The sequence below is a fragment of the Pongo abelii genome, chromosome 12 (assembly GCF_028885655.2).
Source record: "Pongo abelii isolate AG06213 chromosome 12, NHGRI_mPonAbe1-v2.0_pri, whole genome shotgun sequence".
NCBI classification, from domain to species: Eukaryota; Metazoa; Chordata; class Mammalia; order Primates; family Hominidae; genus Pongo; species Pongo abelii.
Window position 1 is genome coordinate 87,221,559 of NC_071997.2, and position 288,358 is coordinate 87,509,916.

General features: G+C 44.2%; 4 long non-coding RNA genes across 11 annotated transcripts; 2 read left to right on the plus strand and 2 right to left on the minus strand.

The window, feature by feature from the left end:
• Positions 1-3,476: 3,476 nt before the first annotated feature.
• On the minus strand, positions 3,477-25,133 carry LOC129057712 (uncharacterized). Its single transcript, XR_008522435.1, has 10 exons — positions 25,060-25,133; positions 18,346-18,470; positions 14,981-15,877; positions 9,166-10,615; positions 8,129-8,332; positions 7,126-7,252; positions 6,143-6,968; positions 5,111-5,902; positions 4,336-4,439; positions 3,477-4,240 (listed from the first exon to the last, which is right to left on the minus strand). It is a non-coding gene; the product is annotated as an uncharacterized LOC129057712 (long non-coding RNA).
• Positions 25,134-25,137: 4 nt separating this feature from the next.
• On the plus strand, positions 25,138-143,636 carry LOC100441134 (uncharacterized). Of its 6 annotated transcripts, none has more exons than XR_008522440.2 (6): positions 25,138-27,075; positions 34,856-35,182; positions 79,006-79,166; positions 83,130-83,443; positions 140,491-140,636; positions 143,514-143,636. It is a non-coding gene; the product is annotated as an uncharacterized LOC100441134 (long non-coding RNA). The 6 variants fall into 6 exon arrangements; XR_010136309.1 differs by lacking the exons at positions 140,491-140,636; positions 143,514-143,636 and adding an exon at positions 107,741-108,068 and having other exon boundaries at positions 25,146-25,293; positions 26,998-27,075; XR_008522437.2 differs by lacking the exons at positions 140,491-140,636; positions 143,514-143,636 and adding an exon at positions 107,616-108,068 and having other exon boundaries at positions 25,147-25,293; positions 26,998-27,075.
• Positions 109,050-148,533, minus strand: LOC129057713 (uncharacterized). 2 transcript variants are annotated; one of them, XR_008522442.1, is made up of 6 exons: positions 147,267-148,533; positions 142,182-142,288; positions 138,903-138,958; positions 111,428-111,564; positions 109,478-109,573; positions 109,050-109,167 (listed from the first exon to the last, which is right to left on the minus strand). It is a non-coding gene; the product is annotated as an uncharacterized LOC129057713 (long non-coding RNA). The 2 variants fall into 2 exon arrangements; XR_008522441.1 differs by lacking the exon at positions 142,182-142,288.
• Positions 148,534-156,770: 8,237 nt separating this feature from the next.
• LOC129057714 (uncharacterized) lies at positions 156,771-161,255 on the plus strand. 2 transcript variants are annotated; one of them, XR_008522444.1, is made up of 2 exons: positions 156,771-157,710; positions 161,034-161,255. It is a non-coding gene; the product is annotated as an uncharacterized LOC129057714 (long non-coding RNA). The 2 variants fall into 2 exon arrangements; XR_008522443.2 differs by lacking the exon at positions 161,034-161,255 and adding an exon at positions 158,240-158,485 and having other exon boundaries at positions 157,607-157,710.
• The last annotated feature ends 127,103 nt before the right edge of the window (positions 161,256-288,358 follow it).

A 288,358-nucleotide genomic window follows, 5' to 3' on the forward strand; every position in this document is an offset into this window, starting at 1 on the left:
ATACCTGCCTCACTTTCTCAAGGGGTTATGAAATGCCATCCTGTGCAACATATCGGAGTTAAGCACGTAATAAAGGGAAAATATTATCATTATCACTTAAGAAAGGAAAATATTCGCAGCATGTCAATTGCACCCATTTGTTTAGAGTCTGGCTAATTAGAAATGATCCTGTTTCACTGGAGTAGACTAGGTGGGCAGCGCATGATCAGCTCTTCCTCTGGGTTTTGACTGTAGAGGTAACATAGGGATAAGAGAACCTATTCTGCCTGTGGGGACGGTTTGGGCCAGGCCTCTTCAAGCACCAACATCTGCCATTTAGTATCCTTAAAAGGGTTAACATAGGATTTCTTTTAAACACATTGATGGATAACTTTTTGCTGCTCGTTAAGGCCCTTCCCTACTTGGTCCCGAGGAGTGACTTTCTGGCAGTATTCTCCGACATGCCTGTTCAGAGAAATGGCTTCACACTGTGGGCAGGGCAACCCAGTTCAAAGGCTGCCCTGAGGCTTGGAGGGATGGTTGACCACGGTGATACATCACAGACCACTGTCTGTGATGCCTCCTGGCAGGGCTGCTGCATGGAGGCTCAAAGGGCCTCTTCACCTTGGGGGGCTGGGTCAGGCAGTCGAGTGGCCACGCTGGCTGCTGATTCCTTCTGCTAAGGGGGTCCTTTAAGATTTAGTCTCTCTGTGGCCAATAAACTTATCTAACATCCAGGCCAGGACTGGGCCCCCTTCTGACCTATATATGACTGATGGTGGCCTAACTTTAGTGTCATAATTTGAAAAGAGACCCCCCAAAAAAATCAACTTTTGTGCTTTTTGAGTTCTTAAAATTTTTATTCCAGGAGAGGAAGTTAAACTCACAGGAGCTCCCTGCTGAATGTCTAGGTTCTGGTCCCTGGACCACTCCGTGTGGGGTTTGATGTTTGCTGAATAAAATCCTCATAGCAACTAGTGTAGGGGTCCTCGAGCTTGCCCGCACATGAGAACCACCTGAGGTTCTATCCCAGACCAATGAGATCAGAACCTCTGGGGGCAGAGCCCAGGCCATGGTATTTTTAAAAAGCTCCTCAGATGATTCAAATGTGCTGCTTAGGTTCCAGACCATTGAAGGGGGTAGGGTGGCTTCAGAGAATGCCGCCAAATGCCCTCATTGCCAAAGTGACAAGACTGAGCCCAGGGGAGGTGAAGTAACGTGTTCACTAGAAAGCACAGCTAGACGGAGGCACTCGGACCTCTGGAGTCCCAGTCTCTGAGGTGGGCCACCTTTGGAAGTGTTCTGTTGGTCCTGAGTATGAGCTGAACTAGTGACTCTTATCCGCATAGCAGCAGCTATAAAAACAAAGGGCAAGCGCGCTCTAGGAAGTCTTTTAGTTCTATGAAGACTGTTGTGGTGTTTTCTCTCCTCTCTGGTGCTGTGGCTGAGCAGGGTGTCACCAGTGACCTGGGGAAGGATCCATGATACACTTAGAGGATTAGAGGAGACATGGGGAGGGGGCAGGAGCCTTGATGACTGGCAGGACCGGGAGCTGGGCAGCACAGAGCTGGGAGTGAGAACACCCAGCTCTGTCTTCTCTTTCTGCTGTGGGTTTGCCATGTTCCCAGCCTCCTCCAGACTTCCTTTTCCCAACTGCAAAAATAAGACTTCATTTACAGAATCTTAGGTTTACAAGGTGCTTCCAGAAGACGTGCGCTCTGGTCCTTGCAGCAGTGCGGTGAGGCAGAGGGAGCAGGAAGCTTCATCTCCATCTTATAGATGTAGCACAAATGTTGAGAAGCTTCACAGGCCTCACCATAGGGTGATAACATCTCAGAGCCTGCTCCCATCCCATCTTCTAGCATTTTCTAGAAGTTTCCAAGACCTCATGTGAGTTCTTAAACCAGTCTGTTGGTTTCAGACTCCAGGCACAACTCACCTATCCTTCCTGCCCAGCTTCTGGGACACAAGTCCTCACCCCTGCCCCTTGGCCCTCCCACCTCCCCGCAGTGTCAGTGCTGGGTGAGGGTCACTCGCCGGATGGTCCCAGGGTGCGGAACTCCTTCTTCCCCCAAATCAGTGTTGCTCTTGACCAGCCTGGCCTTGAGAGCTTTGCTTAGCAAGAGCCTCCTGAGCGTTCTCCCAGCTTCTGCTACTGACCCCACTAGCCACCCAAGTCTAAGCAGTTTGATCATTCCTCCAAATTCCAATCTTCTCAACCCTTCGTGCTCACCTTGACCTTCAGAGCTTCTGAGAGTTTGAACAGAGTCAATTGAGCCCCCCTGGTAAGTCTAGGGCACAGAATGGGGCTGGGGAGGGGCGTCAGCCACGCGAACAGAGCTGCCTGCCACTAAGGTCCTGTTACACAGAGGAGGAGACTGGGGCCCCGCGTCACTGAGCCTGTGAGTGACCAGGTGAGAAAGGAAACCTCCACCTTCTGAACCCAGGCCGGTGCAGATGAGAGTCATACCCAGTCCAGGGAAAGGGAAAGCAAGCCTCCGAAAGAGCACATGCCAGTGCCTGGGGCTGATTCTGAAGGCCACCCTCTTCCCCACCCCCGGCCTTCAGGCCCAAGCACCCTGGGGCGCTCCCAGGCGCAGGTGGGCCATGGGCTGCCCGCATCCCCACCGCTAACAAAGGCCCCGCGCCCTGGCGGCCTCCCGAGGCCGGCGGCCTTTGAAGCGCACAGCCTGGATTATTTAATATAATGGAACAGTGCAACCTGACCCATCAGAGACATAAATTTCCAGGTGTTTTAAATTTGTTTTCCCCGTCAGAATGGTAAATGGCAGATAGTAAAATTCGGCACCAGGTCGTGGCTGTGGGTGCAGAGCTGGTCACAGGCTGGGCTCCTGCCACTCCAGGGTGGGCTTGGCCTAGGCAGCCCAGGGTGCACCAGAGGTGGCCCCGTGTCCACGGACTACCCTGGACATGAGGCTCCGAAGCTCTGAGAAGGATCCTAGGCCAGGGTTGGGTGGGGATCCCAGGTCCTTGGTTTCAGAAGGAGTCTCAGGGTATCTAAGTCTTCTGCCCATGAGGGTCTCTCACCCTGACATCTGTGCAGAGAAACCAACAGCCCCACGCCCCCTAGGTTAATTGAGGTGTGAGTGCCTGTAACACCCATAACGAGGTTTCTATTGCTCTTGCCAAGTTCAATTATGGGCGCATCTGCTTTCTGATTTTTCCAAGATGGTTTGATTTTTTTTCTTTAAGCCCAAACTACAAAGGAACAGTCTGCACAGTAGCTTTTTGCAGAAGGTAAGAGATGCTGACTGCTTTTTCCAGACCCCTGCTTTTTTGAGACGTGTCAGAATCCACAGGGCAGCTGCTGAGGATAGATATTACTCCGAGTGATTCTGGAGAAATCTGATCCTCACTCCCACCTCCCCACAAGGCCCTTCGCCCTTTTCCCTTCAAAGTCATAAAGGATGTCTACCTTTGTGAGACAGGTTCCCCTGCCTGCTACCTAGAAACCTGTGATGTGTCACTTCGAATGGAGAAATCATTTCATATTTATTTCCCAAATGGAAGCACTGGCTCAGAGAAGGTGGAAACTCCAGAAATTAGTGTAATTTGGGGGATGGAAGTGGGAAGGCCCTTGTTCCTTACCAAGATAATTGTCATTCTCTACTTGCTTTGGGGGTAGGGCTTTAAACACAGATAGCTTCTGGTGTAATGAAATAGTTACATTTTACTGATAAACTTCTCTCTATTGGTCCATTGTTGTGTGTGTAAGTGTGAGTGTGTACCTGTATGTGTGTCTGTGGGGGAGTGGGGCCAAGGAAACCCGATGCAGATCTGTGAGACAGTAGAGACAGTAGGTGTCAGCTGGCCCTTGAACTTACCCTCTGGTACCCACAGACGCGCACAGCTCACAAAGCTGTGTATGGAAGGTGTCAGTGGAGCAGGGACAGTCATTGGGACTAAGAAACTCAGAAGCTAGAGACAGGACAGACTCTTTCTGGCCTCGTGGTGAGGGAGAGGCTTTCTGGAGGAGGTTGGCCTTCAGGCTGGGGCTAGGGAGATGCTGAAGGAGGGGCAAGCATGAGCTCAGGAAGGAGGAAGGCAAAGTGCAGTTGGGGCTGGAGGACAGTGAGAGATGGTGTGTAAAGACTAGGTGGGGCAGGACCTCAGGTGTCCTGAGAAAGCTGCTCCCCTGCCTGTTGGCCTTGCAGTTGTGTTTTCAGCCTGGAGTTTCTTCCTGATGACATGCCCCCAAGAGCAGGAGAGTGCTTCAAAGGTCAACTTCCTGGGCTCATTCCTGGAAACAGGAAACAGCGATTAGCAAATCAATTAATTAAGGCCTGGTAAACCACTGGATAATAAAGAATGGTTATTTGTTAACTGAAGACAGACCTTGGCCCCTGCTGAGAGGTGTGATTCTGGGAGAAGGCTGACCAGGAGCATGCTGAAGACAGAGGCAGGACTACCTATTGTGAAATTCCAGCAGCCCAGCTCTGCTGATGACAGAAATGGCCATAATAAACCAAGGAGGCCACAAGTCAAACAAATAATTTGGTTGACAAATAGGAGTATAAACAAGACCTTGATTAATGAATTTCCTAATAGTTCTCTGTTTATTGACATTAGCTCAGCTTGGTCATTAAGCCTGACATTGCCCATATATGTTGCATAGCATAACACCTTCCATTCATTCTGAGTCTGCTTTTTAGCTTTTTGCCTGGATGTTTTATGCTTTAAGTCTTGTCTCCCTGACTGGGCCAGGAGCCCCTAGTTCTGAGAACCCTTTCTATGCTTACTGAAGAAAGAGGAAGGTCCTGGAGCTTCCTGTGAGTGCTAAATAGAGAAGTGAGAGAAGAAAGAAGAGCCTCCAGCTTCAGCATCTTAAATCCTAGGCATTGGGCTGGGAATCAGGGTCCAGCTCCCTCTCACTGTAACTATCATTTCCCTTTTAGACTAACCTGTTGTACCTGGATTGCTCCATCTTTGAGGGGAAGGGCTCATTCCAGAAGGCCCTTCCTCCTCCTGGTGTTACAGGCATTGAAAAGGGAACACTGAATGGGCAGGAGACCTGAAAACACACTAAATAGAGCGAAGGTATCCCAGAAGAGCATGAGCTTCTCTGAGGCTTATCCTGGCCACCACTTAGCCTGCTTCTAACTGAACTTACCAAAGTGCTTTGGGGGACCTTAGCCATTGCCTCTGATGTTCAGAACCTAAGACGGGGTTGTCCTGGGAAATTGCCAGCATGCCTAAAGTTGATCACCAATCCCTGTCCAGAGGACACCAAGAGCCCCTGTTCTTGTCCATGGAACGGGAATGGGCTCTGTCGACCCGGGCCAAGATTCCAGCCTGGAGCAGCTTTGTAGGCAGCTTTAGCAACACGGTGAAAAGCAAAAGCAGGAGGAGTTGAAGCTGTAAATGCCAGCTGTATTTTTATTGGTCATCTGCAACTTCAAAGCTTTCCCCTCTTTAAAGGAGGCCCACGCAGGTATCCAGTCGGCTCTCCGAGCTCCTGGCCTTGATGCCTTATTGATTTTCAATGTGGCTTGACTCCCAGGTGGGCAGACTTCAAACTGGTCTGTATTTTTCTGCTGTCATGTTCCCATCCTTGTTAGTTTCCATCTCCAGCAAGATCCTGGGCATGTTTGAGGGCAGCTTTCCTTCTTTGGCTTTCTCTCAATGTTCTGGACAGGATTTCAGACATCCAGGGCCGCCACTGCCGGAGTTGTGTCTTGTGTGGTTAATACGCAGCTGTGCCAGATGCTGGCAAGTGCAAGAGAGAAGATGCAGCCTTGTTCTCAAGGGATTCACACCCATCGGTCCATCTAAGTGTTTTCTCAGTGTGGTCACTATGGAAGGTGTGGCCAGCAGTGGAGGGTGGGGCTGGTCACTTGATGCCACCACCACCTTTAACGCATGCTCTTCAGAACTGACCTGAAGCCGCCAAGTGTTTACTGAGCTGTTGTTTGCCCAGTACCGGGGAGAACAAACATTCATTCAATGCCTACTACAAATATTCATTAATACGTTCATTAAGTGCCTGTAGTAGGCCAGGCACTGAGCTTTGCTGGTATTTACTAGTAGCTTTATCTAAATTTCATGTAAATTCTATGCCACTCTGTGAAGCAGGTTATTCTTAGCTCCCTTTTATAAATGAGCATGCAGGATTGCAAGGGTTTAATAATTTGCCCAAGCTTACTTCACAAGCAAAAGGCTGAGCAGGGTCTGAGCTGCTCTTGCTTGAGCACACCAGGCTGGACTGGGTGTCTGTGTGTGTTGGGGAGGAAAGGATACAGGAAGCTTGTCATCTCATTGGCACACAAATCCTATTCATGTGGAATAAATGAGCAAGATGAGGCATATGTGTGGCAATAATGACAAAAGCAAACATTTCTGGCTGGGTGCAGTGGCTCACAGCTGTAATCCCAACACTTGGGGAGGCTGAGGCTGGCAGATCACTTGAGGTCAGGGGTTTGAGACCAGCCTGGCTGACATGGTAAAAGCCCGTTTCTACTAAAAATACAAAAAAATATTAGCTGGATGTTACACGCCTGTAACCTAAGCTACTCGGGAGGTGAGGCATGAGAATCGCTTGAACCCTGGAGGTGGAGGTTGCAGTGAGCCGAGATCATGCCGCTGCACTCCAGCCTGGGCGACAGAGTGAGACTCTGTCTCAAAACCAAACCAAACAAAAAAACCAATAGCAAACATTTCTATAGCACCTACCAGGTGTCAGGGTCTGTTCAAGTGTTTCACCAATATGAGTTAATCCCCATGAGTGCATGGAGGCCCAGAGGAGTTGGGTAATTCTCCCAAAGGCATGCAGCTGGGAAATGTCAGAGTTGAGATTCAGACACTGTGTCTTAAACACTTCATTGAGGGTCAAGACGGCCAGCGAGGGGCACCAGCAGTGTGGACTGAGCAGTGCCTTCTCTTTGAGAGCTTCACTGCCTGCTTTCCAAGACTTGACCTCTTCTAACCTCCAAAGAGCTGTGAGGCAGTGGCCAGGCCTCAGTGTCACCCTCCTTGATAGATGAGGCAGACAGATGTCAAGTGGGTACTCAGGATGACCCAGACCACACCCCAGCCTCCTGTCTTTCCACTGCTGGGGCTTTCTAGAGGAAAAAAAAGTATCTTATCCAGTTGGGACATTGAAGAGATGTTTGGTTAGAAGTGTCTCACCTGCAAATCTGGGACAAACAGATCCAGAAAAGCGGTATCCTAAGAAACTGAGCCAGGAAAGCCAGTTCCTCGCCTGCAGTTCCATCTGCTCTGGCTGCCAAGGGAGCTGGGAAAGTGATTTTTGTGACTATAAAAGAAAGAGGCAGTGTAGGTTGGAGAGGAGGCTGGGTCCAGGTCCTGGGGGAATTCCCTGGTGCCCTGGGCACAGGCCTTCTGCTCTGCAGCCTGCCTGGCTCAGCCATGCAGGAGGAGAGGCCTTTGAAGTCAGACCACCAATAAAATTGCAGCTGGCACCAGGAGCTTACAGGACCCCAGGCGTGAGATTTTACACCACTAAGAGGCTAAGCCAGTGTTGACAGGGCTTGGAATGTGCCCTGGACTCCTTTTTCTTCTGCAAAGAGCCACTAGGGTGCCTCAGACCCTGGCTACCCTGTCACCCAATCAATCAAGGCTTCAGCGAGGGCCCGTGAGTCACCACAGGGGAGCGAGAGGAGCAGCTTGCAGTGTGGACCCAAGCCTGAAGCACATGCAGCAAACAGCTACAGTGCTGCAGGCTGTGAGCCCAGGCTGGGTTGGGAGGGCACAGGCGAGGCAAGGCTGTGTGACAGATGTGAGACCAGCAGCAGGGGAGAGCAATGAGGATGAGAATGCTTGTGGGGAGGAGATCATACATGGTGGCCCTTTAGGTTTCAGTATGAGCAAAGGCATGGAGGCTGGAATAGAGGAGGCACTGTCGTTCTCCCTCCTCCCCCTCTTCTTTCTCCCTTTCCCTTGTCCTCTACTTCCTCCTTTTCCCCATAGTCTTTAAACTGCTCTTTACATCTGCCCCAGTGCTGGGCATGGCCCCATTTCTCCTTCTAAGGAGCTCAGGATCTGAGACAGGCAGCATCCTCAAGGCTGGGCTTTGGATCAGGACCTGAAGAAAGGGGTTTGATGCCAAGAGAACCTGGCAAAGCATCATGACTGCCCAGAGAGTCATGAGCACAGTGGGAACAGAGCTAACCTTTGGCATCATCCTCACCCCTACCCAGAATTTTCTCTGAGCACTCGCTCCCTGCCTCTTGGGAAGCAGCTGTTGATGCAGCTCTTCTGAGGCATTTGGTGATGGGTGGGTTCGCTCCCTTCAAGGATGGTGAACAGCAGGAGCCCCAGGGATTGAGCTGAGTGGGGAGAGCCATTATCTGGATGTTGTAACCAGGAAGAGGAGCTGAAATAGATACCAAACAAACACAGGAGATGGGCAAATGAATGAGTAGGGAATGAGCCTGGAGGAGGAGGTTCTGGGGATGGGTTAGTGCCTGGGGTCTTCACTACAGCACTCCCCTAGACCCTAACCTAACTGAGCCAGGAGATCAGCAGGGCTTGTTTTCCTGACCCTGCTGATGTAGCAAGGAAACTGTCCACAACCAGCAAGGACTAGGAATTATAACACATTTGCATGTTACAAGATACTCCCACCAGCACAGTGACAGTTTATAAATGCCATGGCAATGCCCAGAAATGACTTCATATGCTTCTGGGAACTGCTCGTCCCTTTTCCAGAAAGTTCATGAATTACCCACCTCTTATTTAGCATGTAATTAGGAGTAGGGGTAAATATACCTAGCCAGCAATCCACCAATGCTACTCTGCCTGTGGGATAGCCCTGCCCTGTCTATGGAGCAGCCATTTTGCTGTATGCTGTTGCTCAAATCAACTTGCTTCCTTTCACTGTTGGCTCATGCTTGAATTATTTCCTGAGCGAAGCCAAGAACCCTCTTGGGCTAAGCCCCAATGTTGGGGTTCACCTGCATCATAACCAGCTGTCCCATTTGGGCAGAGACACTTATAAGAGTAACCTGGTTAAAGTTTCCAGTGATGGAACAGGAACCTTGATGGGGGACTATGGAGTCTGCAGGGGGTACGAGAGACTTGTGAGCAGTGAGCTTTGGTGATGTACCTGCACACACAGGTCACACTCCAAAGGCAGCCTGCTCATTTTCCCCACCTCCTCACCCACCTCACCCCCCACATTGGTCTTTTATGAAGAACTGTCCTCACCAGGGAGATGACAGTACTAAATCAGGTTGACTCCTCCAAACTTGCAAAGCTGTTGTCATTAGTATGATTGTTTGTCTTGGAAAAAGCAGACTCTTCCCTGCAGCCATATCACTAAGAAAAGGGCTGATTGAAGAAGGGCTGGTAGACTCAGGTCAGACACATAAAGAGAGCTGTTGTCTCACTCACCAGGGTTGGTGGGCCCAACTCACCATGTCCTGTCTAGAACCACGGGGAAAAACACCATCATTCTGGTCAGGCACTGGGGAAATGGGGATGTATTTGTCTGTTTTATGTTGCCCTAAGGGAATACCTGAGACAGAGTAATGAAGAATAGAGGCTTTTTTTTTGGGGGGGGGGGCTTACGGTTCTGCAAGCTGTGCAAGAATGGGACCAGCACCTGTTCAGCTTCTGGTGAGCCCTCAGGAAACTTTTAGTCATGGCATATGGTACAGGGGGAGCGGACATGTCACATGGCAAGAGAGAGAGAGCAAGAGAGCTGCCAGGCTCCTTTAAACAACCAGCTCTTTCATGAACTAATAGAATGAGAACTCACTCATTACCAAGAGGATTGTGCCAAGCTATTCATGAGAGATCTGCCCCCATGATCCAACATCTCCCACCAGCCACCCCCTCCAACATTGGGGATCACATGTCAACATGAGGCTTGGAGGGAAAAAATATCCAAACTATATTGGGGATTGGGAGACATTACTTTATCCTGAGTGTTGAGCTTCCATATCTGTCATCAAATCAGCCTTAGACATCTCACTGGAATCTGATGAGGAATTGCTGCACCTACATGCTATGTGCAGACACCTTAATACATGACATGATGAATCAAGCTAAACCCATGTTCACTTTTTGCTAATTGTTGAGAAAGGCTTTTAAATGTGGAGAAGATCTCCTTCCAAGGACATTGAGCAGGAAATTATTAAGTGTGACTAATATGAAACCGAGGCTGGCAATTTAAAAACGAAGTTTACAGAATGCACACAGCCAAATGAAGGTTGATACTCTCGAAGCGGTCATCATGCATTGGGATGTGCATATTTTGCTACATACTCTGTCTTGTTCCAAAAAGAATTTGAGGTGCCAGTCAGCAAGGACTCAGATATTGCTTAGTGACCCTTGTTGTGTGTAGCAAAACATTTGATCAAACTGTGCCCGACATTGAAGAGAGATCATATGCTGCCTGAGGTTTGTGGCAATAGGGAAATGATGACAGAGATTCAGATTCTTGGTGTGTGTTGGATTGCATCTTGTTGCTTTTACGAAGTCTGGTAAGAATGCGGTGAAGTTAGGGTAGCATGAGCTAGTTTGCAAGAGCAGATGGGCAGGAACGGGACTTTGTGCTGCTCTCTTGCCTGCAGCCTGGAGTCTAAATTGACCGAGAGTTCAGTAATTTGGAGCCTTGCTGGGTTGAAAAAGCCAATTGTTTCTCTACCTGAAACTGAAGCAAAGAGTAAGTGGTATTTGAGAAGTCATAGACTTAGCAGAGGATAAAATTAGTGTTCTGCCATACAGCGATAGGGAGCCTGCTGGTCTAGGTGGGCTTAAGGGGGGCTGCTTTCCACCCAGACCTATGCTTTCAGATGGTCTCAACATAGTTACCATAAAACTATGAGCACTGGCAGAGCTCAGCAGGCGGTATGTGAAAGAACGGTTTATAGGTTTAAACATTGTGAATAGGCAAGAGCTTTAGTGTAGCTTTTTACATATGGAATGACCAGAAACAAAAGTATTTCAAATGTATTTGAAGAAATGATGTTATCAAAAGAACCATAATCTTGGCCTAAAAAAGCTTGTTCAATCCTTAAAACCATTCCTGGGTACCCAGTCCTGCAACAGCAGGACAGGGCCTGCAAAAGCCAGGTAGTTCTTCAAAGTTCATATTCTCCAGTGGCCACTCAGATGTGGCCCAGGAGGACAATGGACATGAAGGTGTTTCTGCCAGGGAGCAGAACAGGAGTTCCAACAATGGAAGGAACTTTAGGCTGATTATTTTGGAAGCAAAAGCCCTATGTTAAGGGTATACACACTTCATGCCGAAAACTTAGAGCTCTAACTGAGATCTATACCTCCCCACACCAAGCTCCCCTAAAACCCTGCAAATTACCTGTTATTCTATCACATTTGATGATTTTAGTATAAGCAGGCTTTTTGCTAGGAACATCTATTTACATATTTATTTGCTATGAAAGTTGATTATGCTATATTTGCTATTTTATATTCTGCTTTTTAAACTTAGCAATATATTATAAATATCTCTTTTTATTAAATATTCTACTCGGGCATGATTTTTAATGGTTGCATAATCTACTGTGTGGCTCTCATAAAGCTGAGAATTTAGATTTTTAGTTTTCTTATTTTAGGATACATTTCTTCAAGTGGAAATACAGGGCCACAGGAACTGACATTTTTGTGATTTGATTTGATTCAGACCCTGCTACCCTCCACAGGGATGTTTTGTTTTTACTAGTTTGCACCTCCCCTGGCAGTCTTTGAATGTCCCCATTTTCCCACTCCTACCACACCGGCTGCCACTCATTTTCACCTTGGGGATGATGTGGTCTGAGACCAGCACTGCTTCTCTGCAGTGAAGAGCTATGGCCTAATATTTTCTTTTTCTTTTTCTTTTTTTTTTAACCTTGGCTCTGGCCACCCTGGAGGATGGTATACTTTTTCATATTCACACTGAAGACCTTTCTTCGATTATCTTCTTGCTGAACTGAACAGAAGGCTGAGGATAACCATCCATGTGATGTTTCCAACTTTGTACCTCATTGTCCAGTATGGCCCAATGGGTGGTGGGTTCCTGTATCTTCTGGAGAAATCCTAGATGCTCCTTCAGGGCAAATGCCCTGAAAGAAGGGATGCCCTAGGGTCCCAGCACACATAGAAGGGGAATCATTCAGCACCCAGTCCTTAGATGCTTACAGATGGAGGATACAGCACCTTTCCTAATAAACAGAATTATCCAGCACTTCCAGATCACTCCTATCTACCTTGGTGACCTGCTATTATCATCAACAGAGATTTCTGATTACAAAAGTCATCCTTGTTTTTTGTGGATATTTAAGAAAACGGATGTATGAAAAAGAAAACTAAAGTTATATATACCCTCCAGAAAAAAAACAACCTCACTATTGATATTTTGGTGTATACATGTGCAGAATTTTCTCCTCTACATATGTTTTTGTCAGTGTTGAGATCATATAAATGTGTAACTTGCTTTAAAAATTAGTATAAAGAACATTTCAGAGTTATAAACATTTGTTATAAATATAATGGCTGCATAATATTTGCACATGGGGTGTTCTAGAATTTCTTTGCACATTTCCTTATACCATTGCACATTTAGATGTTTCCAATTTTTTTCTTATAACAAAATCCATAATCCTTCATAACCATCTTTGTGCATAAAGCTTATCTTCATTTGGATTATTTCCCCATAATCAGCTCTCATATGTGGAAATGATGTGTTTCAAAAGAAAAGCTATATGGCTATAGGCAATATGGAGGAATATTACTTGGGAAAGGCCATCTGGCTACTGGCTAAATCTCACCAGAATGGAATTAAAGATCAATTGGATAAGCAAATGCATGGGTCACTGTGGAAGGCTGAATAGTAGCCCCTCAAAGATATCCACAATGGAATCCCCTGAACTTGTAAATATGTTCCCTACATAGCAAATAGGATTTTGCAGATGTGATTCAGTTAAGGATTTTCAGGTGAGATTTCCTGGGTTATCTGGCTGGGCCCAATATAATCACAATGGTCCTTAGAAGAGAGAGGCAACAGAGTCCAAGTTACAGAGGGGGATGTGATTACAGAAACAGAAGCCAGAGAGATTTGACGATGCTACATTAGCGACTTTGAAGATGGAGGAGGGGCCACAAGCCAAGGAATGTGGACAACCTCTAGAAGTTAGAAAAGGCAAGAAAATGGATTCTCCCGTAGGGCCTCCAGAGGGAACTAGCCCTGCCAACACCTTGACTTTAGTCCATTGAGATTGATTTTGGGCTTCTGACTTCCACAACTGTAAAATAATAAATTTGTATTGTTTTAAGCCACAAAGTTTGTGGTAATTTGTTACAGCAGCAATAGAGAATTAATATAGTCACCAATCAATTCTAAGAGCAGAAATGTCACCAAATAAGTGAAAAATCTGGCATGGGGTCACATTTCCATATACAATCTTCAAATACCAAGTTCTTACACACAGGTTTACTTCTTACACCAGTTCTGGCAACTCTCCAAAGCAAAGGTCCTCCATATAACAACTCAGGGACCCATGAGAGCTGTATTTCTAAAATACATGACCTTCTTAATCAATGAGGCACAGGAAAGGAGAGAAAAAGCCGTGCATGGGCTCATCAGTGCCTCAGCCTTGGAGTCACTTCCTCTCTCAGCCTGTGGCCAGAGCCCAGCATATGGCTCTGCCCTGCTCCAAGGGGCTTGAGAAGTACAGGCTTCCTGTGCCAGGAGGACAACAAAGCCTACTGTGACCTCACAGACAGTGCACTCAACAGTCATGGGAAACAGTCTCTACTATACTGACCCTGTATCCGTCAAGTGCTTAGGTAACTCACATTTGTGAGTTGCACGGTATGAATTGTGGGTGTCCTCACCTGTCCTGAGACTAGCCAGCTGACTGTTGCCCAGAGCTAGCAGGCATAGCCAGCTGAAATTCTGAAAGTGGATTACGCATGGAGTAATGCTGTTCTCAGGAAATGAGTGATTTATTTCATAATCTAAAATTTAAACGTTTTAATATACCTCCCAAGAAGATACCTGGTTCAGAAAACTGCAGAGGAGCCATGGAACTCAGCAGAAGGCCAACTCCCTCTCTGGGAGGCTGCCTTCAGGAAACCAATCGTCCACCCACCTGATTCCAAAGGAATTACAGAAAAATGGAAAGCCAGGAACAAAAATCATAAATCATATTTTCAATATGACCTTGTAACATTATCCATGGATGTTACCTCAGACTTCAGTGAGTGCAGGGGACTAATGCTATCCATTTATGAGTGATGCCAAAACTGGAAAATGACAGTTCCAAATGCACTGAAGTGCTAATGGCACATACAGTGTCTGGAATTCTATTTTATATTAATTAGAATTATTTTTGTTAAAGAAAATATGTTGAATGTTCATTACTGTTGAAAAATAAGTTTCTCCTTTATTTCTCTAAATAGGTGTTAAGTATTTAAAAAATATTGTTTTGAAAGCCCAGGATCATTTGTCTCCTTAAAGTGCCTTAAGGGCCCACCAAGTGGCATTCACTTGGCAAATCATTGGTGTAACGTCTAGTGCTCAGCCTTGCTTGCCATGAATGACATAACTCACATTAACCAAACTCTCACAGGCACGGGCTGCTGTGTAAACCAGAAGGCCAGCCTGCATCTCTGGGGGTAGAATCCAGGCACTGGGAATATGTATGTACGTGTGTCTCTGCACCTAGGTATGAGGACCTGTGTGGTGACAGGGGTAGGTATTCCAGAGAGGGAAGTGCTCCTGCCTCTGTGCCCCTAGACAGTACTCGGGTGAGCATCAGTCATGCCCCACGTTTCTCCCTTTCCCGTGTCCACAGGGATGGTTCAGCGTCTTTGCCACTATCTGCTGGCCCTGAAGCCATTCTGTCTTACAAGGACGTCCATTCTGCTCCTTTATGGGTTGGTTTTAACACTCGGGGAATAATTTCAGGTTTCTAATCTCTAAGATTAGAGATTTGAGAGAGACCAATCCCCAGCTTCTGAGATATTTAAGATGTATTTTGGAGCAGTAATAAAAATACAAATTGTCATGCCTTACCTGTACATGGTGACTTGTAAATCCCAACGTACCTTCTGCTTCACCATCTCCTTTGATTTTCCCAGTAGCCCTGTGGCCAGGCTGGGAAGTGTTAATCCACATTCTGGTTTTAAGACCTGCATTTCCCATTGCCTACAAGTGTTTTCAACTGACGGCTTCACCAGGGCCTTGCAGTAAGTGTGTCTGAAATATGCTATGTGTTCCCCACCCGCTTCTCTTACTCTGGTGGCCTGTGTTTTTGTTTGTTATCCCATCTTGTTCCTGATGGTCCAAGCTTGCACCCTTGGCATCCTCGCTGGGCTTCACTCTTCCCCTTGGCCTGCTCATCTGGCCAGCTCCTCAGTCCTGCTGCTTCTGTCTTTGATAGCTCCTTGAGCTCAGCTTCCCCTTCTTGCTGCTTTTCTCACTGCCATCTGCCTTCTCCCTTCTCTCCGGAATAGCTGCACGTGCCTCTTAACACATCATCCCTCTTGTACTGGAAATTGGATTAACCACCCTAAAGCGTAGCTCTCATTGGTTACTCTCCTGCCCGCAGTCCTCCAGTAGCACCTACAGCATAGTTTATTCCAAACTCCTGAGTGGCATTTCAAAACCTCCTGATGTGTCTCCAATCAACCTTTCCAGTTTCATCTCCTCCTCTGTAACCTACATGGCAGCTACATTGGATCCTAGGTGCTCCTCAAGCCTCTCTCAGGCTTCTCCATCTCTGTGTCTTTAATGTTACTGCATTAGTGAAAGGATTCCCTCTCATTTTGGCTTGCTGAAGTCCTGCCTGTTCTAAGTTTGCCCAGGTGTCCCTCCCCCTATGCCTTCTCAGTGTGTCACTTGGAGGTAGGTTCTTTCTTCTATGGATTCCCTAGTCCTTTCAAATTATCTTAGAGCATTATCAAATTTGTCCTGTGGTGGGGAGGAGGGAGAGGATCAGGAAAAATAACTCATGGGTACTGGGCTTAATACCAGGGTGATGAAATAATCTGTATGACAAACCCCTGTGACACAAGCTTACCTACGTAACAAACCTGCACGTGTACCCTTGAACCTAAAAGTTAAAAGAAAGAAATTCTACAACTAATCACTAAGTTTAACAAGGTTGCAGGATGCAAGATCAACATATACAAATTAATTGTATGTTTATGTATTTACAATGAATCATTGGACATTAGAATTATGAATAGTGCAATTTAAAATATCATTAGAAAATATAAAATACTTAGGAATACAGCTGAAAAAGATGTAAAAAATCTGTACACTAAAAACTACAAAATATTGCAGGGAGATAATTAATGGCATAATGAAATAAATGAAGACATAAACTAAAAACAAAAAACAAATTTGCCTTGTATTGTGGTTACTTTTGTTGAAGTCTTAATCTTTTTTCTTTTTTTTCTGAGTCAGAGTCTTGCTCTGTCACTCAGGCTGGAGTGCAGTGGCGCAATCTCCGCTCACTGCAAGCTCCGCCTCCTGGGTTCACGCCATTCTCCTGCCTCAGCCTCCCGAATAGGTGGGATTACAGGCACCCGCTGCCACGCCTGGCTAATTTTTGTATTTTTAGTAGAGACAGGGTTTCACTGCGTTAGCCAGGATGGTCTCGATCTCCTGACCTTGTGATCCGCCCACCTCGGCCTCTTGAAGTGCTGGGATTACAGGTGTGAGCCACCACGCCTGGCCCCTTAATCTTACACACTAAACGACAAGCCCCTTGAGGGCCAGGACTGTGTTTTTCATCTCTGCAGGCACTGAGAGAGCCTATCAGCATCCTTATACATGGGGCCAGCTTGATAAACATTTGCTGAGTTGATCCAGTTCCCCATCTGGCATGCAGACAGATCGAGAGTCAGAGAAATTAAACAGCTTGCACCAGGTGGGAAACCACACTCACAGCCCTCAACTCATAATGCAATCTTTCTTTCCACTACCCCAAGATTGACTGGATAGCCGGAAGTCCCATTGGCCATTCAACAAACATTCATTAGGTGCTAACTACGTGTCAGGCATTGGGTGCCCAGGATACAACAGTGAACAAGACTGCCTTAGACCCTGCCCTCATTGGAAATTTAGCCTAGTGGGGGAAGGCAAACCTAAATAAATGGTAATTAAGAGCTCTAAGGGGAGAAGCAAAAAGTGTCGGGATAGAAAAGGGGGATATGACCTGGGCTGGAGGGGGTTGTGGGATAGTCAGGCAAAGCTTTCCGGAGGCATTGCTGTTTAAAACAGCTAGTTGACAAGAACCGAGGAAAGATTGGTTTTCTCACAGCGTATTGAAATGCCCTGAGGCAGGAAATAGCTTAAAAGAAGGCCAGGGTGGCTGGAACCTACAGGGGAAAGGAGACATTGGCAAGAAATAAGGTTGGTTAGAGAGGGTGTCTGATGGCAGAGAGAGAGGCCATTTCGAGGCCACTTACAGGAGGGGCTGTGGTCAGAAGGGGGCATGAAGAAGTGGGCAGACACAGAGTAGATAAAGGAGATTGGAGAGAATATTACTGGCATCATCAGGCAAAAGAGTATGGAGGTGTAGGGTAGAAAGGTTACAGCAGGACAGAGAGGATTGGATGGACAGCCACCCCCAAACAACCCTCTGGATGACTGCAAATGGTGAGCCCACGCTTGGAAGGGGAAGGCAGTGTTTAATGCCTTTTCCAGCTGCTGGTTTGAGGAGACTGGGTAGAGAGGACAAGTAAGCAGAGGCCTGGGCAGCACCTGGAGGCCTGGTATTATCCCCAGTTCCTCCATACACTTCTGTGTGGCCTTTGCAGGATTTGGAGCCTCTTTGGTTTTCATTTTCTGAACCATATGGTGAAATTGGTAAAATCTCACAGCTGATGCCAGTAAAACCCTTTAAATTTTCTAACAGAATAGGACTCTCAACATCCTCTAAAGAATGACTATTATTTATACTCTCCTAGTTATTACTTTCCTCGAGAAGGGGATTCGTGTATCAAAGAAAATGCTAATTTTTTAAAAAGGGCAATTGACAGCTCTTAGAACTCATCATGGCAGACTGGCCTTTGCAAGGTGGACAAAACCTTGCAATTAGAAAAAAAAATGCAGCCAGCACTCATTGGATTAAGAGTGTAGAAAAGCAAATGTGTTCGAATCTTAAACACATCATAATTTTAAGCATCCACAAGTGTTTAGAAAGTGTTAGCCGCTATGAGCGCATACATCTATTCACTAGTTAAACATCATAACCTGTTTCTTTTCTAAACACATGGGCAGGAGAACAGAGCATGGTTAACATGTTAAACACACTGACATGTTTACAATGTGTTGCAAGAAGGTGTTTAACTTTTTGTGCTCCAAAGCTAAACACTTTGGAATTACAGGGCTGGCTAATTCCGCCTACAGTTAGCATGGCTGTTGCCTACTGGTCCCTTTGGCTTTGGGCAGAGCAGCTTTGGGAAAGCGGACCACGTGGTGATGACCTGGGTTTCATAAAGAGCAGCCTGGGCTCCTTACTGCAGGATCTTGGATGTTGATGAAATCTGTGTTTCTGAAAACATATCATGAAAGAAATTAGAGTCAAATTCATGAGTTGCTGGACTGAACTCATGCTCCAGACTAGCATGGCTGCTGTTTCCATGTGCAGGTGCACAGGCTATCCTGCTGGTGAGGGCTTTCCAGGAGACTCCAGACATAGGCAAACTACGGCTTTGGCCTCTCCTACACAGTGGCTCAGACTTTCATAGAAAATGAATAGATCCCCAGAAGCTAGACTGAAAAGAGGTATAGAGGAAAGAGGAAGGAGAAAGAAAGAAGGCGATGAATATTCTCTTTCTCTGGCTGCTGTAACAAATCACCACACTGCTTGGTGCTTAAAATGACATAACTTGATTATCCTTCAGTTCTGAAGGTTAGAAGTCCTAAAGGGGTGTCTTTGGGCTAAAGTCAAGGTGACCGCAGGGCTGGTTCCTTCTGGAGGCTCCAGGGGAGAAGCCGTTTTCTTGCCTTTTCCAGCTCCCTACATTCCTTGGCTTGTGGCTCCCTTTCATCTTCAAAGCCAGCAATGGCCAGTTGAGTCCTTCTCATGCTGCGTCACTTTGATTCTGCCTCTCTTGCCTCCCCCTTTCACTTATAAGGATGTTTGTGATTGCAGTGGGCAATTCAGGTAATCGGGGTACCCTCCTTAGTTTAAGATCAGCTGATTAGCAACCTTAATTGCATCTGTAACCTTAATTCTCCCTTGCCATGTAACCTAACATATTCACAGGTTCCAGAGATTAAGACAGAGGCATTTTAGGGGGCCATTATTCTGCCCATCACAGGGTGTTACCAAAAGCAAGGGTAAGAGAGAAAGGGGATAGAAAAAAAGGAATTACACTAAATTATGCTAAATTGAAATCCTATTTAGCCTCATAAAATCCCTTGTATCGGGGTATGGGCTAAGCTACTATAACAAAAGGACCCCAAAATACAAGGCAGATTATTTATCTTTCATGGTAATAGTAGAGGTAGGTCATCCAAGGCTGTTATTATGGTTCTGACATCCCCAAGCAGGTAGTTTCCATTTTCTTTTTTCCTTTTCTTTTTTTTTTTAAACAGAGTTTTGCTGTTGTCACCCAGACTGGAGTACGGTGGCACGATCTCGGCTCACTGCAACCTCTGCCTCCTGAGTTCAAGGGATTCCCCTGCCTCAGCCTCCTGAGTAGCTGGGACTACAAGTGCGTGTCACCACGCCAAGCTCATTTTTTGTATTTTAGTAGAGATGGGGTTTCACTATGTTGGTCAGGTTGGTCTCAATCTCCTAACCTCGTGATCCACCCGCCTTGGCCTCCCAAAGTGCTGGGATTATAGGCGTGAGCCACCACGCCTGGCCTAGTTTCCATTTTCTAAGTCCAAGGAGATTGCTCCAGCTTTCCTCAACTTGTAGCCTGGAGGAGAGGAGGAGAAAACCAGAGGAGGCCGTGTGCATTCCTTTTAAGGATATGATCTAGAATTGAATCTCTCAGCCTCGACGCTGCTGGCATTTTGTGCCAGATAACTCTCTTTAGTGTGCACTGTCAGTGTTTAGCAGCATCTCTGGCCTCTATCCACTAGATACCAGTGGTGACAATGACAAATATATCTAGACATTGTAAAATATCTTCTGGGAGGCAAAATCACCCCTAGTTAAGGACCATGGATCTAGAAAAAGTACACATGACTTCTGGTGTCATTCTATTTCCCAGAACTTACCCATCTAAAATTGGAAGTTCTATTATTAAAGAGAGAATGAATGTTTGGGGATGACTAGTAGTCTTTTCATCTGTTTCAGATACTCAGCCTGCCAAATCACTGAAATCCCACCTCATGTCTGAGACATCTGCCTGGAATGCACAGTGGTCCAGCTGTGGAAGGGAGGGGCTGAAGGTGGTCACCAGTGGGAGGAATTTCTAGAGTTCTTGGCCAAAGCTCTGGATGGTCAGCTTGTACCCCCTGTCCAGAGCTATCTGAGGGGACTGGGCAGTCATGCATTGGAGCCTGGCTTCCCAGAGCTGAGGGGGAACCAAAACATTTCTGGGAGCCAGCGGCTTGCCATTTCTATGTAACACATCATGAGATGTAGCTTGACTGGTTAGGGCTTTGGCCCAGGGGGCTCTGATTTGTAATCTCTTGTTCTGTTCTTAGTGGGGCCAGACTGACCTTGGGGACTCACAGGCTAGATTTGTATATGGTAGTAGGTTTGAAAGACATCTAAAACTGGGTTTTACATCTGTTTCTGTTATTTATTGGCTATATGGTTCCTTAGCATCTCAATTTCCTCACCCATAATATTAGGACAGTATTATCCCTTGCTAAAGTTTGTTTAGAGGATTAAATTAGGTAATGTGAGAACAAGACTTAGGTGCCCTTTCTGGGGCTTAGTAAACACTTGATAGATGGTACTTATCTATTCCTTTATTCCTCAGACATTTACTGAATACCTACAATGTGTAAGGTTCTGTGCTGCATTCTGGAAACATGAGCGTAGCAGGAAGCAAAGTAGATCTGGTTCATCTCAGTGGTTACATTGTGGTAGTTACTACTGTTATTATTATTATCATCATGATTCTGGACACAGGCCTAGAGGTGACTCTCTGCCAGTGGTAGGGGAAGGCTGAGTCAGCAATCCCAGGGCTGAATATGTAGGAATGAGGCTGGCTGGTGAGGCCCCGCTTGGATGTTGCATGGGGGATAGTAATGGGGAAGAGTAGCAGGGCAGAGCAGCCAAGGACTTGGTCCTATAAGCCAGAAGAAGAGAATCAGAAATCTCTGGGAATCAAAGGCTGTGAACTGAGTGGACGCTGCCATCACAGGACTAACAGATTGGGTGGGGAAAGGCCAACCATATGAAGGGAGGCCAGAGGACAGGGACAGGCAGCTGCCTGGCAGAGCTCCTTCAGCCCAGGTTGGAGGAGTTTGAAGGCCTGGCTGAGACACATTGCTAGAGCTACTCCCGGTGAGGCCAGGCTTGCTGATGAGGCAGGGAGGACTGTGTCTTTGGGCGAATGGCGTGCTCCATGGGCAGCGTAACAGCAAGTTTGGTAAAACAGGACAGCTCGTAATCTCCCTGTTCCACCGCTGACTTATCTACTACATCATATCTCTTCGCCAGCCAATTATGAGAGCAAGTTTGGGAGGCAGGTCACCTCCGTTAAATCATCAGGGAGTCACCAAGTTAATGATGGCTCCAGGCAGTGAGTCTCAGACTTTTTCCATCTACAGTTCATTCTTGGCAAAGTAAAACACCTCACATTTTCCCACTTACTAAAATGGAAACCCTTCTTACTAGAATGCAACTTAAATTCCATGGTCAATTATCATAATCACTCCCTTGTGTATCCCTTTGACGCCCTTTTCCCTCTCATTTCGTTGTACTGTTTTGGCAAAACCATAACTATGGTTAGAGCCAACTCTCCATTTACTCCATGCTTGTTGGTGGAAAAAAAAATACAACCCTGTGACTGATCTCACTTTAAATTCAGGCCCACAATTTTCAAGGAGGCCTGTAGTTGCTGCCAGGTCATCGTACACTCTGTCCCGGAGTCCATCCATTCTCCTAGATGACAACTTCTCACCATCCCTTCTCTCTTCACACCCCTAACACCTTCCCCCCATATCACTCCTGGCAGATGACCTCCTTCCCTCTTCAGACCGCAACTCCCCGCCGGCCAGCATCTGACCTTGTATCTTCTGTTTCCTTGACTCTAACAGGGATGAACTTTCCATGCCCCTCTCTAGAGCAAACCTCTCCACCTGCACACTGGATTTCATCCCTTCTCACCTACTCAAGGATATTGCTCCAACAGTATTGCCTGCTTCTCTCCCACGTCTTCATTGTTCATTCTCTCCTGAATCATTCCCACCAGCATACAAGCATGTGATTACTTCTCCCATTTTAAAAGAACCTTTCCTTCAAAATTTTCTCCTTCAACTTTTTGTTTGATTTTTACTTGCTGCAAAACTTCTCCAGAAAGTTGTCTGGGCTCATTCTTGCAGTTTGTTTCCTCCTATTTTCTCCTAGACCCACTGTTTGTTTATTCATTTATTTAGTTTTGAAACAGAGTTTTGCTCTTGTTGCCCAGGCTGGAGTGCAACGGCATAATCTTGGCTTCTAAGTTCTGGAATTATAGCATGAGCCACTGTGCCTGGCCTCTTAGACCTACTCTAACCAGCCTTTTGCGCCTATACTCCACAGCCTGCTCTTGTCAACCCTTACATTGCTGGGTCTGGGGGTCAGGTCTCAGTCTTCAACTTAGTTGATCTAACAGCTTTGTTTGACACAGTTGATCCTTTTTCCTCCAGGATGTGTATTCTTCACTTGACTTCCAGAACAGCATGGCTCTCTTTGTTTCCCTCCTGTCTCACAAGCTGCTCCTTCTTGGTCTCCTTTGCTGGTTCCTCCTCATCTCCTTGATCATTTAGGGTTGATATTCCCTAGGGCTCAGTCCTTAGTCCTCTTCTCTTCTTTATTTATATTGATTCTTTTGGTGATCTCACTCAATCCCGTGGCCTTGTGTATTAAACACCACGGACAACCAATTTAAATTGATGTATCTGGGCTTCGATCTCAACTTGGATGCCTACTTGGATGGTACCTTAAGCTCTTGATCTGCCCCACGCCCACCGCCACCTAGTGAAGCTCCTTCATTCATAGCCATCTCCATCTCACTTGCTGGCAACTCCTTTCAATAGCTTGAGTTCTCCACCTCCCTGGCTCCCATCCTGGTTGGAACTTCCATCCTTTCTCACCTGGATTAATGCAGTACCCTCCTAACTCCTTCCGTCTTTGTCCCTCTGCAAAGCAGCTAGAGGGAGGCTTTTAAAATTTAAATCAGATCGTATTACTCCTCTTCTCAAAACCTTTCCGTGGCTTTCTATTTCCCTAAGGCCTTGTGGGATCTGCCAGCCCATCCCAGCCCTACCTCTCAGAACTCATCCCCTTCTACTCTCCCCTCCTTGTTTACTCTGCTCCTGCCTACTAACCTCACTGCAGTCAGTTCCTCAAACACACCAGGCAAGCTCTACTTTAAAAACTTTTCACTGCCTGTTCACTCCCTGGAGCACTCCTTCCCCAAACAGCCATATGATCCCCCATCTCCCTTCCCTCCAATCTGCTCAGATGTTACCATCTCAGTGAGATCCACTCTGACTCCTCTATAAGCTACAAACTGCCTCCTCCCAAATCCTAACCCTTCTTATCCTGTTCTACTATTTATTGTTGTTTCCTTGGTAGTTATCCCTTGCTGACAGTCTACATAATGTACTTATTTATTTATTTATTTTTGAGACGAAGTCTCGCTCTTGTCCCCCAGGCTGGAGTACGATGGCACGATCTCAGCTCACTGCAACCTCCACCTCCTGGGTTCAAGAAATTCTCCTGCCTCAGCCTCCCGAGTAGCTGGGATTACAGGTGTCTGCCACCATACCTGGCTAATTTGTGTGTGTGTGTGTGTGTGTGTGTGTGTATATATAATATATATTATATATATATATATATTTTTTAGTAGAGACAGGGGTTTCACCATGTTGGCCAGGCTGGTCTCGAACTGCTGACCTCAAATGATCTGCCTGCCTTGGCCTCCCAAAGTGCTGGGATTACAGGCATGAGCCACCGCACCTGGCCTACAGTGTACTTATTTTAAACATTTATTGTTTACAGTTTTCTCTTAATGGAATATTAGTTCCAAAAAGGAGGGATTTTGTTTTGTTTTGTTTTTGTTCACTGTGATGAATCTCAAGGATGCATAACAGTGGCTGGCAATAATAAGTAAATATGTGTTAGATTATTGCACAGAAAAACTATTTCTGCTATGGGAAGACCTCAGCGAAGGATGTCTGCCATCCAGCCAGCCATCTGTTCATTCATTCATCTGTCTATTTGTCCATCCATCCAGCCAGCCTAGTCATTCAACAAGTGTGTTTGGACACATGGTTAATTTTCAACCTATGTTTTTGCCTGTGGGAAAATGGTGTCTATCCTAAAAGAACTTTCAATCAAGTTAAGAGGAAAAGCCCAGACAGAGGAATCATTAAAAAGAATGTAACCATTGTTAATCTAAGTCCGAATTAAAAGCATAGACACTGTCTCACTGGAGGGCTAGTGATGGGGGTAGTAACATAATATTTATGGCCTGGCACTCCCGTGGATTGGAGATCAAAGAGCCTTTGAGGACCCCACTTACTGCATGTCCTGGGGATGCTGAGAATCTGCTGGGAGGTGAAGGAAAATGGCTTTTGACAGGCCTTGGGGAGGAGCAGCCTAAACTGGGAGCCCAAGGCTGAGACAGGAGCTGTTCTCCTTCCTGTTTCCTCTGAGTTTTCCAAGACTCCCACTCCTGGGAAAAGCCCCAGAGACTACGAGTGTTTTAGGCCCTTGGGCAGGGGGGATACCTAGTTACCTGTGTCCAGAGAGCTGCCCTGCCCTGAAAAACAGCATCCCCAACATTTCTCATTGGAGCTAAGACCCCAAGCAGCAGTGAGAGGTGACAGCAAAGGCGAGGCCCTGGGCATCCTAAGCCTGGAATCCTTCCGCTCAACCCACTCCACCAACTCAGTAAGGAAAACAGTCCAGTCCTAATCCCACAGCCCACAAACAAACAGCTCACAGCTGGCCAGCTCACCAAAACAAGTAAACCATGTCTCCTGCCCAGGGCAGGGCAGATTGAGCAAGGCTCAGATCCTCTTGCTTATCCTCTTTGTTTTGTCGCCCAATGAAGGATTGTGAGGCGGAGGAGGTGGTGACACATAAAAACACTTCTGGAGGTACTGCTGCATCTCAGGGCAGGAGGTACAGAGGGGACAAAGAGAGGGGTCAGCTGAGGGGCATCCAAGAAGAAAGGACTGAGGCGGTTCAGGTGAAGAATGGACTGAGGGAGCTTGAGGGAGAATGGGCTGAACGGACTTGGGGGAGGATGGACTGAGGAAACTCGGGGGAGGATGCACTGAGGGGACTCGGGGGAGGATGGACTCAGGATACTCGGAGAAGATAGACTGAAGGGACTCGGGGGAGGATGGACTGAGGGGACTCTGGGGAAAATGGACTGAGGATATTCGCGGAGGATGGACTGAGGATACTCGCGGAGGATGGACTGAGGATACTCGGGGGAGGATGGACTGAGCAGACTCGGGGGAGGATGGACTGAGGGGACTCGGGGGAGGATGGACTGAGGGGACTCGGGGAAGGATGGACTGAGGGGACTCGGGGGGGGATGGACTGAGCGGACTCGGGGGAGGATGGACTGAGGGGACTCGGGGGAGGATGGACTGAGGATACTCGGAGAGGATGGACTGAGGGGACTCGGGGGAGGATGGACTGAGGGGACTCTGGGGAAAATGGACTGAGGATATTCACGGAGGATGGACTGAGGATACTCACGGAGGATGGACTGAGGATACTCGGGAGAGGATGGACTGAGCGGACTCGGGGGAGGATGGACTGAGGGGACTCGGGGGAGGATGGACTGAGGATACTCGCGGAGGATGGACTGAGAAGACTCAGGGAAGGATGGACTGAGGATACTCGCGGAGGATGGACTGAGAAGACTCAGGGAAGGATGGACTGAGGATACTCGCGGAGGATGGACTGAGAAGACTCGGGGAAGGATGGACTGAGGGGACTCGCGGAGGACGGACTGAGAAGACTCGGGGGAGGATGGACTGAGGATACTCGGAGAGGATGGACTGAGAGGACTCACGGAAGGATGGACTGAGGGGACTCGGAGAGGATGGATTGAGGATACTCGGGGGAGGATGCACTGAGGACGCTCTGGGAAGGATGAACTGAGGAGACTCATGAATAGTCTCTCCACTCCTCTATCAGAGATAACCACATTTGAGCAGACACTCAGTTGGAGTCACCCCCTGCACACATGTGTACATGCAGCCAAGCCTTTTCCCATGCTATTAGCTGGTGCAAGTTCCGTACCTGGATTTTAAGCGTGGGTCACCTGGAAGAGCTTTGTTAGAGGAAGAAGAAAGAGGTGTCTCTCAGGAAAATCCTGGTTCCCAAAGTTGCACATTATGTCAGATGTACCTGTCTTTGACAGCTGGGAGAGGGGACAAGACCCTGCCCCAGCCCTGGCCAGGAATGGTGGCTGGTGAGCCCCTAGTTGCAGGTAACCTCGACCTGTCCTGGCAGAGGGGAAAGGTCTTCACCTGAAGAGGGGAAAGGAGACTTGAGGAGAATGACTGTCCCCAGGTGACCGCCCATGAACACCTGAGCACCCATCTGATAAACAGCCTGGAGTCACTGGAGAGTGACAGCTTCCATGTATATTCATATATGCTCACCATTATTTTTCATAACCACATCACATTGCATCATTTTAATGTATCATAATTTTCTCAACCAGCCCCATCCAGAAGCTTCTTAACCCAATCTCTTTCTAAGGCCCTCCAAAGGGCTGGAAGAGGGAGCATCTTTACTTTGCTACCGCCATCAGGGGTCCTGGGAGAGTCCCCTTGGATCCTGATTTTTCAGGGCTTGATGCCTGAGAATGACTGACAGAAATTTTGAGAACTGTGCCCCCAGTAATAACAATAATTAACATTGTTTTCAGCACTCTGGGCCAGGCACTGTTCTAAGCACTTTGTACATACATTATCTAAGTGACTCTTCACAACAACAACCTTCTGAGGTAGGTACTACTTTTATCTCTTTTTTATAAATAGGGAAACTGAGGCTCAGAGAGATTAACTTGTGCAAGATGACAGTAAGTTGTTGTGCTGGGATTTGAACCAGGCAGTCTGGCACCAGCATCCACACTCTTTCTTTCTTTCTTTCTTTTTTTTTTTTTTTGAGATGGAGTCTCGCTTTGTCACCTAGGCTGGAGTGCAGTGGTGCGATCTTGGCTCACTGCAAGCTCTGCCTCCAGGGCTCACGCCATTCTCCTGCCTCAGCCTCCCGAGTAGCTGGGACTACAGGCACCTGCCACCACGCCTGGCTAATTTTTTTTTTTTTGTATTTTTAGTAGAGATGGGGTTTCACCATGTTAGCCAGGATGGTCTCGATCTCCTGACCTCGTGATCCATCCACCTCGGCCTCCCAAAGTGCTGGGATTACAGGCATGAGCCACCGCGCCTGGCCCAGCATCCACACTCTTAATCACCAATTTGTCTAGTTGGCTGAAGAGTTTAGCTGGTTATTGATAATAAGCAGTATGTCTTCTCGATCATTCCTCCTAAATTTCGGTAGATTATATTTTGAGGCTTGTACTTAGGGGAAAAAAGAGAGAGAAAAGAAAATCTGACACTCCTCTAAAGAGTTCAAGAGCCTCAGATTCTCTGGGTCCGTCAATCCTGGGCAGAACCCTGCTGACTGGTTGATATGCCACAGGTTAATATTTTGAGCTGTTCCTGGGTGGTGTGGCCTGCACATACCCGCCCCCAAGCTCTCCTTACCACCCTCTCCATGCCCTTAGATAGAAATGACAATGACTATTCCCATTGCTGGTAAATGGTCATCATACCCTTATCCATCCTATACAAATACGTTTCTGCATAGAAGCTACTTGCCTTGCTGGGTCAAAACCAGTGGTTCTAACTAGAGAGGGCCATGAGGCTGCCTAGTACTGTTCAGTTGTGTATGGTGACGCTGGTAACACACTGGAATCACTGAGACATTTCTGTAAAGTGCAGATGCCTTGGGTCCTATCAAAAGGAACCATGGTAGTGGGGCCTGGGCTTGCACCCTTTGAGAATTGTCCCTAGTGAATCATGTTCCATCTTGGCCAAGGACTCCCGGGATCCCAATTGGTTTCAGCCCTAGGTTTTCTCTGCCTCTACTGCCAGCTTGCAGGACTCTTCCTACTCGTTTTGGGGATGTTTGATGCAAAAGTTGATGCTGTGTGGGTGCAGACTTCCAGGAGCATATTGTCTGAAACCTGCAGTGATTTCAGGCTGAGGTTCTTCCTGCTAGGAGCCAGGGACAAGAGTGGATTAATGTCAAGGGTCCCATGATTGTGGACAATCTCAGAGACACTATAAATAGATGGAGAGAAGCTGTTTCTTCTTTTCTCCTCAAGGAAACCACCCAAACAGAAACATTTCATACACTTGCGGTTGAGGAATGCAGTTGGCCACTCTCAAGCTTAAGAGAATGTTGGAGTTTTTTTGTTTTTGTTTTTTCCTTTTTTTCTTCTCTTTCTCATTTTCCTTGAAGGAGGATTAGAAAACACACACAGGCACAGGCCACAGGTGCACACGTGTGCGCGCGCACACACACACACACACACACGAATGCTTTTTCTTGATCTAAAAGAGCACTGTCAAGTCACTGAGTTGATTGTCCTGCTTTCAGTTCAGCATACCCTGACAAATCTTACCCATAGAACAGATGCCTATGGTGCTGTGGTGGTGCCCAACAGCTCTGAGTTTCAGCCTCTTCTTTCTGGGACTTAACCTCTCATTCTCCACTGCTGTCATTGGAACCCACAGGAGTAAATTGGTGAGCACCATTCATTCAAATACACGATGGGAAGTATAGTGGGGAGATGCAAAAGAAGAATGAAATAGCCCACAGAAGATTTCCACACAAGTTGATAAATATACACCTGTGGTTCTTGTTAACCACAGGAGTCAGTGTGGCCCTGTGTGATATAATAAAGAATAAACCTTTGGTCTCTGCCCCTAGTTCCTGGCACCGACCTCCTAAAACCCTTGTAATTTCCTAAGTGATAGTGGTGCTAGGAGCATCTTTTGTTCTAATATTTAGTCTTTGACCTTGGTTCCTGACACAGAGCTCCTAAATCCCTTGGAATTTCCTGGATAATAGGTGCATCTTTTGTTCTAATGAGGTGACTCTTGGTGGGCCCCTGGATGGGGGTTGGTCACTAGAAAGACCACACATGATCAGAGGCTCGGAACATTCGGCCCCACCCCCATCCCCAGGGAGGGGAGAGGAGTTGGATATTAAATTAATAATTGATTATACCTTTGTGATGAAGCCTCCATAAAAATCCCTAAAGCACAGGGTGTGGAGGGATTCTGTGCAGGTGAACACATCCATGAACCAGGAGGGTGGTGCCCCCCAACTCCACTGGAACAGAAGCTCCTATGCTGGGGACCCTGCAGCCCTTGCCCTATGCATCTCCCCTTCTGGCAGCTCATCTGTGTTTTTATCTATCCTCTAGGATAGAATAAACTGGTAAATGTGTTCCCCTGTGTTCTGTGAGCTGTTGTAAGAAATTATCAAGCAAAAGGGGTTGTGGGAACCCCAGTTTATAGCCAGTCGTGGGTCAGAAGTACAGGTCGCAAGTTGGGGCTTGCAGTTGGCATCTGAAGTGGGGGCATCTTATGAGTTCTTAACTTGTGGATCCCTCACTAACTCCAAGTAGATAGTGTTAGAGCTGAATGGAACTGTGGGACACCCATTTGTTGTCTGCAGAGAATTGGAGAAGTGCTTGGTGTGGGAAATCACTTACATATTTGGTGTCAGAAATATTGAGAATATAGAGAAAAACTGTTTGCTTTTCCTATATACCCAGGAAGCCCCAAGCCTTTTAAATTATGGTAACAAAAATCAGAGAAATGCAGCAGGCAGTTGGGCTGTATGTACTATGTTTAAGAAAAGAAAAATAACAACAACAAAAAACATTAGAACTCACAAATTCTCATGGTGTTGTCCTTCAAAGCTTACCCTTGGATGACCTTCTGCTCATTCCCAGGATGCTCCATGTACTTCTCTAGAAGAGCCTTTTCCCTGTGGAGGCCCAGGAGCCCAGCCCCAGAATTAAGAGAGAAGGGACTAACACATCCCATCGTGAATGGGCTCTTAGCCCAGTGCAGGCCTGTCCTCTTGGTTCATTCTGGTGGTAGAATTTTGGGCCATGCACCCTTTATGTAGTTCCTGCCCCTTGGGCCTCATACTCACACCCACGGAACACTGCAGAAGTTCATTGGAGGTGCCTCCCACAATAGTTCCGCTCCAGCCACACCCCGGGCTCTGCCTTGCAACTCTCCAGCCCTCAGGGGAAGCTGCTGCTTCATCCTCTGCCAGGTCTAGAGGTATGAGGGAGATGGGCACATGAGGTACATCCTCCTAACAGGCAGAGAGCAGGCAGCCTTGTGTGTTGAGACATGCCCCTACCCCAACCACTTTTCCTCCCCATGCCCACAGAAAAGCCAACCTGTGGTGGCTGTTGGTGGCCTTGGGTATAACCTGAGGAAGGGCTTGGGGAAAGGGAGGCAGGGAAGTCATACTGGCTACAGGGAGCTAGGTGTCTTTAAAACTCCTAATTGTGGAATTGTCCTCATGCTTCCTGTCTCTGAACTTGACTTCTGATACTAGACCTCTTGGTAGGGGCCCAGGAGATGAGGTTTGAAGAAGTCACCTTCTGGCATCCCGGGGATCGCCTAGGCTATGTCTGTTCTTGCTCCTTGTCTGTCAGATTCTGGGCCATTCTGCATGGCAAGCAGTAGGCAGCAGGTGGGAGCCTGGAGACCACCCAGCCCACCCCCTTATCGTGCAGGCAAAGATACTGAGGAGCAGAGAGGGGGCACTGAAGTTCTAAGTCCCTTACCTGGAGAGGGACACTGCCAGGATGAGGACACAGGTCCTCAGGTGCTCCAGTGTACAGCAATGCCGTGTGTGCCTGGGAACACAAGAGTCTGTCTGGGCTACGCCTCCACCCACTGTGCCAGCTGTCTGCCAGCCTCCCTTGCAGGTCACAGACTCTTGTCATGCTGTGTCACCAATATAGCTGCTTGTGATCTTCAAATTTCCATAAATGACAGAAAATGGAATCCTCTTGCTTGATGGTACATTCATGGCATCACCCATCCCAGAAGTGTGGTATGTTTGAGACTTCTTAAGATCAAAAAGCATTTGCTTTTTAAAGACATGATTCCTTAATGATGATTTTAAGCACCTCAAGTTCTCCAAACAAACTTGCTGAATTACTGAAACCATCCATTTTGCCAAGCTGATCCTGAAACAGAAAAAATGACCTTCGTGGAAAAACTGGCGCAATCCAAATAAAACACAAAGTTTAATTCATTGTAATGTACTAGTGTTAATTTCTTAGTTTTGACAAACATACCCAGCTACATGGGTTCCTCTCTGCTTGAATTAAAGGCCCAGCACACCCTAGGAGGATGTAGCTCCAAAGGAGTGTGGAACCAGCCTGCAGCCTCCATTGCACCTGCCCTGGGAAGAAGATTCCCAATCTCCCTTTGAAACGTGGCTCCATCCTGCACCCCAAATTAGGCCCCTGTGGACTTCCACACACAGCACCCCCCACAGACTCATCACATTTTCGTGAGGTGCTCTCTCTTTGGGTGGGGGTGGGGCGGGATCTACACCACCCTTTTTGTTGGAGCAAGTCCCCTGGAGAAATGCTGCTTCAGCAGCAAAGAATTATGTCACATCTTCTTTTCTTGGGAAAGAAAGTGGGGAGAGAAAAGAAGAGTGATTTAGGCAGATTAGGCAGCCAGCCCCAAGGAAGTTCTACCAAATATTTTTTAAACTTTACGTTAGAATAATATGATAGTGAAGAGAGTTCTACATATCCTTCACTCAGGAACTTCTGAAGCTTATCACTGGTTTTGGGAGAGTGCTTCGTCATGGTTAAAGACATTTTAGAAGATAAAAACAAAGAAAATGCCTGGAAGCCAAGCAAAAGGATAGAAGAAAAGAGGAAGAAGGAAAGAAAGAAAAAAAGAAAGAAAGAAAAAAGAAAAGAAGGAGAGAAAGAAAGGAAGTAAAGAAAGAAAGAAAGAAAAAGAGGGAGAGAGAGAAAGGAAGTAAAGAAAGGAAAGAAGGAAAGAAAAAGAGAAAGGAAGGAAGGAAAGAAGGAAGGAAGGAAGGGTAAAGAGGAATAAACAAGAAGCTGAAAGAGTCTGTGGGTTGTTGAAAGGCAAAAAGCGGCTATCTCTGTGGTCAGACTGCTCCATCATGCCCAACCTCTCCACTTGTTTTTCACCTCTGGCTTCTTCCAGTCTTGGGGCCAATAACAGTGTTGGAAATGTCAGGGGTTAATCATGACAGGCAGCTGTGCAGAGCCTGGGCTGGACATGGCAAAGTTGGAAGCATCACTCAGGCCAGGTGTGGACTGCCCTCTAGCTCTGCTGGATGCATGTTAAGGTGGTTCAGGGGTGGGGTGGTTTCCCCCAGAGGCTGGGGTAGGTCAGATGGCATGCCTGTCAAGCTAGGGTGTGACTACCTGGAGCCAGGAGGCAGCATGCCGGACGATCACAGAATAAGCGAGGCACACACAAATCATCATCAAGTGGTTATTGGAGACCTACTTTGTGCAGGCACTGTGCTGGGTGCTGAGGATACAGCTGTGACAAAGTGGAAAAGTTCATGCCTGCATCATCCTATAGCAGTGGTTTGCAAAGTGTGGTCTCTGGACCATCAGCAGCAGCATTGCCTGGGAACCTGGGAGAATTGCAAACTGAATCAGAAAGTCTGAGGGTGTGGCCCAGTGTTCTGCGCTTTTGCCAGATCTCCGGCAGGTTCTTAGATGCACTAAAGTTTGAGAAATCCTGTATAGATGACATCCCTGGCACACAGTGTGTGCTCCTGTAAGGGAGCCAGCAGCAGTGGTACCAATACATAGGGCTCTGTGTGGTCCCAGCTCCCTCTCCCTCCCCATGGGCCCGCAAGGACCCTAGATTGCACATAAAAGGTAACTGACCACAGAAAATCCTGAACTCTCTCAGGCAGGAGCATAACGATGCTGATAATAATACCAACTGCAACAGCTGACGTCCAATGGGCACTTGCTCTGTGTCAGTCACTGATCCAGAAGCTTCACATGGACTAGCTCAGATCATTTAATCCTCACAACCGTCCAAAAGCAAGCACTGCTGTTATCTCCATTTCAGAGTTGAGGAAATGGAGGCATAGAGAGGCTACAGCTTTTAGAGACAAGGCAGCAAATGAGTGCCGTAGATAAGATTGTGTTGGGTTGAGGTTAACCAGGAATCATCCGGGCAGGTGGGAAGGGTTGAGCCTGGTATGATGGCAGCAGGAGAGCAGTCCTGGGGTGAGTGCAGGTAACATCAGCTGATGGAAAACCCCAAGGAGGTTTTCCTGCCTCCCACTGATTTCCCAGAATGCCCCTGGGTATTAGGTTGCCCAAGGACTTCCACATTAAGCCCCTCCCTCCCAAATATTGGTGCCTGTGGATCTCCACCATGTTTATTTCCGAGCTTGGGGGAAAACTCCAGCTCAAGAATCCACAGTAAAACAAGAGGCTTAAAACTTGGGGTGTCATTTCTCCTGACTCTTGGATTGATCCGCATGTTCATGAGTGCCATGAAGCTAGAGTCCCCTCTGCAGAGCTGCAAGCTGTCTGGAGAGGAAGATGGAGATGTCTTAGCCCCAGGCTGCTCCCTTGAGTGTCTCCACTGAGAGAATAACAGAGCAGGGTGTGTCATTAATGAGAATTTGCTTGAAGGTTTTGAAATGGAATACTTTTGGAAGGAAAGGACAGGTAGCTGGAAGATAGACCACAGTAGAGGTAGTGTGGCCTGTCTTGCTCACCGAGTGATCTCCCATGTGCAGCTCATAAGAGCCTAGTAAAATATTTTCCTGAATGAGCAGAGTACGCCCCACCTCAGGGCCAGGGAATGCCCCAGCTATCCAAGCACTCAAGACCCACCGAGACTGTGAGTGCAGCCGGAGGCAAGGTGAGCCAAGTGCAGACTTGGAGTGGAGAAGTTAAGTCAGTCGCTTGGGAGCAAGAGGGCTCCAGCTGATGCTGGGAAGGCTGGCAGGGATTCCGGGAGATGAAAGCACAGGAGGGGATGCTCTCCATGCCCGGGGGGTCAGCCAGGAAAATGTGTGTAGGTAAGAATGGACGTGGAGAATGAGTGAGCTACCCCTCGGTTCCCCAGCCCCCTGAACCCTGGGCCTCGGGGGCGCCTGCACGTGTTTCCAGTCTGCAGCAGGCTCCCACAGGGTCATTAACTGCAGCAGGGGAAACACCTGCCCCTGGCTGGTGCCAGGTTTTTTCATGTTGTCTTCATTGCTTCGTGCTTATCGCATTTATGATTATAGAAAAGATTCTTGGCAGCTGTCATCAAATCCTAATAGTGCCTTTAATGTCCCTCGTATATCCTGAATGTGTCAGTAATTCCACTCTGCACATTTATGCCTTTCTTTCACCGGCAATAAAATTTTAGAAAAATATAACTTCAATAGAAATGCCTATGAGGACAATAGGGAACGTAAACACACACCTCCTGATGCTTGAAGTAGGTGAGCACACACAGGCAAATGGCATGGGCTGAAGTGGTCTGCGCATTCAAGAAATTGGGCTTGAGGAGGTTCAGGCTGTAGGCACGCAGGGCTTTTGCATGCATTAGAAAGTAAGGCTGTTAGTGGGATGGCTGGCCTGGGCTTGTCTTTCTTGGGGTTATCAATGAAGGCACATCATGGGTGATGCATTTAGTTTCTTGCCTCCCTTACAGTTAGACATTGTTCTGTGGCTTCTACTTGGCTGTTGCGGTGATAAGCTGAGGCCCTGACACCGTGTTCCTGTCACTTTCCTGTTGTGGCCGTGAATGATGCCTTGAGCTCAGCTCTACCTAGATGCTTGGACTCAGCTGCTGCAGCTTAGAGGCTCTGGACAAGCCCTTCAGCATCAGGCCATCTCTTCCGAGATTCTGCTCAGTACTTGAGCCTGGATGATCTGCTGAGCTTCAGTCTCTGCCCTGCTCCCCTCATGGAGAACCTGATTCATCTGGAGCCTCGGACTCGCTATGTAGTGGTCCCTGGGATCAGAGCAGCACTCTTGGGTGAGTTTACATGCCTGTTTTGTCAGACAGGCCTTTCTGATGCTGGATCCATAGCTGCCTGGATCTGCTCCGGGGCTCAGCAGCCTTCCAGGTCATGCTGGATGCCTGCATCTGGACCTCCTGACAGCCCTCATTCTTGCTCTCCTGACACCTACATGGGAAGCCTTGTTGCCCACGCTGCCTATTGGCTTGGCCCCCATGAGCATCTGGGGGCCCCAGTGCAGCACATCTCATGGCCAACAGGGGCTGTATTGGGTGCCCTTGTACCTCTAAATTCATTTAGAGGCTGATATGTTATCAATCAGCAGGTCCTTTGTAAGCACTTACAGTATCCCTGGCTGTATAAAGGATGGTGGATACAAGACTTGCAGACACACTCCTGCTCTAAAGCATGATGTGCAGTCAAGCCTAATGATGCTCAGCTTTTGCATGTGGCAGATGATGTTCATAGCAGATGCATGTACCCACCAGTCATGTGCCATTCCTGGGATCTAAGCCTCGCTTTAGCTCCAAGAGGAACTAAAGCACAGAGCTCTTGGTAAGAAACTCTGAAGCTCCATAGTGCCTAGACACTGAGCAAAGGCCTGAGCAAGGTCAAGTGAAGTCAGAAACTTTCCAGGTCAATCAAGTTTTCAGGGTGCATGAATAATTCCTTAACCTTAGTTGCCTCAGAAACCATTCAGAAGTCCATTTGGAGTCTTGCCAAACTGGGAAGGCTGGCAGCCCTTTGAATGGAGGCTGTAAGCTCAAACCTGCCTCTTCCACTACAGCTTACACACTGTGTACACAGCACACCCACAGATGTTGCCAGAAAGCCAGTGGGGTATCTGAAAGCAAGGGCTTTACAGAGAGGACAGATAGCTCTTGTGTGCTGCCAAGAGTATAACAGGTGTAGTCACCAAGCAGGGTTCCTGGAGCATGGGAGATGCTCGTTCTCTCGCTTTCCTCTGCTTAGCTCCTAGGAATGGGGCTCAGCTCAACATGAAAGCCCCAGGTTCCTTTCTCTGAGTGCAGGGCCTTCTCTCACACGCCAGGGCTTTCTAAGACCCTGGCAACAGTGAAGAGCGATGACCCCTACGAAAGGCTAAGGATCCCAATGTCCCAGCAGCTTTGGGACCTTGGCCTTCCTGGGGAATCTCAAGGACTCAGATCCCTGATGGCACGGAGGGGAGGGGAGTGAGAATGGTGAGCGGACTGTCAGGCAGAATGTGTCAGTTGCAGGTACCTGGCTGCTATGGTGGCTGCTAGGACAGCCACAGCACCACCTCCACATGCTGGCAAAGTCTGGAGGCTGCCACGGCCTTTGAGTTTCCAAACTGGTGAGGAGGTGGGTACTTACGCTGTGCAGTCTTCTAAGGGCCTGGGTAAAATGAAAAATGAGTCAGGGATGAGCCCTCAAAAATCGCTTCAGAGGCTGTGCTACAGAGAACTCTTAGAGACAGCTGCTAAGGCTTATCCCAGTGACATTTGGCGAAACAAACTGGTTATTTAGGTTCTGGCTGGAAGAGATTACTTGGGCGAAGAGAGAGGTGTCCTAGAGACAAGGGGTGCTTAGCTTGGAATAAGAACTACTCTGTAGGGTCCTTGGGGTCCAGGCCAGGCCTTGTAGGATCTGTGACCAGGGGCAGGGGACCTAATGCTCCCTCAGGGAAGGTCAGAGGATATTAGGCTTGATTTCAGGGCTGTGGCCAGCTTCACTGAACAGTTTCCAACAATGGTCACTGAAGGTCCAGGGAGCACCTGTGGGTCAAATTCTAGGTCTCTCACCTAGGATTTGCCTATATGAAATATACATTTTTGTCAATGCCTGGGGCTGTGATGCTGTGGGCAAGGTACCCATAGCCCTATGGAAATTTAAGAGAGTCAAAATATCAAGGTGGTCTCTTGTTTCTGCCTCAAGAATGTTCAACAGGATGGTCTTGTGGTAAGGAGGGTGAATAAACCAGACACAACTGCAAAAGAAAAAATCTCTCCTCCCCTTCCAAGCAGCCCACACCCAGTGTTCTTGGTGTTGACTGCCACCGAGGCTCTCTAGCTCTAGGAGGCTCCTCTGGGAAGCCAGAGGGCAGGGCCCAGGAGGTAGAGTCCTCTGAGGTTATGCTTTGGCCTGATGGCTTGGTGGACAAGAAGGACCAAACCTTTGGCATTTATGGGCTCTTCCTAGTGGAGCTCTGTGTAGGTAGAGAGAGAGGTGCTGTGATTGTTCTGAAGTTTCCTAACCTCTTTGTCTTGTTTTGCTTGAGTTTGGGAGTGCACCACCTGAGACCCGCCTGGCTCCCCAGCCCTTGCTGGGCCCTCTCACAGCCATTCTTATTAGTGTAAGAGCTGATATAGATTAGGGAGGTCTAAATCAGTGCCTGCTTCTGCTGAAATTCCTGGCCAGAGTCTCCTTTCTGAAGCCCCAGACTGAAGGGCCTCACTGTGCAGACCAATTGATTCATTCTTGGGGAGAAATCCATTGCCAGGCAGTGCATGGAGCCCCGGTGGGCCACCCTTTGAAGTTATTTTTATTTGGCTGATTTTTATGTTTAACGAGACGTAGTTGAATGTTGAAGTTGGAAAGAAGGGGCCAGAAATCCAGGCAGCAAATTTCCCCAAAACGTCTCTTTTGAAGACACTTATGGGTAGATCCCTCAGTCCTCCAAACAACCAACCAGCAGGTCTTTAATGAACAATGGCTGTGTGCTAGGCTCTGTGCTAGAGCTTGAAGTGAAGATAGTTTCAGGCCTCAAAGAAGTTTACAGTCCACGAGGGATGTGGGTGGGAGCAGGGTCAAAGGAAGCGCAGGATTCGCACCCATGAAACAACTAAAAACAAAACCCAAGACATACTTGTCACACAGCATAGGACTTGCCAGCCATGGGAGTTAGGAGGAAGAGCTGTGTGGAATGAGACAACAAAAACTTTATGAAGAAGGTGAGACTCTGGTTTGACCTTGAAAAAAGAGGGAATTAATCAGCTTGCAAGAATGTATTGTGCATTTGACATAAAAACCGTGTGGCCAGGGCTTAACTAAAGTAGTAAGGCAGAAGTCTTATAACTGGTTAAACACACAAGACATGTATCTATGAAAAAGAAACACAAAATAGGCAAACAGGACTCTCCCTCTCTCTCTCTCTCTCTGGGGTGGGGGGTTGTATCTGCATCATACGCTTTTTACTCATTCATTTGCCCACTTTTTTGCAACCAATTTACTCATGTCATTGTTGAGGGACCTATGGCAGGTGCTTTGTGCTGTGGCTAATAAGGCAGAAATTGAGCAAAATAAGCAGTGAGCAGAAGAGAGACTCAGGGGCATGCATGGACAGGAAGGTGTGGGGAAGGGTGCCCTTGAGTTGCATTCTGAAATGAGTGGATTTGTATTGGTTGGCAGAGGAGAGATAGAAATAGTTCATTATTGGATTGGACAGATTAAGGGACCAAATGTAGAGACAATGGAGAAAGACACATGAGACTAAGGCTTAGAGGGGGATACCACCCCTGCCACTCCAGGTCCACTTGAATGGGTTGTCCCTGAGTCTGTCTGCTTTCCAGGTTAGACCCCTCTATGGGTCAGCACTGTCTAATAGAAATATAATGTGAGCCACATGTGTGTATTCATGTTTTCTAGTAGCCACATTAACAAAAGTAAAAAGAAACACGTGCAATTAATTTTAATAATATGTTTTATTTTACACAGTATGTCTAAAACATTATCATTTCAACATGCCTTCAATTTTAACCAGCTATTTTACATTCTTTTTGTTTTCTCTGAACTAAGTCTTTGAAATCCAGTGTGTATTTTACCCTTACCTCACATCCCAGTTCAGACTACCATGATCCAAGAGCTCAGTAGCCACCTGTGCCTTAGTGGACAGTGCATGTCCCTGTCACAACACACCCACAGCTTCCATGCACACACATCTCCTGTGCCCCAGTGCCCAACATATAGATGATAAATGGACTGGTGTTTTTGCACTAGCCCAAAAGTCAAAATATCTGGGGGCAGCATGGTGGCTCACGCCTGTAATCCCAGCACTTTGGGAGGCCGAGGCGGGCAGATCACTTGAGGTCAGGAGTTTGAGACCAGCCTGGCCAACGTGGTGAAACCCTGTCTCTACTTAAAATACAAAAAATAGCCGGCGTGGTGGCCGGCAGTTGTATCCCCAGCTACTCAGGAGGCTGAGGCAGGAGAATCGCTTGAACCAAAGAGTTGGAGGTTGCAGTGAGCCAAGATCATGCCACTGCACTCCAGCCTGGGCGACAGAGTAAGACTCCATCTCAAAGAAAAAAGAAAGAAAAAGAAAAGTATCTGGGAGGCAAGTGGGTCGAGTATAATAAAAGACATGGATAGACAGTAGGAAGATGTCTGTAGGCAGGTTAAGGGCATAAGTGAGGAGATGACAGGAGCTAGTCCTGTTCCTTAAAGACCTCCAAAGCAAGTATCTATGAATTGAGGTGGTGACGATCATACCCAAAATCCTTTTCTAGCCTATCCTTTCCCTAGTGACACTGCTTCTGCACTGGGTGTACCTATCAATGAACCCACAAGCCCACTCATACCTATTGTGTGCCCAGCACTGTTCTAGGTGTTGTGAGAGATAAAAGAAGCACCTTAAGAGATAAGATAGAGACTTTGAGAAAACAGCCATAGGGAAAAGCCCCATGTGCAAATGCCCCATAGGCAGTACTTGGCAGTGACTGAGTTTCCATTAAGACAAGAGAGGAGAGGGAAAGCCATGGAGCCTTGGAATTCCCAGCTGCTGAACTGTATGGAAAGGAAAGGGCAGAGGTGGAAGGGCAAGAAACCCTTGGTGATGCCTGGGCTGTGCTCCTTAATATGGCTGTGTGATACCAGTCACGGCACTAGCTTGCCTCAGTTTCTTTTTCCTGATCCAGAGAATGACATTTGCCCAGCCTATCTCCCAGGGTGCCTGTGAGGATCCAATGAGATTGGGCATGGGAATGAAGTCTTACCGAGAGGTAAGGAGTAATTAATAGTAATAGTAGGCTGGGCGTGGTGGCTCACCCCTGTAATCCCAGGACTTTGGGAGGCCGAGGTGGGTAGATCACCTGAGGTCAGGCGTTTGAGACCAGCCTGACCAACAAGGTAAAACCCTGTCTCTACTAAAAATACAAAAATCAGCTGGGCATGGTGGCAGGCTCTTGTAGTCCCAGCTACTTGGGAGGCTGAGACAGGAGAATTGCTTGAACCTGGGAAGCAGAGGTTGCAGTGAGCCACTGCACTCCAGTCTGGGTGATGGAGCGAGACTCTGTCTAAAAAAAAAAAAAAAAAAGTAATAGTAATTAGTGTTGCTGCTGAAAAACTTGGCCCAGCAAGACTTTGGAGAGCACCAGAAAGGAGCAGCTAAGCCATTGTCACATGTCCACAAAGACTGAGGTTTCCTTGGATCTCTGTTCTCTCTGCCTGGAGGGTCTATCCCTCCTTTCTTTGCCTACGATGTCCTTCCCATCCTCTAAGACCTTGGACAGACCCCACTCCTCCAGGAAGCCCATCTGGATTTGAGGCTCCTTATTCTGGGCCCCCGTAGTGTGATACCTATGTCCTTCTGTTTCATATTCCCATCAACTGCTTGTGGAAATCTCCTCTATTGGACCAGGAATGACTAGAAGGTGAGACTTTTATTTGATTCGTTTCCAAATCCTGGGACACCCAGTGGATTCCTATTTCCAGATTTGAGCTGACTTTTGATAACTCTTTTGTCTCTGGAGGCTTCATAGGGAGAAGAGGTTCTAGGCTCCTATGGCCTAAATGGGCTCAACCCTGCCAATGTCTCTGACCCTTTGCTGAATAAGGATTTAGAGGCTGTTTCTGATTTGGAAATTGCAGCCGGAGTTTTTTTAGTGCCGTTTTCCAAAGTCAACATTCCCAAGCAGAACTGGAGTGGAGAGGAAACAGTGCCCCCAGAACTTGGAGGGAAGGATCAGTGTGGTTCCATTATTTAATTAGGCTAAAGAATGCTCAGAGGCGTGTACTGAGCAAGAGGCGGTGGGGGTATCAGGGAAGGGGGATGCTATGTGTTATCGGACCATCCTCTGGATCTGGAGAGGAAGCCTGGGGTGGGAGGCAGAGCATGGGGTGAAGGGTTAAGGCTCTGGCTTCAAAGAGGCAACTAATTGTATGTGGTTACTCATTGAGAGCCTCAGTTTCCTCACCTGCCAAACATGGACATGGTTGTTATGTCTCAGAATTATCATGAGATATTATTTTGACAATCTTCATAAAAAAGCTTTGAAAAACTCTAAAAACCCCACTGTGGTCTAATGGAAAATACTCTGGGTCATTTGTGGGCTGTGTGATCTTGGTTAAGTCCCAGTCTTCTCTGGACCTGAGGTTACTCATTTAAAAAAATGAGATGTTAGATTGGATGATCCTGAAGCCTGCTTAAGTTCAAAATGTTTATATTTGCTCTTCCGACCTGTGGAGACTGAAAGACACACACACATAATCAGTTTGCATTTCAAGGCACACTGATTGGCCAGTATTTGTGTATCAATAAATTACTGCCATCGTCAGCCAATCATTGAGCACTGATAGTGTTGAGAACCTCTCTTGACCTGTGCTTCTCGACATCTTATTGTTTGGTTGCTGTATTATCATTGACTTCATGTGTGCCCATGTCTTGTGGTCCATCTAGACCCACACTGTCCAATAGAAATACAATATGAGCCACAAATGCAATTTTAAATTTTCTAGTAGCCACACTAAAAAAGTAAAAAGAAACAGGAGATACTTTAATAGTGTATTTTATTTGACCCAATATATCAAAATATTATCATTTCACCATGTGTTCCATATAAAACATATTAACAATATAGTTTTACATTTTTAAATGTTAAAATACACATACTCCCTAGTGTGCATTTTATACTTACAGTGTGTGTCAATTTGCATCAGCCATATTTCAAGTGCTCAATAGGCACATGTGGCTGGTGGCTCCCATAGTGGACAGCACAGATCCAGATTGAAAGCTGCTTAAAGGTAGGGGTTGAATTTTGTGATATTTAATACTTAGAAAGAGCTTTAGAGTTTAAATGCCCTTTCTGCTATATCATGTCATTCTGTCCTTACTGCTGTCTGGTGAAGTTGACACAGTTGTGAACACCATTTTATAGATAAGGAACCTGAGGCTTTGGGGAGATCAAACGCTTGCTCGAGGGCATAGCATCAATAGAAGCTGAGCTGGGATTTGAACTCAGATATTCTGGTTCTAAGTGTAGAAGGAGTTCTAACAGGGGAGCTACCTTCATTTATTTGTCCATTTACTCTGTGATTTGCTAGTTACTTAATCTACGTCCATGCTCTGTGCCTGGTGCTGATATTAACCAGATGTGATCCTTTTGTATTTTAAGAGGAGGCAGAAATGGAGAGGTTAATTTTGATGTTTCTATTTCTTTTCTTGTTTTTTGTGTGTTTAGGTTTGAGAGAAAGATGAGGTTGGAGGATGACTCTAGCATTCTTGTCAGCATCTTTATCTTTTTAACTGCAAGCCTGCTTCAACACATCCGGTGAACCAAGGCTAGAAAACATTCCTGTGTTTCAGGCTGTATTTCCTCTCATTCGTTGTCTTCTGGTTACATGGGTTCCCTGCCCGGCTCCTCCCTCCTCCTTGGCCTGTATCCCTCACTGAGCCAGGAGATGCTTATCACATGCACTCTCTGTTAGACCTGACTTTGCCCAAACTAAACTGTTCTCTCTCTCATGTGGTGATCTTGGCTGATTGCTTTTAGGAAGGGAAACCTTCATTTACTTTCCTGACATGGACTTTCATTCTGGGAGCCAGAGGCTTCCTGTTGCAAGGCAGGGTTGGTCTGTGTTGCTCTGGGGGGAGCCTGATGTCCTCACAAAGCCCTAGCTACACACTACTCACTAGAGGTGCCAGGTGGTGGCTCTTGAAAACTAGGGAGGGGTCCCAGACTGGAGGGCAGGTAATGGAGATGCTGGAGGCAGAGCCCACTATCAAGTATTGGTGGTCATCTAGAAGTGCTGCCAGGAGGCCATGTTGGGAATGAGGAAGGAGCAAGGGTCAGGGTTTGAGGCTCCTGAGCCAAAGTAGAGAATACCACACCCACAGCCACAGTCAGGGGCTTAGTCAGGAGCTGAGGTTTGAGAAGGAGGGGGCCCCTTTCCAGGAGGGACGATGACTTGACCCATGTTCTGTGTCCTCCCTCAGTGCATTGGTACATAAGGCATCACAGAATCCTTGAGATGAAGGAACCTTAGACGTCAGCTACCCTGAGCCCCTACTTCATTGATACCAACATTGCCTGCAACAGTGGGTTCAATTAGTGCTTTGTGGAGTCCTGGTGTTCCCAGGGGTGTCTCAGGGGTAGGGGTGTCTCATGCAATATTTGGGACATAATTACTGTATACTAAAATATTATTCATTGTTTACCTAAATTCCAATTTAACTGGATGTCCTGTGTTTTTATTTGCAAAATGTAGCAACCCTATTCAGGGGGTTTGCCAGGAGCAGAGTGGAGGGCTCAGAGGGCAGGGAATTCCACTACCCACCCACCATTTTAATGAGACCAGCTCTACTTTTATCTCACAGTGGTAGTTAAGACAAAACTAACAAACAAAACAAATCCCTTCCCTTTTATGGTCTCTGATTGTATCAGTCAGGGTTTCCTAGAGGGACAGAACTAATACAACATATATATGTGTATATATATGCACATACATATGAACATATACACATATATATGAACATATATATATATGGGAGTTTATTAAGTATTAACTTACATGAACTCAAGGTCCCACAATAGGCTGTCTGCAAGCTTGAGGAGCAAGGAGAGCCAGCTGGAGTCTCAAAACTGAAGAACTTGGAGTCTGATGTTTGAGGGCAGGAGGCAACTATCACAGGAGAAAGATGTAGGCTGGGAGCCTAGGCCCATCTCACTTTTGCACATTTTTTTGCCTGCTTTATATTAACTGGAAGCTGATTAGATTGTGCCCACCAGATTAAGGGTAGGTCTGTCTTCTTCTGAGCCCTCCAAACTATTCCAATCTCTGCCCGTTACCCAGTTCCAAAGTTGCTTCCACATTTTTGGGTATCTTTTCAGCAGTGCCCCCATATTTTTGGGTATCTTTTCAGCAATGCCCCACTCTACTGGTACCAATTTACTGTGTTAGTCCATTTTCATGCTGCTGATAAAGACATACCTGAAACTGGGAAGAAAAAGAGATTTAATTGGACTCACAGCTCCACATGGCTGGGGAGGCCTCAGAATTATGGCAGGAGGCGAAAGGCACTTCTTACTTGGCAGCAACAAGAGAAAAATTAGGGAGAAGCAAAACCGGAAACGCTTGATAAACCCATCAGATTTTGTGAAATTTATTCACTATAATGGGACTAGCACAGGAAAGACTGGCCCCCATGATTCAATTACCTACCCTGGGTGCCTCCCACAACATGTGGGAATTCTGGGAGATACAATTCAAGTTGAGATTTGGGTGGGGATACAGCCAAACTGTATCACTGACCGAGGAAGAATCCTAGACGGTATTATAGAGAAGAGATTTGGACATAGTACCATTCATGAACGAGGGTTACTCATTTCCCCCAGTATCAGATAGGTCAAATCCATGTTAAGGGAGGAATATAAATCTCTTCTGATGACCAGCCAAGGAATTCTGTTATTGTTGTTTTAAGGGATGGATTCTCATGATGGTGAGTTAAGGTTGAGAAAAAGACAACTGTATTCAGAAAGGGACACTTCTTTTCTCTATCCCTGCCCTCAAGTTGTCCAAAGACCTTGAGACCAGGGTGCACCCTCCCTCGCTTCCCTAAAGCAGCAGATGCCAGGCTCGAAAGAGGCCCCAGGACATTCATAGGAGGCTGCTGGAGTCTATCCCAGGCTCGAAAGAGGCCCCAGGACATTCACAGGAGGCTGCTGGAGTCTATCCCATTTGCAGGGGATGGGGAGGGACCTCAGGAGTTAGGAATTGATACTTCAGTGAAGAGAGGGAGAGCCTCCAGGAGAAAGTGTGGAGATGGTTAGGGTCCCCACCCCACCAGGGATGAAAGGGTTAAAGGGAAGCGAGGGGAGAAGGGGAGAGTGAGGGAATGATAATGCATTTTTTAACTTTATTTATTTATTTATTTATTTTTATAGAGATGGGGTTTTGCTATGTTGCCCAGACTGGTCTTGAGCTCCTGGCTCAAGTGATCTACCTACCTTGGCCTCCCAAAGTGCTAGGATTACAGGTGTGAGTGACCATGCTTGGCCAAGAAAGCATTCTTATCACTCTTTTTCTGGAGGCCTAGTCAGCGAGGTGTAGTCCCTTGTGCAATGCAGAGAAGCCAAGTACAAAACATGGTGCTCAAAATTGTACGAATTGCCACCCCAACACCTGCTGCATTGCCTATCGTTTTAGAACTTTGGAACAATTACCCGATTTCATCAGGAAAAAGAACAGCTTTAAATTTTCAAAAGAGTCAGTGTAGAGTCAGCCAGGGGAAAGGAGGTGAGGGGGTTCCGGCGTGGGTTGGCAGCAGCTCATTTTTCCATGGCATGTGCGTGGAGGACCCTCTCTCTCTCATCTGGCAGGTCATGTGGAGTATCTGTTTGCAGAAACAGTAAGACAGAGCTCATCACTTTCATTCCAAGATGGAGCTAAAGACAAAACCCTAAGGGATCAAAAAGGAAGGGGCCTATTCTATGGGCCTGAGGTTTTAAGTATTTGGCTTCCACATGAGATTTCAATTTGAAGAAAGAGGTCCATGGCTAAAACAGTTTGGGAAAACCATTGCTCCCCACAATATCCACAGTAAGTGGTCTTCCATCTTCAGTGAAACAGCCAACTAAAAACAAAAGTGTGTGTCAAATCACCCATAAACTGGGAATTTCCAAGTTGATGTGGAGCCTGGGATCCTAAGGTACTAAGTCTCAGATGGGTCGTGATCATGCTTTGGCTATTTTACTAGTTGCTAGAAAATACTTTGGTGCTGTGCTGAGATGTTCACAGGTACAGTGCCTTGATAACTAGTTGCTGGTGTGCTGTGAGCACATCTTGGGGCCTGTGGGCACATCACAGTGCCTGGTGATGACTTCATGGGCCAATCTTACATTTTCGTTCCTGGCAGTGGTAACACAGGTTGTGCAGCCTTGGACAAGCATCTTTCCTCTCTGCAGTGCTGAGAGTCAGGAAGCTGCTCTGTGAATGCCCAAATCCAAAGAGTTTTTTTTTTTTTGGTGTGTGTATGTGATAAAATATACGTAACATACATTTTACCATCTTAGCCATTTTATTATTATTATTATTATTATTATTATTATTATTATTATTTGATAAGGAGTCTTGCCCTGTTGCCCAGGCTGGAGTGCAATGGTACGATCTCGGCTCACTGCAACCTCCACCTTCTGGGTTCAAACGATTCTCCTGCCTCAGTCTCCTGAGTAGCTGGGATTACAGGCACCCACCACCATGCCAAGCTAACTTTTGTATTTTTAATAGAGACAGGGGTTGGCCAGGCTGGTCTCAAACTCCTGACCATGCGATCCACCTGCCTTGGCCTCCCAAAGTGTTAGGATTACAGGCGTGAGCCATAGTGCCCAGCCTTTATTATTATTATTTTTGAGACAGAGTCTCACTCCGTCACCCAGGCTGCAGTGCAGTGGCACAATCTTGGCTCACTGCAACCTCCACCTCTTGGGTTTAAGCAATTCTCGTGCCTCAGCCTCCCATGTAGCTGGAATTACAGATGCGTGCCACCATGCCTGGCTAATTTGTATTTTTTGTAGAGATGGGGTTTCACCATGTTGGCCAGGCTGGTCTGAAACTCCTGCCCTCAAGTGATCTGCCCACCTTGGCCTCCCAAAGTGCTGGGATTACAGGCATAAGCCACCATGCCTGGCCCCATTTTAAAATACACAGTTCGGTAGTGTTGAGTATATTCACATTGTTGTGCATCCAATCTCCAGAACTCTTTCATCTTGCAAAACTGAAACACTGTACCCATTAAACAGCAACTCCCCATTCCCCCTGTGGGCAGCCCCTGGAAACCACCGTTCCACTTTCTATTTCTGTGAATTTTGCTACTCTAGGTATCTCTTTCCTACTCTAGGGATCTACTCCTCTAGGTATCTCAAGTGAAATCACACATTTGTCCTTTTGTGACTGGCTTTTTTGACTTGACATAATGTGCTCAAGGTTCACACATGTTGTGGTATGTGTCGGGATTTCTTTCCTTTTTAAAGCTGAATTTCATTATTTGTACACATATATACCTGTCTTACTCCACTGCAGGTGCTGTAACAAAATATCACAAACTGGGTAGCTTATAAATAGCAGAAATGTATTTCTCACAGTTCTGGAGACTGGGAAGTCCAAGATCAAAATGCCAGTAGGTCTGGTGTCTCCCAAAGACCAGCTTTCTGGTTCATAGATGATGCCTTCCCATTTTTTCCTCCCATGGTGGAAGGCCTGAACAAGCTCCCTTGGGCCTTTCCAATGAGTTCTTTTTAACTGTATGTTCCCTTTTTATTTTGAGGGAAGGTGGAGTGCTGTGTGGGGAGGGCACACAGAAGGAGGACCTTCCATTGTAGCTGCAGCTTCTCCTCTGGTCTTGAGCAATTAATTCTGCTCTGGCTCCAACTTATGTTCCCCTCTCAGTGAGCCCCAAGCCATAGAGTTAACTGGGCCCTTAAGTGCAGTTTAGAGACCCTCTACAGTTACTTGAGAATGATCCCTGGAGGCTCCTGCCTCACTCCCTTCTACTATCAAAGTATTCCTTCCAGCCAAAGAGCCCTGGGGGCAGTTCTGGGAATGCAGTTTTCTCATCTTGATACAGTACTGCTCAGTTTATTGATCATTATAGATTGGGGCACAAAGTTTCCTGACTGTTCACCCCAAAAACATGGCACTGTGTGGGAGGAAAGGGGTCTAAACAGTAAGGATCTGGAGCATGAGCCCTGAGAAGGACCTTGTGGGTAGGAGACTTCCAGCCTCTCCTTCTCCCCTCTATTAGAAATTGAGTCGGCAGGAGGCAGGCTGGAGCGGAGCTCTTCCACTGTGGTACTGGGGAGAGGCCTGGCCTGCTCCAGGGAGTGGGGAGGAAGTTGCTTTGCAATGGGCCTTGAAGACTAGGGGTTTGGATTCATGAAAAGAGGGGAGACCATTGTTCCAGGGTGGAGGAGGTCTTTGTGGACTGGGCATAGGTTTTGGGGGATAGAGGAGAGAAAAGGTAGAGGGAAAAGGAGCTGGCAAGGCCCAGATTTTAGAGAGCCTTGAATGCCAAGCTGAGTTCAACCTTGAAGCTGAGATTTTAAACAGTCGAGTGCTTCTGATGGCCCCATACTGATTGACCTTGTGAGCCAAAAAGCAGCATTTGATATGTCCACATCCTGCCACCTTCCTCATGCAAAGCTCTTCAGCAGTCTGCAATACCTGTCTTCTGTCTTGGGCTTGAAAGGGGGCTCTGGCATTGCCTATGGCCCCTGGGAATCCAGATGTTCATACTGCTGGGAAGGAGCTCATTTTTAAAAATCCAATAGTTTGTAATGAGAGGCAATTTTCTCCCAAAAGCAATTAGTATCTGCTAATTTCTTTGCACACAATTGCTTTCAAGAATAAATTCCAGGTTCCATATGGTATCCCATAAATCATATCAGAAGATTTCTTTCTTCTTAGGCATTTTATTCTTAAACAGACTCAGATTTTTACCTTTAAGAATGGAAGGATACTGAAGTACAAACTCCCTCCTCACCATATGTGTGAAAGTTTATATCCGAAGTTCCAGATGTGATTAAAATCCAATTTAATATTTTTGATGGATGAGTCAGGGCTGCTACCAGCAGACTCACTGCTGTCATTTCCAGGTGACAGAGAGGTGAAAAATATTTGGTGCTTCTAAGTAATGCATCGATTCTAAATGGAGGATGAAAAGTAGTTACAATGAAACAAACTGGCCAAGTGCAGTGGCTCATGCCTGTAATCCCAGCACTTTGGGAGAATGAGGCGGGCAGATCACTTGAAGCCAGGAGTTCAAGACCAGCCTGGCCAACATGGTGAAACCTTGTCTCCACTAAAAATAAGAAAATTAGCCAGGTGTGGTCGTGCACACCTGTAATCCCAGCTACCTGGGAGGCTGAAACATGAGACTTGCTTGAACCCAGGAAGCGGAGGTTGCAGTGAGCTGAGATCATGCCACTGCATTCTAGCCTGGGTGATAGAGCAAGACTCTGTCTAAAACAAAAACAAAAACAACAACAAAAAGAAAAGAAAAAGAAAAAAAAGAAACAAACTGAGGACAGCGAAAGGAAAGCCATTATGTAGGTCCAGCCCATCTAGGTGGTAAGGAGAGCAGAAGAGTCAAGGGAGATAGAAGGGAGAGGAGAAATAATTCTAAAGCATGGAGTGCTTTGGTGGCAGGGGAGGTGAGTGGAGGGTTAGGGTTCATTCCAAAATGGAGAAGCAGAGAAGCCAGGGGCCTGAAAAAGAGTGCGGAAGTGCTAGAATATAACAGTGATTATTTCAAAAGTCTGCTTAAAGCGAATCCTGCATCAAGACAGAGGGCACGCTGTGTCCAGGACCCAGAACTCATAAGCTCCCTTTTGCCTATGTCATGGGAATAGACTGGCCTGAGAGTATACCAGCAAGCACCACAGGGCTTTGCCAGGGAGATTTGTTCTCATGAACTGATTGCTGGGACATGAAACTGTCACTAGGCCTCCCTGAGCCTGGTATGACCATATTCAGGCAGGCCTTTCTTGAAATATAATGTCAGGATAAGAAGGTAGTTTCAGCCGGGTTTGGTAGCTCATGCCTGTAATTCCAGCACTTTGGGAGGCTGAGGCAGGAGGGTTGCTGCCTGGGCAACATAGTGAGACTCCATCTCTACAAAATATTTAAAATTAACCTGGTGTGGTGGCACGTGCCTGTATTCCCAGCTACTTGGGAGACTGAGGAGGGAGGGGAGGATCGCCTGAGCCCAGGAACTCAAGGTTACAGTAAGCCATCATCATGCCACTGCACTCCAGCCCGGGTGGAAAAAAAAAAAAAAGGTAGTTTAAATTCACACATCCAAAGTGATTCTTCTTAGTACAACTGCTGACCAAGGAGATTTCCAGTTGTACTTGAAGGTACATTGATCACCCGACCAGTGCTGAGGGTCTCTTAGCCAGAGGGACCAAGACCCCAGCAACAGTTGCCTGTGCCCTTAGAAGAATCTTCAGAGGTAAGGATGCAGCAGTTCATAAACAAGAGGCAATGGAAAAGTGAGCTTCCACTTACGAAAATGCCATCTAGAGAAACACTTTCAGGTCTGTGCAGTGCCTATCCAAGCAGAAATTCTCTAGAGGACTGGAGAGTTTTCAGCTTTCCTCAAAATGGAATGGGTGATGACGGCTCTATGGGGGAGTTAGCATTTCTTAAGGAAATTTTCTCTCAGGCATCTCTCTCTACATGCTAGCATGTTGCAGGGGAAAGCAGGTAATTCAGGGCACTAAATATAAGCCTGGGGTTCAAATCCTTGTTCTGCCAATTTTCAGTTGAGGATTCTTGGCAAAATGACTTGAGCTTTCGGAACCTTGGGCTCTTCCTCTATAAAAAAGGGATGTATCAGGTAGCTTTTGCTGAATAACAAATTTCTGAAAACATAGTGGCTTAAGGTAACAAGCACTGAATATTTCTCATGATTATGTAAGTTGACTGGGCAGTTCTTCAGGTGTGGGTAGCCTCAGCTGGGGCTGGATGGTCAAGAATAGCCTCACTCCTATGCCTGTGGCCTCAGCTGGGATGGCTGGAGAGGTGGGTGCCTTGCTCCACATGGTATCTCATCATCCAGGAAGCTAGCCTGTGCTTGTTCACAGGGTGGCAAAAGGGTTCAAAGCTGAGAGAGGGAAAGCCTTGGCGCAAAAGCACTTTTCAAGCCCCTTACGTTGTGTTTGTTAATGGCCCACTGGCCAAAGCAGGATGGTCAATACAGAATTGAGAGGATGGGGGAACAGACTCTACTTCTCGATGGGATGAGGTGCAAAATATTGTAGCTATTTTTTTTCAGTCTACCACAAAAAACAGTACAAATCTACCCCATTGGGTTATTGTGAGGCTCATATAAAATAATGCATGAAAATAAAGCTCTTGGCATGGTCCTGTCACATAGTAGGTCTTCCGTGAATGTGAGTTTTCATTTCTTCTTTTTCTTCTTCTTGAGTAAGAGCACATCTTTATGAAAGGCATGATGGATCTGTTGACTCTAATTCCATTCTCTTTCAGAGCACATGGAAATTGAAGCCATGTGGGACTTAACAAGAGATCAAATAGTGCCTTAAACATCTCAGGGCAGCAGCCCTGTCCCCAGAGCCTGGGGCGGCCCCTGTGATGGAGCCTGTCTTTCCTGGTGCTCTGGGTCCCTCCCCTCCCAGCCTGCTGCAGGTCGGTCTTTTTCTCATTACAAATTGCTCATAAGCTCACACATCCCCAGATGCCCGCATAAAAGCTGGTATTAAAGTTGTGTAATGGTGGTGTGAGCCTTGTTATGATTAGGGTAGCAGTAAGCTCTTCCCCAGAGCTTGGGGCTCTACTGGGCAAAGCTCTGGAAAAGCTGCACACTCTCTCCAGTGCAATCTGACCGCCCCCTCCCAGTGAGGCTGCAGAGAGGAGATACTGGGCTATGCAATTGTATGGTGAGTCAGTTATCAGGGGAGAAGAATTAGATTGTGGGGGTGGGAGCAGAGACCTCTGAGGAGAGAAACCCCTAGGGACAGAAGAGAAGCACTGGAGATCTTCAAAGGATTCTACTGATGCATTTTCTCCGGGAAAAATTCCATAATATTTGGCACCTGTCGGAGAATACTGCTCTGCATTTGATGGCTTGTCATAGGGGACCAGGCTTCCTGCTCTTGTCAAGTCTTATCAACAACTCAGTGAGCTTGGCAGGAGCATCAGCTCCATTTTACAGATGTGGACTCTGGCGAGTCTTCACTCCTTTCCCAGGAATGCTCTCTCCTCTGTTTAGTGGCCCCTCCTGTTCCTGGACCTTGGATCAGCTTATTCGCTGATGACGACAGCGCTGATGAAACATTAATTCATGACCTCTGGAATATGCACTCTTTAACACATGTAAGTGTATAGTGTGCGTGATTGAATATTAAATGAGAAATCAACCATGGCCTCTTGCCACTGCAGCATCAAGGGTTCTCACAATGGCTGATGCAAATCTCATGATGAACACTGGGCTTAAGGGAAATGAGAGGCTACAAAGACCCAAGCCTGGAGGGTAAAATCACAAGCTAGGAAATGGGCAACTGCTTTTCAGAAAACTGGTCAGAACCAGAATGGCAGAGAAGGCAAAAGATGAAAATTTTTTAAACCTTTCCTATATGGCAGAAACCGTGCTGAAGGCTTACATGGATTATTTCCTTTCATTACCACCAGCACCCCATTAAACATTAAACATTATCACCTGTGTTCAGTGCTCCCTTATATCTGGGACTCTTCTAGACACAGGATAATTTATCTTTCCCACATCCTTGTTGGAGGCAAGACCATTTGGGAAGCTTGACCAGTGACTGGTGAGTGGGAGTGATGGATATCTTTTTTAGGCTAAAGCACTTAATAGTCTCCATGAGGCCCTCCAGTATCCTGGAAGCACATGGTAGACAGGGATGACACATAGTTGAAACAACCTGGATCTCTGAGCTTCCATGTAGAGGACAATAACCTTGGGGAGGTCCCTCAACCTCCAGCCAACTTTGCTTGAATAAGAAATACACCTTTGTTGTTGTAATCCACTGAGATTTCAGGGTTGTTTGTTATCGAAGCAAAACCTAGCATATTCTGCCTAGTGAATAGGCAGAATCATTATTTTATAGATGAGGAAATTAGGGCTCTGAATAGGTTAAAAACTTGCCAAGGACACACAGAGCCTAAGTGGGAACACCAGGGTCTGAACCCACATATGGCTCCAGAACCCAAGCTCTTAACCATAATATGATTAGACAAAATCATGGCCAGTGGGAAGTCATTGAAAGACTTTTCAAACTGGAAGTAACCTGATGACCACAGGGTTTGCAGAAGCCTGCCCTGGCTTGTGTGTGAGGGGTGAGCTAGACGAGACAGAGCAACGCCCAGAGCAGTCAGTTCACCCAAGGTGTTGTCTTTCTCCCACCTCTGCCACATGGAGGGGGAGACCTGTTACTCACCATGCCTGGTGGTATTTGCATGTTTCAGAGGAAAGGACAGCAAGAGCTGCTTCGCCGTGGGAACAGGGAAGGCAGGATGGGAAGGGGTAGCTGGTGTGGAGGCGGGGGAGATGCTGCCAGGGAGGGGGCAGGAAAATTCTCTACCCCTCTCCTGAATCACTGCAGCCCGCCCATGGCCCTCAGAGCTTACTCAGTGCCATCTTTCCCAGAGTGTTTCTCTTGGCAGAGATCTCCTCGGGGGCCCTACCTTATGATGAATGCCACATACCCAGCACGGGGTTTGGTAATTTCAATGAATTTTTACCATCTAGTTCAGCCAGATGATTGAGATATTTGTCTGCGGCAGGTTTCCCAAAGCTGGCCTTGGGTATAAGATCACCTGGGGCTACAGACCATGCCCATTCCCCCTCCCCAAGATTCTGATGCAGTCAGTTTGCTGTGGGGCCTTGGGCTCCCTGTGCTTAACAAGCCCTCCAGGGGACTTATACCTTCTGGCAGGTTTGGAAACAGTGACTCATGCAGTGCCAAGTCAGTCTGACTGAGCTGTTTTGGGAGTGAAGTTATGGGATACTTGGGCATCCTGAACATAACATGGAGCCCTTGTCCCCTGCAGCCAGAGCAATTCTTCTGTGTATTGAAATTTCTTTACATTTTTTATGAAATTCAATTTGAAAAAGATTTATCCAGTTTTTAAAGTTTGTTTTTCAAGATGAAAACAAATGGTTTACTACATACCTGAACATTCCCTTTGTGAGCCCATGTAAGAAACTGCTTTAAGTCTCACTCACAGGAGTATCTGTGATTCTTGTGAGTGATGGTTTGCTTTCACCTTAGTGACACTGTGATTCTTGTAACTGATCATATATCCTCTCTGCTGTAGCATCTGGGAAGCCCAGAGCCAAATTCGCAGTTCTTCTTAGCAAACATGTTCTGTAGCCACTGAAATTCATCTTATGTTTCTCCCCTCGTTTTTCAGTCATTTGCTATAATACCACCTTTTACAAAAAACATTATTTGTGTTTCTAAAAGCTTCACAAATCCTTTTTGGAATGAGGTGAAATGGACATGAATAAAGATAATTCTAGGGAAATAATTTCACAAAATTGCTGCCTCTAAGTTTCAGCTTGTAGGAACTACAGGACTTTGAGCAAAAGCCAGCCCTCCTCAAGTGATCCTGAAGTATCGACAGGGGAAATGGTGCTCCTGGGTTCCCGGAACAGAGGGAGGCAGGCTAAGAGGGCATCCGGCTATCCTGAGGCAGGATGTGTTTTGTAATGCTGCCCTCTGGGCTGGGCAGTGTGAGTGGCCAGGGGCCATCTTCAGCACGGCAGAATCCCCTCCTGCCCAGAAACAGCTCCCTTAGCACTGGAGGCATTCAACAGCCAGGGATTAATTCTTTTGGGTCTTGATAACTCTTCATTTTTCAGGGTCTCCACAAAAATCCAAATGTCTCTGGGCAGGGAGCAGGCCTCAAGTGTCTCAGGTAGCTCCAGCGGAATCCCCAGGAGGGATGGGAAGCAAACTTCCTGGGAAAATGAGTGAGCCAGGCTGTCCCAATGGTTGAGGCATAAGGCTGGCAAAGTTGCGTGTGTGTCCTGGGTGGAGGAGGCAAAAACAGTGGCTTTTCCTAAGGCCCTGGGCCCCTATGGGCCTCCCTTCAGCCTAGGACTGGGATGTGGAAAGAGGAGAAGGAAGATGGAAAAAAGGACTACCTATAGCTTTGCCAGAGGCTGACCTGGCAGGGTCCTCAGGTGTTTCTGTGCACCCTCGAGAAAGATTGTACCTGCTGGGTTTTAACTCTGCCCTTATCCCCACTGTGGGCAGAGTGTGAGGAGGCCCTAGAGAGTGAAAACAGGGAACTATGGAGGGAAGTGTTTACAGTGAGACCTCAGAAGTGATGAAACCCCCCAATTACGGTTCTAGGCCTTGTTACCTCTCTCGGTGGTGCATTTGCGTGTCCTCTGGCCTCTTGGCCCAAAGGTCTCGTGGCTTGAGTCCACAGGGACTCAAGCCCTGAGTCCTAGTGGCTGTTCAGCCTCAGCGTTCCTCACAGGGCCAGCGCTGCCCTGGCCTTTCATGAGACACACGTGTGCGTGCGTGTGTGTGAGTGCAAGTGAGGCCTGGTAGGCGCACAGAGGCCTGCCGACGTCTATTACATGGAGAAACATCTGTTTTCTGCAGAACATCCACAGTATCAGATGTTTTACTGCAAGGAACCCATTTTTTTAATAAAACAAAAATGAGACATGGAAATCAAGGTAACCACATTTTAAATGTTTATGGAAGATAAAGGTTTAACCACAAGTCTTTCATCAAATGGAGGACAGTAGAAAAAAGTTTAGGGAATGCCCTCGGGCTGTCCTCGCCTCTGCAATGAAACCTTGAAGAGTCTCACCTCATCTAGTACCGGGGTCCTCCAGGCAGCTGGAAATAGTTAGCAGTGTGTCTAAATATTGTCGTGCAGCAGTCCCACCATCAGCCTGTCAGGCCAGGACTGTTGTGGGGGAGAGAGATTTGTTCAACCGAAAAGCCCAGACTCAAGTGTGACCCACAATTGGTGCGCTGGGGCACAGAGCAGCCCTAGAGGGGAGGCCTCTGCTAGGAGAATGGGCCTCCTCTCTGATTCCTGAGGGTGTGAGCAGATGGAGATGGGTGGGCCTGGGCAGGCTTGCCCCTTTGTTCCTGGTGTCTAGGGGCTGGGGGCCCTGGGTTAGGGCGAGAGACCCCTCCAACTCCTCCCATGAAAACAGGAGTGAGGTTTATGGCAGCTCTGTGGGGGACTTTGTCTCCTTAGATACCCACCATATGCGTTGTTGGTGAAAAGTCCTCAGGTGCCACCATCATTCCCGTTCAACATCGTCACTGCTAGGGAATGAAAGGCAGCGTTTTCTCTGCAGTTACATGGTCACCAGAATGGAAAATAACCTTCCTGCGCATTTCAAGGATTCTTCCTCCCAAGACTGACGTGCACTGTTATGTTATCTCATTTTCTCAGAGATTTCCATGTTATACTTGAGAAAACAGGGAGCCCAGAACCTCCAGACACAGTTCTGAGGAGGCTTCCTGGAGCACGAGCAGAGAGAAGGGCTGGGTCCTCTTCCTGGGGCTCACAGGGGGAAATGGAGACTTGTGATAGAGCCCCCCAGAGTGGCACTCCCTCACCTCTCCTCCACGGTCTTAAATCAGTCGCTCCACTTTGGACCTGAAGTAATTTTTCCATTTTAGAACAATCCCTCATGCCACAGCCCCATGCCAGGGACTTGTCTCTCTCACCATCAGCCGCCACGTCCCCCAGAAACACACAAAGTGTAAGATGGAGCGAGGAATCAAGTTGAAGGATGTGACCCGCAGTTTATAGCGGGGCCCTCCGGACACCCGATCCCGTGTCTGAGCTCCGTTACCACGGCTCTGGTCGCTGGCTGATTCGCCTTTCCTGAAAGGAGAGAGGTTCTCGAGGGAGAGGATGCCGGGAAGGAGGGAGCGGGGCAAGAGAGCTGTGAGCCCCGTGTGGCAGCTGGGTTCTGGGCGTGCTTTGGGTCTCCGCGGCTTCACTACTATGCAGATCCCTCCTGGTGGTGGTGGTGGTTGTCGGGGGAGGCAGGGGCAGGTTGTGTACTGTAGGAGTGAAATGAGATGGAGCCCATTGGGGGCTGTTTGGGCTTGGCAGTGAACTGGGTTTAGGAACCAGAGGTATCTTCTTCCCCACCAGCCCTAACCCAAGCCATGTTCATCTTGCTGATTTAGCAGGAACTAAAACGTAAAAGGGATTTCAACTGGGGCAGTGAAACCAAAGGTATTTCCTAGGCTCGTAAACCTCTTATGCTATCAAATAAATTGGAAGATTCTGCTTGGTGCACAAGCTCCATCGTTATTAGAGGTGCCATCGTCCAGCTGTTCGGCAAAGAGTTGCCCACAGAACAAGTTCTGTTTTCTTAGGCCTATGATGGAGGAACATTCGCAAAACCTTGAGACGTGCTATCTGGCCAGGGTCCTTTCGAAGAGTCCGTCCAGCCTGAGACTCTGATTGTGGGAATCCCAGAGTGCACGCGGCCAGCATAGAGTGGCTTGAGCAATCCTGGAAACATCTGTAACCAGGAGTTAGAACAAACCCACAATGCAGAGCCAGGAGCAAGGTAGGTTCTCAATAAATATTTGTTGAATGAATAACTTTGAATAGGAATCAAGAGACTCAGATCCTAGTCCTGGTTCTGTCATTTACCAACTAAACGTGGAACTCCTGAGCCTCAGTTTCAGCTTCTGTGAAATGGCCTGGGAAATCTGTCCTGGACACCTCTGAGGGTCTGCTTTGAGGATCAAATGAGAGAGTGGATGTAAAAGTATAGGCGCTCATGTTAACATATTCCTCTTGTTTTCAGAGGCCTCCTTTTAATAACCAGTCATGACCTTTGTTCACACAAATGTATCTGCCCTTTCGTGGACTGGTTTCTATGCTAGTCGGTGCCGACTCTTTAGGGAAGCTGTTCTGTTAGGTTTTCTCCAACAGTGTGATATAGAATAGTCTTGAATGTGAGCCTTTCTATTGCTCTCTCAAGCGCGTGTGTGTGTGTGTGTGTGTGTGTGTAAGAGAGGAAGGGAGGGAGGGACGGCGACATAGATGGGGTGGGATATATTCTTGTTCAAGGAGAGTCCTTCATTTTCAAGGCCTTAGTTCCTCTCAGCATTTGTCTTTCTCACCTGAGGACTCCTGGCCTCTGGAAAAGCCACAGCCAGCCATGTCTGTCTTCACACCACTGTCTCCTTCCAGACAGTTCTCATTTCTTTCAGTTTTCCAGGAAGGTGGAGCTCCTCTTCTTTGGGTCCAGCTGTGTTCTTGTTGGTAATATTAAAATAATGATAGCTCATTTTTTGTATGGAACTTTCCCACTTACAAACCACTTCTCAATAACAAAATTGCTGCCAATGTGTTAGTCACCATGCTAAGCATTTTATATACCGTAAACAAATGACAAACTAAGAAAAAAATATGGCATCTATGAAGGTTAAAGTTTATCACATAGAAAGAGCTTTAAAAATCAATAAAAGGTATGTCCCAAAAGAAAAATGGACAAAGGACAAGAATTAGCAGTTTGCAGAAGAAGAAATACAACAATCTCATTACCTTTTTCTAGAAGCCAGTTCCCATTTTATGGATGAGGAAATTGAGACCCCAAGAATTTAAGTAATTAAAGTTATACAACTTGTGACCTGAGCAAGAATATGAACCCAGATGGTCCAGAATCCAGGCAGGGGTTATTATTATTTTCATTTTATAGATAAGAAGGCTGAAGTTTTATTCATCTACATTTGAACCCATACTATTTAAAGATGTCATTGTCCACTCTTGACATCAGCTTAGCCAGCTAGCTGCTCTCCGGCTGAAGAAGTGGTGGGAACTAGAATTGGGGTTTTGAGAAGGTAAGGGCTCGGGTGCTTGGGCAGACTGAAGTTAGAAGTGTTCAAATATGGGTTCTGCCTCTCCCACAGTCACTCAGCTGGTGAGTGGCCAAGCCAGGCCTCTGGCCCAAGCCCTCTGAAGGCAGAGCTGATGCCTTGTAATGCAGCTCTCAGCTGACTTTGGCTTCCAGCTCTCTCTGCAGCCGTCGTGGACACAGAGGATCCAAGTGAAGTGCAAATACAGCTTGAATTTGTAGCCTGCTGAGCGGTGGTAGATACCTAATCTGGGGAGATCTCTGATTCCTTGACTCAGAAATTAGCATGTAAGTGCAGAAACCTAATAGCCAACAAGAGACAAGGTCTATAATATGGTTTAATTGTTTCTATTTGTAATCTGAAATGACCTGGCTGGATTGCTGGGGTTTGGGCTGGGGCCAGGTCCCTTTCTTTATTTAATATATGTTTGCTACCAGCTGCTGAGGGAGCCTTTCTGTCTGTATTATTAATATGATATAGGCCTTTGGTTTCCAGTATCATCTCTTTGGAATTTCTATCTCAGATCCTGTGCAAATGAACATAATCCCCTGGCAGGAAAGGCATTTTGGAGTCCTGGCATCGGCCTTAGAGATTCTGGGTTTCATATGAGGAATGCCAGATGCTGTCAGCCTTGGCCTCGGTCAACATCTCTGTCCCTGTCCACACCCTGTCACTAGGGTCTGAGTTTAAGTCTGGGACCAGGTGAAGGAAGCCTTGGGGTGCTCTAGCTGGAAGGGAGGTGGCTGCTGGCTCAGGAGGACTGTCATTCAGTTACTCTCCCATGATGGGGAATACAGAACAATTTTCTGAAGATCTCAGAATGGCTTTTGGATAACCAGAAAGAGCTGTGTTGGGGGTACAGCCCACCTTACAAATCTTTGATGAGCAGGACGAATCTTTACTCTTTAAATGAGATTGTGCTATACTTCCCACTTTCCCAAATCATAACACATGCAGAACATAATAGTTTGACATTCTAGGGAAAGTAGATGAGGTGCTAACAGCCAGAGGACGTTCCATGTCTGAGGGCTCTGGCTGCCCCAGCCGCTGAAAGGATATGGAGCTCAGTCCACCTAGAAGCCCACAGGACTTGGGAAGGTGCCACAGCCAGCTGGTTGGTAAGCTCTCCCTGGGATACGTGGAGTGGCTCAGCCTAAAGACCATCAGGCTGCCATTCATTTACTTGACATTCACCCGCAGACATTATTGAGCACCTCTCCTATGTCAGGCATCACGCTTAGTGTTGGGGATCCTGGGATGGGCAAAAGCAGGCTCTGACCAGTGACCTTGTGGCACTAAAGGGTCAACCAAAGGAGACAGATATATAAGTAAGTGGTTTTGTCGCTTACTAAGAAGGCTTGCGCAAGTCACTTAACGTCTCTGAGCTTTGTTTTCTTTGTCTGTCAAATGAAAATGAAAAGCATGTACCTTATGGGGTTGTGAGGATGCAATGAGATGATACATATTAAACAGCCTAGCACAATGCCCAGCTGGGCATGAAGAACTTGGTAAGTGGGAAAGCTCCTGATACACAGTGAAAAGTGTGTACAAGGTCATTAGCTTATTATTCTGCATCTCTTATTCTGCATTGTCTGATGATATTTTACAGTGGTTTCCCCAGAACAGGTCTTCAAATAGTTGCATAGAATCATTAGGATGGGGTAAGAGGAAGTAGGGATGGAAGAGCAGGGAGGACTGTACTAATCAGTACTGCTAAATGTACTGATTATTCTGTTCTATTCCTAGAATGTTCTAGGAAAAGTAGACAAGACTGCTTGCAGCCACTAGTCCAAGGTCTCTATGCCAGATAGGCTTAGGGAATCTGTATTTTTTCCCCAAGTTTTCCAGATGATTCTGATGCAGAGACAGGTCTGAGAAATGCTGGTATGGTTGCCAATTTGGGGGCCATGGTCCACATTCTACAGCCATGAGTCATGAGAATAGGCCTCTGCCAGCCATGGTGGTGGAACTGATATCATCCCCCACTAGCTACCTGGACGAGGAGCGGACATGTAGCTTAAACGCTGGCCGTCAGAATTTCTTAGCCTAAAATCTGGAATAAGGAACAAGACATTATATTTCATGTTCTCCTCCTCCTCTTCCTCCTCTTCTTTTTTCTCTTTTTAAAAAAGTGTCCTCATCCATAAAACAGGACTGATAACACCTCTACCTCCCAGGCTTGAGTGATTCTCCCACCTCAGCCTCCCTAGTAGCTGGGATAACAGAAATGTGCCATCACACCAGGCTAATTTTTAATTTTTTTGTAGAGACCCCCATCTCTACAATAAATTTAAAAATTAGTCTGGTGTGATGTTGCCCAGGCTGGTCTCAAACTTCTGGACTCAAGTGATCCTCCCACCTTAACCTCCCAGAGTGCTAGGATTAGAGGCATGAGCCACTGTGTCCAGCCAAGATTCCATTCTTGACTAAACTTTTGAACAAAGGAAAAATACAAATTTAGGACCAGTGAGTAGGCTTCTTTCCACTATGTGGACTGAGTTAACAGAGGGACAAGAAAGAAGTCATTGGAGGAGGAAGAAAAAGAGTCTCCTGGGTTCCCCCATGGCCTTCCATTTTCTGATTCCAGAGCCTGCCTTAGGCTCAGCTGTTCTGGCCCTTGGGTTCTGTGAGAACTGCACTTGCATGTTGAAGTTGGCTTGAGTTGGTTTCTGTTTCTTGCAATCAAAGCAATTCTCCTTAATAAAGAAGAGGACCCTATTTATTTTACCATAAAGAAGTGAGAGGGTTTGGAAAAGAAAGGTGATTGAATCAGGGGTTCAGAATTTACTTACTTAAGTTCAGGGTCTTTTGTCTCATACCATCTCACTTAAACAAAATTTCAGCATGGAGTAGTCTCAACCTTGGACTTGAAGCTTTTATGAGCTGCTTCTTATACCTAAGAATTGTGTGTTCTCTCAACCTCACTCAGTCCTGCAACCTAGAACAATAATGATGATGACTCCTTACCTTTGTTGAATGCCTTATGGTTTACAAAGCCCAGGTTACATTCGTAGGATGCCACTAACATGACTGCTCATGCTGTGTATCTGCTATGCTCTGAGCATTGTGTATATGCTATTTAAAATTGTCATTTAAAGGAGAAGGCTCCTGCTAGAAACTTTACAATCAGGCATGTTTCCTTGTGTGGATGACACCACCAAAAAAAATGGGCTTAAATTAAGAAAGAAGGTAGATTTAATCAGCAGCAGGGAAAGAAGCAATGGGTGAAGGGGGTAGGAGGCGGGGGCACAAGCTCCAGAAATCTTCAAGAACAGAAGTGACATGATCAAGACATATATTTGTCTGACATCAGGGGCCACAGCCCTGTCCTGTTGGGTTCTTTACCAGCCCTGGACTTTTACATTTCTGAATGATGAAGTCATCGTGTGTGAACCTGCCCCAGTGCACTGATTCTGAGTGACCAGTTTATACCACAGTAGCCCAATGTTAGTTCCTAGTCTCACTAAGCCCATTTCCTCATCATAAAACAGGACTGAAAACACTTTCAGTGTATTATTCAGAGTTCTCCAGAGAAACAGAACCAACAAGGGGTGTGTTTGTGTGTGTGTGTGTGTGAGAGAGAGAGAGATAGTAGACAGAGAGCAAGAGAGGGAAGACAGAGAAAAAGATTTAAATAATTGGCTCACATGATTGTAGAGGTTCAAGTCCAAAATCTGCAGGGTAGACCATGAGGCTGAAGACTCAGGGGCAAGTCATGGGCTGAGTCCAAAGGCAGGTTGCCGGCAGCATTGCTTCTTGCTCTGGGAGGCAACTCTTTGTTCTGTTAAGGCCTTCAGCTGTTTAGATGAAGCCCACCCACATTATGGAGTGTAATCTGCTTTCCTCAAAGCCCATTTAACTTGATTTAAATGTTAATCTCATCTAAAAAATACTTTCACAGAAATATATAGAATGATGTTTGACCAAATATCTGGGCACTATAGCACAGCCAAATTGACATAAGAAATTAACTATCACAACTTGTCTCACAGGACAGGCCTGAAAGATTTAGTCAGAAAATATGAAGGGTGTTTTGTAAATTGTAAACCACTTTGTACTGCTAAGGGTGGTGGGAAGAGAGGATCTTTACAGATTCCTCCCCCACTCCCAAGGGAGAGTGTCCTGGCCCTCAGAGGGTTAAGGAACCCCTGACCCCACTGCCCTTCCACCTGCTGTCTGAGCTGTCCCGCATCATGCAGCCCTTCAGGTGAGGGGCACTAGAGAGGGCCTGGAGTTGCCTGACACCGGATACTTCCTTCCTGCCTGGATTAGACGCATATTGTCAATATCATGTCTGTGTTTACTAAATTAACAAATGGACTTCAAGTTAAACACTAGGTGATTGTGAGACGGATTTTTAAAAAATGTTCCCCGGGCTCAGGGGATCACTCACAGGTGATGGGATGTTTGCCTTTTTTTTTGGACTGCTGGCCTTTAACATCATGTCACTTTAAATTGCTTTTCATGGAAAGCTGCCTCCCTGCCATTCTTCAGCCTCAGCAGAGAGCCTCCGGGCAGGCATTTCTGTGCACAGCTGGAACCCTGCCTTACTATGGGGCGAACTTCTTTCTTCTGGGCCCAACAGAGACAAATATCCTCTGATCAGCAGCTCCAGAATGGAAAATAAAGTGAATGCCTTGCTCATAGGCACTCCCCACTGGGGATTTCTACCAATGAGCAGAGTGGGGCTTCCAGCCAGTTTTTTGCAGCCTGCTAATGAACAGGTAGCATAGAAAGCAAAGGTTTCTCTGGGAAGCTGGCAGGACACCAGCATCTGGCCTTCATGTCTCCTTTGCATCTAGATGTGATCATGTCCACATCAAAATACCCAGAGATTTGACTGCATCTTCGCATTTGCTTCCGGAGAGCTGGTGGTGGAGAGGGTGCCTCCCTACGTTAACATAGCTCTGCTCCTGGGATACACTGACTTAAACATCTCTCAGTGATGGGACATACCTTGAACCCAAGGAGACAGGCTGCTTGAGAGCAGGCCTTCATGTAGACAAAGTGATGAATATCTTTTGTAGATTTTCATTTTGAGCTTCATTTTGTAGCCTATTGATTTTTAATGCTATTTATTTTGGAAAGCCATTAAAAGGAAAGAAAGGAGTGGATTTCAACACCTCCACCATGCGCTGTTCTGCAGTTGTTTCTGTAAGGCAGCAAAGCAGCCATTTGGAAAGTGAAAGACTTAGGTCAATTATTTTTCTTTCCCTGGCTTACTGGACAGCAAAGAGCTGGTTTAACTGAATTGACCAGTTGTTTGATGAACCAATCAATCAGCAAATATTTGTTTTGTGAGGCCTGTGAGCAAGGCACTCACTGTTTGATTAAATCGTGTGATGAAACAGAACAAATAGACCTGTCTTCTAGGCCCCTTGTAGACCGTCTAGCTGTGTGCAGCTAATTACCCTACCACCTCTAATTACAGATACACTCTCAAACTCAGCACTTTTCCTTGAACCAAAAGTTAATCCTAGAAATCTGGTAATGCAATTACTGTGCTTGTTTCAACAAGTGAGAGAGGGAGGGAGGGAGGGAGAGAGAGAAGGAAAGGGAAGAAAGAGAAAGAGAGAGAGGGAAAATATGAATATGCTCCATTTATGCAGCCCTACAATGAGGGAGGGTTACAAAAGGACTTTTATACCCAAGGAATAATGAACGTCTGTAATTGAACTTAGTTTGGTGTCTAAGATTTGGCTTTGAAAAAGGAGCCGGAATCAACTTTCCTAAGTGGTCTTTAATGTGTTCCCAAGGGTTTAGCTTTCTCATTAGCTGAGTTTTTAATTGATGTCAAAACTCAAAGTCAGGACCATATTTTAAGAAGGAGAAAAGAAAGAAAACACTGAGGAAACACACAAAACAACCACAAAACCCTAAACCACAACAGGGAAAAAAACCATGTCTTTCTTTTAAACATCATCTTAGTATAAGGTAAACTGATCTGTCAGATAGGCTTGTCATATCCACATATTTTATAATCCAATATGTTCAGGCAAGAATTTTGGCACGACCTGCCAACAGCAATTCTGAACTTTTCCTGACATTTTAAAGAGCACGTAATATGCTGGGGGGAGGTGGGTTTTGGGGAGGCCTTAACCCTTTCATTCAGTGTCTGGGAGTCCTTTGGAAATATGCATCGCCTAAGAGCAGTGCCCAGGGGAGGACCTGCCACAGGCACAGATGATGACAAGGCTTGAGCTCGGACAGTGGCTATTGCCACAGCCCCCACCTGTGGCCTCTCCGCAGCCTGTGCATCAGGATGACCTTTAAACCAAACCCTCTGTTACAAATGAGCTCACTTGGAACACCATCCCATTCAGTTCAGCTCATGGAATCACAGAGTTGCATGGGACTGTTTGATGATCTAATCCAGGTGTGCTCAGTCTTGGCTGTGCATTGGAATCACCTGCAGTACTTAAAAAAAAGACAAAAACTGATGTCCAGTCCTACCCAACACTAGTCAAACAGAATCCCTGGAATAGGCCCTGGCTAGTGAGAATGCTTCTAAGTTTCCAGGTGATTCTAATGTGATGCTAGGGTTGAGGACCACAGTACTACCTTTAATTTTACAGATGAGGACACTGAAGCCCCAAGATGGAGGTGAGTATCAGTGTCTACACCAGGAATCGTATCCAGGCATGAGTCAACTTGGTTGCTTCATGGTCATTGAACCCCTGCAGAGTGCCCAGTCCTGCCTGGGACACAATGGGGATTACAAGAAGAACCTGAAGCTTGCTCCCTGCCCTCAGGTGTGCACAGCCTCGGTGGGGTGGCAGAACTGATAGATGAAGCAGTCAAAATAACACCACAGGGCACTGTCTAGTCAGGGGCTGAGTTTCATAACATCAAGTGCCAAATCCAGACTACAGTGTCCTGGAAGAGATGCCAACAACATGGGAAGTATTATTGGAGTCAGGAAGTCAAAGGCAGAGCTCAGGATGGGGAGATGTGGCCAGCAAAGGAGAGGAGCAGGCACTTCAAGGAAAAAGCTCAAGTGACAACTGGAGGTTGGAATGAGGGATGCCTGTGTCACATGCTTTGGTGGCCTTTGAAGGAGAAAGCTTAGGCATTGGGGAAAGTGTGTTACACAAGGAGGGATTTGGCACAGAGAGGCTGATGCTGCCAACAGAGAAAATTCTCAGCAGATAGGCGTAAGAGTGACTGCCTGCCCTGCATGGGAGGACATTACTGAAGGTTAAAATGAAAAGGCAGAAGGGACCCAACATGAAGATGCCTTTGGTGAGAAAGCTGTTCTTATGGGTTGGTGCCCAAGTCATACCAATTGTTAAATATTTTAAAGATCTTCCCAGCATCACATCCTTGGCCAAGTGGTGCCATGTACTTTGGGGGCATTATCTTGAGTCGTGCATTTTGGGGAATCCTGTGCTGCTGCAGAGAGGAGGTGGCTAAAGCTTGCTGACTTCTGGTAGAAGTGACTGGAGAAAGGCTTCAAGTCAATGATTTTTTTTAAAGGCCCCATGTTCTCAGCCTGTGGCTCTGTTCCCCTCCTGCCACCAGCAACGGCAGCTGAGGGACCATGGGATCTGTGGGGTCTCTCCTCCTGTGCACATGTCTCTTTACCGAGACCACGTGATCTTGTGTCACACCCCCTCCCCTTTGCTCTCTTCCCCTGGATTCCCTGCATGGTTGTCTGCTCCCTGCCTTGATTCTGTGGCTCAAACCTGCCTTGATTGTGCTTTGAATAAAAATAGGCCCAGAGGGCTGGGTCTTGGGGCCAGTATCCTAGACCAAGAAGTAGCTTTTGGAAGGGGAAACAGATATGCTTGTCATATCCACATATTTTATAATCCAATATGTTCAGGCAAGAATTTTGGCACAACCAACAACCTCACTAGCCAGGTCCTATTCCAGGTATCAGATGCCCCTGTCCTTTGGAGCCACTTTGCCAAGAGCCCCTAAGCAGCCGACAGGGAGACAGGCTAAGTAGTGGACAGCTAAGTGGGTCCACTACTTAGCTGTGCTGCCTCTTTTCAAATCACATGTTTGTCTCCTGATTGTCATCTTCTCTATTCACTTTCCAGGTGGTTGTGGCTATTAAGAAGCCACTCCCATCCTACCACAGCACTCTGGAAGCTTTGGAAATCCCCTGGGATCCATGTTCTCTGAGCCCACTCCAAGGGTTTTTCTCTAGGAATCCTTCCTGGATTCAATTTTGCTCAACTTGACACTAATCAGAAACCCAGCTCAAAATTCTTATCTACCAAAAACTGGAGGAGAATGAACTAAGGATGACCTGATCATCTCTGATTTGTCTTTATAAGAAAGGAATTCTGCTTATCTGATCACATTCCATGTGCCTTTGCCCAGGGAGTACATGGCTCAAGAGTTTTGAAGTCATTCAATCCAGCCCCTTTCATTTTACAGTCAGTGTAGATGAACGGGTAAGAAAGAAGTGTCTGGCGCCATATTTACTGGGTTTAAATGTTGGTGCCACTGCTTTGTAGCTGTGTGACCTTGGGCTTGTCACTTATACTCTTTGCACAGTGATAATAAAAATCCTTGTTTCATTGGACAGAAGCCATGTTTAAAGAAGATGATGCATATAAAGTGCTTAGGATGCACCTGGTGAATAAATATCTTTTTATTATTGCTATAAATGAAGAACTTGAAACACCAACCCTATTCTGTAGGTTTGCTGGAAACTGGATACTGGGAACTATTTTGTAACTTGTCATGTTAGTAAAGTGATTCTTAAACTTTTCACCAGAGTATTTCTAATATCAGAGAAGAGCAGAAACATAAACCCAAGGAATCTAGGGGCTTAGTTCCACATCGTGACAGACACCTTGGGCATTTGTGTTATCTTAAAAAATGCAAGACGTTTTTGCATTCTATTTTTTAATAGATCTGTGTTTGTTCTAATATCAAAATAGTGGTTTCCCTTTAAGCCCTTTATCTTTATAAAATCAACTCTCCTGGATGTAAACGATGCCTGTGCACTGCATGGTGTGTATGTCTGTGAGCAACTCCAGTTTGAGGGATGTGAAGTTAGTATATGGAGTATCTTAAATAGCCAGGCTGAGGACTGTTTCCATGAAGGACAGGACTTCAGATCTCTTATAGGAAGCAGGAGGGGAAGGTTACACATAAGCAGCACCTCCTTCTGGGAAGGAGACACGGCCAGCAATGCAAGATGATGATAACTTCATCCCTGAATGTTGGCAGCTTTTTGTTTTCGGCAGACTTAGAGGCCCCTCTCTATGACTCTCTGGGCTCCAGACTGGGGGCTCTGGTCCCACCATGCCTTAGGGAGGCCACAGATCTGAAAGATGTAGCGTGACTTGGTGCCTCGAGGCTGGCTGTGTGCTGAAACGGAGTCCAGACAGACTGTCAGCGTGGAAACCATGCGGTGACAGCTTCCTTCACCCTCCAGACCTGTCAGCTCTCGGGAGAACTGACAGGCCTCTACTAATAAGGTAAACAAAGGCTTTAGAGCATGGAGGAGGAATGCTGGAATTTTTTCTTTAATGTCTTTCTATTCATAACATGTCACAGAGCTAACGCCTAGCCCCATAGAAGTAGCAGCTCCTGGCTTTTAAGATCTCCCAAGGAAGGTGAGGAGAGAGTCCTGGAGCTCCAGGGGCTGAGCTCAGAGTCAGAGTCAGTCTCTGGCCATGGGCCAGGCATCTGGCCACTTCCTTGGGAAGTCCAATTGCTCACAAGGTTCCATCTTTGAGGGTGAAATCCAGACTCTCTAGCCTAGTGGTCAAGGCTGGGTCATGGCCACCATCCAGCTTTATCTCTGGATAACACTCTGGTGCTGCTCTATACCTGCTCCCCTTTCCCACCCAGGAAGTTCCACCCCAGTTCTCTCTGTTGATGTAGGCAGCTTCCAAGAAAAGCCACCTCTATTGTCTTATCAGAGGTCTCACCAGTGTGCATGCTCCCATCAGCTCCAGAAAAGTTGGCAACTTTTCTGCATCAGATCTTGGGTGTTTCTGCCCCTACCTTGGATATTTCTGCCTCCTGGGTCTCTTTCTTATCCACCTTCCTACAATCCCCCTAGTAAGGCAGACCCCCTTTGCAGGGTGAGGATGGCAGTAATGCAGCATTTCTGTGCCATTACTTACAAAGACAAATGGCCTGTGAGCCTTTTAGGATGTAATTTAAAAGCCATTTGTCTAGCAGTAATAACTGGAAATGGAGTTCCGCTGTAGGCCGGCATGACTTCCTCCAGGAGCGAGGGATCTGCTAATGGTGTATGGCTGCCCCGAGGACTAGCTGGCAGTGGCTGTGTCAGACTTACCCACTTTTTCCACTGGAAGGACCTGAAATGGGGATAATGGCATTTTGAGGGGACTGTGAGCTCACATAGGGCTTTGGAGAAAGGCAGATACTTTCCTTTGGAGTCCAGCATGGAAAGTTCCCAGTTGTTTGTCTTATACATCGAGAGGACCAGAAATAGAACTAGGTTCAGAGGGTTGGGGATTATGACCATCAATCTCACGAATTCGAACCCTTGATGTCTGGAAATTTTGGGCTTTATCTTTGTCCTCTCTTTTTTAAGAGCTTGCAGGCAAATTTGAATTATTTGGCTTTGATGCACCTCAGAAGTAAAATTTCTCAGAACACTGATGCTTTTTCCTTTAGACAACAAAGCTTTTATTTTATTCATTCAGAAGAGACAGTTTGAAAAAAATAAATTACTTGTGCCTCTTTGAAAGAATTGTTGCAGAGACAAATGTTCACTGATTACACATTCTTTTGAATGTCTTTCTCTGCTCTTCTTTTGTTCATTACATGCTATTTTACAATTATATCGTTTTATCTATCTTGGTGTTTCATATATATTTACTCCTTATCTGGCTGGGAAAAAAATTGATGGAAACATCCCAAATGGTAAAATAAATGATAGCGCGTTTCCTCCAAGGGCTACTCTGTGGCCTTTGGAAATGAGGTAGGAGACTGTTGATACAGAAATTGGAACTGTGGAAAGAAGTTTGTGCAGTATCACTAAGTGATATAAGCAGGCTGCTAAATAGTGTGTACATCAGGATGGCCCCTATGCCTGGGACATCCTGGTGCGCTCTGACTCCAGACCATTCAAATCTATGAATGAAGATGCCAAAGTACTTAGCCTTAGTTAAAAATTCTGTGCACTCAGTTAAAGGATTCCACACAAAAGAAGTAACATTCACTGATTACCTACCACATGCCAGGCACTATTTTAGGAGTTTTCCTACATGATCTCTGTTAATCCTTATAATCATGCTCTAAGGTTATCTTTGTTCAAGATGAGGAAGCTAAAGCTAAGAGAAGTTGCATCACTTGCTCAGGTACACACAGCTGACAGAGAGTGGAGCTAGGATTTGAATCTAACATAACCAACTGCAAAGCCCATGTTCTTTCTCTTACCAATGATCTACTGCCTCAATAATGCCGCATGATGCATGAAAAGCAAACACAAAACCTGAAGGGCATGCAACAATCAAGGTTTACTGCTCATGCCTCTGGGGTCAGTGGGGAGTTGGCCAGGCACTTTGGCTTGGCTGGACTCACTCACGTGTCTGGTGGTTGGCTGGCCATGGCTGATCTGGGCTGGCCTTGTCTGGGGTGATGGGCATGGCTCGGATCTGCTCCACGTGTCTCTCATCCTTCAGCAGGCTAACTGGGCATGTTCTCACAACAATAGCACAGGCAGAGGAGAGCAGGAGGAATCACAGAGGCCCCTTAAGACCCTTACTGGGAACTGGTGCACTATCATTTCTATTGGTCAAACCAAGTCACATGACCAAACTCAGTGTCAAAGGTGTGGGAAAAGGAACTGCAAAATTATACAGTAAAGGGCGTGGACATGGGGAAGAGAGAAGGATTAGGGCCAGTAAAGCCATCAGCCACATCCAACAAGCTGCCTTCTTCAAGCAGGTGTTCTGAGAGCTTCATCTGGACATTCGCCTAAACTTTTTAAGATCTTGGTAAAGTGGCCAGGCGTGGTAGCTCATGCCTGTAATCCCAGCACTTTGGGAGGCCGAGGCAGGTGGATCACTTGAGGCCAGGAGTTCCAGACCAGCCTGGCCAACATGGAGAAAACCTGTCTCAACTAAAAATACAAAAAATAGCCGGGCATGACCGCACACACCTTTGAGCCACAAGAATCGCTTGAACCCGGGAGGCAGAGGTTGCAGTGAACTGAGATTGCACCACTGCACTCCAGACTGGGTGACAGAGCGAGACTCTGTCTCAAAAAAAAAAAAATCTTGGTAAAGTTATGTGTGGGTGGGAACAACACAGTTAGGGGAAGAGGGAGGATGGGAAGGAGCAGATATGGATTTAACCAAAATAACTTCATTCTACAGTATTTTATTGACTGTGCTAAAAGGAGAAAATGGATAAATTTGTTAGATGCTGAATAAATCAAAGTTAAGGTTAATCGACTGCAATACCTCTCAGTATGTTCAATATTACAATAAGCATTATGAATATATGGGAGGTAGACTGCATGTTTCCCAAACTAGTTTAACCATGAGAACAGCCTACCTATTAACCTGTCTTAGAAAAAGTGTTCTGGGAAACCCCAGTTTGGGAAGCACTAGACCAGATGATTTTTAAGGTACTCTTTTGTGACATAGGACACACCCTGGGACGATTCGGGGAAGGAGAGGGTTTTTATTGTTGTTGTGTTATTGTTGTTTTCCACCCCATGCTAAATGGACCCAAATTCATGACCCAGAAAGAAAACAGATAGCAGAACTGCTTCCATAGCACTTTCTTGGCCAGCTGGCAATGTATTACTGCTGCCAGTCCTTCTCGCTGCCTGGCTCTGGCTTTTAGATGTGGCATCTGTGCAGGAAGCTAAAGGGCTTCCAAAGAGTACAGTGTACAAGCTTTGTAAACGTTACAGTTGTCTGCAGTGGCTCACGCCTGTAATCCCAGCACTTTGGGAGGCCGAGGCCGGCGGATCACTTGAGGTGAGGAGTTAGAGACCGGCCCGGCCAACATGGTGAAACCCCGTCTCCACTAAAAACACAAAAATCAGCAGGAAGTGATGGTGGGCACCTGTAATCCCAGCTACTTTGGAGCAGAGGCAGGAGAATCTCTTGAACCTGGGAGATGGAGGTTGCAGTGAGCCAAGATCACACCACTGCACTCCAGCCTGGGTGACAGAGTGAGATTCTGTCTCAAAAAAAAAAAAAAAAAAGTTACAGTTGTCCCTTAGTATCCATGGGTGATTGCTTCCGAGACCCCCTTCAGATACCAAAATCCACAGATACTGAAGTTCCTGATATAATATGGGGTAATATTTACATGTAACCTGCACGCATCTTCCTGTAAACTTTAAATCATCTCTAGGTTACTTACAATACCTAATACAATGTGAATGCCATGTGACTAGTTGTTATACTGTGGTGTTTAGAGAATAATTGTAAGAGAAAAAGCCTGTCCATGTTTAGTACAGACACAAGCATCCTTTTTGTCTTTCAAACATTTTCTATCCGAGGTTGGTTGAATCCATGGTTGTGGAATCCCAGATACAGCAGGCCAGTTGTATTCATCCCCAGCTGTTCTTGTCACTGCCCAGTGGGTATTAACGTAGTTCTGTGTGCTTGAGATTGCTGCAAGCCTTTCCTTCAGGCAACTGCCGTCATGTGAATAAGATTGCAGGAGGAAAGGTAGCTCAATTAAAAGAACAATTGTCACACACTTGAGAAACACGTGCTTGAATGTATCCACTATGCCAATGATAAGCAATGATCTTTTCTGTTTGGGAAGTGGAACCACAAGATTTCTACTTGTCAATCTTTGTTAACCTCATTCAAAGCCCTGTGTGTATATAAAAATATCAAAGCAATATGAAAAAGAAAGACATCTGTAACTCAGACTTTTCACAGAAGTGGTGCGACTTAAGGAAGAGGGGCTTTGTTGGTTGTGCAGATTCACTGTCTCTTGGCCGAATGACAACCAAGCATTGCTGTCCCATGCTCTGTCTCATGAACCTTCTGACTCACCCTGCACACTCATCTGTGACCTGTCAACCACAAAGTGACTGAGGCAGATCTCAGTGGATTTAGAGGTTTATTTTACCAAGGTTAGGGACATGCCTAAGAAAAAGAAACACAAGTCACAGTAGTATCTGTGTCCTGTGCTTTTTCCAAAGAGGGTTTTGTGAACCTCAATATATAAAGGGGACAGAGCAAGTGGAAGGGGAAGAAAAAAGACAACAAAAAAGGAGAGTGAGTAGGCAATGAGGCAAGTGGTCACATTCCTGTGAGGTGCTGATCAGCACTCAGTGAATCTACATTTTACACATGAAAAGAAGGGAGTGGGGGAAGTCGATTATGCATTCCTCTCTGGCTCAGTGCATCTACATTTTGCATGCGATAAGGTAGCATGTGAGATTACAGCTATCTGTTTGGGAACACAAGGAAGGCAGTTTTTGCATGACCCAGTTCCCAAGTTTAACTCTTCCCTTTGGCATAGTGAGTTTAGGGTCCCGAGATTTTATTTTCCTTTTCACAGACCCCTGTCTGGCCAGGACTGAGAGGTGATATTACCTTGGCTCCCTTCCACCTGGGAAGTGGGGGACTGGACTCTTGGATGTTGTTCTGCCCAACCGCCTTCCTTTGGAACTGCATCCCTTGATCTCTGACTTGGGCCCTGCTATCCAGATATATCAGCCACACAACCCGCCTGGAGTCCAGCAGACAGTGGAGTGGGGGCTTGCAACAAATAACATCAGACAACTGGCTCTTACCTTCCTCTGGAAGCTCAACAACTTATGGCCATAGCTGTTTTAGCAGGGCTGGAAGTGACCCCATGGTACCATTCTTTCTGTAATCTTCATGTCTTCTATGGGTACAGCCCTGGGTTTCACAACCCCTGCATATGTGGTAGTGTGTGAACTGGTGTTCTTTGGAACTTTGAGTTCATTTATACAATGCATTTCTCAGGTGCATATGAGTTATGCATGAGCGTGTATTGTTAATGATTTGAAATTTAATTTGAACATGACAATTTTTTCTTACCCCTCAGTTTTCCCTTTCTCTCCTGCTCTAGCTCATGCAACACTTCAAAAGAAATTTGGATCTCTTTTCTGGATGCTGTGGGCTCCTGACTTTTCACTTAAAAGGGGAGGGGAGCACTCAGAAATCCAGGTACAGGGGAGCACCTTGTCCGAGGTAACTTAATGAGCCGGTGGAGGATCCATGGGTAAGCCCAGGATTCCCTGCCCCAGAGGCCCTCCCTCTCCCCTTCCTCATTCATGTCTCTGCTAGGAAAACTAATTGATAAGGGGTGCAGGGCATCCCTAACTTGCTCTATGCTCAGGATTTCCACCAGGAAAAGGCTCTATATGGATGAATGTCCAGTGATTACTTCCCTTTGCCAATTAGAATTCTCAAAAGTGGAGAGAGATTCTTTCTTGCTCACTAGAAGGTATGAGGTGAAGAGCTACCAAGGACAGACCTCTAATTAATTCTCATCAGGGTGTCCCCCGAGGGAATTCAGTCCTCTCCTTGCTCTGCTCCATCTTGTTCCCCACGTGTCATGACCTCAGCAAAAGACAAGTTCAGTTCCCACAGGTGCACGGGCCCACCCTCCTAAATGAAAGGGAAGAGAAAAGTGTTGAGAACTGATCTCCCCACTCCTGCTCCTGAAAACAGGAAGCAGGCTGGATAGATTGACTTGATACAGAGCTATCAGACTGCTGCTTGCTCACACGGGGACCTTTATCACTGCCAGTCATCAGCGCTCTGGTGAGCTCATGAATAATGCATTTCCCAGTGATTTCCTTCTTTATTTGCTAGCCTGAGGCAATATTGATTGAAAAACCATCTACATAGCTGAGCTGTGTTGTGGCAACATTTATTGAAAATGATTTGGAGACAGAACACACATATGTTTATCTCTACATAGGTATGCTGTTGTCTGTTGTCTGTGGGTAATGACATTTGTTTAAGGGGCCCCTGCAGTTATTCAGCAATGTTTTCAAATCGAAGGTGGGTTCAGGTTGGAGCCCTGAGTTAGGTTGAAACAGCTGTATGGTGTGGTGGATCAGGAAGATGGGGCAGAGTGGGAGGTAGACTGGGAGGAGAAGATGGACGGGGAGGAGGTTGAGGTGGATTGGGAGGAGAAGGTGGATTGAGAGGAGGTGAATTGGGAGGAGGTAGAGTAGGAGGAGGAAAAGGTGGACTCAGAAGAGGTGAGGGTGGACTGGGAGGAGGAGGAGACGGATTGGGAGGAGGAGAAGGTGAGCTGGGAGGAGGAAAAGATGAGCTGGGAGGAGGCAGAGGTGGACTGAGAGGAGGTGGAGGTGGACTGGGAGGAGGAGATGGTGGATTGGGAGGGGGTAAACTGGGAGGAGGTGGACTAGGAAAAGATGGCCTAGGAGTAGGTGGAGGTGAATTGGAAGCTGGTGGGTGACAGGAACAAATACAGTAGAGCCAGTGAGGACTCAGGAAGGGTCCCAGGATTAGAACCGCAACATCACTGGTCATTGTACTGAAAGCAGCTCCACTCAATGTAGAAGGAGATGTGCAAGTCATGAAACGGAGACAGTTATGTGGAGCCTTCTTTTTTCACAATTTGAGATTTAAGAAAAGGTGAGAAAACGAACCCTATTGCTAACTAAGAAGACTTTTTGGGAGACCTGTAGCCTTCTTGAGCAGTTTCCATAATATGCCATATGTGAAAATACCTTCCAAACAGCAGGGAGCCATATGGATGGAAGAGTTTTAGGTCCTCATTATTATTAACAGCAGGATGCTGCAGTCAGTGGATAGGACAGACCTAAGCCTCGCTGGCCAGCTGCAGGGGGCTCTTCACCTCTCCGAACCTCCAGCACTTCTTGGGCTCTCTCTAGAACTTCAGTAATGGTGGCTTCTCCACCTCCATCATTGACAGGCCCCAGAAAATGAAGACTTGAGCTTTGAATGACTGGGAGAGAAGAGTGTGAGGGAACACAGCTGAAGGAGCCTCCCCCTCACCACCCACTTCCTGTGACACCCTTCCAATACCAATCTGGCACTTGCTGAGCACTTGCTGAACTGTCTCTGGAGCTTTCAGAGGGAAAGCCCAGCGTGGTAAGGGGAGGGCTATACAGAGCCAGCGCATGCTTCAGAAGGAGAATCAAGTTCCCTGAAGAGGGTTCTCTCCTTGGAATCCCTGAAAGCTTGTGTGACAATATAATTAAGTGGGAGGCCACGACAACCTGTCAAATTCTAAGTGTGCTTCTGGCTCACCCAAGGTGGGGGGTGGGGGAGTAGGGATGGGAGCATCAGGCCTGCCATCAGCACAGAAATTCCAGGTATGCGCTTCTCTGTCAGTTCCTGAGAATCATAAATGAAGTAAGCAAAGGCTCCAAGCCGGGAGCCTTCAGCAGGTGAGGTTGCCAGCTACCCACCAGCACAGGCCAGCCCCTGCAGCTTCAGCTGAACAGAGCAGCTGGCCTTGGCCTCTGCTCCATCCAAGCTCAGCCTCGTGGTCACTAATAGTGGTTAGCACTTACATTGTTTCACTGTCTCAGCCCCTTTGCAGGAGCGTTGCCTGCAGGTCACCATCACATTTGCCCCTTGAATGTGGTGCAGCTAGGAGGGGCTTTTGCAGCCAGAGGAGGGAGATGAAATAGGCAATGCTTGCCTCTGTCTCTCCCCTCTGTTTTTGGTGCTCCTTCCCACCCAGGCAGGTGTCTGTCAACACTGCCCCATCCCCACCCCAATCCCTTTCAATGTTCTTGGGATGCTCATGGGCCTTCGCCTGTGCTGTTCTCTGCTAGGAGTGCCTTCCCTCTCCTTGTTCACCCTTCAGGAGTCAGCTTGAGGAGCCAGGAGTTATCCTTCAGAAGTTCGTCCATCACCCTGCCAGGGCAGGACAGCTTTCCTGACCCCCATCATGGGCTTTCAGGGTATCTTCTTCGTCCTGTCACCGTCATAGTTTCCTATTCTTTAGATGATTGTGTGACTGTCTTCCGAAGTAGACTGTAGGCTCATAGAGGCAAAAGCCATGTCCGCTTTTATTTTCTTTTTTTTTTTTTAAAGATACAGTCTCACTCTGTTGCCCAGGCTAGAGTGCAGTTGTGTGATCATGGCTTATTGTAACCTCAAACTCCTGGGCTCAAGCAATCCTCTTGCCTTGACCACCCAAGTAGTTGGGACTACAGGTGCATACCACAGCACTGGGCCCTTGTGTCTGCTTTTGTTTACCCTTGTTTTCCTAGTGCATTTAGCAAAGTGCTGGTGCAAAGTAGATGCTCAATTTTTGTTTAATGAAGGAAGGAATGTCAGGGCTCCTTCTGGTCCTCTTTTGAAAGGGATTTGATGAACTTATTCACTCTGAGAAGTTAGGGCACCAAATGTATTTTCCCACTTGGCACATTTGCTCAAGGAAGAGAAATCTAAGAGAAACCTAAGTAAGAGAATGGCTAACACAAAGGAATACATCTCCAAAGGTGTCATTCCAGGTATCAGGTGCAGACAATATTTGGGGTCAGGCAGCATCGCTAGTGCGTTAAACCTCCATTTGCACAACCACCAACTTGGCCAACATATATAGGTTGCCCTTGGTTCCTACTGCTAATGACACTGGGGACTCTACTGTTTTGGTATCCAGGTGGTCTTGGGGACCTTAGTGTTCCGTGTTTTGGACTTCAGTTTACCGCATTTGCTGAGTAGCAAATGGAACTGAGAGTTTGCACCTTCCTCCCCTGACCTTGTTGGGTGGGAAGCTTGAAGCTGGAACTCCTCCGCATGCTTGTTTCTTTGCTTTTGCTCACCTGAAAGGAAGAGGCTGGAAGGGAAGGCTTATTTCCTCTGCAGGGTATGGATGGCTGCAGCCTGCACCAGCAGACTTGCGTTTATTTGAAATTGCTCTGCGGTGGAAGGCGCTCTAATCTATCATGCCTCTGCAAATGTCAATTGGAGAAATGTGAGTTCCGTATTTATAAAGCCAGAAAAATGGGAGCTTGTCCCCCCACCTCCCAGGTGTGCATTTATGCACTGACGAATGACCCCAAAGTGAGTTTGTTGTAGAAAAAGTCCGTGCCAAAGGCAGAAAGCTTGCATCTGGAAACACAGTCTGACAATTAGGCCTCTGAGCCCAGCGGCCAGCGCTCAGGCTCCACTGCTTCCTGGCTTTGACTATCACGTCCTTAATTCTGGGGTGAACTCAAGAGTTTGGGAATTTGGATTCTCATTGTTTCCACAGTACTGTCCCCAGAGGCTGCTTTTTTGTTTGTTTGTTTTTGGTGCTGGGGTGGAGTTTTAAAAATCTTGGAAGCCTATAAAAATTAGTACAGAAGAACAAAATTCTTACCCCGGTCTTGTCAGGGAGCCCACCTTCCCCTTGGGGAACATACATGCCTGTACCAAGACATGACCCCCGATCCTGATTCCTGTCCCAGACCGCTTCTCCTCTCCAAACTAGCCTCTCCTTTCCTGTCCTCTAAACAATGGCACCCTTATTTTAAAAAGGAGGGTGAAATAATGACACTTCCAAAGTGCCATTTACAAAAGGGAACAGGAGTGAAAAATTAGGACAAGCTAAGCCAAAAATTTTGTGCCCCTCTTGGGCTCCTGCAGGTCTCTCTTTTCAAAGGGTATCCCCAGGTGAGGTCTGAGCTGAGTCATGTCTGACAAATTGGTGCCTTGTGTTTTATGCATTGCAGAAAACATAGCTGCAGTGAAAGGGTTAAAAATGAGCATTCTTGGTCAAGAGCCCTAAGCGACAGACAGGCACGTTCAGTTTCAGTCGGAAAGAAAGACAAGTGTTTGGTTAGTAACTGGATCTGGCTGGAGCTGGGTTTTGGCCTCCGGTCCCTCTGCAGGTTGAGGAGCTGGGGATGGTCCAGTTCTTGTGGTTATTTGGACGTAGAATCAAGCAGGAGGCCCTGGAAGCCAGGGCCTGGGGAGGTGCTGCCCGCCCCCTCTTTACACAGAAGGAAACAGAGGTCTGGTGAAGGCCGGGGAATTGATCTGGGCCATCCTGGTTAGTGGCATAGTAAAGACAAGCGTGAGGAAGCCTCACTTCCAGTCCTCGTGGGTTGTATTAGAACATGGACTCAGGTAGCCACAGACTCAGTGCTGTTTCAGCCACTTCTTGGCTGGCTTACCCCCTGCAAATCCATTCAGAATGTACCTCTCCATTCAGAATCTTCATGTGTGAAAATGGGTTCAAAAATACCTCTTAGGCTAGGTTTTTTTTTTTTTTTTTTAATTAAATGAGACAGTTCATCTAAAGACTGGAGGCTTAGGCATTCAGCAAAATGTTCATTCTCTGGCTAACAGGAGTTCTCTCAGGCTTGGGACCATTCCTGCAGATGGAACAGCAGCTTCTGGAGCAGTAAGGATGTAATTAACCTCTGAAAGCCAAATCCAGCATCCCCATTGAAGTCCTATACGCTCTCCATACTGTCCCTTAGTGGAAGAACTCCATATCAAAGGGAAAGGTAAATGGAATGGGGGGAATAAAAGGGCCTTTTCTGTGCAAAGGGGAACTCGCCCCAGAGAAACTCCCAGTGAACAGTGCCCAAAGCAGGCCTGTGAAGTTAGTGAGGCCTGGAGATTAGAAGGAGGAAGGAAATAATGCTTTTCTTGTCTTGGCCTGCAGTGGCAAAAGAGAGCAACAGCTGGTAGGCATATGCAGCCTGTTAGGGGCATGCTCCCATCACACAGAAGGAAATCCTGCCCAGCGCTGGCAGGGCCCGGGCAACCACTGGGGAGTGGGCGGTCCAGGGGTCTCGGGAATCAGAGCCACCGCTGCCAAGGCTTTGGACCCTGCATTCATTCCCGGCGACTTGAGCAGGGCTTCCCTCCCCAGCTCTAGCCCCTAAGGCCCTTCCCCTTCCCAGGAGGTGTCGGATCCAGTGATGCTATCAACAGAAACTCCGAGGAAGCTGGGGGTTTATTTTGTATAGACTTCAAAACGCATATGAATATCTCCCCTCTGGCTGGATCCGGATGGGAGACTTTGGCCCACTCTGCAGGCCAGAATCCGTTTCCCCAGCCTGGCCAGACAGTGAGCGGCCTTCTTCCTCTTCCACGTCTTCCTTGGTTTTCCTTTACCAGCCTAAAGGATCAAACTCCTGAGACATGGGCCAGGGCCGCCTGCTTGGCCCCTCTTGTGCCCTCAGCCTTTGAGCCGCTGGACCATGTGACAAGATGCCCAGCATTAGCATCTGCTAATTAATCCAAAAACTGGCTCCCCGTTGTCCCATAGAGTTTTACAAACCTGAATTAAACGAAGTGTTTATGTGACAGATATGTGGGAGGGATTTCAGATATAATCACCATCAGTCTGGCTGCAGCCAAAATAAATTCTGTGAAAAGTAAAACAAACTATTGCACAGACAAAGTAGGCCTTAGGGGTCTCCAGCAATAATCTGTGTTTTCTTATTTAGCTGTGTCTAATATTTCTGCTCTTTTCAAAGTAGATAGGATCTGGGCGCACAGGGCACTCTTGCTGCAGCTGACAGAGGTGGACACACGCTCCCTCCTGCTGAGCGGAGGGAGAGGGGAAGGGATGTTGCATATTTACATTTAAATTCTTAGTTCAAATAAACCAGCTCTGGCTAGGCAAGGGGGAGGGGAGGGAGCTCAGCTGTCAGGTCCAGGCCTGCTGTGGTCCCCTGTCCTCCAGGCTGCCTAGGCTGGGCTGTGGTTGGGTCAGGCAGGAGGAGGTCAGAGACCTGGTCATCCAGAGAGCACTGGGGAAGGAGCCCCAGGACACCGGGGAGGCTTTGGGAGCTGCTCTCCTTCAGTTATTTCAGCACTCCTGCGAGGAAAGAGTGAGGAAGCCCTGGCATAGTAAGAACTTGCCCAGCTCTGTGGTGAGGCTGGAGTTCGATCCTGACTCTGAAAGCCCGTGCCGCCTCTCCCCACAGTGCCTTGGTAAACGGAGAGAGGGACTGGACCCAGACATTCCTCTGGGGAAGAAGCCTTTCAGCACCTGGGTTGGCCTGGCCCAGCCCAGCTGTCCTGCTCCATGTTCCTCCCGCTTCCACAGCTGGAGCTGCTCCAGGCTCCTCTCCTGCTGTGGCTTTGCTTGTCCCCATTTCCCAGCCTAGGCCTGAGCTGCAGTTGGGGATGCTGAGGGTCTCCAGACTTGGTCTCCTGAGCTGCCTGTCCCACTCATCAGGTAACTGAGCACAGTGCTATCCCGGTTCCTGAGCTGCATCTCCTGTTCCTGCTGGGTCCTGCCCCCACTGGCCAGCCTAGGGCCTCAGCCCCACAATGGCCAAGACTCCAGCTTGCTCCATTCAGACGTCTGGCTGCTTGAAGCCAGCCTCTGGCTTGGCATCCTTGCTGAGATTCCACAACTTCTGGGCAACCCTCTCTTCCCCCACCACCACCCCCCATCCCTATCCCACTGCGCAGAGTCCACTTGGCCTAGGTCTAGAAGAAGCCATGACCAGTGAACTGAGTATCTGTTGCATCAGACTGCTCCTGAGGCCCCGTCCTGGCTGCATTTGTAGACCTGGTGCTACATCGTGTCCCTTCCTTAGTATCTGGAATTGCTGTGTATAGAATGCTCAGTGCTATTCCTTACTGCTCCTGAGATGTGAGAGCCGCCCTGAACATCTAACCATGTTGGATGATTCTTTTTCTTTTTTTTTTTTTTTCCATCTGCCTCTCTATTTTGCAAGAGCCTTATCTACAGTTAAAGGGCCCAGGCCCAGGGGGAAAAGATACTAGATCAGTGACTCAGGCCACAGCTGTTCCTTCTGCCCTGGACAAAGGCAACAGAGTCCCTGCTCCCTGACAATCCCATAGCACCAAAGAGAGTCTCGGTTCTATCACAGTTTAGCTTATTCGCACTTGGATAGACCAGAAAGAAAACTTCTATATGAAATAAAATTATGTTGTAACTTTGCAGACCATTCATTCAGTAATGTTTATTGAGAGTCTACTACACATCAGACACTATTCTAGGCCTGTAGGATACATCAATGAATTAAAAATCCCTGCCCTCATAGAGCTTACATTCCAATAGCTATGAACAGATAATAAATAGCAATCATAAAAAATAAAAACTGTATACAGAAAGCAAAAAAATGCCATCGAAAAAACAGAGCAGGGTAAGAGTGACTGAAAATACTGAAGTCGGGGGTGGGTTACATGTTCAAGGAGGGTGTTTGGAGTAGGCCTTATACAGAAGGTAAGGTTTGAACATAAACCTGAGGGAGAAGAGGAAATTAGCCATGAGGGTATCCAGGAAAGGGTATTCCAGGTAGAGGGAACAGCCAGTGCAAAGGCCCCAAGGCAGGAGTATGTCTGGCATGTTTAAGGAACAAGACAGCTGGAGTGGCTAGAGGGAAGTGAGTAATGAGGGAAGTACAAGGAGGTGAGGTCAGAGATATCACAGGGGCCAGATTCACATATGGCATTGCAGGCACTAGAAGGATTTTAACTTTTTTCTGTTCCTACTTCAGCAAATTAATAAAGATCAGCCTCTCCCCTTAGTCAAGCTAGAGTTCAAGAAATTCAACAAGTATTTCTTGAATTTGTATGCCAAGCCCTGAGCACACACATTAATAAGCAGAATATTCTCTGCCCTTATGAAGTTCAAGTTTGGATCCAAGTGTTCGCAGCAGCATGTGCAGAGGAAAGGGGTACAGGACCAGGGGTTAGGAGACCTGAATTCAAGGCCTGCCTTTGCATTTTACCTTGACCATTCACCAAACCCCGGCTTTCTGTCACTGGAGATAATTACTTATGCCCTGGTTACCTCCTAGGTCTCCTCTGTCCCCTCCCTTGGGTCAGGTAGATGGAGTCTGTGTTGTCATCTTCACATGCTCATTGCTTTCCCTGTGACCTCATTGGCACTCACTTTGCCTGGTGAGAACCAGAGTCTGCCATTTATTCATATCTCTAGCATGAAAAACACATCCAGGGGTGTCTGCTTTGCAAAGGAAATTTACCCATTCCTTCTATTTCATGCCTTCCTGATCAGATAAAGCTGCATTGGGTGCTAACTTTTAAGTCAAGTATGCAAGACTCCAACCAACAATAACAAAGACAGGCCCACAGGTTGCCGAACTGGGTGAGCTTTTAAAATGCATTCAGACAGTGTGAGGATATTAATAGGGAGACACGTATCTCATTTCAGGCTACAAAGCAGACCCCGCAGTGGGGCATGGAAATGCTAGGCCCTTCGAGGTTAGCTTAAACTGAAGAGAGGAACTTGGTTAGAATACAGACATCTCTGATGCTGTGTCCCGGACGTTGAGCTTCCAGCTCTGATGGCACATTCTGTCAACTCAGCTCTGTTTTGAGTGGAACTGAACACTTCAGTGATGGCTAAAAACAGCACTTGACTAAACTAATTAAGTTGCATGTAGACAGTGACAGAGGCGGAAAGATAGGCCGAGACAGGCCCTTTGGAAATAATCTTGACCATTCTTTTTTTACAGGTGAGGACACCAAGTCCTGCGGGTCACATTGTGATTTTGTGATAATGATGAGACTGAAGTTTAAGTTTCCTGGTTCCCACTCCAAAGTCATTTTCACCATGGGTACATTTGCCTCCTCTGGAGTCTCAGTGTTCTAAGTGTCCTTTCCTATCTGTGTGACTATGGTCTCCTGGGCCCAGAACTAGCAGAATGGACACTTGGAGATTTTTGGGGTGCAGTGATGGAGATGGACTCTGTTGGTCACAGTGGAAAGGACATTAGCTAAGGAATCTGAAGACCTGGGTCCGAGGCCTGGCTCTGCACTTATTTCTTGGGTAACATTTATTTTTTCGTCTATTTTTTCAACTGTAAAACATCAAGTATAGTTAAGAGAATGTGTGCTAAGGAACTCTGAAAACTGAAACTACACATGCAGATTTTATGACCGTTATTTTCCATCTCTCTTTCCCAGATTCCAACGTGGTATTTGTGAGGGCATGGCTCTTAATTAGGGGTGAGGTCTTGGACCAGGAGATGTGAGAAAGCCAGCTGTCCTCAAATGGGCCCGACATGGGACCCTGGCCTTCATGGTCATCTACACAGGGCTTCTTCTCCCGCTCACTCCCCACTTTCTATCACACCCCCAGCTTGACAGCCTCGCCAGCTTTCTCAGCAGTCCTCAGGTACTCCCCGCCTTCAAGTTCATCCTTACACCTGGAAATTTGTCTTCTTTTCTTGGGGGAACTCCTCCTTTCCTTTAATATGTTAGCATTCCTGCTTCACTAGAACTATTTCCCACTTCCCAGGACAAATTAGTTGCCATCTCCTCTGTGTGGTGGTGGAGAGAATGAACTCTAGAGCTAGACCATGTGGGTTGAAGTCCCAACTCTGCCACTTACTAGGGGTTTGCCTTGGGCAGGTCATTTAGTCTCTCTGTCCCTCAGCTTCCTCACTGATAAAATGGGGATAATAAAAGAATCTATATCATAAGGTTATTCTGAAGAGTGAATAGTATAAGTTAAAGCATTTAGAACAATGCCTGATTCATGACATGTGCTATTTAAGTATTTTCTGTTATTATTATTAGAGTACTTAATATATCTTATGCAATATAATATAATCACATATCTGCCTTCCCTACTTAGACTAATAGAGCCAGACGGGAGTCTTATTTTTCTGTTTTCTTAGTGCTTAACATCATGTCAGGAACATATTAGGTGCTCAATAAATGTTTGTTGGATAAATAATTGGGTACAGTGTACATGGTCACGTGTATGACATCATTCATGTCAACTTTTTCCCAGTAAATTTTGTGGGACAAACAGTCTATTACCTCTGTGGCTTCATATGAATCATTGTGTGATTTAAAAAACACTCGAGGCATTTTGTTTAAATAAATAACAAAAGAAAGTTGTCCTGGAATTTTAAACAGTAGAACTATAATGTGAAAACAAGTGAAACTCATTTGGCAATAAATTAACACTTGGAGTAGTGGTCCCAGTTACACTGTTCTTGACATGGTTTCAAGAACAGAGTCAGGGCTGGGTTCTGTTTGAAGAGTAATTTTTAAAAAAGAAGATCCCGCCAAGTTGCTGGGATCATATGGTGTGATTCAGTACAACAAAGGGCTTAGACAAGTGGACACGGCCCCCAGAAGGGGACAGACAAGCTAAGCAGATGCAGCATGAGGGTGAGGTCACAGTGGAGTTGGGGTTATGATTTCCTAGAAGAAGTGGGTTTTAAGCCGCTGGTTCCACTTCTGCTCTTAACCTAATTGCTGGGCACAATATCCTGAAACTGACACCTAGCACACTGTCCATCTGCCAGTTTGGGTTTAGGGTGAGAGTACTATGGGGTAAACAACTATTATTTTCTTAATTTTCCTATTAAGAATTATATTCTTATATATAATTATATTCTTTCTTTTCCTATTATATTCTTAATTTTCTGTCTCCAATTATTTTCTGAAATACAAGAAAAGACAATTCCGCCAAGGGATTGTAGAGCTAATTTCAACCACATTCTCTTACCAATAGTCACTGGTGAAGATAATAATCTAACAAATAATCACATTTGACAATATCTAGATATTGGCTAAGGCAATGATGTAAAGATATGTATTTATGAATATAATATGTATATGCATATTATATTGTATATGCATAAGGTGATATTTATATTTAAACAATTTAAATTAGGGATGGATAATGAAGCATGTCAACACACTCCCTTCGCCTATTTTATAACATGATTTTCAGGCCAATAGACACATGATAGGAGCCATCTGATGGGCTAGTAAATGGTATGGTAAACTGTCTGCAAAGATGGTTGCCAACAATTCCTCCCCTTTCCGGATGTGCATGTTGGGCCTTCTCTTAAGAAGCGGAGTATATCTCTCCTCTCCTTGAAACTGGCTGGCTTTGTGATTTGCTTAGGCCAGGAGAATTCTGCTTGTAAGAGACCCTTAAAGAAGCATGACAGCTCCCACTTTCACTCTCTTAGAGCCTTGAGACACCAAGTGAGGAAGTCGGACCACCTTGCTGGAGAGGGGGCCTGGTCAACCCCCTGCCATTCCAGCCTTCCTAGCCGAGGCACCAGACATGGGAGTATGAAGCTGTCTTGGATCCTCCAGTCCCAATCATGATCTCTCCTTAACAACACTTGGAAAGAGATGACCTGTCTCTCACATACCCTTTTCACATTTCACCATCATGAGTAACTGGTTGTTGTTTTGAGCCAGTACGATCTGGAACATTTTGTCATATGGCAAGGCATACCTGAAAAAGGGATAGTACTGATCTACACTAGTGTCTGAGAGCTCTTCCTGTGTGGTCTCCTCTTTGGATCAGGATGGGCTGGGGACATTCTTGAGTGCCTGTCTCTCCCCATTGTTCACGGCAGTCACTGCTAGTTGATCACAGCTCTGTTTCCCATTCAGCCTGATACTGCCTTAAACCTCACCACAGATCTCTAGACAACCACTACTAAGCCACTGAAAGAGGTCCTTGCCATTCTAGGATTAACCATCATGTTCCCAGAGTGTCTGTCAATGAAAGAAGAAGGAGGTTGGTATACCCTAGTTATACATTAGCAGGCCCTAGAATCGTGGAATGTAAAAGATGATGGAACTTCAGAGATCATCTCACCCAATGGCCTGAATCCTGGCTGCAGATTAAAATTACCTGGGCTGCTTTAAAAATGGAAATGATGCCTGGGCCTCACCCCCAGAGATTCAGACTCAATTGGGCCTCAGTATTTTAAAATACATACATTCTTTAGTAGTGAAGACATGTGACTTCACAGGTTGGGGCCTGAAGGCACAGATCACAAGTGGCTGAACCTTGCTACAGAGACCAGTTTGGTTGAGGAATTATTTTGAGGGTTCTTAGAATATCACGGGCAGACCATCCAAAGACTCTGAACACCAGAAGGAAAAGGGGTGTTCCCAAAGGGAAAATGAGAATTCCGACTGGGGGAAAGAAGATAAGGACAGGCACACAGCAGAGCCAGCTCCTAAGTCTGGAGATGGACATCCTTTCCTTTCTGTCAGGAAAAGCCGGCAGCTGATCTGTGAGGGCAGTTTTTGATATATGGCTCCAGATGTGAGGGGAAGGTATGCTCTGTGGTTTGAGGTTTTTTTCCTGTGGAGAATTTCTTAATCCTCAGACCTGACTGTCAAGAAGCACTGAGACAGAGTATGGCGTGCAGGAGAGACGTGTTTGACACAGCAGGGTCAGGAGAGTTCAAGGTGCCTTCTCTCTGGGTAAGTTTGGCAGGAATGCTAAAACACAATGAGGGGACTGGAAACCTCAGGACGGTAAAATTTTAAGGCTTCAATTTTTGGTAAAATAGAACTTGCTGTCAGGTATATGAGTTGGTAGCTTTGATGCAAATATATAATAAATCTCACCTCTGTACTGAAATCCAAAGAGATTTTCTGCATATAAATAAAACCATGAGTGCGATTAAAATTGCTTTTGATCACCTCACATGAAAGGTGTGAGGAATGTTCAAACTGTTACCATAATTAAAGGACTGTGGGATGAAAAAAAAATCTTACTTGAATATCTCTCCTCCCACCCTCTTTTAAAAGGCATTTCTGGAGAAAACAAACACTCATCCATTTTGGTATTGTTTTGACCTTAACTTTGTAGTTTTAAGAAAAGTTTCACTTTTAGTGACAGCAGGAAAATTGTTTTGCAGTTAAAAACACTAGAAACTGTGAGTGACATTGGAATTTGCAAAAATGAACCAAGTTTCTCCTCACAGCCTCAGCAGAAACAGATGACTTCTATAGAGAACTCAGTCTTGTCGCCAAAGGAGTTGTCTGGGGACCTTCTCTCCTTTTCCTGGTCTGGATATCATGTCTGTAGGTCATGGTGGGAAGTCCTCTTTGCCTGACTTGTTCTCTCTATTGGTCTTTTAAAAATTATCTTCAAAACTTTTTTATTTTTCTAGACTTTCACTGGTCTTGAGAAAATTATCTTTTGTATTTGCTTTTTATACTAATCACAGGTTTTTTTTTTTTTTGAGACAGTTTCACTCTTGTCACCCAGGCTGGAGTGAGGTGGTGCGATCTCAGCCCACTGCAACCTCTGCCTCACTGGTTCAAGCAATTCTCCTGCCTTGGCCTCCCAAGTAGCTGGGACTAGAGGCGTGTGCCACCATGCCCAGCTAATTTTTTTTTTTTTTGTATTTTTTGATAGAGACGGAGTTTCACAATATTGGCCAGGCTGATCTTGAACTCCTGACCTCAGGTGATCCACCTGCCTAGGCCTCCCAAAGTGCTGGGAATACAGGCGTGAACCACCACACCTAGGCCTAATGACAGTTTTTATTCCACAATCATGGGCTTACAATGGTAGAGAGATCATTACTCAAGCAAATGCTCCCATCTCCTCGCACACACATTAGAGTGTCACAGTGGCTGCCTCATTGGTCACCATGGCTCCATCCCACCTGCTCCCATTCATCCCGTGTGGTCTCAGATTTAATTGTCATAGCGGGGATCTGCATATGCCACTGCCCCACTCAGAGTCATTCAGAGATTCTCCTTTTCTAACCAAATGAAGCTCAAACCCCTTCCCTGGTCTTCAAGACTCTGCAAACTGGTTCAACTTTATCTCTCACACTCACCTAATGTGAAACCTTGGATCCAGCCTTCATGTTGTATTCCTGCCTGTTCCCATTTCTGGCACACTGATGTTCATCCTGCCAGAAATGTCCTCCTCCCTCTGGTACAACTCCCAAAAGGTCCAGCTCACTCCTACCTCCTCTGGAACACTTTCCTCAGTTACTCCATCCAACTCCCTTGAACTTTAGTGGGAATTATTTGATACTTAGCCTATATACTGACTTTTAGGTTTATTTCTACCTTTCGTGTGTACCTTTTTTTTTCTTTCTAGATGGTGAGATTTCATTCATTTATTCAGCAGCAAATATTTATTGTGGACCAAGTACATATGAAGGCCTAAGCCCTATGCAGGAACACTGTAGTGAGTGTGACAGACGTGGTCCCTGCCCTATAGAGCTTACAATCTAGCAAAGGACAGTAACCATTCCATGTGACAAGTACTATTTAGGGGACAGTCCTGAGTGCTATGGGAGAACATAGGAGGACCGCTTAACTGTGCTCGTGGCCAGAGAGGCCTCCAAAAAAAAATGCCCCATGAAGAATGGATGGGAATTAGCTAGGCAAAGGTGTTGGAGAGGACTTACACATGGGTAAGTCATGGAGCACTAGAAGAAGTCAAAGGTCAGGATGCCTGGGCACAGAGTGGGTGGGGTGAAGCAATGAGAACACTGTTGGAAGTGAATAGAGGCCCAGCCCTGAGCCTTGTGTTCATTTTGTCAGTGGATGCTTTTTAAGCATTATATTCTTTAGGATAGCTTCCCCTCTAAGAAACAGGACCAATAACCCTGGAACCACCTACCTCCGGATTTCATACCAGATAGATGATTCATGTATGAACTCCAGAGATAGGTGATTCCAGGGTTGATTTAATCAACAATTCAGTCATGTCAAGGCTTTGGGTCAACTTCTCCAAAGTTCCTTTGGTTTTTCCTTCATGTTCACAGTTTGGCTTCCACAGCTTCAAACATCATATCCTCACATGGCAGGAAGGTAGAGAGGGTGGAAGCAGGTGAAGGTCTCTTTTATATACCTCTTTTTTTTTTTTCATGTGGGAGAACCTTTTGCAGACTCATTCCTGCAGTCTTCATTCTACATATCATTAGTGTGAATAAGTCACATGTCAACTTTTAAATTAAACACTGAAAAGGGGAATCAGATTTCCATGATTAGCTTGAACCAAACATGATTCATCTTCTCAAACTGGAAGAAGCCCCTATCTTTCTGAAAAGCATCATCACCCCATACTGGAACAATTGGAGTTTTTAGCAAGGAAGAGAGGAGAGATGATTGCTGAGGAGACAACCAACAGTGTCTGCCACAACTCATGTCCTAAATAGATTGACTCAAACCCCCATCCCAAAGGCCTAGAAGAGGGAAAGGTATGTTCATTTCCAGTCATAAAAACTATTTTCCTTAATTTCTATTATATATGTCTCTGGCTTTCAACAAAAAATTATGAAACATACAAAAAACAAGGAAAAAAATATACTGTCAAGAGACAGGGCAATCGACATAGTAAGACTCCGATATGACACATGGAATGATCAGACCGAGAATTTAAAATAACTATGGTTTATGTGTTAAAGGTGCTAATGGAAAAGATGGACAATGTGTAGTAGCTGGTGGATTATTATAGTAGAAAGATGAAATAATAAGGAAGAATCAAATAGAAATGCTAGAGACGAAAGACACAGAAACAGAGATGAAGAATGATTTCAGCAGGCTCATTAGTAGACTTGTACAGCCAAGGAAAGGATCAGTGAAAATGAAGATTGATCAGTAGAAATTACCCAGACAGAAGCACAAAAAGAAAAAAGAGTGGTGAAAAGAAAGAAAAACAGAACAGAGAGTGCAAAATCTATGAGACAATATCAAATAGTCTGACATACATGTAAATTACAACCGTAGAAGGAGATGAGAGGAACAAGACAGAATAGTTAAGGAAACAGTGCTTGAGAATTTTCTAAAGTTAATTCCAAACACTCTACCATGGATCTAAGAAGCTTAGAGAACACCAATTAGAATAAATACAGAAATAAAACAAAACAAAATAATCTAGGGTTATCATATTCAAACTGTTGAAAACCAAAGATAAAGAGAAAAGCCTGAAGGCAGTGGGGGAAAAAAATGACATTATATAGAGGAACAAAGATTATAGCAGACTTCTTGCCAGAAACTCTGTAATCCAGAAGATGATGGAGTGACATCTTTAAAGTGCTGGGGGGAGGGGAGGGGGAAAGAATAGACTGTCAAACCAGAATTTTATACCCCATGAAAATATTTTTCAGAAATAAGGAAAAATTAAAGGCTTGCTCAGACAAACAATAGACTTGTTGACCACAGTAAAAAAAGAAAAAAAAAATCTCACTATTATTTAATCTATTACTAGTGAGCAGTGAGGGTATTTTTTTTAATGTGTAATATTAACTTTGTCTTTTTTTTTTAATTTTACTTTAAGTTCTGGATACATGTGCAGAACGTTTGTTACATAGGTATACATGTGCCATGGTGGTTTACTGCACCTATCAACCCATCATCTAGGTTTTAAGACCCCTATGCATTGGGTATTTCTCCTAATGCTATCCCTCCCCTTGCTCCCCACCCGCCGACAGGCCCTGGTGTGTGATGTTCCCCTCCCTGTGTCCATGTGTTCTCATTATTCAACTCCCACTTATGAGTGAGGACATGCAGTGTTTCATTTTTTGTTCCTGTGTTAGTTTGCTGAGAAAGATGGCTTCCAGCTTCATCTGTGTCCCTGCAAAGGACATGAACTCATTCTTTTTTATGGCAGCATAGTATTCCATGGTGTATATGTGCTGCATTTTCTTTATTCAGTCTATCATTGATGGACATTTGGGTTGGTTCCAAGTGTTTGCTATTGTGAATAGTGCTGCAATAAACATACATGTGCATGCGTCTTTAGAGTAGAATGATTTATAATCCTTTGGGTATATACCCAGTAATGGGATTGCTGGGTCAAATGGTATTTCTGGTTCTAGATCCTTGAGGAATTGCCGTACTGTTTTTCACAATGGGTGAACTAATTTACATGCCCACCAATAGTGTAAAAGCGTTCCTGTTTTTCCATAGCCTTGCCAGCATCTGTTGTTTACTGACTTTTTAATAATCGCCATTCTAACTGGTGTATGATGGTATCTCACTGGGTTTTGATTTGCCTTTGTCTAATGACCAGTGATGAGGAGCTTTTTTTCATATGTTTGTTGGCCACGTAAATGTCTTTTGTGTTTTTTTTTTGAGAAGTGTCTGTTCATATCTTTTGCCCACTTTTTTATGGGGATTTTTTTCTTGTAAATTTGTTTAAGTTCCTTGTAGATTCTGGATATGTACTTTGTCTTATATGAATTACCAATTCATATCTTTCACCCATTTTTCTATTGAGCTATTTATCTTTTTCTTCAATGAGTTCCTTATATGTTTTGAATATCAACCCTTTGTTGTATATCAGCAAATATCTTTTCCTAATTTGTTACTTTTCTTGTAGTATATTTATGGCCACTTTCATTGATAGAATTTTATTGACAAAGTGAAATTTAACCCCTTTTTCTTCTATAGTTTTTGCATACGCTTACCCTATGTGGCATCCCTAATATTTTCTTTAATATTTTATAGTGTTGCATTTTGTTTTGGTCTTTAAACCTTCTGAAACTTATATTTTTCGATAGTTAAAAGTAGTGATGTAAATTAATTTTTCCCGACTGGACAGTCTATCTTTTCCCCATTTATTTGAAGTGCCACATTTGTTATATAATACATTCCCCATATATCCATGACTCTACTTCTAGATTCCCTTTTCTGTTCTATTGAGCTATTTTTTAAACCTTATACCAATAGCACAATGTTTTATTTCTCATAGATTTATATTATGTTTTGATATCATAAAAGGCAATGGCCAGGCCTATCTTGGTCAGCTCCTTCCAGTAGATGAATGACATACCTGCCTAAAATTTTGAAAAGAGAGTTCTAAAAGAGAAAATATGCTCTCCTACACTCTGATGTAGTCTATCAGAGGACGGTTTGAGGAGGAATAGTGATGATAACCGGGCATCACAGATGGCCTGTTGTATTGTCTTAGTGTAACTAGACATGTGTGATGCCTAGTTATTATAATTTAATTTGTGTTTAAGGCAGCAATATGACATTATAGCAATATGGCAAGAAACTGAACCTGATAATAGATCTCGAAAATGTGGCTTGCCAAGAGTGGTTTTGTAAAACCCTTCTGGAGTTTTCAGATGTTATGGGTGAGAATCTCTGAGCTCCAAAAAAAAAAAGCAGTGTTTAGAACTTACCACCTGGCAGTTTCTCCTGGCAGGCTGGCTATGGCCAGCACTCAGGCCTGTCTGTCATAGTGGAATTAGAGAAAACCCAAGAAGCTGTGCTCATCAAGCTCTCCTGCTTGTTACAACCTCATATCCTTGAAGGTCATGGCAATGACATGCGATTTGTATACTCTATGTGTCTGAGAGTTCCTTCTTACTCATCTGCAAGCCAGGCTCTTCTGGGCTACTTCAGAAACTTAGAACAGCATGTTCTCTCTTTTAGAACTTGTTTTTCAAAATTTTCTTGGATTTTTCTTTCACATTTTCTCCTCTAGAAGGATTGTATCATCAGTGTGTAACGTATTTGAAAAATCTCACTGGGAACTTAACTGTGATTCCACTGAAATTATAGAATAATCTGGGGGAGAATAAGCATCTTCACAGTGCCAGGATTTTTCAACCAGATAACATTAACATTATCTCTACTTGGGTTTTCTTGTATGTCCTTTAGTAAAGTTTTGTCATTTTTCTTTCTTTAGCTCTTACACATTTTTAGTTTATTCTTAGGTATTTTGTAGTTGTGTGGCTTTTGCAAATAGGATATTTTTCATAACATTTTGTAATAGTTACTATAGAATGGAGGCAAGCCATGGTTTTTATATGTTAATATTGTGCTTGGCCTCCTAACTTAATGAAATCTGTAAATTCTGATCATTTACTTCAGAGAGTTCTCTTAGATTTTCTAGGTATACAGTGATGTTGTCTGTCAATACTGACAGTTGTTTCTTCCTTTTAAATTTGTATATCTTATTTCTTTTTCTTATCATTTAAAAATCTAAGACTTTCAGGTCAATGTGGAATAATAATGACAGGATCTTCATTTTATTCGTAACATCAATAGGAAGAATTTTCTTATTTCCTTCTTATATATGACACTTGCTCAAGTTTCTAGCCAACATTCTTTATCAAGAAAAGAAAATTTCCTTCTATTTCCATTTGGTAAGAGTTATTGGAAATGGGTGTTATGGTTCGTGAGATAATTGCTCTGCCTTTTTTCAAATGATCATATACTTTTTCTCTTTTAGTCTATTAATTTAACACATTTTGAAACGTGGAGCCAACATCGCATTTTAGAGAATAAACTCTATTTGATTTTTCCCATTTGTGGTAATAATGCTTTTAATTTGTTTATAGGTACTTAAATAGGACAGGCAATCTTTTGTTGTCTTGAAAACTGACTCTTTAAGGGCCTCCCTGACTCTGTTGTTCTATTATTTTTGCTTCTGGTAATTGAGTCTGTGGTCATTCTCATCCAAGGATTTTATTGCAGATTACTTAGGTGAAACTAAAGATATTTGGAATATATCCCTAACTTTTAAAAAATTGATTTTTTAATTTATAATTGACACAATAATGGTAATAAAAGTATGTATTTATGGGGTCCAGTGCCATGTTTCAATGCATGTATAGATTGCATAATGATCAAATCAGAGTCATTACCATATCCATCACATTAAACACTTATCATTTCTTTGTAATGATAACATTCCAAATCTCTTATAGCTATCTTGAAATATCCACTACATTGTTATTTGCTGCAGTCACCCTACTGTGTAACAGAACACCAGAACTTATTCTTTCCAACTGTAACTTTGTACCCACTGAACAGCCTCTCCTGTTCCCTTATATCCTTAACCCTTTTTTTTTTTTGAGACGGAGTTTTGCTCTTGTCACCCAGGCTGGAGTGCAATGGCACGATCTCGGCTCACTGCAGCCTTCACTTCCCGGGTTCAAGTGATTCTCCTGCCTCAGCCTCCCAAGTAGCTGGGATTACAGGCGCCTGCCACCACGCACAGCTAATTTTTGTATTTTTAGTAGAGGCGGGGTTTCACCATGTTGGCCAGGCTGGTCTCAAACCCCTGACCTCAGGTGATCCACCCACCTTGGCCTCTTGAAGTGCTGGGATTACAGGAGTGAGCCACCGTGCCCAGCCCCTTATATCCTTGACTTTTAAAAGGTGACATCATAGAGAACAACCAAAGCATACCAACTGGTGATTGGTGCCTGTCAGACACTTAATCCTATATTTATTTGAAGAGGGCTGATCCATGATAGTACTATATAGTTCATCTTCATGTGAAGAAACATGGAAAACTACAAAAGATTACAGAAAAGTAGAGAGGATGGACCAACATGGAGTCAATCCAGAATCCAGGACACAGACAAAAGGCTAATGATCTTTAGGTTTCCATGACAACCAGAGGTGGCTTTACCATGATGCTAATGAAACAAGCTTCTTGGCCTCTCACTTCCACTGTCCCCTTCCCAGGCCGTGCTCCTAATTTTGTATTTGTAGTTTTGTATTCTTTTCCTTAAAAAGAGACCTCAAGTTATATAAACCTTGGACCCCACAAAACCTGCAACCCTAATGACAACCCCAGGCATGACTTGCATACCAGCCACCAAGCCTAGACCCAGTGCTCTGAAAGCCCTTTCCTGGCAGCCCTGATAATTCTCTGAGTTTGGTAATTAGAGTGGGTGGCAGATTAAATTACCCTGTTGCTTCCTAGCTGGGCTGGGAGAACTGTGGCCTGACATAGAAGCCAGTGGGTGTCACATGGAACAAGTGCTCAGCTATCTCACACTCTGCTCTCTGTGGGGGCACGTGACCAAATTCATTATTAATGCTGAGCTGATCTGGTTACCTTGATTGACACTAAGTGATTTCAGCCTGGGCTATATTTGTCTTGGTGGGGAAAATGCCGCGGAGCTGAAAGGCTATTTCCCTCTCCAAATACATTTGGGGCTGTCACTGTGGAGTTATGCACCCTGACATCAAAATCAGACCCACAGGCTTTGGAAGACAGAAAATGACATCATGGGCAAAAAATGGTGCCAGCTTAGTTTTGTTTTTCCATTCTCTTTCTGAACTCTGACAGAGAAGTAGTTTGTCTAGAATTTGAAAAGGCTTTCAGGTAAGGAAAAGGAAGAGTTAGTGGTAGCTGGACTTGTTTGCCCACACAAAAAATAGTTTCCAGGACATATTTCTCTGTCCTCATGATTCCACTCTGTTACTATGAAGCTTAATTTTAAAATGTTTTTATTTGTTAGGGTTTTGGTATCTAATGAACAAGACGAATGAATCATTTAACCTGCTATTGAATAAAATTTTAAGCTCTTAGAATTAAATATTACTTAATACAACACATTTTTGTTTGTAGTACCAAAAAGAAAAATGTTACCTATAAGAAATCCTACCCTTAAGTCTAACTACCCTTTCCCATGGTTGCTAAGCACATAAGACAAGTCTGTGAATGACCTAGTATTATCTTTACAATGCTGTGCTACGTGAATTCTGAATGCGTGTAAGAAATACATCAAACCTAGTAACACAGGCAAAAATTAGATACTGCTAGTCCGTAAACTTCAATTAGGAAGTTTAAATTAGACTGAAGGAGAAATTTTAGCCTAAAGATATCAAATAGAACTATAGTGGCTTAAAGTGAACTATTATCCTACCTCATACAAGTCAAGTATTTTGGATGGAGCAAATGTTTAATTTAACAAGCAGTTGTTTTGATGGATTCCTCTGGACTTAAGAATAACAAAGAGAATGTAAAAAAAAATAAAATAAGCCACCCTTTATCACTGTTCTTGTCCTCATGCATGCTCTGGTTCTCTCTTTACTGCTGGCATAGAGGAAGGGGACCCTCTTGCAGGTTCACAACCTGGTGGGTTTGAGTGCAGAGATGTGATAAAGCTTGTTCTAACTATCTGTCTGCAGTAGTTACTCATATCAGACTGGGTCAGGTGAGCAGGGAGGCAGAGCTACCGTTTAGCTTCAAATCACAAAGTCATAACTCCCGAATCTGCTCCTCCTCCTCTCTTGAATTTCTGCTTTCTTTCCAGGGAAGATGACAATGAGATGGGATGGGTTTTGACAGAGAAATGGGAGGGAGTGTCCACTGACCTAAGGAAAATACTTCATCTCATGAAAACATGGTTTCTTTTATATAGAGGCATATAAAAATGCATGTAAACAAGCATTTTTTATTGAACATTAAATTTTATTGGTACAGAGCATGTGTTTTGTTATACTGGTGACTAATGCCTTTTAAAAATGAGATTTTGAAATGCCATTCTGCTTATGTAACTGAGATAAAGAGCTTTTAGGACATTGTTCTGCAGTGAACCCCTATAATAATAGCTGATTAGCAACAAGACAACTTGAGGTGCCAAGAATGTCTTCTGCAGAACCTTCTATTAAGTGGGAAAAGGTTTTGTTTTTTGGAAAGATTATCCAGATGCTTTTGCCTGAGAAACCTCTCTAACTGACCTCAAAAGTCATTAGTTTGCAAATATTAGTGTGCAAAAATATTTATTTGCATGTAGATGCCCTGGTTGGTCCCTATTTTCCTGTCTAATGAGGTCACTAGGAGAGTGATTTATTTTAAAACATCTAGTTAAAAATAAATTTATCCATAAGAGAAACAGGAGGAAATATACATACTAAAAGTTGCTTATTACAAAAAAAAAAATCTTTATTTCAACACTGACTTTTTTTTTTTTTACTTTAAGTTCTGGTATACATGTGCAGAATGTGCAGGTTTGTTACATAGGTATACATGTGCCATGGTGGTTTGCCACACCCATCAACCCATCATCTAGGTTTTAAGCCCCTTATGCATTAGGTATTTGTCCTAATGCTCTCCCTCCCCTTGCCCCCTACCCCCCAACAGGCCCCGGTGTGTGATGTTCCCCTCCCTGTGTCCATGTGAACACTGACTGTCTTATAAAGCCTTGATGATGTTCCGTAATCATAATTTTTCTTTTAAAGGAAAGTGCTTTTTAGTCTGCAGTAGATTCCTGGATGTTAGCTGCTATGTCCATGATGACTATCACATTTATGGGAGTATGCTTGTTTTTGAAAATAACAGGAGAAGCCAAAGAGGCAAAGTAAATAAGAATACTTTCCAAAAAAAAAATATTGAAATAACGAATGTGTTGGAAGTGAATATTTTCCAAGGCTGGTGATTTTCTTGTACTATAAAGTGTATGGACAGTTGAGTCCCTGGTCACATTCGCAGGGGCCTGGCTTCTGGGTTCCCCTGGGCTCCCAAACACGGCATCCTTGCAGAGGTGTGTGTGACAGCATCATCCCCAGCTTCTGGAATACGTGGCCCTAGGTCTTTAGGGAAAATCTTTCCACTTTCATATACATATATATATATTTTTTTCTTTCTTTTTTTTTTTTTGTGATGGAGTGTCACTCTGTTGCCCAGGCTGGAGTGCAGTGGTATAATCTTGGCTCAGTGCAATCTCCTTCTCCCAGATTCAAGCGATTCTCCTGCCTCAGCCTCCCGAGTAGCTAGGATTACAGTCATCCGCCACCATGCCAAGCTAGTTTTTGTATTTTTAGTAGAGATGGGGTTTCACCATGTTGGCCAGGCTGGTCTTGAACTCCTGACCTCAAGTGATCCACCCGCCTTGGCCCCGCAAAGTGCTGGGATTACAGGCATGAGCCATTGAGCCCAGCCAGATTTTTATAAGCATCCTAAGAGCTGCAGGGTATGTCTACTGAAAAATAAAAATGATTAGTTCTCAAGATCACTATGCAAACTAGTACTGGTTCCATGGGAAATAGGGTTTTTGCTTATTTGCCAATTTCTAAAGTTGAGGTAATTCAGGGCAACTTTAGTCTCCCCAGATTATCCCTGATTCTCAGCTGAAGTGACCACAGGCTCAATCTGTGTTCTGTCCTAAAACAAAACAAAGCAAAACTCCCTCAATTTATTGTATGGCAGGAAAGCTTATGGGTTCTGCAACATACTAGCTGTGTAACTTTGGGCACATTTGCCTCAGTTTCCTCACTTGTAAATGCGGGAAATGATACTTGCTCTTCCTGACACTGTGAGGATTAAATGAGATAAAATGTGGAAATCATCTGGCACATAATAGAAACCCAATAAATCTGCATCCTCATCCCTCTACACCCCTTTTGGGAAAACCTTTCCAGCTTGGATAAATCCAAACTTTCTAAAGACTGCAGGCTCCTGGTCTGAATATCATCCTCAGGGAAGGCTGAGTCCAGATTGGGAAGTCTCTTTGCTCTCTACCTTCATTCGCTGAGATCCTTTCTCTTCTGTACACATCTGTCCTTCACCCCTGAGCTCTTTCTGGGAGGGGCAAAGGGGCTCCGTAAACTCAAAAGGATCCTTCAAAAGGATGTTATGCTAATGGCGGAGTTCCGGGGATGGTGAGTCCAAAGGCAGATTGTTTGAGGAAGGGGCTTTTGAGAAGCAGGGCCTTCCCTGAACCCCATAGATTCCCCCATGCAGTGGACTGCTTATTCTACCTGAACCCTGGGAGAGCTCCAGCTAAGGGCTCACACAGGCTCTAGCAGAGAGTATAAGAAATACCCATCAGTGACCACAATTAGGGATCTTGGCCTGGTCAAAGTCAAGGTCATTCATTAACATTTTCTGAGCACCCATTCCCCAGAATATATATGTTTTGCCCATTGTTTCTCAGCACCCACACTAAAGGACCCATAGTTTAGATCAAGGTACTAGTGCAGGGCTCCCTGGATAGGCTTCTGAGGCTGGGTGATTCCCTGAAGCTGTGTGCGAAAACAGTATGTGCATATGTTTTTGTGCATTTCTGGGGAGAACATCCAGAACTTTCATTACCTTCTCAGAAAGTTAGGAACCACCTGCTGGTTGTGAACTGAATGTTCTCCCTGTACTCTGCTGGGGCCAGTAGGAATCTTGGCTCCCAGAGTCCCTCCTGGGCCTCCAGATAGATAAAATCTTATGACAGAGGGTGCAGCTGTCATTCCTGGGAGGCCCATGCCCAGTGACTAAGCACTGAGCAATATTTGCTGTACCTCCTTCCAACCACAGCTTCCCGGACCATCACCTCGTCAACAGTTGGTCTGCATACAGCGAAAGAAAAATCAGTCATCTGGTACTAAACCACATTCTGGGCTACAGCTGTAGGGAGAGCGTGGAGCTTGGCCATGGAGGGTGGTGCGCTGGGCTGTTTGGCAACCTTGGCCAGGCTGTTTAAGCCTCAGTTCTCCTACGGAGATATGAGGTCCTGGCTGTAAGGCCACGTCTCCCGCCCTCACTAATGTACCCTGCACAGTTCCTGGTGCCCTGAAGGTGCTCAGCTCATGTTCATGGAGTTGAAGTGAAGAGGGAGCTGATAATCCCTGCCCCAGGCTAGGAGGGGAAATCAGACCACATAAATAACCATGAGAGAATTACAGGTCAGGAACTCAGGGGCTGCAGCTCAGAGGATAGCTGACTTCAGCTCAAGGGCTGGGTGGGTGGATGGGGACTCGGAGAAGTCTTTATGGGGGCGTAGGTGGGGAACTTTAGAGATAAGCCTTGACGGAATGGTAGAAGGTAGACATGGGGGTGTGCAGACAAAGGGCATTTCTGGGAGGGAAGTGGCTTTAGCACGACAACACAGGGGCAGGGAGGTTCTGGGCTAGAGCAAGCCCCCTGGCTGGGCTAGAACCAAGAATGCCTAGAAGAGAGGGACCAAACTGGGCTGGAAAGTGGGTGACCACCCACTGCTGTGTGCTCACTCCACCCAAGGAGAAGAGGACTGAGCAACGGGCCTGGTGGTCCCCCGTGGCTGTGCCACTGGGTCCAGGGACCCGCTGGCCCCACATCCTGTGGGTTCACTGACCAAGGCCCAAAGCCAGGACAACCCAACAAGGCTCAGCACTGTGCCAGGTTATGCTCTTTACAGCTAAAACCTCACTGGTCTCCGAGGAAAGTTCTCCTGCCCGTCAGTTCCCAGTGCTCACATAGATCACTCTTGAAGGCAGGCAGGAAGCAGATCTATAATTACTGAGGCAGCTGAGATGCTTTTCCCAGGGGCTCATGTTTAGGCTTATAATGTCATCATTTATAAGGCCCGTTCATCTCTGGTAGTGAAACGAAGTAGGGCAGTGTTACTAGACTTGAGACAGGACTTTTCTTCTCTCATCCCACTGCACCCCTCTCACTTCCCTTCCCCAAATTTCAGCTTATCTGTCTCCAGCCGATCTCTAGTATTTTCAATGTTATGTCTTCACCACAGAGGGAACATTCTAGGGGACAATAAAAATCGGAATTGTTGCTTAGTAGCCTCTGTGAGATTCAAACCTCCTTCAAAAACTAATTTAAATATCTCTTTTCCTCCACGCATCCTTCATGGATTGTCCTTCCCTAAGACTTTGCTTTCTTTATGATGGCCTTTCTATTTATATAAGTGGTTCTCTTCTGTTGCAGCTGGTCCTAAAGAAGCATTGTAAATATTTCAGGCTCTGGACCCTTTAAACCATCATTTTTTTTTTAAGAAAACAAATTCTGTCCCTCATTTAGACTGGGGATAGAGGGGGTAGGCATTCTGATGCCCTCTCTCAGCCTTTGTGTGGGGATTGTCTTCTCCATTAGCCTGTATGCTTAAGTCTTCCCTCCCTTTCTCCCTGGAGTGCATATCCAGGGCTTGCTAGGGGGAAGGGTAGTCTGTGCAGTGGATGGGGTAGATGGTATGTGGGTGTGTATACACGTGTGTGTGTGTGTGTGTGTATGCATGTATGTGTGTGAGCCCAGGCCCCTTAGTACACTTTCTTGTAGGAATCCAAGCATCACTGGTTAAGGTAGAGGACATTGCAAGGGTCTGTAGGCTGAAAGTCCTGGAGACTCTTTGTCCCAACAGGGATGCCATCTGTTGCTGTCCTCAGCTTACATGGAGGACATAATCCCTGAGGGAAGGTATGAAACTTCCCTCTGCTCGGTTGTTGGAGAATGGTGTGGTCAGGACAGCTCCGGCAAAGCTGTGATGCAGACATTAAGTCCTGGGTGCCCCTACCCCTACCACTTGCCCCCTCCTGGGTTCTGTACACGGCTGGGCCACACCAGTTCCAGGGCCTCCATGCACACACTGCCCTGGCCAGGAGGGGAAGAGTATTCCAGCGAGGGGAGGGCTAAGCCGAGGCTGAGGCAGCATGAGCACATTGACTACATTTTTTTAAATCACGAATTTAAATAGTAATCGCAAAAAGTACAATTTCTGGCATACTGAAAATTTGACAGCTATAAAATTGTAATAATACTCCTTAATGTGTCCAATGAAACATATGTACTATAACAATGTGTTAGCCACCATCATTTGTTTAAAAATTATGCCAACCAGGTCTTTGGCCATCAGAACTTTTATATGGTTCTTATTTCTCCTCAAATCTGCATTTCCATCCCACTTCCTCCATGGAATTTTATTCTAATATGTCTTCATGCTTATTATAGTCACTGTAATAAAACTGTGTAAGTATTGAAATTAACTGAAAACCTCCTGTGATCATTAGCTCTAAGTGTTAAAAAACAATTTCTATATTATTCATTAAAACAATTTTATTGATCAAAATATCATAATATGAATTTTTTTGCGAGACAGAGTCTTGCTGTGTTGCCAGGCTGGAGTGCAGTGGCACGATCTTGGCTCACTACAACCTCTGCCTCCCAGGTTCAAGCGATTCTCCTGCCTCAGCCTCCCGAGTAGCTGGGACTACAGGCGCACACCACCAGGCCCAGCTAATGTGTGTATTTTTAGTAGAGACGGGGTTTCACCACGTTGGCCAGGTTGGTCTCGATCTGTTGACCTCGTGATCGGCCTGCTTCAGCCTCCGAAAGTGCTGGGATTATAGGCGTGAGCCACCGTGCCCAGTCAATATAATATGAATTTTAATAAATAACAAAAATGCAATGTTATTGGAAATGCATCTCTTAATGACATGGGAGGGCTTTCTTTTTTCAGCCTTCTTCTCTATATATGGATGAATATTACTTATTGTTAAAATGAGGCAGTGCTTAGCTTCAATTCTACTTCTATTTTTTCTTTCTTATATATGTACATGCTGAGAAAACATGTTCACAAAATATGATTGAAATAGAAAAAGTTTTGTTATATCAAAGATAATCAATTCTTTTAACTCCTTCCCAGTTATATACCCAAATCATACGGTCATCTATCATCAAAAATTATTTTTAATGATCTATCAGCTGACAATTCAATTAGGTGTTCCATCAATTTGAACTTCTTTGAAGAATGGAGAATCAACTAATTGTGAACATTTATTTTTGGTCATTGCACTCATTCATATTCTTAATTTCTAGAAAGTATATTTAAAAATCTCTTCCATGGCAATTATATTGTGTCACTTTTCCACAAGAAGTGCCTCATTTAATCTGATATACTCTGAAAGGGTTAGAATAATCAAGATATTATTAATTTTGAAATATCTTACTAGTATAATTTTTAAAAAATAAGTTTATACACACACACACACACACACACACACACACACACACACACCTGGAGCTGCAGATTTAGCTCATTCTCTTATAAATTTTGTCCACCATTTAACTTAATTAGTAAAGCCAAACTCACCATCAATCAAACTGACTCTCAGTAAGAAAAAGCCTGACTTTTGCTGCATTTTAAAATTCAATCAAACATGTCAACAGGCATCCTGGAATCAACATTCATCACTTATGAATTTTCTTTCTGGTGGAGTGAAAGATAAGTATGGAGACTTGCCATGAGTTTGTCACCTGCAGGAAGTAGGTGCTGCCACCTTTAGTGTTTCTTCCAACTCTCTCTTTGGTGTGCTTTGCTCTCCCACAGAAAGGACCGTTCTTTGACAATACTAGTAAGGGAATGGACTCTTCAATTGTTAAATGAAATACGAGGAGTCTTCAAAAAGTTCATGGAAATGTGTAATATAAGGTAACTACGCATGGATTTCTGATTTTTTTTTTGCACCAAAATAAACCCATGCTAACTTGTTATAATGGGTTATATATAACTACACAGGATCTAGTTTGAGGCACTAAGAGGGATAAAACATCAGTTTGAAAAGAGCCCCTATCAGAGAAACATGAATTCTGATAAAATTGAAGCAAAAGAAACCATCAAATTTATGCTAAAGCTTAGGTGGAAGAATGGTGAAATCACTGATGCTTTATGAAATGTTTAGAGGGACAATGCCCCAAAGAATTTAGCTATTTACAAATGACTAACTCATTTTAAGAAGAGATGAGATGATGTTGAAGATGAAGCCCACCGCGGCAGACCATCCACATCAATTTTCAAGGAAAAAATTAATCTTGTTTGTGCCGTAATCGAAGAGGACCAACAATTAACAGAAACAATAGCCAACACCATAGATATCTCAATTGGTTCAGCTTCCACAATTCTGATTGAAAAATTAAAGCTGAGCAAACTTTCCATTTGATGAGTGCCAAAACCATTGCACCCAGATCAACTGCAGAAAAGAGCAGAGCTTCAGTGGAAATTTAAATAAATGCAATCCAGATCCTGAAGAATTTCTTCAAATAATTGTAGCCCCTATCAGAGCAATATGGCTTTAACAGTACCATCCTGAAGACATGGCACAATGAAAGCAATGACTACCAAAAGATGAAGTGGCCTAATCAAAGCAAAACAGACTGGTCAAGAGCAAAGGTCATGGCAACAGTTTTTTGGGATGCTCAAGGCATTTTACTTGTTGACTTTCTGGATGGCGAAAAAATGACGATATCTGCTTATTATAAGCATGTTTTGAGAAAGTTAGCCAAAGCTTTAGCAAAAAATTGCCTGGGAAATATTCACCAGAGACTCCTTCTCCACCATAACAATGCTCCTGCTCATTCTTCTCAGCAAACAAAGGCAATTTTTTGAGAGTTTTGATGGGAAATCATTACGCAACCACCTTACATTCCTGATTTGGCTTCCTCTGACTTCTTTTTGTTTCCTAATCTTAACAAATATTTAAAGGGCATTCATTTTTCTTCAGTTACAAATGTAAGAGACTGCATTGGCATGGTTAAACTCCCAGGAACTCAATTCTTTAGGGATGGACTCAATGGCTGGTATCATTGCTTACAAAAGTGTCTTGAACTTGACGGAGCTTGTCTTGAGAAATAAAGCTTATATTTTTTATTTTTAGCCTTTAATTTTATTTTTTCCACAAATTTTTTGAAGCCCTCTTGCATATCTTAACGTGTTCCTTCATTTGATACTCTGGAGGTTTTAGTCTCCTGGGAACAATGCACTATACTAATTAAGGCTCAGGACAGTTTAGGAGGATCTCTTTCTTTTGTAAAGTAGAACTGCAAAAGGGAAGTGGGAAAGGAAAACCCACAGAAGCCCTGACCATGAGACATTCTTAGGAAAAATAGTCATAGAAGTTGAATATCTAGAATTAGATTCCCTTAAAATGACCTGTCTTTATATATCTTTTGGGAAGTCTTGGGTTACCCCTGGCCAGGCATCATGCCTTGGTTTGAAGACCATTAGCCTAACCCCAAGAGTGACAGTATGGCCAGATCTGTAAGAAGACCACATTGCCTCTCACTTTCCACATATAATGCCATTCACCAAACATTGATTGAGAGCCAGGCACAGGCTGGATCCTTTGGGGAAAAGTATGCTCTATCACACTTCCTACAAGGAGTTGAAGGAGTTCAGTAATATGCTCAAAATATGTCCATTGCTTATCTTGAGCTGAAGGCTCTTGAAAAGCTGTACACACAGGGAGATGCTTTCTCTGAACTCCCTTAATCTGCCTGAAGACAGATGCCCCGAAAGGAACTCAAGTGTCCTAAATCCCTCTGCATGGGTTTCATTAACTGAGGAAGATTTACCCTTATCACAGGAGCAGAGACTAGAAGTCAACACCACACCCAGATGAACTGCCCTAACCTAACATATCTACCATCCATTATTCTAAGGGCCCATGCATCTCTTAAAAATCATTTACTCTCTCCAGAGTGGCCTATGTCCTCCCTCTCCTTCCCCTATTGATGGTATATAAACTCTCAAATGTCATCATTTTTTGGGTATTCACTTTTTTCCCCTGTGATGACCCCCTGCATGTAGTGTTACAAATTAATGAATTTGTATACCTTTGTTCTTTTGACCTGCCTGTCATCAGTTTATTTTACAGACCCAGTTATTGAACCTTGGAGAGTGAAGAAGGTCTTCTCTCCCTGCTATGGTCTAAATGTTTGTGTTCCCTCAACATTCAGATGTTGAAAACCTAAGCATAAATGTGATGATATTAGGAGGTGGGGTCTTTGGAAGGTGGCTAGATCATGGGGGCAGACCCCTCATAAATGAGAATAGTGCCATTTTGAAAAAGGCCTCAGACAGATGCCTTACTCTACCGCAATGTGAGGACACAGTGAGAAGTTGCCCTCCCCAGATGCAGCAATCTACCCATGCCTTGATCTTGGACTTCCCATCCTCCAGAACTGTGAGAAATACATTTCTGTTGTTTATGAGTTATCCAGCTTATGGCATCTTGTTATAGCAGCCTAAACAGACTAAAACACACCCCTATAAGGGTCTATTTGTTGGAAGCAAGTCACTAGGTCCTGCTCACACTTAAGAGGAGGAGATTACATAAGGGCATGAATACCGAGAGGCAGAGATCATTGGGAGCCATCTTAAAAATACTTGAAGTTTCTTTGTTCTCAGTTTTGTGTCCTGGTTGCTCTATGAGTTAAGAGGAAAAGTCTCACTCTATACACAGTGACAGAAATTATAAATGTTTCAAAGAAAATATGTGTAAAAGTGTTCACTACTATGTTGTTGATAATAAAAAATTAGAAATAGCATACATTGCCCTAAAAGTCTGGGAAGTATCCAGGTAGCCTGTACCTCCCCTGACACACCTATCCTCATCAATCCCTGCTCAGCTGCATCATTGTAGACCCTGAGACACGAGAGGAAAAAATGTATGGAGAAAAGCTGTGCATCTATTGACACTCCTGTCCTCCTCCACCTCTCTCCACTTCCCTTTGCCAACAAGAATGTGCATAGGCTGGACACAAAGGCAAGCAAAACCACAATTGGAGCCCAATGGGCTCGGGGAAGATGAAAACATGAAAAAGACTAGAGCTAACAATGCGGCCAGGACAGGTTCTTTAGAAATGACCTTCTGTCAAGTAAAGGGGAAGGGAGCTAGCTACTCTCTCTTTTGTGTGCCCACTCCCTGTCTCTCTCTGTCTCTCTCACACACACATACAGTTCATTCTGTTACACAGTTCATTTTGTCATTTATAAAAACAAAAAGTAGACATATGTGAATCCATATTTCTTCTAAATACCAGTGCTGAGAGTTTAAAAAAATCCTGAAAAGCCACATGTAAGAAGAAGAAATTAATGTTCTTTTATAGTCCTTCCCCAGTAACTGTGGAGGATTGGTTCTAGGACATCCCTCCCCCTACCAAATACTGAAGTCCAAAGTTCTTTATATAAAATAGTGCAGTATTTGCGTATAACCTAGGTACATCTTCTCATCTACTTTAAATCACCTCTAGACTATTTATTCACAATACCTAATACAATGTAGATGCTATGTAAATAGTTGTTATGCTATATTTTAAAATTTGCATCATTTTATTGTTGTATTATTTTTAATTTTTATTTCTTCCAACAATTTTTGATCCCCAATTGATTGAATTCAAGGATGCAGAATCCACAGATATGGAGGGTTGACTGTACTTCCTTCTACCTCTTCCCATCTATTTATTCTGGATGTGTGTGTGTAGTGTGATTGAGATGTGAGGACACAATTCATTACTATTAAATTACAAACATTTTACATGACTCATATTCTCTCTCAGAAATTAATTGCTATTTACACTGGCTTGAAACTATATTTACAATATTTATTTAAACTTATTGCTATGATTAAATAACTTCACCACCTGCCAACACTCCTTTACATTGTGACTTGCCCACTCTGTAGCTCATTTTACTTTACCTCTCCATTGGCTGGAGTGGATCTTAGAGCAATTTTCTCAGAAAAGCTACACCTGAGAATATCTAATAATTTTTTTTTGAAACATTCATATGTGAATGGTAAAATCATCATCTGGCCAAGTTAAAAATGTCTTTCCCTTAAGACCTTGGAGATGTTGTGTAATTGATTTTTGCCATAATGTAGAGATGTTTAAAGGCAAGCTGACTCCGCGTAGCTAAAACTACCTTTTACTGCTTGTGTAATTTTTTTAATCCCTCTGTTTCCAGAATCTTGCCAGGATATGTCTACCTACCGGTATCTTAACTGATTTGTTCTGTATAGCAGATTGAGTAATGTCCCTCAAAATTCATGTCCACCAGAACCTCAGAATACGACCTTATTTGAAAATAAGTTTTTTGCAGATGGAAGTTGTTAGAAGATCTCAAGAAGAAATCATACTGGTTTCATGACGGTCCCTAAATCCAATGACTGTGTCCTTCTAAAGAGAGAATGCATCAAGAGACACACAGGGGAGTCCAAGTGAGGATGGAGGCAGAGATTGGAGTGATTCTGCCACAAGCCAAGAAGCTGGAAGAGGCAAGGAAGCTTCCAGAAGCTGGAAGAGGCAAGGAAGTATTCCTCCCTAGAGCCTTTGGAGAAAGCATGGCCCTGCTGACATGTTGCTTTTGGGCTTCCAGCCTCCAGAACCATGACAGAATAAATTTCGGTTGTTTTAACACACCCAGTTTGTTACAGCAGCCCTAGCTGACTAATTCGGTCTGGATGAAGGAGTCTCTTCAATTTAGAAACCTTTTTAGGTCAGTACTTTATTGTCCTCATTTCTTCTTTAAATCACCTAGAATTCACAAGTATGATTTCTATTTTCTGTCTTTTATCTTTATATTCTCTCTAATTGTTTTGATATGTTTGTTCTTTATCTCTGCATTCTGAGAGAGCTTCTCCAATGTCAGGAAACGTTGTGAAAGACTGAGATGGGCAAAAGATGACCTGGTGTCTTTTCAACGGAATGTTGGATGTTGTATAGAGCAGCAGTCCCCAACTTTTAGGTACCAGGGACCAGTTTCATGGAAGACAATTTTTCCACAGAAGGTGAGGGAGGAGTGGTTTTGGGATGAAATTGTTCCACCTCAGATCACTGGGCATTAGATTATCCTAAGGAGTGTGCAACCTAGATCACTCACTTGCACAGTTCACAATAGGGTTTGTGCTCCTGTGAGAATCTAATCCTGCTGCTGATCTAACAGGAGGCGGAGCTCAGGTGGTAAGGCTCCCTGGCCAGCGGCTCACCTCCTGCTGTGCGGCCTGATTCCTAGCAGGACACGGACTGGTACTGGTCTGCAGCCCAGGGGTTGGGAACCCCTGGTATAGAGAACTATATGTGGTTATCTGATCCGACAAGGTCCTGAGACTTTCATTATTTATTTTTTCATGGTTATATCATAAATCTGGAATATGTAGAGACCTGGTAGTAATGGAAATGATTCTTATCCATAGGAATAGGGAAAGGAAGGAGGGATCCAAGGAGGCAAAAGTGTGGCCTGAGTGCCTATGGGGATGAAGGGTGCCCAAATAGAGTGTTCACAGAATCCTATCTTTTCACTAACAACCACTTTTTTGAAGACTGGCCCCATGCTCAGTGGAATCCTTAATTTCCCTCCAGCATCTTGATTGTCACTCTTAAGTGATTCACTGTGTCTTAGCATAGCTGAAGCATTTGCCAAACTGTACAACAAGAAAAAAAATGGTTCCTGGAATTTTGGTCCTTTAATCACTGCTCCAGACTGGTTCTGGGAACTGAGAGGCACCATCTGCAAAAGGCTTTTGGAGGAAATAGGGTGGGAAGAGGTGTGGGTGGAGTTGTCAGGGAGAGGAATATGTCCCTAGATCCATTAGAGCAGTCTGATCTGCCGTCCCTCTAAGCTGTGCAGCCACTTTGAGGAGAAAACCATTTTGTGGTGTCTTCAGCAAGCCTAGATATTTTAACTTCATTTCCAGGCTGGTCCTTGCCACTCTTTCCTTGATTTATTTTCTGTTTTTTTGGCTGTTGTAACAGGAAAATCTGTTCCCTTGCCAAACAAACAGCACTGAAAAAGATTGGCCAGGAGAAAGTTCCCACTTAGAGCCTCACCTCTAGGCTTCTGGAGGATAAGCTGCTTCTTCCACTCCTTGACCCTGGCTTTGTCCTTCCATGCCTGGGGGCAGACGGGAAGGAAGACAGGCCTTCCTGTCAGAGACACAGAGCAGGGTCAAGTTCCACCTTTTCTGTAAAGTCTGCCCTAGCCACTCAGTCCTCTGACCCTTTGAACTCCTGCTTCACTCACTATTCTACCCATTTTTACATTGAATGCTAGACTCGGGTGAATTTTACAAATCATCAATTTTCCAATATGGAATTATTATTTTTTCCAGCTATAAACTCCTTTAATAGCTGACCGCAACCTCCACCTTCCAGGTTCAAGCGATTCTCCTGTCTCAGCCTCCCAAGTAGCTGGGATTACAGGCATGTGCCACCACACCAGGCTAATTTTGTATTTTTTTAGTAGAGACGGGGTTTCACCATGTTGGTCATGCTGGTCTCGAACTCCCAACCTCAGATGATCCACCCACTTTGGCCTCCCAAAGTGTTGGGATTACAACTTTTGAGCCACTGTGCCCGGCCAAAATTTGTTTTTAATGTAACACAGCATTTACCATTTCAACCATTTTTAAGTATACAATTCAGTGGCATTAAGTACATTCGTACTGTTGTACTGCCATCACCACCATCCATTTCTAGACCTTTTTCATCATCCCAAACAGCAACTCTCTTCCCAGTTACTCCCCCATCCCTCCTTCTCCCCTGCACCTGATAACCTGTAATCTATTCTCTGTCTGTGTAAATTGGTCTATTTTAGATATTTCATATAAGTAGAATCATACAGTGTTGGTCCTTTATGGCTGGCCATGTTTAACTTAGCCTTATAATATTTTAAAGCTTATAATGTTAAAAGCGTATAAAGTTATAATGTTTTCAAGGTTCACCCATGTTGTAGCATGGATCAGAATTTCATTCCTTTTTAAGGCTGAATAATATTCCACTGAATGTTTTGTTTAGCCATTTGTCTGTTGATGGACATCTGGGTTGTTTGTACCTTTGGCTTGTTGTGTCTATCAGAGGTGTTATAGTCACTCATCTATGAAGAAGAAGTTTAGTCTGGGTTGGGGGGTCAGAGCACAGCCTCTGGAGCACACTGCCTGAGGCCCCATCCCTTCTCTTACCACCTGGGATGTTGGTACATGTCTTAACCTCTTTCTGCTACAGTTTCTCATCTGTGAAATGGGGATCCGAGGCTTAGGGCTCCTGTGAGGAGGCAATGAGCCAACACAGGTAAAGTAGCTATAGTGGTTTCTGGCATCTGGTCAACATGCAGGAAGGTTAGCTGTCACTCTTGTGTTGGGAGTTGACATCTTTACTGAGACCTATCTGGGTGGACTGGAGTTTTCTAACTTGTAGGAACTGGTGGTCAAAGAGACAGAATTGAAAAACTGGAAAATGCTAGAGGTGAAAAAGACTTCAAAGATCACTACTCAAACTTCCTCCTTTTACCAATGGGGAAACTGAGGCCCAGAGAAGGGGGGCCAGAGTGACAGAGGCAGAACTGGAGGCAGGCACCTGCCCCCAACCTTTAGACCTCAGCTTCAGGTCCAAGCCTGGCTTCACCACCCCCATCCCCTCGCTAGGTTCCCTTCTCCAAAAATCACACCAAGTTGGGGGGGTGGGGGCAGCTTCCCCACTACCATACCCAGGTTAGTAAAACTCCCAAGTTTTGGCAGGGGGAGGATTCCCAGGAGCAGGGTTCCGCTCCCCACCCACCCTTGGACCTTGGCTCAGACCCAACGCCAGCTGTTTGTTGCGCTCTGCACACCACCTATCCTTTCTTTTACCAACTTCTTCTAGGCTGGGGGCTGCAGGGGGTGGGGGATATCAAAAAGCTTTACTTGGGAGGGTCTTTTCTGGCGGGGTCTGGGAGCAGGCAGGGAGGAACCCAGACCTGGCCAGCCATGGTGGCGAGACTTTGGTTGTTTTAGGATTAGTTACCTGCATTCAGTAAGCACATCTGTTGTTCCGCTGTTTGTATTCTCTTTGTTCATTTTGTTGATTTCCTGTGAGGTTATTCTTGGAGAATTCCAGCCTGTCTGAGCTCCACAAAGGGGGCTGGTGGGCACAGCCCACACCTGGGCAAGAGAACAAGGCAGACAAGGTGACTTGGTGGCAGTGAGAACAACAGGGCAGTGCCAATGGAGACAGAAACCTGGGGAAGATACAGGACCATCTGTCAAACTGTCCCCTTTCCCTGGAAGAACTTCTCCTTGGAGAACTTTGATGAAAGAATTGTTTGTTTGTTTGTTTGTTTGTTCAAAGCCAAAATTCTATGCACCCATGCACCCCCACATCCTCTAAGGAATTAATCTGACATAAGGAAGTTTTACTAACCTGGGTGTGGTAGGGAGAGAATTTACAGTCCATCAGGGGAGGGTGCTTTGGGGAGGATGGGGAAAGGGGGGGGGGGTGCTGCATGAGTAAAGGAGTAGGACAACAATGGCAAATTTGGGAAAGCTAATGTTTATAGCTTTAGCAGAAATCTTTGTTTTTTCCTTCTCTGTCATTTTCCTCTCCCTCTCTTTTATCTTTCCTGGTGTGTTAGTCATCAGCACAGCAAAGACTCTTTTCTTCAGAGACCTCAATCTGCTGGTAGCAAGGACTGGACAGTTGTGACCAAGCCCCTTCCTCACCTCTCAGCTCTCACTCAGGACAAATTCATTCTGGATTGGAACTGGGAGGTGAGAGTTGGATTCCAATTTAGAAGATGTGGGGCAATGTCTGGGGTGGGTCTGAGCAGGCTCTCCTCCAGGACGGGAGACGCTCATGTCTGCACCTGCGGTGAAAACAAACACCCAGCAATGGGGCAGAGGGAGGAAGGGAAGGCTCCTGCCCCTGATCCAGCAGCTGAAAGTGAGAAGTTGATAATAGCGACAATGCCTGAAATGCACTCCACGGTAATCGAGCCGCGTCCGGCTCGAGCCCTCTAGGAAAGGAGGCTACATTCGGCCTGCCAGACTGCACCATGCAGACGTGGGGTGTGGCCGGTCAGTGTCAACAGCATGCTCCCAACCACCCCCTGGAGCCAGGGGTGGGAGGGAGATCCAATCTCCAGGCCACGAGGCCAATTCTGTCCTGCCAGAGTGAGGGAGAACTTCCAAGGCCACCTTTTCCCAGCCCCAGGTCCCTGCGAGGCTCAACTTTCTTGGAGGTGAAATCCTCAGGAGCCACTACACTAACGGTAGTAACAGCCCACCCTTACAGTGCACTTCCCAAGTGCCAGCACTGTTGAGAGTTTTTGTCTAACTCATCTCATTGAATCCTCATAACAGCCCTATGAGATGGGGTTTATCTCCATTTTTCAGATGGGGAGACTGAGGCATGGAAAGGGGGCAGCGCTGGGATAAGAATATAGCAGTTTGGCTCCAGAGCGGTGCCCTTCACTGTTGGGAGGCACTGCCCTGTGTCTCCATAGCACAAGCCAGGGAGGAGATTTGGCCTGCATCATGCGCCAAGGAACCCGAATGTCCTAGAGATGTAATCTGTGGATGTTTAGTTGGCACAGGTGATAGCATGGCATCAGAGTCAACCATCAACTCACTTGGAACAGGAGGGGAATCTTGTCCAACCTGACACCCTCCTAAGGTTAGGGCAGCTGGGCCTGCAGAGGTTGCCTGGGGTCATGCAGCTAGAAAATGGCAAAGCGAGGATCAGATCCAAGGTCTCCTGACAGTATCCTGTCAACTGTTCCATATATTTTTTTTGTCCCTGCTGGCCCCCACAAGCCAAAGGCCCCACAGTGGAAGGCAGGGGTGGTGAGTGGCAGGTGTCTGTTGGAGATTTCCTGGGAGAGAGGGGCCGTGTTGACTGATCGCCAGCCCCTGCCCTGGCTCTGGCTCCTCGGTTTCCCCTCCATCTGGTCTTTACCTCCATCTGGTTCACTGTAAAGAGGACTGAGGAGAACTGGAGAGACGTATAGGTCCCCCTCTCCCTGGGGTGAGGGCTGAGCAGTGCCCTGAGGGCCCTCTGGCCAGCCTGGGAACCAGTTTAGGCAGGTCTCACCTTGGAGCTCTCTCCGAGCTCAGTGTGGATTAGACTGGGACCAAGCACCTGGCCAGGTCCCAAAGAGGAGTCTTTGGCCTGGTATGGAGCTACCTGTGGATAAAGGAGCCCTGCTGGGCTGTCATCGCAGGTAGTGGCAAAGGCTCTGGATGAAGTGTCCTAACTGGTTTAACACCTTCTTTGTATGCCTCTTATTTTGTGGGTTTATTTCATTCACCTGTTAAGAACCTGCCCTGCCTTAATCTCTGTTACCTGAAGAATGAATGTCTGGATAGGGGTTTCCTTTGTTTGTTTTGTTTGTTTAAGGGCTGTACTTGTCTCCTGTGCTGGGCTCAGCTGGTCTGCACTCTAGGCCCCCAGCCCACAGGCCCCCGGCTGGCAGACTGGAGTTCTAGTGATGTTTGGACCCAGATGCAAAATCATTTCAGCTGTTAGAATATGAAGCCCACTCTTTAGTCCATGTGTGATTAGGAGAGCTTGGGATCAATTCCTTGACCCAAAATATTCCTGACTCCACATGCCTGAGGACCCTAAATGACACCAGTAGATGTAAGGTCCCTTCTTCAATCAACTTTTTTTAGGCCATTAGTAACTTGTTTATTGTGGTACAAAAATATATAACATGAAATCTACCTTCTTAAATTTTTAAGTGCAGTATTGTTAACGAAATGCACACGTTATACAGCAATACAGATCTCTAGAACTTTTTCATCCTGCATGACTTAAACTTTGTAGCCACTGAACAGCAACTCCCCGCTTTTCCCCTCTCCAACCCCTGACAGCTACTTTCTGTTTCCAAGAGTTTGAGTCCTTCAGATTCCTCATACAAGTGGAATCATGAAGTATTTGCCATTTGGCAACTAGCTGATTTCACTTAGCATAATGTCCTCAAGCTTCATTCATGTTGTAGCATATGACAGGATTTCCTTCCTTTTTTAAGACAGAATATTATTCCATTTCTTGTATGACCACATTTTCTTTATCCATTCATCTGTTAATGGACATTTAGGTTGTCCCTGGGCTGCGAACCAGTACTGTCTGTGGCCTGTTAGGAACCAGGTTGCGCAGTAGGAGGTGAGCAGCAGGTGAGCAAGCATTACTGCTTGAGCTCTGCCTCCTGTCAGACCAGCAGCAGCATTAGGTTCTCATGGGAGCAGGAATCTTTGGCTACTGGGAATAATGCTGCAATGAACATGGGAGTACAAATATCTCTTTGAGATTATGATTTCAGTTCTTTTGGATAAATACCCAGAACGAGGATTGCTGCTGTATTAGTTCATTCTCACACTACTCTAAAGAACTACCTGAGACTGGGTAGTTAATAAAGAAAAGAGGTTTAGGCCAGGCATGGTGGCTCATGCCTATAATCCCAGCACTTTGGGAGGCTGAGGTGGGCAGATCATGAGGTCAGGAGATCGAGACCAGCCTGACCAACATGGTGAAACTCCATCTCTACTAAAAATACAAAAAATTAGCATGCACCTGTAATCCCAGCTACTCAGGAGCCTGAAGCAGGAGAATTGCTTGAACCCTGGAGGTGGAGGTTACAGTGAGCCGAGATCACGCCACTGCATTCCAGCCTGGGCAGCAGAGCGAGACTCTGTCTCAAAAAAAAAAAAGAAAAGAAAAGAAAAGAGGTTTAATTGACTCGCAGTTCTGCAGGCTGTACAGGAGGCATGGCTGGGGATGCCTCAGGAAACTTACAATCATGGCAGAAGACAAAGGAGAAGCAAGCACAACTTCACATGGCAACAAGAGGAAGACAGTGAAGGGAGAGAAGCACTACACACCTTTAAACAACCAGGTCTCATGAGAAGTCTATCACAAGACAGCACTAGGGGGATGCTGCTAAAGCATTAGATACCAACCCCACGATCCATTCACCTCCCACCAGACCCCTCCACCAACACTGAAGATCATAGTTCAGCATGGGATTTGGGTGAAGACACAGATCCAAACTATATCAGTTGCATCATGTGATAATTCTATTTTTAATTTTTTGAGGAACCTTCATACTATTTTCCACAGCCACTGCACCATTTTACATCCCCACTAACAGTGCACAAGGGTTCTAATTTCTCCATATTCTCACCAGCACTTGTTATTTTTTGTTGTTGTTTTTTGACAATGGCCATCCTAACAGGTACAATACTCATTGTGGTTTTGATTTGCATTTCCCCAGTGATTAGTGATGTTGACATCTTTTCATATACTTATTGGCCATTTGTATATCTTCTTTGGAGAAAACTCTATTGAAGTCCTTTGCCTCCTTTTTAATCAGGTTATTTTTACTTTTATTGTGTGGTTATTGAGTTGTAGGAGTTTTTAAAAAATATATTTTGCTTATTAAGCCGTTATCAGTTATATGGTTTGAAAATATTTTCTCTCATTCCATAGGTTGCCTTTTCACTCTATTGATTGTTACCTTTGCTGTGCAGAAACTTTTTCATTTGATGTTGGTCCACTTGTCTATTTTTGCTTTTGTTGTCTGTTTTTGGTGTCATAGCCAAGAAATCATTGCCAAATCTAATGCCATGAAGGTTTTCCCTTATGTTTTCTTCTAGGAGTTTTATAGTTTCATATAACTTATGTTTAGATCTTTAATCTATTTTGAGTTAATTTTTGTGTATGGTGTAAGATAAAGGTCCAATTTCATTCTTTTGCATGTGGTTATCCAGTTTTCCCAGCACCATTTATTGAGAAGACTATCCTTTCTCCAATGCGTAGTCTTGGTACTTTAGGTAAAGATCATTTGACTGTCTATGCATAGGTATACTTTGAGGCTCTCTATTCTGTTCCATTGGTCTATACATGTCTGGCCTTATGCCACCACCATACTGTTTTAATTACTGTAGCTTGGAATATGTTTTGAAGTCAAGAAGTGTGAGGCTTCCAGGTTTGTTCTTCTTCCTCAAGATTGTTTTAGCTATTCAGGGTCCTTTTTAGTTCCATAAATTTTAGGATTGTTTTTGCTATATCTGCAAAAAATGGCATTTGGATTTTAATAAGGATTACATCAAATCTGTAGATCATTTTGGATTATATGCACATTTTAACAATATTAAGTCTTTTAACTCAAGGGTTCCCAATCCCTGGGCTGTGGACCAGTACTGGTTCTTGGTCTGTTAGGAACCTGTCCACACAGATCTAGAGATCTGTAGGAGGTGAGTGGGTCTAGAGAGTGAGTGAGATCTAGAGATCTGTAGGAGGTGAGTGGCAGGCGAGCAAATATTACTGCCTGAGCTCCGCCTCCTGTCAGATCAGCGGTGACATTAGATTCTTATAGAAGCGTGAACCCTATTGTGAACTGTACATGGAAGAGATCTAGGTTGCATGCTCCTTACAAGAATCTAATGCCTGATGATCTGAGGTGGAACCATTTCATCCTGAGACCATCTCCACACCCCCACCTCAGTCCTTGGAAAAACTGTCCTCCACAAAACCGGTCCCTTGTGCCAAAAAGGTTGGGGACCACTCTTTTAACCTATGAAAGATGTCTTTGCATTTATTTGTGTCTCTTTAATTTCTTTCAGGAATATTTTATACTTTTCACTGTACAAATCTTTAAGCTTATCCCTAAGTATTTTATTCTTTTTGAGGCAATTGTAGATGAGATTGTTTTCTTAATTTACTTTTGGATTGTTTGTTGTTAGTGCATTAAAATGCAACTAATTTTTGTATACTCATTTTATGTCCTGCAACTTTGCTGAATTTGTTTATTAATCTTAACAGGTTTTTTTTGTGCAGAATCTTTAGGGTTTTCCACATGTAAGACCATGACACCTGTGAACAAAGATAATTTTACTTCTTTACAATTTGGATGCTTTTTATTTCTTTTTCTCGTCTAATGCTCTGGCTAGGATTTCCAGTACTATGTTGAATTGAAGTGGCAGCAGTAGGCATCCCTGCCTTGTTCCTGATCTTACAAAGAGGTTCAGTGGAAAAGGCACTGAATTAACAATTAGGCAATCAACAAATACAAAGTGCTAACTATGATCCAAAGGACCTTGGTTTTTAGTATTTCTAACTTGCTTATATACTCACTTCATTACTCTAGGCTGTTTTAACCCCAATAAAAGAGGGAGCTGCATTAGATTATAAGAGCCTGTCCAAATTCAGTGCTCCTTCTAGATTTTATAGTTCCAAAAATATTATTTAGTACCTACTAGGCATTTAACCAAGGGAAGGTATAAGAAAAGAAATATTAAATTCTTAGTAAATCAACAACATATAACCAAGCACTTATATACAAGGTACTAGGCAAGAAGTATTCTTGTTTCTTGCCCAGGAGGAATTTACAATACGTAAGAAAGGTAAGACATGTATATATGGGAAATACAATATCAGTAAGAGAGACGACAGTGCCATTCAAGAAGGCAAGGCATGCTTCATTGCCAAGTGAAGGACACAGGAACAATCTTTAGATAAAAGCACTTCGCAAAGTAGGGGATATAGTGAGACTTACTCTCAACAAATGGGTAGAAAAGACATTGCCAAGATGAATGACATCATGATGTATCAGGTCAGGAATCCAGAGAAGAGAACAGGCTGGAATCGTTGGAGATCGATATAGGAAAAGCTGTGTGTGTGGTGAACATTTGTTTCCATTTGGCTCCCCATTCTTCCTTATTTTGGAAACTATCCTGATTTCTTTCTAGGAAGCACTCCTTCCTCCTCATCAGCCCATGAACTGCAGGTGGAAGCACGACACTCCTTCCCTATCCCCCAACCATAAGATTGGTCCAGGGATGGATCTGTAACCCAATCATAGCCAAGGAACACCTGGTATATCTGCTGGGCCTATTAGCAAAGAGGCAAGTTATCTTTCTCACTGGGCTTGAATCTGCAGCCCATTTTGCCTGCAAACCTCTTGCCACCAGGTGTGTAGAGTCTTTGAGTGGAGCCAACATGGAGAAAGCAAAACCAAGAGATAAAACCAGATCCTAGTGACTTTAGGCAAGACCCTGAATCAAGCCATTCCCAGATTGACCCAACATTCTGTTGCAAAGTGGGCCTTGAACTAGATTTGGGTGGATAGAAATGAATAGAGAGGGCAATCCATGCAGATTGTGCCACAAGAACTAGGGCATGTTGATGAGGGAAGGATGTGGTATCCACAGAGCTGTGCAGAAACTGCTTGAGAGAGAAGGTCTGAGTGGACAGTGTGCAAAATACCTTGCAAGATAACACCTATTTTTATTTCTTTGAGTGAGTTTATCCATTTGGACAAATCCAGTGGGACTGCTAAGGAGTGGCATGTAATGGAAAGACAAAGGAAGGGAGACAGAAAAGTCTCTAAAAATAATAGAATAACAGCAAATATTTGCTGAACACTACATGCTAGACACTGTAGTAAGCATTTTTTCCATTGAATTCTTTCAACAGACCATGAGGTATTATCACATCTCCATTTTAAAATGGGGAAACTGAGGCACAAAGAAGATGTCCAAGGTGGCCTATTTAATAAGTGCCAGAGCTAATATTTTAACTTGAACCCCCAGGCTGTCTGACTAGAGCCTGCATTCTTAACCTACCTCTCCTGCCCCTGTAGACACGGTCTCTGCCCTGGGGCAGCCAAGGGCCAGCGTGATAGTAGGGGGAAGGAGAAGGGGCCAGCTATGGCCAAATGGGGCCACAGGAGAACACAGAAGTCAAATCATTTTCCTCAGGGTGACCTGGATTTGATTATCTGTTCATTTTCACTCAGGTTTTCAAAAACAACAACAAAAAAATCCTTTCAAAAAAAGCTGTTGGACAAATGCCGAAACTCTGACTTGCCTGCCCCTGCTTAGCAGCCGTCATTGGAATCAGGGAAAGGCTCTAGCTGGCTGCTTCTGATCAGGCCTGCCAGCCTCCTGGGCTGGCTGAGGACACTCACAGGGGGAGCAGGTTCCTTAAGACAAGCCCCCTTCGCTGGCCCTGGCTCGCTCCCTCCCTCTTCTCTCCCTGTCTCTTTCCACCTCTGTGTCCCCTTCCCTTGGACTGCCTCAGGAAAAGGAAGAATAAAGTTTTTTTAAAAAAAGAAGTCTAATGAAACCAAACACTTGTATTTCCAACTATTGACATTGGATTTGTGTGTGCTTCTCCAGCTCTGCCATTTGGGACAAGTCTTTCTCCTCCTCTCTTCACCCGATGGTGTAATGCAAACAGACCATAAAAAAATAAACTTTCCCCTCAAATATTATCTTAGGCCTCATTTTATCATGCTTCCTTGAGCTGTTTCTGTAAAAGGAAGAAAAAAAGAATGTGGGTTTTAGTTTGCACCAGGCTGGATGGAGAGGGCCCTGTAGCTGGGTTTTCCCATTGTGGACTCTCTCCTTTGGCTTGTGGTCTCCTTCCCAGAGCACTCAGTGGCTGTTCCATTTCCATTTGTGCCTCACCTAGGTTCCCCACATCAATTCTCCAGTTCTTGTCCATTCACCTGAAAAATGGGCTAATAACACCTACCTACAAGGTTCTGCAACACAAAGGGACTGAGAACACAGGGCGGGTACAATGCAAGGGGAGGTGGTGGGCTCTGATCTAACTGCAGAGAATATGCCCCTGCCTAAATGCAGTCTGGCTCCACTTAAAAGCAAAACAAACCAACAAGTGAAAACACTCTGTGATGGCCAAAACAAAACAACTGCAAGGTGAATTTGGGCTTGAAGCTACCTGTTTTGAACTCCACAAGGACTAAGTGAGACAATATTTGAGAGAGAGGCCTTAAAATCCACATTCCCTAGAGTGGACAATGCCCACAATTTACCTCTTCAGGTGAGCGAGCATGAGGACCTTCCCTCCTTGAAGGTAGGCTCTGATGGGGTGGGGAGATGGGAAGAAAAACTGAGATTCATAGGGCCTGGGGTGATCTCTCAGGGGGTCAAAGGACCTGGGGAGAGAAGGCTGGGCCAATGGAGGCCAGGTTGACCTTTACAACAGTTTTGTCACATTCAGATCTTAGCGACTGGTACCTGGATGTGATAAAGCTTTGAATTCTGAAGAAACAAACAAACAAAAAAATCAAGCATTTACCCTGATGGTCCCATTTGAACTGCATCATTGGTAACCAGAGTAGAACAGGAGACATTTCAAATTGGAATTTTGCCATTCTGTAACCCCAAATAAATGAACACCTATGGTTATTATTAAAATAATAATTATTTTAAAGATGATTACACTTTCTGGAGAACAAAGGCACCACCACCTATGATGTTGTCTTACCAAAAATAATCAAACCCACATTGGATCAAGCCTATAGATCCAACTAGCAATTTACAGGAAATATAGGGGCCAGAGGAACACATCAACGACACCGTGGGGGCACAAGTGGCAAAATCTATGCTGTGAGAAACTCTACCAATGATCTAGTTCTTGTAACACATACATTCACAAGGGGAAAGGAGTGTGGTAAAGGGGAAGTCTGTACATTAAAAGAGACTTTAAAATATTTAAAAAGTAAAACTAAACCACAATGTTGAAGGATGCACATGTGGACTGATAATGGCATGAGGAAAGGAAGTAGGGTGTTTCCATAAAAGGCAAGTAAGTGGTCACCTCTTGAGGGCAAAAAGGGAGGGATGAGGAAACAGTCTCATTTTCTATTGCTTATAACAGAATACCTGAAACTGGGTAATTTATAAAGAAAAGGAATTTATTTCCTACAGTTATGGAGGCTGAGAAGTTCAAGGTCAAGGCACCATGTCTGGCGAGAGACATTCTTGATGGTAGGCACTTTCTGCAGAGTCCTAAACTGGTACAGAGCATCGCATGGCAAGGGGGCTGAGTGCTAGCTCAGGTCTCTCTTCCTCTTATAAACCACCAGTCCCACTCCCATGATAGTCCATTAATCTATTAATCCATAAATTGATAACCTTCACTTTTTAATAATTTATTAAGCTATACATTTATTTTCTGTGTCTGTGATAATTTTTTTATCATATAAAGATTTTTTGTTTAAGTACATGCCCCTGATTCTTCCTCTACTCCTACCCCTACAAATTTGGAGCCCTTTTGACTATCAGCTGCCAATTTCTGAGTTCTAAATTCTGCCCAGCTCCCTATCCTCCTTTTCCTAGATTACCTCCTGATTATATTTTATATCAATCATAACGAGTTGTTATGCTACAGAAACAAATAACCCCAAGATCTCAGTGGCTTAAAACAAAGGTTTACTTCTTGCTTATGCTACATGTCCATCATATCTCAGCAGGGGGCCTCTGCTCACCTTTGTTGCTCAGAGACTTAGGCTAACAGAGCAGCCACCTCCTCCGATATCCTCAGGGGCTAGGACAGGACTGACTGTCCATCAAATGGTTCAGCATGGAACTGACACATGTAACTTCTGCTCACAATCCATTGGCTAGACTGGTCAAGTGGAACCGTCCAACCACAAGGAGGAGGAAGTGCTGTGCTGTAAATGTGCTCAAAAGTATTTGGTTGGTATACATTAATAAAGCAGTCCTTGCTTTTTATGGCACTGATGTGCACAAGTTTCAGTTTAATGAAATAATACCAGTTCCCAACAACTAGTTCAAATTTCAGTCACCACAGTATGTATTAACTATAATTGCATAAAGTACAAACTTCACTGCCTGCTTGCCAGTCCACAAATCATGATATAAACAACAGATGCACATCATGATGAACCAATCACATCACTTCTTTCAAAGCCTGTCCATGATTAGTCATTGCATATCTGTTACTCAATTCACGCCCAGACAGCAAAATGTGAAGTTGTGTTGCCTCCTTGTCTTCCAGTGATAAATCCATGTGATGAAAATTTTACAAAAAATGGATCACTGATAGAGGGTAAGCTAACAAAAATAAAAATGCAACAAAGAAACAAAAAGTGATAATGCTGGCAGTAAACTGGATGTGATTAGACTGAAGATTTGAAATTGGCAAGAGCAGAGCAAAGATCGGATGCACCATGGCCTGCATGGAGCTATGGAACAAACTGCACTGGAAAAATCCAATGTGTATTAAAAACAAGGTAACGTTGCTTCGTCTCTTAGTTTAAATTGCAATAGGAACAGAAAGCTGCTTATGCTTGGAGAGTTTTCTACTTTGGATTGAAGACTCTAATATTTCAAAATCCGAAGTAGTTTGGCTTGCCTCCTGGCCAAAGCATTGATCTTAGTTGCCACATTGAAAGAAAATGGTAATTACAAGGATACTGAAGAATAATCTTTTACTGCCAGTAAAGGCTTGTTTCCTCATTCCGGAATTTAGCAAGAATTGATTGATGTCAAGCTAGTGATGAAGCTGCTAGCACAGGTAAGGATGCAGCTGGGAAATCTGCATCCAGATTCCAAGAAAATGAAGATGTCCCAGTGGAAGTGGCACTGGCAAAAAACTTCACCTTGAAGGAATTCTTATAGTTATTTTGTGACATTGCAAGAGCAAAGGATAAAACATCAGAAGCTGACTTAGAACTAGACTACGCTTACAACAAAGTACGACAATTCACCAAGGCATACAAAAGTTGCTCCATCTGTATCATGAGCTATACAGTAAGGGGAGAAAGGCAAGAACTGTGCAAACTACTTTTGATATGTTTTTTACAAAGACATAAAACACCTTAATTCTCAATGTTTCTAATGTTTTAAATTACAATGTAATAAATAAATATTAGTTTTGTTAATTTTTCATTTCCCTATGCATTTATAAACAACAGTAAGAGAATGTTTAATGTTTTGACAAAAATGTTTAAAGGTCACAGAACAACTGTAATTCTTCCCATCGATTAAGATTGCTTTGCGGGGTTTCAGCTTACACAGTCATTTTTATGGTCTTGCATTACTATGCAAAATAAGGACTTCCTGTATACATAACTGGTTTATGTGGAGTTAGATTCCAATTTCCCCATGTCTATCTGCGCCAACTCACTTGCATGGAGTGTGAGAAAACTCCTGGAAAAAAGAATCTGAACCATAGGGTTAGGCAGGAATAGGGATTCCAGGTACAGTTTGGAGGCTATTAAACCCTAACCTGATCCAGCCACCTTGATGGCCTATGTGTGGCCCTGAGTGGAAAAGAGCTTTGTAGATAAAATGAGACCAACTGCACCCATATAGAGCCCGCCACTCTGCTGTGGGATCCAGAGAGAAGAATGTCTATGCAAAGGGATGATTTTTTTCATTTACTGTATGGAGGTGGGGCATATAGATATATCAAGCTACAACCGAAATAAAGACTCAAAACCTAGTTTGGGCTGAGCATCCATGGGACCTCCCAGAGCCATCTGGGCCTTCTGACAATGGTGAAGCTCGCAGAGCCTATCTGATGCCCAAGAGCAGCAGTGCTGGTGGGAGCATCTGCTCTGGGGAGCAGAGAGGAGGCCATCAACACTGTGGTATAAGCAGCAGCCTCAGAAGAGGGTGGAGAGCAGTGGACAAGCAGCAGTGTGATCTGTTGAGAATGTGTGGGCTCCTGATGGTCACTCAGATATTCTGGGGAGGAAGCAGGGTAGGGTCAGTGTGGAGAGCCCTTGCAAGGGGGGCTGAGGTTCTGAAGTTATATTTAGTGGGAGCTCTAAGCTCAGGAAATTTACACTACGTCAATGTACTATTTTTTCATGCTGGCAGTGAGGCCTGGGAACATTAGGGCTGTTTATATAGGTAGGGTGGCTATATAATTTATTGTTCAAACTATGGATATTTTAAAAGTAAAAAGCATTGCTATCAATAATAATTAAATCTCTTGGTAATGAAAGTCACAAATGGATTGTCCCAGGCAAACCAGTCTGTATGGTCATCTTAGTTATGGATGCAATCCAGGTAATTGTAAATTAGAGGTCAAATCAGAATTAGTAAAAATGAGTGAATTTGCTGGTGTTGCTGCAACTGGCGGTGCAGGCAGAGCTCCCTGGAGTGGACTCTGAGATAGAGATGAGTGTGCAGGTTACTAACTAGAGAGTGCACCCAGGATCAACATCTGTGGAACAGAACGGAGAAAAAACAGAATTGGGCAAAAGGAGATGCTGGAATGTCCTGCAGTCTCATCAAAGGCCTTAGCTGACCCCATGGGGAACTCTGGGCCCGGATGACCTGCAGAGCTGCCCCAAGTTGGGGTGAGGCAGACGGGCCTCCATTCTCCATGTCAACCAGTCACTGGATTTGGTTGCCCCAAGAGCTCTCTCCAGCTGAGGGCAGATTTCTGGAGAGCGCTGACAGGTGGCAGGACTCCCAAAAGTCCTAAAGAGAGGTCAGGGTGATATATCACAGCATCCACAGCCCTAAAGGAGAGGAGGGTTTGAATTAAAAATATTTGTATTTTACTTAAAGGTATGTACTTTAAGGTCAGTCATTAGTCAAATCCTGCCAGAGATCCTGCTGCATCTGTTTCGAAAAAGAGGTGAGGGTCGATGGAATTAGCATACTAGATGCTTATATGCAAATGGTATTACCAAAAAGGGGGACTTGGTCTCTCAAATCAGTAAAATAGCACCAGTCTTCTTGGTACGACTTTGAAAACTTTTTCCCTAGGTAAACTTCTCCCCAACTCTATTTGGTAATATCTCTATTTAAGACACCTACGTCAGGCTTACTATGTTCCAGGCACAGTGTGAAGCACCACGGAAGTATTAATCCACTTCATTCTCATAACAAAACTACAAAGTAGGCATTACAGACAAGGAAACAGAGACCCCCGAGACCAGGTCATCTGCCTCAAGTGATGGTGCCAGCATTTGGACCCAAGTAACACATCTCCGGAGACTCTGCTTTTCATCATGCCACACTGGCTCTCTGGTCCACCATTTAATTTAGTAGGTACTATATCACTGCAATAAAATGTAACGAGTATCCATTAAGCTCCTGTCAGTTGCCATGTTCAATCTTTGAAGAAAATAAAAATCTCTGGGGTGATACAAAGAAGTAAAATAATAATAACAGAAATATCTAATGTATTGAGGTTTGACTGTGCCAGGGACTGTCCTAGCAGCCATCCACGCAGCACACCTCTTTACTATGCGGAACACTTCTTGCTGGCCTTGAAGGAGATTCTTATCTAATTGGGAAGTGAGACCGGAAACAGTTACATAACCATATGGAAGGCACGTGTGATTAAGGGCCCCTATGTGCAAGACAGGCTGCCACTTGGCAAAGTGGTCAGAGAGGGACAGTCTGGGTTCAGATCTAGGGGACTTAGAAACTCTGAAAAAAATTATAGGGTGCCCTTCCCCATTATTAAAAATAAGTGATACTATAAGCAACAAAATTATAGTAAAGAAGTCCAAGAAAGTTCATGTCTTTCCCATTATGATTATTTCAGTACTTTTAAAAGAAAATTTCTGAGAACAAATTCTTGCCAAACAATACTTGTAGTTGCTCATGCTTTGCTGGTGCAAACTCTAGGGTGATCTTCAGTTAGTGTAATCCAGCCCTGAAGAAAGAAGAGCTTACTGTGGATCCATCAAGTCAGAATGCTTCGTGGACCTCGAAGACAGTGGGATTAAGAAAGGGGAGAAATGAGGAAAGGTTATGCCCAGAGGGAGGAACAGGGAGGAACTGAGAACATTGGCCTCGCTGAAGCACAGGGAACGTACAAGGGTGCACCTAGGTTAGGCAGATGGATTAGGGCCAAATTTAAAGGCCTTGATTTCCTGGTTATTATGGGCTTGTAATATGTCCCATAAGCCACGGGAATCTATGGGAGGGTACTACAATGTTGTCCTTGCCATTGTCTCTCCTTCTGCTAATCTGAACACCCAGGAAGCCAAGGTGCTCAAAGATCTCTGGAGCAGAGCTCCAAGCAGAAGGGGTCTGGGATCCTTTTCCACCCGACAGGCAGCTCGCCTATACTGTGGCTCTGACATTGCAGTTACTGTAAACTCAGGGACTTCCTTATTGCTCAGTTGCCCTTCCAAGGGGACCTTACCAACTGTAGGTTTTGGGCAGCTGCCTAGAGTTGAGGGCTGACCGTAAGGGGCCCTAGGCCTCCCTCTATCCTACTGCCCAACCATTCTCCCGTGATCTTGCAAACAGCATTCCATCAGGTATAAGTGCTTCAGCCATCTTGGTTTCATCTTTCCCTCCACCCTCTGCTGAACTGTTAAAGCATTTTATTCCACAAACAAATCTGATCTTGCAACTGCTCTGACCTGAAGCTTGCTGTGAGGCAGAAGAATGGGAGGAATGCACTGGGATCAGTGTTACTGCGGGTGCGTTGGAAGAGAAGGGCCAGGGCTTGGCTGTAGCATCAGATACTGGAGGCAGACCCAAATTCTTAAAGACCCAAGGCAGCAAGGCCATGTCTCAGGCTCTCTTTCTCCCAGGAACAACAGGATCATGATCGAAATTCGGGAAGGCGCTTCACAGAGTTTTTCCCCTCTGTCAAGGAGTTTAAGCTGCTGGTTTGAATTGCTGCTCTACAAAGAATTTCCAGATTATTGGTGGGGCTTTCTTTTTCTGAAGAAAAATTTCAAACATTGTTTTTCTACCTTAGTTTTATGCATTCAGGTCAAAGCTTCTGGCTCCTCTTTTTGGTAGAATGAAATATCCCAACCTGGCTGAATTCAGGAGAGAAATGTTTGTGGAAATTTTGGCCTGGCCCTGCCAAGAGGAGCATGTGGCTAGAGAAGCCCCAAAAACCCAGAGGAACTGGCTACTGACCACCAGCGGGCTTGGTCATGTGTGCATCTGTCCAGACAGCAATTTTTCCTCCCTGGCTTTAGTTCATGCTTTCTGGTTTCACATTATGTTCTTGTCCCTCAAGCCCTTCCCAGCCCTTTCTGTGAAGGCTTCCACAAGCTCTTACAGGCCACAGTGGCTTGTCTCTGCTCCTACAAGAGACAGACCATGTACAGTATGACCCAGGACTTGGCTGAACGTTCTTGATGCTTACCAGTGAGACTCCTTTCCCTATGAAGATGGAAAGCTTGCTGAAGGCAAAGAGCATGTTTTGTCAGCATTGGACTAATATATAGTGTAGGTGCATAAAATATAATTATACCGATTAAAAGATGGGTCAGCCAAGGCCTTTCCCCAGGATGTTGATCTAATACACACACATACACACACACACACACACACACACACACACACGATGGAAAACATATTTACTGGATTCTTCCCAGAGACTGTGAAGGGGAAGCAGTAAACTGATCTATCTCATGAGAAGCAAAGTGTGGCTGCAAGAGATGCTCAAGGACTCCCTATAGATAGTTGCAACACGTTTTTTCCTGAGGGGTTGGCAAGTTTCGCCCAGAGCCAAACTGGTCAAGAAGACAGAATGAAGACTTGGCTACTCTTTCCCTTCACCAGGCAAAGCTCAGCATGACCTTTAAATGCATGTGCCCAGATTTGTTTGAAGAGCATTGTCTTTAGTCTGTTTTAGCTGCTATAACAAAATACCATAAACTGGGTAGTTTATAAACAGAAGAAATTTATTTCTCACAGTTCTGGAGGCCGGGAAGTTCAAGATCAATGCATGAGCATATTTGGTGTATGGTTATGTGGAATAGGAGCAGTGAAAGTGGGCATCATTGTCTTGTTCTAGTTCTTAGAGGAAAGGCTTTTCCCCATTCAGTATGATGTTAGCTATGTGTTTGTCACACATGGTCTTTATTATGTTGAGGTATTTTCCTTCTATGCCTAATTCGTTGTTAGTTTTTATCATGAAGGGATGTTGAATTTTATGAAGTCATTTTTCTGCATCCACTGAGATGGTGGTTTTTGTCCTTAATTCTGTGGATGTGATGTATCACATTTATTGACTTGTATATGTTGAATGAGCCTAGCATCCCTGGGATAAATTCCACTTAATCATTACGTATTATTTTTTGATGTGCTGTTGGATTTGGTTTCCAAGTGTTTTGTTGAGAACTTGTGCATCTATGTTCATCAGGATATTGGCCTGCAGTTTTCTTTTTTTGTTGTTGTGTCTGTGTCTGGTTTTGGTATGAGGATAATGCTAGCCTTGTAGAATGAGTTAGGGAGAATTCATTCCTCTTCAATTTTTTTGGAATAGTTTGAGGAGAATTGGTGTTAGTTCCTCTTTATAAGTTTGGTAGAATAAAGCAATGAAGCTATCCAGTCCTGGACTTTTCTTTGTTGGGAGACTTTTTCATTACTCCTTATTGGTTTGTTCAGGTTTTCTGTTACTTCCAGAGTCCATCTTGGTAAGTTGCATGTGTCCAGGAATTTTTCCATTTGCTCTAGATTTTCCAGTTTGTTATCTTGTAGTTGTTCATAATAGTCTTTGAGGGTTTTTTGCATTCTGCAGTATCAGTTGTAATGTCACCTTATTCATTTCTGGTTTATTTTATTTTATTTTTTTGAGTCTTCTTTTTTCTTGGTTAGTATAGTTCAGTTTATTAATTTTGTTCATCTTTTCAAAAAACAACTTTTGTTTTGTTGGTCCTTTTTTTAGTCTCTGTTTCATTTAGTTCTGCTCTAATCTTTATTATTTCTTTCTTCACACAAATTTAGGGTTTGGTTTGTTCTTGCTCTTCTAGTTCTTTGACATGCATCATTGGGTTATTTGTTTGACATCTTTCTATTTTTTTATGTAGGCATTTATTTCTATAAACTTCCCTCTTAGCCCTGCTTGCTGTATCTCACAGGTTTTGATATGTTATGTTTCCATTTTCATTTATTTAAAGAATTTTTTTATTTTCTTTATAATTTCTTCCTTGACCCATTGGTTATTCAGGAGCATGTTGTTTAATTTCCATGTATTTGTACAGGTTCCAAGGTTCCACTTTGTTATTGATTTCTAGTTTTGTTCTACTGTCGTCTGAAAAAACACTAGATATGACTTTGATGTTTAGGAGAATTTTTTAGACTAATTTTCTGGCATAACATATGGTCTATCCTGGAGACTGTTCCATGTGCTGATGAGAAGAATGTGTATTCTGCAACTGTTGAATAAATTGTTCTGTAGATGTCTGTTAGGTCCATTTGGTTTAAAGTAGTTTAAATCCAGTGTTTCTTGGTTGATTTTCTGTCGAGATCATCTGTCTAATGCTGAGAGTGGGGTGTTGAAGTCCCCAACTGTTATTGTATTAGAATCTATCTCCCCCTTTAGATCTGATAAGATTTGCTTTCTATATCTGGGTGCTCTGGTATTGGGTGCATATATATTTAGGATTATTAAATCCTCTTGCTGAATTAATCTATTTATCATTATATAAATGACCTTCTTCATTTCTTTTTACTATTTTTGACTTAAAGTCTGTTTTATCTGATGTAAGTATAGCTATACCTGCCTGGTTTTGGTTTCTATTTGCATGAAATATCATTTTCTCTCCTTTCACTTTCAGACTATATGTGTCTTTACAGGTGAAGTAAGTTTCTTGTAACATATAGTTGGCTCATGCCTTTTAAAATTTTAATCCATTCAGCCAGTCTATATCTTTTTGGTAGAATGTTTTATGCTTTTACATTCAAGGTTATTGTTGACATTTGAGGACTTATTTCTGTCATTTTGTTGTTTTCTGGCTGTTTTGTATAAACATTGTTCCTTTCCCTCATTGTTTATCAATATGGTTTGGTGTATTTTTTGTAGTGGTAACATTTGAATTCTTTCTCTTCCTCATTTGTATGTTTGCTCTACCAGTGAGTTTCATACACTGTGTGCTTTCATGATGGTAGATATTGTTCTTCTGCTTCCAGGTGATGGGCTCCCTTGAATATTTCTTGTAGGGCTGGTCTATGATTTCCCTCAGTTTTGCTTGTCTGGAAAACATGTTATTTCTCCTTTATTTTTGAAGAGAAACTTTGCTGAGTATAGTGTTCTTAGCTACTAATGGTTTTCCTTCAGCACTTTGAATATATCATCCCATTCTCTCCTAGGCTTTTACTGAGCATTGCATTCTTATATATGACTAGATGCTCTTCTTTTGCTGTTTTTAGAATTCTTCCTTTGTCTTTGACTTTTGACAATTGACTATATGTGCTTTGGAGAAGACCTTTTGGGGTTGTATCTATTTGGGATTCCATGAGCTTCCTGTATCTGGATGTCTAAATTTCTTGATAGACTTAGAAAGTTTTCAGGTATTGTTTTGTTAAATAGGTTTTCTGAGCCTTTGTCCATCTCTTCTCCCTGAGAAAATCCCCACACATGAATATTTGATCACTTTATAGTGTTGCTTCATATATCAATACTCTTTCTTCATTCTCTTTTATTCTCCCCCTACTTTTTTATTTGGCAGGGGAGGGGTCTGATTGGATTATTTCAAAAGACCTCTCTTCAAGATCAGAAATTTTTTCTTCGGCTTGATCTAGTCTATTTTTGAAGCTCTTGATTGTATTTTTTATTTCATTCATTGAATTCTAGGATTTCTATTTGGTTCTTTTCTATACCTATCTCTTTGGTGAATTTCTTATTCATATCTTGAGTTGTTTTTCTGCTTTCTTTGTACTATTTATCTGTTTTCTTGTATCTCACTGAGCTTCTCTAATGTCATTATTTTGAATTCTTTTCTAGGCATTTTATACATTTCTTTTTCACTGGAATCTGTTGCTGGAGAATTATTGTGTTCCTTTGGAAGTGTCATATTTCCTTGCTGTTTCTGTTTCCTGTGCCATTACATTGATATCCGTGCATCTGGCGTAATAATAATTTCTTCCAGTTTTTTGAATTGGCTCTCATGGGGAAGACTCTTTCTTATAGATGTATCTCTGGTGTTGGTTGGATAGAGTACATTAGCTTTGGTTCTGGGTGCATGCAGGTGTGTATTCTCTGTATGATTTCTTTGGCTGTAAGCAGTGTCAGTGATGTCTGTGATTTCCTCAGTGGCTTCAGCTGTGGTTGTTAGCAGAGGCCATGGTGAGGCTTTGCTGGAGACTGAGGTGCCAGGTAGGCCAGCTCTCAGGCCCCAGTAGTGACAGTAGTGGGCCAAATGTGCCTGTCCTTGAGCTCCCAGGTGGTATACATGGACACTACTGTTAGTGGGCCCAAGTGGGCTGATTCTTGGGCTTTCAGACAGCATATTCAGTTGCCATTAGTGGCAGTGGTGAGCCAGACAGATGGGAAGGTCCTCCATCCCCTGGGCAGCATGCGATGGCAATAATGGTGGTGGAACAATCCTGACATTCCCAGGTGGAAGGTGCTGGTGTTAGTAGTGGCAGTGATGGGCTGGGTCGGCCAGTCTCTAGGGCCCCAGGTAGCATGTGTGAGTTGGTGCCAGCCGTGGTGGCAGGCTGGATGGGCCCATCCTCAGGCCCTAGGAGGAATGCACAGATCCCTGCAGTGGTGGATGGGGCGAGGTGATTCCCAGATCCCCAGGAAGCATGCTTGGGCACTGAGACGGGTGGTGCCAAGTGGGATGGGCCTGTCCCCAGGCCTGCATGGGTGCAGCTGTGATGCGCAGGGTGGAGAAATGCCCATCACAGCCTGCAAATGCCCATCACACCCTAGGCAAAGTGCCTGGATGGTGGCAGCAATGGTGGCAGTGAGTAGAGGGAGCCTGTCCTCAGGGTATGTGTAAGTGTGCTGCAGCCCTGCTGCTGGGGGTTGGGGTTGCTATCAGAGGCAGTGCCCCCAGGCAGGTGACTGTCAGGTGCTGGAGAGCATGACATTCAGCTCCCTTTGTCCTGGGGTAGCCTCCCCAGTGTGCTGCAAAGTGCAGGACACTGGGTGTGCTAGAGTGTTGGTGCCCCTGTCATATTGCTGGGTCCAGCTGGCATCATGCCACTGCAGTCCTCTGGGTGGATGAAGGAGGATGTCAGTGAGGCTCTAGGGATGTGAAGACACAGGAGCTGTTGGACCCCAGGACAGGATGCAGTCTGATGGGGGCTGGGCTCTCAAAATGGTGTTGTGCTGCAGCTGTTTGGTCTTAGGGGTATATGAATTCACCCAACAGAAGCTCCCTCTCTGGAGCAATGCCACACTGCATGGATTCCAGGCAGCTCCATATACTGGCCTTGAGGCCTGCAATGAGTCTTTATTGAAACCCACTATGTGCCTAGTCCCAAGGGAAGCACTGTAGGAAGGAAAAAAGCAGAGGCAGGAATGGCAGGAAAGGGCCCACACTGTGGATTTCAGCCCTACACCCTGCTCATCCCTCCCTGTGCAAGCTCTCACTGAGGTGTAAGGTCTTGCCTAACTGCATTCACTGTAGCATAGCCCCCAGAGTGATACCAGTCACATGGACAGCCCTTGTTTTCAGCAAGAATGAGTTATCAAGATTGAGCTAGCAAATCTTCAGGGAAGACAGCCTGGTCCTAACTTCTGTCATAACATTTTTCTTTGGTGATGAAGCATCGCTGGGTTTGTTGAAAGCTCAGTGTTGCTAACGCTAAAGCACTCAGGCATCCCTCAGGTCCAAGCGGAGGATTAGGGTGGGGATCAGGCAGGCAGTTCTTGGCCAATTAGCTCAGAGGCACAGCTGTGCTGTTGAAGTCTATGCTCCCTACACTGTAACTTACAAGTAGAGTTGTATGAGAATACTGTGCATAAAATTGTAGCTGCTGGAGTCAGACTGCCCTGAGTTCATTTCTAGACTCTGCCATTTGCTGGCTATGGGATCTGGGCAAGCCTGTTTTTAAGCTATTAATAAAGTAATACTTTGCTTCCTGCTTAAATTGGAAGAAGTCCAATTTATCTTATTTTCTTTTGTAAATTGTGTTTTTGGTTTTGTATCCAAGAAATATGGCCCAAGATGTCTTAGTCCAATTTGTGTTGCTGTAACAGAATACATGAGATTGAGTAATTTATAAAGAAGAGAAATTTACTTCTTATAGTTCTTAAGTCCAAGATCAAGGCAACAACAGGTTTGGTGTCTGGTGAAGGCCTGGTTTCCACTTCCAAGATGGTGCCTTGAACACTGCATCCTCCAGAGAAAGGAACATTTTTCCTCACATGGCAGAAGAGTGGAAAAGCAAAGGGAGAGAACCTACCCGCAAAGGCCCTTTTCCAGAGACATTAAACCCATCTGTGAAGGTGGAGCCCTGATGGCCCAATCACCTCTTAAAGGCCTACATCCCAATACCATTACATTGGCAATAAAATTTCAATCTGAGTTTTGAAGAGAATACACATTAAAACCATAACACAAGGTCACAAACAATTTATCCTACATTTCCTTCTAGACATTGTATAGTCTAAGGTTTATATTTAGGTCTATGATCTATTTTTAGTTTTGAATATGCTACAAGGTAAGGAGGGTAGAAAGAGGTTCCTTCTCTCTCTTTTTGTCTTTTTTCTTCCTTTCATCTTTCTTTCTTTCTTTTTTTGAGTATATGAACATGTAATTGTTCCAGTACCATTTATTGAAAAGAACATTCTTTCTTCATTGAATTGTCCCTGCACCTTTGTTGAAAGCCAATCAATAGTATATTTATGGATCTATTTTAGGACCCTCTATTCTGTTCTACTGATCTACACATCTGTTCTTTGGTCAAGAAGACTATCAACTTTGTCTTCCTTTATAAAAAATATATTGGTAATCCTAGGTCATTTGAACTTTCATATACATTTTATAATGGACTTATTAATTGGTACAAAGACAGCCAACTAAAATTTCACATTGAATCTATAGACAAATTTGGGGAGAACTGACATCTTGACAACATGGAGTCTTGTAATCCATGAACACAGTATATTTCTCCATATATTTATGTCTTCTTCGATTTATTTCAGCAATATTTTGTCATTTTCAGTGTATAGGTCTTGCACATCTTTTGTTAAATTTATTCCTAAATATTTTTGTCATTCTGTAAATTAATGGTTTTCAATTTCATTTTCTAATTTTTTGCTGCAAATTAATAAAATATAAAATCAATTTTTATATATTCACCGTGTAACATGTGACCTTGCTAAATTCATTTGTTAGTTCTAATTGTAGTTGTGTAGATTCTTTAGAACTGTTTATACAAAAAAAAATCACCTGCAAATAGACACAATTTTACTTCTGTCTTTCTGATCTTTAAAAGCTTTCTTTCTTTTTCTTGCCTTAGTGTATGGTTAGGACTGATGGTACAATGTTGCATAGAAGTCATAAGTGTGGGCATCCTTGCCTTATTTCCAAACTTGCTGGGAAACTGTTCCATATTTCATCATTAAAGATGCCCTTTATCAGGTTGAAGAAGTTCTTTTCTGTGCTAGATTGCTGAGAGTTTTTATTATGAACATATATGAAATGTTGTCAAATACTTTTTCTGCATCCATTGAAATTATTGTATGGTTTTTCTACTTAGTCTCTTAATGTGGTATATTATATTGATTAATTTTTTGAATATTAAACCAACCTTGTATTCCCAGGATAAATCTCCCTTGCTCATGATGTTTTATTCCTTTTTATATATTGTTGGATTTAATCTGCTGATATTTTGTTATAAATTTTAGCATCTATGTTCATGAGGGATGTTGGCCTGTAGTGTTCCCTTTTGCAATGTCTTTGTCATGCTTTGGTATTAGAGTTTTGCTGATACCATAAACCAAATTGGGAGGTGTACCCTGTCCTCCTCTAATTTTTAAGAGTTTGTGTAAGTTTGATGTTATCTCTTCTTTAAATGTTTGATAAAATTTACAGTGAAATTACCCGGGCCTATCATTCAGATTCTCTATTTCATCTTGTGTAAATTTTGATGATTTATATTTATATAAATTTGTCCATTTCAACTATTTTGCAGAAATTATTGGTATAAAGTTCCTTATACTCTTCTTATATTCTCTTTTTAACATTTTAATGTCTGTGATTTCTGTGGTGATAAGTCCTCTTTCATTCCTGATATTAGTAATTTTTGTTCTCCATTTTTCTTACAAAGTCTGACAAAATTTATCAGTTTTTGTATTCTTTACAAAGAACTAACTTTAGGGTTTACTCATTTTTTAAATTGCTTATCTGTTTCTTATTACATTGACTTCTGCTCTTTATTATTTTCTTTGTTTTACTTACTTTGGTTTACTTTGGATTTGAGGTGGAATTTTAAATCACTGAATTTAAACCTTTCTTCTTTTCTAATGTAAGAATTCAAAGCCATAAAACTCCCTCTAATCACTGTTTTAGTTTATGTTGTAGTTTCCCTATCATTAAGTTTTAAATATTTTATCATTTCTCTGTGGTTTCTTCTTTCATCTATGGATTATTTAGAAGTGCAATATATTTATTTGGATTTGTCCTAGATAACTTGTTTTAATTGATTATTTGGATTTGTTCTAGATAACTTATTTTAATTGATTCCTAATTTAATTACATTGTGATCAGAGGATCTATCCTACTATTATTTCAATCCTATAATTTATTTTAGGATTTGTCTTATAGCCTGGGATATGGTCCTTGTTGGTGAATATGTACAGCTGGAAAAAATGTGTATTCTCCAGTTGCTGGGTATAGTGTTCTATAAACATCAATTAGGCTAGGGTGTTGATATGGCGGCTCAGATTCTCTACGACTTTACTGAATTTTTGTCCTGAATTCTACCAATTGCAGAGAGAGTATTCAAATATCCCACAATAATTGTAAAATGTTCTATTTCTTCTTTTATTCTGTCAAGTTTTGCTTTATGTAAATTGAGGATCTATTCTTAGGCACATATACATTTATGATTATGTCTTCCTTATTAGTTGACTCTTTGTTTTTAAAGCTCATCTCCTCTGGTCAGCATATAGTTGGATCTTGCTTTTTAAGGAACAGTCTATTCTGGTAATCTCTGCCCTTTAATTGGAATATTTTGTCCACTACCATTTAACGTAGTTATTAATATGATTGTATTAAGACTGTATTTCTTTTTTGTTGTCCACTTTGTTTTTAGTTCCTCTGTTCTCCCTTCCTACCTTTTTAAATTGAATACATTTTATAATTTTGTTTTAACTTTTTTATTTGTTAGATTTTTAGATACATCACATTGGATTCATTTTTAAATGGCTGATCTGATTATCACACAAACATCCTTCTATTTTCACAGTATATTTAGTTAATATTGCATTTCTTTACATAAAACGTAGAAACCTTGAAACAGTGTAAGTCCATATTCCACTCCCTCACCACCACTGATAGTCCATAGTCATTTGAGTCATGGCCCTGTAAGTGATGGGTCATTTTTGTCTGGGTACTTGCAAGATTTTCTCCTTATCTTTGGTTTTCAGGAATTTAATTATGATGTGCCTAGATAGGATTTTATTCAAAATTATCCTGTTTGGAGTTCACCGTGCTTTTGGATCTACAATTTATGTCTTTCAACAAATTCCGAAGTTTTTCAGCCAGTATGTTCTCAGATATATTTTCTGCCCCATTATCTTTGTTATCTGCATCTGGGACTGTAATTAACTGCATATGGAACATTTGGATATTGTCCCACATGTCCCTGAAGCTTGTTCATTTTTTCAACCTTTTTCTTCCTCTTGTCTTTAGATTAGATAATTTCTATTGATCAATCTTCTAGCTCACACATTCAGCCATTCATTAGGAGAGTGGATTTACATTCTACCAGGCCTGTTTTCTGTTTAAATTTGAGGCCACAGCTTAGGTGTTAAAAAACAATAGAAGTTTATCATGATAAGATTCAAGAGTTTAATAGAAGTTAAAAGTTTCAAGTTAAGAGTTTAATAGAAGTTAAACTTTTAAAACTATTTAAGAGTTTAATAGAAGTGTAAAGTACAATGGAAGTTTATAATGATAAGATTTATTATTATTAACCATGTAATACCATGATTTCAAATATAACATGATTCAAAATCTATCCTCACCTTGACTTCTCTTTAAAGGAAACGCTGAGATATGGCAATGAGTTTGTAACTAGGAGCTAGGGATCTGGTTAGGAGACAGACACTCAAGCAGAGAGTGTACAACATGGTGTGAGCAGGTGCAAAACTCCAGACGTGAACAAGGCACCATGGGAGCACAGAGGTGCACATTGCTGCCACTACCCCAGGAATCAGGAAAAGACTTCAGAGAGTTGGTATTTTATTAGACAATTTAGATAGCAAGAAAAGCCAGGCTTTGCCAAAAAGAAAGAAGAACATTCTAAGTAGAAGCGCTCTGGGAAAGTCCTGTCATAGTTTGGGAAGAGGGGAAAAAGGGAAGTATTTAGGGGACATGAGCATCATGTCCCCCCAAAAGGGCAGTAATGGCATAGGAGGTCAGAAGAATAGCGTGTGTCAGGCTGCCCTGCACTGAAGACCAAGCAGAGAAGAAGTATGTTCTTGTTGCATCATATGAACTTACTGGTGGTGAGGAGTGGGGCTCCTCCTTTATCCTGTGAAGAATAAAATAAGCTCTTTGCTCTCAAAGAACTCTCAAACTGTCTAAAAAAACAAATCAACCTACGTGAAACAAAAAGAGGCAGAACACTCACCACCATTTCAATTCTGGCCACCATCTCTCACTTCAGCTGCAATACCCTCCGAAGGATCTCCCTGTTATTACCTTTGCCCACCTCCAGTTCATTTCCATATTTGCAGAAAATCACCTTCTTAAGATATAAATCAGAATATGCTCATCCATTGTTAAAAATCCATTCAGTGGCTTCTCACTACATGTAGAATGTTCTGTGTCCATGCTACTGCCCAACCTCACCCATCACACTTAGTCACAACAGCCTTCTGGCTGATCCCAGTCAGGCCACACTCTCATGGGTGTTACAGCTTTGTGTTGCCTGTTGCATCTGTCACTGTTGGCACTTTCCTCCCAGCTCTCCATGGGGCTGGCTCCTTCTCTGCCTTTAGATCTAGCATAACTCTCCTCCTCAGACAAACATTCCCATTAAAGCCCACTCTAATGCTCAATTTATTCCATTCAAAGCATTAACAATTTGTGGCCCTTTCATTTACTTGTTTACCTGATTCATGTCTACCTCCCTTACTGGGATTTAAATGACAATGGCAAGAACTTTGTCTGTCTTGTTCTTCATTAAATCCCCAATGCCTAGTATAATGCCCAGAATATAGTACTCAACAAACATATGTGCATAAATGGTTAAAACTCAATGCTAAGGTGGTGTTATCTACTCTGTGTGTCACAGAGCAGGGAAATGAGTGGGGGTAAAGGATCAAAACAGGGAGAGAAAACCCTATTTGAGGCAGGTGGCCCTAGTTGCCACATGATCTTGCTGTGGGTTTTGTAGCTCCTTAGGGAGAAGGAGTAGCTTTGCCTGTGAAAATGATGATTTGGGTATGACATCCAGCTCTCCTGTTTCCCAGGCACACTCTGTTATGCACAATTCAGGATTCCACACTCTCTAGAAGGCCCCTTGGATGCAAGCTCATTCTACCTTCCCCTCTTCTTGCTTCTAAGCCATGGGATCATTTTGAAGAACTTGCATGCTCCATCTACAACCCAACTCCTAGGAGAAGAAACCAATTCTGTTTCCTGGGAGTTTACTTCTTACTCTTGAAGACAAGAATAAGAGAAAAGAAGTCATTCTTGAATCACTGAGTTGCTTTCTTTAAAAAACCATTGCTATTTGTAAAACTGGAATACATTTTTTGAGCTCTCCCGTCTGAAGCCTAGGCTGAGAAATGTAATTAGAAAATGCACACTTACCAAGGGTTGGAAGCCTGGAAGCCTGGGAGAGTGCCTTCATCCATCCATCCAGTGCACTGGATAGGGAGAGACATAAACAGAGCACGTGGTGTTGGCGTGCACTTTTATTGAGTGATATGTGATGTTCAGAAAGTCTACAGCACATACGTACCCAATTGGAAATTCCTTTAGTAACAGTGCATTAAACAATCCAGCCCTCTCTTCCCACACACCCGCACCCTACCGCCTCCCTCCCACCCCCGGCCCCCGGACCCTTTCCTCTTTCATATACATGGTTTTAGAAGAGCATCTCTCCAGGGCTGGGTCAGGGTAGGGTATCACCTTTTTGAACCCCTCAGGGAATGTTTGCAGTATTTTGTTATTTTCTCTGCTGGATGCACTTACGGTAACACCACGGAGGCCCACTCTACCCTGCTGCCTCCTTGGTTTGCAGGGCTCAAGTTAGATGCCAAGTCTCTTAGAATATTAAAATATGACCCACTCCTCCCTCCTGCTTCCTTCTGCCTTCCTTTCTCTTCTCCAAGCAAGTGCTTATCTACAATCTATTGGTAAAGGGTTACTCCCTGGGATGGTGAATTTCTCTTTCTGAATGTGTTCTCCCTGCCTCGGGTTCCCTGGATCTTTGGCATGAAGAGTACGTGTCAAGGGCAGATCAAGGCAGCTGGGTCAGAGGGAGCCGTGCCCATCCAGCCAATTTCCAAGCTGCCTGGCTTTGTGCCTGGTGGGTCTCAGAGCAGTTTAGACAATGTGGGTAGCCCCAGAAAACATTGGCTGTGGTTTTGCAAGGGGCAACAGAGCTCTGGAGGCCCATCTGAAACAGGCCAGGAAGTCCTCCTTAGGTCTCACACTGGACAGTAGTGACAGAGGCAGAACCATCACTGAGTCAATGTCACAAAGGTCTGCTGCTGCACATCAGTGTAGTTACAAGACCTAAAAATGAACTTGCAGGAGAAGAGCCCCCTCCCTGCCTATCTGCCTCCCACTCCCCACCTCCCACCAGGCAAATAATCCAATGATGCTGATTCAGTTTGGTTCTGTGTCCCCTCTCAAATCCCATCTTGTCGCTCCCATAATTCCCATGTGTTGTGGGAGGGACCCGATGGGAGATAAATGAATCATGGGGGCAGGTCTTTCCTGTGCTGTTCTCATGTTAGTGAATAAGTCTCACAAGATCTGATGGTTTTAAAAAGGAAGTTTCCCTACACAAGCTCTCTTCTCTTGTCTGCCACCATGTGAGGCATGACTTTCACCTTCCGCCATGATTGTGAGACCCGCCCCAGCCACATGAAACTGTAAGTTCATTAAACCTCTTAAATTGCCCAGTCTTGGGTAGTCTTTATCAGCAGCATGAGAACGAACTAATACAGACGCCTCTCTGAAATTTTAGAGGTTTGTATTCTTGCTAGGAAAATTAGAAAAAACAACCAATCTTCCCTTTCCAGATTCCTCCTCTGAGTGGACTGCATGAGGAGATGTCTGTAAGAAATTGTGGGTAGATATCTCAGACAGAAAAAAAAAGTGCACTTTAAATTGACAAATCAGTCCAAACCACGAAGGTTATAACTCTTCTTTTTTTTTTCCTTTCCAGAAAAACAGTAAAACAGACTTGTTATTGGCAGCCCATTAGTGCTCAGGAGAGGCGGTCTCCAGCATGACATCAGCCCGCGGCTCGACCCAAATCTAGTATTTCACCAGAGAGCCTAACGCTGCTGGCTTTCCAACTGTGTGGAAGACGTACGTGGGGGAGAGGGAAGAAGGCATAAATAAGATACAGACTGGAGACTTTTTGATGCGTTTAGCACATTTTTGTGATTTCCTTTAATACGATAGGTCTTGCATAATCTCCTATTAGGAGAACAAAAGACAAGCCTGAGATGGGATGGAGAGTGGGTGGAGAGGGGGATCCATTCCATAAAAAGTTCACTTTGAGTAATTAGCATTTTTAATCCAAATACTTAAAAGGGGAGGCGAATTGGGAAGAGAAGAATGAATACAGCCGAGTGACTGCAGATATAAAAAGTCCCTTCATTAATTCGGTTGTTTTTTAATTCCTAATTGAACTTAAATAAAGAGGACCTAGAGGCAGCTGTTTCTAATATCGAGTCCCCACCGCACATGAAAGACGCATTTATTCCTGCAGCAGCCTCCCTACCCTTGGGTGTTATCAGCTGAACATGTTTTGAACCTACCTAATGCATTTGAGGTAGCTTGGGTTTATTTTTCTTTCAATAAAATAAATGGTTTTGTAATTAAATTTCTGCACTGCCTGTGCTTAATGGTTACATTGACAAGTGCTAATGTATGGCAAGAGAATGAGTTTGAAATGAAACATGCTGTTTTCGAATCTGCAAGCAATTTTGCAGTGGGGCAATCAAACCCCTCACGCCAGCGAAACGTTTTCATTAATCTGCTCACTCCGCCCCTGCCCACTCTGGCCGGGCGAGGACACTTTTTAGCTTCCCCTTTGCCCACCCCCCACCCTTGCCTTTTTCTAAACACACACACTCACGCACACATGCGCGCACACACACAAATAGCATGAAGCGAGCCGTTGTTTGAAACCATTTTGTGGTCCCTGGCTGGCAGGCCTGTGGAAATTCGCTGACTTTACACCGTGAAATGTTGCAGCTGTCTCTCTTCCCCAAAAGGAAGGCCTGCCTCCATGTTTCAATCCCTGAGAGCGAGTCGATAAGAAAATCTGTCCTTCTGTTTTCCCTTTTTTTTTTTTAACTTTCCTCCCCCCTTAGCTAAATTTATTTTTGAATAAATCTTCTCATAGAAAATAGTGAACAGCTATTACATATCTGGACCCGGTCTGCGCAAACCACTTCAAGCCACAGCAAAGGAGGCGGCCTTCCAGCCTTGAGCCTGTAGAAGGTTCATGAATGGAAACCTGGATGGATGGGTTGTGGTCTTGGCCGCTCCACTTCTGCCCGCAGCCCAGGAAGGGGGCCCTGTGTCTCCTGCTCAGGCCTGCACAGGTACAGACCAGGGACACAAGACTCTTGGCTCTTTCTCTGCCCCTTCCCTGGAAGCCTGCGTTTCATCTGACCGCTAGAGGGATGGCTTCCCAGGGTGGCGGCTGTCTGGAGCCTGCGAGGCCCCTTCATCAAAGGCCAAGAGGTGGGTACGAGGCCTGGAGCTGACTGGGGCATGGAGAGATGGAGAGCAACAGGGGAGCCCCTGGTTCCGTGGCTGCCCACAAGGTGTGCGACTCAGCATTTTCTCCTAGGCTGGGGGAGAAGAGCCAGAGGGCTGACCACATGAGTGCTGACTCACCCGTGGGACGGGCCAGAATCACAGGCTGTCCTCCTCTCCGCATGGCTCCCTCTTGCTGCTTTTAGGGCGGTATTTGGGGGAAGGGCTTCTGTGTGGTCCCGGCCTCCCTGAATTTATTGCAGGGCAAGATAGAGGAGAGAGACAGTTGCTTATGGCATTCAAGGAGCAGGAGGAAGGATCTCAGCCCCTCAGAACTCCCCTGCCCATTTCCTAAGTCCTGAATTGCCTTTCCTAGGAGACGATGCCTTTCATTTTATCATTCGAAAAGAAGCTTGGATGCAGAAGTCCTTGGGAAGCAGACATAGGGACTGAGGTCTCCACTTAGGTGTACGTAAAGGGCAAGGCAAAGCCCATCATGAGAGGGAGAAAGAAAAAGAACTTGGGTTAGCTGTTCTTGCACTGCTATAAAGAAAAACCTGAGACTGGGTAATTTATAGAGAAAAGAGGTTTAATTGACTCATGGTTCCACAGGCTGTACAGGAAGCAGAGCAGCTTCTGCCTCTGGGGAGGCCTCAGGAAGCTTCCAATCATGGCAAAAGGTGAAAGGGGAGTGAGGCTTCTACATAGTGAAAGCAGGAGCAAGAGAAAGTGAGCAGGGAAGTGCTGCACACTTTTAAACAGCCAGCTCTTGTGAGAACTCACTCACTGTCATGAGAACAGCATCAAGAGGACGGTGCTAAACCATCGTGAGGAAGCCACCCCCATGATCCATCACCTCCCGCCAGGCCCCACCTCCAACACTAGGGACTACAATTCAACATGAGATTTGGTGGGGACACAGATCCAAACCATTTCAGCTAGTATCTGAACGATAGGAGGGGAAATCTTGGCCAGGGCATAGGGCAAAAAAGTGGGGGAGCAAGTGTTAGGGCTAACAGACGACTTCACAGCAGCCCTGTGAAGGGTGCAAAGTTCCTCTTTTAAACGAATGCAGATTAATGAAAATCGAGACTTAATCTTATCCAGAGTAAAGGGGCAGAGAGGTCTATGCCCCAGGAGAAAGCATGGACAGCAGTGGGGAAGGGAAGCTGGGGGCTGCTCTGTGGGCCTTGGCAGGGTCTTGACTGTGCTCCTGATAAAACTGAGCTATTAATATGTGAAAGTGCAGTGATCTGCCACTCAGCATACCACGAAAGTTATCATAGTTACTACACCCATGAAACAGTGGAGTACTTCATTCATTCATTCAGCAAATAATAATCTCACTTCTCACATTCATTCATTCATTCAGCAAATAATTTCATTTCTCACATTCATTCATTCAGTCAGTCAGCAAATAATAAGTTGCCACTATCAAATAATAATAACAGCCATGTTGCTGGGCTCTTTCAGGATACAGGCGTAACAAAGACAAGGATGAAATAAGTCCTGTGATGGAGAGACAAGCAAAATTCTACCTGACTTCACAGGAGGAAGAAGTGTGCTGTGCCAGGGGAAACAGGAGAAAGCTTCATGGAAGAGGTGAGCCTTACAAGCCAAGTAGGATTTCAAAAGGGGAGGATAATGTTCCGAGGCAAGGAACCAGCAAAACATCGAGGAATAAAAGTAAAAATTGTATCTGGGGAATGATGAGTGGTCCCAAATGAATGGACGAGAAAGTTAAGCACCTGTGGGGTGTGTGTGGGGTGTGTATGTGTTTGTGTGAGTGTGTTGGTGGGGGCGGAAAGTGGAATTAGGAGTTTTGAGATGCTTTGTTTTGCAAACCGCAGATAACCCTTAAAGGTGTTGGAGACTTGTGGATGGAGTGAGTGGTGATGCAACCCAACCTATATATTCATAATTGACCCTGTAAACCATAAAAAGGACAAGCTGAGAAGGGATGATATTAGAGGCAGGAGGACCAGAGGCTATTTCAGTAGCCCAGGTCAGAGAGGAGGAGGACTGGCAAGGCAGAGGCAGTGTTCCTGGAGTGAGGGGATAGATGCTGGGGACCCTGCAGAGGTCAGGGGCAGCCAGTCAGGTGTGGTGGGAGGAAGGGAAGTGCTCTCTTCAGGGTGCCTGAGAAGGTGACCATGGGCAGGACAGAGACTGGGAACTCTGAGAGAGAAGTGGATTTGGGGAAAGAGAAAAGAAAACACTAGTTACAACTGGATACATGGAGTTGGAGTTGTTGGTGGTTACTGTCATGAAGGACTATCCAGGGAAGAGTAAACAGATAAATGGAACAAAACAGGAGGAAGGCAGAACTCTGAGGAATGCCCACATCTAAGGGAGCCAGTGCAACAGACAACACGGAACAGCAGGGTTAGTAGGAGACGGGCCATAAGGAAGGGAAGTTCCAAGAAGAAAGGCTGGAAGGTATTTCTGATGCTTCAAGGAGACCCAAGAAGGGGAGATGGTGAGGCAGTTGGGTTGGGCAATAAAGAAGTTGAGCAGGGTGTGGGAAGTAGAGGCAGAAAGATTTTGCACCTGGCTTTAAAGAAGTTTCACTGTGATGACTGCATGGAAAGTTTTCTTTGGCTGATAGGCCCTTGAGCAATATTCAAGCATAAATAATAAGGAGGGAGAGACTGAAAGGCACCCAACAGGGAACTCTGATGGAGCAGGATCATGGGAGGGGCAGGAAGGGGTGGAGCAGGTGGGCTTGCAAAGCAGCAGGAAGAAGGTGCGATAGACCAGAGAACAGTTAAAGTAAAGACAAGGGGGAGCAAGGGTGCAGGCAGCCTCCCAGGGAAGGAAACAATGAGATCCTATACTGAGAGTGAGGGGTAGGGATGAAGGTGATGGGAAGAGAGAAGTGGCTTGGAAATTTGAGGCAGGGAGGACACGGAATAGAAAGTCAGGCAGGAATGAATAATAGGGCATTGAGAAGCTGAAGATGGAAGCCCGGCTCTGCAACATCCTCGTCTGCACGGTCATGACATTTGCTCCACCCTTTCTGGGCAGTCTGGAAGCAGAAGCAGAAGCAAAGAACCTAGTGGCGGGAATGCTCCAGCTATGGACAGCACTGCAGCTGCAGTGGACAGCCAGAGACACAGGACCTTAGAGGATGATCAGAGAGAATTTTACAGCAGGAAGCCTTTTTGTTGATATGGGTGACCTTCACCTCCAAGACCGGTACAGCCTTGTCTTGGGTTAAATTTGGAGACCAAATGTGAAAAAGTTTTACATAAAAAATATATACTGGCCAGGCATGGTGGCTTACACCTGTAATCCCAGCACTTTGGGAGGCCGAGGCAGGAGGATCACGAGGTCAGGAGATCAAGACCATCCTGACTAATACAGTGAAACCCTGTCTCTACTAAAAATACAAAAAATTAGCTAGGTGTGTTGGCAGGCGCCTGTAGTCCCAGCTACTCAGGAGGCTGAGGCAGGAGAATGGTGTGAACTCGGGAGGCAGAGCTTGCAGTGAGCCAAGATTGCGCCACTGCACTCCAGCCTGGGCAACAAAGCAAGACTCTGTCTCAAAAAATATATATATATACATATATTTTTTATATGTATATATATTTTATATATATGTGTGTATATATATTTTATATATATGTGTGTATATATATTTTATATATATGTGTGTATATATATTTTATATATGTGTGTATATATATTTTATATATATGTGTGTATATATATTTTATATGTATGTGTGTATATATATATATACACACTCCCAGAAAGAATTGTGAACGAGGAATGAGAACAAATTCCTGTTGTAGAAGAAGTTGTTTTTCTTCTTTCCTTTGGCTTTCTTGTGCTTTGTGATCCAAGCAGATGACTTAAACTTTTTACCTATTCCTCCTATCTGCCTGCCTCTGGGCCACATTCTGCTGATTTACTAACTTTCTGGAAAGAAATTGCTGCTTAAATTAAGGCAATTTCACTAAGAAAGTGGTTTCATTCTACTGAATTCTGTAGTGTTTGCCCTCTCCTTACAGCAGTAAAACAAAACAAAAACAAACAAATCCAGTTTAGTCGAAACCTCACTGGTCTTTTGACTTGTTCTTGATGTTCAATGGAGTTGTTGAAGCTAAACAGATATTAAACAAATTCTACCCAGTTTAGTTTGGGAAATTAAATGCTGTCAGCCGTGGTCAGGTCTGCACACTCCATGTGGATGGAGAATGCTGGCACTGGTTATGATTGCCTTAAGTGCTTATTCTCTGATCAAGAGGCAGCATCTTAGCCTCTGCCAGAGTGGAGAAAGGACTGTACCATGGGTGCCATCCACTGTGACCCACCTTACTGACAAAAGGCAGTGATGCATGGGATCTGTTCTTCCTGTACCCCTTTCAAGCATCTCCAAGTTCCTCCCCAAAGGCCTAAGGAGACTTTTGAAGCCACTCTTTGTCTCCTATTAACTTAAGGCTTGGGTGCTGGCTGTTAGCCAGCCAGAGTGGGGCAAAGAAGGCCAGAGCCCAAGAAAGGCCTCCCTGGCGTCAGCAGCCCTGGGGTCTGTCCAGCCTAGAATTCACGACTGCTGAGACACTCAGGTGTGGCTTGGGGATGGGACTATGAGGAGCCATCTCCACAACCCCAGAAGGCAGAGCATGGACTGAACATTCAGAGAAACCGCTATCACGGTATGGCCAAATACTCCTGTGAGCTCTTCATATTTTTCCATCAGGGCCACATCTAGGAAGAGTTAATTTCATAAATTGACTTCCTACTATCTTAAGTGGATATATCTTTCTCTCCTAGCTTCCAACGGAGCCATTTTACTTTTACCAACTTGAATTTGATGACAAACCAAAGTGAGAAAGAAGTAAATGACTACTACTAGGAATCTATGATGTTCTAAACCCCTTGCTAAATGTTCACTTTTGCTAAATTGTTTCACCACGTGCCTATTATTTAGGTAGTTTCATCTCCATTTTACAGATGGAGAGTTACGCTATAATATCTGGACTACCTAAGTTTGTTCTCCATGTTTCATCTGATTGCCTAGCCTGTAATACCATTATATGTTGCCCTATTGCAACTTCTGTCTTTCCAAATTAAAGAATCGATACTCCATGTCGGTGTATGTGGAGAAGAGGGATAGACATCTAAACATGTTGGCTGGAAACCACTACATCTTTCATCAAGTATTATTAAGACCTATAAATGCTCAGCACTGTAGGGAGCAAGTGGAAAGAGGGCTCTCACCTGCAAGGACACTGCTACCTGTTTTGGGATACACAGAAAAACATGTCCACTTGCCTCCCACTTGTCTTCCTTGCAGCCGAGTCCCAGAGGCACAGGTTGTCATTTCAAGATGCAGAACAAGCATCACAAAATAATTCTAAGGATCCAGTGAGCTCCAAGGAGACTGTTGCCATAGCACCATCCCATACTGGTGAGTCCCAGAGTAGTCTTCTTCTTTGGTGAATGTGCCAGGGGCAGAAGGCACTGTTAGGTCTTCCAACTGACTGCCCCTTGCTGTGCTTCCTGGATGGCTCCACTGGATCCTGGAGGAAGACAGCTAAAATGGGAAGAGCAAAACGGAAGTGGTCTGGTGAAGAGAAGCAAGTTTGCTGAGCATGCTGAGGCAGTCTTATGTAGGAGAACTCAGCTTCAATTTATGGAGCATCAGAATCCAGCCTCCCTGTGGCTCTGGCCTCTCCTTAAAACTTCCAGGAAGGAAGCTTCACAGAGGAAGGAAGGGGAGAGGGAGGAAAGCAAGGACAATTCCCACAGTGAGAGGGTGCCTGGCCTGGGATGGCAGAGGGAAAAACTTGAAGGCTGGCTGCTGAGATGGGCAGGGAGGGCTGGGTGTGTTGGGGCTTATGTGTTCATTATGAGAAATGTCTTAATGACCATAAGTCCTGAGGGAGGCTGGAGAGCAATGCCTGGCGCCAGCCACGCTTGTGCAGGGGCCCCTGTCCAGGTGAAAAACATGTACGGAGTGAGTAAGGAGAGAGATGGGACTGTGTGGCTGCTGAAGGTGACTGATGGCCTTGGAATGCAACTCTGACTCCTGTGGGATTGGGTTTTACTGGAATGAGACACAAAGATTAGTGACTTTCAGCTGAGAAGGAATCCTAGTTCTTGGTTTCCAGAACCGAGTTTCTTCATGGTTCTTTGGGAGTTTCATTTGTGTTCTCCACCTCCAGACCTCTGCTCAAGACATTTATTCCTTCTTCCCATGAGTCCATATCCTACTAGGCCAGCCCAGGCCTCACCATTTCCATGAAGTCATCCTTGCTGGTGTAACTTGAAGCCTCCCTCCTCGAACCTGCTGACCTTCCACTGGCAGAGGTGATGTTAGTGTGAGATTCTCCAACAGGGATATGTGTTTAAGGGGAACATTTGTCTTCACAGAATCTTGAAGTTACTCAAAAATTCTGGGAGAACAAACTGATAAGATTGAATATATCAAAAGATTTTATGGAGTAAAATGCAAAGTTGACAAGCATATTTAAATTAAAGCTGAGACTTCAAAACAATTTCATGAGACTGGAGGGCCACTTTGAGCCATACTCAACTGGGCACCTGCTTGCTATCCTCTCCATGAGAGAACTTTAGCAGATGAGTTTGGGGAGTAGGGAATGTGATGTCAGGAGGCATAGGAGGGCCTCTTGCTCTTCCTAGAGGCTGGGCAATGGGGAGTTGAAGCCTTGCTAATTGAGAGCAAAAGGAAATTGTTTTATTAAATTGCAGTTAAAAATAACAGCAAATACTATTTATCACATACCTCCTTATGCCAGGTACTGTACTAGTTGCATTACACATTTTATTTCAATCAACTCTCATAAGTCAATGAGGTAAATATCACTCCCACTCTACAGCTGATGAAATCAAGCCACGGTGAGGCAATGTAATGTCCCCAAGTTCAACAGCTAGTAAGATCAAGGTCCAGGATATGATCCTGAGTCTAATGGACTCTTAGCTTCTCTGCCATGCTGCTGTGGGTATATCAAGGAAGAGACCTGAAGCTTATGTCTCCACAATGCATCACAGGCATTCCCTAAAGTTTTGTTATTTTTATGTTGGCCCCAAATGTTGACCTCTTCTGTTGCAGGTCCAGACTCTAGGTCATATGGAGAGCTCAGTTTGCCCTAGTGGTTCCTCCCCATGCAGGGGATCCTGGATCAGGATCCTGGACCTCACCCCCCTAGCAACATCTGGAAGGTCTTGCTAGGCCCCCGCTTGACTTATCTACCAGAAAAAGAGTGGCTGGTCTGGTCTATCCTTGTATAAATTTGGGAAATTACCAAGTCAGATTTCAATCAATAAGCGGCCAGGTGTGGTAGCTCATGCCTATAATCCCAACATGTTGGGAGGCCGAGGTGGGAGGATTGCTTTAGTCCAGGAGGTGGAGTTTGCAGTAAGCTGATATCATGCCACTGCACCCTAGCCTGGGCAGACTTTATCTCAAAAATAAATAAATAAATGCAGAGATGAGGATCAGATTTGTGGGCAGCCAGGGGGATGGCTGGTTTTGATTCTTGTTCTGCATAAGGACATAAGGAAAACTCAGGGTGAGAAATTAAGGCTGGAGTCCTTTACTGGGACAGTTTATCTGCAAGAACTTTTCCATTCAGTAAGCATCCTGGTTGGTATTTTTCACTGTGGTTGCAGTGAGGAACCCTGGTTATTTTTAATAACATATGCCACATTCATTGCATTCATTCAGTCCTATAGCATTTTATGATGTGTCTGACCCAGAAAAATGTGTGGCCAGTTTAGGGGGATGGGAAAGGTGTGTCCTCATTCTCTGCCCTCTTTTAGCCTTCCCTTTCCTTGGCACTTTCCTGCAGAAAGAGTGAGTTTTGACATCCCATGCACATTTTTCCACTGTCTCTTGGATTTGCCCCATCTGCCAAAAGGCCCTTGTAACTTTACACTGCACAAATTCATGTTTCAGGGACTTGCCAAATCTTGTCAAGTCCTAAAGTTTTTCTTGGCAGAGACTGCAACACTCCACGGAAATGGATTGGGTGAGTCCATCAGGCCCTGGTGCTGCTTCTCCGGGTGCCATGTGCAACTGCTGGGTCTTTCCTGACTCCCTTCCCAGGCTCCATGGGCACTGGCATACCCTGTGCCCTGCCTCTTCCAAGCCCACTGATTTCCGAGAGCATCAGCAGACTTCAGCACCTCCCAGGCCAGGGCTTGCAGGAACATCAGTTAAGCGATTGCTTTATCTTTGTCACCTCTGCCCACTCACCCAACACCCCTTGCCTTCAGTGCCCCAACCATCTCTTATGGTGGCTCCGATCTTTCAAATTAGAGGGGAAAGTCATTCATCCACTCAACTAGTATTTATACAGAGTATTTATGCAACTCAGTTCCTTGTCTTAGGCACTTAATAGTGAACTTAACAGTGAACCAAACAGACAAAGGCCCTGCCCTCACGGGACTTACATTCTAACACATCTAATAAAGTTCTAAAATGAAGTTGGGGTGATGTATTTGCAGCTACTGTTCACTTTTCACCTTCACACGTATGATTGCACTTGTTTCTCTTAATAGCCTTTGAAGTAGGCAAGGCATTTCATGGAGGAGAGAACTGAGGCTTCTTTTTTCTTTCTTTCTTTTTTTTTTTGAGATGAAGTCTTGCTCTGTCACCCAGGCTGGAGTGCAGTGGCGCAATCTCGGCTCACTGCAACCTCCGCCTCCTGGGTTCAAGCAATGCTCCCCCTCAGCCTCCCGAGTAGCTGGGATTACAAGCGCACGCCACCATGCCTGGCTAATTGTTTTTGGTATTTTTCTTAGTAGAGATGGGGTTTCACCATGTTGGCCAGGCTGGTCTCGAACTCCTGACCTTGTGATCCACCCACCTCGGCCTCCCAAAGTGCTGGGATTACAGGCGTGAGCCACTGCGCCCAGCCAAGAACTGAGGCTTCTTTCTAATCATCCTCCTCCCTGGATGCCTGCTTCTTAAAAAGAAGAGTCTGAAGAAGTACAGTGAAACCGAAAAGGAATGAGTACCACTCAGGTGTGGTGGAGTGTGCCTGTAGTCCCAGCTACTCAGGAGGCTGAGGCAGGAGAATCACTTGAGTCAAGGTGTTCAAGGCTATGGTGAGCTATGATTGTGCCACTGCACTCCAGCCAGGGCAACAGAGGGCAACAGAGGGCAACAGGGCAAGACCTGTCTCAAAAAAAAAAAAAAAAAAAAGAAGAAAGAAAGAAGAAAGGAAAAGAAAGAAAGAGAAAGAAAGAAAAAAGAGACAAAGAAAGAGGAATGGAGTACTGATGGTGAAGCTGATGGTGGAAGTTGGAAATCCAGGTCTCTATGGGGACAATATTTGGGACAGAGAGAGCTCTTTGGTCTTCTAAACCTGTGGGCCGAACCTTGCCCAACACCTGTTTTGTATAATCCACAAGCTAAGAATGGTGTTTATACTTTTAAATAGTTGAAAAAAGTCAATAGAAGAATACCATTTTGTGACATGTGAAAATTATATGAAATGCACATTTCAGTGTCCATAAAGTTTTACTGGAACACAGCCATCCCCACCATGTATACATTGTCTATGGTGGCTTTCACGCCTCAATGGCAGAGTTAAGTAGTTGTAACAGAAATTGCATGTGGCCTAAAAAACCTAAAACATTTACTATCTGGACCTTTATAGAAAGTTTACTGACACCAGTCCTAGAATCATGTGGTAGAGACAGTTATTTATATTCCATGTGCATAAAACTGGCCCTGTCAGGCAGGGAGGAATCCCTCTGTCTCATTCTGCCTCTGGAAGAAAATATAGTGGACTGAATGTTGCAGGCTGAGAACTAGTCCCTGACATCTGTTTTCTCTTCAGCACACAGAGGCAGCCCTTCTGGGAAGTGTTCTGACAAATGCAAGATTCCTTCCTGGAAGAATTGTCAATGTTATTTGCCAATTTCAGGAGCAAACCTTCACCTTGGGAGGTTCTGGGCTCCTGGATGGGGGTCTCTGCAAATTTAAATAATAATATTTATGCCTATGGAAAGAAGACAGGACTAACAGAGGAAGCAGGTTCAAGTCCCCCCTCTGCCACTTAATAAGTGGTGTGGTATTGAGCAAATCCCTTAACCTCAATTAGAAAGACGCCTCGGTTCTCTCCTCTGTGAAATGGCCCACCTTGCCTACTTCAAAAGCTATTTAGAGAAACAAGTGTGACCATATGTGTGAAGGTGTTTGTAAAGTGAACAGCAGCTGCAAATACATCATCCTCTCGCTTCCTATGAGTGGGTAGTAATATTGTTGAATTCTCTTCCTTCATTCTTCTTTGTCTGTGGAGACCCAGTCAGAGGGATGCCTACAACAACATTCTCCTTCCCTTCAGTCTGGGTCTCCACCTGCCCTGAACCCCACCTCCCACCCCCCCACCCCAGATTCCACCTACTCTCTGAAATCAGCTTTAGGGATTCTCAACCACATGGTGGGCAACAGACCTCACACAACCAAATGAGAACAGCCCTGCAGTTCTTCCTCCACGGCCACGTCTCTTAGTTTGCAGGATGCCACAGCTGCCTTCCTTCAAATAGCCCCAAACCCCCTGCAATGTATGATGCAACTACCAGTCACAGCCTCCTCAGCCTGTTTGGTTATTTCTCCCTGCCAATCTGTATAAATCTCACCCTCTCAAAGTGCAGTGAGTTTCTATCCCACTGTGTACCCCTGATGATTCTAAACTTAACAACTACCTTCTTTTGGTAGTTTAGGATTGGGGAATGTGAAATGTGCAGACAGGAGTGATTTCTAAAAGTCAAAATCCTGGCCAGGTGTGGTGACTCACACCTGTAATCCCAGCACTTCGGGAGGCCGAGGCAGGTGGATCACTTGAGGTCAGGAGTTCAAGACCAGCCTGTCCAACATGGCGAAACCCCGTCTCTACTAAATATACAAAAATTAGCTGGGCATGGTGGTGTATGCCTGTAGTCCCAGCTACCTGGGAGGCTGAGGCATGAGAATTGCTTGAACCTGGAAGGTGGAGGTTGCAGTGAGCCGAGATCGCACCACGGCACTCCAGCCTGGGCAATAGAGCGACACTCCATCTCAAAAAAATAATAAATAAAATTTAAAAATAAAAGTTAAAATCTTCCTCCCTTACTGGACCATGAGCACTGTTGGGGCAGAGACTCTTTCTGTTCTGCTGCTTTCTGTTGTGTCACCAACAGCCACATGGTGCTGGGCACATGGTAGAGGCTCACAAAATAATTCTCTGAGTGAATGAATGAATGAATGGTATCTTGGGATTTAATAACAAGACCTTGGTCATCCTATGGATACCTTGTATGAGTTTATATACAACGCTTCTGTGATAAACACAGCATTCTACACACAGTAAGTGCCTAATACATGTCAGTGGATGATGACAACAATGAATATGAGGTTGAAAATTCAGTCTTCCAAATCTCAAAGTCAAATGAACAGAACAAGACATGTGAATGGGGTCTAAGTTTAATAGAAACCTAAAAAAAAAACCAAACGAACAAAAAAACCCCTTTCTATCACAAGAGGGCTAGTATCTTGTACTTCGCATTTTGTTCAAGGACTGAGTTGCCATAACTTGGAACTTTGACATGTGACTTGGGGAGTCTGGGGTGCATCATTGGTTGCATCTCCTGAGAAAATTCTCAAACCAGGAAAAAATATGCTGACAGTGAGCCACAAAGGTTGGTATTTATAGCTGCCATCCTCAGTGTTTAGGAGAAATAAGTTTTCATTATGGGACATGGAACAGATGTCAAATCCCCAGCCATCCTTGTGCTGTTTGCTGTCTGTTATGAGTCACCCTGGAGCTTGTCCATCCCGGCACCAATTTTCATGGGAAGCATCAATGTGGGGCCAGAAGGCCATGCTGATGGATGGGCTCACAAGAGGAGAGCTGGAAGGGGGGCCTTCTATTGGCTCTGGTTGTCTTAATTCTTTGGCCACTTTGCTCCCCTTACCCCAAGTCCTCACCCCCATCACCTTCATCCTCCCCTCCCGAGCTGGATTCTCAACTCTGTTGCCAGGCTCCCATGCCAGTTCCTGCAGCACTGGCTTACCAGTACAGAAATGAGGGCTGCAGAAACCTCTGTGCAAGGCACACATGTTGTTTGTGCCACCCATGGGCAGCCAGAGCTCTAAGAAGGGATAGGCCATTTCCTGGACAGTGGTAGAAGGAGGTGAGTAGCTTTCTCAGTGTTTTCCCCTGGGGCCCCACGAGAGAAACCTTGAACCATCCTGACTTGCCAACTCACTCCAGGGCTCCACAGTGTTCCCGGGTATTCTTGCTGACTCAGTAATTTCCACCAGCAGACTGGACTTCTCATTTCCCTTACTATTCTAAACGAAGCAGACAATTCCCCTTCTCCTTTAATTAAACCAAGATAACCAAGATAATGCTGGGATTTTGCAAAAAAAAAAAAAAAAAAAAAAAAAAAAAAAAAAAAAAAAAGAACTTTGCTAGAAATCTAAGGAAAAAAACCCCAAACATTTGAAATAGAGTTTCCTAAGCCTGGCAGACTTCATTAGACAAGATTTCTGGTCCTTCTCCCTGTTCTTATTTAACTGGGCTCCTGGACCAGTAATGAAGGGCTCTTGCCTTATAGGCACATGCTTAGCGTTCGTAGACACAGCTGGTTTCCACTATGACTATGCCATTTTTCATTCCCATCAGCAGTGTGGGAGAGTTCCATTGCTCAATGCTTGCCCACCTTTGGTATTTCAGTCATTTCGTGGGCGTGTATTATTTTGTGGGATTGTGGTTTTAATTTGCATTTCCCTGACGAATAAAGATATTGAGCAACTTTCCCTACACTTATTAGCCATTTGGTTATCTTCTTTTATAAAGTTTGAGTCTTTTGCACATTTTTTAACTGGATGCAAGCCCTTCATCAGATACATCTATTGCAAGAATCTTTTGCCAGTTTGTAGCTTGCCCTTGCACTCTCTTCGTGCTCATATGGCCCAAGTGAAATCCGTTTGTAATATAAAACCAGAGTCAGAAGGAGTGAATCTACAGTATGGCAGTCTGCTTTTACTTGACTGCATTTCCAAATCACTTTTCAGAAAGTCAATAATATTTATAATTCAGCACCACAGAAGGTGCCCTTGTGTCCTCTCCCAATCAATTCCCCATCCTGCAAAAGTAAATTCTATCCTGACCTTTATCACCATAGATTTGTTTTGCCTGTTCTCATCTTTCACATAAATGGAATCATACAGTGTATACTCTTTTACATCTGGCTCCTTTTGCTCTACATGATGACTATACGATTCACCCACTTTGTGTATAGTGATTGTTCTTTTTCATTGCTATATGATATTCCTATGTGTAAATATACTGCAATTTGGGTTCTTTCCAGGTTGATGCTATAGTGAATAAAGTTGATAAATATTTATATAAATGAATATTTATATTTATAAATATATAAAATACATAAAGCTATATTCTTGTACCTGTCTTTTGGTAGACAAATCCAATCTTGGGCCTATAACTAAGAATGGAGTTACTGGGTCTTGGGCATGAATTTGTGCTTTGTTTTAGTAGATACTAAAAGCTTTCCAAAGTGGTTATACTAGTGTACATTCCCACCCACAGTGTGTGAGTTTCAGTTGCTCCATATCCTCTCCAACACTTGACATCATGAATTTCTACTTTTTCAGTGCTTCTGCAATGTGTGTATTTGAGTGAAGGCTTACTTTGCATTTCCTGATGACTAATGACATTGAGCACCTTTTCAAATGCTTACTGGCCATTTGGATATTCTCTTTGTGAAGTGTCTGTTGAGTCTTTTGTACATTTGTGATCTTTGGGTTGTATTTGTTTTTGACTCATAAGAGCTCTTTATATATTGTGGATATGGTGGATATGAATCTTCTATCAGATATATGCCTTGAATATTTTCCTCCCAGTATGTGGTTTGCCTTTCCATTTTCTTCAATAATGTCTATTGATAAGTGAAAGTTCTTATTTGAATTAAGTTTAAATGATCAATCATTATTTTGTCTACTCTTCAGGAAGACACTCCTGCTTGGGCTCTCTCTCTGCTCTCTACTGCCAGGCTACAGGCTGTTCTGCCCTGATCTGCATGTGCCTCTCCCATCCTTACTGCAGATCCCCTCCTCTCTGGGGAATTGCTCTGTTCGCTTGACGAAGACTCCCTGGATGGAGACTGAAGCTCCCTGGATGGAGGCTGAGCTCCACCCTGGGCTCATTCACCAAGCAGAGGTGATTCACTCATCCTTATCAAGTCCTTCCTGGCTCTGGTTACCACTCTCCTATTTTGACAGGTGATTTTGACACTTCCTCCAGTGTCCTCTTATCAAGGGAATGCTTCTCAAGATCTCAACTCTACAGGATTACAATATAAAGTTACTTTTCATCTTAGGAACAAGATCTTATATCACAGGTTTAATGTTGACACTCCAAACTTGGGCCTGGTGTAATCCAATCAAAATCTACTCATATGGCTGTGACCATCTCATTTCATATCTCTAAGGTACTATTAGAACTGCCCCCTCTCCCTCCTTCTAAGGGGTTCTTCAAGAGGAAGTAAGGAGATTTGCAAATGCAATCAAGGAAAAGCAGAAGTCCATAAACTTAGATGAAAAACTTACATTTTCATTTCTACCAATCATTATTTAAAAATTAGCATTTCTTTTCATTATGAATGTAGACAACAAGCTACAGATGCATTAGCAACACCTGTGACTTTCTCACCAATAGAAATCACAGATACCTTCATATCACATTATAGTTGTTGAGGGTATTTTGAATTTTTCATTAACGCTTATCATTGTTTCAATATCACAGAACTTATTAGACTCACCACTAGATCTTGCATTTGATGTGCTAACAAAGAAACAAATATATCACAAACTTGTTTCTTAAAAATATCTTGATAATTTTATTTCTCTATATATATATTTTTGTTTTTGTTTTTTTTCTGAGACAGAGTCTCGCTCTGTCCCCCAGGCTGGAGTGCAATGGCACAATCTTGGCTCACTGCAACCTCCGCATCCCAGGTTTACGCAATTCTCCTTGCCTCAGCCTCCCAAGTAGCTGAGATTACAGGCACACACCACCATGCCTGGCTAACTTTTGTATTTTTTTAGTAGAGATGGGGTTTCACCATGTTGGCCAGGTTGGTCTCAAACTCCTGACCTCAAGTGATCCGCCCACCTCGGCCTCCCAAAGTGCTGGGATTACAGGCATGAACCACCGTGCCTGGCCAATTTTAATACAACTTACACGTTTAGAAACATTCTGAGAAATAGTCTACATTTTACAAAACTGCCAAAGGGTCCCACGCTAAAAAAAGATTTAAAAATTCCCATCAACTAAGAGATCCTCTTAAACCCATAGCAACTTAAAACCATTCATTGACCTATGCTGATAAACTAGCAGCCATGCGTCTGGGTTGGGTGGTGCTGAAATCCACTCTATCTTTGTGTTTCCTTGACACAGGGTTGTGGGGGAAGGGTGGTGAATCTCAGTGGGCCCAGGCATGTGGCTCCAGTTTTCCTTCCCAGTTTTCCAGTGGGCCTGGGCATGTGGCATTCCAAGGATCCTGAAAGAATAGGACATCTCTTTTGCAGGTCACAGGAAATGGGTAGCTATCCAGCTAAACAGATTTCATGCTTGACTTCAGTGGAATAGCTCAAATGATGATCTGTTTGGGAGAGTAAATTAAAGAGGTAAGTGGGCATGCTGGTTTTATTTGGTTTAACTTTTGCTGGTTTAGTTGCTCCCCTAAGCATTTTTCAAAAATATAGACCTCTTCTCCCAGCATCCCCCTCTCCCAAATTCTGGCCAGATCCTCCTTCTCAGGGAGCACTAACTTTGAATTAGCTTGGAGGGAAGGCCTTACCAGGATCTCCTTTCTCTACAAGATAATCAAAACATGACCATTCTTTTCTCACAACTCCAAATACAGTCCCTTGGTATCCACTGGGGATGGGTTCCAGAACCTCACAAGAATACCAAAATCCACAGATGTTCAAGTCCCTTATATAAAATGATATGGTATTTGCATATAACCTATGCATATCCTCTTATGTACTGTACTTTAAGTCATCTCTAGATTACTTATAATACCTAATACAATGTAAATGCTCTGTAAATAGTTGTTATACTGTATTGCTTAGGGAATAATGACAAGAAAGAAAAGCCTATGGTGCGTTCAGTACAGATGAAATCATCCTTTTTTTTTTTTTTTCTGAATAGTTTCCATCCAAGGTTGGTTGAATCCACAGATGCGGAACCCACAGATATAGAGGCCAACCATACTGAGTCCTGACTTCACCCATTCCTTCTACCCCCATCTCTCCTAATCCTTAAACTTCCTTGCAATTCCTGGAGCAGAATACTCATGAAGGAGTCAGGGGTTGTCTTCCCTTCCTAGAAGCAATGCTTCTATGTTCTCATTTGATGTTGAATAAAACATTAAACAGAAAAGCTTTGATAACATCACATAAGAATCTATTTCCTTGGCTCATATCATGAAGAACTAGAGAGATCCCCAGTTCCTCAAAACTGGGGAAAAGTATGCTTCATATTGCTATCTAATATGACCCACCAACCCCATCTTCCACCCTTCACCTTCCCCTTGCATCCTAACCTTCCATTTCATCATGAAAGCTGCTGGAATCGTGAGTTGTTTTCTGAGATGAGTGAAGGACCACTGACATCTATGTCTTCTGTAAAGAGTAGTGTAGACATGGCTATAACCACCACCTCCTCCTCTCTTCCCCATTAACGTCACTTAAATTTTGAATGTTTGACTGTGTTATTTTCAAAGAAACTGTAGCGGATTCTGCACATGACATGCTTCCAAGGCACTATAAGTTCTCTGTAAAAAGCTAAGGCTGTCACTTGTTATCAGGACCTCTAACCAAGTTGTTGAAGTTGACAGAGTTTTATTAGCTCTGTTTTTGCAATAGTCTGTCTTATTCTGGAGACAAATGGGGAAACTTTGCCTTCACACTGGGTTTGTTTTATAGCTCTTAGATGTGTAATGCAAATGAATGATGTTGAGCCATTTCCAGCCTGCAGTGATGGGTGTCAGTTTCTTGGACACCACTAGGAAATCTGTAACACTGAGCCGCGTCATAATGATTCAAAGGCAAGCTGTCCTGGAGACAGGGCTGGACTCTGTGACTCACAATTAGAACTCCGTGATTCTAGTTCTGACCCTTCTTGTAATGACTGTGTGGCCTTGGATAGGTCCTTTCATTTTGGTTCCATTTCCTCATCTATAAAGACAGAGACCTGGATGAGCTCTAAGTCCATTCCAGCTCTGTCATTTTATTATTCTAATAAATGAATTACCAAAAAGTCGTGAAAACATCCAATCAAGAAAAATAACTGTGATTCTGTTTTATATGGTGTTAAAGATTCCCACTTGACTTTTGAGTCTCTTTACTCAGTATATGTACCCCAAAGTTCTACTAGATTCCCATAAACTATTCTTTAAAATTGACCTTGGGCCAGTATAAAATCCTGTCTTATTATCCAAGGCCCAGATTCTGAGTTGTAAGAAGGTCTATTTAAAATGGTATGTTTTTCTTGCAGCGATTGTTAAGTGGTCAGGTTTTATGATGTTTTAACATTCATTGCCATTCATTATCTAAACACTGTTCTATAATCCAGGGAGTGTGAGGTTAATAAGTAGAATGGAATTCATTCTGGGTTTGATTTCATCTGCTGATTCTAGTGGAAGCCTCTTTATATCTGTTCCTTCTTTCTCAACATGTTTAAGCAGAGAATCTCTGGCTCTCTGTTCATGACCTTAAATCTCTTTGACTTTGGGGAAGGAAAAAATGTTGCTGTCTTCAGCCCCAAGTTTAACAACTGTAAAATGCGGTGACATGTCATAGGAAGAGAAATCCATTCATCATCACTACATTTTTGAGTGACTTATTCACCATATAACAATATGAATATTTAAATCACTTACTTGCCTTTTTACTTTTAAAACACAGAATTTTTCCACCTGTATAATGTTCATGAGTCCTAATGTTTTAATGTTACATTACATTATCTGTTCCATTTTATAAGGCTCCAAGAAGGAACAGTAGGGAAAGAAAGCTTCAGAGTACACGATGGACATTTCACAGTCCAGCTGCATCTCAGGCAAAAGGCAGCCCTGTTGAAGCTGCTGCTAAATATTCCACTTTACCTATTAAGATTATGGATGCCATAGATGGATTTTTGGAAGGCTGTGTCCTTTTAACCAAGTCATTCTCCCATTGAACAAGGCGCTCACTCTCTTACCTTCCCATTTCTGACTCTACTACCACCACTCCCTCCTAAGTACACACTAACACTTGGACTTGGACTACATTCACCAAAACATATAGTTTCATTAACTGATTGCTTTGCTGCACTCCAAATGGCCTAACATTTTGTAGCTGAAGGAGTGTAAATCATGCCTTATGTGGGCTACAGTAGGATGTGATGTTTAGAGAAAGGAAAATATGCTTCCTTATAGAAGCAAGAGGCACTAAGCCATCTGGATTGTAGAGAAAAAAATTTGGTCATTCATTCTGATGTTTTGTCTGCGTAGTACCAAACATCTGGAAGTTGGGTGACAGACTGAATTTTTCACATCCAGATATTTCTGCATTATACTGAAACACAACTATATATTTTTAAGAATTTAAACAGTAAAAGCATAAAAGATGTACTAATTTCACATTTTGAGGTAGAAAAGATAAATGAAACTGAGGCAAACTTCTGGTTAGTTCTTTATGTAATATGCTATTTTTGTTTTTCAAAAGTCACTTTCTGCAACTAAACTCTTAGAATTAAAGTAACTATGAAGAAATATCCCCAGAAATACTGAATGTCTGTCATTAAAAGCACAATTTAGACTGTTGTTTAACAGCTGAAATGTTCACATACTGCAAATTCAGGTAACACTTGGACAGTTAAAAGCAATTATTCTGAAAAATAATTGCTTAGTAGTTTAAGAGAGTTTCATTCCAAGTGACTCTGAAAACATTTATTCCTTCCACAGAAATGAGAATACATGATCAAGGTTCTAACGGGACTTGCAAGGAGACTTTTCAAGAATCAGTTTTGAGAAATGCATTTAATGATGCAAAATAAAAATCTAAGATTCCACCTATTGGAGCCACCTTGAACACTTGTCACAAGAACACAGGCAGAAAGGAGTATTTAAGCATTCTGTAACACGACCATTTGAAAAAAAGTAAAATATTTTGTGTTGTTTTGAGAACTGCTTTTTTCTTGCCCTCTCACATTAAGTGGCCTTGGATCTAAGGCTTGTTAGAAGACATGTTCAGAACCTGTTTCCTTGTATTAGAAGACACAGAAATCTGGCTCTCAACTGCCAACAGGCTTCGTGGGCATTGCTATGCCATGAGAATTCTAATATATTTTTCATTATTCCACAAAGGCATATAGAGTGTGTACATTACACACAGCAGTATAATTGAGCTGAACTGGCCTGGTGCCGCGTTTTTGCTGACTCAGCACATGGTTTCTCTTTCCCAGATTACTAAAACAACTTTCCTCTGAGGTAAAAGCTTCGCGGAAAAGCAAAGGGGAATAGAAATACAGAGGGGCCTTATTTTCACCCTTAATTATACCAAGTCCAAAGGCAAATGCAAAATCAGACCGAACTTTTTGAGGCTTCAAAAATAAAAAAGGTCCCCCTTTGCTTCTCCTCCCAACCCCTGCGCCCGTGGGAGTCACAGTAAATTAGAACCCAGCTTGTTTTTCGGCGATGAATTTGCACCGGGCCTCTTCCGCTTGAGGTGGCGTCCTCGATGCGGATTGCCCGTGCCTTTTTTACGCTTTGTATACAGTATTTTAAGCGAGGCAGGCCAACCTCGTTTTGTATGGACTTGCACCAGCAAACATTTAAGAGTTTCGCATCAAGGATACTGCATATCCCAGACACTGCGTACAAACTTTTAGGACTTGGGGTCACAGCACTTGTTCCCCTTCTGCGCCCGCTTCAGCGCTAGAGCCTGCAGAGATTTAGGGTCGTGTGTGCGCGCCGGCCCACAACATACTACTAAGTGGCAATGGCCGGTTCCCAGACGCATCGAACATCCTTGAAGTTCGGTTCTCTGCTCCCTGACACACTCAGCCATTGGTGCAGCGGGAATCACTGGGCTCCGATTAGCTCGCAGGACAGAGGCAGGCGGAATATTGTGAACCTCCAGTCTTCCCCCCCTAAGCCCCTCATCTCCCCCATGACCCGCTAGCTAATCAGTGCAAATGCCGTAGGAGGCCAGGCCCGCAACTGGCATTCCAGAGAGCGCGGACCACCAGCCGAGCTTTAAATAAGTGCAGATGTGACAGGCAGGGGAGACCCAGGGAGGGCCGCCTCTCCCGCCCCGCACCTCCCTCCAGTCTCAGGCCGGTGCGCCGCGGGCAGCAGCCATGCACACAGGGCGCCCGCGGGCAGTAATGTCGCCCGGGACTGGGGCGCACACCAAGTGACTGCAAAGGGAAGGGAGGCCCGCGAGTTCGAGGGCAGCGCTGGAATGGTGTGAGCGCTGTCACCTATCCCTTCCTTGGCCCTACGGCTTCTTCCTGAAGAGGCTGGGGGATAGCCGCCCATCCTCGCCTCCACCCGTCCGACCGTGGGGAAATCCCGAACCCGGCTGGCTGGAAAGCCGGGAAGGCCTGGCTCTTCCGCCGCAAGGCCTAGCCCCACCGCCGACAGCCGGGAATCGCCCCCACCCCACACGGAAATGCACCTTTCCGGTTCCCAGCCCCGAGCTGGGCGCCGGGAGAGAGGGCGAGGTTGCAGGCGTCTCTGCCTGCGGGCGGCGGTGTGCGGTCCTGGGCATGCGGGCCGCGGCGCGGGGACAGCTCAACTCCAGGACAGCGCCACGCGACCGCCACCGCGGGGTGGGGCCTGACCCGGGGCGAGAGACCGCCCTTGGAACCGCGACCTTCAGCCTCCGCTCTAGCCCGACTGCTAGCTCCGTATCTACAGGGCTGGTGGGAAAGCAGAGAGGAGGAAACGGACCCTGGCGCGCCCCGGTGTTTCGTCTCCCCGGAGCCAGACTCCGACTGTCTTCACAACCACCACCCCAACTACCCTACCTCGGGCGACTCCACTCACCCCATCCTGGCCCGGGTCTCCCAGCCCGCTCGGCCATCCTCGCCTACGGTCTTGCCCTCCAACCCGGGCTCGGCTTCGGGTCCGAGCAAACCCGCTTTCGCCCGTCCCCGCCTGTCTCCGCTGGTGCCATTCAGTTCGCCCAGAGGGTGGCGGGGTTCGGAGCTGCAGACCACTTGGCTGCTGCCCGCCGACCCCACCCCACCAGCACCCCCGTCTCCCCGTCCCCCCGGTTCCCCGGTCCGTGGCACTTCCCTCCCTCCAGTCCGCGCTCTCGGCCGCCGCAGGAGCGGCTCCCCGCCTTAGCCTGCAGGCCGCGAGGTGCACGGCCCTCTCTACCGAGAAGCCCGACCGCCCCAGGCCTCCCCGTCGGCCTCCAGCGCCGACACCCGTTTCGGCGCCCACTCTTGGTTCTGCGCCCCTAGACGCCCATCGGCTGCGGGAGAGGCTCCCGGGAAGCTCGGTGAGGCCCCGCGCAGAGCCAGCCCGCCCGCCGGAGCCGCAGTGCTGCCATCGTTTCCCCGCGCCACCAGCCAGGCAGGACGCGGCGCGAAGGGCTCTGGGCGGAAGCCGTCGGCACCTGCGGGCGTTGCACCCTCCATTCCCCGCTCCCCACTCCCCGCCTGCCGTCCTCCGTCCGCAGCGCCCACAGCCACGTGCGCGGAGCGGAGCGGCTCCCGGCCCGGGGCAGCCCAGCCCCCGGCGCCGGAAGAGGCCGACGCGCCCGCCCCGCACCTGCACCCTCCTCTCCCACTTGCCTTTCCATCTGCGCGCGGAAATGCCACGGGCTTAGAACAAACTTTTATTTTTTTCAGCGACATTCACGAGAGAGACGAAGAGGACACGGTCATCCGAGTGCCGAGGCGCGGAAGCGCGAACTGCCCGGAGCGACCTGGCTTGGCGCACAGACTCATTTACCAAGCCCGAGAGGCGGCAGCAATGCGTGTGCGGGAAAGGGAGCGGTTCTCAAAATACAAAGTGATAAAACAGCTTCCAGTTATACTGGAAAACGATGCAAACCCTCAATTCCTTTTTTTTTTTTTTTTTGGACCTGGCCGGACCTGGCCGGACCTGGAAGTGCCGGTTATAAACAAGAATAAAAACTTGAATTTATTGGTGGAGGTCCTGTTAAAAGAGCCCAACACACGCATATGAGACAAACTGCAAGGTGATGAGACGACCATGCTATACATTGAGGGGACAGTCGAATGAATTTTTCTATTATTTTGTAAAGTGCAAAATTTAGCTAAACAAATTTAGCTACTGCAAAATTTGCTGCAGGTTTCCCTACAGCAAACGATCTCAGATAATATGGTTACTTTCCTAATGTAAGAATTCTTGGTGATGTATCACCTAAAACAGCACTCACAAGGTTTCTGATCGTGTAATATAAACAGCAGGACATAACCAAGCTAAAAAGCTAAGTCTCCTTGTGTAAATACTTAATTCCATCATTCAAAAATAGTTGTTGGTTTGTATAGAAAATCTAAATCACCACAGGGCCAAACATAGCTGCCTTTTCACGAATAGTATCTCAACTTTCCTCCGACCCCAAAGAAGACAAACTCAATGTCAGTATCTTGTTCTTTAGCGGGGAAGAAATTGTTCTTTTCAGCCGCCTGAGGTGCTCCGGAATGAGATGTTTGAAGCGTTTCTGTAAGGATAGCCTGGTTGATGGTGCAGGTGTGGGCTCATTTAAATTACTCGCTTTTGTGTTTTTCCACAGGGTCAAATGTAGGCACTGATTTTAGGGAAGGCAGAGAAAGTAAGACTTCCTGAGTTAAAATGCCCATGTGCCCAGCCTTAGATAAAAAAGAGAATAAAAACCTGACAAGGCATTAGCTGATGCATCAAATGATGTGCCTATCAGCATGCATGTCATCAATAAAAAAATTATTTACTATTTGCATTCAATTAGTCAAATGACTCCACCATTTTAAGAATTTTCACACATAAGAAATTAGTAAAATAATCAGTCAAATATTCTACACTCATTTAATGGTAAATTATTGAGCAGCAGTATCCTTATTTAATTTGTAGGTGTATTTAATAGGGAATTGGTGTGGTTAAAAATGGAGTGCAAGAATTTCAGTTAATTTTTCTAGACTAGTGGAAAATACTAACAAAATTACTCAAGGATTTTTTTTTAAAATCATTTTGGTACAAAAGACTAACTTTAGGAAACAATATCAGAACAGACTTAACATCTGAAGACATCTAGGGAACTGAGTATATGGTTCCTTAAATGACAAAAACTCTTAGTGGCCTTTTAAAATCTCTGCTAAAACACATAAAATGGGCTGCATTAAGATGGTTATTTTGTCTTAGGTAAGTAGAATTTCTTGTATACCATCATAAGAAACTAAAAGTGATGTTGGCTTTATTCCCTAAGTATCAGTAATTTAAATTCCCTGAATATAATTGATCTCATTATGTTGAATCATAGGACATAAAAGCTACTGGGGAATCTCTTTATATATAATTATGCAGATAAGTAGAAGTTTTTAAGTCACTAATAACTAGACATAAATTTTCTGAGTTGAAGGAGTGACTGTAAATCTATCTTACATAATTTTCTAGCCATCTTTTAGTATGGGATAAATTATAGCATATAAACATCCTTGGGATCAGTTTTATTATAAGGAAATTATTTTCTTTGCTGTCACGGATGCCCATGAGGGCAAATTTTTATTATATTATTGAGAGCTGTTAAATTTGATGATTAAACAAATAACTCCAAACCACTTCTCAGAAGAGTTCTCAGACTATTAATAATATTTTACTTCTGAGAAATGCATTTAAAAACATAAAATTAGTGGCATTAATATTGAATTTTCATAACCAAGAATCTGTGCATAGAACAGGAAATATGTGCAAATAAAAACTAAATATCGAGGTCCCCGTGGAGAAGGACATTAAAAATTATGCTTGGCAGAAAAATAATCTATTTTACCAACAGTTCTTAAGGTCTGCCCTTTACAATGATGAAACTGCCCAGGCACCCCCTCACCAGCCTCGAACAATTGCAGCTGTGTGTATGTGTTGTGTGCTTTTTTTTTTTTTTCCATTTCAATCTCCATTTAGCCTTTGCAGAGTAAAGAAATAAAGGAAGAATGAAAATCTTGAGCTACTCTGACACTTATAAGGACTTATAGTTTATTAATTGGAGAATTTAGCTTATCCCCCCTCTCTATTCATCTGAAATTAATTAAGTGTGTAGAATTACAAGGTGGGTGTATCCGAGACAGCAGGCCCTGCTCGGACTAATCAAAAGGGCACATGTTGAATGAGCACAATTTAGTTAAGGTTAATCCAGTGAAGATGATACCTCCCTGTTCTTAATTACTCTAGGTGATAGATTGTGGAATGGGAAAGTAGGAAGGAAGGGAAATTCGGTCCTCCTGAATACCAGGATTTTCTAATTTAATTTAGCTCTCTGTTTTCACAGAAGCAAACAGTCTCCATTCAGAGAGCAGGACCACACTCTCTGGGTTCTTGTTTAAGGCGGGTCAAAGAAAAAAAAAGTTATTTGCATGTGCGTTTTTAAGAAAAAGACACGGAAACCAAATATGAAGGTTTCAAAAGTGTTCATGATAACACGCCTTTGATTAGACATGTCAGTTTGAGAATTTTGTCACAGCTCAGTGGATTCTTTGTGATTTCCGCTGGTGGTTGCTTACTTTGTTGAACTCTTTTCTGAGTGCCGAGACTGGTAAATATGCTGAAATAAATCGACATGTTTCTGTACCTACAAGACTGCATTAAAGAAATGTATATATCTGTATTATTAAAAACAATACCATTTAAATATCAATAAATACAGAACTAACCACCATGGATGAATCGCATACACATAATACCGAGCAAAAGAAGCCAGATGCAAGAATACGTACTTTATGCTTCCATTTATAGAAAGCTCAAAAACAGGCACTAATCCCTAGTGTTACGCTAGCCCCACTATAGTGAGGGTAGTGGTTACCCTCAGAGGAGTAGTCAGTGACAAGTTTCTGGGGCACTGATAATGTTCTGTTACATACAAGGTGTGTTTGCCTTATGAAAACTCATTGAGCTTACACATTTGTGAACTTAAGACATGCATTTTTTCTGTATATATGTTTTATTTGAATAAAACGTGTACTTTACAAAATGAAAATTAATAAGGGAAAAAATACTAAGAAGTAAAGGCATGGAATTGTGAGCCAATATATTTTTAAAAGGCAGAGAGGTTGGAGCTGAGGGCTGAGGATATAATTCCCAAAGAGAAAAAAACACATGAAAATATCTGGCAAAATATTATTAGCAAGGTTTGAATGTGTTCACTTTGCCATTTTAATATCTACCCACCCACAAACAGAATACTACTCAGTATTCATTCTTCACCAAATATAGGGATCTTTCTTGTTACTTTTGCATGTGTTAAAGTCAAAGTCTGATTAAGGTGTTTAAGAATCTTATTCTTTGTCTGTGTTTAAGATGCAGCACTCCCTGATCCTAAAAATCAAAAACAAAAAAAGCTTACTTTCTCCATGCACGTGCATTAAAAAATCATCAGATGATTTTCTCATTTTCAGTTTTGTGATATATTTTCTTCTCGAGACGGGATATCTGTTTCTGATTTATTAGCATTTGATCCCCTAGTTTCCTGCCATTGATCAAGCCTAATACTTAGTTCAGCTGATGAGTTTTATATGAAATCTGATATTTCAGGAAGATGGAAGGTTGAACCCATTTTTAATATTTGTTTGCCCTTCATCTCTTTCAGCATTTGACGTGCACATGAGACACCTAACAAAGCCTGAAACTAAATTTATTTTTCACTACATCTCTCTGGTATCAAACTTTTGGAAGTAAAGCATGTATTTATCAATAAAACAGATGTTTGCCCAGCATCATCCACATCCTGTGTACTGTATGTATACATTTACACTCTCCTGCCAAAACATGCCTTCACCCTACTCTTGACCGGCTGTCCGCCATTCAATCTCCAGTGAAGTCTCGGTCAATAAGGTCAACTCCCTGAAAACATCTGCATTTGATCAGTTTGCACAAAACGGAGGCCTTCTTAATACTGGACTTCCCTGAAGTCAGCTACGACAATAGTTGATTCACCACTACTGCCCAGGCCTCCCTCAGGAAACCCTTTTTTTTTTTTAATCCCCCTCAGAGACTATACAATGCCGAGACTAACTCCTGCTCTAATGAGCGGAGGGGCATTTGCAGCTCTGCGTCTCCCAAGCTGGCATCACACTGGGGAAAGAATTTCCCATTAACTGGAAAGATATTCTGTCTGGTTATTGCTAAAGCTAGGACGACTTGCTGTCCTTGATCCATTTCGGGACTGGGAAAGAGTACCAAATGGAATCTGATCAGAAAGTTGTCAACATTTTGTCAGCGTTTCAACCATTCCAGACCTGGTAGGGTCAGTTCTCTGCTCCCAGGTGCACATCAGGGAGGGATTAGCATTATCCTGTATGTGTGTTCTTTTCTCTCTCTCTCTCTCTTTTTTGACCATATTTTCAGCATTTTATTCAGCATTTATTCAACATGTTATTCCAACAGAAATTCTAAAGGATAACTCTAGAACCTCTTTGTCTTAAAGCAAAAAATAACTCTTAGGATAGTCAGATAGCCCCAAGATTGTGTTTTTATAGGCAGAATATAAATTTTTAAACACTTCAGTAGAATGACAAATACAAAAGAGGAATTGACCAAAAGTCTAGTATAACCTTTTAAATTAAACATCAGCCCTATGACAGCATGAAAAAAGTTTCATTAAAATTTGGGGCATCATTAAATTCATTCTATTGGTAGAGCATTTAGAAAATCTCCAATCGTGTTGTTTACAAAATTTGCTTACCACATTTTTTTAATGTTTAGGGTTTGACCGTCCTTCATTTACAAAGAGGGTAGAACAAGAGACTGAAAAAGTTAATCAGCTCCATTTCCACTGAAGGGTTTTTGAGCTTAGTCATAGGTACCGAGCAGGAGGCAAGAGACCCACAGCACAGACCCGGTCTTCAGGAGCTGTTGGTCTAGTTGAGGGAACAAAACATGAATACCTGAAAATACACATACGGAAAAGCAAGAAGTCTCAGGCAGCCAATAAGTGGTACAGCTACAAACATGCAGATTGTCCATCCTTCCCCATGTGAAACACATCAAAACTTGTTTTTGGTTTAAGCCAACACTGGCTCTTGGTTTAAGCCGTCTCTGTATGTGGTCCCCTCTCAGATCTCAGTGCTGCCTGTCACTATTGCTTCCCCATCACCCCATCCTCAGCTGTGTATTGGGGTTCAGACCAACCTGCATTACACCCCCAGCAGTGCTGGGCTATAGGGCAAGTTATCACACTACTCTGCACCCTAGGTCCCTCACTCATGAGTGATAGAACTGTCTCAAAAACAGACTATCAGGAGGATTAAGTGACACGGTGTATGCAGAGTGCTTAAAGCAACACTGAGCGTGTACATGGTGCTCGGTGCAGTCAGTGATGATCAGTGTTCATATTTCTGCCGTTGCCCATCCATCCCACATCAGCCAGTCCTGCTGTGGTCAATATCTACTGATTCTATTTGGATGAAAATGAATTTGTTCTGAAATACTTTCATAAGCTGTTTTTTGAATGTTCATGGCTTTCATGTCTACCAGCTCTCCCAAACACAACCTTCTTCACCAGAGATGGAAGTCACAGGGTAATTCACATCACTGTGTTTTCCCCAAAGTGCAAAATAACAGACTGTACAAATAAAGGGACAGCTTTCCCCACCACAATAGGATTAACTTTCAAAGGTTTTGCAATGGATGTAGAAACCCTTCTTGGCACCAAGGCTGACATTTGGTCCCAAATGTCACTATTCTGGAAAACTTGATTTCTTGCAGTTTTCACTGGCCTTATTCACACAACTCAAATGCTTTTTCTCACATCAGATTTTCACCTCAATCTAGTCCCACAGTCTCTTAGTCATCCCTGCTTCTGAACTGCCTAATGGCCAAAGGACCCCTGTGACTTTTCTCCAGGATTCTCCCTTCTTACCCCTTGGATGCGGCCTTCTCCTGGGGCTCTTTTCTTTCCCATGTCTTCTGGGGCTGCCTTTTGCTCTTCAAGATAATGTGCATTCCCCTCCCCTGACTCAGCAGCTTTCTCCCCATGGTCCAAGCTACTCCTCTTTCCTTCTCTCTTGGCGATATGCACCTTCCTGCATCACCAGCCTCTGTAACCAACTGGCTTCCAAACAAAATCCTAGTTGTCACCTTTAGGGTTGTAAGCCTTGGCCATCCTGGGAGCTCTTCTTTCAAAACCAGACTTTCCCAAGTTTCTCCCTCAGGCTTTCTCCTCAAACCAAGCTCACTGTACCGTTGGCCTTGCTCTGTCTCCCTTCTCAGGCTTTCTTCATACCTGAGGAAAGGTATACTTGTCTGGTCCTGAGTGAAGGGGTGGGGGGCTTCAGGGAGTGAGGAAGGACAGGCTGGAGCCATGACTCCTGGCGTCCCTTGGTTTGTCCTGACTTCCTCCTTATAATGATCTATTAAAACAGTTCTGGAGCCTGCGGTAACCACCTCCCTCGGAATCTCTCCTGGGACACCTACCCACCGGCACCATCCAAAAGCACAGTACTTTCCAGGTGAGTGTGTTGAGACTCTTCCTTCTATGGCAATGGAAATACCTTCCCTTTTGTGTCACGTCCTCAGGGATGTTTCTTGACAAGAGCTGCGCCTAATTCAGTTCTTTATACAACCTGGCCTCTTGCTATCATTGGATTAAAAGTCTCCTTCAATTATGTTAAATGCAATTAATTTAAAATGTAAAGATAACTTGGGGTTGCTCTTAGCAGTGAAGGATAAAAAAGAGAGGATGCTGAATCTCTGCTCCCACAGTGGAAAATGAATGTGATCAAAGGAGGTGTTAGGATGACCAGCCCTGAAGTGGGGAACTCCCCTGGGAGAAGCCAAAGCTTGTTATGTCCCAGCAACTTTGGGAGATGGAAAGAAGTGTTCACAACAACTCCTACCTACTTTAATGTGCAATTTACTAATCTTTAAGCAATTAAGATTTTGAAAATATTTGCACACTACTGAGTAATTAATTACCAAAAACATCAACTGAACTAGATTGTCCCTAACAAGTAAACATTTTGTGCACACATAAGCAATTCAAGTCTTCACAATTCTAATATATCAAATTCCCCTAATTGTTTTAAATGCCTTAACAAATAAATCGACAATAATTTGATGATTGCAAAACTCATCAGTTTACTTACACAGTCTGTTACAAAAGGGCTAACACCACACACTTAAATGTGATTCTTCTTTTTCTTTGTTTTTATTCAGGTCTTTTTTTGTCGAGTTGGGTATGATTTCTACTCAACTATCCTGATGAGCTGTAATTACCTTTTCAGCTGAGCTAATGTTGCAAATACAGGTGGATGGTCTTAATTCAGGATGGGGACAAGGGACTGGAGTATGCTCTCCAAAATGCTGTGGCTCAAGGGCAGTGTCACACAGGCTGGGCACCTTGTGACACAGAGACTTTGTTCATTACAGCAGAACTATTCAAAACATAGGCTCTGGCCAAACACATTTATTTATTTATTTATTTTGAAATGCAATCTTGCTCTGTTGCCCAGGTAGGAGTTCAGTGGCACGATCTTGGCTCACTGCAACCTCCACCTCCTGAGTTCAAGCAATTTTCCTGCCTCAGCCTCCCAAGTAGCTGGGATTACGAGCATGCTCCACCATGCCTGGCTAATTTTTGTATTTTTAGTAGAGATGGGTTTTCACTGTGTTGGCCAGGCCGGTCTCGAACTCCTGTGATCCTCCCTCCTTGGCCTCCCAAAGTCCTGGGGTTACAGGTGTGAGCTACCGCACCTGGCCAACAGATATGTTTTTATGGTTATGATCTTAATCTTTTCCCCCAGATTTGCTTGTTCTGAGTATCTTCCCTTGCCAAACATATAGTCTGATAGAAGTCAACTTTGTAACTACCCCCTCTGAGTGTCTTCTCTTTGTTTTACAGCAGGTATAAGCCCATTTTGCAATTGCTGGTTCCCAATGGGCCCTGTCCTGATTCTATTTTTAATTCAGGTACTTGGTAAATTTGGATTACCAAAACTATAGAGTTGCACTGTTGATGTTCTGTATTCCACTAACTAACTACAAGACAAGTAGTTGTCAAGTAGTTAGTGACTTGCCTAGACAAGTCACTTTCCCTGAGCTCCAGTTTCCTGTCTTAGACACCATCTCTGAAGTCTGGTCACATCTAACCATCTGTGATACTGATGCTTGAATGCTCAGTGGCAAATTGTATGCCACATACCACAGAGGCTGAGGATGTGGACCTTCAGGGGAGGGTGTAACCAGTGTGAGCTGGAGTTAGAAAAACCCTGCGATGGAGACCATGGGCCAAGCAGAATCTTGAAGCAGGGTAGAATTAGATTGAAAGAGAAAAAAAGAAAGGATGGTCTAGAGGGTGGGGGAAACATGAGCAAAGGCCTGGCAGCAGGAATTAGTTGGCCCCATGAAAGTGGCCTGCAAAGTAAAAATATTCGAGAGGAACCATAGTGGGTACAATTACACCAGGACGGGTATGCTCATTTAGTGATGTTGAACTTGGACATGTCTATCCTGGCAGCTCTGTTATCTGTTACCTAACATTCTTCCAATTTGACAATTGCTTATAAGATTTTCTTTAAAGATATAATTTTAAATCCAAACATACCTTCGTAAAAGGGTGTTGAGTCTATGTTCTCTGTGCCAGAAGTTGGAGGGGAAGGCTGCTATCTACCAGACCCTGAGGTTTATGAGTGCCACAGCTCTGCTACCTTTCCCTCTTCATACCCAGCCCCTGTCCTCCTGTTGCAGTTTTCTGTAGTGGCATAAGCAATGCCCCCCAACACACAAGGGCTTAAGGCAACAATTCGTTATCTCTCATGATTCTGCAGTAGTGTGTCAGGGTTCAGTCAGGCAGTTCTCCTCCACTTAGTATTAAATATAAGTGGGGTCACTCCTTGACTACAGTCAGCTGCTAGATGGGCCGGGCTGGAAGGCCAAGGCAGGCTTCTTGCAATGTGTGGTGCCTTGGTGCTTCTCCATGTGGCCCTTCCTCCTGCTGGGCTTTCTCCCCACGTGGTGGCTCTATTAGGGTGGTCAGACTTCTTACTCGGCTGCTGACGTCCAAGAGAGAGGAAGCAAAAGCTGTCTTAAGAAAGAACTGTGGCTGAGTGCGGCGGCTCACGCTTGTAATCCCAGCACTTTGGGAGGCTGAGGCGGGTGGATCACCTGAGATCAGGAGTTCGAGACCAGCCTGGCCAATATGGTGAAACCCCTGTCTCTACTAAAAATACAAAAATTAGCTGGGTATGGTTGTGTGCACTTATAATCCCAGCTGCTCGGGAGGCTGAGGAGGGAGAATCTCTTGAATCCAGAAGGCAGAGGTTGCAGTGAGCTGAGATCATGCTATTGCACTCCAGCCTGGGCAATAGAGGAAGACTTTGTCAAAAAAAAAAAAAAGAAGATAAAGAAGAAAAAAGAAAAATAAAAATAAAAAAGAAAGAAACTGTGTTTGGGAGTTCCAGAATGTCATTTCCACGGCATTCTATTGTTAAATCAAGTCACAAGGCCAGCCCAGATCAAATAGAGATCTTGATGGGAGGACAAGCATGCCAGGAAGAATTGATGGTAACTACATATATATAGTTGTGTTTGTGTGTGTGTGTGTGTGAGACAGTCTTGCTCTGTCGCCCAGGCTGGAGTGCAGTGGTGCAATCTCGGCTCACTGCAACCTCCGCCTCCTGGGTTCAAGCAATTCTCCTGCCTCAGCCTCCCAAGTAGCTGGGATTACAGGCATGTGCCACCATGCCCAGCTAATTTTTGTATTTTCTTGTAGAGACAGTGTTTCGCCATGTTGGCCAGGCTGGTCTCAGACTCCTGGCCTCAAGTGATCCTGATGGTAACCATCTTTGAGGACTGTCTACTCTGTCTCCTCCCACTGCATGGTTGTTCATGCAAGTTGCTAGAATAATTCAAACAACAGCGGGCAAATAGACCTCAAAGCCAACACCAATCCCCATGCCAGGTGTTGGAATTTCCCATCTGTGAGCAATGGCAATAAATGCTGCTGATTCTGCTCATTTCAACTCTTCACCCTACACCTTTGTTACTGCTCTGTTTCTTAAGTATCAGTCTTTCCTCCCCCTAATTAGTCCAAAAGCTCACAGGGCAGGGGCCACCTGTTCTTCTCTTATATGACTAAATTTACCCCGAGTCAGGATAGTAGGTTCTGAAGGAAGCTGAATTTGTATAAAAGTCCGTGCATTCATATTTCTTGAGCACTAACTAAAGGTGTAGAGTTTAGTTATAGCAGTGAACAAACAAAACCCCCACACTCATGGAGCTTACACTGTTACTGAGTAATAATAATAACAATGATGATAATCATATCTACTATGTATTAAGCACCTATTCTTTCTCTACCAGATATTATGCCTGTTGTTTGACATACATTGTGCTCTTGATCCTCCCAACAGCTCTATTGTTGTCTCTATTTTACAGAAGAAGAAAAGGAGGCTTTAAAGAGATTATGTAATTTTCCCCCAGGCCACAGAGTTTAGTAGTGACAGAGACAGGATCCAAATCCAGGACTATGAGGCTCTAAAATGAGGTCCATAACTTCTCTTCTGATACTAGTTAGCAGAGCAGAATGCCGATTCTCAGTGCAGTTTTCAGTTATCCCAAGAACATGATGATATTGCCAAAACAAAAATAGTAGGCAAGCACATGAAAGTGTGCACATGTGTGTGTGTTCACGCACATGGGTGAAGTGGTTGTCATTGGGAAGCCTAACAACTCTAACACTATAAAGCAGTGGTTCCCAAAGTGGTCCATGAGTCAAAACTATCTTCATAACAATACTAAGGCATGATTTGCCTTTTTCATTCTCGTTCTCTCATGAGTGTACACTGGCATTTTCCACAGCTCATATGATGTGTTATATCACAACACCCTGGATGCAGAAGCATACGTGAGAATCAAGCTGGCTTCTAATAAATCAGACATTTAAAAGATTTTCAAAAACTGAAGTCCATGCCAGGCTTCTCACTAGGTTTTGCTGCTATTTCTGAATATGTAGTTATTTTTCATAAAAGTGTTATTTGTGTTAATACATAATGGGTTTATTATTGTTATTTTTAATGAAGTAATAAATGTTCAAATTTTAATGAGGTAATAAATGTTCAGTTTTTCTCAGTCTTAATTGCTAATATGGAAATTATTGATAGATATAATTCATATAAGCAAACGCTTATTGGAATCCTCAGTAATTGTTAGAGCATGAGAAGGAGTCCTGAAACCAAAGAGTTTGAAAATTGCTGCTGTAGTGTGTTGCAACTGAGAGAAAAAAAATTTGGACGCTAAAGATGAAAGTCTTCTTCCTGAGTTTTGGGGAGCATTTTCAGAGATCTAAAGGAGGTGAAATGAGATTCTTCAGGGTTAAGAGGAGAGAGCATCCTGGAACCATGAAGAATGCTTTGAAAGTTAGAGTCAAGCTGCATGTTCTGTTCTCTCCTACCCCTGCAGTCCAGAAGCCCTGGCAGAAGCTTAAGGGTGAGACATGCTGTGCCCATTGCAGATTATGGCAATAGCCATTTGCTAAGGAGACTGAAGCTCTCTTTTGTGCTGGAGAGCCAATGCTTTAGAAAACACTGCTCTGGTGGACAAGTGCATGGCCCTGACATCTGAGAGTGTTGGGTCAGGGCTGATCTTCATATACCCAATATCTACAAACAGATTTGATTCAGAAAAGAACACAGGCAAAGCAACATCTGCTTATCGTCCTGATTCTCCGGAGCAGTTAATCCTTGGCTCTGAATGAAAACTGGGAAAACAGAGGCTTGGAAGCCAGATGCTACAAATGAGGAAATGCATTGCTTTGTCATTGCTGAATGAACCCCCTGTCTTTAACTCCAGCTCCCTGCATTTGGGGTAAATAATCTCACTGAGCAACTTGATTAGATCTAAGCCACACATTTAGTTTTTCCTAAAACTTTTTTGTCGCAGCTGTGAAGATGTGAACGAAACATCTACACAAGTGATTAGGTGTACGCAGCCCAGCCTCACCTGATGTGACTTTCAGTCAGAGAAGCAGAAGATGCCTGCAGACTGGCAATTGCATGGAACCAGCCCCAGGCTAAACAGTGACTGTTTGCTAAAAGGCTGTTAAGTCTGCAAGGAGCTCATCCCTAAAGCTGGGATTCCAAGCCTTGAGACAAACTGGAATAAGGTGAGTCCAGGGAGAAAGGATTCATGGCTCATAAGAACAAATGATTGCTTCCCTGTAGAAATGGGCACCATAGTTCTCTTTGCTGTCTTCACTGCCAGCATCTCCTTTTCCTCCTTCTTTCCTACTCCTTGCTTGTTTCTTGTTTCCCACTCTAATTTCAAGGCCATTTTTTCTTTCTACACTCTTCCTTCCTTTTCTAGGCTTGGGGCCTGGAATTTATGGCACTTCTGGAGACATGAGGTACCTTCAGTTTCAGAAAATAAGAAGCATGTGAATCTCATCTTGGGTAGGTTTTCTTTAATTTGGTTAGGATAGTAATACTATCTTTACACAACCCCAGTAATGGAGATGCATGTATCTGAATATTTAGTGTCATGCCAACCACATGTTGAATTGTTGACAACGTTTATCTCAAAGGCTCTTAAGATGACAAGGTAGTGCACCTCCAATGGCAGGATCCCAGGCAATGAGACAGAACAGTGTGAGTGACATTCAGGGTAGAGGAGATATTCCAGCCCTTCTCCAGTTACACCAAATGGCCACCCATCTAGTTCAATTATGTTAAAGGCAGTCTGCATCAATGTTCATCTGCATATGAGATTTGCTTGTAAACTAAAATGACTTCTGATAAAATTAGCTTCTACAGCCAAGAGATATGGGGCCTTTAAATTTCACATTAGTAATCTTTTTTTTTTAATTGAGCATTGCTCCAGCAAAAAGTGACCTCTTAAGCTCTTAAGGCCCCATCTGTAAGAATGAGTTGACTGGGTGACTTAGCTCCATGAACAGAGAGGTAGAGCAGCATTCATTTATTCATGCAACAAATACTTAATAAGGGGTGAGGGGGGGCTTTCTGGCAGAATGTGGGGAGGGGGCAGGTATTACTAGCTTTATTCACACTTCAGATTGAGCCTCCTGGGCAGCAGGACCTGCTTTGCAACCACAGCCAGAGTCTCTGAGAGAGGTCTCTCTGCCTCACAGTGAAGAATTACTTCCAGAAATCAAGAGAAGAGTAAGAGAAGAAGAGCCTATAGGCTGCATAATGACAGCTTGCCATTCGGAATGGTACAGCAAGCAAAGTCTTCCTTCCCCTGCTTTGCCTTCTAGAATTTGGCAGAAAAGAGCCCTCAGAAGCTCTGCATGAGCATGACCACTTCTCTCTTGAGCAGGTCAAGCAGGAGCCCTCTGCTCTGAGGCTGCTTGGAAGGGAGTTGGAAAGACCCTTCCAGGCTCGCCCCTCAGCCTCTCTCTAATGCTGGCTTACTCTCCTGGTCCAAGCACTGGATCAAACTCCGCTGGGAAAAGAACCAGACTAGGTCCTATGCAGGCATTAACCCTCAGCGGGGCAGTGGTGAGGAAGCAGCAGCTGGTAAAAAGAAAAAGAAGGAAAGAAGAAAGAGAAAAGAAAGAGAAAGAAAGAAAGAAAGAAAGAAAGGAAAAGAAAAGAAAGAAAGGGAGAGAAAGGAACAGAGAGAGAAAGGAAGAAAGAGCGAGAGAAAGAAAAGGAAAGAAAGAAAAAGAAAGAGAAAGAAAGGGAGAGAAAGGAAGAGAGAAAGGAAGGGAGAGAAAGGAAGAGAGAGGAAGGAAGAGAGAGCAAGAGAAAGAAAAGAAAGAGAAAGAGAGAGGAAGAGAGAGAGAAAGAAAAGAAAGACAAGAAAGAAGAAAGAAAAAAGAGAAAGAAAGTAGAAAGAAAAAGAAAGAAAGAAAGAAAGAAAGAAAGAAGAAAGAAAGAAAGAAAGAGAAAGAAAGAAAGAAAAAGAGCGAGCCAGGTATTTGGAATAAGACAACTTGGATTCAAATCTTAACACTTCTTAGTTGCATGATCTGGGACAGGTCACTTAACCTCTTGGAGAGATGGATATTTATTTCCTTCATTACTGGTGAAACGAGGAGAATAATATTGCAGGCTGATGTGAGAGTTCAGAGAGAATGTTTGTTAAATACATTTTTTCTGTTATAGAGCAGTTTGGTTAGAGTGGCCGTCATTATTAATTGATTTTATCAGATCTTTCTTTGAGTGACAGCTGGTTGGGAGGAAGTCTGGCAGGAGGCCTGGGGAGGAGGGATGGAGGAAAGGAAGGTGAGGCCTCCCCCATGAGAGTGTGGTCCAAGGCAGGCTGGCCTGCAAGGGCTGCTGGGATATAGAAGGCACAGGAAGCCACAGGGAAATAGAAGAGGAATAGAGGGGAAAAGGGGATGTAGAAAAGAAGTGAGAAAGATCCCCAAATCAAAGTGCTGATCTGGGGAGTCACATGAGACCCTTGGGCTTGGCTTCTGTTGCTGAAACACAGACCATTGAAGATCCAGAAGTGATAAGCAGAGGCCTGGGGCCTGCCCTTTGAAACAACTCAGGGAGCAGAGAAAGGAAGTCACGGGAACCTCAGGCTTCCACTCTAGGGTGACTTGTAGAGAAACTCTTGGGGTTCTCCATTCTCTGGGCTGGGGTGAGGGTCTGTCTTGCTCCTTGCAATGGGTTGGAGAACTCTCCAGGCATTGCTTTGGTGGGAGAGGAGCAGTGGGCAGGCGGTTGGCGGTCAGCCTTACACATTGGGAAGCGGCGCTTTGCCCACTCACTGGGAACCTAGAGACCAGGATGAGGTGAGCCACAGAACCCCCAGATTTAGCTCACAGCTGATTAAGAAATCACTTCTAATAAAGACCACTCATTTTCTTCTTCTGTAAAAAGAGACAACAAAAGAGCTGTTGGGAGGATCAAGAGCACAATGTATGTCAAACAACAGGCATAAAACAGTCTGTTAAAGTCTTGCGCATCCCAGGTTATCTAGACTTCTGAGGCATTCACAGTTTTACCCAGGGAAGCACAGCCAGTTCCTTGGGGAGGAGGGAGAACTCCTGAAACTCACTGTAAATTAACTTTAGACGGATTTGTATAGGCCCCAACTATGCTAATGCAGCCTCGAGGGTTGAACATGTCTTCCCAAACATGAACAACCACAGTAAACGCTCTCAGAGTTCACTCACGCTCCCTGGCCGCCAGGTTCTTACCACATTGTAAACTATACATTTGCAAATCTCACAGCTAATCCACAGTACAGCCTGCGTGCAATCTAATATGGGTCTGAGAGCCCAGAGGCACCCTTGTGGCACAAGCAGACCCTGTCTTAAGCCTCACGCTGAAAAGTACAACCCGTTAGCCAGACTGCAAAATATGTAACTTGAAGTCCCCTTGCCATGAGAACCACGTCTCTGGAATTTCCTGGCTTTGGGAGGGGTGGCGTTCAATTTCTAACCTTTGCTTTATATTGCTGGAGCCCTTGCATTTTATTCCTGGGGTCGTTTCTATATTCAGTAGGGAGGTGAGGGGGCAGGGAGAAAGGAATGAAAGAATCTCCCTAGAAAAACGAGGAGCCGGAGGCTGCCAAGAGTGCGCCATGGAGCCCCATCCGGGCCTCGCACGGTGAGCTAGTGGACCAAGCAATGCAGACTCAAGCCGTTGATGTGCTCCTTCTGCCCCCTCCCCACAATGCCAGGGTTTTCCCACAGCCCGGTAATTGTGGCAGAGAGTGAACAGCTGTCATATCAGGACATGAAGGCCAGGCTTGGGGTCAGAAAACCTTGCTGCCAGCCCTGGTTTTGCCATTTGGTCTCTGAGGGACCTTGGGCAAATCACTTTATCTGAGTTTCAGCTTCCTCCTTCTTAAAGGGGCGAATGGACCCTCACAGTGAATTGTGAGGATTGAATGAATTAAATGGGGAATAGAGGGCACCCAGAAGTCAGTCTAGAGAGTTCTTTGCAATATCTAGATGCAGGAATTCTTCCTCTACAATTGCGTACAGAAATAAATAAAATAATCTTTTGAGCAGCCCCTGTGCTTGGAATACCTTGCTTGGTTATGAGGGTGACGCTGAGGACAAAAAGCAAGGCCACCATGAATGCACCACTGAGTGCTGAGGACAGGCCACCAATGCACTCAGAAGATGACTGACACAAGAAGGCATCTTTTGCTAACAGTCAATAAATGTTAAAAAGAGCTCAGAGAGAAGAATGAGCATTAAATAATGCATGATAGATTTTTTTCACAGAGAAAAGAGACCTTGAAAGTGCTTCATCTTGTTTTCTTTGGCCTCCTGGGAATATTTTTCGTGCCCCAGAAGTCTAGCAAAATGTACCGAAATTGGAACAGTCACAAAATGTACCCAAATTGGAACACAGTGGCAGCAATATGTTTAAGAGTGGCTAGCTTTGTGAAAATGATAGCGTGGGTGATTTTTTTTCATACTGTTTTGTGCAGTGAAAATTGATCATTAGAAAAATTCCCAGTAACTATTCATTTAAAAATAAAACAAAATACAAATTTTAAAAAAAATCTAAACCAGGGAGTTTAGTTCTGTATGGTCTTGGGCAGCTTACTTAACCCTTTTTAACTTTTGTTTGTTTTCATAAGTGGAAAAACAACAGTAATCCTGCTAACATCAAAGGGTTCTTGTAGGATTAAATAAAGTAAAGCAAGCAAAGCGCTGAAAGGAGCACCTGGTGCTTGGTAAATCTCAATCAAGTTTAGTTATTATTATCGTTGTCTATTATCATCATGACGATCAACTTGTTCTTGAAATTAAAAAATAATGGAATGGGGTTGTATTTGTTGTTCTTGCGCTGCTATAAAGAAATACCTGAGACTGGGTTAATTTATAAAGAAAAGAGGTTTAATTGGCTCATGGTTCTGCAGGCTGTATAGGAAGTACAGCAGCTTCTACCTCTGAGGAGGCCTCAGGAAGCTTCTAATCATGGTAAAAGGTGAAGGGAGAGTGAAGCTTCCACAGGTGGGAGCAGGAGCAAAAGAGAGTGAGCAGGGAGGTGCTGCACACTTTTAAATAACCAGATCTCATGAGAACTCACTCACTATCGTGAGAACAGTACCAACAGGATGGTGCTAAACCATTGTGAGGAAGCCGCCCCCATGATCCAATCACCTCCTGCCATGCCCCAGCTCCAACACTGGGGATTATAATTGAGCATGAGATTTGGGTGCTGACACAGACCCAAACCATTTCAGAGGAATTGGTGTCCTCCTTCCTGGATGGCAAAAGGAGAGTAATATGAGCAGGCTCAGGCAGAACAAGGAAGAATCCAGTTCTCCTTAACAGGAATAACAAGGTCTATTGTTCCAGAGCCAAAGCGTGCTAAGTGAGAAATAGTCCTCCCACCACGTGAGAGTATGCTGGGCTGCCTTTCCATTTTAAAGAGTTGCCTTGGTGTGATGTCTTCAGTTCTTCTGGTAAGTAAAATAGCCAGTCTTTCTTTTTAGGAAAGAAATTGAACTGGAATTGGAGACTCCACATTCACCCTGATAAGAGCAGAGCACAATCCACCCCTTTGGAGTGTGTGTGACAAAGCAAAAGAAAGCCTCATGAGCATCTGACCCAAGTTCTGCAAGGAACAAGGTGCTAAGGGGCAGCTTCTCCTCTTTTTGTTGGGAGAGGGTGCTACTGAAGGGAGAACATCTGGAAATTTAAGAAGATGGTGGCAGAGATCGCTAGTTGCCTCCCAATATCCATCTCTTTTTTGCTTTAGTAACAGATCCCGGAGTTTCAGCTGGGCACGTGGGTGCCCAGATGAAAGGCGACATTTTCCAGCTGCCTTGTCTGTCAGTGACTAATATGTGCAACTTCTGGGTCATGTCCCTAGAAAGAGGAGCACAGTCTCCTCTTCTCCCTTCACCCTCCTTCCCCCTACTGGACTGTAGACATGATGACAGGGAAGCTGGAATGGCTCCTAGATCACAAAAAGGGAGCTGTGTGCTGAGGACTGCAGAGCTGCAAGACAGGAGTCAGGGTTCACACACTGCCAAGATGTCTGATAGACACAAACTGTTCATGCTCAGACTGTTAAAGAGAGAAACACTCCTATCTTATTTAAGCCATTCTTATTTTGGTCTTTATTACTGAAGCTAGACCTGTTTTCTACTTAATATGGAGAATAAGATGAATAAAAGACAAGAAACCGGATTTGGAGGAGAAAAGTTGGAAGAGTGAGAATGTTCATGGGGGACCCTCCTTGCAAAAGTCTAAGCCTGGAAGGGCCATTGATTCACAACAAGGAAGAGATTGAGACATTCGGAGATTCAGCCCTTGCCTCTCCCATACTCTGTACTACTCAATGAAAGCTGCCCGACCTCAGGAAAGAACTGCATAGACCTGGGCCTTTTTGGTCTGGTGGGATTTTATAGGACAAGTTGGTCCAGGGAATTAAAGCCTTTTCTGCACTTTTAATAAAGCAGTACTCCTCAAAATGTGGACTGCAGACTGGTGTCAGCACTAAAACTGTCTGTAACCATGAGATAAGTATACAAATTCAGAGCTAGCATTTAACAACTTCTATAACAATTTGACATTGTTGTAACATCTCAGCACATGGTTATTTTTCTAGTAATTCACTTTTATTGTATTTGACAAAAATGTTATTCTGCAGTGGATTGGGGATAAAAATTCTGGTTCTTTATCACAGATAGTTTGAGAGGGAGAAAAGGGCTAAAAATGCATTGGGAAGGTACTGCAAATATAAAGATTTCTTGATGTTTTCCATAGATATTGAGGTATGACAGCTGAAAGAGAAAAATAAGAAGCCCTGCATCCACTGCCATTTGTGAGCTCAGGATTATCCCATCACCATGGGCAGAAAGTGAAGCAGAAGTCATCACTAGATGAACTCAGCTAGCCAAACACACTGAGCCTCATACAGAAACAAAATGAGCATGTGTTAAATATTTTGTTTAACACATTAAATTAAAGAGCTAGTAAGATGTGAAAACAGATTCAAAGGAGGATGTAAAGAACAGGTGTGTGTGTATATTTTTAAAAGTATTTTTTATTTTTCTATAGGTTATTGGGGTACAGGTGATGTTTGGTTACATGAGTAAGTTCTTTAGTGGTGATTTGTGAGATTTTGGTGCACCCATCACCCAAGCAGTACACACTGAACCCTATTTGTAGTCTTTTGTCCATTGCCCCCTCCCACAATTCCCCCCAAGTCCCCAAAGTCCACTGTATCATTCTTATGTCTTTGTGTCCTCATAGCTTAGCTCCCACACATGAGTGAGAACATACAATGTTTGGTTTTGCATTCCTGAGTTACTTCACTTAGAATAATAGTCTCCAATCTCATCCAGGTCACTGCAAATGCCAGTAATGCATTCCTTTTAATGGCTGAGTAGCAGTCCATCATATGTATATACCACAGTTTCTTTATCCATTCATTGATTGATGGATGTGTGGATTGCTTCCATGATTTTGCAATTGTGAATTATGATGCTATAAATATGCGTGTGCAAGTACCTTTTTCGTATAATGACTTCTTTTCCTCTGGGTAGATAGATACCAAGTAGTGGGATCGCTGGATGAAACGATAGTTCTACTTTTAGTTCTTTAAGGAATCTCCACACTGTTTTCCATAGTGGCTATACTAGTTTACATTCCTACCAGCAGTGCAGAAGTATACCTGATCACCGCATCCATGCCAACATCTACTGTTTTCTTGATTTTTTGATTATGGCCATTCTTGCAGGAGTAAGGTGGTATCTCATTGTGGTTTTGATTTCCATTTCCCTTTCCCTGCTCATTAGTGATGTTGAGCATTTTTTCATATGTTTGTTGACCATCTGTATATCTTCTTTTGAGAATTGTCTATTCATGTCCTTAGCCCACTTTTTGATAGGATTGTTTGTTTTTTTCTTGCTGATTTGTTTGAGTTTGTTGTAGATTCTGGATATTAGTCCTTTGTCAGATGTATAGATTGTGAAGATTTTTCTCTCACTCTGTGGGTTGTCTGTTTATTCTGGTGACTGTTCCTTTTGCCTTGCAAAAGCTCTTTAGTTTAATTAAGTCCCAGCTATTTATCTTTGTTCTTGCTGCATTTGCTTTTGAGTTATTGGTCATAAAATCTTTACCTAAGCCAATGTCTAGAAGGGTTTTTCCAATGTTATTTTCTAGAATTTTTATAGTTTCTAGTCTTAGATTTAAGTTCTCAATCCATCTTGAGTTGATTTTTGTATAAGGTGAGAGATGAGGATCCAGTTTCATTCTCCTACATGTGGCTAGCCAATTATACCAGCACCATTTGTTGAAAAGGGTGTCCTTTCCACATTTTATGTTTTTGTTTGCTTTGTCAAAGATCAGTTGGCTGTAAGTATTCAGGTTTATTTCTGGGTTCTATATTCTGTTCCATTGGTCTATGTGCCTATTTTTATAGCAGTGCCATGCTGTTTTGGTGACTATGGCCTTATAGTATAGTTTGAAATCAGGTAGTGTGATGCCTCCAGATTTGTTCTTTTTGCTTAGTCTTGTTTTGGCTGTGTGGGCTCTTATTTTGTTCCACATGAATTTTAGAATTGTTTTTTCTAATTCTGTGAAGAATGATGGTGGTATTTTGATGGGAATTGGATTGAATTTGTAGATTGCTTTTGGCAGTATGGTCATTTTCACAATATTGATTCTACCCATCTATGAACATGGGATGTGTTTCCATTTGTTTGTGTCATCTATGATTTCTTTCAGCAGTGTTTTGTAGTTTTCCTTGTAGAGGTCTTTCGAATACTTCGATAGGTATATTCCTAAGTATTTTATTATTTTTTTTTGGCAGCTATTGTAAAAGGGGTTGAGTTCTTGATTTGATTCTCTGCTTGGTTGCTGTTGGTGTATAGAAGAGCTACTGATGTGTGTACATTAATGTTGTATCTGGAAACTTTGCTGAATTCTTTTATCAGTTTTAGGAGCTTTCTGGAGAAGGCTTTAGGGTTTTCAAGGTAAACGATCATATTATCAGCAAACAGTGACAGTTCGACTTTCTCTTTACCGATTTGGATGCCCTTTCTCTCTTTCTCTTGTCTGATTGCTCTGGCTAGGACTTCCAGTACTATGTTGAAAAGCAGTGGTGAGAGTGGGCATTCTTGTCTTGTTCCACTTCTCAGAGGGAATGCTTTTAACTTTTCCCCATTAAGTATTATGTTAGCTGTGGGTTTGTTATAGATGGCTTTTATTACATTGCCTTATGTCACTTGTATGCCAATTTTGCTGAGAGTTTTAATCATAAAGCAATGCTGGATTTTCTCAAATGCTTTTTCTGCATCTATTGAGATGATCATGTGATTTTTGTTTTTAATTCTGTTTATGTAGTGTATCACATTTATTGACTTGCATATGTTAAGCCATCCCTGCATCCCTGGTATGAAACCTGCTTGATCATGGTGGATTATCATTTTGATATGTTGTCGGATTCAGTTAGCTAGTATTTTGTTAATGATTTTAGCATTTATGTTCATCAGGAATATCAGTCTGTGGTTTTCTTTTTTGGTTGTGTCCTTTCCTGGTTTTGGTATTAGGGTGATGCTGGCTCATAGAATGAATTAGGGAGGGTTCCCTCTTTCTCTATCTTGTAGAATAGTGTCAAAAGGATTGGTACCAATTCTTCTTTGAATGTCTGGTAGAATTCTGCTGTGAATACGTCTAGTCCTGGACTTCTTTTGTTAGTAATTTTTAAATTACCATTTCAATCTCGCTGCTTGTTATTGGTCTGTTCAGGATATCTAATTCTTCCTGATTTAAGCTAGGAGGGTTGTATTTTCCCAGGAATTTATCCATCTTTTCTAGGTTTTCTAGTTTATGTATGTAAAGGTGTTCATAGTAGTCTTGAATGATATTTTGTAGCTCTGTGGTGTCAGTTGTAACATCTCCCATTTCATTTCTTATTGATGTTATTTGGACTTTTCTCTCTTCTTTTCTTTTTTTCTTTTCTTGTTTGTAATCTTGCTTATGGTCTGTAAGTTTTATTTATCTTTTCAAAGAACCAGCTTTTTCTTTCATTTATCTTTTGTATTTTTTTCATTTGACAAATTTTTCAACTCATCAAATTGTTTCAATTTCATTTAGTTCTGCTCTGATCTTGGTTATTTCCTTTCTTCTGCTGGGTTTGGTTTTGGTTTGTTCTTGTTTCTCTTGTTCCTTGAGATGTGACCTTAGAATGTCAGTTTGTGCTTTTTCAGTCTTTTTGATGTAGGCGTTTAGGGCTATGAACTTTCCTCTTAGCACTGCCTGTGTCGTATCCCAGAGGTTTTGATAGGTTTTGTCACTACTGTCATTCAGTATGAAAAATTTTTTAATTTCCATCTTGATTTCAGTTTTGACCCAATGATCATCTAGACGCAGGTTATTTAATTTCTATGTATTTGCATGGTTTTGAAGGTTCCTTTTGGAGTTGATTTCCAGTTTTATTCCACTGTGGTCAGAGAGAGTGCTTGATATAATTTCAATTTTCTTAAATTTATTGAGGCTCCTTTTGTGGCCTATTATGTCGTCTATCTTGAAGAAAGTTCCATGTGCTGTTGAATAGAATGTGTATATTCTATGTGAGCTGTAGTGACTGTTATCTCTGTTCTGCGTCTAGCCACCCAGCAAGTCTACCAGGCTCTGGGCTGGTACTGGGGATTGTCTGCACACAGAGTCCTGTGATGTGAACTGTCTATGGGTCTCTCAGCCAAGGATACCAGCACCTGTTCTGGTGTAGGCCGTGGGGGGTGAAATGGACTCTGTGAGGGTTCTTAGCCTTGGTGGTTTAATGCTCTATTTCTGTGCCGGTTGGCCTCCTGCTGGGAGGTGGCGCTTTCCAGAGAGCATCAACTGTAGTAATATGGAGAGGAACTGGTGGTGGGCGGGGCCCTAGACCTCCCAAGAGTATATGCCCTTTGCCTTCAGCTACCAGGGTGGGTAGGGAAGGACCATCAGGTGGGGGCAGGGCTGGGTATGTCTGAGCTCAGACTCTCCTTGGGTGGGTCTTGCTGTGGCTACTGTGGGGGATGGGGGTAAGGTTCCCAGGTCAGTGGAGCTGTGGCTAGGAGGATTATGGTTGCCTTTGCTTAGTCATGCAGGTTGTCAGGGAAGTGGGAGAAAACCGGCAGTCATAGGTCTCACCCAGCTCCCACACAATCCGGAGGGTCGGTCTCACTCCCACTGTGCCACCCCTAACAGCACCGAGTCTGTTTCCAGGCAGTAGGCGAGCAGTGCTGAGAACTTGCCCCAGGCTACCTGCCTCCCAGCTGCAAAAGAGAAGGGCTTTAGTTCTCCCACCTGTAGAGTCTGTAAGCCAGATTCGTGCCCTCTCCCAAGTTCTGGCCAGGAGGCTTCTCCACCTCGGTTCAAATTGTTACAAAGTTCAGCTGGAGATTTCCTTCTCCCTGTGGTGTCTTCCCTGTGCCTCTGGCTGCCCTCCCAAAGGATCCTGTGATGCTGGGCAGGAATGGTCTGTTTGGGTACCCAGCAAGCTCCCAGGGCCTTTCCAGCTGCTTCCTCTGCCCCTGCATTTCACTCGGCTCTCTAAATTGACTCAGCTCCAGGTAAGGTCAGAATCTTCTGCAAACTAGACCTTCAGTTTCCCTAGTCGGGGTGTGTGTTCAGGGGCAGAGGATCTCCCTTTCCCACTTTCGCAGTTTGGGCACTCACAATCTTTGGGGTGTCTCCTGGGTCCTGCAGGAGCAGTCTGCTTCCTTCAGAGGGTCTGTGGGTCCTCTTGGGTTTCCTGGTCTATTCCTGCGGTAGTTCTGGAGCTAAAATTCATGATGAAAGCCGCTGCATGCTGCTCTATGCCTCTGAGTTAGAGCTGCAATCTAGTCCTGCCTCCCATCTGCCATGACGATCGCTTTGGTCTCCTGCTGTTCTTTATTAAACCTCCCTAAGATGTCTGATGATAAACTGAAGATAAACAGAGGGTTCTTCACACCATAGTATTTATGAAGTTTTCAGGGTAGTATTTTTTGACAGGTTTTGGTCTTATCAAAATGATCAGCATACAGATGATCGTTTGTCTTCATCTCAGTTTGCCTCTTTTGGCGTTTCTCTTTTCTGCACGGGTCCAGCAGCTGCACCAAACCCTCAGGCGCGCGTCCTGTGTATGTATTGTTATACACAGCCATCTGAGCCAAATTTGCTAAATATTTGCAAAACTGGTTATTATCCTGTAACACAACAAAGTGTAATGATGTTGGAGATCATTTTATCAATCGAGGAGGGAATAATTGTTATTGGAAAAATTTTATTTGACTCCTATAGATTCAAATCATTGGCATCTAAAAATTTTCTACCACTTAACTTCTGCCTCTACAGAACTGTTAATTTGAGTCAACAGACAATCAAAGGAGCATTCCCCTATTGGGTCAGAGAATCCCTAGATGGTCCACTCAGTTACATGCAGTGCCCACTCGAAGGACACCCAGTCATCTCTTTTGCCCATTTTCAAGTCTAGGACAATTTTTCCTGACACTTAAACTAAATATACAACAGTTCAAACAAACAACTCTTCTTTTTCAAGTAGAGCTTTCACCCACAGCCTGGACTAGAGTGAGAATTCAGGAGTAGCTCCCCTGCCTATTCAGCCTCTGTTGAGAATGTGTGGAAGATCAGCAGATTCTTTCTTTGATCATGGCTCTTTGGGTAGCCCCATGGGCTATCCCTCTGTCTATCCTGAGGAACCAAGTCATTACTATCTATGGAGTCTCTTCACTTTAATCCTTTGTCTCCTAATCCTTGCGTCCAACAGCCTCTCCCCAGCTCTGATAAATGTTGTCAGCCTTTCACTTCCATCTCATTCTTTTCTGAGTGGGTTGGGGCCTTTAGCTCCTAGAGGTGGGACACCTGCAAGACAACCTGAGCATCATTTCGCTAAAGAGCTCTAATTGTCCTCTTCCTTGAGTTGCATTACCAAGGGCCCTTTCCACAGTGTGTACCAGGTTCCAAGGAGGAATGGAAGCAGCGTATGGAGAGTAGAAAAACCCCATCACAATGGACTTTCATTTCCAGAACCCACCCCCACACTCGTGCTGTCTACTACAGCACAATGTATGCCGATGACTTAGGAGCATCTAGCACTCTGTGAGGCTAAACTTCTATTTCTTCTCTCTCCATGCAGGCAAAGCTGTTTGCATATTAGCCCTGAAGCTTGTGCAGTGAGGCAGGATAGAGGAATGGGAACAGCTAGAGCCAGAGAGACCTGCTGGGAATCTGGGCTTAGCCACTTTTGACCTGCATGGTTTCTTGCAAGTCACGTAAAACTTCTCATGACCTCAACTTCTTCAGATTACTTACCTGCAAAGGGCACTGCAAGGATGATCAATCAATTGTGTGTGTAAATTGCCAGGCATATCCTTCATGCTCAATACATGGTAATTACTATTATTATGAGAAGTGAGAGTTCAATGAGAGCCAGGATAGTTCTGTAAGTGACAGGGCTTCAACTAGGCAGTGAAGAAAAGGCAAAGAGTAGAGATGCGGAAGGAAAATGGGGCCAGGTATGGTGGCTCACCCCTGAAATCCCAACACTTTGGGAGGCAGGAGGATTGCTTGAGGTCAGGAGTTCAAGGCCAGCCTGGGCAACACAGTGAGACCTCATCTCTACAAAAAATCAACAGATTACCTGGGTGTGGTGGTGCATGCCTGTAGTCATGACTACTCAGAAGGCTGAGAGGGGAGGATTGCTTGAGCCTAGGAGATTGAGGCTACAGTGAGCTGTATTTGCATCACTACACTCCAGCCTGGGTGACATAGTGAGATCCTGTCTCAAAATAAATAAATAAATACATACATAAATAAATAAATAAAAGAAGGAAAATGGGATGAGAGAGGACATTCCAGACAGGGGGCATCCCATGAGCACAGGCAGGTAAGCAGGAATGAACATGCCCCCCTCCAGAGGATGAGTGAGAGAGATAAATGGGATTAAAGGTGGGGCAGACAGAAAGCTGGGGTGAGGGGCTTGAAATTGAGGCAGAAGAAGGGATCGGTGGAAGGTTCTGGAGTTCATGTAGGTCTTGTGTTCTACAGTTGAGTCCCCTCCTAGGCTGTGTGCCCACAGTGTAAATACCAGCATCTATAAAACACCTCCTGTCATTCTCACTTCCTCCTCCACCAGACAGGGGTCCGGTCAAGTCCTGATGCTCTTTGGTGTAGAGCTGCCCTCCAGCAGCCAGTCTCCTTGCAACTCCTCTAGGGGAATTTAGGTCACAGTACTATTTCATGGTATTTCTGGGAAGATGGTAAGGCCAAATGAGACTTATTTTGCCAAACTTTGAAAGTTTGAGCCAAAGCTGTCACCATAATTGCTGCTGTGTAACACCAACCTGAAACTATACTCTGTTACCATTTCCACAGCACACCTAATAGAAGTGGCCTCCAGGAAAACAGAAATCTATGAAATTATTAGTTTTGACCATCAAATTTGCATTTATGCTAACATTGACTAACCACTCAGCCACAGATCAAGTTTAAAAAACCATGAAGGTGCCTATGATGTGCTCCCTACATGTCAGGTGGAGATAATGAATCTGATGGCAATAAATTCTTAAATAGAGAAAGTGCTTGCAAATCTGATATCAGCAACAGTGTATGTGTTCAGCAGGCTCTATGGGTGAATTTCTATTTCTGAGAACTATTTTATGTCCCAGCACTTCCTGAAACAATATCAGAGTAGGTGATTTAAAAGATAGCAATGTCAACTTTCAAGCAGATTCACGCAAGAACAGGTAGTGCATTTTATATTTAATTTTTCTTTGGTGCTCTCTTAATAGTGTTGATAGTGTGAAAACATTCTGATGAAAACGGATAACCTAAGTCAATACTGCAAATATTTTTGCCATTGCTATTTAGCCTACACTGTGGCACTTCACACATGAACATGTGACACTGGGCAGTCATTCTCATGTTGCACTTGTAGGTACATTTTATTTATCTCAATAGATTATGATCTCATTGAAAGAGATAAATGTTTTCTGTTTCCTTTTAATCCCCCTGTTAGTACCCGATACAAGGTCCTTCATCTACTCTGTATGTTGTTAATTAGTGGATGCTCTTCGTTGGGAGGGATGCTCTCAAAACAAAATGCAAGGCCAGGTGCGGTGGCTACGCCTGTAATCCCAGCACTCTGTGAGGCCAAGGTGGGTGGATCACCTGAGGTCAGGAGTTTGAGACCAGCTTGGGCAACATGGCGAAACCCCATCTCTACTAAAAATACAAAAATTAGCTGGGCATGGTGGTACGTGCCTGTAATCCCAGCTACTCAGGAGGCTAAGGCACAAGAATCACTTGAACCTGGGAGGCGGAGGTTGCAGTGAGCCAAGATTATGCCACTGCACTCCAACCTGCGCGACAGAGTGAGACTCCATCTCAAACAAAGCCAAACAAACAAAAAAAAACAAAATGCAAAGCCAAAAGCATCTTGAACGACATGGGCATTTAGGAGCTCACGTGGCAAGAAACGGAGGGGCAGGGCAAGAGCAGGAGTGGGCACTGCAGAGACTTGGTACAACATTAAAGACCCAGGCTTTTGCCATTTCCCTGCTGTATCATCCTCAGTGTGTGCATTTTCTTAGTCACCATGCTCCACATCCAAGTGCAGGAATTGTCGTTTCCCCTTGCTGTTCTTTTGAAGAGGGAAATCTTTCCCAGAAGCCCCAAGGCTACTTCCCCCCAGGTCCCATTGACCAGGACTGGGTCACATGTCCAAGCCCAGACTGCTGCATGGAACCTTCATGATGGGAGGTGGGCACTATTCACCAAGAAGCAATGGAGGGGGTGATACTGGAGAGGCCACCAAGAGTCTGCTCCTTTTTCTGTATGTGGAGAATATCTCTAATTTGAGATGAGTGTTAACAGTGGAGAAAACAAAGTTCAGAAGTAGTGGGGTGGGTGGAGGTGGGGTATAGGTTGGGAATTATGGATACTGAGTGCCTTGTCTGAAGAAAATCCCCCAACTCCTCTAAGCCTGAAAACTTGTAAGTAAACTCATGACAGAAAGTAGTAGAGTATCGGCTGGGCGTGGTGCATGGTGGCTCACGCCTGTAATCCCAGCATTCTGGGAGGCCGAGATGGGAGAATCACTTGAGGTCAGGAGTTCGAGAACAGCCTGGCCAACGTGGCAAAACCCTATCTCTACTAAAAATACAAAAATTAGCCGGGCATGATGGTGCGGGTCTGTAGTCCCAGCTACTCAGGAGGCTGAGGTGGGAGGATTACTTGAGCCTGGGAGGTGGAGGTTGCAGTGAACCAAGATTGTGCCACTGCACTCCAGCCTGGGTGACAGAGTTAGACCCTGTCTGAGAAAAAAAAAAAAAGAAAGAAAGAAAGTAGTAAAGTATCAAGTTGGTCTTGTAGCAAGTTCTGTTCACTACTCAGTTCCGTAAATTGGCTAAAACCGTGGAGACGGCTGCGATTGTCGTGGTCACCCCTGAGACACTGGCTGCTGTGCATATGTATTCCATTACCTGCCCCGTCCGTAAAGACATGAAGTACTTTGCAGCTAATCTTCCTTACAGATGAAATGAGTACTGGTAAGCTATTTGCAAAGATAAAGAGCAAATGATAATTTGTTGACATATGCTGTTATGTAATTGTGTCACATTAAAATGGGATAGTACGGCTAGTGATCTGATGAAGCCACCAGCAGAAAAACTAAACCTCTCTTCTTCAGTGGGTGCCTGTGACATCAAGGCACTGATCAGGACAGAAGGTATTTGAAACTCTGGAAAAAGGAAATCTAATTATCTCTAAGTAACTTAAATCAATGAAATACTATCATATCTATTAATATATTTCACATATATGGTACACATGTGAAATATATGTGGTATATACGTGAAATATATTATTAATATATAAGATATACAACATTGACATTTAACACATGACATGTATAACAATATATCACATATGTATTACATAGAATAAAATAGTATTTCAATTTATAACAAATTACTTTCTTTGTTATGCCTCCTTTATGTAAGTTAGATATATCAGTTTATGTTATCAAAGTAACACCTGTACAATAATTCCAATAATGTAGGTTGATGGGTTTGACATACAGAAATCACATCAGGAAATATGTATTGCCACAAACGGAATAGAAGGGAATAGAATGAGAAGGGAACAGAAGTATCTACATACAGCAAAAGGACATTATGTTTCTAGGCTCCTGCAAACAGGAGGCTCATCTCCCTGTCTTATCTGGCTTTTCTGGGACATCACCCTCAAAAGCAGAGTTTTCTTAGGTGTTATGCACTCAGGACAGACTAAATCCTTAGGAAAACTTTGGTGCCTCTGTGGGGAACTTCACAAAGCTGTTAAGTGTTTATTCCTCTTAAAGTATTTGGCAAAAGTCAACACCTGAGTTCCAGGCAGCAGGGTCTGCCTCGAGGAGCTAAGGATGAATGGGTCTCAGGAAGAGCAGATTTTCCCAGGCCCTGGTCACTCACCACCCTCCAGCCCAACTTGTAAGGCCCAAAGTACTTAGCATAAGAGAGTGACCTCCTGGCCTCCCTTCCTCCCTTCCTCTTCTGTTCTGTAAACTGAGCACCTTCATATGGCCCAGAGGCTGAAGGGCAGAGATGAAAGACAAGGTGTGGACCCTGCTCTCATCTCAGAGAGCTCGGAGGAGACACACAAAACACTCACAAGCTCAATGCTCTTGGGCAAATGGAACTGAGCATAAGTATCCTCTTCCCCTCCCCGTTCTTGGACACAGTAAAAGTTTGAAGGTCTTGGGTCTTCCAGGGTATTCTCCCATTGGGGTGCACCCCATTCTTGTTTCAAACCAGAACACTCTCAGCGGGCAAAAGAAGCTGCCCCTGAGGGTAAAGATTGAGAAAAGAAAATCCCTGCCATTCTCAGAATGTAGAGCTCCCTGGGGCAACAGTGAAGTAAATATTGTCATGGCGAGGCTGATTCCTCCTGCGCACACCCAGTGTAGAGTTGCAGGCAGGTCTTAGTCACGCTCCGTGACGATGGGGTGGGATAAACACAGACTGTGTTGAACATTTCCATCCGGGGGTGGTGGGCTTCCCCTGACGGCACATACACAGGTCCTGCCAGCAAGCCTTCTTCCCACGCTGCTGTTAGCCTGATGACTCCCTTCCTCTCCTGTCCCTGAGTCCCAGGTGCACTGAGGAGTTCAGATGTATGAGTGGTGAGTTGATGTGTCATGTCCAAGTTAGGAGGAGCTCCTGGATTTCTTGCAGGGCCCGCTTCATGGACATGAAGCCTGGGCAGTACAAGGCCCCACCCTCAGATGGGCCTGCACTTGGCTTAATGCTCTACAGTCACCATCTTAAATTTCTGAACAATTTTTGGTCAAAGAGCCTCACAGTTTCATTTTGCACCAGGTGCCACAGATTATGCAGCTGGCCTGATTTGCTGTGTGGTTGGTCCTTAAAGAGGTAGGGCTCATATGCAGAAAATTGAAATTGGATCCCTTCCTTATGCCAATTAACACAAGATGGATTAAAGACTTAAATGTAAAATGCAAAATTATTAAAACCCCAGAAGACAACCTAAGCAATACCATTTAGGACATAGGCATGGGCAAAGATTTCATGACGAAGACACCTAAAGCAATTGCAACAAAAGCAAAAACTGACAAATGGGATCTAATTAAACTAAAGAGCATCTGCACAGCAAAAGAAACTATCATCAGAGTAAACAATCTACAGAATGGGAGAAAATTTTTGCAAACGATGCATCTGACAAAGGTCTAATATCCAGCATCTATAAGGAACTTAAACAAATTTACAAGAAAGAAAAAACAAACAACCCCATTCAAAAGTGGGCAAAAAACACAGACATACATGTGACCAACAATCATATGAAAGAAAGCTCAACATCACTGGTCATTAGAGAAATGGAAATCAAAACCACTATGAGATATCATATCATACCACTTACAATGGCTACTATTTAAAAAGTCAATAACTAACGGATACTGGCAAGGTTGTGGAGAAAAAGGAATGCTTATACATTGTTGGTGGGAGTGTAAATTAGTCCAACTATTGTGGAAGACAGTGTGGCGATTCCTCAAAGACCTAAAGACAGAAATACCATTCGACCCAGCAATCCCATTATTGGGTATATACCCAAGGGAATATAAATAGTTTTATTATAAAGACACATGCATGTGTATGTTCATTACAGGACTATTCACAATACCAAGACATGGAATCAACCTAAATGTCCATCAATCATAGACTGGACAAAGAAAATGTGGTACATATACACCATGGAATACTACGCAGCCATAGAAAGGAATGAGATTATGTGCTTTGCAAGGACATGGATGGAGCTGGAGGCCATTATTCTCAGCAAACGAATCCAGGAACAGAAAACCAAACACCACATGTTCTCACTTATAAGTGGGAGCTAAATGATGAGAACACACGGACATGTAGAGGGAAACAACACTCACTGGGGCCTCTCAGAGGGTAGAATGTGGGAGAAGGGAGAGGATCAGGAAAAAATAGTGAATGGGTACTAGGCTTAATACCTGGGTGATGAAATAATCTGTATAACAAACCCCCATGACACATGTTTGCCTATGTCACAAACTGTACATCCTGCACATGTACTCCTGAACATAAAACAAAACTTTAAAAAAAAGAGGTTAGGCTCTTTCCTCCCACTGTCTCAAAAAAGCACACAACCCCCCCCCCCCAATTTCCAACTCTCATTTTCACAGAACCTTGAAGTCACCCAAGACACATCTCCAGGCAGACCCTATGGGAAGTAGCAAATTCTGTCCAGACTGCCAGTTACAGGGATAAAGATGAGTTAGGTGTAGGCTCTGTGTATGCAAGCTGCACCCTCACCTCTGGGCTATTCCCAGCCCAAGAGCTTCAATCCCACCTCCCTAAGAGGTCCCTCCTCTCAATCATCCAGCAGGTTCTTTCTGCTTACAGCTATGGGGAGCCCACTGAGTGAGCAGTAAGACAGGAAAGTATGGTGCTGTACCCTCATGGAAGGGAACATCTGCCTATGTGGACAAGGGTTGGCAGGCAAAGTCATGTTACATACTGAGTGCCAACAAGGGCTAGTGGTAGGTGGTCAAGAAACCAGGCAAGGAAGAGCTCAGTGTGGGCTGGAGCAATCAGAACTTCACAGACAAGGCCGTGCTCTCCATCTCCCCCCACAGATCATCCCTTAACCCTAGCCAGCCCTCTTACAAAAGGACTTTCCTGATAAAAAAAAAAAAAAAAAAAAAGGAAGGGTGAGGAGGGTTGGGAGAGGATCTGAATGCCTCCATCCCTATAAATAAAATAGCCACCAATGTACCCCCTGTTGGCGAAGAGAGATGAAGGGAAGCTCCTTGTTATTACAAATAATTAACTCATTGGTGTCTCATTAAGATGAGAACAATTAATTCTGGTGAGGAGGAAGTGGGAGCCCACAGATAGGTGGTCCTCTAAAGTGTCCACTGGGCATAGAGGTCTGCTGACCAATAATGGCTTTGATGTTCAATTCTTTATACTGGCAACCAACACAAATTCTCTGGACTGCACAATTTATGATTGAATTCATTTATTTAGAGAGTGGCGAAAATCTGATTCTCTGGAACTTTCTGCATGAATGTGAATACTTCCCCTCCTCCCCCCACTAATTGTTTTCTAATAACAAACATTTATAGAGCAGTCACTATATGCCAGAGACTTGCAAAGGGTTTTATATAGCTTATGACTTGTGGGCCCTCACAACTGTGTAAGTAGATATTATTATCTTTATTTTACAAATGAGACAACTGAGGTATAAGGAGGACAGTAACTCTGGATAGTAACCAGGGTCGCTCAGATTCAAGGTAGCAGTTTGACACAGAGCTTGCCTGCTAAGCTATTTGCAGCCCCGCTGTCACATCATCTGACTTCAAATTATACTGCAACGCTACATAATAAACATAATACATAATAAACCAGAACACAATAAACCATTCAGCTAGGAAGCTTCCCCCTAACTCACACACCTCCATTTTGCCCAGGTTGTGCATAAAATAAATGCTTTAGATTGACTGGTTCACCTGAGAAATGAGAGACAGTTGGAAATTCAGAACCAGTCTGTACTTTAAGCCTTTGACCACCCTCTGCAGACATCTTCTTTTGAGAGTAAGATGAGGGTGGGGTTTGTTTTAGGATCTTGAACCTGCCCAGAAACTTTCTGTCTCTTCTATTGTCAGTCAAGTTCAATGTGGGATTTGAAAGATTCCACCAAATGCCAAGCATTTGAAGATGCTAGGAAAGCATTTGCAAATTTCCACCAGCCATGTTGCCTGTGGTTTGCAGATTTATTTGCTCCAGGTAGAATGTTTAGAATGTTCTTTGGGTAAGGCCAGCCAGCTCAGGACGTTCCCTTCTCTCAATGTTTACAACTTCTTATTGTCTCAGACTTTCTTCAGCCAGGTTCTCATCTGATGGTTGAGGAGAAAGAGCAATGGGAGAGTCAACAGATCCCTAATGAATGGCTTGGTGCTTCTCGCTCAATTAGTTCCCGTCAGAGCTGGTTGTTAAGAAGAGCCTCGCACCTCCCCGCTTTCAGTCACTTCCTCTCTCTTGCTCTCTCTCTGGACTTCCTGAGCCAATATAATCATGAAGGCAGCAACCGTTTAGCAGTATCTAACTTTAGATGCAGACAGCACGGAAGTAGGGGACTGTAAAAATGAAGTATAAGCTGAAACCCTGCAAGGCAAACTTAACAATCATAGGGGAGAATTATAATTGTTCTGTGACCTTTAAAAATTTTGTCAAACATTAAAAACACTCTTACCCTCAGTTATAAAAGTACAGTGAACTGAAAACTATAGTAAAACCAATATTTACTCAATACACTATAATTTAAAACATTAAAAGCGTGAAAATTAAAATGTTTTGTTTCCTTGTTTAAAAAAAACCTAGTAAGTGTAAACAGTGCTTGCTGGCTTCTCATTGTAGAACTTATGATACAGAGTAAGCCCCTTTTATATGCCTTGCAAACTGTCATATATTCTCTAAGTTTGGATCAGCTTCCAACATTTTCTTATTTGTGCTTTCAATATTGTAAAGAATCTCTGAGATTTCCTTTCATGGGAAGATTTTTGCTGGTCTCACTTCCTCTGGGACATGGATATAGTTTGGTTTGTTTGACCCCACCACATCTCATGTTGAAATTTGATCCCCATTGTGGGAGGTGGGGCCAAATGGGAAGTGTTTTGGTCATGGGGGTGGGTCCCTCATGAATGGCTTGCTGCTGTCCTCAAGGTAATGAGTGAGTTCTTCCTCCATTAGTTCCCAGGAGAGCTGGTTGTTAAAAAGAGCCTGGCACTTCCCCTCTCTGTCTCTCTCTTGCTTCCTCTCTCTTGCCAACTGATCTTCATACACATCTGGCTCCCTTCATCTTCCACCATGAATGGAAGCAGCCAGAGGCCCTTACCAGAAGCAGATGCTGGTGCCAAGTTTCTTGTAGAGCCTGCAGAACGATGAGCCAAACAAACCTCTTTATAAATTACCCAGCTTCAGATATTCCATTATAGCAACACAAAATGGACTAAGACAGACATCATCATCCTTTTCATCACAACCACTCTCATTTATGTCACTAAATTCACCTTCACTGAATTTCTTCAGCTGCATACAGAGTCTTTCAAATAATGGCAAAGTCAATATTCCCATGGTCATTTATTCTATAAACTCCTTCAATGTTGGATTAAAATTTTACTTCCATTATTATCATTTTTTTTCTTTGCTGCACTTTCATCTTTCTTGGCCAATTCTCTCTTTTGAGTATCCTTTTCTGTAAAATATCATGTGAGTTCATTATTGGGACACATGAGGCAACACAGCTATATGCTTTGCTGTCTGTGCATTTACTGAATAGCAGATGCACAGTAAGTGATATAATTGGTCACTGATAATGATATGCCAGTGTTGTCTACACAGAGATTTGTGGATTGGAGAGCTAGCAGAGAAGTTTGTATTCTTATGTGTTTACTCACAGGTAGTGCACATGGTTACTGAAATTTGAAGTATGTTGTTGAGGACCAGGGTTATTGAACTAAACCGTGATAACTGAAATGCACACTTATTTGAACTATGCCAAGGGGGACTGCCTGCTTTTTTATCTCATTTAATTCTCTTGGTAACTTTACAAAGAATGAAGGTATTGCTATTATTGTACCCATTTATAGATCAAGAGGCTTAGGGAGGCCAATTAACTGGCACCCAGGGGCACACAGCCAGGCAGTGATGGAGCAAAACTTCAAACTCCATTTACCCAATCTAGGAGCCTGCACTTCTGACCGCCACTCCACTGGGTCTGGATTTGGAAGGAGAAAGGTAGTTGTGTCTTTCCCTGGAAAGCACACCTCATCATGCAAAGGGGCTTTTGCAGCTTCTTACATTACTTGTCCTTAGGTTACATGAAATCTTCAAATTAGGTCTAATTTTAACTTCCTTCCCTTTCCCCAATGATTTAGGAATCCCTTGTATGCTGCCGATGAATGGGTTAACTCATCAGTCATGAAGGCAGGTAAGATAAGGACTGCCATGACCATGTGAAATAGGAAGAAATTGAGTGTCAGGGAAAGGAAGAGCCTAGTCCAAGGCAACTCAGGAAATTGGTGTCGGCATGCAGTGCCTGAAGCACCTTTTTCAGCACCATACTGCCTGGTGGAGCTACAGCTGGAAACCTGCATGGCCCTGGTGTGATGGGGCTAAGGACACGGCTGCTGCTCTCCTGTGGTCCCACCTCCCCACCCCTCACTGGCTCAGCTGCTGGGGATCCTCCACCCCCTCCCAACTGCAGGAAAGCCTCTTCTTACTTGGCCAAGCACAGACAGGAAGGGTGTTTCTCATTAATAGGATTAGAAAAGGCATCTGTCTAAGAACAAAAGAAAATGTGGCTTTGTCTGCCAAGGTCGCTCCTCTCGAAAGCCCTCCAAAAAGCACACAAAATTGTTAAATTATCAAAACATTAATTAGATCGTTAAATAAGACCAATGCTAATCCTCAAAGCATGTGGGGCAGGCCTTCTGGTGGATCTGGCCTAATGGCTTTAGGGTCCAGCTGAGTCTTCCTTTCTAGAAAGTTGCAGTCTTGGAATGAACAGCTGAGAAAAAAGTAGGTGATTGTACAGAGGCACATCTGCCTCGGCAGTGCCAGACTTGGTAAAACGGGCTAGGGGCTCCTCTGCCACTGCAGCGGGGATAGGGGCCTCCCACCTTCACCCTGCCTCTGTGTCTCTATCTTCCATTCTGACATTTGAAGCACTTGATTATATCCTATGATTCTAACTAAGATTGAGAAGTGAAGCCAGCTGGACTTCCTGGGTCGAGTGGGGACTTGGAGAACTTTTCTGTCTTACAAGAGGATTGTAAAATGCATCAATCAGTGCTCTGTAGAAATGCACCAATCTGCACTCTGTAGCTAGCTAGAGGTTTGTAAAATGCACCAAATAGCGCTCTGTAGCTAGCTAGAGGATTATAAACTGGACCAATCGGCACTCTGTGAAACAGAGCAGTCAGTGCTCTGTAAAATGGACGAATCAGCACTCTGTAAAATGGACCAATCAGCAGGACATGGGCTGGGACAAATAAGGGAATAAAAGCTAGGCCACCCCAGTCCGCCCGGGCAACCCGCTCAGGTCCCCTGCCAGGTTGTGGAAGCTGTGTTCTTTCGCTCTTCACAATAAATCTTGCTGCTGCTCACTCTTTGGGTCTGTGCCATCTTTAAGAGCTGTAACAGTCACTGCAAAGGTCCGTGGCTGCATTCTTGAAGTCAGCCAGACCACGAACCCACCAGAAGGAACCAACTCCGGACACAAGATTATTAGGTTTCAGTCTCCCGCTTTAATATAAGAATCTTAAGGCAGGGACCAGATGTTATGTGCTTTATTCTCGACAGCATAGACTTTCAAAATTGAATTTAAAAGAAACCTTTTATTTCCACTTTTTTTCCTCTCCTCTGCCTATCTGCCCCAGCTAACACAGAAGGTAACATGACCTGGAAATTGCCGCATCTGCCAGTCCATATCCTGGGAAAACATTCCCAGATTAGCCCCCAGAATCAAATACAAGGCCTGCTGCAAAGAGTTTTTGCACTGGAAATAAGGGCAAGAAGATATTGCAAATCAGGCTGTGCAGCTTTGATGATGAAGATGAAGAAAAGTTATGAAGCTGGAGAAAAGTAATCTTTCTGCTTCTCTGCCCCCAAAATGTCTTCTTTCATTTCTTAAATGAAAACTCTGGGGATTGTTTGGACCTATTGGAATAGGGCTCATGAAAGAAAAAAAAAACTGCAAAAAAAACCTACATCAGACAATTTGAATCAACTAATTTTTATAAAATCATCATTTATTGGATGCCTATGAAGTGTTAAATACTGTGATAATTTTCTCAAGTCTGAAGAGTAATTCTCAATCTATAAATGAGAAAACAGGATCAGAGAGATTACATAATTTCCCCATGTTTAAATAGGAAGTATAAGAGGGAGGATTTGAATTTGTTCTGATTCATCCCATGATCTGTCCATTGTTAACCTCATAGCTGCCTCTTTAACCTTTTTGCCTAGCACAAGTGAAGCTCTCATCATGCAGAAGCCCCTTCCTCCTCCTCCAGAGTGTAATTCCAATTCAAATCCCCGCCGATTTATCTGCCTTCACCTCATTTCCCAAGGCACTCTCTGCTTAATTCTGTAACAGCATTTAGAATGTTAAGTTCTGACACATGGAGTTCCCTTGTCCATCTCCCCTTCAAGTCTGTAAACTCCTTGAACCCAAGAACTATTTCTTACTCATCTTTATGTCCTCAGTGCTTAATGTAGTATCTGTCACTTAGTAGTTCTAGGTCAGAAAAGGCACCTGTAGTCCCCAGCTACTCATGAAGCTGAGCCAGGAGGGTCACTTGAGGGCAGGAGTTTGAGGTTGCAGTGAGCTATGATCATGCCACTCCACTCCAGCCTTGGAGAGAAAAAACAAAAACAAAAAAACTTGCCCATAGACCAGCCATAATGTTGTGAGAAAGCTCAGGCCACTGTGAAGAGGCTACATGTTGGTGTTCTGATCACAGCCCCAGCTGAGGTCCCCAGTCAAGGCTACTACAGGAAACAAAGATGAGAGATAGTGGTGACTTGGATGTTGGTGATAGTAACGGAGATGGTATAAAGTGATTGGATTCTGGATCAATTTTAAAGGCAGAACTGACAGACTTTGCTGATAATTCATAAGTGAAGAAAGAGACAGAGAGAGATTGAGAGATAAAGGATGACTCCAGGGTTTTTGGCCTAGATGCTGGAAGGATGGAGTTGCCATTGACTAAGTTAGGGAAGGATGGAGGATGCATAGCTTGGCAAGGATGGTGGAATCAGGAGCTCTTCTTTGGACACACTAGGTTTGAGTCCCATTCATATCCAAATGGAGACACTGTGTTTGCAGTTGGATATGTGAGTCTAGAGTTCTGGGAGTCATCATTATACAGATGATAAAGCCATGAGAGGGGATGAGTGTGGATAGAGAAGAGGTCCAAGAACTTTCCAGGGCTGTGTCACAGCTCAGAGTTTGAGGAGACATAGAAAAATCAGCACAGGGTCTGCGAGAGCGTGACCAACATAGTAAAAGGAAACCAAGTGGAGTCCTAGAAGCCAAGTAAAGAAGGATGGAGTGATCAGCTGTGTCAAAAGCTGCTGGGTCAAGTAAGATGAGGACTGAAAATTGACCAATGGATTTAGCAACATGAGATTCATTGATAACCTTGACAAGAAAAGTTTTGGTGGAGTGATGAGGACAATAGCCTGGCTGGAGTGAGTTCAGGAGGGGATGGGAGAACAGGCAGCAGGGATAACCCATTCTTGAGAGGAGATTTGCTATAAAATGGAGCAGATAAATGGTGTAGTAGCTGGAGGGGTCATAGAGTCAAGAAAGAATTTTTCAAAATAGAAGAGATATTACAACTTGTTGATATGTTGATCTAAACGATCCAGTAGAGAGAGGAAAAAGTGATGATGATGCAAGAGAGAGGAGAGATTATTAGTGCAGCAAAGGCCTTGCATAGGAAAAAGGGATGATATCTAATATGTAAGTGGAGGGGTTGGTTTTGGATAAGAGCAGGGACAGTTCATCTACAGTAATGGGGGGAAGGCAGCATGTGAGGTACAGGTGCAGATACATGGGTGACGATGGTGCTGGGAGAATGTGGAAGTTCTCTTCTGACTGCTTATATTCTCTCAGATAAATAAGAAGTGGGCTCTCACTGGGTGTCCCAACAGATTGGTGGGATACCCAACTCTTTTGCTCTGAGAGAGCAAAAGAGTAGCTAGACAAGGCTTACCAGGCAGAAGTAAGGGTCCACTTAAAGTTAGCTGCCATGAATGGGAATGTAAAACGTGTCTGTTTTACTCCAGCTGTATTCCACTGTATGGGTGCAGGCATGAAGTAGAGAGAATGTTACATTTTAAAAGGAACAACAATTTTGCCAAAGAAGGGAGGAAGGAGCCAGGGAGTTTGAAACTGTATGCAAAGGAGAGATTCTAATCATGGAACACTAAATGTCAGCTGGAAAAGGAGGAAAGGGGATGAGGGGGATGAGGAGATTGGAATGGTAATGAAAGCAATGAATCATAGGTCCCAGTGGGGCCAAGTCAGAGCTGGCACTAGTCCACAGAGTGTCTTGAGTGAAATAGATAAATGCTTCCCCTCTAGGTGACGCAGTCCTGCAGTTGTGCAAAGAAAAAGCTGCCTCTTCCTTTAGGTGGATGAAGCCATGAGCCAGGCAGAGAACGCAGTGTCATTCCTAGAACTTGAGTTGGGTTTCAGGGCCCACTTGTCCCTTGGCCAATGACTTTTGTGCAATACACAAAATGCACAACTGTTCATGACAACCTGGGTCAAAGAACTCTTTAGGCCAGGTACTAGAGGGTTGAGCTCTAAGACAGCAGGGGTGATTTTAGAGTGGGAAGATGAAATTAACATTGTGAGAGTGTTGCAGTCATTGATCATGGATGGTTGTAAGGTGTGAGTGTCTGTGATAGCTGGGAGGACAAGGTCACTGGAGGAGAGATGGATCAAGAAACAGAATACAAATGTTGGAAGCATTGTCATCATGAATACTGAAGCCACCAAGAAATATAACAGAAGGGCATGGAAAGCAGTGCAGTGAGCCAGGGTTCAGTAGATAACTGTAAGGGAGGCTATTGCAGGATTGTAGACTTATGGCACGTGCTTCAAAGCAGGCTTTTTGCAGAGGGTGGATGGGCAATGGTCCCCAAGCAGCACTGAGGTATCAGAGAAGACCCTACCCCAGCCTCAGACTTGAAAGGGCTATAGAGGAAGCAGTGTCCTTGCTGGAAAGCCAGCATCCAGTTACAGCAAGAAGGCAGAGGGAGCATTCAGAGGAGGCGGTGGATGGAAGCATTCTACCTCTGATGGACCATGAGATGGACCATGGATCATGAGATGAAGACTAGGGTCCTCATGGAGTTGTCTGGAGGTGAGAGTTTGGGGGTAAAGGATGATCTGGGAGCCCTGGGCTTCTTGGCATGATGGACATAAGCAGAATAAGGGGCTTGATGAAATAAGCTTTGATGGCCTGCAAGGCAGACTGTGGTCATAAGCCTGGGCATGTTGGGGTGGAGGTGTCTTGCATGAGCACCCAGAACACTGGGGCCCCCTCTTTACTCCTGCTGATGGAGGCAGGGAGGCCAGGGGAGAGACTCTGTTATCCTTGGTCTATGTCTGACAAATGACCTTATCAGAAAAACGGTATGTCTTCCAATTATTCCAGTTCTGGTGTTCCTTCACCTCAAGGTCTCTATCTTAATGAGAAGGGTTATTCCCTCACTCGGACTGAGCACAAGTCAATGATGTCCCAGAAGGCCAGGCTGACACTAGATTAAACTTCTGGAATTCCCATCTATGCAGCTGCTCCCAACCAAAAATTCCAACTGGAATGTCCAGCCTGATAGGCCCTTGTCCTGGCTGCTTTCTAATGTACAGGCCCCAGCTGTTCTGTAAACTGTGGAAGCCATCTTCAGCTCACTCTCAACCGGAAGGACTAGATGTGTATCGGGAGAAACCAAAACACTGTTTGATTAATCGCCACCTTACAAGCCAGAGAGTGGCGGCTGGGCACGAAATGTGGTCGTTATCTAAATGGAGTGCCGGCCTGTCCTCGGGATCCCAAACAAATGGACTCCCCTCTATTTATAAACAGCCCTGAAGGATGAGCAGCTCCGTTTACGTTTAGAAGGGGCCATCATTCATTTTTATCCATCATACCTGCTTTTAGTGATATTACACATTCTCCCTACTTGGGCAAGAATCTCAACAACCCGAGAGTTTTATGTGCTTTTAACACCAATTTTGAGAGTCTCTGTGTACATTTCATCATGCAGAGAGTAATGGTGGGCCTGAAACACAGTGTGTGAGCTGATTTCTTCCTCAGAGATTCGTGGAGGGTTCATGATGAAGATGAAATTGGATAAACCACTGTTGGCCCCAAGGCTGTGTTTGCAAATGGGAGGTGATTACAGAAGGTGAGGAGTGAGCCATTTAGACAACCAGGATTCTCCTGGCAGGAAGAGGATAGGATGGGGCCAGGTAAGGAAGATGCTCTGTGATGCACAGGGAAGCCAAGTGCAGCCCTGGCCCACAGGAAGTTTAGCATTTGCTAAATGGATAGAAGGAGAGAAGGAGGGTGCAGAATCCCTTCACTTTGTGAATGCAAATTATTTCACATTAGAATAGCACTTTCATTTTTTCAAGCTCTCCACAGATATTAATTCTTGTGTTTAAAATAGCCCTAAGAAGAGGGCAAGAAATCTTACTTTCACTTGGTAGATGGAGAATCTGAAATCCAGAGAGGTAAAGCAGCTTTCTCATGTGTTAACTGTCATGTGTACTAACTGGCATGTCTCATGATTGCCATGAAATTGGTGCAAAGTCCTAGTTTTCAGATCCCCAGCTCAAGAGTCATTCCAATTACATCCTTAGTGTGACCCTACTCTGTTGAGGATGACAAGTCTCTTCTCTCCTTCCACTTTCAACAAGGAAGGAGAGAAAGATGATTTTATGAAACAATTAGAGACCAGGCAGAGATATTGTGGAATCCTGGTTTAGACAAAATTTGCTATAGGTGCTAAGAGGGAAATTGCGGGCCAGGGAGCAAACCAGGTCATTCCTAAGGATGAGAGGCTAGTGTCCCCACAAGAGCACTGTCCCTTAGTAATATAACATGATTTACTTAAGTCATTTTACATTTTCTAGTAGCCACACCACAAAAAAGTTTTTTAAAAAGTTGAAATTAATTTTAATAATATAATTTAACACAAAATATCCAAAGTATCATTTCCTTTTTAAAAATTTTGTTTTTAAAAAGACACAGAGTCTTGCCATATTGCCCAGGCTGATCTTGAATTCCTGGGCTCAAGTAATCCTCCTGCCTTGGCCTCCCAAAGTGCTGGGAGTACAGGCATGAGCCACTGCACCCAGCCTTTTTTTTTTTTTTTTCTCCTTCTTCTGAGGCACAAACTATCATTTCAACATGTAACTAAAATACAAAACTATTGAGATATTTTAAATTTGTTTATTTTTCATTAACACTGTGAGATCCTGTTGTGTATTTAAAATCTCTACTCATATGCTAAATTTGCATCAGAAAAACTTGATCCATATGTAGATTTCGTAAAATATCCCATTGAAAAAGTAGATTCACATATGCAAGTTGTTCCACACAGACTTAAAAGTTTTCAAATGACTTCATCAAGTATTAGGTTTTTACATTTAAATTTAAATGAACTAACATGAAATACATTTGAAATTCACTTCTTCAGTCACACTAGCCACATTTCAAGTACCCAATAGCTACACACACTACCACATTGGACAGCACAGCCATAGCATAGTGATGGCCGCCACAGTGGCAGAAGTTGCTTTATATGGATAGCATCTCAGGCTCTGCAAAGTGGGTCCGGCTTTCTTTTTCCCAGCATGCACCTGTCCTGGCATCCTCTTTTCATATGGTATCCTGTCCAGTTTGACAGCTGACAGATAGGACCAGGTCTCAGTCTATGCCCCCCATTAAGGCACGAATGACTTCAGGAGGTGGTGGGTGTGGGATTGGCATACTATGCTCTGTCTCCTCTGACAAGGAATCCATGGAGGTAGATGTGATGTTGTCATGAAACATCAGTGCCCTCTCAGGCCCATGGCAGGACAATGATCCTTCCCCATGGCTGTTAACGCACATACACAAGCACACACACACACACATATCACATCACATCTATTATTCCAAGGTCTGTGAAATTGAGTGAGGAAAAAGAGCTGTCCATTACACATTGTTAACCCTCAAAAATTAATTTATGAGTGATAAGTCTTAAGTACTGAACAAGGAGTTAGGAGACCTATGATCTAGTCCTGGTTCTGCTGCCACTGACCAAGGTGTAACCTTGAGCAAGACAATTTGCTCCAGTTTCCTATAAAATGAGAGGCTAGATCCTTCCCAGTTTGATAGTCTTGTCCAGGGTTTGGCACACTGCTGCCCTTGGGTCACATCTGGCCACATCCATTCATTTATATATTATCTTGTGGCTGCTTTCATCTACAAGTGCAGAGTTGGAGAGCTGGGCCAGAGACCACATGGCCCACAAAGTTGAAAATATGTGCTTCTGAGCCTTGTTAGAAAAAGTTTGCTGAGTTTGTTCTCATCTGTGGTTCCAGCTCATTTTAATCATCTCTGCACACTGAATATGTTCTTTATTAACACAACAAATATTTGTTGGTTACCATTATTGTGCAAAGTATCATGAAAATTGCGATTATGATGGCAACAATCATTGCCCTCATATATTTTACATTCTTGCTTATCAAAGAGGTTGCTTGCTGGGCGTGGTGGCACATGCCTGTAATCCCAGCACTTTGGGAGGCTGAGGCCGGTGTATCACGAGGTCAGGAGTTCGAGACCAGCCTGACCAATGTGGTGAAACCCCGTCTCTACTAAAAATACAAAAATTAGCCAGGCATGGTGGCAGGCATCTGTAATTCTAGCTACTTAGGAGGCTGAGGCAGGAGAATCACTTGAACCTGGAGGCGGAGGTTGCAGTGAGCCGAGATCGCACCACTGCACTCCAGCCTGAGTGACAGAGGGAGACTCTGTCTCAAAAAAAAAAAAAAAAAAAAAAAAAAGAGGTTGCTGGTTCCCAGTGTGATAGAGACTGCTATTGTCCCCAATATCCGACTCCACTTCTTCTATAATGTAAAGGTTAATTCCTTTCTTGTATGTGTGATGGTTAATCTTATGTGTCAACTTGGTTGGGCCTTGGGGTGCTCTGATATTTGGTCAAATGTCATTCTGGCTGTTTCTGTGAGGGTATTTTTGGATGAGAGGAAGAACATTTAAATCAGTGGAATCTGAATAAAACAGATTGCCCTCCATAATGTGGGTGGGCCTCATCCTATCTGTTGAAGGCCTAAACAGAACCAAAAGACCTGCCTCCCCTGAGCAAGAGAGAATTCTCCAGCCTGCCAGCCCACCTGTGGATTTTAGACTTGCTTGCCTCCATAATCATGTAAATCAGTTCCATATAATAAGTCTCTTTCCATAGACTTGCACAAACTATTGATTCTGTTTCTCTAGAGAACCCTGATTCATACGCATAGTCATTTTAGCTGGCAAGTGGCTTTCTGGAATAAAGACTACATTTCTGTCTCTTATAGTTAGGTGTGGCATATGACTAAGCTTTGACCAATGGAGTGTAAGCAGAAGTCCATGTGGCACAGTCTAAGGACCTTTTTTGTAGTTTTGTTTGTTTGTTTGTTTGTTTGTTTAAGACAGGGTCTTGCTCTGTCACCCAGGCTGCAGTGCAGTGGCACAAACATGTCTCACTGCATCCTCAAACTCCTAGGCTCAAGTGATCTTCTCGCCTTAGCCTCCCGAGTATCTGGGACTACAGGCATGCACCACCATGCCCAGCTAATTTTTTATTTTTTGTAGCCACAGGGTCTCATGATGTTGCCCAGGCTGGCCTCAAACTCCTGGCCCCAAGCTATCCTCTCTCCTCGGCCTCCCAAAGTTCTGCTTGGCCAGGACCTTCCTTAAGACAAAGCTAGCACATGCCCTGTGCTACTTCTTTCCCTCTTCCCCCTTCCTGCTGCTTGAAACAGAGAGCTGTTTCAACAGGTGGAGCTCTGTCTTGGACCACAGGAGAAGGAGGACCACCCCTGAGAATTGGAGTTCCCAAGGCTGGAATGAACACAGCAAAGCCATGGGTTGTTGTAAACTTTGACTCGGGAGAAAAATGAACTTCTTTGTCTAATCTAGTACTATTTGGATATGTGTTACTAGTAGCAAAATGTAATCCTAAATTCTATACCCAAACTTTCCCATGTCCCTCTGCCATGCCTGAGTACAACATCTACTGTAACTAAGGGGACCTGTCACAGAGTCCAGAATATGCTAAATACATGTTGGCAGGTCACGGTTGCATTTACATATCCTGAGGCATTGGTTATGACAAAGTAGGTTTGTCTTCCCAAGAAGTTAAGTTTAAAAAGAAATGGGGGTTGTAACCTAAACATTATAATTCCTCTCATCTCCTTTGAATGGATGATATGTTTAAAACACAAAACATATTTTAAAAATGCAAACAGCCAGTTGAATAAGGTTTGCTTTGTTTTTGATGGAATATGAGGTTTTTTCTCCAACATGACACTAAAGAGTTGAAGTGAGAAGTGTAGATTATTTACCAGGCTATTTGGGTATTATTGGGTACAAATATACCTATGTGTCTTAGACTATGTCGCAGTCCCTTGGTATTCATTATCAGGTTCTTTCTTCTCATAAAAATAATTTTTTTCCTTTGAGACAGGGTCTCACTTTGTCACCCAGGCTGGAGTGCAGTGGCATGATCTTGGCTCGCTGCAACCTCCACCTCCTGGGTTCCAGCGATTCTCCTGCCTCAGCCTCCTGAGTAGCTGGGACTACAGGCATATGCCACCACACCTGGCTAATTTTTGTATTTTTTTGTAGAGACAGGGTTTCACCATGTTGGCCAGGCGGGTCTCGAACTCCTGACATCAAGTGATCCACCCGCCTCAGCCTCCCAGAGTGCTGGGATTACAGGTGTGAGCTACTGCACCTGGCCAAAAAAATATTTTTTTTACATTTGAAATAAATGTTAGCTAAACTGATCAAAACGATGTGTGTAGTCTCACCACAGCCTTCCCTATCAGTGCTGTTCAGAATGATTATTGTAATAGATATGGCAAGTGGTCCTTGCTTTGTCCACACCCCAACTCGTAATCTCTGCTCCTTATGTTGTCCACCCCTCCATGAACTGCGCTCTGGGTGGGTGCTCAACACAAGGGCAACCAAACCATGAGCTGACCAGACCATTAGACCCTGCCCCCTCCAAATGATCAAGGCTAGTTGAGCCCTTTATATTTCTCTTAAGAAACTGAGGCTGGGCAAGTGCCTGTAGTCACAGCTGCTTGGGAGGCTGAGGCAGGAGAATCGCTTGAACCTAGGAGGCAGAGGTTCCAGTGAGCTGAGGTTGTTCCACTGCACTCCAGCCTGGGTGACGGAACAAGACTCTGTCTTTAAAAAAAAAGAAAGAAAGAAAGAAAGGAACTGAGAAACAGCCAGATAACATTGGGGATAGAGGCCAAAAGTTGTACAGAGAGTTGCTGAAGTGAAGGAAGCTGGCAGTCGTGATGGGCCCTAGGCAAGGTGAAGTAAAGAATCCATGAGTAAGCAGAGAGAATGAGCCAGACAGGCAGACAGACCAAGAGATGTTGGGAAGAGGACTGGTCTCCAGGGCTACCTTGGATTCTTCTACTTTTCTAGTTCCTAGACCATTTCCAGCTCCACTGCATGTGTGCCCTGCAACAAATCTTCTACAATTGCAGGGACCCTGAGTGTATCTCTCTTCTCCTTGCAGCTCAGAGCTGGACCAAAGCAGCTGTCGATCCTTTGCCTCTTTGCACTTTGGAGCCCAGTCTTGATGGGACCAGGTAATCCAGGCATGCATCACTGCCAGGCTGGCAAATACCAACTCTTCATCTAAGTGTTTTTCACTCAAGTGTTCCTAAAAATATCCAAGAGAAGAAGAGGAAGGGCAGTTTTCTGGAAGGGCAGATGTAAAACTTGAAGGAACAAAATCTGTTATCCTGTTGCTTAAAGAGGACTCTCTCTAGGAGGCATTTGTTATGCTCTGGGCTTCTTCAGAGTCAGAAATTGTCCCTGATGGGAACCACACGAAAGAGTTGGGGACACAGAAGAATTACCTTCCGCTGAAGTTCACCTTAAAAAGTAGATATCATGCTTTAAACACCCGCAACTTCTCCCATCTCCCTTTGGCTGAAGAAGATCAAACCTTTCTGATTAATCAGAGCTAAACAAAGAAACGGCCTCTGCGGCCTTCTCCTCAATTACCGTCATCCCCACACCAAGCCATCTCAGGACTGAAAGACCCATAAATGTAGGCCTCTGTGGAGAAACCAGTTTTTAGGCCTCTCACTGAAACCCAACCCCCAGCCCAGCCATGCAGCATGAGCTCATTCTGCCCCAACGGGGAGAATGAGAAAATGGTCTGTGAATTTATCTTCAACTCTGTCAAAATAAGAACAGAAAAAACCGTGCTTCTGCAAAAGGGTTTTCTTTCAGCTTTTATTTGCACACATTCTGTATAATTATGGTCAGCAAGAGGGCATTTTCCATGGCCACACTGGCAGTATTTTCCACACAAAGGCTTATGCTGGCGGGCAGCCTGCCTTTGAGCTATTTACTTGTGTGGTGGATAGAAAACCATCAGACCTATGGCCAGTTAAACCCAAGCAAAATGTTTTCATTTGGACTTCTCCTGTAACTGGGCGTATTATTTTAATTTTCCCTCCACCCCTTGTCCCCTTTCCCTAGGTAAAGTGATTCAGTATGGTGGAACCACCTTTATGCAGCCAACTCTGTGGTATACCTTCCAGTTAACTGCTAATGTTCACATTTTAAACTGCTTCTTCCTAGCTTTCAAGATCTTAGGATTTTCTTAGCCAACATTACTCCTTGGAATTCCATCTCAGTCTCTCTATATACAAGTAAGCCCTTTGCTTCTCAGGGCCCTCACACACCCAGCCCATTTCTTCCTCCAAGCCATTTTTCTTGCTGTGCCCTATCATCCCAGTCCTGAATGCCTGCCTCCTTCCTTTGGCTCTTCTGAATCCTGCCCACCATTCAACATCCAGTTGCGGCCCCCTCCTCAGTGAAGCCCTCGCTGACTGCTGAAGTTGTCCTGACTCTTCTTTCCTTCACTGAGCCATGAGGCTGTACTGGCTTCTCACTTGCTGCATATTTTGTAATTAATGAGTCACTAGACAAGTTTATCAAAATGTTGACATTGGTTTCTGCATAAAACCACAACATAAATCAAGTCATTCATTTAGCAAGTATTTACTGAGCACCTAGTCTACAGTCAGCCCTGTAAGCAACATTCCACACCAGAAAACGCAGGAATTCATGGGCGAGTTAGGCCTGCTTCTATCCTACAGGAATTTGAAGAGACTTTGAGAAAACAAGCTACAGGCATGAAAGATAATCCTAGAGCTGATGTCCAAAGGATGATGATTCTTCAAGGCAACATGAGGTAGACAGAAAGGGGAAGAGGAGCCAACACCATCCATTAGAATGGGACAGGGGTTGAGAGGCAGCTCCAGCTGACAAAGAAGTCAAGTTTCCGCTGCTTATAGGATGCATAGATGCAATAATGGATAGATGCACACATGCTTGTAAATACAGATGAACCAAGAGATGAGTGGTCCAAAAGCCATCTATCCATCCACCATTAAAGAAACATTTACCCAACACACACTCTGTTCCATTCATAGGGGATACCTAGATAAGTCAACCTTCAGGGAGACTGTAGTCTAGCCTGGTGGCATGGCAATTCAGTCATAGGGCAACCAAATGTGACTTTAAAAGTTCAAAGAGAAGTCATAATAGCTGCCATTTTTTAAATGTCTACAGTATGTTAGGTACTTTTCAAACACTACTGCTACAGTTCCCACTCTGGATGCCAAAGCAAATTTGTAGGGAGACCGTGGGTTATTTTAAATTTTTGAGGGTAATATCATGATGCTTAATGTCTGTTAGACACTGTGCAAACTACTAGCTCAAGGTAGTTCACAGTTTCAACGTTAGATCATACTGCATTCCTTTTGATGATGTCACATCTTTGTGGAGCTATGAAAGTCAATATGTAACAGGAGATGAGGGAAGCAATGTTCAGTCAGATTCCAAGGTCTGAGAAGTTGTACAGTGCCCAATAGGTGTCTGCATGCCATTAATAAGCAATCATTGCTACTTAAGAATAAAATCAGCCAGGCGCAGCAGCTCACGCCTGTAATGGTAGCAATTTGGGAGGCCAAGGTGGGCAGATCACTTGAGGTCAGGGGTTCAAGACCAGCCTGGCCAACATGGTGAAACCCCATCTCTACTAAAAATACAAAAATTAGCCGGGTGTGGTGGTGCATGCCTATAATCCCAGCTACTCAGACATTGAGGCAGGAGAATCGCTTGAACCCAGAAGGCAGAGGTTGCAGTGAGCCAAGATCGTACCACTGCACTCCAGCCTGGGTGACAGTGTGAGACTCCTTCTCAAAAAAAAAAAAAAAAAAAGAATAAAATCAAACTATTACTTTTTTCTTTCAATTTATATGTAATTACTTTGTCAGGACATAAATTCCTATTATGTAGTTTGGTTCTAACTTCCTGATAAATGAAACACATTTTTCTTAAGGCCTAGAGATTCTGTGAAAAATTACTGAGATGCTAAAGACACTATGAACTGAGAAAGTTTGGAAGACTTTGTGTAATGCTAATCTTCTCAGGTTACCAAACATCCCACTGGTAGTAAATTCTAGAGTTGGGGTTTGAATCCAGATCTGTTCTAGTGGTCTCTGAAATACATTACTTTTGCTTATAATACTGATGGGAGCTCAGTGGGCTCATCAGGGGATGGAAACGTAGGGCTGCCTGGTGGGCAGAGGTTGGAGAAATGAGGCAGGACTAACAGATTCATGGAACTGAAAGGCCTTGCTCTGACCTTGAAGGGCACACTGCATAGTTACTATTCCCTTTATGCTGAGTTTCCATAAGACCCTGGTTCGATGGGAGGAAATAAAAACAACTCCTAAGAGGTGTGCGGCAAACAGGCCTGATGAGTTTTTTTAGTGCCAGGTCACAAGAAGAGGAAGAATGGGTGGGAGTATGGAGACCATGGCCAAGGTGTGAGAAATAGGGGCCTGGTCTGCACACATTCTGACAGGGGTCATGTAACTCTTATTGCAGATGTTTGAAAACTTGAGTGGCTGCTGTCATAATAATATCTCCAAATGACCAGGCCTCTGTCATTTCAGGTGTCAGAGTCCTGCCAAATCTGTCAGAAGGGTGGAAGCAAGTTTCCCTGAGGGGAAAAAAAAAAACAAAAAACCCTCTGGAATTGGGAAAAATTTAGGTCAACATCATTTGAACCTTGACCTCTTGCTCTTTTGTCCCCGGGTGGACATTTCCTTGACCTCCAGAAATTCCTCCACCTCAAGGGAAGACTTCTTGCCTCCCTCACTTCCAGAGGCCTCCAAAGTGGGCTGGGAAGAGATTTAAAGCAGGACCCTGGGAAGCATGATGAGCCTCTGGAGTGTAGAGAGGCTTCCCTGCAATGCAAAGATCTTCAAAGGCCAAGCCCAAGGCACTGCGACCCCCAGGAGGGCCCACTCCAAAGCACAGCAGTGGAGGGAGAGCCTGCGTGTCAAGAAGCCTGGACAGCAAGACCCCCTACTGTGGCAGCCAGCCTGCTTGTAGGAGTCCTGAGAAGCCTAATTCAATTACCCTTATCAGAATGCCTCTGAACTTAACAAAGCAGATAATGAGTTCCATAGACAGATACTGCTTGGGGGGCCAAAATTATTTTGCTTCCCCAAATTGGAGACTGAAATTGGAGATGTTTGAATAATGGAAAACATAATCCTTCCCTAGGCCCAACCCCCCTCCCAGTACCCACACCTGAGACACTTACCCTTTCAACCAAGGAGCCTGGATTCAACATCCACACCGTCTCTCCTCCTGAAGACACCTGGTCATGAACTTGACCGCTTTCCCCCACCATCTTTGTGCCATCAATGGAAAGAAGCTGTGTACAGGATGGAAGTGGGAGGGGAAAGGGATTAACATTTATGGAGCTCTCCCCTCTATGTGTCAGGTACATAACACATAGTATTCATTTCAACCACAGAACATATGCCATTACATTACAGAAGGCAACGGAGAACTGGAAAAGTTAACTTACTGCCTGAGGACCCATCCCCATCTCACCAGCAGCACAGTCAGATTCAGACACAGGTATTCAACTTTGCAACACACTATGCCTCACGGCCTGTCTGCTCAACATCAGAAATCAAATAGAAACTCCCTCATTCTAAGATTGATAGCCATCCTCCAAGATATGGCATAGCGACCTCTCCTATGAACGGGGAAACAGAGTGGGAGGCTAACCTAACTCTCCCAAGGCCAGAGTATCCGTTGGGATATGCAGCCAAGTCAGCCAGCAGTTGAAACAAGGGCTCTCTGTACTATCTCACATCTGAATTGAATTGTTTCCTAGAGACTTCTCATAGCTCTCTAGGCAAGGTATACATCTTCTCGCCTTCCCCACTAAGAAAGGCCTCTGTCTGAGCCTGGGTGCTGGGTGGCCAGGATTCCTGCTGAACGTTCAGGAGCTTTCCATCTCCAGAGGTGAGCTCCTAGTTCCTGCTTACCTTAGAACTGTAGAACATATAATGTTTCCACTGAAAATAACCTCTCATATAGTTGGATCACACCCTTTACCTATTTATTTAAATGTACTGTTTTAATTATGTAACATTTGATATGTGCAGGATAATATGTATGCAAATTATAAAGCATAATAATAAAACCTGTGAACCCACCACTCAACCTTAGAACCAGACCATTACAATTGATGTCCCTCCTACTTCCCCAACAGAAATAACCACTATCCTGGATTTTATGTTTATAGCCCCCCCCCCAATGATTTTTATAGTTTTGTCAAATATGTTAGCATGGTAGATTGCATTATTGCTCTGAGTTCTTTAAATATCCTTCCTTTGACATATAATTTGGCAATTCCTCCCATTGGAAGTGAAATACATTTCTCTGCCCAAGACGTTAGATTTGCTTTGGTCAGTAGAATGTTGCAGGCTGTGACAGGGTGAAAATTCTGAGCCCAGGCCTTAAGAGGAACCACCTGTTTCCACGTTCCCCTCTTGTATTTCTGCCTCTGCCATGAGAAAAACATGCTTCAGGTCACCTGCTACTCCAAGGAGGATGAGAGACCTATGGGGAAGACCTGGACCCAATCTGAAGTTAGAACTAAGCCCAACTGAGCCCAGCCTAGATTAACCAACTCCCAGCCAATCCACAAACACCTGGGTAAGAATACATGAATGTTGTCAGCCACTGAGTTTTGGAGTCATTTGTTAGGCAGCATTATTGTGGCAATAACTGACTGATATACTATGTATCCCTGAACAGCATATTGTTTACTTCTGCTTTTTTTTTTTAGCTTTGAAAGATGGTAATTAATATTGCATGTCATTATCTAATATTTACTTTTCTTTCCCACTCAACATGATATGTCTGAGATCTATGCAGTAGAATATAATACAGCAGTATAAATGAACTACAGTAGCAGCCCTCTCAGTTTAGAGATGAGGAAAAGCAAAAGACCTGGAGAGTTCATGAAGGGCTGAACTGGCTTGGAAGCCCAAGTGTCATTCCTTCAGCAAATATTTATTGAACATAAACTGAGCACTCACCTTAGTGCTAAGAATATAAAGGGGAACTGGACACATAAGGTTCTTGTCCTCTTGAGTTATAGAGGTCACTTCATAGAAAGAATGCAAGGCCACATCTGTGCCCCCTATCATATCATTGCCAAGGTTTCCTTATTGCCTCTGCCCTGCCTGCTGTTTCCCCCATTCAGTTCACCACCTCCTGTCCCTGGAGGCAATAATGTAATTAAGGCAGTATGTGAAGACAGCAGGCAGAAACTGTGGGCGTGGATAGCTCTCCTTGGAGATCTGCTGGCAGATTGACTTCCAGGAAAAAGAGCCAAAGTACTTGGGAAATTCAGACCCAAGGATTGATCACTTTTGGGAGATAGGTTTATTTTTCTGCAGATGACACTTGTCTAGAGGGAACTGGCAGTTTTCTGGCTACAGATGGCCCTGTAGTGAGCTTAGCAGCTCCATGCACTTAGTACCTGGGTGACCACCATCAGCAGTGAAGCATGTTTGGAAGACAGAGAACCAATGAGGGATGTTTCATACTCTTGAGGAGCTTGCAGTCAAAAAGCAAAGCAGGATAAGCAAAAAATACATGTCCTCAAACCCCAGATAACAAACACAAAACATCATAGATAGAACCAGAGCTGAGGTAGATACACATGGATTCACCAAATGCAGGTACATGTGGATTAGCATGGATGTCAGGACATCCAGAGTGGCTGAAATGACTGGTCCATACTGTCATTCCATAGACAGGTGTCTTTTGTTTCTCTAGAGCATTTGAGTAGTTCCCATGAGTTGCCATTTATTTCGTGCTTTGGAAAAACACAGTAAGAATCCCTTCACATTGAAACTAGACTGAACACAACCGCATACTCCTCAATGATTCAGAAGGCGTTCCAGGGTGTTGCAGGGCCTCAGGGACATCATTAGGAAAATAGGTTACTGTAGAAACTGAAGAAACAGCATCCTGATAATATGAGGTTTCACGGTGATTGGGTCCCGGATAAAGAAGTTATTTTCGTTAATGAAGGATTAGTAGCTCCTGCCAGATATGAAAATGGCAAAACCAAGAAGAGCCCTTGGATGCTCCCTGGGGGAGGCTGACGACTGTTCCCCTCCACTCCCCCCACCGAAGCACCTAAAGCAAATTCTTATTGCTGCAACTGCTCTGGTGGCCCCACCTTCCTCTTCCATTCCAGCTCATAGGGTCAGAGTCAGGCATTTTTGTAAATTCTCTCCTGGATCTCATGGTCCGTTCTCTTCTGGTGAGGGATCACACAGAGAGTAGCAGCTATGGGCCATCCTTCCTTGAGATAAGGACTGTGTGGGCCTAGAAGGCCTAAGGTCAGGGGGAGTGCACCCTGCTGGGGGACAGAAGTGCTGAGGGCTAGCTTACGTATCTCCCCACCTATTTCCTACTTGAAAATTCTCTTTCTTCTGTGAGTGTGTGTGTGTGTGTGTGTTCATGCCAAAATAAATTATTATAAAGACATGGTTATGTGTGATGGACCACCCAGGACAGGAAAGCAAAGAGTGGCCTGCAGTGAAGTGGGGAGGTGCCCCTTCATCACCCAGATCTCACACCTCATGGATGACTGCCAGGTCAGAGAGCAGCAGAGTAGATTGGAAAGAACCAATAGAGGTCAAGTCCTGGTCCTACCACTTCCTAACGGCACCATCTTTGCAAGGCAGAACTCCTTTCTTCCCCAGGCCTTGGTCACCCCATCTGTAAACAGCGGCTGGGGAGACAGTGGCTTCTGATTGTCTCTTAGCTACAGATACTTTCCACATTCAGGAGCCTATGGAGAAACCAGATACTTCTAGAAATGTAACAATCAGGAAGGAAGAAAATGACATCAAAGATGAGAAAATACCAAATGGCTCTTATGCTCTGTCTCATTAAACATGGTATATTTTCTCTCGTATTCATTGCTGTTATACACGTGTCTTAGTTTTATTCCTACCGTCAGATGACATGTTTCCTAGGAGCAAGAAAAAGTTTCATAGAACTATTGAATTATAGAACTGCAGGATTTTTATTATTAAACATTAGAAAATTATCAATTTTTTAGTCTCCACGTATTCAATTAGAATAAATATCTGTCAGCTTATGATATCATTATAGCTATCTCATGTATTTCTCTATCAATGCTGTCAGATAGGTTGTGTTTCTGTGCCAATTTTACAGATAAGGAAACTGTTGAAAGACTTATTAAAGTCCACATAACCAGTAAATGGTAGTGCTGGGACTTGAACCAAAGTCCTCTGACTCAAAACCTCTAGATTCTTTAGAAGTCCTCTGAATCCCTTCTGTGTCTCATGCAGCATTCAACACAATGCAGAGTACATGGCAGGTGATCAGTAAACAATTATGGGTTGACTGACACCATGTAATTAAAAATTGCCCAACTTTAAGGCTACGACTGCAACACATGGCCGTGCATGATTTTTTCACTCCCAGGAATACCCTTGAGTCCCTGTGTATGCCCCATGCTGTAGGAGCCAAGGCTTTGGCGGGACCCACCTGGACCTGCGGGCACCAGCACTCTAGTCACGAAGCTGGCCAGGCACTGTGGAGACCCTTCCTCATGTGAGAAGCCAGTGGGCACAGGCCAGGATTGGAAGCCCCCTTTACAAATGCATTCAAGTACACATCACCCCTGACCAACAAACAGGGCCCTACAAACTGCCCAGCAAAGCCATCCAGGGAAAAGCCCTCCATTCTGGCCACAGGAACCTCACCAGTGTGTCAGCCTGAGCCCAAAGTGCCAGCTCTGTCCATGGGACACCCAGAGGTGGTAACCCTGGCCAGGCCAAGCCCCATGGACTCACTGAATTTAATTTGCCCATCATGAGACTGGAATAATATTGAAAAGCAAACACTGGCCAGGCACGGTGGCTCACGCCTGTAATCCCAGCACTTTGGCAGGCCAAGGCGGGTGGATCACGAGGTCAGGAGATCGAGACCATCCTGGCAAACACGGTGAGACCCCATCTCTACTAAAAATACAAAAACTTAGCCAGGCGTGTTGGCGGGCGCCTGTAGTCCCAGCTACTTGGGAGGCTGAGGAAGGAGAATGGTGTGAACGCGGGAGGTGGAGATCACGCCATTGCACTCCAGCCTGTGGGACAGAGCGAGACTCCGTCTCAAAAAAAAAAAAAAGAAAAAAAGAAAAGCAAACACCTCATGCAGTTAGGAGGGTCATCATAACTGCCAAATAAGACTGGACATGTGTCCATCCCATCTACTGCAACAGCTGAACTTGGCAACACGTTCGTGTGCAACTTGCTTGGTGCTAGGTACTTGGTTCTTCTGGGGACATCAGATCTGGATGTGGTCACTTTGTTAGCGTAGCCTCTTCCGTGGACTATGTATGAGCATCCCTCCTTCTCTACTTCCCCCTAATTTGTCATCCTCACAGTAGCCCTGGTCTGATTCCTCATCTACTAGCCTAGATCTCAGCCCTGGGCCGTTTTATCCACCAGCATCATGCTTTCAGCTCCAGCTTCTCAATCACCACTTCCAGCCATCATCCTCTATTCACAAACTTCAAAGACTCCGTAATTCTTATGGTAACAGATTTGGAGCTGGCCTCCCCCTTAGAGCCCTGCTAAATGTCTCCTCCAGCCCCCTCACTCCCACCCCCACCCCCTAGCCTTCTCCTATTTCTCCCGCACACACCTTCTGTCTTACTAGGCTGGGCTCCCTATTGTGCCTACATACGGCAGACCTAGTGTGATCTCTCAGCCTCTTGCTCACGTAACTCTCCTCACCTGGAATGCCTTCTCTAGCCCTGGGCCTATCCCAATCTCTCCATCCTCCAAGACCCTCTTTCCTGTTGGCATCCGTCCCTCTCTTCTCTAAAACCTCCACAACACGTAATTATATCCTGGATTGCATTGTGTTAGACTGTTTCACAGCAATCACTATGTGAATAAATATGCTACTTAGTAAATAAATACCTCTCTTAGACTTCGGAACCAGGGCACCTGCACATTAAAAAGCTCTGTTCTGGCCCTCATCTGGCCCCACCCTTCCCCATGGGGTAACGATTCTGTGGGAACATGTGAACATGCCCATCTTGAGCCCGCATCCTTTCCATTCCCACTTTTACACCGTGCTCCTGATGCCCAGGACCCCGGAATTCCTTCCCAAAGAGACTTGAGCCTATTTCAGGGCTTATGGAGGCTTCTTCCACGGTCTGCCTTTCTGAGAACAAGGGGAGGTTGTATTCTGGGAGATAGATTTGTGGCTGGAGCTTGGACACATGAGTTGGAGTGTCCCCATGCATATACACAGGCCTTGTGGTTGAAGGAGAAGCAAGATTGGGCCTCTGTGGGCTAGGGTCCTTCAGTTATCCTTTTATCCACCTGCTGGAGGATGAAGCCAAGATAGAAAAAAAGCAAAGTGAGATTCAGAGACAGATTGAGCACGGATGATGTTGTTGAACCTCTAGATTAAGTCTGTGCTTGGACATTTCAGTTAACCAAGCCAAACTATTTTCCTTCTTTCCTTAAATTGACTTAAGTTGTGCTTCTGTCACTTGTAACTAAAATTTACTGATTGATATAATGATGATGATGATGAAGGCAATGATGATAACTGACAGTTATTTGACAACTTAACGTTCCGGGCACTCTGCTTTGTCTGCATTTGTTCATTTATTCCTCCAACTAGCTCATGAGGCAGTGGGTACTATTATATCAGTCTTCCAGGTGAGAAAACAGAGTTCCAGAAAAGCTAAGTAACTTGCCCAAGGTCACCAAGTATTCAAACCCAAGTCTGTCTGACTCCTAAACTGTGCTATTACCAGCTAAGCTTGTTTTTCTTGGTCCCCAACAGTGTGAGTTGGACCACATGAAAGGCAGGGGCCTTAGGTAGGGTACAGGTAGCTACTATGGGACAACCAAGGCTCTGAAGGAGGAGGTAGGGCAAGGGCCAAGGTCAGGGTGTACAGGATGCCACTCGTTTAACCAGACACCCATCAATCCTTGTCAAAGGAGAAAGAGAGGAGAAAATGATTCTTCTCCAAAATGCATTCTTCTGTACTTCTCCGTCTCTACCCCTAGTCAAAGCCTACTCCAGGAAAGCTTTGGAAAGAAGGACAAAATTATGAGTTCTGGTAGTATACCTTTTAATGTCCCCACGGAGGTCAGTAGGTTATGCTTTCCAGCAAATATTCCCAGTAACTTATACTGCCATTGAGTTAAATCCCAATAATGAGCAGAGGCATATTAAGCACAGATGGTTCTTGATATGGTTTGGCTCTGTCTTCCCACCCAAATCTCATCTCAAATTATAATCTTCACATGCTGGGGGAGTGGTCTGGTGGGAGGTGATTGAATCGTGGGTGTGGATTTCCCTCTTACTGTTCTCGTGATAGCATTCTCACGAGATCTGGTTGATTGATAAGTGTATGGCTCTTCCCCTGCTCTCGCTCTCTCGCTGTCTAGCTCTCTCCCTCCCTCCCTCCCTCTTTCACCTGCCTCTCTCTCCCCCCTCCCCCTCTCCCCCCTCCCTTTCTCCCTCTCTCCTGCCACCGTGTAAGACATGCCTTGCTTCCCCTTCACCTTCTGCCATGATTCTAAGTTTCCTGAGACCTCCCCAGCCATGCAGAACTGTGAGTCAATTAAACCTCTTTGTTTACAAGTTACCCAGCTGCAGGTAGTTCTTTATAGCAGCGTGAAGAAGGGCTAACACAGGTCTTAAGGGTGAGCAGGTCCAAATTTCCATCATCACCCAATCATCAGTACATCTAAGAAGTCCCAGACATGGTCCAGGTAGGAACCCAGCTCACACCCAGTGGGTGACTAGAATCACCCAACTTCAAGCTGACCTTTATAAGTGGAGGAAGAAAACTGCAAACATCAGAGGACTTCAGCTCATGAGTTTTTTATGACCACATACCTAGTTGTGAAATTGATCACTGTGTCTCTCCATTAGAGAGCCCAATAAGACTAAAAAGATGTCCAAATGAGCACAAGAAGGTATATGTGGTGTGCAAGATAGCAGGACGATCATCAAAGGTTCATTGCCACAAGCACAGGAGAGCTACACGAGACAAACTCTGCTCTGCTGCGTGTGAGAAATGCTCTCATCCCATTGTCACTGCCATAAAATCTTTATAGAAAAGAGCCCAGACCTCCCCACTGTCAAGCACTCAGTGTCACTCACCAAACACTCATGAAGCACAAAGGGTCTTCCTGTTCGCAGGTGTGGGTTTTCAAAATCTTCCAGGAAGGTCAACAGTTTGCAGGATAATCTCCCCGGTGCCTCTTGAAAGGAAAGCTCACTGAAATTCAGGCCTCAAGTCCAAATACATTTTATTCCCTATCTTTGTTTAGTAGAAAATATGAATCATGGTAGGCAAGTGCATTTTCTACAGAGAGTCACTATTTCCAAAAATAACATCTACACATGAGCCTGAAACCTACCCTTTATTATGTGAAACTGTTACAATGGTTCCCTGATTTGTTTATATACTCACCAATATTTTTTAGCAAAGGGTTAGAGAGGTGAATAGAGTGTCATGGAAGTAACAGTGAAGTGGGGACATGAATGATACCCATGCATTTAATTACATTTCAATTAATAAATTACATTTGTATTAATCATATTTCAGTCAACACAAGGGGTTGTAGGAAATTTTCGGGGGCCATAAGGGCATGTAAAGGGGGAAAGAGATTAACCCAGGCCTGGTAGTGAGGAATAAGGGAAGGTGTCCCTGTGGGAATGCCACTTAGATGGAGAAATGAGTAGTAATTAAAGCAGCTAAATAGGTGGGGAAGAACAGTCAGCTGAGAACAACAGGTGCAAAGGCCCTGCATAAAGATGCTTGATGCCTCCTTCCTTCTTGAAACACTCTCTTCCATGGACTTCCACAACACCACAATTACTTCACTCCTTTTCTGGCTGGTGCTCTGTCTCCATCAAAAGCTCATATTCCTCTATGCAGTGTTTAAAGTTGACCAGCCTCAAGCCTTAGTCCTGAATCCTATTCTTTTTCTGTACTCTCCCCAGGCAATCTCCCACTCTTATGGCTGAGCTACAGTTGAGATACCCACAAATTCCAAGTTTATGTCTCTCTCCCAGATCCCTCCTCTTTCTGACCACCAAAAATACATATCCTTGTCTGCTCCTGTTTGCCCTAAGTTAGGCAGAGACAGGGCCCTGTTTGGGGAGGCTGCGGTTGTTGGTTCTGCTTATGAATGCGTGTTCAGTGTGCCTACATCTGGGGCTCAGTGTTGGGAAATCATCTGGTACTAAGCAACTAGGCCATATTTTCCAGTACTGGCTTTATCAGTAATAAAGCTGACAAAAAAATCTTCCGTATCAACCTGACATCATTGAATATCAACTTGAGCAGAGGAAAGGGACTGTCATTTATTGTACCTCCTCAACGCCAACAAGGCATAAGAACAAGAAAGTGCCATTCCCATTTCCAACTCTGGTAAATCAGTGGATGGTGGTGCCACTTGCTGAATAGGCAACACTGAAGGAAGACCAGGCTTTGGTGGAGAAGGGGAAAGCAAAATTTTAGCCTGGGTTATGTCAAATGAGAGGTGCTTTTGAAGCCTTCAAGTAGGAAATTCAGAGAAACTCAGAGGAGAGATTTGTGATAGAGATAAAAACTTGAGATTGACAGGTGCCTCAGTTATAGCTGAAGTCGTAGGAGTCAAAGAGATTGCCCAGGGAAAATGCAGAAAAAGAATAGACTTGGGACCAAAGCTTGAGGCCCATCCACTGTTTTGTTTTGTCTTGTTAATATATAAAAACTTTATTGAGATATAATTTGCATACATAAAATTCATTTTTAAGTGTACAATTCAGTATTTTAATAAGTTCACAGGGTTATGCAGCTATCACTGCTATCTAATTCCAGAATATTTTTGTCACCCCAAAAATGAACCACACACCCATTAGCATTCATCCCCATTCCATCATCTTCCTAACCTTTACAACCACTAATCTACTTTGTGTATCTGTGGATTTGCCTAATCTGGACATTTCGTATAAGTGGAATTGTATAATATGTGACTTCTTATGTCTAGCTTCTTAGCATAATGATATTAAGATCCATCCATGTTGTAGCATGTGTTAGTATTTTATTCCTTTTGATCACTAAATAATATTCCATTGTATAGCTATACCACATTTTGTTTATCCATTCATCAATTGATGGACATCGAGTTGTTTCCATTTTAGAGCTTTTATGAACAAGGCTGCTATAAACAATGATACACAAGCTTTTGTATGGACATATGTCTTCAATTTTTTTATATACCTAGGAATGGAATTGCTGGGTCATATGGCAATTCTATGTTCAACTTTTTGAGGAGCTGCCAAACTGTTTTTCCAAAGCAGCTGCATTAATTTTACATTCCTACTAGCAATGTATGAGGTTTAAGCTCTCCATATCCTCATCAACGCCTGTTATTGTCTGTTTTTTATAGTCATCCTAGTGGACATGAAGTGACATCTCATTGCAGTTTTGATTTGCATTTCCCTAATAATGCAAGCATTTTCTCATGTGTTTTTGACAATTTATATATCTTCTTTGGAGAAATGCTTATTCCAATCTTTTGCCCATTTTAAAATTGGATTATTTGTCTTTTTATTGTAGCATTGTGTATACATTTTTTTATTCTGGATACAAGTCCCTTACGAAATGTATGATTTACAAAAATTTTTTCTCATTCTTTGGGTTTTCACTTTATTGATTATATTCCTTGAAGCACAAAAGTGTTTTACTTTGATAAAGTGCAATTTACATTTTTTTTTTTTGTAACTTGTGCTTTTGGTGTCATGGCTAAGAAACTATTACCTAATCTGAGGACATGCAGATTCACATCTATATTTTCTTCTAAAAGTTTTGTATTTTTAGCTGTCACATGAAGGTCTCTGGTCCTTTTCTGTTAACTTTTGTACGTAGAGAGATAAGGATCCAAGTTCACCCTTTTGCATGTGGATATCAGTTGTCTCAGCAACATTTGGTGAAAGACTATTTCCCCCATGTCAAAAATCAATTGACCAGAAATGTAAGGGTTTTTTTTCCTGGATTCTCAATTCTATTCTATTGATCTGTATGTCTATTTTTATGCCTATACTACACAGTCTTGATCACTATAGCTTTGTGTTTTTAAAGTAGAAAGTGTGAGTCTTCCAAGTTTGTTCTTTTTCAGTATTGTTTTGGTTCCTCTGGGTCCCTTGAATTTCCACATGAATTTTATAATGAGCTTACTAATACCTACAGAAAAGCCATCTGGAATTTTGATAGGGATTGCACTGAATCTGTAGAACAATTTGGGGAGTATTGATATTATAATAATATTTTAAATATTCCAATCAATTGTAATAGAATAACTTTTCATTTTTTAAAGTCTTCTTTAATTTCTTTCAGTGATGTTTTATAGTTTTCAGTGTATATGTCTTGAACTTATTTTAAATTTATTTCCAAGTACTTTCTTCTTTTTGATGTCATTATAGATGAAATCATTGTCTTATTTTCTGATTGTTCTTGCTAGTTATAGACATACAATTAACTTTTGCATATTGATCTTGTATCCTGCAACTATTCTGAACATATTTATTATGCCCAATTTTTGTGATTTTCTTAGGATTTACTATATGCAAGATGATTTCATGTGCAAATAGAGCTAGTTTTACGTTTTCCATTCCAATCTGAACGCTTTTTATTTCTTTTTCTCACCTAATTACCATGAATTAGCTACCCTGAATTAGATGTTGAATGGAAGTGCTGCGACTAGACATCCTTGTCTTGTTCTTGATCTTAAGGGAAAAATATCCAGTCTTTCACCCTTAAGTTGGTGTTAGGTGTGGGTTTTTCATAGATGGCTGTATTATTATACTGTATTATTAGAGTTTTTCATAGATGGCTGCATTATAATAGTTTTCTATTGCTTCTATAACTAATTATGATAAATTGGCTTAAAACGACATAAATTTATTATCTCCTAGTTCAATGGATTCGAAGTCCAACATGGTGTCACCAGGCTAGATTGGAGTGTGATGTCAGGGATCTGCTCCTTTCTGGAGGCTCTAGGGCAGGTTCCATTTCCTTGCTTTTGTCAGGTTAAGTTCCCTTCTTTTCCTAGTTTATTGAGTGTTTTTAACACTAAAGAATGTTGGGCTTTGTTAAATGCTCTTTCTGTGCCTCTTGAGATGACTGTGCAGTTTCTAGTCTGTCAGCATTTAAAGACTGGGTGGAGAGAAATGGGCCTGCAAAAAAAAGACAGGAGCTGCCAGGAATAGGAGGGAGAAAAAGTGAGTGTGGTGTTATTGAAGTCAAGAGAAATAAGGGTTTCAAAAAGGAGGAAGTGATCAAAAGCACCAATACTGATGAGAGGTGAGATGGAAACTGGAAAATGTTCATCTTATTTGGATTTGTGGAGGTTGTTTGTGACCTTGGTGATAGCCACTGTAGCGGGATGATATGAGGTAAAGACCATTGGGAGTGCAATGACATTACCTAAATTTCAGGCAGTCTAGGGGTAAAAGCTGGAGGACAATGATTACATTGGAGAGGTTAATATCAGGAGAACTTAATGGGCCTTTGTATAGTGGATTTTTGATACATTTTGGTTGAATCAGAGAGGACTAGAATCACGTCCTCAGTGTCTGAGATGCTGGTATAAGATTCTTAGCTTTTTCTAAAATCAAGAAAGAACACCTCCATGTGTCAACTTCAGGAACCAGCTCCCAACCTTTGAGAAGGCATAGTGAGCTCTCGCCGACTTCGTCCTGTGAATGAAACTGAGTGTGGTGTAGGAGGTTGCCCCATCTTGATAACACACCAAGGCTTGGCCTCCACATTGAAGATGGGATGAAATCTACATATGGTATCTAGTCTTTAGATGACTCTTAAAAATTGAAGTTTTGGGGAGGGGCAGGGGAAGCGGAAATTCCTGGCCTTAGGGAGAGACATTTCCCATCAGCAGCAGCATCATCTTCCACAGTGAGAAGAAGACAGCTCCACCCAGTTCTCTGGTCTCAGCCTTCTTGCTGCACTCCTGGATGAGGCCTCTCATGTGACAGGACCCAGGAGACCCCAGCATCCTGCTGCAATGCTCATTTCCTTCTACCTGGCAGTCTCATTCCATTGAACGCTTCCCTGGGATATTTATGTGGAAACCAAAGAAAATACTCCAGGGTCGTTTTTAATAAGTGCCAATCCCTCCTAGGCTCTTTGCAGCCATAAACATTTACGTCTAATATCCCAAAGAAAATGTTGATGCAGTCTGATGTGGGGGCGACAGCACACAGATTAGTCTAAACAAAAACACAAGGGTGACAGTTAGCTTTTTTCTGCATGAAGCTGCATTCACTCATTTTTGACATAAAAGTGCAATTTGCATATTCGTTCAAGTCTGTTTAGCTGCAAACACATGTGTGTTTGGGGCACAGAAATTTAAAATTTGTAAATTATTCAGAAACTACTGCCAAATTGTAATCAAGTGGTAGGAAAAACATTCTACACTGAATAGTTGTAAGTACAGAGGGGAGCCTTCTCAGGCTTGGGAAACATTTTTAAATATACTGGTGCTTAATCAACTTAGAGAAAACAGGGGGAGAAATGTTTACTTTCTTAGCAACAATTTAATATAGATGTTAGGCGGGTTTTTTCTGTTTATTGAACATTGCAGAATGAAATGATTTTAGTATTGTGACATTAAATAAATAATGTGCCTTCCGACAGAAAACTAAACATTCATTGTGACTAATCCAAGGTAGGAATTGCTAATGCCTCTCTCAAAACCATTATAAACCCAGAACCATAATTACTAGAAAACAATCCAATGTAATTTAATGTGTGTATACTATATCTTGCTGATTGTAACACTGACTATGTATTGGTTACATCCCATCTTTGATGTCTACCCATCTGTCCATCTCCTCTTTTACTTTGTGCATTTAGCAAGTACTGTTCTAAAGTTCTAGTTTCTGCAAAGCACTGCACTGGGACCCTTGGGGTCTATGGAAATTATATAGAGAGATGATCATGTACATGGGTGTGAGTAAACTATTACGGGGAATAGAGGGCTGATAGACATTGGCAGGACTGTTGAGTGCAGACAGAGAGTAGGGCCACCTGTCTCAATGTAGATGGAGGGGCAATGAGTAGAGAGGTCAGAGCAGGTAGATGGTGGATTGAAGTTCACTGAAGCTGCATGATAATTATAACACAACTTCCAGGACCATAACTATACAATGCATGCAGAACGACTGATACAACCAAATTTAGGTTTTAAAAAAAGTCAAATTCTGGCTGGGCGCAGTTGCTCATGTCTGTAATCCCAGCATTTTGGGAGGCCGAGGCGGGCAGATCGCCTGAGGTCAGGAGTTCGAGACTAGACTGGCCAATATGGTGAAACCCTGTCTCTACTAAAGAAAAATACAAAAATTTAGCTGGGCATGGTGATGGGTGCCTGTAATCCCAGCTACTCGGAAGGCTGAGGTAGGAGAATCACTTGAACTTAGGAGGCAGAGGTTGCAGTGAGCCGAGATTGCACCAGTGCAATGGTTACCCAGTTACTGGGTAACAAGAGCGAAACTCCGTCTCCAAAAATAAAAAGTCAAATTCTGTCCAATCTACTTTTTCTAATTCTCTGTTTGACTATTACCAGGGGTAACCTCTGAGAAACAGGGTAGATGTGGCAAGTGGGGGCAAAGAGATTGTTGCACAATCTTTGAAAACAGTTTACTACAGCTGGGAACATTCCTTTAATGGAATCAAGTTGTAAACGGGAAACCAGATTATCTGAACAGCATATGGAAAATAGCAAATAAATTCTAAGTCCAATAGGGTGAGTTATCAAAGAAAACTGAAGATTGGGGCTGAGCTCTCTCATCCACTCACTCATTCTTTTCATTTATTCATGCATTCACTCATTCAAGGAATGTCCATGGAACACCTAATTGGCAAGGTGCAACTTAGAAATAGAAGACAGAAATCCTGCCCTTATCTTGTGTGTTTATGTGGATAAATACAGGGAAAATTGCTTTCTAAAAAGTCTTGAGACATAAAGAGGCAAAGTTTGATAGAAGCAAAGTTTGTTTTAAGACCTCTGCATTCAAGCTTTTGAGCATTTTGTGGTAACTCACAAGAATTTTCCTTCAGGCAAAGTTGTTGGTTTTTTCTGTTTTGTTTTGTTTTTTTTTCATTTGCTATGACGGTGATTCACCATGTGGTTGTTGATATACATATTTATTATGCATGTACATTACATACATTTTTGTGTGTAAACATTTTCTATCAACAGGGGCATTCAGTGAGAAATCATATTCAGATCATTGCTTCAATTAAATTATCCAATATTCTTTCCAAAGAAGCCTTCCTTGTCCTAGCACTTTTATAGCCATTTTACATATGACTTCAATTAGGACCATCAGTCTACAGAGAGAATATTTGGAAGTCCTTTCTGAAGAAAAATAAATAAGAGACCATAAAAAGTAGAAAGGAAGAAGTAAAACTGTCTTTATTTGCAGATGCCCTAATTTTGTATGTAGAAATTCCAAAAAATCTATTACAAACTATTAGAACTAATAAGTACATTAATACAAACTCAATCTATAAAACTGCGTTTCCATAAAATAGCCACAAACAATTGGCAAGGAAAAATTTTAAAGGTCTACACCATTATAATGGATTCAAAAAATATAAAATAGGCCGGGCCCAGAGGCTCATGCCTGTCATCCTAGCACTTTGGGAGGTCAAAGCAGGAGGAACACACTTGAGGCCAGGAGTTCAAGACCAGCCTGAGTAGCACAGTGAAACCCTGTCTACAAAAAAAAAAAAAAAGAAAGAAAGAAAGAAAAAAAAATAGCTGGGTATGGTGGTAGTCCCAGCTATTTGGGAGATTGAGGTGAGAGAATGGCTTGAGCTGAGGAGTTGAAGATTACAGCAAGCTATGGTTATACCGCATTCTAGACTGGGTGACAGAGTGAGACTCTGTCTCTAAATATATATATATATTTTATATATGTATATATACAATATTTATGTACATATTTATAAAAATATGTATTTATGAAATACTTGAGAATAAAGTTAACAAAATATGTGCATGACTTGTATATTGAAAAAACAACAATAACAGCAAAATTACTGGGAGAAATTTAAAAAGAGTTAAATAAATGAGAGACACACATGTTCACAGATTGGATGACTCAATATCGTTAAGAGATTAATTCTTCCTGAACTGATATATAAGTTCAATAAAATCACAATCAAAATCCCAGAAAGTTTATGGTTGTTGAAATTGACAAGTTGGTTCTGAATTTTACAAGGAAATGCAAGAGACCTAGAATTGCTAAGACAGCCTTGAAGAACAAAATTGGAGAATTTACAGTACAAAATGTTGAGTCTTACAAAAATGACAAAGCTATAGTAACTGAGACAGCATGGTATTGGTGAAAGAATAGATAAGTAGATCTGTGTTATAAAATGCAGTGCGGAAACAGACCCACATATATGCTCACCTGATTCACAAAGACAATACCAATGTAATTCAGTGGAGGAAAGAATTATCTTTTCAACAGCTGGTGCTGAAACTTGAATAGGGCAAAAAAACTAAGTGTGAACCCCTACCTCCTACAATGCACAGAAATTAACGTGAGATGGATTGTAGACTTAAATATGAAAGATAAAACAATAAAGTTTCCAAAGGGAAATATAAGAGAATAGCTTCAAGACCTTGGAGGAAGCCAAGATTTCTTACGACACAATAAATCAGTAGCCCTAAATTAAAAAAAAAAAAAAAAAAAAAAAACCTGATTAATTGAACTTCACTAAAATTGAAGACTTCTGTTCATCAACAGAAATCATTAAGGGAATAAAAAAGCAAGTCCCAGACAAATATCTTTGTACAGGTAAGAAAAAGGACTCATATATGAAATATATGAACAACTCCTACAAATCAATCAGAAGACAAACCAATTTTAAAATGTGTAAAAATATTTAACTTAAAAAGAGAGAATATCCAAATGGCTAACAAGCATGTGAAAAAATACTGCACATTATACTACTTATCAAGTAAATGCAAACTAAAGCCATAATGAGATGCCACTACACACCCACCAGAATAACTAAAATTTAAAAGCCTGACACTACCAAATGCTAGTGAAGACAGGAAGCGTCTGGACCTTTCAATCATTGATGGTGGGGATGTAAAATGTCATAACCACTTTTGAATATCATTTGGTAGCATCTATTAAAGTCAACAGGTGCATACCCTGTGACCCAGCAAATTCACCCATTGTGTTCACCCAACAACAAGCTGCACATATGTGCACAAAAAAAAACATGCACAAGAATGTTCATAGTAGCTTTGTTTGTAATAGCAAAAAACTAGAAACAACCCACAGACCCATCAACAGGAGAATGGATACGTCAATCATGGAATATAGGTGTGTGTACATAAATATTTGCGTGCATGTGTACACACAAATATGTGTACACACAAATATATATACACACATGCACCCACAAACATACAATAGAATACTACAAAACAATAAAAAGTACAAAGTACTGATAAGAGCAACAAAATAGGTGAACCTAAAGATATTATATTAAATGGAAGAATCCAGACACTAAAGTGCATAGTGCATGATTTGATTGATATTAAAGTCATAAGCAGGCTAACCTATTCCCTGTTGATAGAAATACACAGTAGTTACCTCAGGGGTTGGTGTGGGTGGAAGTGGGATGAGGGGGGCTTTTGGGATACTGGAAAGAGCCATATTTTGACCTGATTAGACAGATGCAAAAATTCACCAAGATGAAAACATAAGATCAGTACCCCTGCACAGTTTATTGTATGTTATGCCTCAATAAAAATAGTTAAATAGGCCGGGTACTGTGGCTCACACCTGTAATCCCAACATTTTGGGAGGCCGAGGTGGGCAGATTGCCTGAGGTCAGGAGTTCGAGACCAGTCTGGCCAACATGGTGAAACCCCGTCTCCACTAAAAATACAAAAAAATTAGCCGGACGTGGTGGTGGGCACCTGTAATATCAGCTACTCGGGAGGCTGAGTCATGGGAATTGCTTGAACCAGGGAGATGGAGGTTGCAGGGAACTGAGATTGCACCATTGCACTCCAGCCTGGGTGACAGAGACTCCATCTGAAAAAACAAAACAAACAAAACAGTTAAATAAAAATAAAGAAAAAGAATTTTAATGCATTACCATGTTAGTGAATGTTTAAAAAGAAAAACCTTTTTAATACTCTATTCATTAAACACAAGGTCAAGACAAGAAAACCCACATATATGATAAAGAGATCTTACTCAGCAAAACACAGTTACTGAAGAGGGATGGAGGAATACCGTTATGAAAAAATGGACAGAACATTCACGAAGAAAACTGCAAAACTTTATTGAGAGACATTCATGCCTTGAATACATGAAAAAGCGTGCCATGTTTCTGGGTGGGAAAATCTAAGACCACTTAGATACCAATTCTTCCCCCAAGTAATACTACATCTTTAACATTATCCCAAATAAAATCCAAACAGAAAATGTTTTAACTTGACAAAATTATCCTATAGTTCATCTAAGTAGAATAGCCAAAATGTTTGGAATGGGGTGATGGTAGGGGCTTTTACCTAGCAGACACTATGACTGAATGAAATAATGGAAAGCTGAAATAATTGTAAGACTGTACTACTGGTGCAAAAACAGAGAAGCGTGGTGACAGAGCAGAAATACAGCAATGCACCCAAATGTTTGTAATCAGTGGAGGAAGGCTAGGTTATTTAGCAAATGAGGACAATGAGCCAATTATTTTTAAAATAAAGTTAGAAACTTATTATTAGCTTAAGACAGAATAAATTCAGCAGGCATTCATTATTTACATTTTTTAAATAAAGTTGCCAATATCATAGACTGAACTGCTGCGGGAAGCTCCCAGATTCCCTACCCTACCTCCAAACACAGGGAAGTTATGCTTTAAATATATATTTAAAGGCCGGGCACTATGGCTCATGCCTATAATCCCAGCACTTTGGGAAGCTGAGGCAGGCAGACTGATTGAGCCATGGGGTTCGAGACCAGCCTGGGAAACTTGGAGAAACCCCATCTCCACTAAAAATACAAAAATTAGCTGGACGTGGTAGTGTGTGCCTGTAGTTTCAGCTACTCAGAAGGCTGAGGTGGGGGGATCGCTTGAGCCTGGGGAGATCGAGGCTGCAGTGAGCCGTGATTTATATTATATATATACACACATATATATAATTATGTAAATATTATATATTTATTAAAAACAGTTCATATTCAGCCCATCTCAAAAATATGCAAAGGAAATCCACAAGTACTGGAAAGTAGAAAAAGAAAGCTAAAATCAGAGCTGTAAAAGCCAATTAAAAACCAAATTGACCATGAAGTTATTAGAACCAGATATGTGCTTAAGGCACTGAGGTTTTAATCTAAGTGCTTAGCTTCTTTGCATGTATGTAATTATTGATAAATTATTATTTTAGATTATGTCTACTATCATGTTATTTGCTTCCTATTTATTTCCCCCGTTTTTGTTCATTTTTTCTTCTTTTCTGATTTTCTTTGTGTTATTTCTTAGTATTTTATTTTATCTCTTCCATTGGATTTTTAGTTATGCCTCTTTTTTATCTGTAGCTCTTACTCTAGAGATTGCAATATGCAACTTTAGTTTTTTACAGACTGCAATTTATTAATATGCTAAGTCACATGTAATAAAAACTGTACAATATACTTCATTTAGCTCCTACTGTACTTTGTAGTATTATGATTACATATTTTACTTTACATATGTTATAAACCCCATGGTATATTGTTATCATTCATTTGCTTTAAATTATCAATTGCACATTCAGAAAATTAAGGAAAGAGAAAAAAGCCTTTTCTGTTTACCCCCATGCTTACTGTTTCTGGAACTCTTTATTTCTTCCTGGTCACATGTGTTTCTATCTGGTATAGTGTCCCTTTGGTTTGAGGAACTCCCTTTAGCACTTCTTGTAGTGAAGGTCTACTGGCTACAAATTCTCTCAATGTTTGTTTATCTGAAAATGTCTTCATTTTGTCTTAATTTTTGTTGTTGTTGTTGTTGTTGTTGTTGTTGTTGTTTTGAGACGAAGTCTCACTCTGTTGCCCAGGCTGGAGTGCAGTGGTACAATCTCGGCTCACTGCAACCTCCACCTCCTGGGTTCAAGTGATTCTCATGCTTCAGCCTCCCGATTAGCTGAGATTACAGGTGTGTGGCACCACACGGGTAAATTTCTGTAATTTTTGTAGAGATCAGGTTTCACCATATTGGCCAGGCTGGTCTCAAACTCCTGACCTCAGGTCAGCTGCCCACCTCAACCTCCCAAAGTGCTGGGTTTACAGGTGTGAGCCACTGCGCCTGGCCTTCTTAATTTTTTAAGGATATATCATTTCAAGATTTAAGGTTGAAGGTTTTTTTCTTTCAGCACTTTGGAGATGTTTTTCAAATGTCTTCTGGCTTCTGTTGTTTCTAATTTTAAAAACCAACAGCAATACAAATATTTGTTACCTTGTATATAATTTTTCTTTTTTCCCTCTGGCTTCTTTTAATATTTTCTTCATATCTTTTTAAACAATTTGACCATGATGTGTCTGTATTTATCTCATTTGGGATTTGTCAAACTTCTTGGATCTGTGTATTGATGTTTTTCATCAAGTTTAAGAAATATTCGGCCATCATTTTTGTTTTCATTTTATTTCTGTCATGTTCTGTCTTCTGTGACTTCAATTACATATGTCAACTACTTGATATTATTCCACATGTCACTGACAGTTTGTTCATTTAAAAAATAGTTTTGTTTTCATTCTGCTTCAGTTTGAATAATTTATTTTGCCCTATCTCCAAGTTCACAGATCCTTCATTCTGAATACCCCAATGTCCCAGCTGCTATGAATCCCATCCGAAGACATGATTTCAAATATTGTATTTTTCAGTTCTAGAATTTTCATTGGGTTTTATAGTGCTTCCATTTCTTTTCTGAAATACTCCCATATAATTCTTTATTCATTCTATCCATCTTTTCCTATACATTCTCTAGCACATTCCTAATAGTTATCCTTGTCTTATTCCAAGTTGAGGAGCACTCATTCTACAAACTGCTCAATAGTGCTCTTCAAAAGTGCCAAGACCTGCCAGGCGTGGTGGCTCACGCCTGTAATCCTGGCACTTTGGGAGGCTGAGACCGGTGGATCGCTTGATGTCAGGAGTTCAAGACCAGCCTGGCCAACATATTGAAACCCCATCTTTACTGAAAATACAAAAATTAGTCCACTTGGCAGCGCCCACCTGTAATCCCAACTACTCAGGACACTGAGGCACAAGAATTGCTTGAACCCAGGAGGTGGAGGTTGCAGTGAGCCGAGATTGCACCACTGCATTCCAATCTGGGTGACAGAGCGAGACTTTGCCTGAAAAAGAAAAAAAATAAGTGTCAAGATCATGAAAAGAAAAAAAGACTGAGGAACTAACCCAGATTGGAAGATACTAGGGAGACATGACAATGGAATTCTGAGTGGGAATTTGATGTGGGATTCTGAGCCCTCTTCATTCCCTACTGTGTATACCCATAGCCTCAGCTGGGAATACACTGGCCCCAACCACACAACCTAAGGCTAGTAGACCACTGTCCCCAACCACTTACCTGTGGCTGGCATGGTCATTTCACCAACAATGCCTCTGGTTATGGGCTTTGCCCACTGCTCCAAATCTGGTGAATTCCCTACAATCCTGGCAGAGAAGCTGCCAGTATTCTTGACCTGCCCAAGCCTGGCAAACTTCACATCAGCTAAGCTGGGGAGAGAAGCAGCCCCAGGCTAAGACGTTACAGAGTCCCACTGTCCGTATCCAAAGTTCAGCAGTTTTTCAAGCATAAAAGCTTCTCAGGTGGTCTGCCTTTGATCAGTTTCCAAAATACTGAAAAGGTTATTTTTATCAATTTTGTCTGTCTTCATAGCTGGTTTTATGGGAAAAGAGGTTGCCAGTTTCCTCATTAGGCCATAGCCAGAAGTTCTGCATGAATATTTGTTAAAGAATAATTGGAGAGAGAGAAATGTATTAATAAAGTTAGTCTATTAGCAATATTATCATAGATGAGTGAAGGGCAGATCATTTGCAATTAATGCACACAAAGATGCCAATCTTGCTTGGGATGAAGATAGAATTTGTTAAGTTAAATAAGCATATTAAAAATGTAAGGTCAATCACTTAAAAAATAGAAATAGAATATACAATTTCAAACTAATCAAGGAAACCAAGGGAGAAATAAAGAAAACTCAAGGGATCCATTAGAGGACTAAAAAGATGGAAAGGAAAAGAAAGAAGTATGGGAAATTAAAAATGCAAAATTATGTATCAGGACGAAAGTCCCACTATATCGGTAATCACAGTGAAAGTAAATGAATTAAGCTTTCTTTTTATGATAGAGTATTCAGATGGATAAAAAGCCAAAATCTAGATACACATTGATTACAAGATGTAAACCTAAAAAATAAAGACATAGAAAGATTAAAATTAAGGAATGGAAGAACTATATACTATGCAAATATTAACCAAAAAAGAACTGGTATAGCAATATTAATAAGAATTACTTAACTATAAAGAATGCAATCCTGTGAGAAAGCATAGCCATGATATTGCTTTCAAGGGATTGTAAATTGCTACAAATTCTGGGAAGTAATTTGTTAATATGCACCAAAGGCCTTAAAATAGGGTTTTTTAAATTATGAAATTCCATTTCTTGGAATTTATCCTAAAGAGATAGTCATATGATGAGCAAAAATACATATAAAATGATGTGCCACAAATAGTAATTGTTAAAGCAAGGGGTTCTGGAGTCTAGGCTTAAATCTCTGCACCACAGTTTTCTGATTGATAACATTGGCATAATAGTTATACCTATTTCATAGGGGTATTATAAATATTAGTTGAGGAAATACACATAACACATGTAAAAGAGTAGCTGGCACATAATGATAAAAGCTAATGCTTACACGATGTTTAATATATTCGAGTTCTAGCACATTGTTCTAAAAGAGCTAGACCTTTATACTCACTTAATTTAACGAGTGTAATATATGAGTGTAATGATTTAATTAGAATAGAATCTCTTCTGAGATTGTACTAGTAGGTGCTATTGTTATTATCTTCATTTTAGGGATTAGGAAACTGAGGCACCAAGAGCTTAGTTAACTTGTCCAAGGTTATATATCTGGTTAGTGCTTGGGTCAGGATTTGAATCCAGGGAGTTTAGCTCCTAAGTCTGTGCTTTTAACACTGTGCTACTATTAATAAGCTGCAACACTGAAAAGAATACAAATGGGGATTTGAATAAATATTTGATTCATAAAATGGAACACCATACATCCATCTTAAATGCCAGTGTAGAAGTAGAGAAAAAGAGCTAAATTGTATTGGATACTTTACTATGTGACAGACACTATTGTAAGCATTTTACATAGATTATCTCCATTGATCCTTATAAAAAGTTAGAAAGGAGCTATTATTATTTCCTTCCAGATCAGGAACCTGGGGCACAGAGTTTGGGTAACCTGCCCATTATCCCACAGTTGCCCTGGCACAGGCAGGACTAGTACCTTGCTGTCTGACTCTCCCCCATTCTTAACACCACACCAGCGTTATGTAGACAATGATCACAAACTCCCCAGCCTGCGTTCCTCAGCCTGCCTCACCCTCACTTCGCATCCCAGTGATGCCCAGATTCCAATTCTTCCGAGGGAAAAGCCTGGGAATAATTCTTATAGTTTCCCTCTTTTTCTCATCTCCCACCTTGGATCCATAATTGAGTTTTGTCTGCCTCCAAATTTATCTCAAATCTACCCACACTTTTCCATGTTTCCGAGCACCATCCCCAGTTCCAGCCATGTCATCTCAGTGACGATAGTAGTAACCTCTCTACAGATCTGATTTACCCGCTTGTCTGCTCAAATATACTATTAACCAGCTGCCCAGAAGATCTTTAAAAATGTAAAGAAGTTTAAAAGCAAAATCATTTTATTCCCCTGCTCAAAGTCATTGAAAGTTTTTGCGTCGCAGTTTGCATGCGTTCTACACGTGCCTTCACACATCCTGCAAGGTCCCCCACAACCTGCTGCCTTTGTCCAAGGCTTCTTTCTGGGCTCACTTCACCTCAAACTCTCTTCCAGTTCCAAAGCCCTCCATGCCCTCCTCTACCTGGATGGCTCCACCCAATACAGTTCACAGAGCTGATTCCTTCTGATCCTCAAAAACCCGTCAAGATGTCACCTCCTCAGAAAAACTATCTCTGACCACCCAGTCTAAAGCAGTCACCTACTAGCTCCAATGTTCTCCCTTAGACATTTCCGCATTCTTTTTCCTCCTAACACATCATTCTTTCAGCCAACAAGTATTTCTTGAGCATCTACTATGTGTCAGGCATTATTCTAGGTGCAGAGAATACAGCAGTAAACAAAACAAGGCTTACCAGAGCTTGTCATTTTATTTTTATTTATTCCTTTATGCAATGGGATCAATCACTTAGATATTAATTTTTGCTTTATTTCCGTGGATACAGAAACCCCAGGAAGGAAAATGTGATTTCCCCTCTCCCAATTCTCAAAGCAGCTGAACCTTTGTGGTCTAATCAGTCTAGGCTCTTTGGGAGGGTCATAGCTCCCAGGTATTGGTGAGTTTCTGGGGAAGGCGCTAGCACTGGGCAAGGGAAGGAAGGAGTAGAAGCTGGTGTTTTTAAAAAGAATACTGAACCAGGAAACTGAGTAAACTCCTGGGTGCAGAATTCAGTGGGAGCAGGGATTTCCTCTGAGGGTGCAAAGCAGATGTCTCCATGGTGGGAACCCACCTGGGGGTTGATAGAACAGAGGAGGGCTTTGAGCAAGCGCTCTCCAGCCCCCCAGGGAGCAGATCCACCAAGGACAACCCCAGAAACTGTGACAGCAGTGGGTTGAGGATGTGAGAGCTGCTTCTAATTTTCTGGCCACAAAAACCCCAGGATTTTGGTACAATCCATGGGAAAGGAAACGACCCTGGCAGCTAATGTGGAACTTGGTACAGACTTTGGCAAGGGTAAAGCTGAGATCCAGATTTGATGGGATTTAGGGAGAAAATTTCACACCCGAGTGACGTGGAGCAACTCATAACAGTTTCTCTCATCTACTGGGTGCCTCTCCCTCCGTTCTAGAAGCCAGCTTTGTGCAGTGCTATTGTGTTCAGGGCCTACTAGAACACACAGCCCCTCGGGACTTGGTATATGTTTGTTAAATGAGCATTTTTGGAAAATTATACATTAAAATGTTAGTATGACTAACACTGAAGAAGGGGTTATAGGTGATTTCAAAATGAAAGTGTAGGCCAGGTGCAGTGGCTCACGCCTGTAACCCCAGCACTTTGGGAGGCGGGGGCAGTGGATTACTTGAGCCCAGGAATTTAAGACTAGCCTGGGCAACATGGCAAAACCCCATATCTACAAAAAATACAAAAATTAGCCAGGTATGGGGATGCGTGCCTGTAATCCCAGCTACTCAGGAGGCTGGGTGGGAGGATCGCTTGAACCTGGGAGGCGGAGGTTGCAGTGAGCTGAGATCATGCCACTGCACTCCAGCCTGGGTGACAGAGCAGGACTCTGTCCAGAAAAAAATAAAATAAAATAAAATAAAATGAAAGTCTAATTCATCATCACTGTTACAAATGCTCCTATCTTTGACTCTAAGCTTTTTTTTTTTTTGAGACAGAGTTTCACTCTTGTTGCCCAGGCTGCAGTGCAATGGTGTGATCTCAGCTCACCGCAGCCTCCGCCTCCAAGGTTCAAGAGATTCTTCTGTCTCAGCCTCCTGAATAGCTGGGATTACAGGCATGCGCCAACACATCCAGCTAATTTTGTAGGCTCTAAACTTCTGTTTCAAGGAATTTCTTGTAAGGCTATCCGAGCATATGTAGGGATATGCATATACAAGTTACTTCTGAAGCCTTTTGGTAATCACAACAGATTGGGAACAACCCAAACAGCTGTCAGTAGGGGACTTACTAAATAAATTGCAACAAAATATTACACAGCTGAAAAGAAAACTCTTCATATAATGAAAGAGAATTACCCCAGGATATATTGCTAAATGAAAAAAACAACAGATAGTGTGTGTGATATAATAGGTAAAAGGAAAAAATAATGGGCAGGAATGTGTGTTTGCTTATGCACGACATACCTCTGGAAGGGTAAAGACACTGATTGCCTCTGGGGAGGGGAACTTTGTGTCTGGAGTGGGGCAGAAGGGGGAGTTTTTGCTGATTATCTTTCTGACTTTTTTGAGCTTTTAATCATATTAATATGTTTTCTATTTTTAAAAAATAGTTAAATATCCAAATAGAATCCTTGTTTTCTTTTCTGTTTCTTTTTTTTATTTTCTCATAAGTGAAAAACCACTTGCTTTTCTTAATTTTGAAAAAGGAAAAAGAGGGTGGTGATTCCTCAAGGATCTAGAACCAGAAGTACCATTTGACCCAGCAATCCTATTACTGGTATATATCCAAAGGATTTTAAATCATTCTACTATAAAGACACATGCACACGTATGTCTATTGCAGTACTATTTACAATAGCAAAGACTTGGCCCAACCCAAATGCCCATCAATGATAGACTGGATAAAGAAAATGTGGCATATATATACTACGGAATACTATGCAGCTATAAAAAAGAAAGAGTTCATGTTTCATGTCCTTTGCAGGGACATGAGTGAAGCTGGAAGCCATCATTCTCAGCAAACTAACACAGGAACAGAAAACCAAACACCACGTGTTCTCACTCATAAGTGGGAGTTGAACAATGAGAACACATGGACACAGGGAGGGAAATATCACATACCAGGGCCTGTCGGGGAGTGGGTTCAAGGGGAGGGAGAGCATTAGGACAAATACCAAATGCATGTGGGGCTTAAAACCTGGAGGATGGGTTGATAGGTGCAGCAAACCACCATGGCACGTGTATACCTATGTAACAAACCTGCATGTTCTGCAAATGTATCCCAGAACTTAAAGTAAAATAAAGTTTAAAAAAAGGAAAAAGAGGTAACAAGGGAACCCCATTGATAGAAAGTAAGGTCTAATTGAAAAGGACAAGAAATCTACACCATTTTTGGCCTGGAAATGTGTTTTGAGGTGCCCCTTTGTATTAAGGATGTTAAGCTAAATGTAGCTGAGCCTTTTCATCAATGAAACTAGTAATATAATAATGTGGGACGGTGTATTTTCTTAAAACATGTCCTGTGGATTCCTCTAAATAGAAGTGATTTTAAAATTCCGTTACATTGCAGTCTTCTCTTTAGACTTTATTGTCATCAACATCTGTTTTTTAAAAGAAAACAGCTTCTACCCAAGGAATACCGCTGATCTCTGTCAAAGCTACTTACAGGAACCAAAAGTGTCTAAGTCTGGGGCCTGAACGTATGCACGTGTGCAGTTGTGGGGCTGATGCAGAACCGAATGAAGAGCTGGGTACAGAGCACATGGGAAATAAAATCAGTGTTGGCAGCGGATGGGAAACCAGGTGCTTTAGAAGCTCAGGGTTTTAAGCTGTCTTTAGTTTCCTAGCCAAACAAATGAACACCCTAGATGAGATAGGAACCCAAACATCCTCGAAATGTATCTCCCTGTAATTTCATTACACCACCTGCCCTCGTGGGGCTTCCAGAATTCAGAAGCACATCATGATGGTCTCCACTGTTTGGGAGCTGCACACTGTAGAAGTCCTCACTGGATAATCAACAGGTAATACCTTCTTTAATTAAGTCCCCGCCACACAATGTTTTTGAGCTGGAAGGGCTATCTCCATCTTTTCTATTCCCCAAATAAAGAAGCCAAGTCCTAAGGAGTGTAAGTAGTTTGTCTAAGATCACCCAACAAGTTAACGGCGAGACCTGAGCTCTTGATAGAGCACCTCCTTCTATTGTTTGTTGCTGTTGTTGTTATTGTAGCATGGATGCATCTGTAAGAAGCAGAATAGGGTTGGGGACTCCTTTCAAATGCTGGTGGCTGGTGGCGCTGCTAATTTGCTGGGAGATGGTAGACAAGTTCCTTATGCTCACTGAGTCTCAGTTTCCTTGTCCCAAAACTAAAATAAAACAAGAACAATCCCACAGTTTGATGAAATGGCCTGGAAAAGATAAGATTTGGGGTAAATACAAGTATCCCATGCCTACTTTTGGTCTCTTCGCAGATGGACTCTGTTTCTTTATTTGCAAAATGGAGAAAATGGAGATGGCCCTACGGTCCTCTCCAGCTCAAACATGCTGTGAAAGGCCTTTGTATACAGAAGGTGCAGGAAAATGTTTATTAATTTTAATTGATTGCAGTACTATTTACCCAAGTTGGTCTCCAGGCTTTTTGTTAGCTCAGAGACTAGAGTTGCTTCTAGTTTTACCCCTAAGCTTTCGTTGGGACTTTGTGGCTGTCAGCTGTGCCTTTTTCCCTCCCTGCTGCTCTGGGGTGTGGGCCTGGATTCAACTCATGGACTGGGGGCAGTCAAGGGTTTTCATTTGCCACAGGAAGATCATGGGCCGGTGAGCAGGACCCTGTCTCACATGAAGGACCGTAGGTATTTTCAATTCAGGGCTTGAGCATGTAGATGGCAACCAGGGAAGACTACCCTTTCTCCCTCCTTTCCGGTCCTCCTCCCCAGCCCACCAGCTTTGCTGGTTAGTCCGTAGCTATGAACCAGGAAGTGGGGGGGACACCAGAAGCCCATCAATCACTTCTACACTCTGGCCCCTTGGCTCTCCGGCCTGTTCCCATCCATCTGGCACTTGTCTTAAAGGCAAGAGTAAAGTCCTGAATATCCCCGGTTCCTTTCTCCCTAAGGAGAGGACAAAACAGTAAGCTGAGAGAAGAGAAGGGAGGTAGAAAAAGATACACTGAGAGGCAAATGATTTAAAGCCCACCAACCATTTCAGAAATGACTAAGCCTGTGCTGAACAGCCGGATTCTACTTCCCAGGCTTATACTGAGGAATAAGTGAAATTAAATAAGACAGTATATGTAAAATACCTGGAAGAGTGTCTGGAATATGGCATAAGCTCAATAAAGAGCAACTGTTATTGTTATTGAGGAAGTCCTGGATTTAAAGCCAGAGACTTAAAGCTGGAAGAATGTGGTGAGAAATTTTAAAAGCCACGCACATGCATCAGAAAAACTACAATATAAAATAGTGACAACACCACATGTGGGCACGGATACAAATCACTCATCCATTGTGGGTAGGATTATAAAATGGTACAGCCATTCTGGAAAAGTTTGATAATTTCTTATAAAACTAAACATGCAATTACCATATGAGCCAGTGACTGTACCCTTGGGTGTTTATCCCAGGAAAATGAAATGTTTTATGTTTACACAAAAACCTCTATATAAATGTTCATAGCAACTTTATTCCTAAGAGCCAACAACTGGAAGAACCCCAGATATCCTTCAATGAGTGAACGGTTAAAAAAACTGTGGTACATCCGTATCATGAAATACTACGAAGCAATAAAAAGGAGCAAACTATTGATACATACAACAATCTAGATGAATCTCAAGGGGATTATGCTGATTTTTAAAAATCAAATTCCAGGAGGTATCATATACTGTATGATATGATTCAATTTACATAAGATTCTTGAAAAGACAAAAGTACAGAGAATTAGGACAGATTGCCAATGTTCTAAGGTTACCAAAGGTTAGGGACGGGGTAGGGGTGGAGTGGAGGCAGTAGCCAGGGGGCAAGGTGGGTGTGGTTACAAAAGGCCAGGAAAAGGGATCCTTGTGATGATGGAACTGTTCTATCTTGACTGTGGGGATGGATACTATAGTCTCTGTAGGTGATAAAACTGCATAGGACTTAATACACACATGGAAAACTGGTAAAATCTGAATGAGTTTAGTGAGTTGTATCAACATTAATTTCCTGATTGTGCTATTATTATACATAGTTTTGCACCCAGTTAGGGAAAACTGGGTAAAGGGTATTATTTCATAAAACTGCATGTGAATCTATAATTATCTCAAAATAAAATGTTTAATTAAAAAACAAAACTGTAAAGAATTGTGTGTGCATGTGAAATACTATTCCTTTTTTTGTTTATTCATTTCTTCTTTTTTTTTTTTATTTTACTTTAAGTACTGGGATTCATGTGCAGAACGTGCAGGTTTGTTACATTGCTATATATGTGGCCTGGTGGTTTGCTGCACCTATCAACCCATCATCTAGGTATTAAACCCTGCATGCATTAGGTACTTGTCCTAGTGCTCTCCCTCCCCTTGCTGCCCAACCCCCAACAGGCCCTGGTGTGTGATGTTCCCCTCCCTGTGTGCATGTGTTCTCATTGTTCAACTCCCACGTACAAGCGAGAACACGCAGTGTTTGGTTTTCTGTTCCTGTGTTAGTTTTCTGAGAATGATGGTCTCAGCTTCATCCATGTCCCTGCAAAGGACGTGAACTCATTCTTTTTTATAGCTGCATAGTATTCCATGGTGTATATGTACCATATTTTCTTTATCCAGTCTATCATTGATGGGCATTTGGGTTGGATCCAAGTCTTAGCTATTGTAAATAGTGCTGCAATAATCATATGTGTGCATGTGTCTTTATAGTAGCATGATTTATAATCCTTTGGGTATGTACCCAGTAATAGGATTACTGGGTCAAATGGTATTTCTGGTTCTAGATCCTTGGGGAATCACCACACTGTCTTCCACAGTGATTGAACTAACTTACACTCCTACCAACAGTGTACAAGTGTTCCTATTTCTCCATATCCTCACCCGCATCTGTTGTTTCCTGACTTTTTAATGATCACTGTTCTAACTGGCGTGAGATGGTATCTCACTGTGGTTTTGATTTGCATGTGAAATGCTATTTCTATAGTACGAATTCTAGAAGCACATTTACAGTTGCTTAAATATCAGATAATTCATTATTGCACTGCTTGTAATAGCAGAAGACTGGGAGCAACTTAAATATGTCTATTAATAGGGTACCAGTTAAATATAGTACAACCATGAAATGGAATGCTATGTAAATTTTAAATAAAATGAAAAAGCGTAGCTCACGCCTGTAATCCCAACACTTTGGGAGACTGAGGCTGGCAGATCACAAGGTCAGGAGATCGAGACCATCTTGGCTAACATGGTGAAACCCCGTCTCTACTAAAAATACAAAAAATTAGCCGGGCGTGGTGGCAGGTGCCTGTAGTCCCAGCTACTCAGGAGGCTGAGGCAGGAGAATGGCATGAACTCGGGAGACGGAGCTTGCAGCGAGCCGAGATGGTGCCACTGCACTTCAGCCTAGGCAACAGAGGGAAACTCCGTCTCCAAAAAATAAATAAATAAATAAATAAAATGAAAAAGCTCTTTATGTACTAATATAGAAAGAGTCCAAGGATATATTGTGGGTGGTGGGGGAAAGAAGCAAAATGAAGAACAATGGATACGGAATGACATAATTCATATTTTTAAAAAAGTACTTGGATTTATATATATTTTTAAATTTCTAGAAATATATACAAGAAACTAATAACAGTGGCTACCTGTTCTGTTCTGTTGTTTTTGAGGGGAGGGACACAAATTAAAAAATTAAATGAAGAGAGGTGAAGGTTGGAGGGGGGCAGTGAAGAGGGCCTCACTGTACGTCTTTTTCCAGTAGGCAATCAAGAAGCACTTGTTTGGGTGAACTTCCTCTCAACCAGTGCCACCCCAAAAGAAGAACACTTGTGTCTTTCACACCCATTTGACAGTTACCACCCTCTAGGACACAAACTTCTGCTATTTCCCTGAATTTTTAATGAACATTGTGTCTGTGGAGCTGGGGCTTGGCTCCTTCACCACCTCACCATGGCTGTCTGTCCATCTGCCTCCTTTCACCACCCTGCCTGTGCCTGAGGGCCCCAGAGACAGTCTTCATCTCTCCCTTGGGTGTCCATCCCAGGCCCTTAGGTGAACTGGGCCCTGCTTAGCCTTCAGTTCCTGCCCTGCCCCAGCAGGAGCACTCACCTGTATTACTGCATTGTTTTCATGGTTTAGAATAGGCTCATACCTCCAGTGGGCCATGCTGTCCCCCTCCACCTTGTGCCTTTGCACACATGGCCCTCTCACCCTAGAACCACAATGTAGTGCTCCCTCTCCATTTATTTAATAGGTATTTATTAAGCACCTACTATATGTCAGGTACTGTGTGAGAAATGGTATGTAGTGGTGAACAAAGCAGACGAAAACACCTGTTCTCATTGAGTTTATAATGGTTTTAGGTGAAATGTCAGTTCCAGAAAAACTTGACCTCCTGAGAGGTGTGGATGCCCCTCCTCTGTAACTACTGTGGCCCTGTACTTCCTCATCTGCCTATGGGACAGGACTCCCTGGGTGGATCTAACGGGGTGACCCTTTCACATCGTGGAGGGACCTTCCTTCCACATACTGGCCCAGCTGGCAGCCCCGCCTATGCCCTGCCCTGGCCAGGAGATTAGCTCATTTCATAGAATTATTTGGAAGATTAAGTGAGATAATTGGTTGCAAACTGACCAGCACAGCACCTGAGGCAAAGAAGAATAAACTTGTATTCACTGTAGTGTAGTATACGGATTACACACAAGGATTTGGAGGTCAGGGAGGGTTCAAATCTTAGCGTATCACTTACTGTGACTTTGTGCAAGATACTGAATTATTCTAATTCAGCTTCCTCATCTATCAAATGGGGACTCATTATAACAGCTAAAATGTTGTTAAAATGTAGTATGCACATTTTTAAGCTCATGCATCATCGTCTCTTCAATTCTCAAAAATATCCTCTGACTTAGCATCCCTATTTTACAGCTCTGTGAAGGCACGCGCTGAAAATCACACAGCTGGAAATGGTGAACCCAAGCTGCCCAGTACCAGAGTGCAGGCACTTAACCCTCCACACACCCCAGTCTTTCCAGTAGAATCTACTTCAACAGGCTGTGGTAGGAGTTAGACGAGATGACACATATGAATCACTTGGACAACATGTTCAGCACGTGGTAAGTGATCCATACATGTTCACAGTGCTCAATACTATTATTGCTATTAATTTGCTTAGTGGTGAAATAGTTTCACCATCTATTTGGATAAAGATAGATTGACAAAGATTTAATTGAGGGAGTAAACCCTTTTGTCTTATCCAGTCGGAGCAGAAGAAAGAGCAGCCCAGTGTCAGAGAGCTCAATCAAGGTTGGGTCCAAGGCAATTATTTCTCCATAAATGTTTCCACAGTGGCCTGCACTGTGTAAGGCACAAAAGTGGACACAGCAGAACCTTGGTGGATACTTTATGACCTGGGCAGAATGGGATCAACCTGGAACTTTATAAAGCAAGCTGACCTCCTGCATAGGTCATCAGTCCGCCCAAACACAGGTATTTCCTGAGACCCTCCTATGTGTCCATGCTACAGGGAGAAGGGAGAGGAGGGTGGCATGGGTGCTATCGTAAGCCTCACAGAAGCGTGAATGATAGACGGGCCAGCTCTCAGAAGCACTCCACACAACACACGGGCGTGAGATGTTAAATAATGCCGCCTGCCATGTGTGCACCTCCAAACCAACCACCAGCCCTGGGGCCTAGCTGGCAGATCCATTTTATCCTTGCTCTCTCTATTCAACCCCACTCTCCACCATGGCCCAACATCCCCCCAAACATGGTGGTGGATGATGTTCAATGTGGCTTCAATTCCCGTGACCTTGGGGGAATGGTCTGTGTTTCTGAATTGCTCTCCTTAGTCTAACCATCTAGAAGGAGCTTTTGCCTGATGTGGTGAAGTTTTGCCAAACTCCTTGCTCTAGTCTCCTTCATCACCCAGTTAGTCTTTGCCACTCCCCGAGGTTTACCCAGAAGCAGACAAAGCCAACAGGCAGGCTCAGACAGACAAGGTGTCCTGGGCAGGCTCACATTAGGCATTCCTTGAAACTGGTGGCTTAAATATCCATTAAATATCTGGAGGAAACAGCAACAGCAGTGGGTGAAGGGCAGGGAACACTGCTCAGTCTCACCCCCCACCATTCAGCAAAGCAACAGATCTGCAGTGAACAGACACTGCCACCACTGTTCGTAGCCACCATCACCACCCAGAGACAGGTTAGCAACCACCAGTTGCAACCGAAGCATGTGCCTTTTGTGGCTTATCAAACTATTCCTTCTAACTGGTTACAAAGCCCTCCTTGAGAGTACTTCCTTCATTACACAAATATTTATTGATCACTTGCCAGGGGCTGGGAATACTGCAGTGAATCAAATAGTCAGTAGCCCCTTTGAAAAATTTTATTTATTTAACAAACATATGTGACAAGCACCATACTAAATACTCTTCAAGATTCACTTATTTTAGCCTCATTTACAGCCTTTTGAAATCGGTACTATTATTACTCCCATTTTCCAGATGGAACAACTAAGGGGCAAAGTTAAATAACTTAAATGGCAAAGCAGGATTTAGACCTGGGAGATTTGTCTCCTTAGTCTATATGCCAAACCCCAAAAGGCAAGTACCCTTTTCCCTAGTCCATACCATTTGTTGCCTCTTGTGAAATGGTACCTCTTAACCTAGAAATGCCCTCAGGGCAGGGCTGGGTTCTCAGTTTTCCTCCAAATGAGCAGACAACAGGGCTGGAACTCCCTCCCCGACCCACTCCATGCTGGTTGGGCAAAGATGGAGCAGGGCTTCGCTTCCCAATCTTGTGGACTCAGTTCTTTCTGGGGAAACTTTGAATTTGGGGCTAGCATGAAGTGGAAATTCTGGGTACCTACCTGAGTCAGGCTCCATTCCAAGAAGTCTGACATGACTGGGTCCCTGGTCCATACCCTGGCAGGCTCCAGCCCTCCTCAGTTGGCAGAGGACCCCCCAGGACCTGAGAGGAAGGGGCTTCCCCTCCCCCTGCTCTTGAGGGTGGTCTTCTCCTTCTCCCCCTCTTCTCAGCCTCTACTTCCAGGTCACCTTCCAGCTCCTCTAGCTCACTGCAGGCCTGGGTGAGCTGACCAGAGCTGGGTTTGGAGAACCTGGCAGCGGGGGGTGTCCCTGGGGTTTGAACTTCATCTCCTCAAACTGCTCAGAGACATTTCCCCAGATCTTTACCCTAAATGTCTCCATGCTGCAGCTCAACCCCATCCCATTCCTGCAGCCACTGCTGACCTCGTATCCATGAGTGGCCCAACCTTTCATGCTCTAACACCCCTTCCACACTCTGCACAGTTCTCATGTTCCCTCCTTCCACAATGCTCAGTTCCTGAACAAAACAGATCTTTCTTGTTCCCCAAACCCCATTTTTGGTTTATTCTATAAAATTTGTCAATGTTTTCCCCAATAAAAAAATCCCTCAACAGCATCAAATGAAATAACAGAGATGGTTTAATTTATTAATAAGATATTAAACTAATACCACATTGTGCCCGAGCAACACATTTGCCCACTTTGAAGCAACCTGGCAGAGCAGAGTGTGCGTTTACTAATAAGATATTAAAATAATATTGCGTGTGCATAACTTTTTGTGGTACTTTTTGTATCTCATTGGCTCATCATAACAGGCTTTTGCAATGTCTGCTATAAATACCATCATTCTCTTTTGATGGATAAATAAACAGAGGCTCATAAAGGTAGGTTGACCTGCCCAGAGTCACATAGTCTCTTTGGGATGCTGTGTTCACCAAGTCAGCACATGGGCTCTGTGGCCTCTTCTCGAATTAAGTCCCAGGTCAAAGAGGGAACAAGAGAAACCTTTGTTGTCTAGACTCTGTTAGGAGGAAAGGACAGGCCTAATATGAGTAGAGAAATCACAGCCAGACATCTTGAAAGCAGAGGGACAGTGGTCTGGCCTGGCTTGGAGACCACTGCCCAGCCAGTGGGATGTGTGGAGGGTCACCAATTAGAGAACTTCAGTGATCTCCTTAGGTTCATTAGATGAAGAGCTTGGGGCAATCCTCTGTTTCCTTCACCCACTTATTCCGCAAACACCCTGTGCTGTGCTGATGTGGTCCTGTGGTTGAGATGATTACCACCTTATGCCAAATCCCTCTTATCCCAGCCCCAGCACAACACTGAGTAAGCGAAGGCTGCCCCCTAAACAGCCATGCCCAAAAGGTACAGCTCTCCAGAATGCACTTGGAGGCAGCAGGGAGGGCAAGGGAGCTGGGGAAGGGAGACCAGAAGCACTTCTGCAGGGGCACCTGGAGGAGCCCTACTTGTTCATTTTTCCTTCAGTTTTTATTCTCTGTGTCTCCAGTTATAACTCTTTCACCATAGGAACAAATTGAGGGAGGAACCAGACCTTGTGTACCCCAAAAGGCCCTAGATGAAGGGGACATCATGGATGGGAGGCCTCCACTGCCCAGCTGAAGTTGTTTGCCTCCCCAGAGACCCCTCCCACCACCACGGTTACAAATCATACAACAGGAGGCCCCACACATGACGGCCTTTCAGCCCTTTGTCCAGAGTGAAGAGAGCAAGTCACAGAGCCTGCACCTGGGTTCAGAAGCCCTGCACTTTGCCCTTTGTTCCTCCCCACACATGCTATGGGCAAGTCACTTAACGTCCTGAGCCCTCCCTGAGTCTCAGCTGCTGTGAAGATCCAAAAGAGATGGTGGCCAGGAAGGCTTCTCATAATAGACAAATGCCAAGGGCTGGTATTATTGTCTTTCCATCAATACCTCCAGTAAATACTTGGATTTGTCTGGTCCCTTTTCTCCCTGCTAACTCACACTGCATCCCTGGCACCCAGGGCAGCAGCTGGTAGACAGAGAGTACTGGTATGCATTTGTTCTTGAAGGAACAAGCAATTCTCTTTACACCCCTGTCCCCACACCACCCTACCTGCCTCCCACCACAATAGAAACAAGCTGAGGATGTTGCCAGAGTCTCTGTTCTTGCAAGTTCCTTGTGCCTGAGATTCCTATAGCCAGACACCATTCTCCATGCTAAGTCCTCCCCATAGCATCCTCTAGACCTGCACTGTTCAATACAGTAGCCACATGTACTTGAAATGTGGCTGGTGCACCTGAAGAACTGGAATTTCATTTAATTTTAACTAATTTTACTTTAAAAACTGATACTGGTTTCAGTTACTGGGAAGTTCTATGGAACAGCTTGGGTATGTGGATCTACTTTTTCAATTGTCAATTTGATGAAATCTAAATATAATCAAGTATTTCAGATGATGATCTAGTGCCTGAATTGAAATGTGCTATAAGTAAAATATAGACAGTATTTCAAAGATTAGTAAACAAAAAAAAGCAAAGTATCTCTTTCATAAATCTTTGTATTGATTACATATTGAAAGGATAATGTTTTAGAAATATTGAGTTAAGTGGAATATGTAATTAAAATTAATGTTACCTGTTTCTCTTTATTTTTTAATGTGGCTTCTAGGAATTTTTAATTTCATATGTGTTTTGTGTATTTCTATTGGACAGTGCTGATCTAGACCATCTATCTCAGTCCTCTTGGGCTGCTGTAACAAATTACCATGGGCTCGGTGGCTTAAAAGACAAATACTTATTTCTCACAGTTCTGGAGATTGGACTTTCAAGATCAGGACACCAGCATGGCCGGGTTTTGGCGAGGGCCTTCTTCCAGGTTGCAGACTGCTAACTTCTCTGTGTCCTCACATGGCAGAGGGAGAGCTAGAGAGCTCCCCGGGGTCCCGTGCATGAAGGCTCCACCCTCATGACCCAGTCACCTCCCAAATGCTCCACCTCCTAATACTGTCACTTTGGGGGTTAGGATTTTAACGTATGAATTTTGTGGGAGACACGAACTTTCCGTCCACAGCCCATGGCACACTTCTTTCCTCCAAAACAAATAAAAGGGTGGAGGGGGGATTTGGAAAGCAGCAAAAGGAACTCTAGATGAAAGAAAGATCCCAACAGATCTAAGACAGGATCTTTATTCTGTTATAACGCAGCAAGTATGTGCTTACCATGTGCCAAGCACTGTTGCAAAAACTCACTTGATCCTCACAACAGTCCTGTAGAGGAAGTCCATTAAAGTAAAGTAGAGATTACTTTACATATGAGGGAGCTGAGGCACAGACAGGTTGAGTAATTTGCCCGAGGTTACTGGGCTAGTAAGTGGCCAATTCAGAGTTTTTCACCCAGTCTCTCTCTAGAGCCTGAGCTCTGAACTCCCCCATAGACCGCTTCTAATTTTAGGCTATTGTTATCAATCCAATCCTCCTGTGTATCAGTGTCAGGTTGAATTCCACTCTCCCTCTGTCTAAATATTCATGGCTTCACTTCCCTCTCCGGGTGTCTCCTGCGAGTCTCACTTTCCTCCCCGCAGCAGCTGACTCAGTCCCCACGTTGTCTGAGGTCACCCACCAGTCCAGTCGCCAGGCCAGGCCTGGGCAGAGCACTCTTGGCTTCCCTGAAAGAGCCTTCTGGATGGAGGATAGGGGCTTTTCGGAGCCCTTCAGAATAAAATGCAATCTGAAAAAATGAATAGCCATGACAAGTTGCATTTAGGGCAGAAAGGGGGTTGACAAGGGGAGATGAAGGAGAACAAGGGAGAGAGACACTTTACCACTCACAAAGTGTTACAGATGCAGGGGCTGCAAGCTTGTCCTTCGGACAAGTGAAGAAGCAGTGGCCAGGACAGTGAGTAAGGGGCCTTCTCTGAGCTCTGTGCTGCAGCATGGGGTGACTCCAGATGAGCAGGATGGGGCGGGGTCTGTAATTTGGCAAAGTGGACCCCATGCTGGGGACGTAACCCCCCCACCAGGTTTACCTGCCAGGACAGACAGTCACCCTGTGTTAACATACTCTTCCCTTCTACTCTGCTCACCCAAATATCTGTTCCTAGGCATCTCAACACCACTCCTTCCCTGCCAGGGCCCCACACCCAAGTTTTACCTCCTGTGTCTTCAGGGAGCAGAGCAGGCACACATGATATCCACTTCCACAGGGGAGTCAGATAAGACAAAGGGATCCCTCACCAGGAGGTGGCTTGCAAAAACGTCTAAGTGGATGGATGAGAGACTGGCTGAGGCCTGTTCCCACTCAGGTTCTCCTCCTGCCAAGGGCAGAGGGAGGGCCCTGCCAGACAGGTGTGGCCCAGCCCCAGCTGCCAGCAGCCAACCATGCCACCATAGAGGGGCCAGGATGGGAGGCAGGGCTTGGCCAGACCCTCTGAACACCACTGAGCCCTAGTTGAGACCACTCAGGCCTTCAACACGGAAGGTTTCAATTTGCAGAAACTTAGGCCAGATGAGCTCCAGCTTGGTCGGAAGAGAGGCTTAGAGCTGAGTGGAGCAGTTCCTGGTTGCCTTCCCGGAAGCATCCCTCACTGTTTTCTGAGCCACAAAGTCCTGAAGCCTTTGCTCACCCAGGGACAGCAAGCAGTGACCATCACAGGGATAACAGATAGAGTGGCCAGATGACCCTACCAGCTAGAAGTAAGGTTGGAAATAGAAATTCAAGTTGGCAAACACAGATTGAGCACGCGCTATGTGCCGAGCTCTGTGACCAAGAACAAGATTTCCCATCATGCAAGGCAGAGTCGGGGGTACTATTTATTATAAAAGATACCATGCTGGGGAAGAGAGGCAGGGAAGAGACCCTGTGCCTGAGGAGCTGAGATGCCTGTTGTGGAGATGGCATCAGAGCTGGAACTTGGGGAAAAGGAGCATTCCAACAGATGGAGATGGGGAAGCCATTGCAGAGAGAGGGAACAGTGCAAGCAAAGGCAGAGAACTGGCAAGTCATGGACATAGGTCAGGCAGTGAACAGTCAGTCAGCAGAGATGAGTGGGAGATGCAGCTGGGATGGAAGGTGGGCAGAACCTTGTAGGTACCTGCATGTGTCTTACAAAAGTCTGGAATTTCTTCTATGGGAAATACAAGGCATCACAGGTTGATGTGCAGGGGGACTGAGTGTTGAAGGAAGTAGCTAGAGATCAAATGAAGAAAGGTACGTGAGCAGGAGGGAAGAAAGCAGGAAAGGATGCCCCCATGAACTCCCATAGTCACCATCCCTCAGTCAATAGCAATTGGACGAGGCCTCAGATTTCAAATGTTCACGTGTGTCCTTTGGTGGTCCCTGTATGAGACCTCTCTAAAGGTTCCATATTTTGTGGCACTTGGGCACCTGGCAGGGTTTGGAGGCTCTGCTGAGAAAGCTAGGATCAACTCCATCCTGAAGCAGGACCCAACTGTCCTGCCAGGTGAATGGCAGCAGGTGACCCTTGGCACAAACTCTTCACATCCATTGCTTCTCCACCAGCTGCATGTAATTCCCCCCAAGTTCCACTTAGCTGGCCTCTGACAGTTCTGATGGCAAAGTTTTGCTGCATGAAGCCCAAATTCAGCCTATTTTAAATAAGGAGGGGAAACAAATAAAACTACACAGAACCAGAGAGTGAACAGGTCATGCGAAATACTCAGCAGCTCTTGTCATGTTCATAGTAGACAAAACCATTCATTCTAAAGAAGGAATCAAAGATTTTATGGTTTTGTTTTATTTAAGTTACTCATGTATTTATTTTAGGAAACCAAATGTGAATTAAATGCTAACTTCCCTCAATTCTTCTTTGGTCATTTGCTTTAAGAATACTTGGGAGAATAAAATAATTCTGCAGTTTGATTGAGTTAAAACTTCCCTAGGAGGGCCATTTTCTTCCTCTCCCCTCACTGCAATTTCTGAACCCACAGCAGCAGGCCTGGGGGAGGAGTTGAGGCATTTGGGCATCTTCTCTTCAAGACCAGCACCAGCAGCCAGCGTCCCCCTGTCCCCCCCTTTCCGTTCCATTCACCGTGAATGGCAGATTCCTCTGTCCAGGTCGGGTTTCCAATCACCATAGAAACAAACTCGAGGCAGTTTCATTAATCATTTAGAGCACAAGAAGTCTAGGTCAGTCTGATTGCAGCATATAGGGTATCATCTCCGGGCCACATGGGACTCAGTCGATTTGAATTAAAAAAGATTAAGCTGCCCTGGGCTGCCTGGCCCCATCAGTTTAAGTTCTCATGTAACAGTGGTCTCTGGAGCCATATGGATTAGTGAGTGAAGCTATGCATTTATGTGGCAGGATTCGGTGAAACATTAGACGGCTGCAGGTGTCTGAGGGGAAGAGGACAGGGATCACATACAGGTTTTTTTTTTATACTTGTTGCTGTTCTTTTGAAACTGGAAACAATAACTCAGTTTTATTTCTCCAGTGACAGTTACTGCTCTTGCTGACCATGAAATGGCACATTTGTTACCCGGGTGGGGTTTCTGGTTCACAACGAAATGGTCTGTGAGGAGCCAGGGATGGCTATGTTCCATACCTTCTCCAGGGTGGCGGATGAGAATGCTGACTCTTTTTATTTTCTTTTTCTATGGAGTGGCAAGAAATGCATCAAATAAATATTGATGACATTTTAGTTTTGCTCGAATCAAGATTTATGAGCCCCAGGAAATTGACTTAGAGGCAGCTACAAATCAATGTGGCTCTGAAAGAGTTGCGTAGCGACCCCTCAAAATGAGTGCCCCCCTTCCAAAGTACCTACCTTATTTATGGGCCTCTCTGGGACTTCAAAGAAGCTCAGTAACTTAGGCCAGACTGTTTTATTGCTTCATGGAGCTAAGATGTTTTAGGAGGAAGATGCAGGTTACAGTGTATTAGGAAGCCTCTCTTGGGCGGTGGACAAGAGCTTTCTGCATATTGAACCGTCAATCTAAAGATTATCACACTCTGGCTTCCTATAGAATCATTCCTAAATCTTCTCTGCAGACTCGCCGTGGTCGGAAGTCCCAGGTGATAAGCCCAAAATAGAAAGAACATTTTTACTCTTCTCCCCCATCCCCCTTTGTTGGAGCAATTGCCTTGGACTAACAAGGAGGCAGCCGGGCCTGGTAGAAATCAGTTACAGAGTTCTGTGGAGTGTTTCCACAGGCCATCTAGTTACAATTCGGTGTTTTGTTTCTTTCTTCATTGTGACAGTGATGATCCTGAGTGCTTTGCTGAGAAAGCCTGAAAGCAGGGACCAGCCTGGAGTCTGTGTCCAGCCCATCTGAATGGTCCTTGTTCAGCAGGGGCAGCTCATGGTGGTGGAGAAGCTGGGAGTTGGGAAACCCAGGTTCTCAAGCCAGCCATGCTACTGCCACCTGGCTGTGTTCCCTTGGACAAGTCATGCTGCTTTCTGGGCCTCTATTTTCCTATCTCTGAGTTAAGAAACTTGACCATCTTCTTCCAGTTCTAAGGTTCTAAAATCCCTTCCCACTTATTGAGCACTTGATGGGTTCTGAAAGAGGAGAAAATATGGCTCCAGCCTCTGGAGTCTGTGTGGTGGGAGCGGGGGTGGAGCTGGCATGAGCACAAATCTTCTCATCCAGCCTCGGTGAAACTTTCCTTCCTCTGAACACCATGGCGCATCCAGACATGACTCACAAGGCAGTACCCATTACTCCTCTGCCGCAATCGCCAACATTGCAGTGGGTGATAACCTTGGCTTGCCAAGTGGCCTGCAACCCTGCTGGGGCAGGATCGTGCCCTCAGAACTCCATTCCACCTGGTAGAGGGCTGAGCCCCTAGGAGACCAGAGCTCTATTAAACTGCCAGACCTTGTTTAGAGAGAAGAAAGAAGATGCAACACAGGAAACAGGGGAGTAGATTTCCCATGAGAAAGTACCAACGGAGACTCTAGGGAGACAATATAGTAAACTGATTTAGAACCCACAGGAGGGTGCTGGGATTATGGATTTGACTTGCTAGCGGTGACTTTCAGCAAGCTGTGTAACTGCCACAAGCCTCAGCACAGCAGGAAGATCCCAACTGCTGGGGTCAGATGTCCTGGGTACTAGTCCCATCTCTGTCACCTGCTACTTAGTGCAAGCTTAGTCAAATGGCTTCATGTGGGGGAGCTCTCTGATCCCTACAGGATTTTGTTTCAAGAAGGAAGGACTTAAATTTGTAACCATCAGGAGAGCTGCCTGCAGAAAGTCCTCAGCTGTCAGCCTCCTAGAAGGATTGCCTCAGCCCAAGAGAGTGATTTGCCCAGGGTCAGGCTCCCTTCCAGGACAGCTCGTGTCCAATGAGTGATCAGCACAGGGATCCCCCTAGTGCCTTGGAACAACTCTGCAAGGCAATCCTAGCTTCAGAGGTCCCTGGGGAGTCAGCTGAGCCCCTTATTTGAAATGAATGGAAACTCAACTTTTCCCTCTGCCCTATACTGCTTCCATGCCCTCCTCCTTTTTGCAGGTGTTAATCCCTGAAAGCACTCTCTAATACACATCCTGCCTACTCATTGCTAATTTCCATCTCAGAGTTGCTTCACAGGAAACCTAAGCAGTGACATTTTACAACTCTGAGCCATATGTCCTCATCTAGAACACTGAGACAATGATGGTGCCTAGCCCACAGGGCCGCGGTGCAGGTTAAATGAGATCATCCATGTAAAGCATTTCACTCATTTCCTAGCATAATGAAACCGTACTATGGACGAGCTCTTTATTTGCCTAATACAAACTATTTTGCAGATAAACTGAATTTGATTTTGAAGTATGATTATGAATTAGAACCCTGATTTTTAGCTGGGCACATGACCACTCCGAATAAAAACCATTTTTGCCAGTTTCTCCAGAACTTAGATGTGTTCACATGATTAAGTTCTGACCAATGAGATATATTTTTAAATGGCATCTGTAACTCCCAGAGAATGTCCTTAAAGACAGGAAGCTTGCCATCTGTCTTTCCTTTCTCCTTGCTAAAATACGGATGTAATGGCTGCAGCTCCAGCAGCTATCTTGGGCCATAAGGTGACCTTGGAAATGGCAACCAGGCACACCAGAACATCAAGATAGAAGAATCCTGGGTCACCCCTACCAGCCCTGGAGAGCATCTAGACTAGCATATGGGAGAGAAACACACCACTGTCATTTTGAGTTTTTTGTTAACTGTATCTAAACGTAATCCTAACTTTACACAGAGAGACTTCCAAGTGCGTAAAAAGACCATGAGCAAAGGCTCAAATGGTTATGGGGCATTCACAGAGCAGTAAAGAGACTGGCCAATGGATAACAACAACAGTAATAATCCTTTATGTTCACATTGTGCTTTGCAGTTAATGTTCATATTATGCTTTGAACTTTCAAATTCTTTGCCATTTCATCTCCACAATTCCACAAAGAAAAAGAAACTTATTATCTCCACTTTGCAAATGAGGTCCCAAGGTCACACAAATAGGAGCCAACAGAGTCAAAGCCAGAACTCAGATTTCTGAGGCCAGAGCCTCGGTTTCCCCCAATGCATCAGATATATACCTTTGACAATTCACTCAAACCAATTTAGGTAACAATGCTCTTGCCTAAAACTTGTATCCAGCAAATGTACAGTGGTTCATATGCAATAGGATGGTTTACACTGCTTTTAAGGCATCTTACACTCTTTAACGTTCTGTTACTGACATTAATTGTGCATCTACAATGTGATAGGCACCATGCTTTATCATGCCAAGTGCTTTGACATGCGCTGTTCTCCCATCTTCCTCAAATTAGCTCTTTAACCTACATTTCCAAGTTCTGTTTTCTGCCATGCTTCTGCCTCCATAAGTCTTTTCTGGTGGCCTCAAGAAGAATAGGTCATTTCTTCATCCACTGTCCTCTCTCGCCTCATGAGGCAGCTCCCAGATCGATTCATACAATACCCCCTTAACCAAATCCAGGTGGGTCCCAGAGAGAAGAAACCGTGGGTTTCTGAAGGAGTCCCCTGTTTAGGCCAGGAAAAAGAAACATTCTTCTTACAATAAAGTGAATGTGATGGTTAATAATACTGACAGTCAACTTGATTGGATTGAAGGATGCAAAGTATTGATCCTGGGTGTGTCTGTGAGGGCAATGCCTCAGGAGATTAACATTTGAGTCACTGGGCTGGGAAAGGCAGACCCACCCTTAATTTGGTGGGCACAATCTAATCAGCTGCCAGTGAATATAAAGCAGGCAGAAAAAAGTGAAAAGGCGAGACTGGCGTAGCCTCCCAGCCTACATCTTTCTCCCCTGCTGGATGCTTCCTGCCTTCAAACATCGGACTTCAAGTTCTTCAGTTTTGAGACTTGGACTGGCTCTCCTTGCTACTCAAGCTTGCAGACAGCCTATTGTGGGAACTTGTGATCATGTAAGCTAATACTTAACAAACTCCATATATATATACATATATATATGGAGTTTGTTAAGTATTTATATATATATATGGAGTTTATTAAGTATTAGTCAGGGTATATGTATGTGTATGTATATGTATATGTATATGTATATGTATATGTATATGTATATGTATATGTATATGTATATGTATATGTGCATGTATATGTATATATACCCTGATTATATGTACATGTATATATACCCTGACTAATACAGTGAGGGATAGGAAACTGTATTATTTTCCCAGGGCTGCCATAACAAATTACCACCAACTGGGTGGCTTATGACAACAGGAATTTATTCTCTCACAGTTCTAGAGGCAAGAAGTCCAAAATAAAGCTGTTGGTTGGGGCAGTTCCATCTGGGTACTCAGAAGGAGCATCCGTCCCATGCCTCTCCCCCAGTATCTGGTGGCTGCCAGCAATCCTAGGCATTTCTCAGCTTGTAGAGGCATCGCACCAATCTCTGCCTCTATTTTCGCACGGTATTCTCCCTGTGCCTCTGGCTCTGTGTCTAAACTTTCTCTTCTTATGAGGACATCAGTGACAGGATTAGGGCTTACCCCTAATCCAGTATGACTGCATGGTAACTTGATTACATCTGCAAAGACCCTAATTCTGATGAAGGTCACTTTCATAGGTACTAGGGTTAAGATTTCAACATTTCTTTTTGGGAGATACAGTTCAACCCACAACAAAAACCAAGCAGAAACTCTGGAGCTAGAGAGATGCGTTTCTAATCCTGCTTGGTCTCACCACCCTTAAGACCCTGGGAAACTGAGATAACCTGTCTGAAACTCAGATTCCTTCTCTATGTGAAAAAGCATAACAATACATAGGAGAGACAGAGAGGCTTAAATGAGGAAAAAAAAAATGGTCAAACACCCATCTCATTGTTTAACATGTATTGAGTGTTTTTCCCTCCTTTCTCCAGATGGGTACCAAGAAAGAGCTGGGATAGGGAGAGAAAAGGGCTAAAGAGACTTTGTGTAATGGGGAACTGGCACCTTGGTCAACAAGGTTAGAGTCATGCCAAAAATTAGAATCATCCCAGTAAAGCAATGTAAGGGGCCACTTAACAGAGGGGGGACTATGCAGCCTGAAGGAGAGTATGGAAACTGGAAGTGACTGGTTTTCTGCAGCTGAAACAGGCTGGAGAATTCAGACAAGGTATCATCAAAGTTTGTATACAGAGTCCATGGGGCCTACTCCAGAAATGAACTAATTCTTCCTGGGCCCAAGACTTCTGAGGAAAGGAGGAAGTCAATGTCAGGACGAGGGGAGAAAATCCAGGACCCAGAAGGGCAGGCCATGTCAGAGGACATGAGGAAGTGGGCACTACTCAGCACTGGACCACATCAAATGGGCCCAAGGGGCCATCGAAATCAGACCTGTCTAGGCTGAGCCATTCCATGTTCATTCTCCTCACACCTAGGGGGCAACTCCTCAGTGGGGAAGAGCAAGGACCACTGCTAGGTCAGTCCACAGAGCCTCACGCTGCTCTCAGCACCACCTGGGTGGGCATCCTGGGTGTGCTGGCATTCTGGATGCTTCCCACAGAGCCCCATGGTAAATAACTGAAGAATTCCAGGGTAGACGGTCAGATGTCTGGGAAGGATGGGGCAGGGGAAGCAGAGGATTAGTTATTAATAGATGTCAGACTGCATCCTCACCTGGCCAGACCATACCGGGGTCCATGAGAAACATTAAACATTCCAGGGGCTTGGACAGAAGTTTTTATTGCCATCTTGCTTTGCCTAACCATGGGTGATGCTTGCTCACCCTCAAAAGTCAGCCTAGGCAAACCCTGACCCACTTTCCCCAAAATCATCATCTTATCCTCATCCTTGTCCCCCATCCACCAAACTCCCTACCCCTGCTCAAGCACTCATAGTCCCTAGGCGTGGGGCCTTATTGCTATCTCTGAGTCCTCCCCACACCTACCCACAAGCCCTACACTCCATCACCTTAAGCCTTGTGGTTCTTCTGTGCCACTCATGAGCTCCATGAAGACAAGAACCATGTCTTACTCACCTTCTGTCCCCCACAGGCATGCCTAACACAAAGGCCTGCCCATAGTAGGTGTTCAATACAAGCAAATGCCACCTCCCAGTTTCCCCAGGCCCTCCCTGAGACCGCCCCCAAAAGAAAAACAATGCGATGTACAGGGCAGAATAAGAGGAGTGTTTCCCCATAGGTTGAAGTTGGGAGAAGAGGGGAATAAAAAAGAAGAGAGGAGGTGGGGAGAGGTGAAAGGCGAGTAACTCAGTGGAAGGAGTTGGCCAATTTGCCCAGGATTCAAACTTATGTCAGTCTTCACAACATATCCTTCTACATCTGAGGGCACGTGTCTTAGTCTGTTCTGTGTTGCTATAAGAAAAAAATTCAAGACTGGGTAATTTATAATGAGCAGAAACTTATTGGCTCACAGTTCTGGAGTCTGGGAAGTCCAAGATCAAGCCACCAGCAGGGTTGGCAATTCTGACTCTAAGATGGTGCCTCAAACACTGCATCCTCACATGGTGGATGGCAGAAGAGCAAGGAGGAAAAAGGGGGCTGAACTTGCCCTTTTATAAAGACATTAATCCCACCCAAGAGTTCAGATCCCTCATGACTTAATCACCTCTTAAATATTCCACCTCTTAACACTGTTACTACAGCAATTAAATTTCAACATGAGTTTAGGCAGACAAGCAGCTCTTGTCTCCCTTGCTTGTAACAGAGTGTGGCACCCAGCCTTTCAAGTTTACTGTGAACAGTTCCCTCCTGGATCAGTCTTATTCCCAGAGTGGAGTCATGCCTTCTCTTCATGCCTCAAACACACACACACAAACATGTGCCCACACACAGGTACACACACACACACACACACCAGATACTCAATTAGTAGGCAATCAAGACAGGTTGATTCATATATAGTTGTCCCTCAGTGTGTTTGGGGGATTGGTTCCAGGACTCCCACATATACCAAAATTCACACATACTCAACACCTGCAGTCAGCTCTGTGGAACCCAAGTGTACAGAAAGTCAGCCCTTCATATACACAGGTTTCACATCCCTCAAATACAGTGTTTTCCACTCATGTTTGGTTAAAAAAAAATTGCATATGATTGGACCCATGCAGTTCAAACCCTGATGTTCAAGGATCCACTGTGCTACCAAACCCCACCATCAGCAGCAACAGGCACTGTGAGTGCAGGGATACTGTAGCTTTATTTTTCATCCCAATATCCCTCTTCAAAGTCAGGGAGCTGTCCGGAAAACTGTAAGTGGACTCTCTGACCCTCTCCCTCAGATGACACCTCCCCACCCTCACCACCCCACCCCTGTCATACCTCCCAGTCCCAGGATGGCCAGATTTATGCAACATCTCAGGAGGCTGTAGAAGGCCAGAACACAGAACAGACTCCATCTCCCTGCCCCAATCTCCCTACCCCCAGTCAATAACACTGTTTAACCCCAGGATAACACTGTTTGGGGTAAGCATGCCCTTTCTCTAGGAGGTTGTTTCACTGCTCAAGCTCTCCCTGGTAACCCTTGGCGGGAAATGTTGAAAAATGTGGTCTTGGGCTCCAGGGCCCTCAGTGCGCAGAGCAGGTGCACATGCCCTCTGGCTACTCTCCCTACCACGTGGTTTTGACACCATTTTGACCTGATTCCTCTTGCCTAAGGGACCTCCTGACAGCATAAGAAGTTCAGAGCTCAAAGACTTTAACCTGTCCAAACTTCAGCACTAAGGGAGACCGATTATGCTGTATGACCTTGGGAAAATCACCTCACTTCTGGGCCTCAGTTTCCACACATGTAAAATGGGGATAAAGAAAGAACCCAGCTCCTGGGATTGATACGAAGATGGCATGAGATGATACACAGGACACCCACAGTACAATGCAGGGCATGCAGTAAGAGCTCAATAAATACCACCTGCTATTTTTCTATAAGTGTGTTTAGCAACATGTTTGAATGGAATCATATTGTGCATTACTTTTTGTAACTTTTTTCGCTCATTTAGTGTGATCATTAAATATTCTTCGAGGCATTTTTAATGGCTGTAATATTTCATCTCAGGAGTTATGGTAATTTATTTAACCACTCTCAGAGGGATTATCCTATAAACTATTATTTTAAACTCAGGCTCCCAGGTCAGAGTCACAAGGGTAGGGTGGGGGTGGGGGTGGGTCCTTCGGAGCTCCTGACCCACCTGCCCCCACCCCCAGTCATCATGACCCTCTGCCTGCGCCTGCCTCCCCATCTTCAGCTGGAATCAATCGCGCTGCCTTCCGGCCCTTCCCTCCTGCCTCATACCATCAATCAACCAACAGCCACCACTGTGTGCCCAGCTGAGTGCCAGCAACACAAGGAGCATCTGGAAGAAGAGAGGTTGCCCTGCCTTCAAGGACCCTGTTCTCTGTCTGGAGAGGCAAACTATATGTCTATCAGACAATCAGAGAACAGACAAGTAGCCAGAGAGGAGGGCGTGGTGGGAACTGGTGTTCCTGGGAGCCCTGGCAACAGAGAGAGCACTCCAGAGGAGAGAGTCAGTGGGGGCAAGGTGCACAATGACCAGCTGGACACTGAGTTGGGAGACCTTAGGGAGGGGGCTGGTTAGAAGTTATAGTTAGACAGGAGCACAGCTGTGAGCTCTTGTGGGGTTACAATCCTGCTGGGGTCTGGGCTGATGGAGCATGCCGGATTGCAGGGCCCCAGCTCAGAACTAATGCCCCCAGTGGCTAGGGGCAATCATTTCGAAATGAAGGTAATGATCCAATTAGTGGTTATCCATCAAGTTCAGTTATCTCTCCTTGGGCTGGGGAGCAGAGAAGCTGAGTAAACACGTGCCTTGGACTGTGACATAAAACCAGACTCCCTCATGCTGGAAAATGAGTTCAAGATGTGGGCTGAGCCACCACTGGGGCCTGCAGGTTACCGTCTCTGTGGCCGAAAGAGGCAGGGAAGCCATTGGCACTCACGAGGGGTGGGGTCTCTGAGCAGGCAGCTCCCTCTCTCAACTCCCCCATCTCCCAACCTGGGCCCCTCGCCCGACTATGAGAAGCGGGAGAGGCCACCGGTGGCTGTGGGCCTGGGGAAGAGCTCACAAGCACAGTCAGAGTCTGACCTGGCTCTCAATCAGTGGCTTCTGTGTGATTTGGCCTGAGCCCTGAGCCCCTAGTCCCCAGCTCAGAGCTTCCGGAAGCTTCACTGGCCTCCCCAGCTCACCACCGCCCCCCACTCACCACACCCTGACATTCACTGTCTATGCAACACATTTACAGACTGGTATGTTCTGTCTTGAGCTTCTTTATTCAGATTCCAGGTTCCCTAAAGACAAGGGCTTTCTGTGGCTTCTCACAGGACCAACCCTGTAGTGGGAAGGAACGCAGGGGAGTTACCTATTTCATGTGTCATTTTAAAATGAGGCCCAGGGAGCGGAACTGATTGGCCCAATAACACATCGTTAGTTAATGCCTTATTCAGGATCAGAGCCGAAGTCTCCAGCTCAACAACTAGTTATACAGCTCAACAACTAATTATACAGCTCAACAACTGTTGTACTGAATGAAAACAGGCAACAATCCCCGCCCTCATGTGGCTCACATCTAGTGGCATGATGCAGTCAATCAGCAAATTAAGTAAGCAAAAATATATAGCACATCACATGCTGAAAAGTGCTACAGAGAAAACTAAAGCAGGGAAGGGGGTGTTAGAAGGAAGGAAGGGGGTGTTAGAAGAAAAGGGGTTTGGAGGGAGACCTTTTGACAACAGCAGATGGGAAGGTCTTCTAGGAAGGCGGCATATGAGCAAAGGCCTTGAGGAGGTGAAAGGGTGAGTGATGTGGCTCAGGTGCAAAGGCCCTTAGGCAGGGGAGTGCCTGGCAAGTTGCAGAAACACTGAGAAGGCCAGTGTGGCCTGAGCAGAGTGAGGAGACACTGTAGGGAGGTCGGGGAGGCTATGCGGGGCAGGAGTGATCACAGAGTGCAAAGCTTTGCAGGCGCCTAAGGACTCTGGCTTTTGCTCTGCATGAGATGATTGCAGGGGTGGGGGAAATTGGGAGTGGGGGGTGTGGAATGGCTTGATCTGACTCAAGTTTTAAAGCAATCACTCTGGCTGTTCTTCCCCCTGTGTCACACGAGGGTGCCCACACGACATGCCTGCCTGATGGAACACAGCAGACATGCTCAATAAATGCCAAATAAATGAGCAAAGAGATAGGAATTCTATGCAGAGTGAACACAAAGCAACCTTCAGAGTGGCTAGACCTGCAGGCGTGTCTACCTGGAGAGCGCTGGCCAGCAAGGAGGGCCTGGACACAGGAATAACGGGAAGGGCATGGGTGGGTGGGGTGGGAAAGAGAAATGGACCCAAGGTCTGCCACATCTCCAAGTCAAGAGGGACTTGGGGCAGAGGTCCTTCGAGAGGCCTGAAATCCACCTGGAAAAAAAAAAGTCCATGCTTGTGTTCTACTCAAGGGACGGGGGTGTGCAGCCCCTCAGGAACTTGAGCCAGGGTGGGGAGTACTCAGGGAATAAGGCTTCTCCCCCTCAGGATACCTCTCAAATCTCTTTCACTGGAACATAAGCCATTTATCCTCATCTTCCCCAGAGGAGGGTACCAGCCATCATCTCAGACAACCACTGGCCAGTCATCCACACTGGGCAGCCATTCATGAGCCATTTTCTGACTCTGCCCCTCATTCAGAAGGCCCTGAAATGCTCTTAGTGACATATGTGGAAGTGGCCTCCAATTTCTTTATCCTCTGCTCATGGGACCACTCACCCCTGCCCCCACCCCCGTCTCCTCAGGCATTTGGAAGAGAACACTATGGGGTCGTCCTGCTAAGTCATTTCCCAGTGGAATTTCACACTGTCCTTTATCCCCCAGCCCCTGCCCACAATGTTCAGAGCTGCCTCAGGAAATTACTTTGCAGAACAGGCTCTACCTCCCGCTAACTTGGCTCAGCCTGACCTGGTCACACCAACTCACCTCTTAGTAGCTGGACTTTATGGGTCCATTGAATGAGTCACCCCTCCCAGCTTCTGACCTGGAGAGGTCAGAGAATGACATTACTAAAGCTAGCACATCCCTGGTTCCATCAGGACACCACCAACCTCTCTGCATTCTATTCTCTACTCTGACTACAAAGAGGCAGGACCCTTCTTTGCATCCTGAAATGGTGGGCCTTTTTTCCATCCTGGAACCTGCCCATCTGGACATTGCTGGTCCTCAAACCCATCTAGCGGAGGCAGCACACGAGCCCTGAATTGAGGCCTGCTCCCTTCTGTAGCAAGAATGCAGAAGTTGAGGCACTGGGCTTCCAGTCTACAGAAGTTTCCTTGTGGATTCCTTGCTTCTTCTTCATGGCCTGGGTGAGTACTCAATGACCTTAGGTGGCTCTCTCTGCTCTGGGATACACACGTCTGCTTTCAAATGGGCCGGTTAGCCTGTGTGCTCATCTCATTATGCATGGACCAATGGCATATTAATTACAGTATGTTTTAAACAGTTACCTAGTTTTACCAAAAGACACATTCACTTGAAACAGTATTCACAACAGCAAAGACATGGAATCAACCCAGATGCCTATCAGTGATGTACTGGATAAAGATAGTGTGTGTGTGTGTGTGTGTGTGTGTGTGTGTGTGTGAGATTAAAAAAAAAAAAAAAATTACGTCCCTTGCAGGAACATGAATACAGCTAGAGGCCATTATCCTAAGTGAATTAACACAGGACCAGGAAACCAAATGCCGCATGTTCTCACTTACAAGTGGGAGCTAAACATTGAGCACACATGGACATAAGGATGGGAGCAGTAGACACTGGGAACTCCAAGAGAGGAGAGGATGGGAGGGGGCAAGGGTTGAAAAACTACCTATCCGGCGCTATGCTCACTCCTTGGGTGATAGGATCATTCATACGACAAGCCTCAGTGGCACACAATATAGCCATATAACAAACCTGCACATGTACCTGCTGAACCTAAAATAAAAATTGGAAGAGAAATAAATTAACAGTTAAATACTTTCCTTTTCCTGGGTCCTCTTCTGCCCTACCCTCTACTTCTACCTTGAAAATCCATCATGGGCTTCAAAGATGGGTCCCGGCTCTGACACTCACATGTTGTGTGACCCTGAGCAAGTGATTTTTTTTTTTTGAGATGGAGTCTCGCTTCTGTCACCCAGGCTGGAGTGCAGGGGCATGATCTCAGTTCACTGCAACCTCTGCCTTCCAGGCTCAAGCAATTCTCCTACCTCAGCCTCCCAAATAGCTTGGACTACAGGCACACACCACCACGCCTGGCTAATTTTTGTATTTTTAGTAGAGACGGAGTTTCACCATATTGGTCAGGCTGGTCTCAAACTCCTAACCTCTGGTGATCCTCCTGCCTTGGCCTCCCAAAGTGCTGGGATTACAGACATGAGCCACTGTGCCTGGCCTGTGCAAGTGATTTAACTCCTCTGAGTCTCAGCTTCTTTATCCGTAAGATAGAAAAAATAACAAGTACTGTACCTGAAAGTGTTGTTGTCAGCATTGGTAAGTTCAAGGGCAGACTCAATACCTGGCATGGGGCAGGCCCTCTGCTACATGGAAGTGGTTATTAGTATTGTTTAAATAATCATATTTCAAGAGCCACATTTTCCATAATGCCATTCCTCATTCTTCATCCAAAAATATTTTTATCCACTGAACTTTGTATTTTTCTTATGGAACTTCCCTCAGGGTAATGGTCAGTGGGGAAACTAAGGAAATGGGGGAATGGAAAAATGAATTGTTTAAAGAAGAAAAAAGAAGAAGGTTATTAAACAATAGCTTGATGACTGAGTGAGTATACCTGGGCAGCAAATGGGCTTCATCTCATGTAGTAACATGATTTGGGAAGGGATTGTTTGAAGCACAGGAGAACAGTGCTATGGTTAGTTAGTGGTGTCCAGGGCCTGTCGGGAGGTGGGAGGCAAAGGGAGGGAGAGCATTAGGACAAATACCTAATGCACGTGGGGCTTAAAACCTAGATGACGGGTTGATAGGTGCAGCAAACCACCATGGCCCATGTGTTCCTATGTAACAAACCTGCACGTTCTGCACATGTATCCCAGAATTAAAGTACAACAAAAAAAAAATAATGGTGTCTGCTACAGACAGTGGACCCTATATAACATATTTGCCTATGATAGAATACACTACAGATCTATAAATTATTATCCTGTCAAAGTCATTTGGTCAAAACTTCTCATTTCATAGATGAAGAAATTGCCGTGTATGCTAAGGTGGACAGTTGTGTAATCTTTATTTACTTGTTTATATTTCATTTGACTATTTCTTTAAATAGCCACAGCCCATAGTAATTAGGATGTAGTAGGTTTTCTAACTCTCAGTGTACAGTTCTTAGTTCTTACTGCACTTCATTGTTTCTTCCTCCAGTGAGACCTCAGAACATTCTAGAAACTTGGAGCCTAAAAAGAAGTATGTTTCTCCAAGACATAATGAGTGTTTTCAGTGCACTCAAGAAAAACAAATTAAGGTATGAAACCACGAAATAAATAAAACGTGTGGTACTTCTACGTTTTATTGGAAGAGGGGTGGAAGGAGAGGTTACAAAGGAGGAGAGAACCCTGGCCCATAAAGAATCTAAGGTCCCCCCGCATTGTAGCCAGGAGAAGTCCAGTGTCAGGACTCAGTCAGTCCCCATGATGACCGTGGGTTCAGGCACAAGGGATGCAGGGTAGCAGTAGGGGACTTCGTTGTCTTGAGTTTGGGTTTCCTTGGGAGTTCAGGAGTTTCCAGAGGTGAGATTGTGTTACAAGGAGGTCATTCACACTTGCCTCCCTAGGCTGAAGCTACCGTCTGTCTATGCAGCACTCAAAGATGACCAACACTTTACTACGTTGTCATCTGGACATCCCAACAACCTTCTACAGTGGATAATATTATTTTCATTTTACCCATAAGGACTGAGGTTTAGTGGAGTGAGTTGCACAGGACAACACAGTGGCAAAATCAAGACTTGCACCCAGGACTCCTGACTCCAAATCCTTACACTATTCCACAGCGCTTCTTGCTCTAGGGTCCTCTTTTCAGGTGTGGAATAGTTTGAACAAAGACCTGCTTCAACCGTGAACGTGGAGTCATCCTCTTGAAGTTTGACCCTCTTTGATCCCGCTGGGGGTTGGTTTCCAAGAGTTGCCCTGGCCAGGTCTCTGTGAAGAACGCCGCCACTGCGACTACTGCTCATTATCACATGGGAGAGCTCCCTGCTCCCTGAGGGAGATGAGAAGAAAACCTCTGCTTCTGGCGGGCCCACCACGGCCCTGGGCAGCAGGCTGTCTACAAGGCGGGAGTGCTGTGGTCCCCCCAGCAAGCCAGCTCTCACTTGTTGAGTTTCTGTCGGTATGCAACCTCTGTGGGATCCAACCATATTAAATTGCTTCAAGCAGCCTATAAAATAAAGACAATTGCAATGCCATAAGGAATAGCGTATCCCCAACCATAAATAAATTAGGGCTCTAATTCCATCAAGGCATGTGGGTGACATCACACACTGTGAGAGCCAGGCTTGGAAGGGCTGTTCACATCACCGCAAATCTGAGATGGAATTACCACCTTAATTTATTTACATCTTCTGGTGGCCGGGGTGCTGTGACAGATGATTTCTGAAACGTCTGATTCCTCCAGATTATGACTTCGGGTTCTGTTCTTGTCCTCCCCTTCCCCACCCCCCTTCCTTTTCCCCCGCCTTTCTCACACCCCTGGGCCCACATTTCCCTCATCATATTTTGTTTTCTTTGTGTTCCTGGTAAAGAACGCAAGGAGGGAAGGCCTGGTACTGAGAATAAATGGCAAATTTCAGATGCCAAGGGGAGGCACAGGGAAGGAGGAGCCCCTCCTGCGCCATGATGTGTTGCCTTGCCCAGGGCCATTCATCCAGGGCCTCTCTGGAGACATATAGCTTTTCCTTGCTGGAAATTTCAACTTAATTAAATCTACTAGGTGTGTTCTTGAATGTCAACCATATCCTAGGCAACGTGTAGCAGTCAGAACCATATGGAACCAAGGAATTTTAGAGGCAGACAGACCTTCAGAGGTCTCAAGTTAGTTTGACTCATTTTACAAATGAAGGACCCAAGAGAAGGGAAGTGATTTTTCTAAGATCATGTGGCAAATAAATGGCAGGGCCACATCTAGACTGCAGAAAAAGTGGGAAACATTAACACTGTTCACCTTACAGGGCCTCACACCTTAGTCAGAGAAATAAGACAGATATCTTCAAAAAGGTTATCTAAAACCAGGATGGAGTGTATAATCAGAACCAAACTGAGGGTTACAAATACTGAATTCAGGGAAGTACGGGAGCAATACCAGCTGCAAGTTTGAGGCAAATATCATAGAGGAAGCAGTAGAGTTGGATACTGAAGGGTGGATGGGATCTTACTTGGCAGAAATTAGAAGAGAGAGGCATTCATTACAGGCAGAGAAATGGCCGGAGCAAAGGCCTGGGAGCTGGAATAAGCATGCTGACACAGAAGGTCAGTGAGACCCCGGTGGAAAGAGTCAGTATCTAAGTGCCATTATCTAATGGGGCCAGAGGACTCCACTGAACCATCAGGTCAGCTGAGGGTACTGACATTATTGAATAAAAGCAGTAAATGAAAGCATGTTTTTGAACTTGGCTAAACAAACTGTGGTCTGGAGACTACCAGCATCAGCTTTACCTCACCTGATACTTACTGAATCCAAATCTGCATTTTAACTTGACCCCCAGGTGGTGACTCACGGGCACGTATTAGTATTTCAGAAGCCCTGCTTTAAGAAACCTGGCATAGTTTGAATATCATTTCTTCATTATTCCAGAAGTTGTTCCCTGGTGCTGCTTTTTTTTTTCCTGACCAAGAATGACCCCTTAGCTAATATTATTATACTCAGAAATTCTTGCAAAGTGAGATAAACCAGCAAATTGTTTTCAAATAGAATGATGTTTTCAAGAATATTAAGTTTAACAATTAATGAAGATGACAGTATTAGATTTCGTAAACACAATTAAGCATGTGTTTATTTCCATTTTGCAGTTCTCTTTTTAAATTTTGAAGCCCATGGACTTTCTTCCAATGATCAGACATTTTCTAAGCCCTTGCAAAGCTCTTGGGCTTTAGTATCTAATGGATAAAACAGGCCATGGTGTGTCTTGTGGCAGCAGGGTCTCCCACATAGCTCAGGGCAGCTTCCTAGGGAGGTGGTAAGACCTCAGCAGGGAAAACTGAGAGAGTCCCTGCCCCATCCAAGACCCCTGCCCCATGCCGTGAGATTTCAAGGGAACACTCATGCCTGGAGTTTGATTCACTAAGGGTTGGAGGCACTTCCTTTTCTCCAGACACCATATAAACTTCCTAGATCCTGGTGCTGCCCAAGGCCAGGTGGTAGGTGGAGCCCATAATGGATTTCCCACCAGCCCACAGGATGAGGGTTTAGAGTTGGAATTAAGTTGATTTAAAGAAAATATATAAAGTGATTTCTGTGTGTGTGTGTACCTGAGTTCGCAGATCAAGATGAATACTTGCTATATTTTCTTTAAAAAAAATGCAAAAATTATCCTCCCAAGACCTCCACTAAAGGGAGGAGAGGGTGTGCATGTGCTGGAGGTAAAGCCACAAGCAAAGCTGCAAAGCATCCAGGCAGCCTTTCAAGACCTACACGCTAGACTGGGGTTGACATGAGCACAGTGCCCTTCCTCCCACCAAACCACAAGCTATGTGCCCAGTCTAGGTCATGGTTTCCTCTTCCAATGACCATCTTAAAGTGCTTGGGGTGGACTTTCAGAGCAGGAATTCCCCCCACCCCGTGTGCCCTCTGCCACGCTGACATCACTTTGGTCTTCTGGGGACTGTTGCTGAGGGAGGACCTGGCCTCAGGCCTATCTGCCTCTCTTCCCACGGGCCATCTGTGCCAGGGACCTGTCTGTGAATCCCCCTCAGAGTTGCCCCCATCATACCCTGCAGAGGGTTACCTTCTTTGAAGCTCTGGGTCCCTGTGGTGTCCCCTCCACTCAGAGGGACATCCACAATAAGGAAATCTCCCACACCAATAGGAACCTTGCTGGGGGCCTCCTTTCTTAACTTTTATAAAATTGTGATTTAATTTATATACCATAAAATTCATCTTTTTACAGACCCTGTGTTCAATTCTTTTTAGTATATTCACAAGGTTGTGCAACCATCACCACAATCTCATTCCAGAATATTTTCATCACTCCAAAAAGAAACCCCATACCCGCAGCAATCACTCCCTCTCCCCCAGCTTCTGGTAACCACAAATTAGTTTTCTGTCTCTATGGATTTGCCTATTCTGTGTAAATGGAATTATAGAATATGTGGTCCTTTGTGACTGTCTTCCCTTCTCTTTTATCTTGCCACAAGCAGGCTTGCCTCACTAATTTCTTAAGAAGGCCTAGAAGTCACTAGTCTGGGAAAAATGGTAACAGTCCTGGAGCAAATTCTCCCGAGGAAGCCCATTGGTTTCTCTCTTCCTGAGTGTTCCTCCAGTGGCTGGTCCAGGCCCCATGACCTATGGGGACTCAGCTTTATCAAAGGGAACAGGTCGACACAAGTAGACACAGTTTGGTTGAGGACTGTGGTCCAGGTCTGTGCTTACAGTGCAGACCAAGAGCTGGCCACTGCTACGGAAATCAGTTTTGCTCAAATCAGGTCTCACCTGGCTATGGCCATTTCAAATGAAATATCCAAATGGCCTTTCACAGTATACAAGATGCCTCCTCAAATGGTCTACACAACTGTGGAAAGAGAGGATAAAAGACTTGCCCAAGGATATTCAGGTGGGAAGTAGTAAAGGCAGGACTCAAGTTCAGGGCTTGAACTTAACAGCCTCCACATTCCTTAATGGCCTGTGCTTGTGGTAGACTATTCTCCTGGGTAGACTATTCTCTCGTACTTTCCTCCTGAAACTTCTCCCTCCAGAAAGCCATTCTGGGTCAGCTGTGAGCAGACATGCAGGCTCTTCCTCCTCTTTCTCCTTTCCTCTGAGCTCCTCTCCTTCCGCATCCCACAACGGCCTGAGTGGTCCACTCACACTGCTTATGGTTCTACTAACACTGAAACTGATTACTTTTTTTCCACTTTTCTGACTATATGATTGTTAGAGACTTAATGTTGGTGTCCTCCCTCCCAAATTTATATGCTGAAGTCCTAACCTCCCTTGTGACAGCATTGAAGATGAGGCCTTTGGGAGGTAATTAGGATTAAATTAAGTCATGAGGGTGGGGCGGTCAAAATGGGATTAGTTGCCTTGTAAGTAGAGAGAGAGAGATCACTCGCTGAGGAAAGTTCACGTAAGGATGGCGTTAGAAGGCAGCCATCTGCAAACCAGGAAGGGAGTCCTCACCAGGATCAGCTGCACTTGATCTTGGACCCCTCAACTTCCAGAACTGTCAGAAATAAATGCCTGTGGTTTAAGCCACATAGTCTATGGTATTTTGTTATGGTAGCCCTGTCAGATTAAGACAATTATCTTGAGAAACTCATTGATCCACTGACTCCTTTTTCTTTTTTTTTTTTTTTTACAAGAGAGGATAATATTAGTACCCATATTTAAGGCCATTGAGAGGGTTAACTGATATATGTAAGGAGCTTAGAATAGCACCTAGGACACAGAAAGCCTTTAATAAATGTTGGATTTATTGTACTACTGTATGTATTTGTATTTCTTATGCTGTTGAATAAAAATTCTATTTATGCATACTATGACTTACACAAAAATGATGTTCACAAATATTGGAGGAAGGAAAGAAGTAATGAAGAAAGGAAAAAGAATAAAGGAGGAGAGGAAGAAGGAAGGAAGAAAGGAAGGAAGGATTTTGCAGTCACTTCTAAATACAGAATAAAGGTTGATCTATAACTGTTGGCTTTTTTCTTTTAAAGTATCTCCATATACATATCCAGAGAAAATTCAGGCATTGCAAAAAAGAGAAATTCATTGGTAATTTATGAAATTCACTTGAAGCTGCAAATGGAAAGGCTAGGATGGTGTCCCTTCTGTTGGTCAACACTATACTAGTGTTGGAAAATCAGTACTCAGCCTTTTAAAATTCATTCTCACATCTAAATCTGCTAGTTACTCTTGATTACATCAATTGCCATTTTATTAGATTCTCCTTTCAGCATCCTGAGAGCTTGGCTTCTCTCACCCTCTGAACTGGCTGGGTATTGAGTTCGTGGCTCAGTCTATCTTCTTTTTCTCTCCTTGTGATCTTCCTAGTGGAGACTGATGTTCTCACTTGCAAAATTCACAGCGCTTCCTCACGTTAGTATGAAGACTGCTTGTTTGCTGATTTTCTTCCATATTGTCCCTCTTTACACATCTCATGTCAGGAAACACTCTGGTGAGAGCATGTATTGGGGAAAGGAAGATGTAATGTTGTGAGATGATGGAGATTCCGGACAACTAGAAGATTCTTTCTCTTGACCATTCCTGCATCTACTTATGCTCTGGTTCCCAACATAGCAGTGAAAGACAGCGCTGGAGGATATCCCCAAATTGGACAGATCCAGCCTCAGAATGCCTGCCGCACCTTCAATGCTGTTCTAACAAAAGTTACTTGTGTTATGCATAATCTTTAAGGAGCTATGGTTTTGCAGTTAATGACCTGCCCTTTCCACATCTTGAGCCCTGGAATTGCTGATTGGACCAGGGGCAGACACCTAGATCAAGGGCAGTCAATCCCAAAGATGAGCTCTGCCCATCCTAGTCTCTTTCCAAGGCATTTGAACCAAGGTATGCCAAGTGAAGGATGTAATCAGCAATGAGGCTAAAACAGAACATTTGTAATGGATGAAGAAACCAGAGAAGCCATGATAATCTAGTAAAAGCCAAAGTTACATGGGAACAGAAATTATAAGTAAATAGAAGCTAGACTCAAAGAGTTACCAGAAGGAGAATGGAAAAAAACACACAAAAAGCAGCAGAAACATGGGGATACAAAGAGACCAGGCCACCTATGGGAGACAACTCTATGCCAGCTTCCTCGGTTCTACATCACATTCTGGTCTGGGCCATCCTCCATTCTCCTGAAGTTACTTGAGTGAGTCTCTGTTTCTTACAACCACCAGAACCTAAGGATCATCTTCCTGTTCCTCAGGCCTCTCCAGAGATTGGGAGCCAGGTCTAATGGGGACCCCCAAACCAGAAGCAGTGGCAGGGACCAGTTCAGCTCATCTCAATGCATTGCACTTGGAGTCTGGTATCCAAGTTAATCCAACAAGTGTGCAATTTGAGCACTTATCACTGTGAGACCCTGTGCAAGATTTGCAGAGGTAAAAAGTAAAGAAAAAGTAAGAAAGCCCTTGACTTCAAGGAGCGTATTATCTAAATAGGATGCAAGAAACACAACTAAATCAGTACAAAGCTGAACAGATGTGTGTGTCAAAGAGGAGCAAACACAATGATTTGAAGTTTCAGGGAAGTTGTGGTCGTGTTGAGATATGAGGTTCAGGAAAGACTGGTCAGCATTGCTGTGGATGCAAAGGAAAAATGTAAGAAATACCGAGGTTGAAGCTGGGTGTGGTGGTGCATGCCTATAGTCCCAGCTACTCAGTAGGCTGAAGCAGGAGGAGCACGTGAGCCCAGCCTCAGCAAATAGGAAATGAAAGAGAAGGGAAAGGCAGAAAGAAGAGAGAGTAAGGAAGGAAAGGAAGAAAGAAGAGAGAGTAAGGAAGGAAGAAAGCAGAGAGGGAGGGACGGAGGGAGGAAGGAAGGAAGGAAGGTAGGTAGGAAGGAAGGAAGGAAGATGCACAATTGCTTCTTTTCCTCCTACAGGTTTTAAGAGACCAGAGGTAATTCCCTGCTGCTGTTCAGCGTTGCTGTGGCTAACAGTTCCATCCTTCTGAAGTGCCGGCTGGTTGGAGCTCTCTCTCTGGCAACTGATTAGCCCGTAAGCCCTGCCTTGCTGGTCCTGCAGCGTTCTCCAGTGCAAGTGACTGAAAACATGCCTTTCCCAAAAAGGAAAATATGTTAGATTTAGTTCCCAAGTTATGTTTCATGTTTACAACCGTCTTCTCATCATTGTTAGTTGGATTAAATTTAGTGATTACAAAGATTTTTGTTTTTATCAATAATACCCTTGATCTTGAAAAACAAGAGCAATTTAAACAGACCCAGATGCTCTAAACTCCACCACATGTTTGTTGTGTTTCTTTTAATCGCATTGTATTTGAGGCTGTCATTTAAATCAATTAAATATGAATGTTATTCCTATGGCCATGATTCCCTGGCTTCTCATACCAAAGCTTTGCTGGTTTTTGTTACTCAATTGCAGAACCTTCAAAGAAAAATGTTTAATATTAATTATTATGTTATCCTCCACTCTTGTGAAATAGGTATGTCCCCTTACCAAAACCACTGCAGAAGCCAGAATGTGATGCCAGAATGTAACCACAGAGTCATCAGATTTTAAATCACTGCTGTCTATTCCTTTTCAGAAAGACTTTTCCCCCTTTAAAATGGATCATTTAGTTGCATTATTATCTCTACGATTATCAACAACTCTTTCTGTCAATGTCATTCAACTGAGACTTATTGAGTGTCCACTGAGTTTCTGTAAACGTTTCCTTCATCTGTAAATCAAAATAGCTCCAAGGACTTTGGTCATGGGACAGTGAATTCTGGGGGAGGAGAGGAGACAGAAGTGGGGAAGGCAGGCATGAAACAATACAATCTCAGGGTGTGTGTATAAGATAAAGAGAACAGCTTGCCATCAGGGGACATGAATTGAACCGTAATTTCAACATCAATGAGTGACCTTGGGCATGTCATTTAACCGCATTTGAATTTTAGTTTTCCAACGAAAGAAACATGTACCTAAAACCTCTGTGAGAAAACAGCCCTCTGGACTTGGTGGGTAACACTTAGATAGTTGCTGCCTCAACACCAGACCTGCATGGAGCCGGCGTTGCCTCCAGTCTGTGGGAGACAAAGCCTCCTCTGAGGAGCTGAGGTTTTTCCTGGGGTCCTTCCAGCCTTGCATATGAAGGGAGAACTAAGGAGGGCTAAGCTGTGTAGGAGAGGCTGCCTGGGTAGGGATGGTGATTTAGCGCCCACTCCCTAGAGAAAGCCCAGAGGAAGCTAAGAAGGAAAGCCAGCAAGTGCCTGCAGAGGTGGCCCAACCCTTTGGGACAAGAAGGGAGAAATAAATCTCTTCTTGGGACCCTCTGGGAATAAAACAGGTGGGCAGGAGGTCTGTGTTCTCTTGAAGCCAGCCTGGTTTTTACTCTTCTTCTACACTTATTTTCTGGGTCCTCCCTTAAGATTTCCAGATTTTGAGAAATTTTGGCTGCCACAGCTGAGCTAAAGGGAGATAAGACAGAGGGTTTGTGCCCAGTTGGACTGGGGCATTGAAAGCGCAGCCACAGGCTGGGTGCAGTGGGGCACACCAGTAATCCCAGCACATTGGGAGGCCAAGGAGGGAGGATTGCTTGAGCCCAGGAGTTTGAGATCAGCCTGAGCAGCATAGTAAGATCCTGTCTCTACTAAAAAAAAAAAAAAAAAAAAAGCCAGGCACGGTGGCACACACCTGTAGTCCCAGCTACTCAGGAGGCTGCTGTGGGAACATCATTTGAGGCCCAGAGTTCCAAGCTGCAATGAGCCATGATCGTGCCACTGCACTCCAGCCTGGGCAACAGAGCAAGACCCTGTCCCAGAAAAAGAGGAAAAAAAAGAATAAAATAGCAACCTCAGCTACTGGGCCTAGGAAGGTAGTGGGAGCCAAGGGGTGGCAGCGGGGTGGATAGTGGCAAGCCCTAAGAATGACTAGCATTGACACACAAGGGCCATTTGGTCCCAATTGTTTTTCCCACATCAAGAAAGCCCTTCCAGAGCTAAATCTACTTGGAGTTTTATTTTATTACCAGCAGCAAAATTCTCTGACACTATCTCCAAGTCTCATACCCCAGACACCTCAGTACCTGAAACCCCAGTGGACTAACAACCCCTGCCAAACACTCAGCTAGGAGCAAACATCCTGGACTCTTTCCAGCAGTGGCAAGGGGTTCCATGGAGCCAACCACACTCTCCCCCAGGTGAGAAATACTTTTCCAGGCCATTGACTGCATCCTCACTGCACATATGGGATGGCTAAAAAGGGGATGCAGTCTATAGCCTGGAAAGTACTTCTTCAGCTTGTATGCTCAAACGTTGACCTCATCAGTTCAGACTCCGCTCCAATCCACAGAGCTGGCCAGCCCACATGACTCCCCCTTGTGATGTAAAGAGCTGGATAATCCAGAACGGACACCAAGCCTGGGACTCTGTTCTAGAAATTAATCTGCTGTCAGAGGTCAAGTGCCTTCCACTGCATGTCAAAAGGCCACTTAAAAATCAGTCTAGCCCCCTTTGTCGTCTGTGTTTGTTATCAGTGTGCTACACCAAGCATGGTAAATGGGAGCTCCCAGTTCCAGGGAGCCTGCTTGCAACCCTTTAAACTCAAATAATAATATAAAGCAGCTAATGGTTTTGTTTTGTTTTGTTTTGTTTTTCAGAATGTAATGCATGCCAAGCTTAGATTATCTCAGAAAATCCACACAATTAATCTATGCATTGGGGCTTATTTTCCTCATTTTGATAAGGAGACTGGGACTCAGAAAAAAAGTGATGTGCCCAAAGTCACACAGCTGGTGAGTGTAATGGCAAGATTCAAGTGCAGGCTTGGCTTCTTCAGCACTAAGCCATGCTTAAATTGTGGCTGGTATTGGTTAAGGTGATTGTAGTCACTAGTACTGGACACCAACAGCGGCTGGCTAAATTAATAAGAAACAATCCAGAAGGCAAGGAGAGTGTTTTATATTTACTAGAAGATTTCTAGAAGAACTATCAGAATGCAATAAAAAGCTGCACCCCAGGTGAAAAGGAAGCAGGGCAGTGAGGCCTGAGCAGCAGGATTTGTGGACTTTCCAGGGCACCTGGCGCCAACTTATGGCTTCAGTGAATCAAAGTTACAAAATTCCTGGGGAAAAAAAATCAGACTATCCCAGCTTGATTTGGTGTACTCCCAAGGTCAGTGAGCTTGGCCAGCAGGTCAGGGGCATGAGCAGAGACAAAGATTGTCAGGCCTCTGAGCCCAAGCCAAGCCATCGCATCCCCTGTGACTTGCATGTATACATCCAGATGGCCTGAAGTAACTAAAGATCCACAAAAGAAGTAAAAATAGCCTTAACTGATGACACTCCACCATTGTGATTTGTTCCTGCCCCACCCTAACTGATCAATGTACTTTGTAATCTCCTCCACCCTTAAGAAGGTTCTTTGTAATTCTCCCCACCCTCGAGAATGTACTTTGTGAGTTCCACCCCTGCCTGCAAAACATTGCTGTTAACTTCACCGCCTATCCCAAAACCTATAAGAACTAATGATAATCCACCACCCTTTGCTGACTCTCTTTTCGGACTCAGCCCACCTGCACCCAGGTGAAATAAACAGCCATGTTGCTCACACAAAGCCTGTTTGGTGGTCTCTTCACACGGACGCGCATGAAATTTGGTGCCGTGACTCGGATCGGGGGACCTCCCTTAGAAGATCAATCCCCTGTCCTCCTGCTCTTTGCTCCGTGAGAAAGATCCACCTATGACCTCAGGTCCTCAGACCGGCCAGCCCAAGAAACATCTCACCAATTTCAAATCCGGTAAGCGGGCTCTTTTTACTCTCTTCTCCAACTTCCCTCACTATCCCTCAACCTCTTCCTCCTTTCAATCTTGGCACCACACTTCAATCTCTCCCTTCTCTTAATTTCAATTCCTTTCATTTTCTAGTAGAGACAAAGGAGACATGTTTTATCCATGGACCCAAATCTCCGGCACCGGTCACGGACTGGGAAGGCAGCCTTCCCTTGGTGTTTAATCATTGCAGGGACGCCTCTCTGATTACTCACCCATGTTTCAAAGGTGTCAGACCACATAGGGACACCTGCCTTGGTCCTTCACCCTTAACGGCAAGTCCTGCTTTTCTGGAGGAGGGACAAGTACCCCAACCCCTTCTCTCCGTGTCTCTACCCCTTCTCTGCTTTTCTAGGGGAGGGGCAAGTACCCCTCAACCCCTTCTCCTTCACCCTTAGCGGCAAGTCCCGCTTTTCTGAGGGAGGGGCAAGTACCCCTCAACCACTTCTCCTTCACCCTTAGTGGCAAGTCCCGCTTTTCTAGGGTGCAAGAACCCCTAATCCCTTATTTCCACACCCCGACCTCTTATCTCTGTGCCCCAATCCCTTATTTCTGCACCCCAACCTCTTATCTCTGTGCCCCAATCCCTTATTTCCATGCCCCAACCCCCCTTCCTGCTTTTCTGGAGGGTAAGAACCCCGAACCCCTTCCCTCCATGTCTCTATGCTCTTTTTTCTCTGGGTTTGCCTCCTTCACTATAGGCAACCTTCCACCCTCCATTCCTCCTTCTTCTCCCTTAGCCTGTGTCCTCAAGAACTTAAAACCTCTTCAACTCACACCTGACCTAAAACCTAAACGCCTTATTTTCTTCTGCAACACTGCTTGGCCCCAATACAAACTTGACAATGGCTCTAAATGGCCAGAAAACGGCACTTTTGATTTCTCCATCCTACAAGACCTAAATAATTTTTGTTGAAAAATGGGCAAATGGTCTGAGGTGCCTTACGTCCAGGCATTTTTCACACTTCTTTCCCTCCCTAGCCTCTGTTCCCAATGTGATTCCTCCCAGATCCTCCTTCTTTCCCTCCCACCTGTCCCCTCAGTCCCAACCCCAAGCGTCGCTGAGTCTTTCTAGTCTTCCTTTTCTACAGACCCATCTGACCTTTCCCCTCCTCCCCAGGCTGCTCCTCGCCAGGCCAAGCTAAGTCCCAATTCTTCCTCAGCCTCTACTCTTCCACCCTATAATCCTTCTATCACCTCCCCTCCTCACACCCGGTCCGGCTTACAGTTTAGTTCCGCGACTAGCTCTTCCCCACCTGCCCAGCAATTTACTCTTAAAAAGGTGGCTAGAGCTAAAGGCATAGTCAAGGTTAATGCTCCTTTTTCTTTGTCCCAAATCAGATAGCGTTTAGGCTCTTTTTCATCAAATATAAAAATCCAGCCCAGTTCATGGCTCATTTGGCAGCAACCCTGAGACACTTTACAGCCCTAGACCCTAAAAGGTCAAAAGGCCGTCTTATTCTCAATATACGTTTTATTACCCAATCTGCTCCCAACATTAAATAAAACTCCAAAAATTAGAATCTGGCCCTCAAACCCCACAACAGGACTTAATTAACCTCATCTTCAAGGTGTACAATAATAGAAAAAAGTTGCAATTCCTTGCCTCCACTGTGAGACAAACCCCAGCCACATCTCCAGCACACAAGAACTTCCAAACGCCTGAAGCACAGCGGCCAGGCATTCCTCCAGAACCTCCTCCCACAGGAGCTTGCTACAAGTGCCAAAAATCTGGCCACCAAGCCAAGGAATGCCTGCAGCCCAGGATTCCTCCTAAGCCGTGTCCCATCTGTGCGGGACCCCACTGAAAATCGGACTGTTCAACTCACCTGGTAGCCACTTCCAGAGCCCCTGGAACTCTGGCCCAAGGCTCTCTGACTCCTTCCCAGATCTTCTCACCTTAGCGGCTGAAGACTGATGCTGCCTGATCGCCTCGGAAGCCCCCTAGACCATCACAGATGCCGAGCTTCAGGTAACTCTCACAGTGGAAGGTAAGTCGGTCCCCTTCTTAATCAATACGGAGGCTACCCACTTCACATTATCTTGTTTTCAAGGGCCTGTTTCCCTTACCTCCATAACTGTTGTGGATATTGACAGCCAGGCTTCTAAACCTCTTAAAACTTCCCAACTCTGGTGCCAACTTGGACAACACTCTTTTATGCACTGTTTTTTAGTTATCCCCACCTGCCCAGTTCCCTTATTAGGCCGAGATATTTTAACCAAATTATCTGCTTCCCTGACTATTCCTGGACTACAGCCACATCTCATTGCCACCCTTCTCCCCAACCCAAAGCCTCCTTCGCGTCTTCCTCTCATATCCCCCCACCTTAACCCACAAGTATGGGACATCTCTACTCCTTCCCTGGCAACCGATCACATGCCCATTACCATCTCATTAAAACCCAATCACCCTTACCCTGCTCAATGCCAATATCCCATCCCACAGCACGCTTTAAAAGGATTAAAGCCTGTTATCACTCGCCTGCTACAGCATAGGCTTCTAAAACCTATAAACTCTCCTTACCATTCCCCCTTTTTACCTGTCCTAAAACCAGACAAGGCTTACAAGTTAGTTCAGAATCTGCACCTTATCAACCAAATTGTTTTGCCTATCCACCCCATGGTGCCAAACCCATATACTCTCCTATCCTCAATACCTCCCTCTACTACCCATTATTCTGTTCTGGATCTCAAACATGCTTTCTTTACTATTCCTTTGCACCCTTCATCCCAGTTCCTCTTTGCTTTCACTTAGACTGACCCTGACACCCATTAGGCTCAGCAAATTACCTGGGCTGTACTGCCGCAAAGCTTCACAGACAGCCCCCATTACTTCAGTCAAGCCCAAATTTCATCCTCATCTGTTACCTATCTCGGCATAATTCTCATAAAAACACACGTGCTCTCCCTGCTGATCGTGTCCGATTAATCTCCCAAACCTCAATCCCTTACAAAACAACAACTCCTTTCCTTCCTAGGCATGGTTAGTGCAGTCAGAATTCTTACACAAGAGCCGGGACCGCACCCTGCAGCCTTTCTGTCCAAACAACTTGACCTTACTGTTTTAGCCTAGCCCTCATGTCTGCGTGCAGCGGCTGCCGCTGCTTTAATACTTTTAGAGGCCCTCAAAATCACAAACTATGCTCAACTCACTCTCTACATTTCTTATAACTTCCAAAATCTATTTTCTTCCTCATACCTGACACATATACTTTCTGCTCCCTGGCTCCTTCAGCTGTACTCACTCTTTGTTAAGTCCCACAATTACCATTTTTCCTCGCCCGAACCTCATTCCAGCCTCCCACATTATTCCTGATACCACACCTGACCCCCATGACTGTCTCTCTCTGATCCACCTGGTATTCACCCCATTTCCCCATATTTCCTTCTTTCCTGTTCCTCACCCTGATCACGCTTGATTTATTGATGGCAGTTCCACCAGGCCTAATCGCCACACACCAGCAAAGGCAGGCTATTCTATAGCACAAGCCACTAGCCCGCCTCTCAGAACCTCTCATTTCCTTTCCATCATGGAAATCTATCCTCAAGGAAATAACTTCTCAGTGTTCCATCTGCTATTCTACTACTCCTCAGGGATTATTCAGGCCCCCTCCCTTCCCCACACATCAAGCTCGAGGATTTGCCCCCAGCCAGGACTGGCAAATTAGCTTTACTCAACATGCCCTGAGTCAGGAAACTAAAATACCTCTTAGTCTAAATAGACACTTTCACTGAATAAGTAAAGGGCTTTCCTACAGGGTCTGAGAAGGCCACCGCAGTCATTTCTTCCCTTCTGTCAGACATAATTCCTCAGTTTAGCCTTCCCACCTCTATACAGTCTGATAACAGACCAGCCTTTATTAGTCAAATCAGCCAAGCAGTTTTTCAGGCTCTTAGTAGTCAGTGAAACCTTTATATCCCTTAGGTCCTCCGTCTTCAAGAAAAGTAGAACGGACTAAAGGTCTTTTAAAAACACACCTCACCAAGCTCAGCCACCAACTTAAAAAGGACTGGACAATACTTTTACCACTTTCGCTTCTCAGAATTCAGGCCTGTCCTCAGACTGCTACAAGGTACAGCCCATTTGAGCTCCTTTTTATTAGGCCCCAGTCTCATTCCAGACACAGGACCAACTTAGACTGTGCCCCAAAAAAACTTGTCATCCCTACTATCTTCTGTCTAGTCATACTCCTATTCTCCATTCTCAACTACTCATACATGCCCTGCTCTTGTTTACACTGCCGGTTTACACTGTTTCTCCAAGCCATCACAGCTGATAGCTCCTCGTGCTATCCCCAAACTGCCACTCTTAATTAACTCTTGAAGTAAATAAATAATCTTTGCTGGCAGGACTATACTGAATCTCCTCAGGCACTCTCTAATCAGATGTCCTAGGTCCTCCCAATTCTTAGACCTTTTATACCTGTTTTTCTCCTTATTCCATTTAGTTTTTCAATTCATACAAAACCGTATCCAGGCCATCACCAATAATTCTACACAACAAATGTTTCTTCTACCAACCCCACAATATCACCCCTTACCACAAGACCTCCCTTCAGCTTAATCTCTCCCACCTTAGGTTCCCATGCCACCCCAATCCCGCTTGAAGCAGCCCTGAGAAACATCGCCCATTCTCTCTCCATACCACCCCCCAAAAATTTTCGCTGCCTCAAGACTTCAACACTATTTTGTTTTATTTTTCTTATTAATATAAGAAGGCAGGAATGTCAGGCCTCTGAGCCCAAGCCAAGCCATCGCATCCCCTGTGACTTGCACGTATACATCCAGATGGCCTGAAGTAACTGAAGATCCACAAAAGAAGTAAAAATAGCCTTAACTGATGACACTCCACCATTGTGATTTGTTCCTGCCCCACCCTAACTGATCAATGTACTTTGTAATCTCCTCCACCCTTAAGAAGGTTCTTTGTAATTCTCCCCACCCTCGAGAATGTACTTTGTGAGATCCACCCCTGCCCGCAAAACATTGCTCTTAACTTCACCACCTATCCCAAAACCTATAAGAACTAATGATAATCCACCGCCCTTTGCTGACTCTCTTTTTGGACTCAGCCCACCTGCACCCAGGTGAAATAAACAGCCATGTTGCTCAAACAAAGCCCATTTGGTGATCTCTTCACACGGATGCGCATGAAAAAGATACCAAGAAGGGGCAAGGGAATAAGTTTCTAGAGAAGGGGATCATTGAGCCGGGAGGCTGCTTCCCTGCCTCTGAGAGAAGGTCCACAGTGATATCAGGAAGGGCCAGCCAGAGGAGCCGTGAAATCCTCCCCACGCGGATTCAGAAAACACATGGAAAGCTTCCCTGACTCCCAGCTGGCATTGGGGACCTCATCCAGGCTTAACAGGTAGGTTCCCTCAGCCTGCAGCCCTCTCTTCACCTTGACAAGCCTGCCTTGTCTGTGCCTTTGCTCAATTGGTTTCCCAAGGCCTCTCCCTCTCCCCCCCTCCCTCTCAAGCAACCTAAATCTTCCCCATCCTTCAAGGTGCACACATCCTCCAAGGAGCCTTTCTTGGTCCATTCCCTTTTTCCTCCTACTAACAACTAGAACACTTAATCTGCACCTCACAGCTGGTCCTTTTAGCCATCTTCTGTACTATTTGCTGTAATTTTCTGTTTCTTGGTCTTCTCTCTTCCAACTAGAATAGATTCTTTGAGAGCAAAGACCTTATCTCCTCTGTTTTTTATATTCTTCTTATATAACCTAATGCAGGACTAAACCTGACTGTAAAAATAGCCACAAAAATAATAATTACTTTATATCACCTTTTCAAAGGCTTTTTTGTATATAGTTTCATTTGTACCTCACAGCAACCCAGCACATTTGGAAATGAAGTTATTATACTCCTGAGTCTGCTGCATGACATCTGGGTCCTCAGCTAAAAGATGGAGTCCTCTACCGGTTGGTGCCCACTGTCAGCTGAGAACTTTGCTGGGCACATTGGCCAGAACACCTTACACATGGCCTCTTCCTGTGGCTTGGGCTTCCCCACAGCATGCTGGCCTCAGGGTATTTGAACTTCTTCCCTGGTGAAGCTCCAAAGGTGAGTGTCCCAGAAAAACCAGGGAAAAGCTGTGTGGCCTTTTCTAATTTTAGTCTCTGAGATCATGCAGTGTCACTTTCAACTGCACTCTATTGGCTTCAAGTGAGTCACTAAGATTGGCCCACATTCAAGGATGAGGGACATTAACTTCCACCTCTCAATGGCAAGAGTGCCCAAGAATTTACACAACATATTTTAAAATTGCCACGATTCCCTATTGGACAGATAGAAAAATTGAGGCTTAGAAAGAGTAAGTGGACTTGCCCAAGGTCACGCAGTTGCCAAGAAAACAGCAAGTCAGAAGTAATCCCAATTCCCTGTACAGGATTTACTCTCCTATGTGGCAACTGCTGGGTGATACCTTGATGACTGTCTACAGAAAGGTGGCAGCAGGGCCAAGAAGGAGGGAGGTGAGAAGGAGAAGGGACCCTTCCTGGTCCATGTCATCTCTGCTCTGGTGGGCTCCTTGGACCCCTCTGACCATTTTGGGCTCTAAAGATAGTTTGAGAGGTACCTACCTTCTCAGCACTTAGAAATAACTCTCTGTGATAGCTAGGAAGTAAATAAAATGAGGAGATCAGTGTCAGATATGTGTGTTGTGTATTAATCAAAACATAGAGAGCAGGTCTATCTGTGGCCTATTTCAGGGGGCCAGCCATCCAATCATACAAAGGGGCTAGGGGCTGGAGCTGATGCTGGGGCCTAGGACTGGGGGCTGGAGGCAGGGGCCCAGGAGTGGAAGTCTCTGCCCCACTTTCCACTATGATCTGTACTCAATCCAAAGCCTGCATGCCTATTCACACATCTGTTCAGCACTTGCCTGCAATCATTTAGGTTTTATTATTGGACTTGTCACCATATTAATGTAGCTGTACATTTAAATTGATTATAATTGTACATTTCCTGAAAAACCTTGGGTTTTTTGCAAGTATTAATTAACTGATGCATTTAAATTAAAAACAATTAGGTAGCCACAGTCCTGCCTTCTTTGCTCTGCATGCCAAATATGAAGGTTTCATGTAATGCATAAAATAAGTGGATTAATATTTCACAATTAAGGTCAATTTCCATTTGGAAAGGAAAGATAATGAACCAACTCTCACCTGTAATCCCCTGACATGTTTCCATAAGAATTCTAGTCTTCATGAATTTTGTAATCTGGATGTTCAGAGAACATGTTAATAAAGCTGCTGATAAATGGAATCATTAACAGAATAAATCAGGACCCCTGGCTGCAAAGCTCAGGTGGCATCTGTTTTCATGTTAAGCTAATGAGGCTAGAATTTAGGAAAGCTCTTGCAAAGTCACAGCAGAGTCATTCAGTAGCAAAGAAAAAGAAAAATGGAATTCTTGTCCTGCCCTGAGATGAGGCCCTCTCACAAGAGTAGAGTCAGGTGCAAGGGCTTTTCTGTGTGACTCTGGGTAAAGGACTTGATCTCT